This window comes from Microcaecilia unicolor, chromosome 10 (assembly GCF_901765095.1).
Source record: "Microcaecilia unicolor chromosome 10, aMicUni1.1, whole genome shotgun sequence".
Taxonomy (NCBI): Eukaryota; Metazoa; Chordata; class Amphibia; order Gymnophiona; family Siphonopidae; genus Microcaecilia; species Microcaecilia unicolor.
The window spans coordinates 66,716,051-66,944,149 of record NC_044040.1 but is presented as its reverse complement, the minus strand read 5'-3'; the positions used below and the strand labels follow the sequence as shown (position 1 = coordinate 66,944,149).

General features: G+C 44.2%; 1 protein-coding gene across 1 annotated transcript; it reads left to right on the top strand.

The window, feature by feature from the left end:
• Nucleotides 1-66,541: 66,541 nt before the first annotated feature.
• On the top strand, nucleotides 66,542-186,596 carry YAF2 (YY1 associated factor 2). Its single transcript, XM_030216597.1, is given in 6 exon segments — nucleotides 66,542-66,648; nucleotides 67,065-67,101; nucleotides 67,104-67,151; nucleotides 67,153-67,193; nucleotides 148,593-148,739; nucleotides 184,880-186,596. Coding segments are annotated over 6 exon segments (537 nt in total). The 5' UTR covers nucleotides 66,542-66,622; the 3' UTR covers nucleotides 185,118-186,596.
• The last annotated feature ends 41,503 nt before the right edge of the window (nucleotides 186,597-228,099 follow it).

The following is a 228,099-nucleotide window of genomic DNA, read 5'->3' as shown; positions in this document are numbered from 1 at the left end:
TGGGTTCGATTGTCTCTTGTCTTGTGCTCCGGGCGGGCGCAAGGTAGGATCGGGTGCGCAACGAGTCTTGTGTGGGCCCTCGTGGGGTGAAGTTCACTTGCCTCTCCCTTCCCGAAGGTTTGCCCACCGGACACCGATCGCGTACAGGCTTCTTTACTTGGTGGTTGTTCGCACCCGGGGTGCTGTTCTCAGCCACAGCCCAGCTTTATTTCCAGTGTTAGTTCTGTTTTCCTGGGCTCGGAGCTCCCTCAGGTATGTCCTAGTCCAATGTCATCTTGGAGCTAACAAAAAAAAAAAAAGGAAAGATCCAGAGCACAAAGGTGGTAGTGTACTAATTTTATTTAAAGATTGTTTTAAGTTTGTTCAAAAAGACTCACTGACTTCGAGAATGGAAATATGAACATCTCAGATTTTAAATATTGTCATATACTGCTGTGCACCTGGAGTTTTACAAGCCTGATTTCTCTCCTCTCACTGAGATGTTAATTGATTTTAAGTTTGCTGAAACACAACACTATAATCGTAGGTGACATTAACCTAGATGGAAGAGATAGTAATGATTTAATTGATAATTTCTTGCAAATAGCGGAATGATAATTGAAGACAAATTGTGGATGAACCAACATAGGTGCCCATATTGGAGATCTAATTTTTATAGATACGAATTTTATGGTCAGTCAGGCAGGAATTGATGATATTTTACCAGTCCCGTGTTCTGATCACAAATTAAATACTTTTCGATTAAAACTGGAAAAGGAGAGGGGGCGTGTCAAGATGGCGGTTTGACCGGATGGTTTGCGAGATGCTGCTACTCGGTGGGAATCAAAGAATAATTTTTTGCCTCTTAAAACTATGCCTCATACCAAACGGAAGGGGACAGTGAAGTTAGTGCCCCTGCCTTCCTCAACCTCGTCCCCAATCCAGCCAAGTTTGGAGCGCTTCTTTGCCTGGACCTCCCAGGTATCGAGGGGAGCGGATCCTATAGTAAGGGAATCTGGAGAAGCAGAGCCCTTACGGGAAGAGGAGACATCCCTCTCCCCGCCTTCGACATCGCTGATTTCCTCCATGCCCAGCGTTAACAGCTTCATTAGAGGGAACCCGGAATGCCACCGGAAGTGTGACGGAGGTGAAACCCAGCTGGGGACTGGCGTCGCTGCAGAGGTCGCTGAGGTCTGAGGCCCGAGGCCCAGGAATCGCTTGGGGCTTCAGGGAAAATCCCAGAGGTTAATCTAGAAAGGATTTGGCTGATGTTAATCAAAATGGACTCAACCCTGCAGAAATCTTCAGGAGAAGCAAATGCTCTTTATACTAAATTTGAAGATTTAAAAAAATACAGTGGACTCAGTTGAAGAGGAATTAGCCATGCGAGTTACAAATCTGCAAAAAGATGTTGAACAGTTTCAAGAATTTAAAGCTACTGTAGCTAAAGATAATTTGGATATTCGTAGAAAAATTGAGCAGATAGAAAATTTAAACAGACGTTTAAATTTGCGCCTTCTGAATTTTCCTAAACTCCCTGGGACTAGTCCACTGGAACTATTCAGAAGATACTTAACAGAAAATTTAAAGTTCTCCGAGGACAAGCAGGCTGCTTGTTCTCACGACTGGGTTGACGTCCACGGCAGCCCCCACCAACTGGAAGAAAACTTCGCGGGTGGTCCCGCACGCAGGGCACGCCCACCGTGCATGCGCAGCCGTCTTCCCGCCTGTGCGCGACCGTTCCCGCTCAGTTTTTTTCCGTTCCGTGCTGGAGAGAGACGTGTTCCCGTCTCTCTCTTAGTCAGCCCCGGAAACCGGTTGCGGCCTAGCCGCGGTTTTTTCTTTATTCGATACGCATTCGCATTTACTTTTCTTTCTAAAAAAAAAAAAAAGCGAAAAAGAGTTTTCCTCATTGTTCTTAGCCGCGAGGGCGCGTCGTCGCAGCCTTGTGGCCGGGCGATCGTTTCTTCTTTTTTGGGTGTGCTTTTCACCGCCACCATCAACGATTTTGACTTTGCCGACGCGATTTTTCCGTCGATGTCCTCGAAGGTCCCGAGCGGATTCAAGAAGTGTGGTCGGTGCGGCCGGCAGATCTCGCAGACCGATACGCTTGGTGCCTCGGCCAGGAGCATAATTCCAAGACGTGCACCTTGTGTCTCGGCTTAAGAAAGCGGACACAGGTGGCGAGGCAAGTTTTGCGGGACTGTCTTTTTGGAACTTGCGCCGGCCCTTCGACGTTGACCTCGACGGCATCGGTGTCGACGGCCGGGTCTTCGGTACCGATGTCGATGACGTCGGCACTGACTATGGCATCGACCCCAGGAGCACAGGTACCTTTGGCCTGCCGGTGACGGCGGTGGTGAGCGGCTGCGCGGGTAGTCTGCCCCGGCCACTCACGCTGCTCAGGGCCATCGGGACCGAACCCTGTCAGATCCGATACCTCAAGGCCGGGGGGGGACCCTCTACCTCCTCCTCGTCTCTTCCGCGGAGCGCCGATGACGGGCATCGCAAGAAAGCCAAGAAGCACCATCATCGGTCGCCCACGGCGCATGGGACTGCCAGCTCCGGGACATCGAGGGACGACTCAACGCCCAGGAAGCGGCAGTGCCGGGAGGAGCATTCCCCCTCAGTCGAAGAGGTGTTGCTGCATGGGTCCGCGGGTATCTCGGTACCGTCTCCTGGACCCGAACAGCTTCCGGCACCGGCACCCACACCGGCCCCCCTGCCTTTCCCGACAGCGGGCCTTGACGAGTGCCTCCAAGCCATCCTTCCCGGGATCCTGGAAGGGCTGATGCACCAGGCTCTGCCGGCACCGGGGATGCTTGCGCCCCCGGCGCCGTTGATAGAGGCGCCGGCAGGCTCTAGCCTGATGTTGAGGCCTCTGACACCACTTGCGGCACCGGTGTTGACTGCCACTCAGGTGGAGTCCCCGTCGACATCGATGGAGGGAGCTTCGTCCCCGCCGGCGCAGGAGTCCACCACTCGACGCCATCATCGAGGACATGGTTCCTCGCAGTCGAGACGGGCCCGGTTGAGGTCTGAGCTGAGAGAGCTCATGTCCGACACCGAGGAGGCGGCCTCGTGGGGGGAGGAGGAGGACCCCAGATATTTCTCCTCAGAGGAGTCTGTGGGCCTTCCCTCCGACCCCACTCCTTCACCGGAGAGGAAGCTGTCGCCTCCTGAGAGCCTCTCCTTTGCCTCTTTTGTCAGGGATATGTCTATCAGCATTCCCTTCCCTGTGGTTACTGTGGATGAGCCGAGGGCGGAGATGCTCGAAGTCCTCGACTATCCATCACCACCTAGAGAGTCTTCCACGGTGCCGTTGCACAATGTCTTTAAGGAGACACTGTTTCGGAACTGGTTGAAGCCACTATCTAATCCCACCGTCCCCAAGAAAGCGGAGTCCCAATACAGGATCCACTTAGACCCGGAGTTGATGCGGCCTCAATTGCCTCATGACTCGGCGGTTGTGGACTCTGCTCTCAAGAGAGCACGGAGTTCGAGGGATACCGCCTCGGCGCCCCCTGGGCGGGAGTCTCGCACTCTGGACTCGTTTGGGAGGAAGGCCTACCAATCTTCCATGCTCGTGACCCGCATCCAATCATACCAGCTCTACACGAGCATTCACATGCGGAATAATGTGCGGCAACTGGCGGACCTGGTCGACAAGCTCCCCCCGGTGCAGTCCAGGCCTTTTCAGGAGGTGGTCAGGCAGCTGAAGGCGGGCAGAAAGTTCCTGTCCAGGGGTATCTATGACACCTGTGATGTGGCATCTCGAGCTGCGGCCCAAGGTATAGTGATGCGCAGACTCTCCTAGCTGCGTGCCTCTGACCTGGACAACCGCACCCATCAGCAGCTGGCAGATGTCCCTTGCCGGGGGGATAATATTTTCAGCGAGAAGGTCGAGCAGTTGGTGAATCAACTACACCAGCGGGAAACCGCTCTCGACAAGCTCTCCCACTGGGCGCCTTCAGCATCCACCTCTGCAGGTGGACATTTTTCCCGGGCCCGGCAGGCTGCTCCCTACGCCTACAGGAAGCGTAGGTACTCCCAGCCGGCCCGAAGGCCTCCTCAGGCACAGGGACAGTCCCTGCGCGCTCGTTCCCATCAACAGCGTACGCCTAAGCAGCCCCCTGCGCCTCCACAGCAAAAGCAGAGGACGGGCTTTTGACTGGATCCATGGGAACATAGTCGCCATCAAAGTAGCCGTGCCGGACGACCTGCCAGTCGGGGGGAGGTTGAAAGTTTTTCACCAAAGGTGGCCTCTTATAACCTCCAACCAGTGGGTTCTCCAAATAGTGCGGTGCGGATACACCATGAAATTGGTCTCCACTCCACCAAATTGCCCACCGGGAGTCCAATCCTTCAGCTCCCATCACAAGCAGGTACTTGCAGAGGAACTCTCCGCACTACTCAGCGCCAATGCGGTCGAGCCCGTACCACCCGTGCAGGAAGGGCTGGGATTCTATTCCAGGTACTTCCTTGTGGAAAAGAAAACAGAGGGGATGCGCCCCATCCTAGACCTGAGAGGCCTGAACAGGTATCTGGTGCGAGAAAAGTTCAGGATGCTTTCCTTGGGCACCCTTCTCCCCATGATTCAGAAAGACGATTGGCTATGTTCCCTGGATTTAAAGGACGCTTACACTCACATCCCGATACTGCCAGCTCACAGACAGTATCTCCGATTCCGTCTGGGGACACGGCACTTTCAGTATTGTGTGCTGCCCTTTGGGCTCGCCTCTGCACCACGGGTGTTCACGAAGTGTCTCATGGTGGTTGCGGCATATCTACGCAAGCTGGGAGTGCACGTGTTCCCATATCTCGACGATTGGCTGGTCAAGAGCACCTCAGAGGCAGGGGCTCTTCGATCCATGCAGTGCACTATTCACCTTCTGGAGCTGCTGGGGTTTGTGCTAAATTACCCGAAGTCCCATCTCCAGCCAGTCCAATCTCTGGAATTCATAGGAGCTCTGCTGAATTCTCAGACGGCTCAGGCCTTCCTTCCCGAGGCGAGGGCGCAGAATCTCCTGCCCCTCGCTTCCCAGACCAGAGCGTCTCAGCAGATCACAGCTCGGCAGATGTTGAGACTCCTGGGCCATATGGCCTCTATGGTTCATGTGACTCCCATGGCTCGTCTTCACATGAGATCTGCTCAATGGGACCCTAGCTTCCCAGTGGTGCCAAGCCACCGGGAATCTAGAAGATGTCATCCGCCTGTCCGTCAGTTGCCGCAATTTGCTGCACTGGTGGACAATTTGGACCAATTTGACCCTGGGACGTCCATTCCAAATTCCGCAGCCCACGAAGGTGCTGACGACGGATGCATCTCGCCTGGGGTGGGGAGCTCATGTCGATGGGCTCCACACCCAGGGGGTGTGGTCCCTCCAGGAACAAGATCTTCAGATCAACCTCCTGGAGCTCCGAGCGATCTGGAACGCACTGAAGGCCTTCAGGGATCGGCTGTCCTACCAAATCATCCAAATTCGGACAGACAATCAGGTTGCAATGTATTACATCAACAAGCAGGGGGGCACCGGATCTCACCCCCTGTGTCCGGAAGCCGTCAGGATGTGGCGTTGGGCTTGCCAGTTTGGCATGCTTCTCCAAGCCATATACCTGGCAGGCATAAACAACAGTCTGGCCGACAGGCTGAGCAGAGTCATGCAACCGCACAAGTGGTTGCTCCATTCCAGAGTGGTACACAAGATCTTCCGAGAGTGGGGCACCCTCTCGGTGGACCTTTTCGCCTCTCAGACCAACCACAAGCTGCCTCTGTTCTGTTCCAGACTACAGGCACATAGCAGACTGGCATCGGATGCATTTCTCCTCCATTGGGGGAATGGCCTCCTGTACGCTTATCCTCCCATACCTTTGGTGGGGAAGACCTTGCTGAAGCTCAAGCAAGACCACGGCACCATGATTCTGATAGCTCCTTTCTGGCCACGTCACATCTGGTTCCCTCTACTTCTGGAGTTGTCCTCCGAAGAACCGTGGAGATTGGAGTGTTTTCCGACTCTCATATCGCAGAACAACGGAGCGCTTCTGCACCCCAACCTTCAGTCTCTGGCTCTCACGGCCTGGATGTTGAGGGCGTAGATTTTGCTTCGTTGGGTCTGTCTGAGGGTGTCTCCCGCGTCTTGCTTGCCTCAAGGAAAGATTCCACTAAGAAGAGTTACTTTTTCAAGTGGAGGAGGTTTGTCGTCTGGTGTGAGAGCAAAGCCCTAGAACCTCGTTCTTGTCCTGCACAGAACCTGCTTGAATACCTTCTGCACTTATCAGAGTCTGGTCTCAAGACCAACTCAGTAAGGAATCACCTTAGTGCGATTAGTGCTTACCATTATCGTGTAGAGGGTAAAGCCATCACTGGAGAGCCTTTAGTCGTTAGATTCATGAGAGGCTTGCTTTTGTCAAAGCCCCCGGTCAAGCCTCCTGCAGTGTCATGGGATCTCAACGTCGTCCTCACCCAGCTGATGAAACCTCCTTTTGAGCCACTGAATTCATGCCAACTGAAGTACTTGACCTGGAAGGTCATTTTCTTGGTGGCAGCTACTTCAGCTCATAGAGTCAGTGAGCTTCAAGCCCTGGTAGCTCATGCTCCTTATACTAAATTTCATCATAACAGAGTAGTACTCCGCACTCACCCTAAGTTCCTGCCAAAGGTGGTGTCAGAGTTCCATCTTAACCAGTCAATTGTCTTGCCAACATTCTTTCCCAGACCGCATACCCGCCCTGCTGAATGTCAGTTGCACACATTGGACTGCAAAAGAGCATTGGCCTTCTACCTGGAGCGGACACAGCCCCACAGACAGTCCACCCAATTGTTTATTTCTTTCGACCCCAATAGGAAGGGGGTCGCTGTCGGGAAATGCACCATCTCCAATTGGCTAGCAGATTGCATTTCCTTCACTTATGCCCAGGCTGAGATGACTCTTGAGGGTCATGTCATGGCTCATAGTGTTAGAGCCATGGCAGCGTCAGTGGCCCACTTGAAGTCAGCCACTATTGAAGAGATTTGTAAGGCTGCGACGTGGTCTTCGGTCCACACATTCACATCACATTACTGCCTCCAGCAGGATACCCGACGCGACAGTCGGTTCGGGCAGTCGGTGCTGCAGAATCTGTTTGGGGTTTGAATCCAACTCCACCCTCCAGGACCCAATTTTATTCTGTTGAGGCTGCACTCTCAGTTAGTTGTGCTTCGTAGGTCAATTTCTGTTATGCCCTCGCCATTGCGAGGTTCAATTGACCTGGGTTCTTGTTTTGAGTGAGCCTGAGAGCTAGGGATACCCCAGTCGTGAGAACAAGCAGCCTGTTTGTCCTCGGAGAAAGCGAATGATACATACCTGTAGCAGGTGTTCTCCGAGGACAGCAGGCTGATTGTTCTCACCTCCCCTGCCTCCTCCCCTTTGGAGTTGCGTTTTACTCATTCCTTTGCTTGTCATTCAACTGAGCGGGAACGGTCGTGCACAGGCGGGAGGATGGCCACGCATGTGCGGTGGGCGTGTGGGACCGCCCGTGAAGTTTTCTTCCGGTTGGTGGGGCTGCCGTGGACGTCAACCCAGTTGTGAGAACAATCAGCCTGCTGTCCTCGGAGAACACCTGCTACAGGTATGTATCATTTGCTATACCACTGGAAGCTATACCTCCAATAAATAAGATTTTCTATCTACCTAGTAGCCCCAGGGGGGAAGGAGAAATAAGGGGCGCAGAAAATGTGAAATTTGATGTGAACAATATATCTGCCATACTGAAACAGTCTTTGGAAAATGTAAGAGAGGGCTACACTCTTAGTCTCCTTTGTTTTTGAACAGGGTCTTAACTCTATCTTGAGACTTTATTTTAAGAACACCAACTCTCATTTTGGAGGTGGGAAAATATGGATATACCCTGATGTAACAAAGTTGATCCAGCAGAAGAGGAAAGCCTTTTTGGCTATGAAACAGAGGACAGTGGAAGTGGGGGGGATCCTTTTTTCTCGCCTACCCTTATAAATGTATTGTTTGGTTGGGTCAGACGAAATATGTTTTCTTTTCTCCTGATCAACTGAAATCCTTTCTAGATTTAAAACAACTAAAATAACGTCTGTTTAAATTGAGCTGGAGGATTGCACGTAGCCTTAATTAAGTTACAACTATTTTTCCTTGTAATCTTCTCTAATTCATTAACGCCCTCACTCAATGTGGTCTAAGAAATTGGAAAAACTGTGGTTTAAAAGTTTTCTTGTATTAATTACCTTGTATTTCAATTGACAAGTGTACTCTTGTTAAAAGAATTTAAAATCAATAAATATAAAATACAAAACTGGAAAAGGAGAAAATAAATTTAACTCTTGAAAGCTATAGTGGGGTGGAGGAGTGGCCTAGTGGTTAGGGTGGTGGACTTTGGTCCTGGGGAACTGAGGAACTGAGTTCAATTCCCAGCACAGGCAGCTCCTTGTGACTCTGGGCAAGTCACTTAACCCTCCATTGCCCGCCACATAGAGCCTGCCATGAGTGGGAAAGTGCGGGGTACAAATGTAACAAAAAAAAAATATCACTGCAATCCTTTTGAAGTATCTGATTTAAAAACCATTTTATCATCTAAACTATGTAATATAGAGACACTAGTAAATAAAGGCCCGTTTCTGTTTTAAAGGAAACGCACTAGCAAGGTTTTCCTTGCAGTGTGTATGTTTGAGAGAGTGTGTGTGAGAGAGAGTGAATGTGCGAGTGTGTGACAGAGAATGAGACTGGGTGCGAGTGTGTGTGTGAGAATGAGAGTATGTGCCAGGGTCCCCCCTTCCTCCCAGTTTCAGGGTCATCCCCCCCGGTCTGTCTCCCAGTTGCAGGGGGGTCCCCTCCCTCCCTTTTTCCCAGTTGCAGGGTCCCCCCTCCCTCCCAGTTGCAGGGTCTGTCTGTCTCCCCCCTCCTTTTCTCCTCCACGTTTTAAGGCACTGTCTATCCAGTTGAAACAGCTTTAGACTTGTTTCAGATGGAACAACAATTTAAAAACGACAATGTGAAGCAGCAGCTCCTAAGTTTGCTTGTGTTTGAGTGTATATCAATGACGGCTGCGTAGGGGAGTGGAAACAGATTAACCAATGGGCTTCCTTGCTTACCCTAGACTTGCTTTGCTGACTTCCACTCCTGTCTATTAAACGTCCTGCAGCATCTCATAGGTTTGCTTGCTTTGTTTTCAGTGAACGGGGATGACGGCTGCGCTGGAGTCGGACCCGCTGCTCTTTCCCTCCCCCCTCTTCCAAGTCACCACTGGACCCCGACCCCCACCCTGAGCCCTCACCCGCCTCCTCCACATTGGACACTCGCCGCAGCCGCTCGCTGTCTCGCCGCCCTCCCACTTCGTCCTCTCCAACAGTCCGAATCCGGACTTGGAGAGGGAGGGCGGTGGTGGTTTTTTTTGAGGGCGGTTAGTGTGCACTGGTGGTAAAGGAGGTTGGCAGCCAGTCTCGAGCGATTTCTGGGTCGCTGTTTGCTTCTGGCTGGGTCACGGTTTGTTGCTGGGTGTCGGTCTGGTGACTTCACCCGAGGCGCAGCCAATCAGTGGCACTTCATTGGATTCAATGAGCTATGTGGGATTCATGACGTCAGTTTGATCTACCGCACCTAGCAGACCACCTCCAGCGGAAGCCACGGTCCCAGGCAGCTTCAGAACTTTGGAGGTGAGAACTATTATATAGGATTAGATGTTACAGCAGCCGAGAACTTCTGGAAACAAGCTTTACAGGATCTCTACATAGAGTAGCAACTATGAAAATATATTATCCAGTGCGTTTAAAGTTTCATGGTTCATGGAGGACCTGAAACATAAATAATAATTGAGATGAGCTGAGAGAAAATGGAGGAAAGAAGAAGAATACAATTGACAAATACAATTGTGACAGGCATATAGTACAATTGTGACAGGCATATGCCAAGAAGGTATTTTAATGACATTATTCAATCGGCACCCATGAGAATCCAAAGAATTTATTTAAGATTGTTAATGTTTGACATCAAATCCCAGAATTAACAGCAGCTTAGATAGAATCATCTATGATCTTGCAGTAGATTTCACTAATAAAGTAACTAAGATTGTGAAAGAATTTGAAGGAGTTAAAACCCCAGTGGAAATGGAATGTCCTTTACCAGATGAGAATTTGTGGAAGGAATTTCAGCCAGTTAACATCTCAACAAGTAAAACATAACTTTCAAAAACATACGTTGTTTTGTATTTTGGATCCTTGTCATCCATCAATAGTGAAGGCTATGAAACATACAGCAATTTATACCTTCACAGACATAATCAATCTTTCTTGGCAGATAAGCTCCCAGACTCCTTAAAAAAAGCTACAATTAATATTACATCCTTGGATCCTAATACAGTAGATGATTATAGACCTATCTCATATTTCTGCATGATTTTAGAGAGAAATGGTAAAGTCTGAGTAATTGTTGCAATTTTTGGATCAGAATAATGTCTTAGATATCAATTTGGCTTTAGAACAAAACATGATACAGAAACAGGACAGGTTTTGACAAAGGAAGTCATTTTCCCCTTGTTACCTTGAATATCTCTGCAGCATTCGACACAGTAGATCATGATGTCTTGCAATCTATTTGCATTACCAATTTAGCCCTAGAATGGTTGAAATCATTCTTAAGAAATAGAAATGATTGCATTGTGAACAGATTTGACCAGGGGCAGACTGACCATTTGGGCAACTGGACATTGCTCGAGAGCCCAGAGGCTCTGTCAGGTTACCTGCTACCGCACACTACAACACCCTCCCCCCCCCCCCATGGTCCTACCTTGAAGGGCCCTTATGGTCTAGTGGCCACGGGGGGGGGGGGGGGGGCGGCAGCAGGAAAGAACAACACTTTTTCCTATCAATTGCTGTGTTTAAAAATGGCTGCCGAGACTCTTGAGACCTGCCATTTTGAAAACACGGTGGTGCTGGGCAGAATAGCAGTAGTGGGCAGGAAAAAGTGGGGTTCTTTTCTGTCCCCAAAGAAGCGACAAGACCACCAAGGCTCTTCAAGGTAAGGCCGGGAAGGGCTCACTGAGGTTTGGGGGACATCTTTCATTGATCAATTTGGAGTAGGAATTGGATGTCCTTATCGTACAGTCTATACTGAAACTTTAGGCAGTTTAGAAATCTACATAAAGGTAGTAAGAAAATGTTTAAACAGCATTGCAGATAATGCAGATCCCTGCAGAACCCCTGTTGGGCTCATAGTTTCATCTGATTTATAAAATCTGGGGGTGGACAGAGTGATCTGGGCAGTAGGGGGGGGGGAGCCCAATCACTTGGTCCGTTTCTAGCTTTTACAAATCAGATGAAATCATGCGCCCAACAGGGGTTCTGCAGCGATCTGCATTACCTGTAATGCTGTTTAAACCTGGCAGAGCCTCTGGGCCCTCAGGCAACGTCCAGTTGCCCTTTATGTAGATTACTAAACTGCTTACATTTACAGAATAGATTGTACGCTGAGGACATCCAATTTGATCAGTCAGTGAAAGATGCTTTTAGACCAGGGGTTCTCAACCCAGTTCTCGAGACACACCAAGCCAATCTGGTTTTCAAGATAACCACAATTAATAACACATGAGAGAGATTTACATACATTGAAAGCAAAGCATGCAAATTTATTTCATGATATTCATAGTGGATGTTATGAAAATCTGGTTGTGTCCTGAGGACTGGGTTGAGAACACCTGTTTTAGACTGTTTGGTTTGTGCTTGAAATCTATACAACAGTGGGTGAGAGGAAACCATCTGAAATTCAACATGTCTAAAATTCAAATATTACTTTTTTGTCAAGTTATCTATCTAATGATATTCCTGATTATGTTGTGTATGATGGTGAACATTTCTTTGATGGCAGAAATCTGTAATTTAGGGGTAACTTCTAGTTTCTGCATTAACAATTAAATCACAAGTAAATAATTAGCATTGTTTTTTGTAAGTTAAAATATTTAGGAGGTTAAGGACTCTTTTTATTAAACTGTGCTAGCGATTCCCAGTGCACCAATGCCGACAAGGCCCATCTTTGAATGGGCTTTGTTGGTATTGCCACACAGGAATCGCTAGCGTGGTTTGATGAAAGCCCTAAGAGATTTCCAAATCTCTGTAAACATCTACAAATGAAGAACATAAGACGCAACATAAGCACTGGGAAGTCAGATGCAAAACATTAATAAAGAAGGGTAAAAGAGAATATGAAGAGAAACTTGCCGTAGAGACTGAAACTCACAGAAACAACTTTTTCAGATACACCAGAAGCAGACTGCGAGGGAATCCATGGGACCTTTAGATCATGAAGGAGCAAAAGGGGCACTCAGTGAGGGACCATAGCAGAGAAACTGAATGAATTCTTTGCTTCTGTCTTTACGGAAGAAGAGGTAAGGAATCTGATTGTATAGAAAATGGTTTTCAAGGGTGATAACGAAGAGGAACTGAAAGAAATTTCAGTGAACCTGGAAGATGTAATGAGCCAAATTGACAATTTAAAGAGTAGTAAATCACCTGGACTTGATGGCATACATCCAAGTGTACTCACAGAACTCAAGCATGAAATTGCTGATCTGCTGTTAGTAATATGTAACCTGTTGTTAAAATCGTCCATAGTAGATTGGAGGGTGGCCAATGTGACGATTTTTAAAAAGGGTTGTAGGGGTGATCCCGGAATTTATAGACCGGTAAGCCTGATGTCTGTGCCGAGTAAAATAGTGGAAACTATTATAAAGAATAAAATTACAGAACACGTACACAAACATGGTTTAATGGGACAGAGTCAGAATGGGTTCAGATGAGGGAAGTCTTGCCTCACCAATTTACTTCATTTCTTTGAAGGTGTGAATAAACATTTGTATAAAGGTGAGCCGGTTGATGTAGTATATCTAGATTTTCAGAAAGCTTTTGATAAAGTTCCTCATGAGAGACTCCTGAAAAAATTAAAAAGTCATGGGATAAGAGGCAAGGTTGTGGTGTGGATTAGGAATTGGTTATTGGACAGAAAACAGAGAGTAGGGTTAAATGGTCATTTCTCTCAGTGGAGGAGGGTGAACTGTTGAGTGCCGCAGGGATCTGTACTGGGACTGGTACTATTTAACATATTTATAACTAATATGGAAATCATAATGACAAGTGAGGTGATCAGATTTGCAGATGATACAAAATTATTCAAGGTTGTTAAAACATGTGTGGACTGTGAAATATTGCAGGAAGACCTTAGGAAATTGGAAGACTGGACATCCAAATGGCAGATGAAATTTAATGTGGACAAATGCAAGGTGATGCACATTGGAAAGAATAATCCGAATCATAGTTAACTGATGCTAGGGTTCACCTTGGGGGAGAGCGCTCAAGAAAAAGATCTGGGTGTCGTTGTAGATAATACGCTACTCAGTATGCAGTGGCGGCGGCCAAAAAAGCAAACAGGATGCTAGGAATTATTAGGAATGGGATGGTGACTAAGACTGAAAATACTATAATGTCTTAGAATCGCTCCATGGTGCGTCCGCACCTTGAGTATTGCATTCAGTTCTGGTCACTGTATCTCAAAAACAGTATAGCGGAATTAGAAAAGGTTCAAAGAAGAGCGACCAAAATGATAAAGGGGATGGAACTCCTCTTGTATGAGGAAAGGCTAAAGAGGTTAGAGCTCTTCAGCTTGGAAAAGAGATGGATAAGGGGAGATATGATTGAGGTCTACACAATCCTGAGTGGTGTAGAATGAGTAGAAGTAAATCGATTTTTTTTCCTCGTTCCAAAAGTACAAAGACCAGGGGACACTCAACAAATAGTTAAGTTCTGGAACTCTTTGCCAGTGTCCCGTCCCGGGCCCTTACCTGGGCTCCCGCGGTGGGAAGCGATGGTCGACGGAGCCCGCGGGGCCCAGTGCGGCGAAGACGAGCCGCCGGCGCTGCCGTGGGTCAGCCCGAGGCCAGCGACCCGCTAGAGCGAACGCCGGCCTCGGAGAAGGGAATATGCCGGCCAAGATGGCGGCGCCGGCGTCGTCGTCTCCCCGGCCAGAACAGACCAGCGGGCAAGCCCCGCCCACTCGTGCCGGATTGGCGCATGGAAGGAGAGACTCCGCCTGCTAGGCAGGCCTGCCAATCCAGGCGCTCCTTGCCTGTCAGGGCCGGAGGGATTGGCCCTTCTTCCAGGGAGGGGATGGACTGGCGGGGAATTTAAACCTCGGAACGGGAAGGGTCCAGGGCTTCCGTTTCTAATGTCAGGAGCCGACACAGTGGATTGCGGAGTGTTGCCCTTCAGAGACTGTGTTCTTTTTCGTTGCTAGCCGTCCTTGCTAGCCACCCTCAGAGACTGAGTCCATCTTCATTGCTAGCCGTCCTTGCTAGCCACCCTCAGAGACTGAGTCCATCTTCATTGCTAGCCGTCCTTGCTAGCCACCCTCAGAGACTGGGTCCATCTTCATTGCTAGCCGTCCTTGCTAGCCACCCTCGGAGATTGTGTTCCTTTTCAGTGCTAGCCGCCCTTGCTAGCCACCCGCAGAGACTGTGGCCTTTCAGTGCTAGCCGTCCTTGCTAGCTGTCTTCAGAGACTGTGTTCCTCTTCAGTGCTAGCCGTCCTTGCTAGCTGTCCTTCAGAGACTGAGTTGCTGACTACCAGCCAGGCCGGCCGTCACCCTGCAGTTCCAGCAGTCCTGCTGGCCGCCTGCAGCTGGGGGCTCAACCCTTGGTGAACGGCGGTTGCCGCGGGTGAAGATTCGGGGTGCGCGGCTGTCCTCTGAGGTCTTGCAGGGCCTCAGGGAACCTAAGGGCTCACCTATAACCGACACAGGACAGCCAGAGGATGTGGTAACAGCGGTTAGCGTATCTGGATTTTAAAAAAATTTGGACAAATTCCTGGAAAAGTCCATAGTCTGCTATTGAAACAGACATGGGAAGCAACTGCTTACCCTGGGATTTGTAGGATGGAGTGTTGCCACGATTTGGGTTTCTGCCAGGTACTTGTGACTTGGCTTGGCCACTGTTTGGAAAACAGGATACTGGGCTAGATGGACCATTGGTCTGACTCAGTATGGCTAATCTTATGTTCTTATGAGTTTAGTGGGGTCCATCGTTAAGCCTTGGTCTGATATGATATAGCCTAAAAAGGTTAGTTCTTTCTGCTCAAAAGTGCACTTCTCCAATTTAGTGTACAGGTGGTTCTCATATAGACTTTGTAGAACTAGCTGGACTTGTTCTCGGTGTTGGGCAAGCATCTTGGAAAATATCAAGATGTCGTCTAGATAAACCAGAACATAGCAGGAGAGGATGGTAGAATAAAAGAAATGGCCATTTTTGTATAATGGGAAAAGGTAACAGAATATAACCATATATATGTAATGGAAGAAAACAGGAAAATCCTTATATGAACAATAAGGATAGAAGAAATCACATGATTTAGAAGAAATGAAACTTGTATTAGTATATAAGTACAGAATGAGAAAGCTTTGCTGAGCAGATTTTGGTATTCAGTCTGGCTTACTGGGTGTCAACCTGCTCCAGAGAGAACAATTACTTTGTATTGGCTTAGAGAAATACCAATAAAGATTTTACTTGGTTGCACCTTATCTGAGTTTACTTGTCTCTCTTATTCCAGCCAAGGAGTTTATCTCCAAGGGTTGAAGTGTCTTCTCCTCCCAGAGGGCAAGGGATCGAGAAGATTACACCTCTGAAGTATCTACCTCTGTAAAGGCCAGAGGCTGTACAGGAAGTACCTGGTATAAACAGCAGTGTTGACAGGGCACACTCCAAGCTACCAGCTCCCCATGATCCCAGTCTATTCTAGGATTGTGTTTTTGTAGCCAAGGGAATCCCAAAGTGATCAGATTTATAGACGTCTGTAGGATGTTCAGAGCCACTGCCTCCCTATGGAATACTCCAATTTTTATACGTAAGGAAACTGTTCTGGACCTGTGTCCCTGAATACTCCCATATATCGAAGACACTGGGATAGCCTTGGGAAGCTCCTGGATAGGGATGTTGTAGTGGTGTACAAAGGCCTCGTCAATAAAGTTTCCTCTTGCACCCAAATCTATTAAGTCTTTGGTGGCTGTGAGCTCATAATCCAGTTCTATGGATGTGGGAACTAGGACTTGCGTGCAGGGGATTTGGACAGACAAGTCTAGCGCTGTTTTCCCAGCCAGGGCTAGGTCAGATAATTTGTTGGGGCATTTCAACGCATAGTGTCCTTTCTCGCTGCACTATAGGCACAAATTCAGCAACCAACGTCACAGTTTCTCCTGAACATAGAGGGAGGACCGGTCCACTTGCATTGGCTCCCCGGTGGTAGCCTTAGTGGGTGTATGGAGGGCATGCTGGAAGCTGGATGCCAGATGAACCATTTTACAGAAGGATTGCCGCTCCTGGGCCCACTCTCAAAACCGGATCTCTACCAGGGTACACAAGTGAATAAGGTCATCCAGGGTCGTCAGAAGGTCCTGTCCTGCCAATTCATCTTTAATTTGGGGTACCAGCCCCTGCCAGAACACAGTGACCAGGCTTTCATTATTCCACTCCAGCTCCGAGGCCAGAGTGCAAAACTGAATGGTATAGTTGCCCGTTTGCGACCCTTGTTGTAGTTCAAGGATTTCAGTGTCATGGACTGTCACGGAGTCTGGAGTAGTGAGCTCCTGAAATCGAATATCTATCATATTGCAGAACCCAATCAGGTCGTCTAATCTGGTTGGAAGCTCACATCCGGCCAACTCATCCTTAATTTGGGGTGCCAACCCCTGCCAGAAGGTCGCAACCAGACTCTCATTGTTCCAAGCCAATTCAGAAGCCAGAGTGCAGAATCTAATAGCATAGTCGCCCAGGGTCCGCGTTCCCTGCTTTAATCTCAGGAGCGCAGAAGTTGCAGATGTAACCTTCCCAGGATCTTCAAAGACTCGTTTAAACTGTTTCAGGAATATGAAGATCATGAAGCACTGGGTCATCCCTTTCCCAGAGAGGAGAGGCCCATGCTAAAGCTTGACCGGACAGCAGAGAAATAATATAAGCTACCCGGGTTCTATCGGAGGGAAAGTCTTGGGACTGAAGCTCAAAAATTATTTTACACTGGTTGAGAAAACCTCTACAGTCTTTGGGATTACCGTCATATCTCGGTGGTGCCTTAAGACGGATACCTGACATAACAGGAGCTATTGCCGGTACTGGGTCCGAGTTCAGAGGAACCAAAGCTTCAGAAGCTGCTGATTTCAGGTAGCGGTCCTGGAATGCCTCCATAAATTGCTGCAGCTGGTCTATGCGTGGCTCCAGGCCTTGCTGGAACTGGTCCATGCATGCGGACAAACCTTGGATGGCTTTGTGATGATGTAAAAGCTGAAGAGAGTGCTCCGGAAGTCTCTGCAAGGTGGATGGTTCTGCCGAGCTCATGTCCTTTGCAATCTGTCACGAACTGTCAATGAGTCCGGAGTAGTGAGCCCTTGGGCCACTGTCAGTGACCGGCAGCAGCAGGTGAACCACCCAAACAGGAAGCGAGGCTGAACACAGACAGGCTGGTACAAGCAGGACCGGAACTAGCAGGATGGGAACTGAAACTGTAGATGAGCAGGGCTGGAATAAGCAGGGCTGGAACAACCGGATTATGGAACGGGCTTGGCTTGGCTGGAACCGGATGCTGGAACGGGCTTGGCTGGAATGGAAGTTGAAAGCAGACAGGGTTGGAAGAAACAGTGAAGGAACTGAAGCTGAAGGCAAACAGAGCAGATACAAGCAGGATTAGAACTGAAGCTGAAGGCTTGCAGGGCTGGAACAAGCAGGGTTGGAGTAGAACTGGCAAGACAAGAACTAGCAGGGCTGGAACTGCAACAAACACACACAGACGAAAACTCATCTGAAGGCCTCTGTTGCAAAGGCAAGCCTGCAAGTTCCCAGGTGCTTAATAAAGGAAATTACAGATGAGGTCACACGTAAAAGTGAGGTTTGGCTGCAAGAACACCACAGTGAGGCTTGGCAGCAGGAACACCAGGGCGAGGCTTGGTTGCAAGAGCGCCAAAGTTAGGCTTGGCTGCAGGAACCCCAAAGCAAGTCTGGACTGCTGGAACATCAGGATAGGACTGTAATGAACTCTGGAACATGTTTGGGAAACAGGAAGAAGACAGTCCACAGTAGCCATAGGGCCTGGTCACCAGGAGGCGAGGTGAGTGTAGGCATGGGATACAGTCACAACCGTGGCACTCAGAAGCTGTGGAAGAAGTCTTCCCTGGTTCCTCAAAGACTCTCCAAAACTGTTTAAGGAACGCGTTTAAGTAATTAAGTACCAGGTTGCTCTGCTCCCAGTGTGGAGATGCCCATGCGAGAACTTGACCGGACAGCAGTGAGATGATATAGGCCACTCGGGCTCTATTGGAAGTGAAGTCCCTTGCCTGGAGTTCAAAGATTATTTGGCATTGGTTGAGAAAGTCCCTACAAGTCTTTGGATTCCCATCATACCAGGAAAGACGTTGCCGGAGACACTGCCAGAGCAGAACTGACTACTGAAGAAGGAGGGGCCATGGTCTGTGGTGCTGCAGATCTCTGGAGGTGATCCACATGCAGGGTCAAATCCCGGACCGCTCCGGAGAGTTGCTGGAGTTGGAGGACCTGCTGTTGAACCATCTGCAAGACCAGAGAGTCGCCCGAGCTCATGGCCTTCACAGCCTGTCACAAGCCTAGAAGAGTGAGTTCTTGGACCACCGCCGGATTCCCAACCTGGAGGGCAGGAGGGTCCTGACAGATGGCATGTGAGTCGCCAGGTGACTCTGAAAAGTGTCCTTGGGGGCAGGACTGGCAGAACTGAGACCAGTGGTGGCTCTGAAAAGAGCCCTTGGGGGCAGAATCGGGACCTGGGGTGGCTCTGAAAATAGCCCTTGGGAGCAGGCCTGGCAGAATCAGTATCTGAGGTGGCTCTGAAAAGAGCCCTTGGAGCGAAGCAGGAACAGGCAGGCCAGAGGCAATGCAAGGTGGGCTGAAGACAAGGCAGGAAGGCAGGGCAGGCAGGCTGAAGACAAGGCAAGTGGAAAGCACAGCAGGGCGACGCCAGGCAAGGCATAGCAGGGCTAGAGACAAGGCTGGCAGGGCTAGGGGAAGACCTAGGTAGGACTAGGGGCAGAGCTAGGCAGGGCTAGAGACAAGGCTAACAGGTGGGAAACAGAGCAGAATGCAAAGCAGACATTGCGAAGGCAGCAGGGGAAGGTGAGCTGCTGCCTTAAATGGGACTGGGCACCCAGTGCCATTAAGATGCGATCATCCTGTCCCTGCACTGCTGGCCCTTTAAAAGATCTGGCGTGCATGCACCTATGGATGCTGGCAACAGCAACCAGCCACGCCAAAGACTCAGCCCAGACAGACCTGGGAGAGGACAGTGGGACTCCACCCCAACCCCTGCTAACACCTGCCAGTGAGTTGGGGGGAGAGGGGCAGGGTCCTGCTGTTTCAGATATTAGGCACACTTTGAGCATGTAAACATGTATAAGTACATATATGTGCATATATGCAAGGATTCCAAACATTTACATACAGAACTGGTGCATAAATGTTAGCACTTTATAGAATTAGCCCTAAAAGAAACATTTTAGCATACAACATTATCTCAGTTGGCAGCCTGGCTGTGCAGCATTTCCTTTTTATCTTCTGCTAGTGGTATGCACAGGAAAGACTCAGAGCTGAATTGGTACCCAATACATTTAAATGATAACACAGCTATTAGAGAGAAGGGTTGACACATACCATGTGCACATTTGGTTGTTTTATCATATTTCTAATTGCCTCCTTTAGCTATTTCTAATTTTGAACATTTTCACTTCCCTGCAGCTATATGTTGCAATATTTTATCATTCAGATTCTCACCTTCCTCTATTTCAAGGTTAATTAGGTTAATAGTATTATCAGACTTGTGTGCTGATTGCTCACCCTGGAGCCTTAGTCAAGCACCTCTGTGTTAATCTGGGTTTCTGCCAACTGTTTGCAATTTATTGACAGAAAGGGAACCAGCAAAAGTAAACTCGCTGAATGAACAGAATATACATGTTCAGTATTAACTGAACCATAGTGAAAATGAATGATGAGTAACTAGAGGTAATATCCCTTCTCAGGATATATAGTAGACCATGGTGCTTATTTTACAATTAATGCCAGCTGTCAGTGCACTAATGTGACCATCAATCTGCTCCTTCTTCCCTTGTGGTGGAGTTGGGAGCAAGGACAGCAGGACAAATGCCAACACTGGTGCAGGTGGTATAATATCTTAGACTCTGTGGGCCTAATAATCCTTACCAAGGCATTTCAAGTGGTATACAAGTAAATACATTCACGGGAAGTGACTATTTTATATCACTGCTCTTTGGTCCCATAAATTTTGTGACTTAGCCAAGTTGTTCCCATGAAGGTGCTATAGAGGGAGAAGTTAGAAGAAGCAAATCATATGGAGAAAATAACACATTCTCTTAGAAACCAAATGTTCACCTATGATAGCAGATGTCAAGTGTGTATCCTGGGATAGAAGTAATACCTGACGTTAGGAATGACATGAATCTTGCTAAATTTAAAAGTGCCCTTGTCATCAAATGGTTATAGCTTTACTTTACAGTTTTGGAACTAAAAGACTGTTTATATCTATTCTAGCTGAATTGAACATACACTGCTAATGACTTGTTTGAATTGAATAACATATGTCATGCACAGAGTAGCCATTTTGCCCAAATCATATATATTTTAATACATGATAGAAATCATTGCATAAACCTCAGAATAAAATAACAAACAGGGAAAGCATACAGAGACATAGCTTTGGGAATACTTTCTAATGAAGATATGTGGTGTATGTAGGTGTTGGGGACGTGTTTGGGGGAATGGAAGATGTGGGTGTCTTAGAACGTATAGGTGTGGTGTGTGGGTGGGTATGGAAAATAAATACTGTACAGTATTGCACAACAGTAAACAATTAATGTACTCATCAACCAATGCTGAATATTGTACCATGGTTTTGTCACCATATTTTATGGTATTTATAACAAAACATAGCTGCAGAACTAGAATGCTATAGTGCAAACTGGGAAACGGACATATATAAAGAAATGGTACCATTATGAAAACATTGCTTGAAAAAAAAAAAAACAGCTTTACACAACAGTAATCAAATGCTGTACTATATACTGTATCATGGCTTTGCCACCAAATTTTGATGTTTCATTTGCAGCAACATTAAACCACTTAAATTATGAAAACAGTGTTTGAAAATAGCACCTAAAGAACTAAAATGCTACAGATCTGCTTGCAAGGGAGACAGAGAGGTTTGCTCCTCCTGCATAGATGGAGACGATAACGGCATCAGTTCTGTCAGGTCAAGTTCTGTTGGATCAACCTCTGCAGAGCAGTGGCGTGGCTACATGGGGACACAGGGGCTTGGGCCCCCCAAATTTCCTCTGGGCCCTTGGTTTTGCCAGCAGGGGTCCCCAACCCCTGCCAGCTGAAGCCTTTGTCTAGTGCCAGTCTCCGGCGGCGCCGCATTGCTTGCCCTGCTTTCTCTTCCTCTCATGTCCTGCATGCTCCTTTAAGTGAAATTGCTGCCCTGCTCTCTGAGTTTCACTAAAAGGAGCGTGCCAGACATGAGGGGAAGAGAGAGCAGGGCGGGAGTTGGGGACCCCAGCCAGCCAAGGTATTTGCGGTGACAGTAGGTGGGGAGCGGCGAGGCGAGGTGGCGGGGCAGTAGACCAAAATGTGCCCTCCCACCTTGGGCTCTGGCCCCCTCCCACCATGAGGTCTGGCTAAGCCCCTGCTGCAGAGGGACAGCCTTACACCTCCAAAATGAAAGTAAATGATGAAGACATCAACGCTACGGGGTAGACGTCTACCAGAGCAACCTCAGGTGTCTGGATCTCACGACTCATTGACTGGAAAAAACTGTGTCAGCCTTGTCTGCTTGGCTTTCCTTCTCAAGTCCTTAAGTGTCTCAGTGTAAGAGGCAAAAGCAGGGCTTACAAGATGCTTAAATTTTAGACTTCGTTCCAGCATTGGATGACATTCCTGCATGTCACTGAACTTTTTTTCCAATGTTAATGCTGTATTACATTGCGAATTGTCACTGTCTTCCAGTAATCAAGCATGGTGGTTTCCTTGTCAGCATCTAAAGCTTCACAGGCCTTGCTGTAAAGCTCCCACATGTAGTGGCATTTGAAAGCCCTTATTATTCTTTGATCAAGGGGCTGGATGATGACCATTGTGTTTTGGAGGCATGAAGAAAACTTCATCATCAGGGTGTGCATTTTCGAAGTCTTTGTGACAATATACTGGTGCATTATCCAAAATCAGCAGTACCTTAAAGGCAAGGTTTCTACGGTGGAGATGGTGTTCAACTTCTGGAATGAAACAGTTGTTGAACCAATGCCAGAATAATTCGGACATCATCCAAGCTTTGTGGTTCCATCTCCAATGGACTGGCATTCAATTCAGATTCTTAAGTGCACAAGGATTTTGGGCTTTGTAGACCATAAGAGGCTTGCATTTGAAATCACCCTTGGCAGTGGAGCACAATAACAGAGTAGTGCAATCTTTAAATGCCTTAAAGCCAGTCCATTTCCCAGTTTGCTTGTAAAACAAGCTAGTCTCATCACCACTGAATACCTGTTCTGGCACAGAATCCTTTCTTTCTATAACACTGGGCATGTATTTTTAAAATTCTTCTGCAGCTTTGTTGTTAGCTGAACCTGCATCACCAAAAAGGCTTATATTTTTAAGCGCATATCGCCCTTTAAAACGCGCAAGACAGCCAGAACTAGTAGAAAAGGGTTTAACAATTTCCTGGCCTTGGGGGACGTTTATAAATCTCTTTGGCTTTCATTCTCACAACAATGCTGTCCACTGTGCTTTTTTTTTTTTTTCATCTACTTGCATTATCCACAAATTCAACCGCTTTTCCATCTTTTCCACTGACTTATCACGAGCCACAGATGTTGTTTTGGAACTTTCTAGTGTGGCTTCATAAACAGACCAACGAATATCTTCCTCTTTTTGCCAGATGAATTGGATTTTTGATTCATTAACATTAAACTCGTGGGGAACAGCAGAAGTAGACATGCTAGAATGGAGCATATCTAACACACTTATTTTGTCACTAAGATACATTATATGTTTCTTTCTCTTAGGATTGGTAACTTGCAACTCACTCCCTGGGTGTTTGGTGGCCATTTCCAGAAGCAAACGCCAAAAAACATAAAAGTGAAAGCAAAAGAAGGCTTTTTTTAAATGCACAAGTAATCCTCTATGATATGGGGATTACAAAAAGTGCATAGAAGTCTCCAAAGGCTCCCCTTGGGCTGGAGAGAGAGGTTGGGAGAGGTCTGTACCTGAGGGAGTTGGACTGATATCAGAAGCAACAGGAGCAGTCTTGGATTACTACTGGCCTATCAGGATGAGTAATGGACAGGAGGTGTACATATGTAAATAATCAGAGACTGATAATACTGCTATAAATATAATGCAAGGGTGTGAATGGTGCAGGGGGTTTCCTCCTGAAGGAATAACTGAATAATTGGAAAGTGGTTTGGAGTTTGGGAGTCCTCACAAGCTGTCTGACTTCTTAAGAATTGTACTGTTGACTGCCCATTGCAGAAGTGAAAGTAAAAGTTGAGTTGTATTTTTTAAGCCATTTGAGTGCTGTGTGGTTCTTGGAGGCAGGAACGAGGACGCTTGCTCCCCAGATTGAATAAGGTACTACCGTAAGACATGTCACAAATTCCCAATACCCCAGATCTCTATTCCAGACCATTGACCCTCTCCCAAGCTCGACTGCAGGTGAAATTGGAACTGTGCGATGTGTATGGTCCCTTGACATATCTAATAATTGAGCTTGTGGCCCGGGTCAGACTGAGTGGAACACAGCTAAGCTAGTGGGCCCATGAGACTGGTTACACTCATGTCCTTGAAAATACAAAGCATCATGAATGTCGAATTGCGACCTCTATTCACATTTTCGCAGATATGCAAAATACTGAATAGTGATTGTGTGAATAACCAAAATGCACTGTATTTTATTGAAAGATGATCTAGTATTGGGATTTGTAATATAACTTTATCATGGTTTAGATCTTTTCTGGGAGACTGATGTCAGCATGTTTCAGTAGACTCTGAGCTTTCTAAACCCAAGCCTTTGTCATATGGAGTTCTCCAGGGTGCTCTTTTATCACTCTTGCTGTTCAATCTTTATGTGATTGATATTGCTTTGAGCAATGGTATTCATATCCACACCTTTACCAATTATTTTCAGTTATATGTTCCCTTAGGTTCTGCTCATAGGGCCCAATTAGAGAAGTTACTAACATGTCTGACTGCAATTAAAAATTGGATAGTTTTGAATAAACTTCAATTGAATTCCTCTAAAACAGAATTGTTATGAGTTCATAGATATAGTTGTCCTTATCCTCAACTTTGATGTGGGATGGATCTACTATAGTTACAAAAGATCAAGTGCTTAGTTTAGTAGTTGATGTGGGGTTGTCTTTTTAAATGTTTTTCACATATAGTCAGCTCCTCATTTCACTATCTTTGCCAACTTTGTAGGATTTGTTCCTACTTTTCTATGGCTGACTTTGCTGAATGAAATTATGTGATTTCTCACATTGATTATTGCAATGCATTGTTTGTCAGTCCACCAGCAAAATGTTTTAAAAGACTTCAACGTGTGCAAAATGCAGCAGCTCGACTTTTAATGAATTCTGAAATGTATCACCTATCCTTTTCTCTTTGCCTTGGCTCTCTGTTGAGAAGCATTGTTCTTTTAAATTGTTGGTTTTAGCATTTAGGGTTTTTCATGGTACTGTTACTTCTGATACTCGTTCCCAGATCGTGAGCCCTTGGGCCCAGGCCGTGGACAGAAGGGGAGACTAGGAATGGCCTGGGGTGGACCGAACCACAACTAGGAAAAATAATAAAACCACAGGGTACTCACCCAGAACACCAGGCTTGTGAGGAGAGGTGCCAACTCCTCGAAGGTAGAAAACCTCAGGGCACGTACGGTCTGCACCAGCAGGCTAGGCTGCCCCCAACTACCAGACGCGGAGTCACAGGAACCGGCTGGCAACAACAGGACTCCACGAGGTAAAGCAGGGACAAGGATACTGGAACAGCTTCTCGAGACTTCACCTGCACTTAGCCACGGTTCCCCAGGAGTTGGGCCCCTGGGTTCGGGCGGCCAGCAGGACTTCAGGCCCACAGAAGGTAGCAGTTATAACAGGTGAAGCTGAACCAGACAGATCAGGCAGGAACCAGCACTACAGAGAACCAAGCGAAAGAGGTACTGGCAAGAGCAAAGACTAAAGGTCCCACTAACCTACACAGCTAGACACAGACAGCAAGGGGTTAACAGAGCACACCAACCTCAGAAAAAGAGGAGGAACTACAACAGACAGAACTAAAACAAATACAATGACACAACACAGACTGCACGTACTGCTCCAGCCCAGCTGCAGGAAAGGCAAATTAACCCCAAGCTGAGAAAAGCAAATACAAAATGGAACACAGAAGAAGGTGCTGACAGACCTGCCCCAAAGAACACAAAAAGAGAAGGAAACATCAGCTACAAGCCAGCTAACCAATAGCAACTAAGTCCCACCCAGCTACTCTAGCAGAGAGATACCAGCCCCTCCCTAGCCTAGCAGAGTGGGTTCCAGTCTCTCCTAAGCCTGTTAGCAGAAACATAGCAGAAACCTAACAGGTACCTAAATATTTTTTTGAAGAAACAGGTAACTTATGTTTTTAATCGTCCCTTGCGATCTTAGACTGAGAGACGTTTTTCCCTTCCTTATGCTAGATCTTTTTGGTGTGAATGTGCCCGTTCTCGTGCATATTCTTGCTCCATTAAAAAAAAAATGGAATCAAATTCCTTTATCTTGTAGGCTGATTGATGATATAATGGTATTTTGAATAAGGATTAAGGGCCCTGTTTACTAAGCCATGCTGTAGGCACACTAAGGGGCCCTTTTGCTAAGGCAGAAAGGTGCCTACGTGCACCCGTGTGCCAATTCGGAGTTACCGCCCAGCTACTGTGCGGCCTGTGTGGTAATTTCATTTTTTACACGCGCCAGAAAATATATTTTATTTTCTGGTGCGCGGTGAAAATTGGACGGTAAATCCAATTTTACGTGCGTCGGTGATTACTGCACAGTTAATGTGAGAGACCTTACCACTAAGTCAATGGCTGGCAGTAAGGTCTCAGACTCAAAATGGACATGTACCAATTTTTATTTGGCAAAAATAAAGGCATTTTTTGCAGGCGTGCTGAAAAATGGATCTACGCGCACCCGAAACCCACTTCTATACTACAGCCCATTTTTCAGGGCACCTTAGTAAAAGGACCCCTAACATTTTTAGTGCATGCTAAAAATTAGCACGTACCAACACTAGAAACACCCATAGGAATATAAGGGTGTCTCTAGCATTAGCACGTGCTAATTTTTAGCACATGCTAAAAATGTTAGTGCACCTTTGTAAAAAGGGCCCTAAAATGTTCTTTTTTAAATTTTGTTTGAAGAAGATTCTTGTTAGTTTAGATATTTTTATTATGATTTATTTTATTTTATTAATTTATACTCTGCCTAAAATACTAGGTGAATTACATTACAGCATCCATAAACAGTTTGCAAACATACACATCAAAAAATATACATCAAAATCGACAAAAAGAGCATACCAAAAAAACTGACATCACTGTACCTGCACAGTACTTCACAGCAGAAGGTATGCCAACAAAAACAACTCTTCAGCAGTTTCTTAAGCTGAACTAAATTATTAGATAAATTATTTAACTCCTAACCCTTATTCACTTGTTCAGAACCCTTATTTTATCATCCTCACTTTAATATTCCAGTATCTCTTGTTTGTCCTGTTTGTCTGTCCTAATTAGATTGTAAGCTCTGTCGAGCAGGGACTGTCTCTTCATGTTCAAGTGTACAGCGCTGCGTACCTCTAGTAGCGCTACAGAAATGATAAGTAGTAGTAGTAAGTAGTAGATAAATGTAGATATCTGGGCAAATGGCAAGTTTCCAAGTTTATTAAAACTTAATATATTGTTCAAAATACCTACACAGTTTACAATAATAAAACCAAAACAAATAAAATATGAAAAGAACACCAATCAATGATAGGAAAGAGAAGCTACATAAGCAAATAAAGGCTCACAACACAAATAAAATCATAGACATGCACACATATAGAGCAGATCCAGGGTCCCTAGCAGACAATCCTAGAGACAGCAAACTGGGGAGATGAGCCAAATTCTGCTAAAAAAAAAAAAAAAAAAAAAGCCTTATTTGTCCTTTAAAAGTAGGTAAGGACTCCTCCTGCCTGATATTTATAGGCAAGGTATTCCAAAGCCTGGGTCCTAAGACAACAATCTCTCCCTAAGAGCTTGATGAGCTATCTCTCACACAGGAGGAACCATTACAAAGTTTGAAGAAGACAACCTAAGAGTCCAGGCAGGAACATAATGAACTAAAACATTCAAAAGGTATTGTGTTAAAACCTTATATACCAAGAGAAAAAATTTAAAAGTTATTCAAGAGCTAATCAGGAGCCAACAATCCTCATGGAGTAGGATGGTCATGTAATCGAATCTCTGAGAGCCAGTCATAATAGAAAAAAACAGCTGCTTTTTTGTCAGCATAATTTAATTTCATTCAGTTCACATGCTTGATATATCACATGGGGCCTAACAAAGGCTTCAATGCGATTTACAAAAAAAGAACTGAAAGAAGAAGAAATAAGGGACAAAGGGAATGAAGTGATGAGGGGGAAAGAGGGGAGACAGAGAAGAGAAAAGCAGAAAGTTGAAAAAGGAGGGCAGATGGGAAAAGTTATGATGAAAGGGCAAATGCAATTTAGAAAAGGTGCATTTTTAATGCTACTTTGAAAGATGCAATGGTGGGAGCTCATTCCAGAGTTTAGGGCCTAAATAGCAAAAGGCAGAATCTTGAGTACTAGTGAGACGAATAAGAGAAGGTGGTACTAACGAGAGAAGATTATTATTGGCCGATCTAAGTCAAGATAGAGTAAGGAATAAGAACCCTGTTAAGATAAAGAGGGGCAGAAGGGGACCTAGATTTATAAATCAACAGTAGAATCTTGAATTTTATATGGAATGAAATAGGACGCTAGTGTTCAGATATCAGAAGAGGAATGACAAAACATTGTGCATTGTGAAGTAGATTAACTGCTGTTGATTGAATGAATTATAAACGCTTTATACTCTGTAAAGGTAGATTCGCAAAAAGAGAGTTACAATAGTCTAAATGTGATATAACCAGCTGCATAACTTCCAAACATTTCGAGTCCACAGATTGCAGTGTGCATGCTGGTTGATATATCTTCAAAACCTGTAGAAGATACTATGGTGCTGTCTCATAAATTGATTGGTGAATAAATATCAATATTTTAAATGTACATAAGTACATAAATAATGCCACACTGGGAAAAAATCAAGGGTCCATCGAGCCCAGCATCCTGTCCACGACAGCGGCCAATCCAGGCCAAGGGCACCTGGCAAGCTTCACAAACGTACAAACATTCTATACATGTTATTCCTAGAATTATGGAATTTTCCCAAGTCCATTTAGTAGCGGTTTATGGACTTGTCCTTTAGGAAACCGTCTAACCCCTTTTTAAACTCTGCTGAGCTAACCGCCTTCACCACATTCTCCGGCAACGAATTCGAGTTTAATTACGCGTTGGGTGAAGAAACATTTTCTCTGATTTGTTTTAAATGTACTACACTGTAGTTTCATCGCATGCCCCCTAGTCCTAGTATTTTTGGAAAGCGTGAACAGATGCTTCACATCCACCTGTTCCACTCCACTCATTATTTTATATACCTCTATCATGTCTCCCCTCACCCGTCTCTTCTCCAAGCTGAAAAGCCGTAGCCTCCTTAGTCTTTCTTCATAAGGGAAGTCGTCCCATCCCCGCTATCATTTTAGTCACCCTTCGTTGCACCTTTTCCAATTCCACTACATCTTTCTTGAGATGCGGTGACCAGAATTGAACACAATACTCACAATAGTAATCCTACTAGTCACCGGCAAGCAATGTAATTGCTTCAATATGAGTCACATTCACATACCTAGATGCCAAAGTAATCAAACGTGCATGTCTGTATAGATTTACGTTTTGTTTTAATTATGTTTTTATGTTACAACTGTATTTATGTATGTAATTTTGTAAACCATTCTGGGCGTTATTGGGAGAGTGGGCTAAATACTTGAATGAATAAATAAAAATAAATAAATAAAGTGTGTGTGTGTGTGTTGGGGGGGGGGGGGGGGGTTGTAGTCACTACTAGAGACAGGTAATCATTAAGGGGCCATTTTACTAAGATGCATCCAAAACATGCAGCAGAAAATAATTTATATTTTATACCACGTGGCGCTAACTGGGCAGTAATCATGATTACCACACAGTTAATGCGTGAGACCTTACCACTAAGTCAATGGGTGGCAGGGTAAGGTCTGAGGCCCAAAATGGCCGTGCGCCAATTTTAATTTTGCCGCATGTCCATTTTTGGCAAAAAAAGGGCCTTTTTTTGCAGGCGTGCTGAAAAATGGACCTGCACGCATCCAATATATGCGTCTACACCAGCGCAGGCCATTCTTCAGCACACCTTAGTAAAAAGGCCCTTCAGATAGCAATTAGTCTGGACACGTTTGGCTGAAGGTATGAGAGTACCAAAACCTTTGGCCTTAGGTTCTAACTAGGCTGCTGACAAAAGGAATAATGCCAAAGTGGAAATATATATTATTCATTACATATAAAAATAGAAATGTGGGAAAGCAATATACAAAAATATACTGATTATTGCACCTACATTTTCTATATATCTATATATAATGCGATTAGACAACTATAATATATCCCAAGAAGAAAATAGCAACTTAGCAGCTAAATTAGGCTAGACCATAAGAGGAAAATTCATGTTCTCTCACCCTTACGGTCCGTAGCCTGGGGGTGATGAATTGGCACCTCTTCAAAGCTCTTAGCAGAATTCTCCTGCGAGCCCCTCCTGATCAGGTTTCATCAGATGTCCGTGCTCTGCACAGTTGGTTACTCAGTCCAGTAGAAGCCACAAAGCTGCTTTTGAACTTGCAACAAAGAATTATAGTTCTCAGGTGTTTAAGCAATTCAGTCTCCCTCCTTCTAGAAAGATGCATACACCAAGAAATCTTCTTTTCTCCTCTGTTCTTTCTGTCTTTTGTCCCGGGATGGACCTGCCCTCCGGGTCCCAGATGACAAACCGTCTGTCCATCTGCCCAGCAGTTACATACAGTCATCATGATGAGGCCTTGGGCTTTAGTAGTAGACTCGCTAACAAGGTAAACAACCAGCATTACTTCATTCATATCTTGCAGTGCAAATGTCTCCTACAGTTTCACACAAGACACTGGAGACACTGTCTCAGACATTGTCTGAAGTTCTCTCCTACACAGCTTCCCAGGAGATAACTGGCGGGCCAAAGCAAGTAACTTCATGTCCTTGAAACATGCCAGCCAGCACAATACTGCCAGGAAGAACTGCAGAAACCATGTTGGTTTTCTTGCAGAAAAGATGGATCGTGTTGTAACCAGGCCTCCGGCTGCAGAATCCATACTGGTTCAGAAAAGATGGTTTGGGCCTAACCAAGCCTTAGACAGCAAAGGTGAGATACAGGGGAAACACCCCTAAATGGGGTGTAGGATGGGATTGGGACCAACCAGATTGTTATGTGGGTTCCAGCTGAATATTGGCCCAGATCATCATAAGCTCTGGCAGCAGCACAGAACGGATTAGCATCAGATATTCAATGCTAGTGCCCAGACATAGCCTGGCATTGAATATCCAGGGCTAATTCTGTCCCCCCTGGCAGTCAGAATTTATAAAAATGCTGACCAACAATGTCTGAATATTGACCAGATATTGTTTACATCTTCAAATAAATCTAATACACCGGTAGGGCTAGCTGTTCCTGTGTCGATTCATTCCCGTTTATCCTTGTCTATCTATTTATTTATTTATTGGGATTTACTAACCGCCTTTATGAAGAGATTCACCCAAGGTGGTGTACAGCAGGTACAGTTTAACATAAAACTTACACTTTTTTTTAACAGTATAACAATAGTAAAACAAACAAGTACATAAGTATTGCCATACTGGGACAGACCATCAAGCCCAGTATCCTGTTTCCAACAGTGGCCAATCCAGGTCACAAATACCTGGCAAGATCCCCCCAAAATACAAAACATTCCACGTTAGGCATCGGTGACGCCTAACGTGGAACCTTGCATTACGTAGCTATAATTCCGGTTCCTCTTTCCCACATGCATCACTTTGCATTTGCTCACATTAAATGTCATCTGCCATTTAGATGCCCAGTCTCATAAGGTCCTCTTGTAATTTTTCACAATCCTTTTGCGATTTAACAACTTTGAATAACTTTGTGTCATCAGCAAATTTAATTACCTCACCAGTTACTCCCATCTCTAGGTCATTTATAAATATGTTAAAAAGCAGCGGTCCCAGCACAGACCCCTGGGGAACCCCACTAAATACCCATCTCCATTGAGAATACTGACCATTTAACCCTAATCTATGTTTTCTTTTAACCAGTTTTTAATCCACAATTGGACACTACCTCCTATCCCATGACTCTCCAATTTCCTCTGGAGTCTTTCATGAGGTACTTTGTCAAACGCCTTTTGAAAATCCAGTTACACAATATCAACTGGCTCACCTTTATCCATATGTTCGTTCACCCCTTCAAAGAAATGTAATAGATTGGTGAGGCACGATTTCCCTTCACTAAATCCATGTTGGCTTTGTCTCATTAATCCATGCTTTTGAATATGATCTGTAATTTTGTTCTTTATAATAGTCTCTACCATTTTGCCCATCACTGATGTCAGGCTCACCAGTCTATAATTTCCCGACTCTCCTCTGGAACCTTTTTTAAAAATCAGCGTTACATTGGCCACCCTCCATGATCCTACCACAGTCTCCCCCTGATTTTACAAGAATAAACATAAATATAATAAATAAGGTAAACTTGAAAAACAGTAAATTGAAACTTAATAATAGAACTACCATGAAACAGGAGAAAAAATATACAGTTTTGCCTAGTTCACTGGTTCATAGCTTCTTTGGATCACCCCTGGAACCCCCCTTAAAAATTGATTATTCCTGGATTAAGCTCAATGTGACTTTCATTGTATTATCTTTGTTCTTAATATTAATTTGTTATTGTATATAGGTTTTTAAGTAGCATATGAATACTCCTTTCAGCTAAAAAGAATTGGGCCCTTTTTAGGTAAAGGTTGTCGTTCTGCTGTAACAGTTCCTTTAATAAACCTAAAAAGAGTTAAGCAATTTTTAGAAAATATGGGCCAAAAATTCAGCAGGAGCAATCCAGGTAGGAGAGTCTCCTACTCAGAGAAGTCTCACTCACCAAGCCATATAACCAGTTTTTTTTAGCAGCACTTATCCTAAAAATTTGGTCTGACCAGATTGGTGCTATCCAGTAGGCTGGAGCTAAGGCAGCACCGAACATTGGTGGTAGCCAGATAGCTTCAGATGGCCACCAAATATCTGGATGTTCGGCATCAGTACTCACCAGGGCTGGCTCAACCTATGGAGAAAGTGAGGCACTTGCCTGGGATGCCAGTGATAAATGGCGCCAAAATCCCAGTCTGATCTTCCTTCAAGCTCCTAGAAGGGTATATGCCAGAATGAGATTGTGGAGCCCTTTATCACCAGCGCCTTGAGCCAGTGCTTCACCTGGTCCAGCAGGAGGAGGGACTTGATATAGAGGGGAAGATACTGGACCATATACCATATGCAAGGGGGGGGGGAGTGGAGGGAGGGATACAAGATTACAAGAGTGTGTGTGGGGGTGGGGGGGGGGGGGGAACCAAAGCAAAAGTTGCTCACGGTGCCATAATTCCTTGAGTCATCCCTAGCACTGAATATTCAAGAATAGAAAAAAACATGGCAGCCAGCAATTTAAAAAAAAAACACTGACTGCTGCAGGTTTAATTTAACCCGCCATGTAAAATCAGGGGGAGACAGTGGTAGGATCATGGCAATTGAATTCCTTATCTGTAAACATCAGGGTATCTTTTGTAATGGGGGAACCAAGACACAGTACAAATAAAAGCTGACAGTACAAGCCCTTCACTCTTGGTTATGTTGGGTAGGAAAAATAAACCTTTTCAAGACTTTACAATTTTGTGAATGCTAGGGTCTCTTTGGCACTCATGAGCATCAGTCATTTATAAATGCAATGTCTAGTTGGTATGGCTGCCCAATGATAAAAACAATATTTTTGGAACAGATTCTTCAGAACCTGCATATAGCTAAGCAAAGAAAATCATCTGACAAACAGTTTGATGGTAAGGCAGAATGAATCTATCTTTACATGCTCCTAGGCACTATTCTTTTTCTGACTATTCAGACACCTCTTCTACTCCTTTGGTTCTTGTTGCTTCTTCAGATGTTCTTTCTCAGTACAAGTTCGCTGAATCCCCTCTAACTCTTTGATTCATGGAACCTCTCAGGGATCTGGGGGAGATACAAATCTCTACTCCAATTCATTTGGAAGGGGCTTCTTCCATTTCTCCATAAAGCATCCTAGGACCCACTTCTCATAATCCAAACACTCTACAAGAAGGACAAAATGATCTGAAAGATTAAGCTCCACTTCAGAACAAGGTTCTATAGGTGCATTCACATCACCAGTACATTAACATGAACATACCCACAAATATCCACAACTTCTAGGAGCTAAAAGCAGCATCAAAAAGGTGAGATTTTAGCTTAGATTTGAAGACGGCCAGCAATGGAATAACAAGCCAGTTAGCATCAATAATTGGGCCCAATCAATTATCGGTGCTAATTGGCATTAAATATACATGCATATATTTACACACTGGGAGGCATGGCCATGGGAGGGTAATGGGCACATTGGGGCATTCCTTCAATTTACGTGCACTGTTATAGAATAAGGGGGATCTGCAAGAGGATTTACACTAGGGATTAGTTGGTGAAATTCCAGGCATCTAAAGTTAGGAGTGGATCCTGGTGCTAAGTGCTATCCTATAAACAATGCTTAACTTTAAGCACTGTTTATAGAATAGTGCTTAATGCGTTTTTTTCTTGGTGTCGATTTTTCTGTGCCATTTATAGAATTCGGTCCATAATGGGCCAAATTTTATATATGGCGCTAAGAGTTATAGTGTTAAATTGGGCACATGCCCAATTTAATATGCGTAACTTAAGTAACAAGCCAATCAGCGCTGATAATTGGGTGATAACTATCAGTACTAATTGGCAATAATTAGGATTTACATGCATATCATATTCTATAACGATGTGCGCGTAAATCCTAACATGCATACATAATTGGGGACATGGACAGGGACATTTCTAGGGGCATTCCCAAATGTTATTCAGTTTGATATAGAATATGGCCAAACTGCACCTAATTGTAGGTGCCTGTATTTAATCCCGCTCATAGCAGGCCTAATTGCAGGCACCTACAGTTAGGTACAGATTATGCTTAAGCATGATTCTATAAAAGATGCATATTCTTTATAGAATCATGCTAAGTATGTTACATTTTTGGCATCGATTTTTAGGTGCTACTTACAGAATATACCCCAATGTGTCTTAATTTCCCATCTCTACACTCTGTCTCTCGCAGCATCAGCTCTTACTGTAAGAATTATGATCTGAGGAAGGTTTTAACTTCCAAAGCTAGTAAAAAATATATTTTAGGATAGTCCAATAGAAAAGATTGTTGGATTATTTGTAGTAAATAATTAGCAGATTTTAGGTTTGGTCATGATGTCAGCTGTCATCTCACTGGTGTGACAATAGTGTAGACTGATGACCCCTTCTTTCGCCAACTCTCGCACGTTGTGGTATTTCGTTGCGATGTGCTTGGTGCGTGACTGAACCTTGTCATTCTGTGACAGTCGGATGCAGCTCTGATTATCTTCCATTATCTGGATTGGTCTCTTTTCAGCTATTCCGAAATCCAGCAAAAGTTTTTCAATCCACATCAGTTCTCTGCACGCTTCCGATACGGCCACGTATTCAGCTTCTGTAGAAGACAAACTCACAATACTTTGTTTATGACTGGCCCATGAAATTTGTACATTTCCATACATAAACACATATCCACTTGTGGATTTATAATCAGAATGATCCCCTGCCCAATCTGAATCACAGTAACATATTAGTTTTGGATTACTATTGGTTGAAATCTTTAATTTACAATCAATGGTACCCTTTAAATACCTTACCATCCTTTTAACTGCAGTCCAATCTGATTTGGTAGGTGAGCTGACCCTTCTGCTCAAAATTCCTACTGCATTTGCTATATCAGCCCTGTATGTGGTAGCTAGATATAAAAGCTTACCTATGGCTGATCTATATTGGATGTTATCTGGTAAAGGTTCTCTTACTGTTTCATCCTTCAGAAAATCAGTGATCATGGGAGTGCTTACAACTTGGGCATCTTGCATACCTAAACTTTCAATAAGCTCATTTATTTTCTGCTTCTGGCTTAGAAGATAAGAACCATCATTTTGTTTCTCAATTTCTATACCAAGATAGTATGACACATTACCCAGTTCTTTTATCTCAACATTGAGGTTTAAACACTTTACAATGTCCTTGTACTCTTGCTCACTTTTGCTTGCAATGAGCAGATCATCAACAAAAGCTAAAATGTATGCATATTGTCCATTTGTGCACCTAGTGTACAAGCATTTATCTGCTTCACCTTGCTTAAATTCTAAATTTGTCAATATTTCATGCAATTTTTCATTCCAACATTTTGCACTTTGCTTTAATCCATAAAGACCTTTGTTTAATTTACACACTAGCTGTCTTTGTTTTGTATTTATGAAACCTGTTGGCTGTTCCATGTACAAGTCTTCAGTTATATCTCCGTGAAGAAATGCTGTTTTCACATCAATGTGGTTGACTTGCATGCCTTTTGAGACTGCAATGCTCAGAAGTGTTCTGATTGTCGTGTGTTTCACTACAGGTGCAAACACTTCATCAAAATCTTCTCCATATTTTTGAAGATATCCCTTTGCCACTAATCTGGCTTTATACCTTTCCACTTTTCCTTGTGCATTCCTTTTTAACTTGAATACCCATTTGCATCCTATAGCTTTCTTGCCAGGAGGTAATTTTGTAAGAATCCAAGTATTATTTTTATCCAATGCATCAATTTCTTCTTGTGCAGCTTTACGCCATTCAGCAGCTTCTTCTGCTGGCATTTTCTCAATCTCATCCCATGTTAAGGGCTCTTGAGCTTCTGCTGACTTTGTTAGGTAAGACAGTCTTGGGGGTGGAACACCTTTGTTTTCCCTGGATGAGCGTCTGACAACAGGTTGGTCTGACCTTTCCGCATCCTCTAAATCTGAGAGTCCTTCTCCAATTGATTCCCCTTCTCCAACTGTACTGTCTTCTTCAATGATCCTTTCTGTGTCTGCTTCCTCTGCCTGTTCCTCGTTAGATACAGGTGAGTTACTTTCAGATATCTGCCTTGGTATGGCATTTATATACACTGGCATGTCTATTATGGTTCTAGTTTCATATTCTGGATGATAAGGCTCATCTGGGATAATCCAGCCTTTATCAACCCTTTTGTTTTCATCAAAATATGTAACATGTCTTATGCCAACAATGCCAGTTTTCAGATTCAAAATTCTATATCCTTTGTGTCCTGGAGCATAGCCAACTAAAATGCCCCTTTCTGTTGTGGAATCCAGCTTATGCCTTCTTTGCTTTGGTACATGAGCATATGCTGTACTTCCAAATGTTCTTATGTGTGACAGGTTTGGCTTCCTACCATGCCATGTCTCATGTGGTGTGCGCTCAGCGCCTTTAGTTGGCATTCTGTTTTGTAGGTACACTGCTGTGAGAATGGCTTCCCCCCATAGTCTTTTAGGGAGATTGCTATCTGACAGCATACATCTGGTCATTTCCACAATTGACCTAAATTTTCTCTCTGCAACAGAATTTTGCTCTGGTGTATAAGCTACTGTTGTGATATGCTGAATGCCTTCTTGTTCTAGAAATGTGCGCATGCTTTGTGAAGTGAACTCACCACCATTGTCGGTCTGAAGAACCTTTGGTTTTCTTTCAAATTTATTGCTCACCATGGCTACGTATTTCTTCAGCATGTCTGTGACTTGACTTTTTTCTTTCAGCAAATAGGCCACACAGTATCTAGAGAAATCATCCAAGAATATTAGCACAAATCTGTTATTTCCCAATGATGGGATATTAAACGGTCCACATAAGTCACTGTGTATTAAGTCCAGCACTTTATTACTCCTATTTCCTGTGTATGCAGGAAATGAGGGTCTCACACCTTTTTGAGTAACACAGTCTATGCATTTCTCCATTTTACCAGCATCTGCACTTATCTGAATGCCGGTGGCCAGTTGCCTACTGTAAAGATCCTGGATCACCTTAGAATCACGATGTCCCAGGCGGCGGTGCCAGATTTCCAGACTACATTTACCATCATTCTTCCTTACTTGCGCCATATGTGAGGCTTCACCTGAAATGTTCAGCTTATAAACATCATTATGCATAAAAGCTTCAGCATACACTTCATCATTTTTAGAGATTGTGCACTTACTGTTTTCAAAATGAATCACAAATCCCTTCTTATCTAATGTAGATACACTAAGCATATTGCAAACTGCTTGGGGAATATACAAGACATCACTTACAGGAATTTCTTTAACTTCATTAGACACTTTGCATTTTAAGAATCCAATACCTTTTGCTTGGATCTTAGCAGTCCCTGCGTTTGCAGTTTTAAGAATACCTTCCTCTGGACACATTTCCTGAAAGAAATTCTTACAATTGGTTAAATGGCATGTGCTCCCCGAATCCAAAATCCAAGTACTTTCATTTGAATTATTATTTACCATAGTCAAAGATTTTTCTGCCATTAGAAAGCCCTTGTGTTTATCTTTGTCCTTCATACATTTCCTGGTTTGAAAATTCTTTAGTTCCATTGGCTTAGGTGAGCTAGAGGGAGTGTTTTGTGTTTCCTTACACCATTTAGATACATGTCCCTCCTTTCCACATGAGTAGCAAATCAGCTTGCCCTTGGGTGGAGTTTTCCCATAGCTCCGCCTTCCTCTGTTCTTTGCCAAGAAATTTGTTTCATTTCTCTCTGACTTGCTTTGAGAACACATCTCCTCAGAATCATTTATTATGCATTCCTGCCTTAGTTTTGATGTTGCCTGTTCAAAAGATTGCCCTTCAATGGCCTCATTTACAGACCTAAAAACATCAAACTTCTTTGATAGTGAGGTAAAAAGAAATGCTCTTTTCAATGCATCACACATGGGAATTCCAGAAAGTTCTAGCTTTTGAAATGAAGACATAAGATGCATAATGTGATCATTACATTTACTTTTATCCCTTAATTTGGTTTCATTCAACTCTGCCAGCCAAATTGGTTGCTGCTTTGCATATGTAGTTGCATACATTGTTCTCAGTTTATATAAAATGTCCTTTGGTGTATCTTTTCCCTCCACTAATATGGCTTGTTTCTCTGAGAGAGCTTCCAAAAGCATGCACTTCACATAATAGTTTGCATTGTCCCATTCAGCCATATTTTCAGCTGTTCTGTCTTGGTCTAAGCATATATTTAATCTTTTTGCTCGAAGGAGACATATGAATCTTAATTCCCACTGCCGATAATTAAACTCAGTTAATTTAGGCACCTTGAGAGAATAGAACAATGGTGAATTTCTTCCCTCAGCCATTTTCTTAGCCTTCTGTCTGCTGTGTGGGGGGAGAGAGAGACAGACTGAATCTTTCCTTTAAAACTTAAGAGAAAAATGTGGCCTTTTTTTTTTCTGCCTGGTAATATTTCTCTTCTTTTTCAATTCCTGAGCCCTGGGCCCATAACCCTTTTGTTGGATTATTTGTAGTAAATAATTAGCAGATTTTAGTACACACAGCTTCAGCTTTAGAAATGTTAATTTCTTTCTTCATCTCTCTCTCATTCACCCCTGAATAATTCACTGCTGAGTCACTTTAAAGTTGAAGTAACAAAACATCTGTTTACTCACAGTTTGTAGTTAGATTATAATCAGACAGGCTTATATATACATATTACTATACATTTGTATTATCAGCTCCTTCCATGTGCTTAGATGGTAATGGATGCTCACACCACCATAGATCCTCTCAGGTTAGGAGAGATCATGAGCTCCATGTGCTCCATGTGCTGCATCTGCTGCATCTACTCCCCACAGGAAGTTGCATAGCTGTGTGACCTCTCTAAGTAATTCACATCAGAGGTCACAGAGTAATCACAGAGAAATAATAGGTGACAGGCAATGCATGTAAAATACAATTACATTCCAACAAAGATATCATCTTTTATTCTTTTGGGGGCCATTATTCAGCCCAAGGCAATCAGTGGTCAGAACTAAGAATTGAATATCCAGGGTCAGCTGCCGACCTGGAAGTTAAGTAAGAATCATATAATATTCAGTGCTGGCCGGGGGTGTAGCCAGACCTGACATTTTGAGGGGGGGGGGGGGGAACTAAGTATATAGGTGTGAGTAGTGCTTGGTACACTCCTAAATAATGCCTTAAAGTGCACTTGATATTGGATTTCTAAGTAAAAAGTCTATCCTGCATTAACAAAAACAACATGCACACTTATGGAAACCTTGGAAGCACTGACATTTTTAAATGAATTGCATTATCCTATAACTTAAAGTTTATCATTATAGTAGACTTGAGTCTGGTCAACCTCTCAACACACACCACAGTATCTTGGAAAATAATTACTGCAGTGGCACATATCCCTCAACTTTATAATAAATATAACATACCTTATTAAGCTGTATTAATAAAATAAGTCTTCTTGTCCCTTCCTCTGGTTCTACTGCTTTCTCTCCTTTCTGAAGTTGACTTGAACCAGTTCAAGTCCCTGGAGTTCCTGCTAGTATTCCTTTCACCCCCTTAAATAAAGGATTGTCTGCCAAATTGCTTTGTGAAGTAACATTAAATCTTGCAAAGAAGCTTCTCAGAGCCTATGTAGCAAGTTTAACAGCACCAATTCTGGACACACAAATATCAGTAACTGTACCTTTTACAAAGGCAGCAGTGAATAAACAAGAACCGCAATATGCTTCCTATTGGAAAAGCCAGACAAGTCAGACTCCTATGGATCCACGCACAAATTACATTTCAACAGAATCTCTCACCTTGGTCACTCACAGAACATCAGACCAATCCTCACCAAATACAGAATAAAGGACCAAAATTAGAAAAGGAAACACTGAGAAGTCACCTTCTCGGTAAGCAGTACAGCACAGGAGATATAAAAAGGGATTATCTACTGTAGGGAGCAAAATACAAGATCAGTTCCTACCCCAAAATAAAACCCACAAATATCTGGATACTCAAGTTAAAAACTTCTGGGACAACAGTGAGCTGTATTTTCAAAGCACTTAGACTAACAAAGTTACATAGGAACCTAGGGAACTTTAAGTGTTTTGAAAATGAGCCCCAGTGACTCCAGCCAGCTTATTAGTGGAACATAATCACAGAGACATGGTATAGTTGCATTTTCAATATGGTAATACTACAGCCTAGTTTTAAGAAACAGGTTATTTTGAGTTAGTCTTCACTGGACCAAACTTGCTTTCCTTATGCCATCTCAATCCAGCTGGATAGGCAGTGTCTTAAAAGGTGGAGGATAAAGGATTTTAATAGAATTAAGTTATATCATGGGAGCAAATAGATGGATATGTCTAAAACATTTAACAAAGTTGAGATTAGCATATACACCCAACTGGGCATTTAAAAGTCTGTCCTTTGATGATGCTGCATGCTCAGGAATCATAGTCATATGTATAAACATGAACACACCAGAACAGGCATCTATACACACATTGCAAAAGTAAACAACAACTTCTACAGGGTACATCCAAAGCTTAATTTTTATTTTCTCATTTCCGTCTTCCAAAATTCTAGACAGCGGATGTACAGATCAGCAGAACCCAAAACAGTCTAAAACAAATAAAATCAGAAATAACACAGTTTATACCTAATTGTTCAACCACCCTTAGGATTCACCTTTGGGTTTAAAAAGCAAAACCTCATGCATGGAAGGACTGGATAAATCAAATTAAAACAAAGTTTAAAGCAAATGCCCTTAATATGTAATACTTGGTAGCAAAACAGTGATGGAATATTCACATAGCAAGCAGACTGAGCCAAGATTTAATTTCCACTGAACATAATTAAATTTGTATGAACTTGGTGGCTAACAGTGTGCTGAACTGGACAATGTTGTCACATTCAGACTGACTCTGGACAGAACATCTGCATGAAGAAAGCCATTCCCTCATTATTCAATATCCCCTTGTGAAATAGTAGTAATAAAAAAAAGGCAAACACATTTTTATAATATACCATTGCAATTCACAAAACAAAAGGAGCAAGTTCCCACATGCCTTCTTTTTCTTTTGATGTAGGCACAGGAAAAAAAAAGATGTGAAATGTTCCCAGGTCTCAACCTAATTAATGTTTGTTTTTAATTGTACTTATAAATAGTAAGTCTGATTGTTAAGCACCTGATTCTCATAACATGATATCTGTTTGGGTGGCCCTTTACTAGGTGGAAACATCTCTGCATGAATACATGTGATCCCTATAACCAGCCCCTCCAAATGACACAATGATTTACAATGTAGAACTAATTACTCACTACTTCCCCTTTGTACATCCACATGCTGCAAAGCCAGCACGTTTGAAAATATAAGCGAGATCAAATAAAAATGTTACCAACAATAAAGGACGACAACGTTTTGGGTGAACAGGGATGACTGACAGCTGCACGGAGGAGAGGAAAAGGGAGACCAACCTAATTGGCTTCAACTTTTTGACGTCTCCTGTTCCGGCTCCCTGCACCGCTGCCCTTCTTCAATTTTCTGGGCTGCTGGCAGCATCAGTGAGGTAAACACACTGTCTTCAGCGGCCCTGGAAGCTCTTCCTCTGTTGCAGCGTCCCGCCAATGTGGGACAGGAAATTGTAGCAGATGGAAAGCTTCTAGGCCGCTAAAGGCAGTGTGTTTACCTCACTCACGCTTCTGGCGGCCCAGAAAATTGAAGGACAGTGGTGCAGGGAGAGGTGAAGGACAGTGGTGTAGGGAACGGGAGGACAGCCAGTAGTGTCTATAACACAGGCACTCAACTGGCCATCAGGGCTGGAGGGCCTGAGGCTGGAATGGGGAGGCCTGGGCTCCCAAGGCCCCCCGTAGCTATGTCACTGGTTCCAGCAACTGCATAGCTAACTGGGCTGCCTTTTGTGCAGTCCTATCTGCCCATTTAGTTATGTAGACACCAGCACTGAATATGGCCAGTTCTCACATAACTGCCAGCTCCTCTCCAACTCCACTCATGGACTGCCCACACACTAATGAGGCAGCTCAGCAGTCATCAAGTTTAGTGGCTCTGCCTGGTTAAGTGCCGCTGAATATCAGTAGCTTGGACGCTGAGCAAGATTTTACCAGGCAGGCACCTCTCTTACCAAATGAAATTGTGTTCAATATCAGGCCCTTTTATTTATTAACGTTTATTTCTGTAAGAATCAAAGTACTCAAAATTTTTAAAAAGGTTAGTGAGTGAATGAATTGAAATTGTGAGTGAAAGCACTGAAGTGTGATCTGAAGCCTTGGTGAGCTGATACAGTAAAACAAATTTCAACCTATGCTAAGTCAACCAATTTTAGCCTACTTTCCAAAGGAAAAGGTTTATTTATATAATTTATTTATTTACTACAGGTGCTTGATATAACCCAGATGATGCAAAAGCAAATCTCAGCAGTTTAAAAATAAGACCCTTAGGCCCCGATGCTCAAAAGTAAACACGGGTGCTAGAGGTCATTAGTGCCTTACTAGTGCCTGCATTTACCTGCGCAGAATGTTCAGAGGGGTCTAGTGCAGGAAACAACCAGCGCAAAGGCACTAGCGCAGATAGCATGTAAATACAGTCAAGCTCATGTAAATGAGGTCATTTTGTATTCCTCCTCAATGCTTAGAAAAGAGCACCCAAAACAAAACTGCCTTACCACTGCAAAACATAATGTCAGGTCGGAGCAGGCGTTTAAGTTGTTGAAAGAGAGGATTTCTCATGATTCTCTCTTTATTCTTTCTGCAAAATTTAACAGTTTTAATTGCTTTTGGAAACAGAAGGAAGCCTGTGCAAGCCCTTAAGTGCTGGTGTCTGTTTCCTGTGTCTAAATTTAAAGCATCCATGCTAAAAATAAATAAATAACTTAAAAACACCCAGTGAAAGCACAAACTGGTGTCTGTTTCCTGGTGTCTAAATATAAGCATCCAAGCTTTAAAAAAAAATTAAAAACGCTTATATTTAGGCTGCAGAAAACATACCAATATGCGCTTCATGTTTGGGTGGCACACAGGAGCCGAGTTTACTGTGGAACTCTTCTGTGCATGTGCCAGCACAATCCCCTCCCATGCCAAAGCACAATCCTTCCATCGAACTCCCTAATGCTCTACACTATGAGAACACCTATATTTACATCTCATTAGTGTTGAGCATTAGGGCGTTGTTCTTCTGTGCTGTTCTGGCAATATTTTTATGGCGCTATTTGAAACAGCAATGGAGCAACGGAGAGGGTGGTAGATATGTGGAATGCTCTCCTGCGGGAGGTGGTAGAGATGAAAATGGTAATGGAATTCAAACATGCGTGGGATAAACACAAAGGAATCCTGTTTAGAAGGAATGGATCCATGGAATCTTAGTGGACATTGGGTGGCGACGCCGGTATTTGGAGAATAAAACTGGTGCAGGGCCGACTTCTACGGTCTGTGCCCTGATCATGACTGAATAGATATGGAGGGGCTGGACTGTATATTTTAAGGGGCTTCGACGTTAGCTTCAGAACTTTTAGTATAGGAACAGTGCTGGGCAGACTTTTACAGTCTGTGCCCTGAGAAAGGCAGGGACAAATCAAACTCGGGTATACATATAAAGTATTACATACCATGTAAAATGAGTTTATCTTGTTACGCAGACTGGATGGACTGTTCAGGTTCTTTATCTGCCGTCATTTACTATGTTACTATCGAGTTCATTTTCGAAAGTGATCGCTGGCGATCTTCCGACACAAATCGGGAGATTGCCGGCGATCTCCTGATCCTGGCCAAATCGGTATTATCGAAAGCCGATTTTGGCCGGCCCTAACTGCTTTTTCATCGTGGCGCTGGCCAACCTTCAAGGGGGCGTGTTGGTAGGGTACTGAAGGCGGGATGGGGGCATGGGTACGAGATGGCCGGCTTCGCCTTATAATGGAAAAAAAGTGGCCAGTTTGAATGAGCATTTCGCCGGCTGGACTTGGTCCATTTATTTTTAGGACCAAGTCTCAAAAAAGTGCCCCAATTGACCAGATGACCACCTGAGGGAAGCGGGGATCACCTCCCCTTACTCCCTCAGTGGTCACCAACCCCCTCCCACCCAAAAAAAATAAAACATTTATTTGCCAGCCTGTATGCCAGCCTGAAATGTCATACCCAGCTCCTTGACAGCAGTATGCAGGTCCCTGGAGCAGTATTTAGTGGGTGCAATGCACTTCAGGCAGGTGGACCCAGGCCCATCCCCCCTACCTGTTACAGTTGTGGTGATATTGAGCCCTCCAAAACCCACTGTACCCACATCTAGGTGCCCCCCTTCACCCCTTAGGCTATTGTAATGGTGTAGAGTTGTGGCGAGTGGGTTTTGGGGGGGGGGGAATTGGGGGGCTCAGCACACAAGGTAAGGGAGCTATACTCCTGGCACCTATTTTTGGTTTTTTAAAAAATATTTAGAAGTGCCCCCTAGGGTGCCCGGTTGGTGTCCTGGCATGTCAGGGGGACCAGTGCACTAGAAATGCTGGCTTCTCCCATGACCAAACGGCTTGCATTTCACCGGGTTTGAGATAGCCGGGCCCGGTTTCCATTATGGCTGGAAAACGAAGCCGGCCATCTCATGTAAACCCGGTGATCCTGCTCTAAACCCGGCGATCGATTTAGCCGGCCCCAACCGTATTTCGCCGGTGACGTTCGATTATGCCCCTCTATGTTAGTTTTGAGCATTGGGACCCAAATGCTTCCCCAAGGGGTGTCATCAGAACAGAGAACTCAAAAGCTTGGTGAAAGAACAATGTCTTCAGAGCTTTTTAAAATTTTACCTTGAATGCTTCAGTACAAAGGTCTAGAGACAAAATATTCTATAAAAAAAGGGTCTATATAAGAAAAAGCTGTATTACGGGATATATCAAATTTTAAGTGAGATAGCGATGGAAGTGCCAGCAATCGTGCCCGAGATGACCACAGTTCTCGGGAGGGGGAATAATAGCATAAGAGATTAGAAAGGTATGCTAGGTTACCAGTGAACAGGAATGGATGAACAAGCATTAAAATCTTATTGTTTATTAAATAAGTTAGTCATAACAACTAGCCTTGTAAATAACTTTAACTGCTGTGACATTGCTAAGACATTGTTTGATAACATGCCTACATTTTACTAAGCCATTGGACAAATATTCTATTACCATCATCATCATGGCTCCTCACTCGGCATTTTTCACACTTGATTTATAAAAGACCAATACCTTTAATTCTAATGAAATACTGATATATCTATATCTATTTGGATTATTAACCACCTTTAAGAAGAGATTGACCCAAAGCAGTATGTGACAGGTATATAAAAAAAGATAGAAAGTACTTTAGGAAAAAGAAAGGCAGTCTGGGACTGACATGATTAAATGAATGTTGAGGAATGTAAGCATTTTGCTCTTGGCTTCTACTTTTGGATTTTATGGTTTGTGTCAGACTTGGGCAGGTTCCTGCTCTTACTCCTCCTTACTCTTCTTGTGAAGGAGCATCAGATGGTATGTGGGCTGTCAAGTAAAAAAAAACAAAACTGTTTTCATGACATATTTCTACTACTCATTCCTTCCATCTTGTGCTCCTCAGTACTTCTGTTGGCTTGCAGCAAAATTAATTAGTTAAGATCGTAATCCCAAAACAAATTGTATATACCAGTACTTATTTCAATTAAATTATTCAAAAACTAAATTCTTTCATTATAAAAGCATGAAGTAAGAGTAAGAAACAACGCAGTCAAAACTTGTATACCACATATTCGTACTTCAGTCTGGATCAAATATTTGCAGATTAAAACATCTTCCCAAAAATATCATCATGACCCCTCTTGGACTATAAAACAAGAACTTATCTGAGTATGCTTTCTAAAGGTATCCTCCAAAGTAAAAGAATCTGAACAGGGATAAAAAGAATTTGCAAGGTATTTTGAAAGGAGGAATTATCTAACTGCTGTGTTTCACTCTATATAAGTTTCTATGCTATGGATGCTGGAAATCCTGTCATTGGTCCATTTTGGGGAGTGGGACCTATCTAGAACCCCCAGTATGATCTGGCCCATTTTCAAACTCAATTCATCTTTCTACCGGTCTGTCCCCTATGTCCACACTGTTAAATTTTCAGTGTGTTATTTTGCCCTCGCACACACAGATGGATGGACAGACATTCTTGATCCCATTTGTATAATTCTATTCAATTTCTGTTGGGTTGTAAAGAATAAACATGATTGTCTATTGCTTTTTTTCATCTATAAGGATCTCAATGAGATTTTGGAAGTTAAAAAGAATTATCATGCTGATGATTCCCAGATCTACCTCTCCACACCAGAAATTTCAGCAAGAATCCAGGCCAAAGTATCAGCCTGCCTGTCTGACATTGCTGCCTGGATGTCTCACCGCCATCTGAAACTAAACATGACCAAGACTAAGCTTCTTAGCTTTCCCCCTAAACCAACCTCTCTTCTTCCCCCATTCTTTATCTCTGTGGATAACACTCTCAACCTCCCTGACTCATCAGCTCGTAATCTTGGGGTCATCTTCGACTCCTCTCTCTTCTTCTCTGCACAAATTCAACAGACTGCTAAAACCTGTTGTTTCTTTCTCTGTAATATCACCAAAATTCATCCTTTTCTTTCTGAGCACACTACCAGAACCCTTATCCACACCCTTATCACCTCTCGCTTAGACTATTACAACTTGCTTCTCACAGGTCTCCCACTAAGCAAGCCCTCTCTCCTTCAATCTGTTCAAAATTCTGCTGCACGACTTATATTCTGCCGGTGTCACTATGCTCATATTAGCCCTCTCCTTGTCACTTCGTTGGCTCCCTATCCATTTCCACATACAATTCAAGCTCCTCTTATTGACGTACAAGTGCATTCACTCTGCAGCTCCTCAGTATCTCTCCACTCTTATCTCTCCCTACACTCCTCACCGGGAACTCCGTTCACTGGGTAAATCTCTCTTATCTACACCTTTCTCCTCCACTGCTAACTCCAGACTCATTCCTTTTATCTTGCTGCACCATATGCCTGGAAAAGACTTCCTGAGCTAGTACATCAAGCTCCACCTCTGGCCGTCTTCAAATCTAGGCTCAAAGCCTAACTTTTTGATGCTGCGTGTAACTCCTAACCCTTACTCACTTGTTCAGTACCCATGTTATATCATTCCCACCTTAGTAATTCACTTATTTGTCCTAATTAGATTGTAAGCTCTGTCGAGAAGGAACTGTCTCTTTATGTCCAGTGTACAGCGCTGTGTACATCTAGTAGCGCTACAGAAATGAGAAGTAGTAGAAGTAGTATCAGTTGCGGAAGACTAGCTGGTGTCCAATAAAAATAACAATCTCTAATCATGTATATTTTTGGCTTTGTTTGTATTTATTAACCTTTATTTCTGTTTTCTTGAGACATACTAGATATACAATTGCAATACTGGAAGATGTGTTCCTGAAGATTATATCCTATAAGCATCTAAACTAGTACTAATGCATGACAGGGTGTGAAGTAAGACTATAATTACCACATGCAGTGGATGAGTTGGCAGGCACTCCTTTATAGGAAATATAGTAATGTTAGCGGCAAAATTATCTTTACAAGAAAGCACAATGTATTGAGAATTTACCACATAGCGAAGACAGGCTGTTTAAAACTATTCATATATATTGTAAAACTTTACATGGTTTAGAACAGGCACATTTAAGAACATACAGAGTTCACAGAATAGTAATTAAGTACCAGAACAGCAGATTTTTTTTTAAAGATGTGGAATTCACGAATTCCATCAGTTTGAAATCTGCATAGCAATGTACTGGAGGCATAATAGTTGGAAAGCCAACTAAGGGGTGCATTTACTAAGATGTAGTAAATAATGGACATAGTGCACCCTTATGCAGGTGTTTGCCACAGACATAAAAATGGCCTCTTTCTATTTCTTGTATAAATGGCCATGCACTAATGCTGCCATTAGCATGCGAAACAAAACACAGAAGAACAAGTCTCCACAACCAAAAGATCCTTTATTACACTTTTAGATGGGCCGTGTTTTGGCTATGATGCCTGAATCAGGAGTCTCTGGAGTCTTGAAGAATGAACATCCAAACTGTCACTGAATACTTAAAGGCCAATAAGAGCAAATAATGACCCAAAGATCTATGCTCAAAGTCTATACTGCGCTCTCAGTTCGTCCTCAATCATAACACTTCTCTTCCATCAAATTGGAAAATCAGCCACCTGAAGATTGGAGGGTAGACAATGTAACTTTGGTTTTTAAAAAGGGTTCCAAGAGTGATCTGGGAAATTACAGACCGGTAAGCCCGACATCAGTGGAAGGCAAAATATTGGAAACTAATATTACTACTACTACTACTACTATTTATCATTTCTAAAGCGCTACTAGACGTACGCAGCGCTGTATACTTGAACATGAAGAGACAGTCCCTGCTCGAAGAAAAAAGAAAAAATTACAGAACACATAGACAAACATTGTTTAATGGGACAGAGTCAACATGGGTTCACCCAAGGGAAGTCTTGCTTCACCAATTTGCTTCATTTCTTTGAAGGCATGAATAAACATGTGGATAAAGTTGAGCCAATTGATGTAGTGTATCTAGATTTTCAGGAAGCTTTTGACAAAGATCCTCAAGAGAGATTCCTGAGAAAATGTAAGTCGTGGAATAGGAGGCAATGTCCTTTTGTGGATTAGGAATTGGGTTATTGGACAGAAAACAGAGGGTAGTGGCCTGTTTTTCAGTGGAGAAGGGTGAATAGTGGACTGCCACAGGGATCTGTACAGGGACCGGTGCTATTTGACATATTTATAAATGATCTGGATATCAGAATGACAAGTGAGGTGATTAAATTTGCAGATGATACAAAACTATTAAAAGTTGTTCAAAACACGTGTTGACTATGAAAAATTGCAGGAAGACCTTGAGAAACTGGAAGACTGGGCATCCAAATACAGATGAAATTTAATGTGGACAAATGCAAAGTGATGCACATTGGGAAGAATAACCCAAATCGTAGTTACCTGATGCTAGGGTCCACCTTAGGAGTCAGCACATAAGAAAAAGATCTAGGTGTCATAGACAAAACATTGAGGAGATCTGCTTAGTGTCTGGCGGCAGCCAAAAAAGCAAAACAGGATACTAGGAATTATTAGAAAGGGATGGTAAATAAGACCAAGAATAGTATAATGCCTCTGTATCACTCCATGGTGCGACCTCACCTTGAGTACTGTGTTCAATTCTGGTCACCGTATATCAAAAAGATATAGCGGAATTAGAAAAGGTTCAAAGAAGAGCAACCAAAATTAAAATGATAAAGGGGATGGAACTCCTCTCATATGAGGAAAGGCTAAAGAGGTTAAGGTTCTTCAGCATGGAAAAGAGATGGCAGAGGGACGATATGACTGAGGTCTACAAAATCCAGAATGGTGTAGAAAGGGTAAAAGTGAATCAATTTTTCACTCTTTGAAAAAGTACAAAGACCAGGGGACACTCAACGATATTATTTGGATATACTTTTAAAACAAACAAATAGGAGGAAATATTTTTTCATTCAAAGAATAATTAAGATCTGGAACTCATTGCCGGACGATGTGTTAACTACAGTTAGCATATTGTTATGATTCTGCCGGTTTGGCTGAGGGGGAGGGGGGGACGTCTCTTCTGAGTGGCTGCCAGGGGTTGTGCTGAGGTGAGGGGATAGTACTTTAGCCTGCAGCTGAAGAGTTTCTCTGCTTTTGCGTTACTTACGCTTGGTGGTAACTGGAAAGCCTGATAGTTTTCTCTCAGAACGTGCTCTAGGTTCTGACAGGGATCTGTGTTGTGTTAGAGTATTCTTTTCCTTCCCTCTGGGTTAGCTGCTGCTGTGTGTGTGTGCGTAGCTCTGTAATCAGGGTCAGCTGCTCGTTTGTTTAGTGCAAAGGCGTAGCCACGGGTGGGCCTGGACGGGCCCAGGCCCACCCATTTTCCCTCCAGGCCCGCCCATCCGCATTGCTGTCTCTATCCTTTTTGTCCCACGGAGGCAGCGCTTCCTTCCTGCCCTGTCTTCTCCCAAAGCTCCGCTGCATCAGTCCCTCCCTGCAAGTAGAATCCTCCTTCGCCGGTCGTGCTGCGCTGCCATGCAATTGCACATGCAGCTTCGCTCCTCCCCCGACGCGTCTATCTGGCCCTCTGTGATGCACTTCCTGTTTAGGGCCGGATGAACGCGGCAGGGGGAGGAGCGAAGCTGCATGTGCAATTGCATGGCAGCGCAGCGCGACCGGCGAAGGAGGATTCTACTTGCAGGGAGGGACCGATGCAGCGGAGCTTCGGGAGAAGACAGGGCAGGAAGGAAGCGCTGCCTCCGTGGGACAAAAGGGATAGAGACAGCGCGAAGGATCGATGGCGGACCTGGAGGAAAAATGGCTGAGCTGCTGGGACATGGGAGGGAGAGGAGGAAAGGGCTGGAGGGAAGGGAGAGAGTTGCTGGGACATGGGAGGGAGAGGAAGAAGGGACTGGAGGGAAGGGAGAGAGCTGCTGGACATGGGAGGGAGAGGAAGAAGGGACTGGAAGGGAGGAGAGAGTTGCTGGGACATGGGAGGGAGAGGAAGAAGGGACTGGAGGGAAGGGAGAGAGCCGCTGGGACATGGGAGGGAGAGGAAGAAGGGACTGGAGGGAAGGGAGAGAGCTTCTGGGACATGGGAGGGAGAGGAAGAAGGGACTGGAGGGAAGGGAGAGAGCTTCTGGGACATGGGAGGGAGAGGAAGAAGGGACTGGAGGGAAGGGAGAGAGCTGCTGGGACATGGGAGGGAGAGGAAGAAGGGACTGGAGGGAAGGGAGAGAGCCGCTGGACATGGGAGGATAGGGAGAGAAAGAGGGGAGATGGATGGAAGGATGCAGAGAGAAAGGGGAGAGACTGGAAGGATGTGGAGAGAGAGAGAGAGATAGAGAGGGGAGACTGAACAGAAAAGGGTAGAGAGATAGAGACACTAGATGGAAGGATCAGGAGAGAGGGTAGATGGGTGGAAGAATGAGGAGAGAAAGAGGGAAGACACTGGATGGAAGGGTAGGGAGAAAAAGGAGACGCTGGATGCAAAAGAAAGAGGGGAGCTGCTGGATGGAAAGAGGGAGAGGACAGAGTAGGGAAAGACTGGAGAATAAGAGGAAGGAGCATGTGGAGAACAAGGGTGAGGAAAAGATGAAAAGCCATAGGTGGTGAATGGACAGGAAACCCTGGCAAGAGAAAGACGAAGGAAAGCAGAATCTAGAGACTGGGAGCAACACAATGAGAAAACGTAAATGGCCATACAACAAAGGTAAAGAAAATAATTTTATTTTAATTTAGGATAAAGTAATATGGTACCTGTGTTAATAAAGTTTCAGAGACCAATACTTCCTTCCTTAGGTCAGGAGAGGATACCATAACAGCGTTATGCTGACCTGAGGCAGGAGGTTTTTGGCCTCTGAAAGCTCATTGAAAAGGGTGTTAGGCTTTTAAATACATTTTCTGAAACCTGATGCACTGAAAAGCAGCACTTTACCCCTATGTGACAAATGCATCTGATTAGTGTGACTAAATTTTGCTGGGGAAGGGGGATAGGGAGAAAATTTTGTGCCCACCCACTTTAGGTTCAGGCCCATCCAAAATTGGCAGTCTAGCTACGCCACTGGTTTAGTGGGGGCTGGGCATTGCTCAGCCTCCGGGGCTCTGGGCTGAGTGAGAGCGTTCTCCGTTGTTTGTTCGTTTTAAGGATTTCTCTTCCCAGTGTCCCGGCCTGCTGGCTCAGTGAGTTTAACCCTTTGTGTACTGTGTGTATGGTGTTCCTGCCTCTGCCAGTGTGTTTGATCTATCAGCCCTGCTCCCTCTCCTGGAAGGGAAGCATTCTCTCTGATTGTTTGTTGATTTATGGAACTCTCTCTCTGCTGGCTCTACAAGCTTAACCCTTTGTGTTCTGTTTGCCTCTGTCTACAGTGGGTTTGAGGCAAAGGCTTTCTGCCTTCCTTTTGTGTCTGGTTCCTCTGGCTTCTGCCTGGGGCTTCCTACCCTGGTGGGGGGGGGGGGTTGCTGTGTTAGTTCCCCTGTCCTGCGCTAGTCCCCTGGGTGGGCGTGGCCCGCTCTGGTCCTTTGTTTCTCCCTCTGCCCTATTGCTGGTGTTCAGCGCGTGTCTGGCATCTTGGGGCCCGGGGGGGGGGGGGCCCTCTGGGTTCTTTCACCCCTCCCTGTGTGTGATTGGTTCCAGTTCAGCCGTGAGGCTCGCACGAGTGGCTCTGGGTGCGTGGGTTCTGGTTTGGCCGCGAGGCCCGCCTGTATGCCTTTTTCCCTTCTTCCTGAGGGATTGCGGGAAGGGGTAGATTAGGGGTATTGGATAGCTGGGGTGTGTGGTGGGGGGGGGTCTGTCTCCCCTTGGCCTTGGCCAGGGCCCAAGGGCTCACGACCAACCCAACGGATTACACATATCTGGGTTTTAAAAAAGTTTGGACAACTTCCTGGAGGAAAAGTCTGTAGTCTGCTGTTGAGACAGACATGGGGGAAGCCACTGCTTGCCCTGGGATTGACAGCATGGAATCTTGCTACTATTTGGGTTTCTACAAAAATAATAGGGAAAAACTGTCACTCCTCAATCAGAAATTAGAAAAAATAAAAGGAGTAGCAAAATTGAACAAAAGTGGTAAGAAACATAAGACTATCCAGCTTATAATCGAAAGACAAAAACGCCTATATTGCGACCTAAATCGGGAGATAGGCGTTTATCTCCCAAAAACGAATAATGCGGTATAATCGAAAGCCGAACTTGGACGTTTTCAACTGCACTCCATCGAATAAATCAATATAATGGAAACCAAAGTGTCAGTGCGTCCATGTCGCTTCTACGTTTACTTAAAAACGCCCAAATAAGGGGCGTGTCTGGGGCGTGTTAGGGGCGCTGATACGACGTGGATGTGTACAACATATAACGGATAGCGAAATGGCTCTGGTTGAGCGCGAAGACGGGCGTAATAAGTTGGACCCGAAATAGAAGCGACCAGAGCAAGGGGGAAATCGTCTTTAGACCCATTACCGATTATGTGTAGTTGGAGAGTGGCGAGATGGTTGGTGGAAGAGTTGAATTGGTGGTTGCAGAGAGAAAGCCGAGCATGCTGAGTACCTGTGACGTTCGTCTGTGTGCCCTGCCTCTTTTGTGACTTACCCTTTGACCTTTCCCTACTCCTACTCCTTTGCTCCATCGCCCCCTTCCCCTCTCCTATCCCTCCCCATTCACTGTTCCCATGTGTATACTCTATTCCCTGACCTCCGTTTGTCTCTGTGTTCCTGTACTGTTTGGCGAGTGAGTGGCCAGAGGGCGTGGTGGCGGAAACATAGTAACATAGTAGATGACGGCAGAAAAAGACCTGCACGGTCCATCCAGTCTGCCCAACAAGATAACTCATATTTGCTGCTTTTTGTGTATACCCTACTTTGCTCTTCAGGGCACAGACCGTATAAGTCTGCCCCGCACTATCCCCGCCTCCCAACCACCGGCTCTGGCACAGGCACAGACCGTATAAGTCTGCCCAGCACTATCCTCACCTCCCCAGCCCTGCCTCCCAACCCCGGCTCTGGCACAGACCGTACAAGTCTGTCCAGCACTATCCCCGCCTCCCAACCACCAGTCCCGCTTCCCACCACCGGCTCTGGCACAGACCGTATAAGTCTGCCCAGCCCTATCCCCGCCTCCCAATCACCAGCCCCGCCTCCCGATCTTGACTAAGCTCCTGAGGATCCATTCCTTCGGCACAGGATTCCTTTATGCTTATCCCACGCATGTTTGAATTCCGTTACCGTTTTCATTTCCACCACCTCCCGCGGGAGGGCATTCCAAGCATCCACTACTCTCTCTGTGAAAAAATACTTCCTGACATTTTTCTTGAGTCTGCCCCCCTTCAATCTCATTTCATGTCCTCTCGTTCTACCACCTTCCCATCTCCGGAAAGATTCGTTTGCGGAAAGTGAGGGATCTGTGTGTGTTGGTGTTTGACTACTAGTCCTAATACTTGCACTGGTGGTGGGGATATGGATGCACTTAATGCACTTGTGGCATGCATGCTACATGAAGAGGCCACCCACCGCAGGAGGTATTCACGGCCCTGAGTGTTTAGGCCCCGCACCACCTTCCTACAACTCACTGACCAGCAATGTCTAACAAGGTTCAGGTTTGCTAGGGCCACCATTCTTCAGCTGTATGAGCAGCTGAAACCCCTCCTTCAGCCCCAGACACGTAGGAATAACCCCATCCCTGCCCACCTCAAAATCACTTCCTCTCTCTCTGTCCTGGCCACTGGCAGTTTCCAATCCGTATTAGCTGCTAACACAGGGCTCACCCAGGCTTCTATTTCACACTGTCTCACCCAGTTCCTGGATGCCTTTCTAACTCACACCTCACACTACATCACTTTCCCCACCACCCCCCAGGCCCTGCACAACAACATGGCTGCCTTCTATGCTCTTGCTAGATTCCCCCCGGTCATCGGTGTGATAGACTGCACACACGTAGCCCTCAGACCCCCCTGGCCACACGAAGCCACCTACAGAAATAGGAAGGCATTTCATTCTATGAACATGCAAGTTGTATGTGATGCCCAGGGGGAGATATTAGACGTGTGTGCCAGGTACCCCAGGTCCACCCACAATGCCTACATCCTACAGCATTCGGGCATCTTCCGCAGGTTCGAGCGAGGGGAGTTCATTCGTGGATGGCTACTAGGTAAGTGCCACATGCATGTACCCATACTATACCTCCTCCACTGGGCAACCCTCCGTCCTGGCTTCTTCCACCTCACTCCACAACCCACTATCCAAATCCCCCCCTCCTCCCCCCCCCCCCGGACCTGCTCCAAGCAATACACACTCATCTATCTCATTCTGCTTTTCTCCAAAGGTGACCGAGGCTACCCGCAGAGGACATGGCTCATGACCCCCCTGATCCACCCACAACCAGGGGCAGAAGAAACCTACAACAGGAGACATCACAGCACCCGGGGGATCATTGAGCGGACCTTTGGTTTGTTGAAAAACCGGTTCCGCTGTCTGGACCGGTCTGGAGGAGAGCTGCTCTACAGTCCAGAAAAGGTGGCCAAGATCTTTGTGGCGTGCTGCATGTTGCACAATTTGGCCCAGCGCAGAGGACAGCCTCTCCCAGAGGAGCCACAGCCACCACCAGATGACCAAGAAGAGGAGCCCCCTCCACCCCCAAATTTTGATTTCGATGTTTTATCAAAAATGCCCCTCAATGTTTCTTTCAGTGCCCTCAATGCTGTAAAAAACAACTAGCCTCAGTGAAGTTTCCTAGTATGCCAGCTCAAGTAACATATGTAAGGGACCAGCCATTTGATGATAGAAAAATGAGTATTTTGGAATAAAAGAAGGCTATTTATATGGACATACAACAGGAGATACAAGCATTGATGAATACTGATGAGTGTTGTCTACATGATCCTAGCAATGGGATCATTGAATAAGAGCAGGAAATTGTGGAATTAGAATGAGTTAATTTTCTTTAAGAACAGCAGCTCAAAAAATGCTTATATGCTAGCATAGACCCAAGCCTCAATCATGCTGTCTTTCCATCTCTGTAGTATTTGTTTTTCCAGCTTAAATATATTTGAATAAACTAGATAAGAATTGGGGAGACATTTAAGGTGCCAACAGTGATGTGCTGGTAACACCCCCACAGACTATGCCACTAGGTATTTACAGTACATAACAGTTGAAACCATCAATTTCTTTTTCAAAAGAACTGTTCATGCCTGAAACTTGTATTTTAAGGGCTATAAAAGAGTGGATCTGTTTTATTTTGCTTTAGGAGAGAATTGGAATTTCAGGAGCCAACTCACTCTGCCTTCCTAAATCCCAATTTTTTCTCATTGCCAGCAATATAACATATGCAATTCTGAATAAAGGAAACCTTACTCTGATCTCTTGTAGTTGTGTTTCTTTTTTTCAGCTTAAAATCTTCAACATTATATAAAATAAGGACTAACAACCAAGTTGTCTGTGTTTGACTTGGTGGATCATCATCGATAGGTTATTCAGTATTGGAATCTCAGGTTCAGTATTAGATCGGTTTAAATTATGTCTCAATAACAGATCTTATCAAGTACTTAGGAATTCATTTGTTTTCTCTCTTCCCAGTGGGGTGCCACAAAGATCTTTGCTGGCGCCTACACTGTTTAATATTTTCATGGCGCCACTGGAAGGCCTGATTCAGTCTCTGGGGTTGATCCTGTACATATATGTGGATGACATTTACTTTAATTTACTGTTGACACTGGGGACTCAGGAGTATTATTTATTTTGAATTCTCACTTCTCTAGGATTACTCACTGGCTACAGTTTAACAAGATGCAATTGAATATGTCTAAAACTAAGATACTGTTTTAGTAAGAACTTTCAGTTTGTTAACCCGGGGTCTTTACCTTTTTGTGGGAGCCAGATTCAGGTTAGTTCTGAATTTAGGAGTTAGGGGTTTTGCTGGATTCTGGGCTATCTTTCCATGTTCACATTGCATTATTGGTAAGTAGGTGTTTCTTTAAATTGTGTCAGATACACTCAATATGACCTCTGTTAGACAGAGGAGCACTTTTACTGCAATTCACTTTTTAAGGGTGTTTACGATGTTTGCAGCTAGTGCAGAAATATCATTGGTGAAATTACTCTTGGGAGGAAAGAAATACGATCAAGTCACCTCATTCTTCCAAGTAGAACGTTGGCTACCAATCACCTTTCGGATTTCCTTTAAGATACTACTTTTAGTGCACAAGATTCTCAGTAGTCACCCCAGAATTTCTGTCTGATTCTATATACTCCATCTAGATCTCTCCGGTCTGCCCAGCAGCACCTGCTGGTGGTGTCATCCTTTCACCAAGGGGCTCATTTTCAAAAGAGAAAAATGTCCAAAAGGTGTCATAAAGCACCATTTGGATGTTATTCTTCTCAAAACGTCCAAATCGGTATTTTCTAATCCTATTTTGCAGGCGTTTATCTATGCAATTCGTCTGCAGTGCATCCAAATCACAAGGGGGCATGTCGGAAACAGGATTAGGGCGTGCTTAACACTTGGACGTTTTTACAGCCATAATGGAATAAAACAAAAATGTCCAGGACTAAAACTAAGACGTTTTGGTCTAGACCTGTTTTCAGAACAAATAAGACACAAAAAGGTGCCCTAAAATTACCAGATGACCACTGAAGGGAATCTGTGGCAACACCCCAATACCCCCCAGTGGTCACTGACCCCATCCCACCCCCCAAAAATGTGAATAAAAATATATGACTTACCAGCTTCTATGACAGCCTTAGAATGTTAAAGTCAGGTCTATTAGAGCAGCATGCAGGTCCCTGGAGTAATGTAGTGGTCGGTGAAGTGCTCTATGGAGTGGGGAGCTCAGGTCCCTATCTCCCTCTACCTGTAACACTTGTGGTGGAAACTGTGACCCCTCCCAAATGTCACGGTTGTGGCCATGCCTTTATGTCCAGACCTACTGTTTCTCTGTATCTAGATCTGTGACCTCTCTAGTCTGCCTTTTTTCCTGTTGTTGTTCTTCCTGTTAGCCAAGCATCGCATTGGTGTTCCTGAAGCCAAGCCTTGTTTTGGTCTCCCTGCTTCATTTCCTACTTGTGAAATCATCAGCCTACTCCTTTATAAGGACCCAGGGAGCTTTCCTGCGTTGCCTTTGCAACAGGTCTATTTTTCCCTTTTCTTGTTGTACTGTTGTTTGATTCTGAGGGAACTGGTGTCGTTAGCTGTGCCTCTGGGCACAGCCTTGAGCCCTGTGTGTGTGGTTTTGGTTTGAACCTGTATGGATTATTTGCCTGTTATTTTTGCTTCCAAGCAAAGCTCTGTTCTGTTTCTGTGTGTGTTGTTCTGGTTTGAATCTGTACAGATTACTTGCCTGTTAACTTTGCTCCCAAGCAAAGCCCTGTTCTGTTTTTCTGTGTGTGTGGTTCTGGTTTGAACCTGAATGGATTACTTCCTTGTTAACTATGCTCTCCAGCATAGCCTGTTCTGTTTCCCTGTGTGGTTTCCCTTGTTACCTTTCACTGTTCAGAGAGCCGTTTGTTGCCAGCTGCTTTCCTTGATTGCTTTGCTTCCGTGCAGCTGTGTATGCTCTGTCTCTGCCTGTCTTCCCTTTCCCTACCCAGCTGTGGGTGCTGGCTGAGTTCTTGTAAGAACGTTGTTTGTTTTTCCCTTTGTTTGCTTTAAACCTTTGACTGCAGTGTAAGCCCTGCTTCTTTCTGACTTGTGTATTAGAAGCAGCCCTTCCCTTTAGCCTGCTTTAAGTCTTTGTCTGCTATGTTTGTCTCCTGATTCTTGTAAGCATTGTTCCTTATCCGATTTGTGTATGTAAAGGCAGCTTTCCCTGTTTGCTTGTTTTTCCCTTTGTCTCTAGTGTTTGTTATTTGACTCTGTGGCACAGCCTTGTGTATTCTTTGTTGTTTGGTTTGGTGCTGCTTTTGTGTTCCAGGAAGAGAGTTTTTCTGTTTTCAGTTGGAAAGATGTCATTGCTGCTGGCTTTTGGTTTTCATTTGGTGCCCCCCCCCCTCCTATTGCTATACCCCAAGGTAAGTCTTCTCCATCAATATGCTCCCTGGAACTTGAATGGAGTATGAACAGCACAGCAGAGACCTCCTTTCCTTGATTGGTTTCTTGGTTATGTTTGGCTTAGATTTATTGGTTGTTGGATTTTTGTTCTATAAAGTGCTTCGATTTTTTTTTCCTTTTTTTGCAAAATGTGAGACAGGAAGATTTGCATCTTTCCAGATTTTCAAATACATAGTAACATAGTAGATGACGGCAGAAAAAGACCTGCGCGGTCCATCCAGTCTGCCCAACAAAATAAACTCACATGTGCTTTTTGTGTACACCTTACCTTGATTTGTACCTGTCCTTTTCCGGGCACAGACCGTATAAGTCTGCCCAGCACTATCCCCGCCTCCAAACCACCAGTCCCGCCTCCCACCATCGGCTCTGGCACAGACCGTATAAGTCTGCCCAGCACCATCTCCGTCTCCCGCCACTGGCTTTGCCACCCAATCTCGTCTAAGCTCCTTAGGATTCATTCCTTCTGAGCAGGATTCCTTTATGTTTATCCCACTCATGTTTGAATTCCGTTACCGTTTTCGTTTCCACCACCTCCCGCGGGAGGGCATTCCAAGCATCCACTACTCTCTCCGTGAAAAAATACTTCCTGACATTTTTCTTGAGTCTGCCCCCCTTCAATCTCATTTCATGTCCTCTCGTTCTACCGCCTTCGCATCTCCGGAAAAGGTTCGTTTGCAGATTAGAATGTCTTTTTGAATAAAGAAGAAACCTTCCTTGACCTCCTCCTGAACTGCACTTGCCAGCAGGAGGAAATGAACTCTGAGCCCAGAAGCAGGTAAAATCAAAACAAGTTGAGCTGCTTGGTTCTGGTATGGCCCAGGAGATAAATTCAAGTAACATTCAGGCCCTTAGTCTCCTTTAAGGGCTTTTAATACTCCTCTACATGAGGAGTCACCAGCTGGAGGGAAACACTGAGAAGACCCTTGACAAGATCACCATTACTAGGCACATCTGAAGAAAACCATCATTGAGGGAGGCCCAAAGGAGACTGAATTGCTCCTAGTGAACACAATCAGTGGCAGTGAGCTACCCAGAAGCAGTTATGGATATGTCTCTAACACAGAAGCCCCTATTGGGAAAACCAGCACCAAAGAGACTCAGAGAGCAACACTAACCACAGTACAGTGCATATAGTCCTCACATTCAGTGACATCAATGTGCTTTTTTATTCTGGGTTGTGCATCAGGCTGGTATAATGTCTGCAATGTAGACCAGTGTCTGGACTCCTTTACCCTATTTTAGTAAGAATGTATTTATTTGTTTCATTTGCATCCCACATATGATGCTTGTCTGTAATCAGTTTTGTAATTAAACACAAAATGGGAAACATCTCAACGCTACTTTCTCTTGTTACTTGGGCATAGTTTGGGTAAGCATAAAAAGCTGGCAGTCATGATTTTTTTTTTTACACATTCTAACAAAGTTCCTGCCTCAGAGGTTGTTTAACTACATCTGAATTGACATCGGTACCTAAACGTGCCAGACTTGTTGAGTAGTTTTTATTGTAATGGCTCTGCCGTTTGTTAGCCCATGCTTACAGAGTTCCTGGGACTGGAGGGTAATAATCTGTGTATTTAGCAGAGAGCTGCTGACTGCAAGGTAATAAGTTTTGACTAAAAGTGGTTAGCCAGTTTCAGCCAAAACTGAAAAACCCCCCAGTTTCGATCAGCCTCTACAGGAGATAAGAGGTATCTGCCTTAGGCCATGAGCACACCCTGATGTACTGATACCGAAAAGCTGCCAATCATAACTCACATATCTGGTGGGGAAAAAAGCTGCCAGAATGTGCCATCAGAGAGGGGGTCTGAAGGTGGAAGGAGTACATCAAAGACATGAGCCCTTGTTTGTCCTCTCTTAAAGGGAAATTCATATCTGCAGAGACCAGCCTAGAAGATCCAGATTCCTCTGAATCCAAACAGGATGTGAGATGGGTGGAGGTTACAGTCTTAACAAAGACACAAGAACTTGGCTCAATTGATCTTGGCAGAGGTGGTCTCTAGATAGACCCACATCCTCTCTAGATATTCTAGGTCTTAGACCTTGAGGTGTACATCATCCATTTAGGTTGATGGGTGATCCATATACCAGGTTCAGTAAGCCACCTGTGTAAGTGGCACAAGAGCGAGATCAGATAACCTTGATCACTCTACAATCAAGAAAGGATAAAGATCCATGACACAAGGGCTAAACTCAAATATATGCAAGCTACCCAAGAGATACCATGATGAAAATCTTTGCTTTATCCAGAATAAAGCAACCAACAGATCAGCCCTACGTGTGTAGTCAGTTAAGTACTAGACTAAAATTATATTATCCAAAATAGTCCTGTCTGGGTCCATGTAGCAGTGGTTGGGGTGGATCACCTCTACTAGTATGGTGGCTAGCTGCTATGATAGTGCTTTGGCTAGAATCTTGTAATCCACACAAAACAGCACGCTGACACCAGTTATTTTTGTCCTGTGGGTCTCCCCCGTTGGTCAAGAGGTTCAACACTGCCCATCTCCAGGTCTTCAGCTAGGACCCTCAGGAGATCATCAGACCATCAATGTACAGGAACTTTCCACATGAGGAGGGTTGCAGAGAGGTCAGCCAGATGCATGGACTCATCTACCATGTCTCTGTCATACTAGCTGATAACAGGAAGCTCCTCCCAAAGGATATTACAGTTATAAGGGTGAACTGGATCTGGGAAAAGCATAGCTAAGTGAAGTTCCCAAGTCAGACTTTAAAGGGTAAGAGCCTAGGTACAGCTGGTTAGAGGAAGGTGAGCAATTCTTGGCAGGAGTCAAGACAGATGATCATAGGAACAAGAATTGGGAAGAAAGTACCAGGATTTCAGCTACATAAGCAAGAAAGCTAGAGAGGCCTTTATATACTTCAGCCAGTCAAGGGTAGCTTCCTTGTTGGACCAATGAGAACCTTCTTTTTCCCTTGCTCCTGCAGACTAAGCTATTGCTCTTCTACCATAAATGGGAATGCATTGTCCTGTCAGTTAAACATACCAGCTCTTCATCTTCAGGACACCACTGGTTCATGCCTGGCTAGGCCTAAAACTAGAGGCTGACTTGACAGTGATCGGAGCCCCTAAGGGTCATGGGCCCCTAACAACCCATTTGATATATATTACTGGCTATAGGCACCACTTTATTGACAGGCTAGTCAGTCTGCCCCTGCTTGACACAGATTCTCAGACCATTGGCTGCTTTAGACTTTAGCTGTTCCCAACACAATTATCAGTGATCTCAAGCGGAGAAGACATCCAATTAAAAGAGATCTGGTAAGAATAAAATACAAAAAGTTGGCAATTCTATAAAGTGGCACAGAGATTTAAGAACTCTAATGTCATGTGCTTAGAACCAATTCTATAATGGCTTCTTGGCGCCAAGATTCCATTATAGAATAGTAGTGTATATCAGCACTGATGAGCTTAAAGTTAGGCACTAATTGTTATACCAAGTCAATGACAGTTGAAACTGTTGGTGTCCAATTGTGCCCTGAAGTGTCTAACTTGTAGTATTCTGTAAGTTATGCTTATCTCGGAGACACACCCATAACTCTGCCCATGTTTACACCTTCCTCACAATTACACACTAAGCAAAGTTGGTGCCTATGTTCCTAGGCGCCGACTCCATGGGTGCTGTGGGTGCTCGAGCACCCCCAATATTTCACCCACCGGAAGTTCCCTTCACCAGCCCAGAATTTTAAAAGTCCCTCCCTCCCTCCCTTCGAGTTCCAGGCCCCCTCCCTCCGAATTTTAAAAGTCATCTTACCTCGTTGGAGTTACGGCGGCAGCACCAGTGAAAAGCGTGCAAGCTCAGTGCTTCAGCCCTTACCTTCTCTCAGCTCTGGTCCCGCCCTTTTTCTCATTTCCTGTTTCTGCAAGGGAGGGACCACAGCTGAGAGAGAGATAAGGGAAGGGCTGAAGCGTCGAGCCTGCACGCTTTTCACTGGTGCTGCTGCTGTAACCCTGATGAGGTAAGATGACTTTTAAAATTCGGAGGGAGAGAGACCCTGGAACTCAGAGGGAGGGAGACCCTGGAACTCGGGAGGGAGGGAATCCTGGAACTCGAAGGGAGGAAGGGAGTGAGGGGAGGGAGAGAGGGGGCCTGGAACTTGAGGGGAGCAAGGGGGGAGGTGGAATGCATTACCTATAAAAAAAAAATTCAGCACCCCCAATCATTTTGAAAAGTTGGCTTCTATGCCTATGTTACAAAACAGCATCTAGCACTAATGCGCGTAATTGCCAATTAGTGGCACCAATCACACTCGTAAGTGCTATTATTCTATAAAATTGGGCACTAATTTATAGTATTCACTTCAGATTTAATTTCCAGTAGCTGTTTTTAGATGCACTAGGCTAAACAAAACAAAACAGGCAAAGCAAGAAAAGGAAAGCTACCACCATCCACATAAGGGGAATTAAGCTTTGTACTGTTAATACATATTCAGTTTTAAGGTGTCGCGTGCTCGAGGACCTTGGCATACTGTCAGGCTTCCTCCCTGGGAGCACTGGGTTTGTGAGCCCATGGGCCACTACCATGGAGCAGCAGTGGCAGGCAAGATCACCTCCAAGGTAGAGATAAGACAAAACTGGACTGGAACCCCGGACTGGAGTTCTACACAGGAATACACGGAACTGGAACGCACCGGACGGGTGCGCGCTGGACTGGAACACACTGGAGGGCCCCACTGGACTGGAACATACAGGAGTAAAACCCGCTGGACTGGAACACACTGGAGCGGAACCCACGGGACCGGAACCCGCTGGACTGGAACACACTGGACCTAGGCTTCACCTACGCTTGACCACCTTTCCCCGAGGGTTGAGCCCTCAGGTTCGGGCGGCCGGCAGGGCTTACAGGAAAAACCGGAACTGGAACTTGCAAGCAGGAACAGCAGGAATGAGGATCCAGGAGTGCCCCCTGGCACCTCGGCGAAGGCAAGGCAGCCAGGCAGGGAATGTCCGGGTTCTGGCAGTCGGCAGGTTAGACACTCGGACTAGTAGACTGTACCCAAGCTAATAGGAAAGCTATGCCCAGGCAAACCAGTCATACACAAGAAACATACACTAGGCAACTCAGGAGACTAGTAAAGCTATACACCAGCTAACAACAAAGCTGTGCCCAAGCTAACAAGTCATACACTGGAAACAAACTCAGAGCACTAGCAAAGCTATACACAGGCTCACAAGCCAAGCGGTGCCTAAGCTGGCTAGTCAACACTAGGACCAAACACAGAGAACTAGCAAAGCTATACACAGGCTAACAAGCCACACGGTGCCTAAGCTGGCTAGTCTAACACTAGGAACAAACACAGAGAACTAGCAAAGCTATACACAGGCTAACAAGCCACACGGTGCCTAAGCTGGCTAGTCTAACACTAGGAACAAACACAGAGAACTAGCAAAGCTATACACAGGCTAACAAGCCACACGGTGCCTAAGCTATCTAGTTAAACATAGAAACTCACACAGAGCAAACAGTGTACAGAGCACTCTATACACCAGGGCCCTTAGATGAAATGCAAAGGCTAGGGCTGTAGTCTCTAAGTGATTAATAAAGCCCTTCCACACCAAAGGCACAGCTGCAGCAATCACCTTGCATCCAAACAGAGGCTTGACACACAGAGAAGTCAGCCCAGCGGGAGCCATCTTGGATACTGGCATAGAGGAGTCGGCGGCAGCCATCTTGGAAAAGGCATAGCCCACACAGGTGAGGTTCAGTAGGGCAATCAGCACACAGAGCCAGAGAGAAACTAAGACAGAGACAGACACAGAGACAAGCAGAAGCCAGCACAGCCACTGACTCCCAGAAACAGGGTAAGTCTGAGGGTGGTCACGGCCACAGACGTAACATAAGGTCAGGGCCAAGAGTTGAGGACTACCCATTCTTTGCCTTCAGACACAAATTGAAAAGCAAGGGTGGGGTTAATATTTGCTATCTAACCGGTTCAGATATGTTCTAAGGGCAAAGCACACAGCTCTCAAAAGGAGTAAAGGCTGACCACAGGCTAAACCAACTCGGAAGATGGCATGAGAAAACGCTTTATTGGTTATTCAAGGGACCCGACACGGTCCGTGTTTCGACACACAAGGTTGTGGTCAGCCTTTGCTCGTTTTGAGCTATGCAATCCTATATAATAATTCTCACCGCTAACATTCTATGCGTCTGCCTGCCTGCGTCCGTAACTTTCTTCACAGATGGGCTCCGAAGCCCTAGCTGATGTCACTAGACCCATTATGACGCGTCCTATATAATAATTCTCACCCCCAACGTTCTATGCGTCTGCTTGCCTGTGTCTGTAACTTTCTTCATAGATGGGCTCTGAAGCCCCGAGGGTTGGCGGTGGGAAGGGGGGCTCGAGAGGGTCGCGGCAGGGGGGTCCAGGGGTCAGGAACTCCAAGGGGGGGGGGTCGGGAAATCGGAGGAAAGGGGGTCTGCAAATCAGAGGGAGGGAGGCAGGGGGTGGGGTCTGGAACTCGGAGAGGAGGGGGGTCTGCAAATCAGAAGGAGGGAGGGAGGCAGGGAGGTGGGGTCTGGAACTTGGAGAGCAGGAGGGTTCTAGAACTCGGAGGGGGGTCTGGAATTCGGAGGGGGGAGGGAGGGGGTCTGGAACTGGGGGGAGGGGGTCTGGAGTTCGGGGGGGGGGGGGAGGGAGGGGGGTCTGGAACTTGGAGGAGGGGAGAATGCACCACCTGTACAAAAACTAAAAAAAACAAACGGGGGGGACGACCCTGGAACTTGGAGGGAGGAGGAACGACAACCCTGGAACTTGGAGGGAGGGGGGGTCACTGGAACTGGGTGGGAGGGGCCCCAGGCACACACACTGTCAGACACACTCGCACCCAGTGAGTCTCACTCTCTCTGTCACACACACTCCGAGGAAAACCTTGCTAGCGCCCGTTTCAATTGTGTTAGAAACGGGCCTTTTTCACTAGTAACCAATAAAGCGTTTTCTCAGCACCGTCTCCCGAGTTGGTCAGCCTTTACTCCTTTTGAACTGTGTGGAGTCTTCGTAGAGGCTTCTCCTGTTTGGTACTTTTGACTAAGGGCAAAGCAGAAAGAAGATTAAACCTTTTCTCATCCTACGTCCGGGAAAAGCGAGACATTTTATCCCATAATAAAAGGCGACAGGATGAGTAAGTGACCAAATCAGAATTAGGATGTGACTAGACAGACAGCAAACAAGAAGCAACTGGGTAAGTGCCAAACCAGATTAAGAGAAGGAATGAAAGTGAATGGGTGAGGATCAGGGCTGTAGTCAAGCGGTTACAGACCGGAGCAATAACTCCACTAGAGACATAAACCTGCCGCCTTCCGCTTTTCCTGCTCACTTTTTGAAGCGCGGGCCGACGCTGGTTGGGCCGCGCGGGGCACGTGATGATAGCCAGGAGTTCCCTCGGCCAGCTGGCGACTGCGGGATCCATCTAGCTCCGTTTCAGGCGCTTTTTGTTTGTTTGTAATATTTTCCCCATTATTACCAGCGATCGGTTTTATTTGCTTTCTTTAGCAATATCGCGCGTCTAGGCTCCGTGGGGCATACTGGTATTATTCATTTTCTGCAAGAGCTAAGCAATACATTATGGGAGATAAGAAAAGCCCGACCAGGTAACGCGGCTCTTGTACACATCAGACATTCACAGACAGAGCGAGCTGCGGGGAGAGTCACCCGTGAGAGTCGCTTTTTTTTCTTTCTGGGCCGATGTTACACCGTGTCCCGGTGGCTGTAAGCGCCTCTGCGGCCATAATTCGTGTTAACGGCGGCCCAGCAGCTGTGATGCACCTCCCATGGAGTGGGGGACGCCGGATGATAGGAGGACGGGAGGAGGGAAAGCTGGAGGAATACCCGGAGCTGTCTCCCCACCCCCGGACCACTGGTGTGGGGGCGTGGGGAGAGAAAAAAAAAAGCCGGAGAAGGGGGGGAGGTTGGGGAGGATTGATTAGAGGCCGGGAGCAGGCCTAGGGCCGCCGCCGCCACTGCGACTTGACCCTCTCCTCTCCCCGTTTGTGTGTCCGCTCCGCAGGCCGAAGCGGCAGCCGAAGCCTTCCCTCCGAGGAGGGTGTACTGGGACTGCAGCGTGTGCACCTTCAGGAACAGCGCTGAGGCTTTCAAAGTGCATGATGTGCGATGTCAGGAAGGGCACGTCCACACGGTGAGAGCGAGCGAGAGAGCCCCAGGTTCCTATCAGCCGCCTGCGCTCCCAGAGCACAAAGGTAGTGTGGGAGAGAGCCTTGTTTGCTCTGTGAGGATCAGCAGCAGCCTCCCTGTGAATCAAGGGGCCTTGGCGATGCCCCTCGCTTCACAGGCACGGGCTCGGGATTCCTGACTAGACCTTGCCGGGAAAACCAGCGGGGCATGAGTAAATGGATCCCCATTATGAAACAAAATCCAGATTTCTTTTTGTGTTAGCCTAATAATGAGTGTATGTATTTTAGATTGTTGGAATATGTTGGTTATTGAAGTAGGCAACACACAGATCTGTAAGACAAAAATCTATCACTGTTCCCACTTTTGTATTAATGTATGTGCTTATATATCTCTTTAATATTTAAAAAGTGCAGTTTTCTAAGTAAATATTTGGAGAAATACAAATTATACATTGGAATTAGTAGTAATTTAATTGGTTTCATTCTCGGCCTACTTTTGTGTAATTAGCTGTTTTGTGTGTGTGTGTTTTTTGTGAATCCTTAAATCCTGTCTAAAATTCCTAGATGTGGATTATTTATGTTGTGACGTAGCATTGAATGGTACAAGACCATACATTTCTTTTTCTTTGACAACTATACCCTTTAGCATTAAAGAGGTGATGCTCTACTTGTTTCAGCCCCAGCTGAAAGAGCCAGTCTCTGCAGGGGTGGATAATTAATTCTTTGCTCTAGCCATCTGCAGCAAGGATGCTATTTAGCTGAATAACACTTTGTTGTGTATAGAGAAATCAATCTGAAAAGTGCACAGAATAAACAGAAAATATAACAATATCTTAGGAAAGAGATACTGTATTGTAATTGATTTCAGGATGCATATTTTATTCCTATAGATTAGAGATTACTGTATAAACAGAATTATAAAGGAACAGTACCTCAACCATAGGATAAGTGATTATCCTATAAAAAAATTTTTCTTTCTTTTGAAAGTGGTAGGTAAGGGTAGATTGAAAAGACCAGTTGGGAGCGATAACAGTACGACAACTGTATAGTTTTATTTATCTTAGCTATATTGGGTCTGATATTCAAACAGGTTATGTGCCTAACTCTCTCCACCCCCCCCCCCCCCCTGCTTACTAAGCCGTACGGCAGTGCCAACATAGCCCATTCAAAGTGAATTGCCTGTGTTGGCATTACTGCACCGACTGCTGCTAGCTTGGCATGGTAAACAGGGATGTTAGAGAGTTATGTTCCTAAATATACATATTTGATAACTTACTAGGACTGAGTTCTTAAATGTGTATTCATAAGTACATAAGTATTGCCATACTGGGAAAGACCAAAGGTCCATCGAGCCCAGCATCCTGTTTTCAACAGTGGCCAATCCAGGTCACAGATACCCGGCAAGATCCCAAAAATGTACAAAACATTTTATACTGCCTATCCCAGAAATAGTGGATTTTCCCCAAGTCCATTTAATAAGTCTATGGACTTTTCCTTTAGGAAGCCGTCCAAACCTTTTTAAAACTCCGCTAAGCTAACCACCTTTACCACATTCTCTGGCAACGAATTCCAGAGTTTAATTACACGTTGAGTGAAGAAAAAATTTCTCAGATTCGTTTTAAATTTACTACATTGTAGCTTCATCGCATGCCCCCCTAGTCCTAGTATTTTTAGAAAGCGTGAACAGACGCTAAACTTCTAAATTTAGGAGCATAAAAAGTAGATGGCAACAAGGGCAGATTTAGGGAAGGGGGAATTTAGGAGCTTAACGCTGGCTTTCCAAAGGATGCAAGACTCTCCAAACATCAGCTGACAGAGGTTGGGCGGCTTCCTAGAACTTTGAGTTTTCTCTCTCATCTGGGATTGTGTGATTTATCCATTTCAGGGTCCTATGCCGTATTGAAATCCCCACCGATTGGAATTGGTATTTTATCTCTGTGTAGAAAAAGGGAAGTTAGGGTTTTATAAAATATTTGGTCAGTTTGGTTAGGGACCTTTTTAGATGAAGGGGTGAACAAACATGTAGATAAAGGTGAGCCGGTCGATATTGTGTATCTGGGTTTTCAAAAGGCATTTGACAAAGTACCTCATGAAAGACTCCAGAGGAAATTGGAGAACCATGGGATAAGAGGCATTGTCCTATTGTGGATTAAAAACTGGTTAAAAGATAGAAAACATAGATTAGGGTTAAATGGTCAGTATTCTCAATGAAGAAGGGTAGATAATTGGTTCCACAGGGGTCTGTGCTGGGATCGCTGCTTTTTTAACATACTTATAAATGATCTAGAGATGGGAGTAACTAGTGAGGCAGTTAAATTTGCTGACGACACAAAATTATTCAGTCGTTAAATCGCGGGAGGATTGTGAAAAATTACAAGAGGACCTTAAAAGGCTGGGAGACTGGGCACCTAAATGGCAGATGATGTTTAATGTGAGCAAGTGCAAAGTGATGCATGTGGGAAAGAGGAACCCAAATTATAGCTACGGAATGCAAGGTTCCACGTTAAGAGTCACCGACCAAGAAAGGGATGTAGGCGTCATCGTTGATACGTTGAAACCCTCTGCTCAGTGTGCGGTGGCGGCTAAGAAAGCAACTAGAATGTTAGGTATTATTAGGAAAGGAATGGAAAACAAAAATGAGGATGTTATAATCACTCCATGATGTGACCACACTTCAAATATTGTGTTCAATCTGTTCACCGCATCTCAAAAAAGATAATAGTGGAATTAGAAAATATATAGAGATGGGCAACAAAAATTGTAAAGGGGATGGGACAACTACATTCCAAGTAACTATTTTCATCTTGGGGACAGAGTATCAATTATTGCTATCTTGACACGAACATTATGTTGTACGTGAGAAGACTGTCCCAGCCATTGATCCTCTCCCCTCCTGTTTAGTGGGGAAAGATTAGTTATCCTGAAATCCCTTGTTCACATTACATTGTCCTGTTACTCCAGCAATCCAGAGCTGAAACTTCACTACGCCTTATACTCAAATCCTGAGAAATCCTAGCCAAACCTTTGGATCTACATTTCTCCTTGTTTCTCCAGTCCCCCTACCTACACTCCCACTGTCCCAACCCTTTTATAACCTAATTGATTTCCATTAATAATCCCATTCCAGGATCAGTCTCTGTCAACACCTACTCCCCTTAACCCTTCTTAATCCCACCCACCATACCATAGTGGTTAAATGCCCTTTGAATATAATCCCCTTAAAAATCATAAATGGACCAAAAATTGTTCCAAGCACGGCATCATGGTAGTGGCACTCTCAGCAATATTACATTCAGAGGAAACCATAGTAACATTTTGGGCCAACACAGCGGCTGTCCTGCCCCCATAATTTCAAGCAAAACTATTTTTCCTTAGGTATGTACCCTTCCTGTTCCCCCTTTAGGGTTTCTTGATAGTATCCGGTATGAGGGACTTTTTTTGCCCAGGCGATATGTGAACAATAAATCACAATGCACTAAGTGTGCCTGCTATTACTGTCCTTCTCCAATAAGCATGGCAAGATATAGTGCTAGTAATAAATAAAAGTGGGGGATTGGCAACATCAAATTTGATGGCAATGCCTTGATCCCCAGTGCTCAGGTGGCCAGATGTTTAAACAAAAGGAAAAATCACTCATCACTTGATCCATAACAGCTACAAAATGCTTGTTGATGCTGAGAGTGTAACTAGTCCAACTAAGAACCATGAGTTATCAAAGATATTGTGCAGTAGGATTTCTCTCTCTGAGCCAAAGGTAGCCAACCCCTAGTCCAACTGTGAGACAAACCCACCATTCAGTAAGAGGCTGTTGGTATCATGAAAACACTTGACCTGGGCAAAGACCCACCCTTTCAGAAAGGCTGCCAACAGCTTTCAGAGATTGTACAATCCACTCAGCGAAATAACCAGATGAGCAGGGAGGACTGAGAAAAGACCCATAGTGTTGTTCTGGGTTTGGTTTAATTCCTGAGGCATCTGCACAAATGGTTCAGTTCCCATCACTTCAACATATGCTCGCCGTCGGTGAAGCCACTCCAACTTCAAGCTGAGCCATAAAAATTTGTGCTGCTTCCATAGTCTCTTAGAGCTGATTCTTTCCATTAGGTATTATTTTGAGACGAACTGGCTAGAGGGAGTACAAATCTGATTTTGCAGGTCATGAGCTGCGTGCATTTTGGAGGGCATCTTCGATTCTGTGCAGCCACACCCACAGAGAAATCTTGAAAGAAAGTACTTTTTTACTTTACCAGGTGCTTATATTCCGCTCACACCTTGAGAGGTTCAGAGTGGGTTACAGAGTAAAGAGAATTCATCAAGATTGCATTGGGAAGAGTAGTTTCAATAGCAGATTACAGAGTGGGTTAGTAGTAGATAATTCAGTTTAATACATAGATGCAATGAAAAAGACTTAGTTTGACATTAGACATATTGAAAAAGTCATGTTGGGGAATCAGATTTGCGAGGAGTTTGGTAAGACGTATTTCTTGAATAGAATGGATTTTAAGTTTTTGTTTGTATGCCTCTATGGTTTTTGTTTTCATATGTGAGAGTTTTTCCGTTTCTCAGGGCCTGGAGGATTGTGACTTAATATTTATGTAATTAAACATTTTTAAAATCGCCACCCTTGTTTTGTTAGAGGCTATCTGTCAAACCCAAGTTTGTGGGCCTTCTCCACTCTTAACTGTCCCAAATGAGTACCCAACTGTAAAGGCCAAGGTAACCTGGCATCCAAGAAGCCAGTGAGCTCATTGCTATGGTTTCAGCGATTGAGTCCAGCACGAGGATAGCTTTAATAGCTTGAAGATATTATTACATTAAACATTAAGCTGTTTCAAATGTTATGTTTGAACACAAATTCATGATACATCATAAATGCAGACTTATATATGGACACAGTTTGAGTCCAGTGATATTGTCACATTAAATATTAGGCTGTTTCGGCTGCCTATATTGATGATAATTTTGATTTGTCCTTATCGATGGTGAAACACGTTTCATGCAAATTAGGTCCTGACAGAGCACCACTGCAATTTACATGATTTACATATTGATACACATTCAGTTTATAGAGCTCTTGGTATTTAATAGAGCTTATGTATCTGTTTTGAATTATTTATTTTATTATTATTTTTTTATTATTTATTTCCTTGATTATTCACTTCACTACTTGATTTTCACTATTTTATCATTCACATGATCCATATATTGATATACATAGAATCATAATTTAATTTGTAGTACGCTAGCTCTTGGTATTTGATACAAGTATCCTATGGGCTTATATATCTCGATTTTCATTATTTTTGATTTTTTTTCTTCATTTTTATTTATTGTTTTTTATTATTTTCATAGTCTCATTATTGAGATGTCGTCATTGTCTATTAAAAATTGCTTTTTATTCAGGTAGACGCAGTTTTGGGCTGCTTATGCTGGTTTTTTAAAGAAATTCCTTTTATCCTTGCTCTGATATGCAATTTGCGAGTAAGTATTATATACCTATTTGAGTTTTATGTTTATTAATTATTTATTATTTTTTAGTTTTTATTTTTTTTTTTCATTTTTATTTTTATTTCCTTATTTTTTTTTTAGTTTTCATTTTTTCATTCATTTTTTCCTGTAATCATGCATTTTACATAACTGTTCTTCTTCTTTTAGCTGTTCTTATTTAAGAAACATACTAACTAGGTACGTGTCCTTAATCTTATGTTTCTTAATGGTTTTACAACTCATTTCAAAATTAAACCTTCACATTTGCGCCTGTGCCCTTTCTTTGTTGGTAATTTATAATGTATATGTTTTCAATTCACAATGTAGAAGTTTTTAGATATATTACTATATATATTTTAAGCATTTCTATGTTATATTTTTCAATATTAGTTAATGTCTAATGTAATTTTACATGTTCATTTTAATATATTTTAAATGTTTATATTATTTTTGAATCAAAAGAGACAATGTTTATAATTCACGTCTATGGTTTACATGTACATTTTTTTTGTTACATTTGTACCCCGCGCTTTCCCACTCATGGCAGGCTCAATGCGGCTTACATGGGGCAATGGAGGGTTAAGTGACTTGCCCAGAGTCACAAGGAGCTGCCTGTGCCTGAAGTGGGAATCGAACTCAGTTCCTCAGTTCCCCAGGACCAAAGTCCACCACCCTAACAACTAGGCCACTCCTCCATTATCATTCACATTGATGTTTTATGGGTTTTATAGAGATAGAGATATATATATATATATATATATTTATTTATTTTTTATAATTTCTCATATTTTTTAATTTATGTTTGTTGTTCATTATAGCCCCTGACGCAGCCCCTTTGTTGGGCGAAACACGGCCTGTGTCGGGCATTTGTCTAACATACAGTATCTTCAATAAAGTATTTTGGATATTATACTGATCTGCTGGTTTGTTCTCCATGTTGGATTTTGCAGATTGTTTGCCTTGTTGCTTTCTGGCTCCCTCCAGTTTGGCATTGATCAATACCAATTTTTTGTCCAGCGGTGTCTCCATAACCGTCGTGACCTCTGCAGCCAGCCATGTTGAGTTAACAAAAGGAGGTGCAGGACTGTGGGATGTCACCATCTTTTCCTCCCCTGTTCGCGTCGTCTCCTTGTCTCTACCATTTTTGCGGGCATCTCCTCACTCTCTCCGCTACTTCTTTTCAGTTTGGTTATGCTTCCAAGGTGTTACCTCAAACTTTGGTATGTTTTCATGGGTCTGATGCATTTGCAAAATTGGGTTTTTAAGCGGGGTAGAGGGAGAAGCTGTTCTCGGCTGCTTCCCCGAACATGGTGTCTCATGACCTCAATATGCTTTAAGATAGCAAATTTCAATATAGGCATTTAGGACAAGTTTTTTTTTTGTTGTGTTATGCTTAAAAGTATACTCTCAACACAGAAGTGTGTCTTCCAGACCAGCATTCTGTAACCAACTTTAATGTTTTACCTAAGAGAAAATTTTGAAACTATGTTAGGACATAATCCATTGCAATACTGCCATGTTGAGTTATTGCCAAAACTACCAAGTTCATTATTTTCATAACTTTTAAATAGTTCATTAAAACGAAGGTCTTTCTCATTCATAGTTTGTGTATAAAAGGAAAGCTATTGAGGTTTTTAAAATGGATTAATTGGGCGACTCATAGTGGTGCAGTGCCATGCAGATAACGTGGCTTCTTTAGTTCAGTCTTTTGCTTCCCAGGCCAGCTGTAAGGAGCTCTAGTAATTGTGCAACAGTGATACTGAGTCGCTGGATATAGAGTGCATGATGCATTGGCTTCCTGCTGAGGATTCACTGCAGTGATTTGAGTTACGTGAAATGAAAGGGGATATAAAATAGGGGAAAGTCCCTAGATGGTGGCAAATGAATGCTTATCGTTCTTAGTGAACTGGAAGCCCAAAGGATCAGGAGGAAACTGCTGGGTCAAAAGCACAAAGGATTAACATTTAGCAGTCTTTCTGTTTATAATAGAAGCTTTCATGGAGTCTGATTTTAATTGTAAAAATACAGCAAGAACCTTTTCTGAGGCAAGATGTAGTTTTTTTTTTTTAATTACATTGACTAAATGAACATAATAGTTGATCTGTTTGTGTTTAGGCTGGCAAAATGAATTCATGGAGGATACTGCAATACTGAAGAAGAGCTTTTATATAGATTTAGATGAATGACAGATAAATTAAGCTGTTGAGTGGTATTATATATATATATATATATATTTTTTTTTTTTTTTTGGGGGGGGGGGGGGGGGGTAACTGGTTCCCAATATGGCCTATGTATTTTAGCTTGTTGCATGATTTTACTTTACTTTTCTAAGTTACAGAGAGATCTTCTATTTTTGAGACCAGTGGCTATAAGTATATGATTGATTTAATTAATTTATTTCATTTATATCCTACATTATTCCAATAGATGAGGTTCAGTGTGGCTAACAACTTACTGTTGTAATAAAATAAATGAGGATTGAGTAATTACAATATGAAACGAATGCTAGTTGCAAAAAAAGGTAACAGTCATCCATGTATAATAACAATTAGAAAATATCTGAGAAATTGAATAATTGTACAATTTGGGGTTTAAATTAATTATGATCATCCGTGAGAAATTGCTTAGAGAGGATTTAAGTTATTTCTGGAATATCAAAAAATTAGGTTCCCATCTGGTGAATTTCGGAAGGGAATTCCACCATTTGGTACAGAAATAATCCTGACATGTAGATAGACTTGTAGATCACATTTTTTGCAACCAGGATAGTAGAGGGTTAGTTAATCTCTGAACCAGGGAGAGAGTTGTGAAGGGGGAGATCAGTTAAAGGTTGCATATAATCAGGGGTTAAGCCATATAGAGTTTTGTAAACAAATGTACATAGTTTGAATGTTGTTCTGTCTTTGATTGGGAGCCAGTGTAACTTTATAAGCAAAGGGGCTGCACTTTCAAATCTCGTAGCCTTGTAGACTAATCTGGCTGTGTTATATTTTGAATTGTCTGCAGTTTTTTCAAGGAAGATTCCTTACAGCCAGCATAAATGGCATTGCAATAATTGAAGTGTGATAATGCTAATGTTTGTACTAAGGTTCTAAACATATTAGGGAAGAGATGCCTGATTCTTTTTAGTTTCCACATTGCTTTAAAGGTTTTAGTGATGACTGCTTGGACTTTGATGTTGAATAACATGTAGGAATCAGTTATTATACCAAGTATTTGGGACTCCAGTGGATAAGTTACTTTATCAATTGTGAAGCTGTGACAGTTTACGACATGGTGAGAGTTAGATAATAACATAAATAAAGGCCCAAATCTTCATCTGGTCTAGACCAGATTTCATGATAGCACTTCTTCAATAGAAATCTTTGAAAGGGATGTTGGTGGTTAGGTTATTTGCTTAAATAAAATTGTTATAACTATGGGCATCGTGCACCTTTCCTAAGAGGGACATCATAATATTGTTGTTTCTTTCTCTATAATATCACCAAAATTCGTCCTTTCCTTTCTGAGCACACTACCAGAACCCTTATCCACACTCTTATCGCCTCTCGCTTAGACTATTGCAACTTGCTTCTCACATGTCTCCCACTAAGCCATCTCTCTCCCCTTCAACCTGTTCAAAATTCTGCTGCATGACTTATATTCCGCCAGTGTCGCGATCGTTTAGCGTTTATTTTCTATACCGTCACTTCTTGCATAGCAAATCAGAATGGTTTACATCTTTTAACTATTCAAGTACTTGCACTGTCCCATATGGACTCACAATCTTAAGTATATTGTACCTGGGACAATGGAGGGCTAAGTGACTTGCCCAGGGTCACACGGAGCTGCAGAGAAAATTGAACCTAGTTCCCCAGGATCTTAACCCACTACTGACCGTTAGGCAGCAGTGGGAATCAAACCCGGTTCCCCAGGTCCGTACCCCGCTGCACTAACCATTAGGCCACTCCTCCCTACCTCCCTACGATGCTCATATTAGCCCTCTCCTTGTCACTCCATTGGCTCCCTATCCGTTTCCGGATAGGGAGTTACAAGTGCATTCACTCTGTAGCTCCTCAGTATCTCTCCACTCTTACCTCTCCCTACACTTCTCCCTGGGAACTCTGTTCACTGGGTAAATCTCCCTTCTCTTCACCCTTCTCCTCCACTGCTAACTCCAGATTCCGTTCCTTTTATCTTTCTGCACCATATGCCTGGAAGCTCTATCTTCGGTTGTCTTCAAATCTATGCTGAAAGCTACCTTTTTTGATGTCACTTTTAACTCCTAACCCGTACTCACTTTCAGCCCCCATTTTTATCATTCCCACCTAAGTAATTCCCTTATCCCTTATTTGTCGTGTTTGTCTGTCCTAGTTAGATTGTAAGCTCTTTCGAGCAGGGGCTTTCTCTTTATGTCTAGTGTACAGCGCTGTGTACGTTTAGTAGCACTATAGAAATAAGTAGTAGTAGTATTGAATAAGATGAGTGAAAGAGGGGATGCCTGGGGGACTCCACAGTCTGGAGCCCATTGGTGGGAGATGGAATTAGATTTGACTTGATAGGAACTAGATTTTAAAAATCCTCAAAACCAATTTAGGATAGACCCTCCTATACCTAGATTGTCCATTAATGCAAGTAGTAAATTATGGTCTACATGAAATGCACTTGACACATCAAATTGCATAAGGATGATCTTCCTGCCTAGGCTGATTTCTTTCCTGAAGTTAGCAATTAGTGTGGCTAATGATATCCTGTTGAACATTTTTTAAAAGATGTCTTACAGAAATCTGAGATTATGTGGAATATTCTTCGTATAAATGCATCTATAATGATTTCTTGTCTGAGATTTTGTAGGAATTTCTCTATATATTCAGCAAAGGAGTTAGTAAATTTTAGTGATCCTTTTTTAGTAATGGAAGGGCTTGTGATGGGAATCAGGTCCAAAATATATTGTTGCTGAGGCAGCAGTGAAAAAATTGTTCATGGGGTGTCTGCTGTACCTTGCTGAAACCTTGCTCTTACCTTTGTAAGTCTTTGATTTTTTCGTGGCTCCTAAACAGCGAGGCGAGACTCTGGTTTACCCATCTGCTGACCCTTTTCAGCCGGTTTCTCAACAGAAGATTGTGCAGTTTCACAGTTCCAGCCGCTTTCACTTTCACACTTGGACCAGTGTTTTGCTGTGGCTTCTGTTGGAGTGGCAGTGCTGCTTGAAGGGGGAGGTTTCTCCAGTCCGAATATTTGTTTCCCATTACCTCCCCAGGGACTCATGGAAAGAGCGATTTTGTTGCAGCAAGAGATTGCTTCCAGTACTGGATCATCCTCAGGAAGGGAAGAACAAACAGCAGTGTTGGGAAGAAATCCTGCCAATATAGGAGAAGTTGGCACTGGGACTCAACAGGCTGCATTGGGAGGAGACAGCCTTCTGTGGTTCCAGGTATGATTCCAGCTATGCCAAGATCTGAGGTTTCTTTACAGTCCATTTGGGACACCTCTTTATCTAAATCTCATCTAATATTTCAGCTTTTGTATCTATAGTGGATGTATTGTCTCGGAAGCAAGAAAGTACTTCTCAGGAATTTCAACAGAAGTTAATAGATGCTGAAAATCAATCTGCTGTGAATGCATTAATTAAGGACAAGGCTATATTTCAGAGGAAATTGGAATGTGTTGAAAAATGATGTGAGTCAACCACCGAGGTGGAGGAAAAGGATCCACTATGATCGTACTGGGTCAAACAAAAAAGTAGCGTGATTAACAAGAGTCTTCAAATATTTCCAGGGAGATGGAGAGTAGTATATACATTTTATTCCATAAAAGATTTTTTAAATGGTGACTTGATACGGCACCATGTTTTGGCAAAGTGCCTATCTCAGGAGTGAAAAACATATATATGTACATTACATACGGAAAAAAATGAAAATGTAGATATGTTTTTATTCAACATGTTTTATTTATATTGTAACTTTAAAAAACAATATTGATGATATGAATATGAATAAATCGTAACCTTTGAAACCAAAAAGCCAATATAGACATTAAAATATGTATTACAAAAGTATACATGTAAATAATACAGTAACAGGATGACCAGGATATAGAATATTCAATGGGTTTCTCAAAAAATAGACTAACAGTATATGGTAGAAGTATTGGTAATGGTTGATATTTCTCCCTCCTTTTAATAAGGATTACTTCTTGCCTGTGAGGAGAGGTAGAGGAGAAGAAAATGCTATGCAATGCTTGGATATCTCTGATGTTTTAGAGAGTTCAACAGATGAGATAAAAGGACAATCTAATGAAGTTTTTGTTTCTGAGCAAGACTTGAATGCATTACTGAGATTTCATTTCAGGAAGTCAACATCTCTTTCTGGATTAGAGAATTTAGATTTATCCTGAGCACATATATGTAAAATGCAGATGACACTGTTTTTCCACACCCTTGATGGTCAACATCTGTTGGCATGTGGTCACATTGGGCTTTCATTGCTCAACAAATGACCTTTTTTGCCATACTGGTGCTTCTTATATCCTTGTGTTTGGCTTTCTGTTTTCTCCAGACCAGATCCCCTGTCTGCTGTTTCTTAAATCTTGCCTCTAATTTCGATCAAATTGAGACGTGCCAGGAGTGATACATTTATTGTTGGGCCATGCCTTGCTGATACTTACTGACATGTTTTGATTTTTTTCCATTATGGACACTAAATTGATCTCTGCTTAAGAAGCAAGGCAGTTGCCTGAGTTGTGTCTAGTAGGGCTCCTATGAGCTCAAATTGCTGTTACAAGCTTAGGTGAAATTTATGGTAAGTTGTGAGTAATTTATGATAAAACCCTAGTATTTCTAGGACCTGAATGGTTGTATTACTTCTGCAGGAATTCTGTGCAACTGTGCAGCCTAGAATTTGCGCAGAGTTCCCCAGCCGCGCAGGATTCATCATTGTCATGCAGAATCTGTGCTCCCTGGGCCTACCTTAACATGCCCTGGTGGTCTAGTGGCCTCTTCGGTGACAGGAAAGAACCCCATTCTTTTTCCTGCCCACTTCTGCTTCTCTCTGGCCAGTGCTGCTGCTTCTTCAAAATAGCCGCTGACACTTCAAGTGGTAATCTTGTGAGACTGCCACAGGAAGTCTTGGCAGCCATTTGGAAGAAGCAGCAGTAGCGACTCGGTGCAGCGAGCAGGAAAGAGTGGTGTTCTTTCCTGCCCCAAAGAGGTACACTCCTAATACAGCTCCTTCTCATCATAGCTCACTGGTGAGTTGGGGTGGATGCTATGTATGGGATCTCCTTTGTACTCTACTCTGATACCTCTTGGAAGAGGAGTTTAGATCAGAAATGGACCTGGAGAGGGTTTTTAGAATGTCACTGTTACTTGATCAAGGTAGAAGCTTCTTCCATTTTATCACTGAAGAAATTATCTCCAGTGGAACAGCAGATCCGCAAGTTTTTCCTTCACATCATACATTACATCTGAGGCTCAAGACTAGGTGAATCTCCGGTGTTAGTACCCACAGCAGAAGCTTTTGATGCAGTATCGAAAATATTAGACTTATGTGCTACTTCCCTTTGCCAAGTAGCAAACAGAGGACCAGAGCAAACGGACAGTGCCTGGGTTTGGGCATCTCCACCAGCAAAAGGCAGGGTTTAACACCAACACTACCATGAGGGTGGGAAGCAGGGAGGGGGCAGAGATGAGCTGAAAAGAAATGTGTGGGCCCCCCCTCCATAAAAATGGGTGTCTGCATACACCCCTGGTACAAGCTAAAACTATATCTTCCAAACTGAACCTAACTAAAGGGAATTTATGAACTTTCACTCAAGTTTAGTCACTACTGGCCTTTTCAGCAGTTAGATTCCACGAGTGCCACAATTTTGGAGGAGGCTTAAGTACAAGGTGAGGGGGCCCAGGCCTCTTTCCCAGCCACGCCATTGGCTCGTACCTTTTCATTAGTATTTCAAGGCCAGTTACCATTCAGATATTTGCAGATATTTCCCTGTCCCTAGAGGACTTAGAATCTAAGGGGCTGATGCAAAAAGCTTACCACAGGTGTTGATATGGAGTTAGCATGACATCTGCATGCAATTTTATAGCCGCATGATACAGAGAAGTGTTTCACACAGAAAATTATTTTGTATGAATCTGTGCATAGGATAGCACATAGCATATTAGAATAAATGTTAATGAAACTGATAGTTATTCTGTCCTGATATAGAGAAGTGGGTAGAAAACTTTAAGGCAGAGCACAAGGAAGGAGTTTTACCCCTCCTGTGATGTGGCATTAAAAGGGTTAATTTGATCTTCATTCTGTCTGCACATGTGCTAGAATATAGTTTTCCACATAAATGTTGGCATCTTATAAATTTTATTCTCACCAGATATTTGTGATGCCATTATTTACTTGCACAATAACATTCCAGCACATGCAGATGTGTGCCAACACTTTTCATTTTGCTTGGACATTTCCAAAGTACTAGCTGTCTTCAGTGTAGAACCTTGTGTACAGAAGTTTGGTGTGCCTGTCCCGATTAGCACACAAGTTCTGCATACTTCAAATTTGCATATGAATATCTTACTGCATCATCAACAAAAACTTTTGCTTTATGTTAGTGTTTGAAGCTGTGCACGTAGCTGTCAACACACAGCTCTGATGCAAGGTTTTCTGTATCAGCTCCTTGGAAAGCTAAGTAACTTGCCCAAGATTACATGGGGAACCAGTAGGATTTGAACTCTGGCTGAACTGGGAAACAAGTATGATTTGAACTCTGGCTTCAGCCCACTGCTCTAACTATTAAGCTACTCCTTCTCCAATAAACATTAGTATTTCGTAAGGAGCCTCTTTTGGCTTTTGAGCTCAGCCAAGTTTTTGAGCTTGCAGGCTAAAAGCTGCCTGAGGCTACAGTTACAAGTGATTTTTCTTCCTGCATCCTGTAGCCAAAGTGGGTAGACGATCCCGGGTCGGCAGAGTACCAAGCAAAAAAAATTATGAGAGCTTTCTGGAGCATGAGCAGCTCCAACACGCATGCGCAAAGTGCCTTCCTGCCCACAGTGCAACCGTGCCTCTCGATTCTTTTTTTTCTCCACGTGAGAAGTGGCGGTTCATCTTGTTGCTCCACATGCCCGAGAGAGAGCTTATTTTTGTGCCTTTGCTTCTGCTTTATTTTATTTTAAATTGGGTTCAATGTCGCCCCCATCTCACCAAGCAGCTTGGGCAAGGTGCATCGGGTGAAGGCCAAGAAGCACCATCACTGATCTCCTTTGATGCACGGTGCCGGGAGCTCCGGGACACTGAGGAACTCGGCATGCAAGAAGCGTCGACACTGGGAAGATCGCTCCCCCTCCATTCAAGAGGAGCTGATTCATACTTTTCCCAGCAGCCTAGATCCTGCTCCCTCACTCCAGGTGGTTCGGCAACTTGACCCCCAACTGGTCCCTCAGCCTTTACCGATGGTGGCCTTTACCATATCTGGGCCTTGCTCCCAGAGCTTTTGGAGAGATTTGATGCAGCAATGTGCATTGGCGGTGCCTGTGCTTGCCTTGCCTTCTGCAGGGGCCCCGTCTGGTACTCAGCACACAGTGCGGCCTCTGACGCCAGTGCCAGTTACGGCCCCTTTGTCAATTACCACCCAGTCCGGTACCCCTTTGATGTCGGAGGAAGCTTTTCTGGAGTCGAGTCGGGATCCGACTCCTCGACTCCATTCTCGAGGGCATGGATCCTCAATGTTGAGGCGGGCTCGGTCTTTGACATCTCTTGCTGCATGGGAACGGGGTTTGCGGGAATCCCACGGAACCCGTGGGATTCCCACAGGGAAGGAAGCAGGTCCTGTGGGGTTCCTGTAGGGACGGAAGCAGTTCTGCAGGGTTCCCGCGGGGACGGAAGCAGGTCCTGTGGGATTCCCACGGGTATGGAAGCAGTTCTGCGGGTTTCCCGTGGAAGTGTAAGCTGCACTGCATCAGCCTCTCATCTACCGAGTACCTTGAGTGCTGTCTCCTCCTCCTCTTCTTCCTCCTTGCTTTAACAGCACAAATGTGGAAAGACTTCCATTAAGGAGGTGGTAGAGACACAAATGATGATGGAATTCAAAAAGGCTTGGGATGAACACAAAGGATCTCTAATTAGAAAATGAAAGTTATAAAAATCCTAACCTTAAATGGCTGCATGTGTGTGGATGTATCAAGTGACGCTTAGATGGCGACTCTGGCTGTGATTAACTAGGGCCGATACTGGGCAGACTTGTATGGTCTGTGTCTAATATATGGCAGTCTGGTTTAGGATGGGCTAGAAAGGGCTTAGACAGCAACTTCAGTGGCTGGAACATAAGGACAGTGCTGGACAGAGTTTTATGGTATGTATCCCACAAATGAGAAGACGAATAGACTGGAGTGGGCTTCAGCGAGAACTCCAGCAGCTGGAACATAAGTATAGGGCCAGATAGACTTCTGTGGTCTATGTTCCAGAAACACGAAAGAAAGTATATAATATCACACTCGTTGATTTAATCATGAATTGATAGTGAGTGAGACTATTGTGCAGACTGGATAGACCGTTCAGGTCTTTATTTGCTGTCACTTACTATGTTACAGTTGATCCTCTTTGCTCCTGGGCAGATGCGCAGACCTCAGCTCTGACACAGGCAAGAGCATCGGATGTCACCTGCATGTGGTGACCTCTCAGCACACAGTGCCAGAAATCAGAGACAAATCTTACATATGCACACCAGAGTGTTCTAAGTTTCAGCTTCCATTCCTTCCTTGCCTACAGTGATGTGGCTCAAATCCAGAGAGAGACTGAGGGAGCTGACCAGAATTTTCTTTTATGTACCATTAAATTCTTGCGGGGATGGGTTAAATTCTTGCGGGGACGGGTTGGGCTGGATTAAATTTTTGCGGGGATAGGTAAGATTCCAGTGGGGATGGGTGAGATTCTAGCAGGGACGGGCGGGGATGGGTAAGATTTCTGTCCCCGTGCAACTCTAGTGCTGTCCGATACTGAAGAGGAACACTCATGGGAATCGGAGGATGATCCCAGGTACTTCTTCTCAGATGAGCCCTATGGGATCCCTTCAAACCTTCCCCTGCACCTGAAAGGAGACTGTCCCCACCAGAGAGTCTCTCCTTCACCTCTTTTGAACGGGAAATGGCTGAGGCCATTCCATTACCTGTAGAAGTGGAGGATGAGCCCAGGGCCAAGATGCACGAGGTCCTGGACTACACCTCTCCACCTAAGGAGGCAGTAACTGCTCCTCTCTGTGAGTTACTCAAGGAAGTCCTTGTCAGGAACTGGGCGTCCCCTCTGTCCGTCCCTGTGGTCTCTAAGAAGATTGATACCTAATATCGGATCCACGGGGAACCTAGGTTGATGAGGTCTCGGTTACCCCATGAATCCATGGTGGTGGATGCCGCTCTCAAAAAAGGCAGAAGTACTAGGGACTATGCCTCGGTTCCGACAGGCAGAGAAGCTAGAACCCTAGACTCTTTTGTCAGAGAGATGTATCAGGCCGCTATGCTCATTGTCTGTATTCAATCTTACCAGCTCTTCATGAGCGTTTACTTACGAAACTCGGTGAGGCTGCTGCCATACTTGGTCGATTCTCTTCCTCTGGAGCAGCCCGAGCCGTTTCATCAGCAGCAGCAGAAGGCGTGTCGCAAGTTCTTGGCCAGGGGCATTTATGACACTTTTGATGTGGCATCCAGAATCTCTGCCCAAAGTATAGCAATGCGCAGACTTTCATGGCTGTGCGTTTCTGACCTGGACCATTCGGTCCAGCACAGGATGGCGGATGCCTCTTGCAGAGAGAAGGTCAAAGAGGTCACTCACCATATTAAGAAGCACACTGATGCTATGTCTTCTCTCTCCCGCTGGGCGTCTTCTGCAGCTGCCTCCTCATCCAGGAGGTATATTTTTAGGTCGTGGAGTGCCACCTATTCTAGGAGTAGGTACACCCCTGCGGCTCGCCAGCCTGCTCAGGCTCAGCCCCAGCGCGTTCGTTCTCGTTGACAGTATGCGCCCAAGGCCCCTGCTGCTCCCCAGCAAAAGCAAGGGACGAGCTTTTGACTGGCTCCAGCAGAGCATAGCCATGATCAAAGTGTCTGTTCCAGACAACTAAAGGTGGCCTCTTATAACCTCTGACTGGTGGGTTCTTCAAATAGTCTGTCTTGGATACACCCTCAATTTGCTTTCCAAACCTCCAAATTGCCCACTGAGAGATCATTCTTTCAGCTCTCAGCACAAACAGGTACTTGCAGAGCAACTCTCTACCCTTTTCAAGGCCCATGCGGTCAAACCCGTTCCACCAGGGGAGGAAGGGCAGGAATTCTATTCCAGGTACTTCCTTGTGCAGAAAAAGACAGGGGGGTGCTTCCCATCCTAGACCTAAGTGCCCTGAACAAATTCCTGGTCCGAGAAAAGTTCTAAGATGGTTTCCCTGGGCACCCTTCTTCCCATGATTTAGGAAGATGATTGGCTATGCTCTCTGGACTTAAAGGATGTATACACTCACATCCCCATACTTCCAGCCCACAGGAAATATCTTCGATTTTGGCTGGGAACACATCACTTTCAGTCCTCTTATTGCCTTTTGGCCTCGCATCAGCTCCCAGTTTTTTTAAAAAAAATGTCTAGCCATAGTTGCAGTGTCACTACACAGACTAGGAGTTCATGTGTTCCCTTATCTCAACGATTGGCTAGTGAAGAGCACCTCAGAGAAAGGTGCTTGGGAGTCCATGCAGATGACTATTCGGGTGCTGGAACTACTAGGGTTCGTTGTAAACTACCCCAAGTCCCATCTACAACCGGCTCAACAATCAGAATTCATAGGAGCCCTGCTCGATACAAAGACTGTCCGAGCCTACCTCCCGGAGACGTGTGCAGACAGCCTTCTCTCCCTTGCGTCCAAGGTTCGGACATCGCAGCAGATCACAGCTCAGCAGATGTTGAGATTGTTGGGCCAAATGGCTTCCACAGTGTATATTACACCCATGGCATGTCTACACATGAGATCTGCTCGATGGACCCTGGCTTCTTAGTGGTATCAAGCCACGGGAAGTCTGGAGGATGTCATCCAAGTATCCCCGGAGTTTGTATACTCTCTTCAGTGGGGGACAATTTGGCCCAATTTGACCTTAGGACTACCATTCCAAATTCCTCATCCACAAAAAGTGCTGACGACAGATGCATCTCTCCTGTGGTGGGGAGTTCATGTAGATGGGCTTCACACCCAAGGAGCTTGGTTGCTCCAGGAAACTAATCTCCAGATCAATCTCCTGGAACTCTGAGCGATCTGGAATGCTCTAAAGGCTTTCAGAGATTGGCTGTCCCATCAAATTATTCTAATTCAAACAGACAATCAGGTTGCAATGTATTACACCAACAAGCATGGGGTCTCCGGACCTCGCCCTCTGTGTCAGGAAGCCATCCAGATGTGGCTTTGGGCATGCCGTCATTGCATGTTTCTCCAAGCCACTTGTCTGGCGGGTGTAAACAACGGCCTGGCCGACAGACCATGGAACCATGATTCTGATTGCGCTGTACAGGCCGTGTCAGATTTGGTTTCCTCCTCTTCTGGAATTGTCCTCTGAAGAGCCGTGGAGATTGGAGTGTTTTCTGACCCTCATCACACAGAACGAGGGGACGCTTCTACATCCCAACCTCCAGTCTTTGGATCTCGTGACCTGGATGTTGAGAGCCTAGAATTCGCTTCCTTGGGTCTTTCAGAGGATGTCTCCCGGGTCTTGCTGGCTTTCAGGAAAGATTTGATCCTTGTAAATGGAGTAGATTTGCCGTCTGGTGTGACAGCAAGGCCATAGATCCCCTTTCTTGTCCTATACAAACCCTGCTTGAATACCTTCTACACTTATTAGAGTATGGCCTTAAGACCAACTCTGAAAGGGTTCACCTTAGTGCTATTAGTGCTTATCAGCATGTAGAAGGTGAGCCTGTCTCTGGACATCCTTTAGTTGTCTACTTCATGAGTGGTTTGCTTTTGTCAAAGCCCCCTGTCAAACTTCCACCAGTGTCATGAGATCTCAATGTCGTTCTCACCGAGCTGATGAAAGCTCCCTTTGAGCCACTGAATTCCAGCTATTTATTTATTTATGAGGATTTATTTACCGCCTTTTTGAAGGAATTTACTCAAGGCGGTGTACAGTAAGAATAGATCAAACGTGAGCAGGAGGCAATTAGAGCAATAAAAATATTCGAACAACAATACAAAGTATGGCATGGTTGACAACAATATGTACTAGAACATTATAATTGGTAGTGAAGGGTAAGGCAAAGTTGTAACATATAGATGAGTAAGAAAGTTGGAAGAGTTAGAAAGTAAGGTGATTGATTTGAAGAAAGTTACACGTGAGGTCAGAGAGATGGTTAAATATCTCAGCTAGGGTAGGAGTGGATATGTGCAGCCCGAGTCAATCCTTGTGTGTGTGAGTGAGACTAACAAGTTAGTTACTTGCTATCTGAAGTACTTGACCTGGAAGGCCGTTTTCTTGGTGGCTGTTACTTCGGCTCGTAGGATCAGTGAGCTTCAGGCCTTAGTAGTGGATGCACCTTATACTAAGTTTCATCACAACAGAGTAGTCCTCCGCACACACCCTACGTTCCTGCTGAAGGTGGTGTTGGAGTTCCATCTGAGCCAGTCGATTGTCTGGCCAACATTCTTTCCCTGTCCTCACGCCCATCCTGGTGAAAGCAGCTTGCACACCTTGGACTGCAAGAAAGTGTTGGCCTTTTACATGGAGCAGATGAAGCCCTTCAGACAGTCCGCCCAATTTGTTTCTTTTGAACCTAACAGGAGGGGAGTTGCCATCGGTAAACAACACATTTCCAGTTGGCTAGCAGATTGAATTTCCTTTGCTTATGCCCGAGCTGGGCAGACTTTGGATGGTCATGTAACAGCGTATAATGTTAGTCATGGCTGTGTCGGTGGCCCACTTGACATTAGTCTCCATTGGACAGATTTGCAAGACTGCGACGTGGTCTTCAGTCCACACATCCACATTTCACTACTGCTTTGAGCAGGATACCCGACGTGACAGTTGGTTTGAGCAGTCAGTGTTTGCAGAATCTGGGGTCTAGAATCCAACTCCACCCTCCTAGGCCCGTTTTGTTCTGTTTCAAACTGCACCCTCATCTAGTTGTGTACAGTGAAACCTCGGTTTTCGTCGATAATCCGTCCAAAAACAATCGGTGAAATCCGAAACCGATGAAAACCGAGGCAATTACAGGACGCCCAAAATCGGGAGAAGGACGTCCATCTTCCGATACAAATTGGGAGATGGACGTCCTTCTTTTTCGACGAAATCCGAGGCAACCAACGAAAACCGAGACAAATTTCTTGTCGAAAAAATCAATGAAATCCGAAACAGACGAAAACCGACGTCAGCGAAAACTGAGGTACTACTGTATATAGTTTCAGGTTAATCTGCGTTATGTCCTCGCTGTTGCGAGGCCCAATTGACCACTGTTTGTTGTTTAGGGCGAGCCTGGATTCTAGGGATTCCCCTCTTATGAGAATGTAAGCCTGCTTGTGAAAACGAAGATACTTGTAGCAGGTATTCTCCGAGGACAGCAAGCTTCACATTCTCACAAACCCGCCCACCTCCCCTTGGAGTTGTTTTCGTCACATTTTATTTCTATTTTTTTGTTTTTGTATTAAACTGAGAGGCACGGTTTTGCTGCGGGTGGGAAGGCACTTTGCGCATGCGCGTTGGAGCGCTGCTCGCGCTCCAGAAAGCGCTCTCAATTTTTTTTGCTTGGTACTGTGCCGGGTGATGTAGGATTGTCTACCCACTTGTGAGAATGCTACAGGTAATTATTTTCGCTTTCTCTCACCCCCCCCCCCCCCCCCCCCCCCCAGTACCTGCGTCAAAAGGTCATGAGATTTGTTCTGTCATGTTGCCACATTTTTTTTAGGTTCCACTGCTAATGTACTTCTTTCAGAACGGTTTCACGTATTAGGGTTTTTCCCCCTCCCTTCCTTTTTAACTGTTATGCATTTTATATACACGTGAAGTAAAATGCTGAATAAGAAATCCAGAAATATTATCCACAAGCATGAAGGAAAGAAAAAACATACCAAAGAAATCCATAATGTCCAGTCACACTTCCTTGACTTTTTGGGCTTATCAGCGAAGAAAAACAATTAAAAACAAATGTATGATAAAAGGAGTATTATGCCCCCTCAGTACATACGAAATGAAACCATAGTTCCTGCTTATATCGCTTCATCCAGTAACAAATATTTGCCCAATTTTTTTCAGATAGAGAAAGCTTCATAACTGTTCAGGTTTGAAGGATGTCTGACAACCTTAAACAGGAGTGGAGGAGTGAGCTAGTGGTTAGAGCACCTGCCTTATTTATTTATTTATTTGTTACATTTGTACCCCACATTTTCCCACCTATTTGCAGGCTCAGTGTGGCTTACATAGTACCGTAATGGCATTGGCTAATTCAGTTGATAACAAATACAGGTTGTATTGTGGTCTAATGAGGTAGGTGTGTATCAGGCAACACGAGGGTCGAAGGGAATGTAGATTGTATTTTGTCCAGTAAGATCATTGATTATGCTGTATTTCTGGGTGTGGGGATTTACGGTGGATCGGTGGGGTAAGCCTTTTTGAAGAGGTTGGTTTTTAGTGATTTCCTGAAGTTTAGATGGTGATGGATTGTTTTCACAGCTTTTGGGAGTCCATTCCATAGTTGTGCACGTATGTAGGAGAAGCAGGGTGCGTAAGGTGTTTTGTATTTAAGTCCTTTGCAATTTGGGTAGCGTAGGTTTAGATATGGTCGTGATGATCCGATTCTGTTTCTGGTTGGTAGATCTATGAGGTCTGTCATGTATCCTGGGACTACGCCGTAGATAATTTTGTGGACCAGGATGCAGATTTTGAAGATGATCCTTTCTTTGATTGGGAGCCAGTGTAGCTTTACTTGGAGGGGTTTGGCACTTTTGAATCGTGTTTTATCAAATATCAGCCTGGCTGCTGTGTTTTGGGCGGACTGGAGTTTTTTTTTTTTTTTTTTGTGAGTTGTTCTTTGCATCCCACATAGATTCCGTTGCAGTAATTTGCATGACTTAGGACCATTGATTGTATTAGGTTTTGAAAAATTTCTCTCGGGAAGAAAAGCTTTAACCTTTTAAGTTTCCACATTGAGTAGAACATTTTCTTTATTACGGAGTTTACTTGGCTCTCAAGGGTAAGGCTGCGGTTGATTGTGACTCCGAGTATTTTTAGGCTGTCTGAGGTAGGGAGGGTGTGTCCTGGGGTGTTCATGGTTGTGGGTTTGTATTTGTTATGTTGAGATGAGAGGATGAGGCAGTGTGTTTTTTCATGTTCAGTTTCAGTTGGAATGAATTTGCCCAAGAGCCCATGATGCTCAGGCCGTCATTGATTTCATTGGTTATTTCTGTTAGGTCATGTCTGAAGGGAATGTAGATTATAACGTCATCTGCATAGATGGAACGGGTTGAGGCCTCGATTGGATGGGGACTTTGCTAGTGGGATCATCATTATATTGAAGAGTATTGATGATAATGGTGATCCTTGGGGTACTCTGCAGGCTGCTTTCCATGGTGGTGATATGTTTGAGTTTGATTTTACTTGGTATGTTCTAGTGGTTAGAAAACCCTTGATCCAATTAAGTACATTTCCATCAATCCCAAAGTGGCCAAGGAGTCTTAGAGGCATGTTTTCAAAGCACTTAGCCTTTCAAAGTTCCATAGGTTTCTATGGAACTTTGGAAGGCTAAGTGCTTTGAAAATATGCCTCTTAGTAGCATATTGTGGTTTACCATGTCAAATACGCTCAACATGTCGAATTGGAGTAGAAGTGTGCTTTTACCTGTGGCTATTTCCTACTTGAATTTCGCCAGGAGAGTGTCTAGGACAGTTTCAGTACTGTGGTGGGGGTGGAATCCTGATTGTGAGTCGTGTAGTATTGAGAACTTGTCCATGTATTCCTTAAGCTGTTTGGTCACCAAGCTTTCCATCAGTTTGACTACTAGTGGGTTAGATGCAACAGGGCGATAGTTGGTGAGGTCGTTTGTGTTTTTCTTAGTGTCTTTTGGTATTGGGGTGAGTAGGATCTTACCATATTCCTCGGGGAAGAGACCTTGTTGTAGCATGAGGTTAAGATGGGATGTGAGGTCTGCTATGAAGCGGCCGGGGACGGATTTACGTAGATGACCGGGACATATATCTAGCTTGCAGTGGGTGTTGGCGAACCTATGAGTCGCTTGTGTAACTGATTCAGTGGTGAGGAGGATAAATGTTGTCCAGATACGGTCAGCTGGGTATCCACCAGGGCTTAGGTCCAGGTCGTTGATGAAGTTTTCGGTGTTGTGCTGAGTAAGTGTGCTGCGTAATTTTATTTATTTATTTTTGTTAAAGTAGTTAGCAAGTTTGTCTGCGGGTTAGGAGTCTGTGTTGGTTGTGGTGATAGGGGTGGTGTCTAGTAACTTATTTACGAGTTGGAATAGTTTCTTCAGATCTTTGTAACCCGATCCTATTTTAGTTTTGTAGTATGACCTTTGGTTTGTCTTATTGCATATTTGTATTTTCTGTGTATTTGTTTCCATAACATTGAGTGTATGTTCATCTTTTATTTTTTCAATGCTCGTTCAGTTTCCTGGTTTGTGTTTTGCGTTTTTTTAAATTCGTCATTGAACCATGGTATCGAGTTTTGTCTTTTTGATGTTCTTGTCTTTAAGGGTGCTATTTTGTTTAGTACCCTTCTGCATCTATCCTCCCAGTGATTAAGATAATGTATGGAATCCGTTCGTGTTGTCCATTTGTTGTCATATATCATTTGCCAAAATGCTTGTGTCTCTATTTGCCTCCTTGTAGTGTAAGTTGTATGTTCTGGTGCACGATTTAATCCCTTTTTCCGCCAGTCTAGGGATAGGTTCATTTTGTAGTGGTCGGTCCAAGGTGTTTCTGACCATTTGATATCGGTTATTAATAAGTTATGATCCGTGGACAGTTTGTGTGATATGAGATCCAGTGTGTGTCCCTTGGTGTGGGTAGCTTGCATGTGAGGCCATTTTAGATCCCAGGATTGTAGGAAGTATTTGCATTCACGTATGTTGGTGGAGTCGGGATCTTCTATGTGAAGGTTTATGTCACCTAGTATTAGTGTATTGGAGTTGTTAACACAAGTATTTGAGATGAAGTCCCTGAAGATAGGCTGGCTTTTGTTCCAATTACCGGTCGGATCTGTAAAACAGGACACAATGTCAGGTGATCGATCAGGGATTGTTATGGATTTGTTATGGATCTGAATGAAGCAATTTCTAGTTGGGGTGTTATGGATACAGCAATTTGTTTGGTGGTGAATTGGGTTCGGTAAATTAGTGCAAAGCCTCCACCTCTCTTTCCCAATCTGGTTCAGTGAGTAATTTTGTAACCTGGAGGGCATAGTTCAAGGATTTAGGGGTCCTTTTGATCGTGGATCCATGTTTCATTGATGAAGATAAGGTTTTCTGAGCTGATCCAGTCTGATATTGTTGTTGTTTGGTTGACTACGGACCTAGCATTAATGTAGCCCACTTGGATATTTTTGTATGAGGCTGCTAGGTTTGATGATATGTGGATTTTTGTTAGTTCTCTTTCCTTGGATGGTGTGTGTTTGTTGTGATCTTTCCTTCCATTTTGTTGGTATTGTCCGTATTTAGATAGTCTTCCTTTAGTTTGGTGGGTGTCAGTTTGGTGAAGTGTGGAGTGTTTGATCAGTCTTTGGTGATTTTGTAGGATGGGTACAGTGGGATGGATAGTGTTAGATGGGTCAGTGAAAGGGAGTAGATGACTAGGAGTATTTTGTTTCATTTGGTGTCAGTTTGGGATAGGGTACTCACAGTCGATGCTCAGGAGTTTTGTCCTGGGCACAGAGCTCTGTGGTTCATCAACACAAGCTGCGCAGAGCTCTGTTTTCCATCATCAGCAGGGTTATATGCTGGGTTTCCTGGGGTGCATGTGCTGCTCCAGTGGCAGGAGGAAGGGTCGAGGCGTTTAGCAGCTTGGGTTGCCGTTAGTCCTCCTCCTCTCTGGGACATGTAATAGGTGAGGAAGTAAGCTTGTTGAGTCTGCCTTCTTTATTGACTTGGTGGCAGGTTGCTTCCTTGGATCTTGAGTTGCGCCTTGAAAGTGAGGGATTTCAGGTTCCTTCGGCTGTGTATATCTTGTCCTGGGGTTAGGAGTCGTGGTGCCGGCTGCAGGCTGTCTTGGTTTGCAGAGTCACCATCTGGCTACACCCCGCAACTGCCGCTGGCTCCTTCACTTCTTGCGCGCTGGAACGGTGTAAAAGCCGGATCTGCAGGATCCCCCGGATTTAAGTATAGCCTTGAGACTGGAGCCACGTCCATGTTTTGACGGCCGCTGCTGCTTATAGTACACTGCAGCGATCACCAGCCATAGCCCAGCGCCGCGATTCTCTATTCTCCTCCCTCTGTGGCGAATCTCCAAGGAGGTTTAAACCAAGGAGGTGTAATAGACTGGAGTGGAAGTGAGCCTATCTAGACCACTGTAGGTAAGGAAGACATTGATTAATCTCTGTTTTGCTCCCCCGCGTAGCCGTCATTAGCGTTCACTCAAAACACATCCAGAGGTGGCTGGTTCAAATCCCACTTCTGCTCCTCCTGATCTTGGGCAAGTCACTTAACCCTCCATTGCTTCAGGTACAAACTTAGATTGTGAGCCCTCCTGGGACAGGGAACTACCCAGTGTAACTGAATGTAGTAACTCATCTTAAGCTACTACTGAAAAAGGTGTGAGCAAAATCCAAATAAAATAAATTTACAAGGATATTTAAATTTTTAAAAAAGAGGAGGGACATAGCAAGTACTTTTTCTCCAATACTGAGTAGTTTTGAGATAGGTGCAGAAAATATGTATTTCTTGTTCCATAATTTCTGGCATCCTGAAAAGTAGTAGTTCAGGATAGCATCTTTGTCCTGTGGAAAGACAAATGTAACAAGCAGTGTTACTATCCTATTTTCTCCCCTATATTAGATCTCTGATGCTCTCTGAAAAAAGCAGCTGCCCTTGAAGCTTAAGTCATGGCTCGAGTGCTGCTATCTACCGGATTAATGTATTATCCACTATATGGATTTTTTTCTTAGCTTTTGTTCAGTTTACTATTAATTTTTATGTATGATATGCTTTTTGTCTTGTTTCTTTTATTCCTTTTCCTTTTTGGTAATGTAATTAACTCTGTTGTAATCCACTTGCTGTTTCCTGCAGTGCACAAAAAAAGCAGACTATAATTTTTAAAATTAAATTCTGAAACACCTAAAGGGCTACTTGGCTTAAAACCCAGCCCTCCACATGTTCTTTCTAGGTAAAACTCTTTCACTTGGTTTTCTTACATGTAGAAGATCCAAAGGATTTCCAAAAGACCACAGATTCCTTCGCGCTCTACCTTCAAATAAGCCTAAAAACTGTTACCGTATTTCCTCGATTCAAAGACACACCTCCCCTCCCAGCATACAAGGAGAAAAAAAACACAAGATGCCCTCGATTCTAAGATGCACCATCATTTTGCAAAAGTGAAAAATACCAGTATGGTAAATAAATACTGCAAACATACCTTTTGGCTGCTTTGATCATTGGTGATGCTTACCGGCAGCCACAGTTTCTCCAGGAAAACACAATCCCCCGTCAGGCAGGAGCGTTGCCAGGATTAACTTCTGGGGGGGGGGGGGGCACAGGGGTGGACATTTCTTTTCTTTTCTCTCTACTCCCCCAGCCCTCCTCATTAATACTGTTGCTGGAGAGAATGCCCTGGGGTATGTAGGTGGTCTTTGGTTGAATCCCAGTGTTCTCCTTGTACACGCTCAGTTCATATGCGAAGTAAGCATGTGTGAGTAATGCCAGTGTTGGCAGGCCACTGACTTCTTTGCTGAGGCAGCACTGGGTTCTGGCTGTTTGAAGATCACATACCCCACGGAAGGCACAGCGAGACTAGAGAGGCATGGTGGACAAAAAAGTGTTAACTGGACAAGGGCTCTGAGTCAGCCTGGCATGGTACAGGTATCATTTTTTTTTTGTGGGGGGGGGGGGGGGAGGAGGTCCCCAAGCCTCCAGGTGGCTATGTCAATCAGACCATTAGACTTCAATTTTTGGGCCTTGATTCTAAGATACTATCGAATGTAAACCACACCTACTTTCCACGCATGTCAAAACTGTTAAAAAAAGTGCGTCTTAAAATTGAGGAAATATGGTAGCGGTTAAGCCAACTCCTGCTAAAGCTCTTTACCTGTAGCAGGGGCGTATCTGGACTCCGGCGGTAGGGGGGGGCCAGAGCCAGAGGGAGGGGGGCACATTTTAGCCCCCCCCCCCGCCGCCGCCCCCCCCCACCGCCGAGCCCCCACCGCCACCAATGTGACTCTCTCCACCCCCCTCCCGCCGCCAACCCTCCCCCGCTGCCGTTCTTACTTTTGCTGGCGGGGGACCCCAACCCCCGCCAGCCGAGGTGTGCTTCCACCTGCCGCTGCCGTAAAAACATCTTCTTCAGCCGGCGGGGGACCCCAAACCCCCGCCAGCCGCCCCGCGGTGTTTGAAATTCATCTTCGGCCTCCGTGGCCGTGCTGCTGTGATAGGCGCTGTTGAAATCCACTTCGGAGTCTGACGTCGCAGCACGTACAACGTACAACGACGTCAGACTCCGAAGTGGATTTCAACAGCGCCTATCACAGCAGCACGGCCACGGAGGCCGAAGATGAATTTCAAACACCGCGGGGCGGCTGGCGGGGGTTTGGGGTCCCCCGCCGGCTGAAGAAGATGTTTTTACGGCAGCGGCAGGTGGAAGCACACCTCGGCTGGCGGGGGTTGGGGTCCCCCGCCAGCAAAAGTAAGAACGGCAGCGGGGGAGAGTTGATGGCGGTAGGGGGTCCAGGGCAAAATCTGCGGGGCCCAGGCCCTCAGGCCCCACACAGATACGCCCCTGACCTGTAGAAAGAGGTAAGCAGAAGTTTGTACAGGTTCAGATAGACAGCAAGAACGTGTCTGTTCGTTTCTCTGAGAAGCAAAAACAATACATCACACTTCTTGGTCAGGTATAGTCTGCTTCCATGTGTCACCATACCAACTGCTCATCAGCTTAATTGTTGATCGTGAACATTATCCTACATCTGCCACCATTTTTTAGGGCTTCTTTTCTGTTTATTTAAGCAATTAGCCATATTTAGCAAGGATTTCATTTTTTCACCATTGTTTAGTGCCCTTAAGTATTTTGACTTGTTTCTAAGCTTTCAGTTTTGCCATTCAGTTTACTGTCACATAATCCATTCTGTTGAATTGTGGTTGATACTTTGTAGCATGTTCAAGATGGCTTTTAAAATTTTTTTTTAATTAGAAATGTATCTTTTAAATTGACAGCGTTCTGTGTTGACAAGCTGGCCCAGGTGCATTCAGAAGATATTTATCCAGGATTATTATGCTCTCTGCTTTAAGATCTATGTTTACTAAGCAGTGCTATGGGCGCGTTAGCGTTTTAAATACGCGTAAATGGTTTACCGAGCGTTAAACGCCAACTTGCCCATAGAAATGTATAGGTGCGTTAGCGTTTAATGCGTCTTAAATTTACAGGCACATTAAAAACGCTAATGCATCTTAGCAAACATACCCCTAAATGTTTAGGAGAACACCATAGGAAAACAAAAAAGCGGATGTGGCCAAAGGAGATGGAGGCTTGAACCACAGATGCCAGTGAAAAATCTTTATTGATAACTGACCCAGCACCGCTGTGTTTTGGCACAGTGCCTGTGTCAGGGGTCTTTGCTGTATCAAGAGCAAGCATATGTTGTTCCAGCACTATGGAGGTAACCAGCAAACGTATAAACATCGATTCTACATAAAGCCGCGTTCGACTAAGCATTGTGCTGCTTTCAGCTGCAAGACATTTATGTTTGCTGGTTACCTGCATATTGCTGCAACAACATATGCTTCTATTACATACATAAGTACATAAGCACCGCCATACTGGGAAAAGACCAAGGGTCCATCAAGCCCAGCATCCTGTCTCCGACAGCGGCCAATCCAGGCTTCAAGAACCTGGCAAACCCCCCCCCCCCCCCCCCCCCCCCAAAAAAAAAAAAAAAAAAAATTATAATGTTCAAAGGACTTTTTCCTCAGGAATCTGTCCAAATCCCCTTTAAATTCCGTAATGCCAGCTGCTGTCACTACATTCTCCGGCAACGAGTTCCAGAGTCTAACTTCACGCTGAGTAAAGAAAAACTTTCTCCTATTTGTTTTAAATCTACCATATTCTAGCTTCATCTTGTGTCCCCTGGTTTTGTTGTTGTTTGAAAGTGTAAACAAACGCTTCACATCTGTCCGCTCTACTCCGCTCATTATCTTGTAGACTTCTGTCATATCACCCCTCAGCCGCCTTTTCTCCAAGCTGAAGAGCCCTAACCTTCTCAGCCTTTCCTCATAGGGAAGTCGTTCCATTCCCTTTATCATTTTCGTCACCCTTCTCTGCACCTTTTCTAATTCCTTTATATCTTTTTTGAGATGCGGCGACCAGAATTGGACACAATACTCGAGGTGCGGTCGCACCATGGAGCGATACAACAGCATTATAACATCCTCGTGTTTGTTTTCCATCCCTTTCCTAATAATACTCAACATTCTGAGCGCTTTCTTAGCCGCGGCAGCACACTGGGCAGACGTTTTTAACGTCTTATCAACGATGACTCCCAGATCCCTTTCTAGGTCCGTAACTCCTAACGCAGAACCTTGCATGACATAGCTGTAATTCGGGTTCCTCTTACCCACATTCATAACCTGTGGGAATAGTTGTGCCCATCAACCAGCAGGTGGAATAGAGAACTCTCTTTGCATCTAGGTCAGCTCCTCAGTATTTTTTTACATCCAGCAGGTGGATGGACACACTTTTCTCAGCCTGTGGTTCTGAGTGCTTTGTTCTTGGTCCAATTAGTCATCTGGTCCCCAGTTGAGCTTTGCAGGTGACTCGAGTCTGCAGAGTTGTATCTGGAGGTCTTCAGATCCCTGTCTCTGGTGCCCTGTGAATTTACTTCTTCCCTTCCTTCACCTCTCCCCTATTTCCTGTGGAGCTCTCCTTTTCTAGCACAACAAAGTTTGGGTGTGGGGGGGGGGGGGGGGGGGAGAAAGGAAAGAAAGAATGAAAGAGGTTTGCTGGAGAGCATGGGACAGAGTATAAGTCCTGAACCTTTTTCATCTGTGGTAAGACTTGTGGAGACTGTGAGCTTGGAGGGAGTAGCTGGCAGTGGTAAGTCCAACTGAAGTTTGACTCAGAACTGCTTGGAGGGCTGCAAGTTCTACTTGGTTCAGAGGGAGAGATCTTGACTCACTGCTTGGGACATGTGCTGTGATAGTCGATTCCATTGGAGGTATTAAGCGATGTTCCCGCTGTGGGATCCACCGGCCAGCATTGCAGGGCGTGAAAGCCGGGAATCCCACGGTACACGGAGGAAATGGTCATTGGTGGCACATCTTCAGATTTGGCGCAGCATCTGAACATACTGGGGTCTTCGGGTTCTCTGGCAGGGCTGGTGCGCAGTTTGATGCAGGAGAGCATGAGAACTGGTGCCGTTTTGTTGGGGCTAACGTAGCAAGGAGCAGCCTCTGTCTAATCACATGCGGAGCACAGCTGCCATTTTACAGCCTCAGATCCCAACTTAGCAGTCAACTGCATCTGGATCTTTGTTTTCTATGGAGTTTATAGTGCTCTTAACCAGGCCTATTTACCAATTGTGCGTGCAGCGCTTCTGACGGACTTTATCAAATAGTCTTTTTAAAGACTACTACACTATTTCTGAAGAACCAATCCCATTAGTATTTAGTAATTCTTCGTGCAAGAGACTTCTGTAAAATCTTCAGAGGATTTCCAACGTCATTGCTCTGCAGCACTCTGCATAGCAGACTCCTGATGCAGGCCTGACGGCCGAAACACGACGTGTCGAGTCTTCATACCTTTAATAAAATCTTTATTTAAGAACATCTTCCAGTTTCTGGTATCCTTGGTCGTACTCCCACTCTTTATACACTATTGTTTTTACCGTGGGGTGCTTGAGTTTTCCGCTTGCTGGTGGATCTTCTCTCACAGTAACTAAGAAGACCACCTTGCCGGTGGAAGGGGGCATTGCCCTGAAAGACCTACACGATAAGAAGCTAGAAGGCTTTCTGAACCAAGCCTTTGAAATATCCTCTTTGGACCTTCAAGTTGTTAGCAGCAAGAGCATGCCTGAAGTGGCATCAGCCGTTGGCAACACAAGACTGGCACCATAATGCCCAGGTGGAAGCGAGTTGGCCTACTCGGTGGATGCTATTTATGACATGTTTTCGGCCTGCAGTATCTTTGGCTATCTGGCGTGTCGGCAACTCTGCAGCATTGGGCAGCAGAAGCAGCATTAGTCATATCTAGTAAACTGCCCTTTTGGGGCAAATAGCTATTTCGAGACGATCTCAGTAACTTGGTGAAAGAACTGGGGAAACTAAGCCACAGTGGTTACTGGAGAATAAGCTGAAAGCCTCTGATTGTCCATCTTCAGGGGGCTCTTAATCTCAAATTTGAGATGGCAGACAGTACCGGTTTGGTCGTAAGCAATATGATCAGAATTCCAGCTTTCAGACACACCAGTCTTTTGTGCAGACAGGAAGCCCTCCTCTTGGTCAGCTAGAATGCCTAGTGCCTCCAGAGCTTTGCAATAATGTGAGGCTGGTCTGCTCTTCTCTTCCTCTGGTGGGAGGACGTCTTCAGGAGTTTCGGGAGGAGTAGGCCAAAATTTCATCGCACCAGTGGGTTCTGGATATTCTTATAGAAGGTTAATAGTTTCTTGCCCTGTCGCTCATTTCTTCTTGCAGTCTACTTTTCGAAAGGGAACTAAGGCAGTCAAGGTTCAGGCCACCATAGATTCCTTGCTGCTGCTCTGGGCCATTGTTCCAGTTCCTCAGGCCAATCACAGACAAGGCAGATACTCCGCCTGCTTCATGGTCTTAAAGAAGGAAGGCACCTTTTTGTCTGGTCTTAGATCTCAAAGGTCTAAACCACTGCCTCTGAGTGTCCTGCTTTCGCACGGAGACATTAAGAGCAGTCAGCCTTGGTTCAAGTGGGAGAATTTCTTACCACCCTCGATCGAAAGGAGGCATACTTGCATATACCCATATGGCTGCCATATCAGAGGTTCTATATTTTGCGGTGCTGGGCCGGCACATCCAGTCCAGGGCTTTGCCCTTCGATCTCGCTGTCAGGTTCTCAGGTTCAGAGCCCACGGGGCCGGGCTCTGGAGCAAACGTGAGCCCTTGGGCTGCTGACGAGGAGCGACAGCAGCAGGCAAAACCCACCAACCAACGCTGGGCAAGCGCACCGGCAGGGACTGCAGGCACCGCCCAGCGAGCCGGAACACACAGACTGGAATCCCCTGGACTGGAGGACACAGGACTGGAACACTGGACTGCAATCCCCAGACTGGAGGACATAGGACTGGAACACACACCGGACCGGAACACACTGGACTTGTCCGTACAGCTTCACCTGCGCTTGGCCACTACCCCTCTAAGGGTTAAGCCCTTGGGTTCGAGTGGCCGGCAGGACTTACCGGATACCGGATGACACAGGGACCAGGACTGGAAACAGAAGTACTCCTAAACCTAAACTGACCTAAGTGCTCCCAAGCCCTAAACCAGCAGAAGTGTTCCTAACAGTAAACTGACAAAAGGACTTCCTAAGCCCTATACTAAACAGGAGCTCCTAAGCCCTGCTCAACAAAGGGACTTCCTAAGCACTAAACTAACAGAGCAGGGAACTAAACACAAAGCTAACACAGGTGCTACTAAGCACCAAGCTACAAGCAGAGCTGTACAACTCTAAACTAACTAAGGTGCTCCTATGCACCAAACAACCAGAAGAGCTCCTAGCACTAAAAGGGAAGACAGGGGAGCCACAAGGAAAAAGCAGGGAAGCTAACTCATAAGCCAAAAGTGCTTCCAAAGCACCACACACAAACAGCAAAGACTGCAATGCTCCCAATTGCACAAACACCAGAAGTACTTCTAACAGCAAAAACTGTAGTGTACCTAACACCACCAAACCCTGAAGTACTTCTAACAGCAACAGAGCTTCCAAAGCCCTACACACAGCAATGCTTCCAAAACCACCAAGAGGGAAAAGCAGGAAAGCAAACACACAGTCACAAGTGCACACTGCACTCACACTAACCTGGACCATTAGCAAAAGCAAGCAGGGAAACTAGACACAAAGTCAGAAGTGCACAGTGCACCACCCTACCTAAAGCAAACGCAACCGTTGCAAAGGTTCTGAAGGAAAGAACACCACTTCTTTATCAAGGCCCTCCCTGATGATGTCACACTCCCTAGACCCAGGCAGCACACTGAAACCCATAGAGGCCCAACCCACACCTATGCAGCACCGTGAAGCACTTGAAGCCAGTACACCCAAAGAGAGGTAGAGCTAACTCAGTCCATACACACAGCTGTAGTAAAGTGAGACAATTAGAGTCATGCTGCTGGAAGCTGCCAGCACAGAGAGAGAGAGAGCCAGCTTAGAAAGGACAGACAAAAGAAACAGAAGCCAGCTAAGCTGACCACCAGGAAAAAGGTAAGTTTGAGAAGGGTTATGACCACAATCATAACACTCGCCACAGCTCCAAGAATGTTTACCAAGGTTATGGTGGTGGTGGTGGTGGCGTCGTCGTCCTTTCTTCAGTTGCCAGGAATCAGATCATCCGTATCTTGATGACTAGCTTATTCATGCGTCACATTATTTGGGCAGCATGGTGGCAACAGACAAAGTTGTCTGTGTTCTGCAGTCGTTGGGTTGGGTGATCAGTTTGAGAAGAGCAGACTAACTCAATCGCAGATTATAGAGTATCTGGGTGTTTTATTCAGCACAGTATAGAAGAGGAAGCGGGTTCAAAAGATGATCAGTCAAGGTAGGCCCTGGGCTGGGACTATGTCCAGGTGCTGGGGTCAATAACGGTGATAGTGCGGCAAGGGCTCATATGCAACTGTTAACAGGAATCTCTTCTCAGCTGCTGGACTCTGATATTGCAGAAGTATGACCTTCATCTTCTTTGGATGCTGATTGCCAGATGGAATATGCAGTAGTAGTGGTTGCCCAGGAATTAGAGTCTTGGAACTCCCTTTCCAATAACACAATGGGAGGTGGTGACAACGGACACCAGCAAGTCGGGTTGGGGAACTCATCACAAGTTCCATCTAGCACAGGGCACCTGGATGGAACAAAAATTTCAATGGTTGATAAATCGCTTAAAGCTCAGGGCAGTGCAGAATGCTTTATGCGACTTTGCTCCCTTTCTGGCTGGGGCTCCAGTCCAAGTTTTCTCCAACTAATGCGAAGGCAGTGGCTTATGTCAGACCCTCTGTAGTAAGCTCATGTTATTTTTTTCTTTCTGTCGGGTGCCAGTGCGAGAAATAAGCCACCTGGGCAGTGTTCCTTGCCATTGGGGGGGGGGGGGGGCATTCTTTGCTTCACCGCTCTTGTCTTTGGCAGGGTAGCTGTTTTTTTCCCCAGGGATGCTTTGTTTGCAGCTGCGGTCCTGTTTACATGTCTCTTTGGTCCAGGTACGATGTCAGATGGTTCTTTGGCGGCAGAATAGTTCTTTTAAGTGGAGCAGTTGCCTGCTGTTTTAGAGCAGCGGTCTGGGCAACTGGGGAGCTGAGTTTGTTTCCCACTGCTCCATGTGGCTGTAGCCAGTTTTTACCCTCCATTGCCCCAGATACACCTCTGTATTTGTACCTCCAGCATAGGTTCTCTGTGAGGTGGCTGGCATTAACCTGCATGTGGTGGCTTTTCCTCAATGCTGAGGTAACGCTTCTGTCCTAAGGGGTGTGATATATTTCCTTTCTGGTTGGCATTGGCATCAGATTCTTGCCCACTTAAGATAGCAGCTACTTCGCTACTGGGCTATGGTATTTTTCACTGGCATTAGCTGCAGCTTTTATAGTTCTCTAGCCTTTTCTTTTTCTGCAATGTCGTTAGCAGGATGCTGTCGTGTTTTGACATGCTTCTATGGCATTTTTGCCTCTCTTTTCCAGGTATTGGGTGGCTGGCAATTGTACTAGGCTCCGCTGGAGAGGGTGAGCTTCTTGCTATTCATGTATGGCTGGAGGGCCTGGAGGTCCAGGCTTACTAATTTCTGTTCCATGGTGGCTTGCCATCCATGTTGTCCTATGGTACCAACGGCCAGATTCTGTTGCAGCACTTAGCTGTGGCTATTCCTCACACTGGTTGGCTCCAATAAGCATTCTTACTAACCAGTTTTTTATGTACGGCCTCTTGGGCTGAGTTTTGCCCTCACAGCAAGAAGATACATTTGCCTTATGCCCACTTCACCTTTGCCTCGGTCTTCTTTGCCAAGCTTACTCTTCGGAGATAGCTTTGGGTTCAGAGTTGGTCTAGTGCAGTTGTGTGCAGACCTAGTATTTCCCAACTGCTGAGGTTGCAGGAGGACAGGACTCAAAATTCCATTGAATCTTTTCAGTCTACGTTTTGCTGTCGGGGGGCCCAGATGCTCCAGGCTGGGTGTCTCTCTCTTTACAGTTTCTGCTTCGGCTAAATCAATCCATAATTCATGTGGTCAGAAAGGTTTTTGACTTCCAACTCCAGGTCTACCAGGGCCTTCCATGCCTTTCGGGGTGGGGGTCTCGGGCCTCTCCTAAGTTTTTTTTTTTCAGTATGGTGGATCTCCCCTCTCGGTTACTGGTGGAGTGGACTGAACTAGCCTCTGCCCGATGTGGCTTGGCTGTGCTTCTACAGTGTTACTGCTAAGGTTTTCCCTTCTTCTGAGGACTTTCTTATGCAAGCTCCAGTCCACATTTCAGCGGTTCTAGGCCACCTGGTGACCGCTTCTTCATTTGGTACAGTTGAGACTGTCCCCTGCTGCCTTTGGGGCACGGGCTTGTGTAGTGTTACACGCTAGGGTCTCCCCTTCTTCTTTCTTATGCAGGCTCCAGTCCACATTTCAGGTGGTTCTAGACACCTGGGGACCATTTTGGCACAGTTGAGACTGACCCCTGCTGCTTTTGGGGCATGGGCAGTTATTCTATTTCCTGTGCAGTTCCATAGGAAGGACATTCCTTCCACTTCCCTTGGAAGTCACAAGGGTCAACTTTTTCTTTTAAGACCCTTGCAGTCTATTGTATTTTCAGTCTACCAGGAGTGTTTATAACCTCCTTGGCTCTTATGCAAATGCCTTTTCCTTTCCCCTTCCAACAGAAGATTTCTATGCTTGCTTTCCTTCCATTTTGTGACCATATCCTTCAGCCTTTCCTCATCTCCACGGACATTTTTCATGGTAGTGGGGGCAGCCCTCTTTCATTGTCATGGATTGCAGATTATTCCATACCTGATTGCTTTACATCTCTTCTTTCAGAAGAGTCTGCAGGTTCCTCCCGAAGGGCTCCTCTTCTTCAGAACTTAAGATTAGTTTTGTATTTCTCCGAGAGTCCATAGTTACCTTCGCATGCTTGTTGTATCCTGGAGGGTTATTTGATATAGCCTTAGGAAAGTCTTTCTTCTGATGGTTCATCAGCTAAGGATTCTCACCCCAGTCAGGTTCTACTTCGCTACCGGGTCCTGCAGGCTGGGAGGCCAGGTCTTAGTGCACTGGCCTTTTTCTTGGGTGTGTTTTCCAGATTCAAACTTCATCCTCAGATCGCTTCAATGGTTTCTTCTCGATTGTCGGACTTCTTCCCTCTTGGACTATCTGAGCCAGCTTGGCCTCAGCAAGGAGCTCCAGTGCTGTCTTCATTGGTCCTCTTGGCAAGTGGCTGTCTGAACATTTTTGGTGGCTTTGGCGTGCCTTGGCTGGTGCCCCAGATTTTGGATTTCTTCCAGGAGCCCAGCAGTTGACATCACCCCGAGTTACTGAATGGGTAATCGAGGCTGGTGTCGGCCGGATAGCTAGGCATTCTGGCTTCAGGCGTCTCCCGAGTTGATGTCTTTGGTGATCCCAGCCCGATATTCGCTATACTTACATCCCTGGGTAGCCGGTTAAGCATAGTACAGTGGTTGGTTTCGGATCTCCTTTGCGACAAACTGTTTTTTTTTTCAAGTAGACCTCACACCTTTTGTGTCAGATGGCATGGTCTCCAGGACTTGGTGTTTGCCTGTGGTTGGGTCTGCACATTCTTGTCATTTGGTTCCCGCTCGCCCTCATTTAGTGATACAGGAGCTCTCATCAGGGGAACTCTAGTTTGTTACAGATCCAGAGATCTGCCCGGGCAGCGTTCTGGGTTTAGGCCTGTTGAGATCCTCTGGATTCCTCTGGCTAGGGTGATGGTCTATGTGGAGGGGCATAATCGAAAGGGGTGCCCAAGTTTTGTTGAGGACGTCCTCGCAAAACGTCCCGATGGAGGGGTAGGGAAACCCGTATTTTTGAAACAAGATGGACATCCATCTTTTATTTTGATAAATACGGTCAGGGACGCCCAAATCTTGAAATTTAGGTTGTCCTTAGAGATGGTCGTCCCTAGACTTGGTCGTTTCTGATTTTTGGCGATAATGGAAACCAAGGACGCCCATCTCAGAAACGGCCAAATGCAACCCCTTTGGTCCTGGGAGGAACAAGCATTTCTAGTGCATTGGTCCCCCTGACATGCCAGGAAACCAGCTGGGCACCCTAGGGGGCACTGCAGTGGACTTCAGAAATTGCTCCCAGGTACATAGCTCCCTTACCTTGTGTGCTGAGCCCCCCCCCCCCCCCCCCCCCCCCACACATACACACACAAATCCCCTCAAAACCCAATACCCACAACTGTACACCACTACCATAGCCCTTACGGGTGAAGGGAGGCACCTAGATGTGGTTTGTGGTGGGTTTTGGAGGGCTCACTGTTTCCTTCACAAATGTAACGGGTAGGGAGGGGGATGGGCCTGGGTCCACCTGGCAGAAGTGCACCCACTAAAACTGCTCCAGGTACCTGCATACTGCTGTGATGGAGCTGAGTATGACATCTGAGATTGGCATAGAGGCTGGCAAAAAATATTTTGAAAGATATTTTTTGAGGGTGGGAGGGGGGGTTAGTGACCACTGGGGGAGTATGGGGAGGTCATCCGGTCATTTCGGTCACCTTTTTGTGCCTTGGTCATAAGAAAAACAGGACCAGGTAAAAGTCGTCCAAGTGCTTGTCAGGGACGCCCTTTTTTTTTTTCCATTATGGGTCGAGGACGTCCATGTGTTAGGCATGCCTAAGTCCCGCCTTTGATACGCCTCTGACACGCCCCCTTGAACTTTGGTTGTCCCTGCGACGGAAAGCAGTGAGAAGGACGCCCATCTTCCAATTTGTGTCGAAAGATGTGCGTCGTCCTCTTTCGAAAATGAGCCTGTTAGTCTCTCCTGCTATTCTTCAGTGGCTTTCTGCCTCCCTTCTCCCTTGACCTTTATGTCTTCCTGCGAGCTAGATGTTCTCGGTGTGCGTGTCCTTTTTTGACAGTGGTTGGCTCATTAGTTCTGGCGGGACCTCTACAAGTACTGCAACTTCTATTGATTTGAGGAGGCTTCTGTGTCTGCGTATTTTCTAGAGGGTGTGGCATGTTCGGCTGGATTTCGGACTTCTTGCCCAGCTGTGGCACCTTGTGAGGTGGCAGCTCTTCTGGTGTTCGTGGAGGAATTATCTGGGGTGGTGACATGGTCTTGGGGCCTGCTTGCGGCATCCATTACTTTTTGGATGCCTCTGCTCGGTCGCCTGCTTTCTTTCAGGGTTCAGTGCTATCCACGAGGGCTTCAGGTTCCCTACCTACTTATGAACTGCTTTGTTACATTCCACAAATTCCCTGGATTCATTTGCTGCTGACACTAAGGAATGAAAAATTGTCTTACCTGTTTTCTTTCCTTTAGTTGCAGCAGATGAATCCAGAGCCCCACCCTGTTTTATCTGACAGTAGATCTGAGTGCTTGCAGGCCAGGCCTGTGGACCAAGCATAGGAAGGATTATACATATTGGCAATTCCTATTGGTTCATTCTCTTAGTTGCTTCTTGTTTCTACATTTTTACATTTTAGATGGGCCATTGTGCTCAGTTCATGTCTTTGCAGTTCTCCTGTGGGGAAGGAGAAATGTTATAATCCTGTTTCCTTCTGCTTTGTTATGAGAAATACTGACTGACCAAGGAGCATTGCATCCTATATCTCCACATGCTAGTAGATGGTGACAACCCACAAGTTCCTGGATTCATATGCTGCGACTAAAGGAAAGAAAATTATCAGGTAAGACATAATTTTTCAGTGGTGATGGAGCTGGCCTCCCTCATGAGCTGGACGGAGAAAAATCTTCTCTGTTTGTCGGCAGCTCACATCGTGGGGTCCTTGAATGTGGAGGTGGAATTTCTCAGCAGGAACTCCTTAGATCCAGGGGAATGGGAACCATCCAGCCAGCCAGGGGTTTCAGCCAATAGTGAATCAATGGGGTTCTCCGCTTCTGGACTTGATAACAAAAAGGAATGGCAAAGTGCCCAAGTTCTTTAGCCATCGGAAAGAACCGGGCTTGATAGGGATCAATGCCCTACTTCATTCCTGGCCGTAGACACAACTATGTCTTCCCTCCTTGTTCCACGGTAGGGCTGCATGTTGAAAGGATCACATTGCACCAGGGTCAAATAATTCTTGTAGCCCTGGATTGGCTGTGGAAGCCATGGTACATAGATCTGATTCAACTGCTGGACGAGGGGTCCTCTCCATCTTCCGGTCTGGTGCTCATAGAGGATCTGTGCCCCTTTGGTCTTATGGGTTGGCCATTGAAAGGGCTTGGTTGAGACAAAATGTTATCGTGATTAGGTTATTGCTACCTTGCTTCAGGCTGCATCCATAGCATATGGTAAGGATGTGGAGGATGTGCGAGGCTGATCTTGATCGTCTCCCTTCTCTGCTCGATCGCGCATATCCTAGCGTTTCTCCAAACAGGATTCAGAAAGGATTGGTGTTAGGTTCTTTAAAAGTTCAGGTCTGGCTTTGGCCTGTTTCAGGGGCCGACTACTTAAGACATTTCTCGTGGCTTACTCGTATATTGTTTGATGCTTGCAGCCTCCCTTTTGTACTCTGTGTCCAGAGTAGAATCTTAATTTTGTCCTTCAGGCTGTTCAGAAGTCTTCTTTTGAGCACTCCGAAAGGCCTCCTTGAAAGATCTTACACTAAAGACATCATCTTGGTGGCTGTGTCAGCATGTAGGGTTTCGGAGTTTCATGCTCTCTTGTTGGGATCCCTTTCTTTGCTTTTTGGAGGCAGGGATCTCCCTGTGTACTCTTCCTTGCTTCCAATCGTGGTATTAGCATTTCATCTGAACTAATATGTGGAGCTTCCGTTCTTTCACAGAGGAGGAGAGAGGCTCGTATTCTTCCTTGAAACTTCTCGATGTGCGTAGAGGCCTCATTAAATATCTGGAAGTCATGAATGAGTTTTGAAATTGGATAGACTGTGCTTTTGGGTAGATAGTGGTTTGGCCTCATGGATTTCAAGCCCACAATTGCTAGATGGCTGAAGGAGGACTATCGTGTCAGTTTGTTTCTGCAGGGCAGCAGACTCCTCAGGCTTTGTGGGCTCATTCTACGAGGCGATGGCAATATACTGGGCGGTGACTACCTTACTATCTCTGGTGGATATTTGCAAGGCAGCAATATGGTCAACGCTGCATACCTTTGCCAAGCACTACAGTGCACTCAAGTCAGTTTTGGGGCTTTGGTCCTCAGTGTAGCACCAGTGCCAGGATCCAAACTACTCTAGATATTGCTTTTGAACATCCCACAGGTTCTGGAATAGTGGGAAGCTGTGTAATGGAAGGAGAAATTCGGTCTTATATGATGATTTTCTTTCCATTAGTCCTTCCCACTATTCCAGAAACCTGCCTGAGGCTTCTGAGATGTGTAGTCTATGTGAAGTAATGGTTCAGATAATGACTCACCTTGCATGGTGCTTTCTGCATATCTCTTGTTCTCTACAAGTTGTCCAGAGGTGAGTGGTCAACACATGCTTGTCTGGTTAGTGTTAGGTTAGTGAGTTGTTTAAGGTTGTTGTGTTTTAAGTTTCTCCTTATTGTTTGTCTATGTAAATACTGGATGCCAAGAGAGATGTGACTCAGCTCAGTTTTTGGGTCTCTTATCTCCACCTGCTGGTTGATGGACACAACTATCCCACAGGTTCTGTAGTAGTGGGAAGGAGTAATGGAGATAAATCAGGTAAGACCTAATTTCTCCTTGTTCTCGATACAGTAAAGACCCCTGATGCAGGCATTGTGCCCAAACACAGCCGTATCAGGTCATTAAAGATTTTTCATTGGTGTCTGTGACGCGAGCTTCCATCTCATTTGGCCACCTCTGCTCTTTTGCTTCTTGTGTTCATTCTGTGCAGTTCTTTCTTCTCTTTTCGGCAGTTGTGGAAGAATGCCATAACACATCTGGCTGTGACTGTTGTCTCCTGAATATCATTAGGTGACACACTGTCTTTCAGATATCTTACTTGAGTAATCCCAAGAACTCAAAAGATTTGACTGGAAAGGGTTCTTCTCTTGTTAAACTGAATAATAAAAACTTTTCCTCCGGGTTCAAGAACTAGAAGAAAAAATTGACGACTTGGAGAACCGATCGAGGGGAAACAATCTGGTCTGGTCGGTCTCCCAGAGGCCTTGCCTGACAAAGATCTGCAGAATTTCTTGGAAACTTGGATCCCGCAAGCAGCAGCACTCTCGGATATGGCTGGCGAATTTAAAGTGGAGCGAGCACATCGGCTGGGACAGCGGCCGGCAGGAGGAGATCGCCCCAGAACAGTTATCTTCAAAGCGCTTAATTATGCCCATAAAATGAAGATTTTACAAGCGCTGCGAGGCGGGAAACACTTGCAGTACCAGAACCAAAAAATCCTATGCTTCCAGGACTATTCAGCAAAGGTATCGATTGCAAGAAAGGCTTTTGTACCACTTTGCTCGAAATTGTTTGAAATGAACTGCCGTTTTAGCCTTCTGTACCCGGCACGACTGCGAATTCAAGATGGAGGTAAAGTGGTCTTCTTTGATCGCGTGGAAGAAGCGAAGGCCTATGTGAACAAATTGCAGGGCGACAGACAGCAATCCACATAAGCAGCACTATAAGGAAAGGCAGGTACAATAAGTGGAGACTGATGCGATTTAACTTTAAAGTAGGTGAAAAACCTTTTGTTTGGCAGCAGCAAGCCATTAAGATATAAGATGAGATGGGCTGGATTCTGCGTGCCCTGCAGATGGACTGGAGGCTGCAAGACATAGCAGTATGGGCCCTGTCCGCAGGAAACAGTTATAATAAAGGGCATATTCGACAGAAGACACCAATAAACTGAAAAGAACCAGACGAGTGGGCATTGTCTGGTCGGGACAGTACAGTTTCCTAAATACAGTGCTTAAAAACACGTATTCAATACTGAACATAGTAGGTTACCTGTATATTGATTATTAGCATGATGGGCAAGATAATGAATGGAGGGATGGATGTTTGAATGTCTGAATGATTGGATGAATGAAGAGTTTGAAGCGAGCGGGGTAATGTGATAAGTCTAAGATTATCTGAAATGTAATCTCGCTCTACCCTGCAATGGTCTGTATAATAGAGAGTTTAGACGAAGACCATTGCTCCATCCTATACATGTGGAGGACACATGGTCATATGTGGATCAGTGCGAGACATCAACATGAGGCAGTTTTTACAAGGTAATGAATGAATGACTGTATGCTATTGAGGAGGCTGTTCAGGCCAACCTAAGATAGAGTGCGAATTCCATATTTTCGATTGATCAACTACTCAGTCAGAAGCGGTAACGGACTGGAGCTGAGCGGATATTGTCCATGATTTCATTATTATGGAAATAGAAGACAGCCTAGGACGTTATACTTATACGGGGCAGAGTGGCACTGGCTTATACTACAGAGAGTAGCAGGAACTACTAAAGGATGCCATCTCCTACAGCTATGAGCGGTCAAGGATGGTCTGACTGAGAAACCAAGAACTGAATGCAAAACTGGAATGGGGAGAGCTGAGTGAATATCTATTATAGTCACCATTCTTTAGGTCCATGTACTAGACCATGTAGGGGAAGAGGAAAGCCTGAGGAGCGGCTGATAGGATGCATGATTGAAAGACATCTGAGGGGCAATGTTTATGCTTAAAAGAGCGGAGGGCAGAGATGGATCCGAATAGAGGAGGAGGGATTGGGCGATCTGTATAATAAAAGGGGGGGTAGCTCCAAGTCCAGAACAGAGTGGATTCGGGGAACTGAATGGGAGGACTGGGGGGAGGGGGGAGTTTGGAGAGTCGGGAAGGTCTTAGAGGGGGGAGGGCGTTGCTCAAAGTATGTAGAGATACGGGACTGGGGGAAAGTAGGGAATGGGGAATATGCAAGTCTGGTGGGGGGGGGGGGGGGGGGGAGGCTGGGACACTCTCTCACAAATCAGAGATGGAAGACACCTGGGGGTATTGCCTATAAAGAGAGATTAGGGGTAGGATAACATGCCTAATCTAACATTTACCACTCGGAATGTTGGAGGGATCCAATCCCCAATTAAGAGGCATAAAATTTTGAAAGTACTTAGAGATAGGGGAGCCTCCGTTGCCTTCCTGCAGGAGACACATCTTTCCGCGACAGAGCATGCCAAACTCAAAAGATGGTGGGTGAGTGACCTTGTAGAAGCCCCGGCAGTGGGAAGGAAGGGGGGTGTGGTAACCTTATTCAGGAAGGGTTTGCATTTAGAGATTAAGAAAGTCATTACAGATCCAGAGGGCAGATATGTTCTGGCCTCGATAATCCTTGAGCGTCAATCTATACTATTGTGCAACCTCTATGCCCCAAATACCTTTGATCGAGCATTTTATACAAAGGTGATCAGACAGATATTGGAGCTGGGTGATATCCCAATAATATTAGGAGGAGACCTTAACGATGTGGCAGACACTCAGATAGATAGATCTCAACCTACAGATAGAGAACTAGCAAGGACAATGAGAGGGTTAAACCTTTTAGGGTCAGCATTGGGACTGGTGGATGTGTGGCGAACTCTTAATCCTTTGGAGAAGGACTTTACACATGTGTCAAGGGCTCACTCCACACTCTCCAGAATAGATTATCTGCTAATATCCAGAGAACTTTTTACACAGGTTGAAAGCACAAAGATAGGGCCTATAATGATATCTGACCATGCGTGGGTAGAGTTAAGCTTCCAAGGAGGGCACTCTAGGCAAACTGAGAGCGGTTGGAGATTCCCCTCTCATCTATATAGAGACAGTAAATTCCCACCATTTCTACTCTCCAAGTGGCAACAGTATAAAATTGACAATGAGCAGCATAGATTAGATGTAACATTGTTTCGGGAGACAGCAAAAGTGGTTCTCCGGGGAGAAATTATTTCATACGTGAGTCACCAAAGAAAGGTGAGGAAACGAGAGCTTTTGCCCCTAGAAAAACAAGTGACCATCTTAAGACAGCAGTACGGAGCGAGTCACTCATTGCGAATTAAGAAGCAATTATTAGAAACCCAACAAACTTTAAATGAGCTAATACATACAGAGGCAAAGAAATCATGGGCTTATTATACATTTCAGCTCTATAAGTTCGCAAACAAGGGTAGTGCTCTACTGGCTAGATTAGCAAAGGGTAGTACAGGTCAGAGTAAGATAACCACATTGGTGGACTCTAGAGGGAAGCGAGTGAATGATGACAAGTCAATCAATAAAGTGCTTCGGGACTTTTTCACTAAACTGTATGAGTCCCAGCAATCTCAGTTGGTAGATAGTGATATTTATTTGAATAGCATAGAGCTTCCACAGGTATCGCGTGAAGAGTTATCTCAGTTGAGCACACCAATAGACATGGAGGAAGTGGCATGGGTAATCAAGCAAAGTGCTCTTTTTAGGGCGCCTGGTCCCGATGGACTCCGCAATGAGTTTTATAAACTATTACAGGACGATATTAGTCCGGTTTTGGCAGAAGTATTTCAGAAATCTGTCCAACAGGGAACGCTCCCAGTACATTTGAATACGGCACAGATCATAGTATTATGAAAACCTGGTAAACCTGAGGATCAACCAGAATCTTATCGTCCCATCTCCCTGCTTAACACTGAGGTTAAGCTTTTGGCCAAGATATTGGCAAACAGATTGGCGAGAGTCTTACCATCCTTAGTAGCTGAGCCCCAAGTAGGGTTCACACTGGGAAGGGTAATAGCCAAAAACATAAGACGGATTCTAGCGGCTCTGGAGACAATCAGATTGGAAGGGCAGCCAGCTGTACTTATCAGTTTCGACGCGGAAAAAGCGTTTGATAGAGTGAACTGGGGCTTCTTGTTTGGTATATTAAAGGCTTATGGGATAGAAGGCTGGTTTAATGAGGCTGTGTGGACACTGTATGAGGACCCCAAGGCGTGTGTGTATGCAAATGGTATTACCTCAGATAGATTTAAGATCAGAAGAGGAACTAGGCAGGGATGCCCGCTCTCCCCATTATTGTTTGTATTAACTTTAGATCCGCTGTTGCGGGAGTTGCAGCTTAATTCCGATGTGAAAGGAGTACATATAGGGGATTTTCTGTTTAAAACAGCTGCTTTTGCAGATGACTTATTGGTATTAATAACTGAGCCTAGAGACTCCCTGCATTACCTGATGGAGAGCCTGGAGGAGTACGGGGATTTCTCTGGTTTCTGATTGAATCTTTCAAAATCGGAGGCGTTGGCTAGTTCAGATGATCTGTGGAGATTGTGGGGAGCGGGGTTCCTATTACAGTGGGCAAACGAATCATTTAAATATCTGTGGATACAATTGGCAATGAATCCGACAAAGATATATGAAATCAATGTTCCAAGGTTCCTCCGGGAGACAAAAGAGCAGCTGATGATTTGTGCTAACTTGCCATTAACTTTATTGGGACGATTACATTTGTTTAGAATGATGGTATTCCCTAGATGGCTCTACCTTCTACAGACCCTTCCTCTGTGGTTGTTCAAAAAAGACTTAGAAGCCCTTAGGAAATTAGTGATGAAATTCTGTTGGGAGGGTGGAAAATCTAAAGTGAGGTGGAAATATTTATTAGGGGCACAAAAGATGGGTGGTTTAGGGCTCCCAGACATTCGGAAATATAATCAGGCATGCCTGTTAAGGCATCTGAGAGACTAGTTGATGGATTCAGATGTTTACACACATGTGGAACTTGAACGAGACCACTTTAGGCCTTGGTATCTGGCTTCCCTGTTACACTCTCCAAGGAGAGATTTGCCAGAAAGAGTAAGAGGAAGTGTATTGTTAAAGTCAATGTGGCATGTGTGGAAGACAGTGCTCACATGTTGGGGGCAGGATAGCAGAGGAAGCGTATGGTTACCTTTGAGGGGGAATGTATCATTTAGGCCTGGAGACGAAAATAGGATCTTCTGACTATTAGAGAATAAGGGAATCCATTCGTTGGAAAAGCTGGTAAGGGAAGATGGATCTCTGCTCTCGTACACTGACGTTTTGGAGAAATGTGGGCAGGGGACGGTGGCCTGGTTGGCGTACAAGCAATTGTCTCATTATGTGAGTACCCTCCCACCGGATAGTCTGCGTCCACAGTTCGGGAGACAAGAGAATTATTAGAAGAAGATGCTGCGGGGCAAATTTCAGTATCCTGGTTTTATGGCAAATTGGGTAGGCTCTCAATGGAGCGGGATTTGACAGAGGTAGCAAATAGTTGGAGTATAGAATCGGGCAAAGATATTTCTACACAGCTGATATCATCAGCTCTTCAGAGTGGGGTGGCCATGGTACACAGTGCAGAATTACAGGAGTGTCACTTTCGCACTATCCATCGAGCATATTTCTCTCAGAGACAAGCTTTCAGGGCAGGAGTATCGACTATACAGCATTGAGCAAGTGCCACAGGTTGGAGGCAAACTTCTTTCATGGGATCTGGCAATGTAGACCAATATCACTATTCTGGTTGGCAATTGGCAAATACTTGACCAAAGTGCTGGGGCGCACAATAAATTTAACCTTTGAAAGAGCTGTATTTAGCGTACCTAGGCTCTGGATGGGATCCACAAAGGGGGAGAAATTGTTTCTTGGAAAGGCCTGCATATTGGGAAAAAATGCATCCTCCTTTACTGGACTAGTGATTGCCCACCCTCCTTTTGACACTGGAGGAATTGACTTCATGAATTATTGACATGGGAATCTAGAGGGGCGGGTCTGTCGCCGGGAAGGCAGCGGAGGTTCCTAGCAATATGGGGGGCATACATAAACACTATCTCGCCTAAGGCAAGAAGCCATATTTTGAATAGACTTCCTTGGAACCAGTGAAGGGATTTTGAATCTGAGCAATGCTCGAGGAGGGGAGGGGGGGGAGGTTCTGGGAGATAGGGAAGAAGAGTTTTGGGTTAGAGAGTTTAAAGACAAGTTCTGATTCTGTTAATAAGGATTTCATATTGTCTATATCACCCATGTTTCAATATGTTCCATGGTGTTACCTTCTGATATAAGGAAGTTTCTGGATGATGTATGCTAATATTATTAAGTATCTATAGAAGCATAATAACTTGAGTGGGGGGGGGGGGGGGGGGGGGAGAAAAAGTTGTTAAACCACAAATCCGATGGCTGATATGCACTTTCTTTAACTCTGAAACATGAGAGGATACTATTGCGTTGTTTAAATGTGTAATTATATGGTTTATTGCCTTTGTATGGTGTCATCAATAAAAATATTGAAACATAAAATCTTTTCCTCCAACATGTCCAATGTATGTTTCAAGCAATCTCTCTCTGTTGACATCCCTTTAGGAACAAAGGGGCAAAATCTTCAGTGCACAGAGGGCCAATGGTATTGATTCTTGGTAGGCTGACCATGTACCAGGTCCCTCAGTAGTGCTAGCTATTTCCAGGTTCATTCTACTTCCATTGTCCTCTGCTTCAGGGATCTATTGGATTCTGCCCTTTTCTGTAGATGATAGCCATGTGGACTGCTCTCTATAGCTGCCCTAGGAGAGTGTTTTTCTACCAGAGGAATTTTTTTTGTTTTATAGTACAGCTAAATCCTTCCTATTTGATTTGCAGGTGCCAGAGACCAGCAACTCTTATTGGACTCCTGAAATACCTGGATGCATTCCAGGAGCTGGTGCAGTGCCAGTTTCTTCTCTTCCAGGAAACAGTTGTTGAAGTCCTGTGAATCCCCATGTTTTTTGTTTTTCTGTTAACAAGAAAGCAGACACTGAGTATATTCAGGTAGCTTTTGGATTTGGCACTTTGTACCACCCACATCAGCATGTCATGATGGAATTTGAACAAGTTTGAATGACCAGCTGTAATTCATACAGTTTGTTGCCTTATGCCAAATGGCTGTTATAGCCAGCTTTATTATATTAATTTGTGACTATTAATTTATAGAAAGCATGTGAATAGCTTATTTTTTAAACTTCATTTAATTATGGAAGATGTAGTATTGCAGCTTTGTGTTGTGTGCATAAATTCTGCAATTATAATATACAATGTCAAATTGAAACCATTATGGTATCTTTAGGTTTCCTAAAGCTGCAAAAGATGATACGTTGAAAAATGTCTTTTGTGCTGTGCCAGGTCTCAGCAGGCGGCTTGCTGGCCTCATCTGCTGAATGCCTTCGGAAAATAGGTCAGTGTATGCTTTAATGTTTAAATATGGACATAGCCTCAAGGGATAGTTTTTCTGTACGTTTATTCAATGGCTGATAGAACTCTGTGATTTCTGTAAGTCTTTTATTTCTTATTCGATCAGGTGGTGTTTTTTTTTTTAATTGTCTGTAGAAGCATTAAATAGAAGAATTCCAAGTAACTGTCTGAAAAGTAATCACCTTGTAGGAAAAAGCAATGTTAAAATCGTAAGATGTTATTTATTAAGATCTATATCTGCTGCTGTCTTAGGGCTATATTTATGTGTGTTATATTGTGAGGTGATACCTCTCAATTTACAGGCAAGTATTTCTTATTGCTTGTCATGAAAAATCTAAATTTGCAACTGTGGTCTTGATTTGAGAATGGGATCTAATACATGACATGAAGATAGCACTTAAAGGTTTTTCAGGATATGGGATGGAGAGAGAAGTTGGAGAAAATATTAATGCAGCTGTATAACCAACATTATTTTTAAATAAAGCTGTTGTATTAAAAGAAGCAGAATCTACTATAATAAAAAGCACATTAAAGATTGGGGTTTAATGGAGGAATTGTAGGTTAGTGTTAGGAAAAATAAAAATATAAAAAGCAAATTTTAACAACTAATCTCCATAGTCTTTCCCACTTAGTTTTAAAAGCTTTGTACCACAGCATTAACAGATAGAATCTAACAGGCACTGCAGGATCTAGTTTAGTCTTCCCACCCCTAGGACAACTGCATTTATAGTCAGTTATTGTAATTAGGGTATCAAGCAAGGAGTGCTTTTACAGAGTTTTTAATACATTTCATTACCATCTAAGAAGGAAACACTAAATAAATCATACAAATGCTACTACTACTACTAATAATACACTATATAAACTAAAAGACACTTTTATATTAGGCTAATATCCTTAATACTGTAGCAAGTTTTAAATTATTGAAAATCTCAAAAACACTAAGATGGAGTCAGCAGTCCAGCATCGAGAGGGGTGCTATCCAGTCTTCTGCGTTGAGTGTCAAATGTATGATTATCTCCCAGTTGGTGAGATGTCATATGTGTGTGCCCGATGCAAAGAGCTCCTAGCTCTTAGAGAACGTGTCCGTTCTCTTGAGGCTAGAGTAACAGACTTGGTGGAGCTGAGGGAGACAGACAGGTGCATAGAGGAGACCTACAGGGATGTTGTAGAGAAGTCCCACCTCCAGTCTGGTAGCCCTTATGCTACCTTGGAAGAGGGAGGTCTCCTAGAAGGAGAGCATCACCCTGGTGAAGTAGGAAGAACTCCTGTAGCCAGGACCTGCCCACCAGGGGATGTACTATCCTCTCGCACCGAGGATATGTCTCCAAGTGCTGGCTGAGAGGGAAAGGTTAGGACAGCCGTTGTAGTTGGTGATTCGATCATTAGGCATATAGATATCTGGGTGGCTGGTGGACGTGAGGATCGCCTGGTGACTTGCCTGCCTGGTGCGAAGGTGGCGAACCTCACGCGTCATGTAGATAGGATTTTAGATAGTGCTGGGGAGGAGTCGGTTGTCTCGGTACATGTGGGTACCAATGACCTAGGAAAATGTGGGAAAAAGGTTCTGGAAGACAAATTTAGGTTTTTAGGTAGAAAGCTCAAATCCAGATCCTCTAGGGTAGCATTTTCTGAAATGCTACCTGTTCCACGCGCAGGGCCAAAGAGACAGGCAGAGCTCCAGAGTCTCAATGCGTGGATGAGACGATGGTGCAGGGAGGAGGGTTTAGATTTATTAGGAACTGGGCAACATTCTGGAGAAGGGGGAGCCTATTCCGAAAGGATGGGCTCCACCTTAACCAGGGTGGAACCAGGCTGCTGGCATCGGCTTTTAAAAAGGAGATAGAGCAACTTTTAAACTAGAAATGGGAGGAAGGCCGACAGTCGCTCTAAAGCGCATGGTTCGGGATAAGGTGCTGTTACGGTTGTGGCCGTGACCTCTCCCAGACGTACCTTATTTCTGGTGGTCAGCTTCTGTGCTGGCTTCTGTTTCCTCTGTCTGTCCTTTCTGAGCTAGCTCTGTCTCTCTGTGCTGGCTGCTTCCAGCAGCATGACTCTAATTGCTTCACTATACTGCACCTGTGCGTGTTGCCTGAGTTAGCTCTAGCTCTGTGTTTCAGTGTGCTGGCTGCCTGTGTCTGGTAGTTGTGACATCATCAGGCAGGGCCTTGATAAGGAAGTGGTGTTCTTCCCTTCAGGGCCTTTGCAACGTTCGTGCTTTGCTTTAGGTCCAGGTTAGTGTTGGTGCAGTGTGCACTGGTGACCTATGTGTTTAGCTTCCCTGCTTTTCCCTTGTGGCTCCCTTACTTTCTGTTTTAGTGCTAGGAGCACTTCTGTTGTTTAGTGCTGTGGAGCACTGCTGTAGCTTGGTGCTTAGGAGCACCTGTGTTAGCTTATGTGTTTAGCTTTCCTGCTTTCCCTTGTGGCTCCCCTGCTTTCCCTTCTGGTGCTTTGGAAGCACTTCTGTGTTTGGTGCTTTAGAAGCACTTATGGTAGTTTGGTGCTTTGGAAGCACCTTGGTTAGTTTAGTGTTGTAGAGCCCTGCTGTAGCTTGGTGCTTTGGAAGCACCTTGGTTAGTTTAGTGTTGTAGAGCCCTGCTGTAGCTTGGTGCTTAGTAGCACCTGTGTTAGTTTATGTGGTTAGGTTCCCTGCTTTCTCCCTGTGGCTCCCCTGTTGTCCCCTGGTTAGTTTAGTGCTGTGGAACACTGCTGTAGCCTGGTGTTTAGAAGCACCTGTGCTAGTTTGTGTGGTTAGGTTCCCTGCTCTTTCCCTGTGGCTCCCCTGCTTACCCTAGTGGGGCTATTAGTAGCACTTTTGTTAGTATAGGGCAGTGATGGCGAACCTTTCAGAGACTGAGTATCCAAACAGCAACCCAAAATCGAATTATTTATCGCAAAGCGCTGGTACTCATGGGCGGGGTCACCAAATATGACTCCACCCCTATGATAGCCACACCCCTTACACCAGCCATGGCGCATATAAACAGACATAATTGAAAATATAGTAGTATAGGAGAAAAAAATAACATGATTTTCTTTCATTATAAATCATTTCTGTAAGCTGTTACAGCTCCAGTATACCCAGTGCAAAATAAGACAGCAGATGTAAATTCTCAAATTGGACATATTCCAAACACTAAAATAAAAATAAAATGATTTTTTCTACCTTTGTTGTCTGGTGACTTTGTTTTTCTGATCATGCTGGCCCAGTATCCGATTCTGCTGCTATCTGTCCTCTTAACTCCGTTTCCAGGGCTTCCTTTCCATTTATTTCTTTACTTTTCTCCTTTCTTCTTCATTTCTTACCCTCCTCTCCCCTCCAGCCACCCATGTCCAGCCACCCTCCTCTCCCCCTGCCCTCCCTCCCAGCACCAGGCAGGCCTCCCTCCTAGCATCAGGCCTCCCTCCCACCCAGCAGCATCCAGCATCCGGCCGGCCTCCCTCCCAGCACCCAGGATCAGGCCTCCCTCCCTCCCAACACCTAGCAGCAGCAGCACCCAGTAGCAGGCCTCCCTCCCACCCAGCACCACACAGCACCAAGCCTCCCACCCTCCCACTCAGCAGCTGCCTGCCTCCCTCCCTCCCAGCACCAGGCCTACCTCCCGCCCTCCCTCCAACCAAACAAGCATCAGACCGCCCGCCCGTCCTCCCTCCCTCCCTCCCAGCACCAGGAACTCCTCTGAAATTTAAAAAGCGTACCGTCCTTGGGGTTAAGGCGGCGTGCGTCGGCAGCAAAAGCGCATGTTCTTCGCTTGGCACGCCTTCGGCCTTCCCTTCTAGAGCTTGAGAGACAGAAAGGAAGGCCGAAGGCGTGCCGTACGAAGAACACGCGTTTTGCTGCCGACGCACGCCGCCTTAACCCCGAGGAGTAGGACGGTACGCTTTTTAAATTTCAGAGGAGGAGGGGGGTTCCTGGTGCTGGGAGGGAGGGAGGACGGGCGGGCGGCCTGATGCTTGTTTGGTTGGAGGGAGGGAGGGCGGGAGGGAGGCCGAACTGGTGCTCGGAGGGAGGGAGAGTGGGTGGAACAGCGACGGCACGTGCCAAGGGAGAGGGCTCTGCGTGCCCTCTCTGGCACGCGTGCCATAGGTTCGCCATCACTGGTATAGGGCTTAGGAAGTCCTTTTGTTAGTTTAGCGCTTAGGAGCACTTTTGTTGGTTTCTGTTGGGAACACCCCTGTTAGTTCTGTACCGAGGAGCACTCCTGTTTCAGGCTTGTTCTAGTATCCTGGTCCTGGTGTTATCCTGTATCCAGTAAGTCCTGCTGGCCACTCGAACTCAGTAGCTTAAATCCTGGGGGGTCAGTGGCTAAGTGCAGGTGAAGGTGTGGGGACCAGTCCAGTGTGCGCCAGTCCAGTGTGTTCCAGTCGTTACAGTCCAGGGCAGACCAGTCCAATGTGTTCTGGTCCGGTGTGTTCCAGTCCAATGCGGACAAGTCCGGTGTCCTCCAGACCAGGGGGTTCCAGTCCATGTGTTCCGGCTCGCTGGGCGGTGCTTGCAGTCCTTGCCTGTGCCGGTGTGCTAGCCCAGTGTTGGTTGGTGGGTTTTGCCTGCTGCTGTCGCTCCTTGTCAGCAGCCCAAGGGCTCATGTTTGCGCTAGAGCCCATCCCCGCGGGCTCTGAACCTGAGAACCTGACAGATTGCAAAGGCCATGAGCCCGGCAAGATCACCCACCCAGATGGGGTCCAGCTCCGTTGTTGTTCTTGATCCTGCCATGACTCTTCATAAGTATCGTGGTAAACCTTTGTCTCATCCTGTTTTGAAGAAGACCTCTGAAGCGGCAGCTGAGAGAAAACGTGTCCGGCTGCTCGGGATCATCGAAAACCCAGGTTCGGACATTGACCCTTTTATCACGCTCTCTGAGTATCGCCGCAACCTTGTCTTGAGTCCAGCTTTGTGGGATACTCCTGAAGCTGTCGCTGAGAGGAGATGTCTTGGGAATTCCACGCTCTGGGCCCAGCAGGGGTCCAGTCCAGTCCCAGCTGCGCGTCCAGTCAAGCCTACAATTCCAGCTCAAGTGGCGCTTCCACTCAAGCCTCGGAGCCTAGTCCGAGGGACGCTCCTAACTGAGTCGCCGACTCCAGTTCAAGTGCGCTTCCACTCAAGCCTCTGAGTCCAGTCCGAGGGACGCTTCTGACCGAGCCTCCGAGTCTAGTCCAAGGAGTGCTTCAAACCGAGCCTCCTATCCCAGTTCAGGTGGCGCTTCCATTCAAGCCTCCGATCCCAGGCCAAGGGACGCTTCTGACAGAGTCTCCGATTTCAGTCCAAGCAGCGCTTCCAGCCAAGCCTCTGAGTCCAGTTCGAGTGGGGCTGTCAACTGAGCCTCCAAGTACCAGTTTGGATCCTAGTTCCAACCCCATTTTTGATCTGGATCTGCTTATGGATGCTCCATGATTACCGTGCCAAACTTTTGTCTGATCCAGCCCTGAAGAATACTCCTGAGGCTGCAGCGGAGAGAAAGCGTGTTTCTTGGCTTGGGTTCTTAGAAAACCCAGTTTCTGCGATTGATCCCTCTACCAAGCTGTTCTTTTACCGCTTCCAACTCCTCTCGGATCCAGCCCTGCGGGATACTCCTGAGGCCCAAGCTGAAAGAAGGTGGCTTAGTGGTCCCAGTCCTAGGGCCAGTCCCAGCCAAGATGCTGAGTCCGGATCGAGTTGCAGCAGTGGCAGCCAAGATGCTGAGTCTGGATCGAGTTGCAGCAGTGGCAGCCAAGATGCTGAGTCTGATCCAGTTGCAGCAGTGGCAACCAAGATGCTGAGTCCGAATTGAGTTGTAGTTCCGGGCAAGATGCTGAGTCCGGATCGAGTTGTAGTTCCAGGCAAGATGCTGAGTCCGGATCGAGTTGTAGTTCCGGCCAAGATGCTGAGTCCGAAGCGAGTTGCAGCAGTGGCAGCCAAGATGCTGAGTCTGGATCGAGTGGCAGCAGTGGCAGCCAAGATGCTGAGTCCGAATTGAGTTGCAGTTCCGGGCAAGATGCTGAGTCCGGATCGAGTTGTAGTTCCGACCAAGATGCTGAGTCCGGATCGAGTTGCAGCAGTGGCAGCCAAGGTGCTGAGTCTACACCGAGTGCAAAGTCCAGTCGAGATGCTGAGTCTACACCAAGTGCAGAGTCCAGCCGAGATGCTGAGTCTACACCGAGTGCAAAGTCCAGCCGAGATGCTGAGTCCACGATGAGTGCTGAGTCTACACCGAGTGCTGAGTCTACACCGAGTGCAGAGTCCAGCCGAGATGCTGAGTCCGGATTGAATTGCAGTTCCGGCCAAGACGCTGAGTACGGGTCAAGTGGCAGTCCTGGCCAAGACGCTGAGTCCGGGTCAAGTGGCAGTCCCGGCCAAGACGCTGAGTCCGGGGCAAGGTGCAGTCCCGGCCAAGACGCTGAGTCCGGGGCAAGGTGCAGTCCCGGCCAAGATGCTGAGTCCGGGGCAAGGTGCAGTCCGGGTCAAGTTGCAGTTCCGGTCACGATGCTGAGTCCGGTTTGAGTTGCAATTCCGGTCAAGATGCTGAGTCCGGATTGAGTTGCAGTCCCGGTCAATGCGGAGTTCGGTTTGAGTTGCAGTCCCGGTCAAGATGCGGAGTCCGGTTTGAGTTGCAGTTCCGGTCAAGATGCTGAGTCCGGTGTGAGTTGCAGTCCTGGCCAAGGTGCTGAGTCCGGTGTGGGTTGCAGTCCCGGCCAAGATGCTGAGTCCGGATCGAATTGCAGCAGGTCCAGACAAGATGCTGCTGAGTCCGAATCAAGTGGCATTCCCGGCCAAGAGGCTGAGTCCGGTGTGAGTTGCAGTCCCGGCCAAGATGCTGAGTCCGGATTGAGTTGCAGTCCCGGCCAAGATGCTGAGTCTGGTGTGAGTGGCAGCTCCGGTCAAGATGCTGAGTCTGGACCCAGTCCCAGGCAAGATGCTGGGTCTACTCCAAGTTCCCATTTCAGCCAAGATGTTGAATCCCTTCTGAGTTCCAGCTCCGACCAAGAGGCGAGGTCCAGCCTGAAGTCCAGTTCGAGTTCCTGTCCGGCTTCAGATTCCAGGATGGGTGTTGGCTGTAGCCCAGTTCCGGCTGCTACATTGGAGTGCCAGGAGGTCAAGGAAGTTGTGGATTCCTTCAGGAAAGGGTTCCTTTTGAATTTGACTCCACTTGTTGGATCCAAGACTTGGATCCTGCCTAGCAGCGGTCTTAGAAAGCCCCGCGGTGACCAGAGCTACTCTAATATTCACGTTCCAGATTTACTTGTTACTTCCTGTCCAGTAGTCCAGGTCTATGTTTTGAAACCAATTGGTAGATTTCATCACAGTTACCCATGGAGACCTGAATTTTCCTTGGAAACCTGGAGCTCCCGTGGGGACACGGGAGCCTTGAGGGGGAGGTGCTGTCACGATTGTGGCCGTGACCTCTCCCAGACGTACCTTATTTCTGGTGGTCAGCTTCTCTGCTGGCTTCTGTTTCCTCTGTCTGTCCTTTCTGAGCTAGCTCTGTCTCTGTGCTGGCTGCTTCCAACAGCATGACTCTAATTGCTTCACTATACTGCACCTGTGCGTGTTGCCTGAGTTAGCTCTAGCTCTGTGTTTCAGTGTGCTGGCTGCCTGTGTCTGGTAGTTGTGACATCATCAGGCAGGGCCTTGATAAGGAAGTGGTGTTCTTCCCTTCAGGGCCTTTGCAACGTTTGTGCTTTGCTTTAGGTCCAGGTTAGTGTTGGTGCAGTGTGCACTGGTGACTTATGTGTTTAGCTTCCCTGCTTTCCCCTTTAGTGCTAGGAGCACTTCTGTTGTTTAGTGCTGTGGAACACTGCTGTAGCCTGGTGTTTAGAAGCACCTGTGCTAGTTTGTGTGTTTAGGTTCCCTGCTCTTTCCCTGTGGCTCCCCTGCTTACCCTAGTGGGGCTATTAGTAGCACTTCTGTTAGTATAGGGCTTAGGAAGTCCTTTTGTTAGTTTAGTGCTTAGGAACACTTTTGTTGGTTTCTGTTGCGAACACCCCTGTTAGTTCAGTACCTAGGAGCACTCCTGTTTCAGGCTTGTTCTAGTATCCTGGTCCTGGTGTTGTCCTGTATTCAGTAAGTTCTGCCGGCCACTCGAACTCAGGAGCTCAACTCCTGGGGGGTCAGTGGCTAAGTGCAGGTGAAGCTGTGGGGACCAGTCCGGTGTACTCCGGTCCAGTGTGTTCCAGTTGTTCCAGTCCGGTGTGTTCCGGTCCAGTGCGGACCAGTCCGGTGTCCTCCAGTCCAGGGGGTTCCAGTCCATGTTTTGCGGCTCGCTGGGTGGTGCCTGCAGTCCTTGCCTGTGCCGGTGTGCTAGGCCAGTGTTGGTTGGTGGGTTTTGCCTGCTGCTGTCGTTCCTCGTCAGCAGCCCAAGGGCTCACGTTTGTGCCAGAGCCCGTGCCCGCGGGCTCTGAACCTGAGAACCTGACAGGTATCTTGCAAGGATACCTCACAAACAGGGAAGATAGGGTTTCTGGATAGTGAGGTTGCACAACAGACCGTGGTAGGCCAGCTGCCCTTAAATACAACTAAAGATCAGACAAAAGATGGCAAATCAATAGTGTTAAGTACTAAGCATCGTGCAAATAGGAACAACAAACATACTCTGAAATGTCTATATGCAAATACTAGGAGTCTAAGAAATAAGAAGGGAGAGTTGGAATATATTGCACTAAATGAAAAATTGGATATAATAGGCATTACTGAGACCTGGTGGAAGGAGGATAACCAGTGGGACACTGTCATACCAGGGTACAAAGTATATCATGGTGATAGGGTGGACCGGACTGGTGGAGGGGGGTAGCATTTTATATTAACGAGAGCCTTGACTCAGATAGATTTCAAATTCAGCAGGACACAAATCACACCTTTGAATCATTGTGGGTTGAAATTCCATGTATAAAAGGGAAAAGGACGGTGACAGGAGTGTACTATTGTCCGCCTCGCCAGGATGAGCAGGTAGACGCAGAAATTATAAAAGAAATCAGAGACGCAAACAAAATGGGCACTGTGATAATAATGGGTGACTTCAATTATCCAAATATAGACTGGGTAAATGTAACATCGGCACACGCTAGAGAGGTACAATTCCTTGATGAAATCAAGGACAGCTTTATGGAGCAGCTGGTGCAGGAGCCGACGAGAGAAGGAAAAATTCTAGACTTGGTCCTTAGTGGAGCACATATTCTGGTGAGGGACGTTATTGTACTGGGGCCACTTGATAACAGTGATCATAATATGATCAGTTTTGATATCAACCTTAAAGTAACTATACACAGGAAGTCAAATACGTTAGCGTTTAAAAAGGAGACTATGATAAAATGAGAAGAACGGTTAAAAAAAAAAAAAAAACTTAGGGGGGGCAACTGAGAGGGTAAAAACTGTACAACAGGCATGGACGCTGTTCAAAAATACCATCCTGGAGGCCCAGGCCAAACATATTCCGCGAATTAGAAAAGAAAGACGGAAGTCCAAAAGACAGCCGGCGTGGTTGAAAAGTGAGGTGAAGGAAGCTATTAGGACTAAAAGAAACACCTTCAGAAAATGGAAGAAGGAACCGTCTGAAAATAACAAGAAGCAGCATAAGGCGTGTCAAAGCAAATGCAAATAAAGAAGGCCAAGAGGGATTACGAAAAAAAGATAGCATTAGAGGCAAAAAAAAACATAGCAAAATTTTTTTTCGGTATATTAAAAGCAGGAAGCCGGCAAAAAAATTGGTTGGGCCGCTGGATGACTGAGGGGTAAAAGGGGCGATCAAGGAAGATAAAGACGTAGCGGAGAGATTGAATGAATTCTTTGCTTCGGTCTTCACAGAGGAAGATTTGGGTGGGTTACCGGTGTCGGAAATGGTATTTCAAGCGGACGAGTCGGAGAAACTTACTGACTTCACGGTAAACCTGGAGGATGTAATGGGGCAGTTCAGCAAACTGAAGAGTAGCAAATCTCCTGGACCGGATGGTATTCATCCTAGAGTACTGATAGAACTGAAAAATGAGTTTGCGGAGCTACTGTTAGTGATATGCAATTTATCCTTAAAATCGAGCGTGGTACCAGAAGATTGGAGGGTGGCCAATGTAACGCCAATTTTTTAAAAAGGTTCCAGGGGAGATCCAGGAAATTATAGACCGGTGAATCTGACGTCGGTGCCGGGGAAAATGGTAGAGGCTATTATCAAAAACAAAATTACAGAGCACATCCAAGGACATGGATTACTGAGACCAAGTCAGCACGGCTTTTGTGTGAGGAAATCTTGCCTGACCAATTTACTTCAATTCTTTGAAGGAGTAAACAAACGTGGACAAAGGGGAGCCGGTTGATATTGTGTATCTGGATTTTCAAAAGGCGTTTGACAAGGTACCTCATGAAAGGCTACAGAGGAAATTGGAGGGTCATGGGATAAGAGGAAATGTCCTATTGTGAATTAAAAACCGGTTGAAGAATTGGAAACAGAGAGTGGGGTTAAATGGGCAGTATTCACAATGGAGAAGGGTAGTTAGTGGGGTTCCTCAGGGGTCTGTGCTAGGACCGCTGCTTTTTAATATATTTATAAATGATTTAGAGATGGGAGTAACAAGCGAGGTAATTAAATTTGCTGATGACACAAAGTTATTCAACGTCGTTAACTCGCAACAGGATTGTGAAAAATTACAGAAGGACCAAAGTCGTTAACTCACAACAGGATTGTGAAAAATTACAGAAGGACCTTACGAGACTGGGAGACTGGGCAGCTAAATGGCAGATGACGTTTAATGTGAGCAAATGCAAGGTGATGCATGTGGGAAAAAAGAACCCGAATTATAGCTACATCATGCAAGGTTCCACGTTAGGAGTTATGGACCAAGAAAGGGATCTGGGTGTCGTTGTTGATAATACACTGAAACCTTCTGCTCAGTGTGCTACTGCGGCTAGGAAAGCAAATAGAATGTTGGGTATTATTAGGAAAGGTATGGAAAACAGGTGTGAGGATGTAATAATGCCGTTGTATCGCTCCATGGTGTGACCGCACCTTAAGTATTGTGTTCAATTCTGTTCGCCGCATCTCAAGAAAGATATAGTAGAATTGGAAAAGGTGCAGCGAAGGGCGACTAAAATGATAGCGGGGATGGGATGACTTCCCTATGACGAAAGACTAAGGAGGCTAGGGCTTTTCAGCTTGGAGAAGAGACGGCTGAGGGGAGACATGATAGAGGCATATAAAATAATGAGTGAAGCGTCTGTTCACGCTTTCCAAAAATACTAGGACTAGGGGGCATGCGATGAAACTACAGTGTAGTAAATTTAAAACAAATTGGAGAAAATTTTTTTTCACCCAACGCATAATTAAACTCTGGAATTCGTTGCCGGAGAACGTGGTGAAGGCGGTTAGCTTAGCAGAGTTTAAAAAGGGGTTAGACGGTTTCCTAAAGGACAAGTCCATAAACCACTACTAAATGGACTTGGGAAAAATCCACAATTCCAGGAATAACATATATAGAATGTTTGTACGTTTGGGAAGCTTGCCAGGTGCCCTTGGCCTGGACTGGCCGCTGTCGTGGACAGGATGCTGGGCTCGATGGACCCTTGGTCTTTTCCCAGTGTGGCATTACTTATGTACTTATGTACCTCCAATGTTCTGAGGCTGACTCCGTGGCAGTGAAGGGTTTGTAGGGTTCGTGCTGCCTGTAACGCTGTATCCATCTCCTGTCCTGATGTTAGCGTGCTTCCTGGTTCGTCACAAGCAGCACTGACCAACCACATGATAACAGCATGAGGCACACTAACGGACTCAAAGAATAGCGCTAAGGAATTCAACTGAGCCAGGATGACACTCTGTAGTGCCTAGTCCCTCATCCCTTAGCTGAAGTAACACAGTCTACGATTGACAAGTACACAGTCCTTTATTTTATCCCTGGCTGAGGTAAGTTTATCTTTTCTAACTTTACTGAGCATTATCTGCTGTTACTTTTTAGGAAGCTACATTTTCAGTAGTTTTGGAGAGCTAAATATTTTTTGGTATGTCCCAACCGTCGTCAAGCAGCGGGAAATCCCTTGCTTTGTGCCCCTCAGACAATTCCAACTGTGTTCTTTTTGGAGCATTTGTTTTATTTTCCTTTTTTGGGGACCCTTTCTTTCAGTAGAGTAGATGCCCACCACTTCTGGCAGTTTTAAGCTGTACTTCATTTTGGTATTTTTGGTGGCGCACACTTCTTGCCGCTCCATGTGATGCTGCCATCTTTTTTTAGCAGGCTGACTTCTTTACTTCTTCAAAAAGCACAGTATTGAGGCTACTTAGCCTATGGTAATTTTATGTTGGCTGTGACTTCTCATGTACTCCTTTCTTTTTTTTCTTTTTTTTTTCCCTGCCAGGTGCGTATACTCCTTCCTCCCTGCCCTTCGTGGTTTATCTGTGAATTTTCTTAATTGCCAACTTAGCTCCCTTAGGACTGCCAGTGTGAGCCTTATTAACCCAATTTCCCAATCTACTTACAGTGGTGTTAACTAGCTTCCTGTGTTACGTTTTCTAATGATAACTTAAAAAGAAATGTAATATAATGGAAAGAAATTCATGATCATTAGAAACTTTTTCATTTTGTTCCCAGCTGCGCCATTGCCTAGTACTCCAAGCTGAACAGTTTTTCTGCATATTCTGGCAGCAGAAGGAAAGTGAATTTCTCCCTTTGTCAGCTCAGTAGACTTGGATGTTTCACATTTGAATCATTTGCTAGTGTGATAGTTTTGCTTCTTTGTGCTGCTCATTGTCTATTTTTTTCCCTCTGCTTGCGACTATAACAACTGTGACTGTTACTTGGTGCATACTTCAGTGTTAGGTGCACCTATGTGGCAATTTCAGCAGCTATGCTGTGTAGTTCAGCAACCTCGTCTACCGTTTACTGGCTCTGAATTCCTGTTCTTCTTTTTATGTGTAGCATTTTGTTCCGTGTTGTATTTCAGCAGTAGCTTCTGATTTTGCATGTTGGCAGAGACTTCCTGTGTCGTATCTTGGATCACGATGACTTCTGGTGTATTTTCAGAGTCTTCTCTGCGGAATATTGACATTGATTTTCTTCTACATGTTGGCAGCAATTTCAGTACTGCATCTTCGCAGCTTCTCCCTGTGCTGTTTTTGGCTGCACTTTCCCTCACTATATACTGATGATGATTATTTTTTCCTATACAGTAACGGCATGCTCCTGTGCTTCAGGGTTGCTGAGAAAGGGGGGGTGGCAAGGGGACAAGATTCCCCGGGCCTGGTTTCCAAAGTGGGTCCGCAAGGCTTCTGGAGGCAGGCAGAAGGTTCTGCTCCCTTGGTCTGTTTCTCCTGCTCCTGTGTGTCAGGACCCGGGTAATTTGTGTTAGCATGATAACCCAGATCCCGGCACACAAGAAGAAAGTGACAGACCGGGGAGGAGCACACGCAGGAAGGTAAGAGGGCAGGGGTCAGCGATGGCCCTGCCCCAGACCCGGCTCTCAGCGGCCCTGCTGTGCTTCACATTGACCAGGTTGGTGCGGTGGCAACCAAGTCCAATACTGTACGGGCACCATCTCCTGTGCTGTAAAATGACATCATCTTCCTGTGCAAGAGGTAGTGCAATACAGCGTCTTGTACTGTACAGTGGATGCAGTCTCTTGCACTGTACAGTGGTAGCAGCCACCTCTCTGGTTGCAGCTAGAGGTGTACGCGAGGATGGGGACAAAAGTCATTACTACCATGGGTTTGGGAGTGGATGGATCAAATGGGGATGGGTACCAGATTATGTCCCTGTGCACACCTTGACTAAAATAATAATAAAAAAAAATAGAAAGAGCTCACCTTGATGCATGTGTCTCAGCAGTTTTGGCAATGGAGACTGGTGAGAATATTCCTTGATTTATTTTGAGCATTTAGGCAAAGTATAATCTCCACCAAACTAGTGCCATCTATTTGATTGATAATACAGCTAATATGAATGCAGTATTTAGAGATTAGGTCTAGATAGGTTGCACAGGTCATATTCTTAATCTAGTACTTTTTCATGGACTCTAGCCATCAAAAACTGAAGTAGATCTGAATGATCTTCCCAGTCAGGTAAGTGAGCCTATAACATTATGCAAGGAGGTGGTTATACTCACTAAGCAAACAAAAGTCCAATTGTTCACTGAAGAAAATACTCAAGCAGTGTGTGTCAACTCAATGGAACAGTGGTCTACTGACATTGAACTATATGGCATAGAATGTGGAGGAGCTGTGTAAAATTGCCCCTGAACTAGGTGCAAACAAATATTTCCTGACCAAATTGTTCATAATTGGGTCCCCTGGGAAACAGTGATCTTAACATCATCAAGTTTGAGCTACTATCTGGGATGGACCCGCAAAGGAAATCTACTGTAGCTGTATTTAATTTTCAAAAGGGCAACTATAATAAAATGAGGACCGTGGTTAAAAAGAAACTAAAAGGATCGGCTGCTAAGGTTAGGACACTAAATCAGGCGTGGACGTTATTCTAAAATACCAATTTGGAGGCACAGTCCAGATGCATTCCACATATTTGCAAAGGTGGAAAGAAGAGAAAACGACAGCCAGCATAGTTAAAAGTTAAAGTAAAAGAGGCTATTGCAACCAAAAGATTGGCCTTCAAAGAATGGAAAAAGGATCCAAATGAAGAAAATAAGCAACATAAGCACTGGCAAGTCAGATGCAAAGCTTTAATAAAGAAGGAGAATATGAAGAGAAACTTGCCGCAGAGGCTAAAACTCACAGTAACAACTTTTTCAGGTACATCAGAAGCAGAAAGCTTGCGAGGGAATCTGTGGGACCATTAGATCATGAAGGAGGGCTGCTCAGCAAGGACAAGGTGATAGCAGAGAAACTGAATGAATTCTTTGCTTCTGTCTTTACGGAAGAAGATGTAAGAGATCTGCCTGTACTAGAAATGGTTTTCAAGGTTGATGATGCGGAGGAACTGAAAGAAATCTCGGTGAACCTGAAAGATGTATTGAGCCAAATCAACAAATTAGAAAGTAGTAAATCACAGATTTTAAGAAATGTATGGTACCGATACGGGGAAATATCCTTGAAATAGCCAAGCGGTGAAACATGATGTCATGTCTGACAGATTATTCCCCTGGGAAGCAACTTATTTAAGATAAGTGTGTCATTAAGAAGGTGCAAAAAGAGTTACTTTGTATATGACAGATGTTTTGAAGTTAATGTTTGATGGAGAATAATAACACAATATAAGATCTCTCTATATAAAACGCACCTCCAACGTTCTATTGAAGCCTCTCTTAGCAAAGTGAAGGGGCTGAGATCGCATTGTCTGCCCCGCCCACGCGTCAAACGTGATGACGTCGAGGGCGGAGCTATGACACAACCAATCGCATCGCTCGGCAGCGAAGCGTCAGGGAAGGAGGCGGCGCTCTCGACGTCTAGCCTTCCCTTCGCTGTGTTCCGCCTTCTTCTGACGTCAAGGATGACGTCAAAAGAAGGCGGAACACAGCGAAGGGAAGGCTAGACGTCGAGAGCGCCGCCTCCTTCCCTGACGCTTCGCTGCCGGAACCGCCACGGAGGTAAATTTAAAAACAAGAAAAAAAACAAAAAACGCATGTTGGGGGGAGAGAAGAGGGTGGCCAGTAAACTACAACAATGGGAGCGGGAGGGCAGGGGAGAAACCACAGCATGGATGCGAAGGGGGGGGGGGGGAGAAGAAGCCGGCCCAGGCTGCCACATGGGAGAGAGAGGAGCATGGATGCGAGGGGGGTCATGGAAGGGAGAGAGGGGACTTGCTGGAAAAGGATGAATGGAGGCGGCAGGGGACAGAGGAGCATGGATGGCCATGGATTGGGAGGGCAGGGCTCAGGGAGAGAGGGGAATTACTGGAAATGGATGAATGGAGGGGGCAGGGGACAGAGGAGCATGGATGGGCATGGATTGGGAGGGCAGGACTCAGGGAGAGAGGGAAATTGCTGGAAAGGGATGAATAGAGGGGACAGATGGGCATGGATAGATATGGATTGCAGGGCAGGTCTCAGGGAGAGAGGGCAATTGCTGGATAGGGAAAATGGAGGGGCCAGGTGACAGATGAGCATGGATGGGCATGGATTGGAAGGGCAGGACTCAGGGAGAGGGGAATTGCTGGATAGGGATGAATGGAGGGGACAGATGGGCATGGATGGATATGGATTGCAGGGCAGGCCTCAGGCAGAGAGGGGAAATGCTGGATAGGGATGAATGGAGGGGGCAGGTGACAGAGAAACATGGATGGCCATGGATTGGGAGGGCAGGCCTCAAGGAGAGAGGGAAATTGCTGGATAGGGATGAATGGAGGGGCCAGGTGACAAAGGAGCATGGATGGGCAGGACTCAGGGAGAGGGGAATTGCTGGATAGGGATGAAGGGAGGGGATAGATGGGCATGGATGGATATGGATTGCAGGGCAGGCCTCAGGGAGAGATGGGAATTGCTGGATAGGGATGAATGGAGGGGGCAGGTGACAAAGGAGCATGGATGAGCATGGATTGGAAGGGCAGGACTCAGGAAGAGGGGAATTGCTGGATAGGGATGAATGGAGGGGCCAGGTGACAGAGGAGCATGGATTGGACTCACACTTTCACTCTGACTCTCAAACAGTCACTCTCACATACACTCTCCCAAACATACACACTCCGAGGAAAACCTTGCTAGCGCCCGTTTCATTTGTGTCAGAAACGGGCCTTTTTTACTAGTTATATATAAAACTAAAAAATTTAAAAACAAACATGAAGACCGATGATGATAGGAAAGTGGTGGCTAAAATCTGTGAATGCCCCATGATTCTGATAAGCTGAGGTCTTCGAAACAAAATTAAGATTCATATACCACAAGCCCAACATTTAGGGTTTTGAAGTGTTATCATTTTTTGGACTTCTGTTAAGCAGTGGAGCCTCAGGGTAGCCTCCTTATTGAAAGCATGTGACGCTTTTGTAAAAGCTGCCTTAGGTGACAATCTCCCTTTTGGGGGAGGATACGGTTGATAAAAATGATTTTGTTGGCAGAATGGCTTTACCTGCTGCATCATTTGCCACTCATTCTTAATCCTGATGATCTTCTAAGATGGAATATCTCTCTTTTAAATAGTAGTAATAAACCATATTAAGTACATTTCTATAATATACCACTGCAGTCCGCAAAACAAAAGGAACAAGTTCCCACAAATCATCTTTCTCCTATGATCTAGGCACAGGGAAAAAAAAAAGATTTTAAGTGCTCCCAGGTTTCAATCTAATTCATGTTTGATGTGGGATGTAAATGTCATAAATAAGTAAATAAATAGAAACTGACTATTGAGCACCTGATTCCAACATGATGTCTGTTTTAGTGGCCCTTTACCAAGAGAAAAAAAATCTCTGCACAAATATAACACGTGCTAGGTTGTCCCTATAACCAGTCCCTCCAAGTGACATGATCATGATGTATAACAAATTGCTACTCTACCTGTGAAACATTATGCCGTTATTATATTTCCTCTTTGTATTTCTATATGCTGCAGAAGCTGGTATGTTTGAAAATATAAGTGAGATTAAATAAAAATGCTACCTACAATAAAGAATGACAACATGGATGCAGCAGTTCATAGGTTTGTTTGTTTTGTTTTGAGTGTACGTGGAATGATGGCTGCGCAGGGAAGACGAAACAGAGACTAACCTAATTGGCTTCAACTTTTTGACATCATTCTACCTCCTGTTCTCAATCTAACCTTCTTGCCCAGGACTAATCCTGCTCTCCCTCCATGAGTCTGGCATCTAGTTGTGAGCTCTATCCTTGATATGAATGGGAAAGAAGGGATATTGTTTCATTCCTTTTTTTTTGTCTGTTGACTGTATTTGTGCTCAGGATCCAAGTGCAGATTGTCCAGAAACTTCTTTTCCTAAGGTGTTCCCTTTAAACCTGTTTTAGCAGAGTGAATATCAATATATATAAATGGCGAGTGTCGTACTCACTCGCAAATGCGCAGTAGAGACCCTCTCTGCCCCGCCCATGCGTCAATACGTGATGATGAGGGCGGAACAGAGAGGGTCTCTAATGCGCATTTGCGAGGGACACCGCCGTCGCTAATGCTCCCCCCACCCGGAGTCGCCGCCGCCACCCACCTTCCACCCGGTCGGGCCCTCGCTCCGCTATTGAAACAGCGAGGGCACACAGCTCTGCTGAGCTGCTGTCGGCCTTCCTTCTTCTCTGCCTGTGTCCCGCCCTCGACGACGTTACTTCACACGAGGGCGGGACACAGGCAGGGAAGAAGGACGTCCACGGCAGCTCAGCAGTAGAGCTGCGTGCTGTGTGCCCTCGCTGTTTCAATAGCGGAGCGAGGGCCCGACCGGGTGGAAGGTCTGTGGCGACGGCTCTGGGGGGGGGACGAACTCTGAGGGGGAGCGGCAGTGGCGAACTCGGCGGCGGGGTGGGGGGCCTTTCAAACCCCCCCCCCCCCATACTAGCCCGTTTTTACGGGCTGAACGGCTAGTAAAAGATATAACATCCTTTTACATTTACTGTCTTCATGGTGATCTCTCTGTGTCAGTGTGTCATGTAGGTGTGGTGCACTTTTATAAATCCATGAAACAGGAGAACACACTTCACTTAAAATATCTTCTAATTATGACAGTGATTGTTATTGTTGGTCTGTAGTTTAGTGGACCACCTCTGGAAAACCTTTTAAAAACTGGTGTTACATTGGCAAACCTCCAATATTCAGGAACCACAGACCATTTTAATAACAGTAATAGACATGAAATTGAATTTTTCAATTCTTTCAGCACTCTGAAATATATCCAGTCCAGGTGATGTTCAAGCCTCCTGAAATCTGTTACTGTAAGATCTCAGTACCTTGATGTATAACCTCAGCACATCAATACACCCTGAAGTCTCTTTATATTTCTGAAATGTCCTTTATTAAATAACAAATAGTTACAAGTCAGAAGAGGTGCCTCTTAGCACAGAGCCTTCGTATTCTGAAAGCTGCCTCATTGGATGGAATCAGAGACCTGAGGAAAAGGGCAGTTCTACTGCTGAGGTAGAAAAGCAGTTACACAGGCAGAGCAGCTCACAGATGGGAGATTGAAAATGCAATATCATTGGCAAGATATGTATGAGGTAAAAAACCGAGTTCTCTCCAGGGAGTCTATGAGGACAAGTGCTGACAGAAATAAGATGGAGACAGCTACCCAGTCAGCCAGAGAGAGAAACCTGGACAGGAGAGGGGGGGGGGGGGGCTCCCTCAAGCCCACAGAACAAGATGCCAAGAAGACCAATGAGAACAGAGCCAAGTTAGGCTAAGCAAAAAAAGGTCTAAGCAACAGCACACCAATAATAACAGTTTCCTAAACAAGTGTGTCTGCACTACCTGTGAACTACATTTCACATAATGCCATGCTTATCTAACATTACAGTGACCTACAGTAAAACATTAAACACATTACAGGAATCTATCCCAACCAGGCAAAGCTGTCAAAGGACAGAACAGGTGATTTGCTACTCCTTTAGTATTGTCTTGTTAAATCTTCCAGATTCACTGAGATTTGTTTTAGTTTTTCTGAGTTCCCATTTTAAAATATCATTTCTGCAATGGGTATCTCTGTTATATCTTCAGTAAAGACCTTACCCTCTCCATAGCCCTCTGTCCCCAACCTGTTTTACCCATCTTTCTGCCCTCAGTCTCGCAGCCCTATTCACGTAGTTCCTGTTGTTTTCCTATTCCCTGCTCTATCTTAGTCCCCACTCTTCCACCCACTTTACCCAATCCCCGCGTCCCAATTTACACTCCCAAAACCTAGCCAGTTTTGAGTGTGTTTTCCTTCTGGTCTCTCATTCAGTCTCAAAATCTCTGCCAAAGCCCCTGCTCTCCTGCATCCCCATGTTCCCAGTATCTGCATGCCTGCCTTTGCTCCATCTTCTGCAGCATCCATTCCTCCATACAGTGATGTGAAAATCTCTCTCCCCCCACCCCCGATTTCCTTAAATAGATTAAGTAGAGTTCCGGTTAACTGACATAAGTACATAAGTAATGCCATACTGGGAAAAGACCAAGGGTCCATCGAGCCCAGCATCTTGTCCACGACAGCGGCCAATCCAGGCCAAGGGCACCTGGCAAGCTTCCCAAACGTACAAACATTCTATACATGTTATTCCTGGGATTTTGGATTTTTCCAAGTCCGTTTAGTAGCGGTTTATGGACTTGTCCTTTAGGAAACCGTCCAACCCCTTTTTAAACTCTGCTAAGCTAACCGCCTTCACCACATTTTCCGGCAATGAATTCCAGAGTTTAATTACACGTTGGGTGAAGAAAAATTTTCTCCGATTTGTTTTAAATTTACTACACTGTAGTTTAATCGCATGCCCCCTAGTCCTAGTATTTTTGGAAAGCGTGAACAGACGCTTCACATCCACCTGTTCCACTCCACTCATTATTTTATATACCTCTATCATGTCTCCCCTCAGCCGTCTCTTCTCCAAGCTGAATAGCCCTAGCCTCCTTAGTCTTTCTTCATAGGGAAGTCGTCCCATCCCCGCTATCATTTTAGTCGCCCTTCGCTGCACCTTTTCCAATTCTACTATATCTTTCTTGAGATGCGGCGACCAGAATTGAACACAATACTCAAGGTGTGGTCGCACCATGGAGCGATACAACGGCATTATAACATCCTCACACCTGTTTTCCATACCTTTCCTAATAATACCCAACATTCTATTCGCTTTCCTAGCCGCAGCAGTACACTGAGCAGAAGGTTTCAGTGTGTTATCGACGACGACACCCAGATCCCTTTCTTGGTCCGTAACTCCTAACGTGGAACCTTGCAAGACGTAGCTATAATTCGGGTTCTTTTTTCCCATCACCTTGCACTTGCTCACATTAAACGTCATCTGCCATTTAGCCGTAGTAATCCACAGTTGGTTCACTGGCTCTGCTCACTCACCCCGCCCACCCTCTCAAACAGAAGCAGCTTCCCTGTTTCCAGATTCCCCACCTCACCTGTGTAGACCATGGCCCTCTCGGTCACCTCCACCGCACAAGTCCAGGCCTTCAGGAATTTCTGCACATACACAGAAGGCACAGGGAAAGCCCCAACACAGCCCCCGATTTTCCTGCAACTGGCCCTGCTTCTACCACAGCGTGCAAATCCTTGGAGTTACATTGGACAAATATTTATCCCTTGAAGACCACGCAACATTCATCACCAAGAAAATGTTCAACATGATGTGGATGTTGAAACGTGTATCTCCCCTTGAATACCTTCCGCAATTTGATTCAATCCACGGTACTCACTCACGCCGATTACTGTAATAGTATCTTCGTTGGATGTAAGGCCCAAATCATGAAGAAACTTCAAACTGCCCAGAACACGGCAGCTAGACTTATTTATGGGAAGCCTAGATTCGAAAGTGCAACACCCCTCCGTATGAAACTTCATTGGCTCCCTATTAGAGAATGAGTTAACTTTAAGGCCATCACACTAATCTACAAGATCATCCATGGAGTATCACCAAGTTACATGGTCAATCTATTAGATTTTCCATCCAGAAACATGTCAACATCTTCACGAACATACCTTAACCTGCTCCTTCCCAATTGCAAAGGACTAAAGTATAAAACATATCATGCATCTAACTTCCCCTACCTGGGATCCCAACTCTGGAATGCTCTACCCAGATACATTCGATCAACTAGTGAATACCTTCCCTTTAGGAAACTACTGAAAACCCATTTATTCAAACAGATTTACCCGAACGACTTGACCTACCATAAGCAAACATAAGCAACCCATCCATTTACCGGTTCATCTAATCATTAACAACAATGACTCAGAAATTACTTCCTACCAATCTTCTTACTCTCTGTGTTCTTCCCTTACCTCTTCTTCATCACTCCACTTCCTTACCTATCCCTATCCTTTCTCTCATACCTCTTTTATCCCATTTACCCCTTGTTCATTTGTCCTACCACATACCTCCTTTGTTGATCCTGATACTACAGATTGTATTCTCTTGTTACTATGTAAGCCGCATTGAGCCTGCGATGAGCGGGAAAGCGCGGGATACAAATGTAATAAATAATAAATGTGCACCCTTCTCTTGCCAACACTCCCACTCATCCAGAGTCCCCTGCATTGACTCCAGAGCAAATGTAGTTCTTGGACCCATGGTCTGTGCCACATAAGTGTGCACACTCATGAACTGGATTGGAGCCTAACACATGCCTCTGCTGTCGTGCCCATCAGCCAGTTACCCCAGACCTGACTTCACCTGATGGATCCTGATGCTTATGGACTCGGCTCCCTACCCCAGGTAAATAATAGAGAAATATTCAACTCATATGGATTACATTAATGTGGTGTGGTGGTGGGTAGGGACGTAGTGAACTGTAGAGATTATCTGACTTTTCAGTTATCTGTTTACATCGGATAATCGAGTCTCAACTGTAATAATTTAAAAACTGTTGTGTTTACTCAGGTTCCCTTTCTCTGATATTATATTGTTTAAAAATCAGAAACCAGTGTGACATACATGCAATAATAGGGGAGAAAACTGTTTCACATCACTGTACCTCCCTTCTCCCCCTTCTGAAAAAGACAGTCTGTGAAATTCCAGACCGACCCACTTTATAATCACTGACTGTCTTTTTCTGCTAAATGTTGCTGGGTTACTAAGTTTTCTGCCTCCACTAGGATAAAAATTCTACCCTACTTTTGCAACGTTTTCTTGGAGCACAGGCTTTACTAACTGTCATTAGTGCTGCATGTGTCTACCATGTGCATAACTAATGACATGTGTGTGTTAGATGTGAGATTATTAGGGAATATTTTCTTTTATGCTAATTTTGATGGGTTTGTTCTTATTTCATTATGGTTGTGTACTTTAGAAAAACCCTCCCTCCTCTTCAGGGGGACAGAGGGTGGAGATGTGGGTGGGGTATGGGGAGTGTTGTATAATCAGATTGCAGTATTATGTCCTCTTTGCTTTCTTTTGTTCTGTGATCTAACCTGTAAATGAGGTTTTCTTTTTTGGGTAGTTGGGGTTCTGATAATTTTTCAGTATTTCCTTAACTAGGCGTGTACGCAGACCTCTGTGGCGTATGTCTAAGGGTTTGTATGAGTATGAACATTCCAATTTCTGATTACAAAATGGAAAGAATTTGGAATTACTAATTAACAATATGTTATTCTGGGAAAGCGCTAAAATGGTATTAAGGCAGGAAATGATTTATTATTTGATATTTCATTATGAGCAATTGAAATGCCAAATTATAATATTGAATAAACAACTTCAAAGCAAGGTCTTGCTGAGCTTTTACAATATTTTTCATTTTAGTGTACATTAAATGAATTTACCAGTGCACAGTTAATACTCCTCAATAAGGTCACTATTGTTTTTTAAATATGGTAACAAGATTGGAACATGCTTGGCTAGATTAGTTCGAACTTTTGAAGGCCCTAGATTTGTTCTGCTATTACGAGATGCCAGGCGTGATCATGTCATTTAATAGAGACATTTACCAACTTTCTCATAATTAGTATGACTATTCAGAATACTGAGGTAGTAGGTTATTCAACATTTTTGATGGTTTGCCTTTGCCATCTTTGACTGAGATGGATCTGGGTTGTTAAATGCCCCTCTGGGTCTGGGGGAAGTCCAACATGCTATGAAATCTTCACCTAATAATAAAAACTCCAGGTCCAGAATCTTATAAAATATTGGCCCATAAGGTATTGCCCACTTTGGTGGCAATGAATAATGAGGCTTTGGACAATAGGGAATTCCCAGGTTATATGCGTTTGGCGACTATTGCAGAGATAACAAGTTTGTATTGGCTAATTTCTCTGCACAATGTAGACCTTAAACTATTCACAAAAATATTGGCAAATAGACTACTGGATATTATCCCACGTTTGGTTGGATCCCACCAAGTAGGCTTTGTCAAAGGTCGTAATGCTGCAGCATGAAGCATTAGAGGCCATATTGGTCAGTTTTGCTATTTGAAAAAGCTTTTGATAGGTCTCTGGAAGACCTAAAGACGCTTTGGTTCTGTGGGAAGAATCTTAGATTGGATTCAATTGCTGTATAGCACACCATTCGCCCAAGTTTTAGTGAATTGGATTTTGTCTTCCCCCTTTCAGATTGAGCATGGCACCCGCAAGGAATGCCTTCTGTCTCTAACTTTGTTTGTCTTTAGTACTGAACCACTGGCTTTAACGTTGAAACAAGATCCTGGGGTCTTGGGTGTCCTGGTCGGTTCCCAGAAGTTTAACATGGCCCTTTTTGCAGATGATTTACTTGCTATGCTTATTGTACCACAAGCCTCTCTACCTCGGGCGCTTCATATATTGCAAGATTTTGGTTCTTTTTGTGGTTTGTGGGTTAATACAGACAAGTCGGAGGTGCTTAGTTGTATGGATGGCATGTAGCGTCGCCAATCTGTATTGTTCCAGCTGACCCAGACAGGTGATTGGATAAAATATCTGGGCTTGTAGATCTGCAAGGCTTGTCTCAGTTATACACTCTAATGTTGCCTCCTTATTGAAAAACCCTAAATGTTGGGCTTGTGATATATGAATCTTAATTTTGTTTAGAAGACCTCAGTTTATCGGAATCATGGAGCATTCACAGATTTTAAGAAATGTATGGTACCAATACAGGGAAATATCCTTGAAACAGCCAAGCGGTGAAACATGATGTCATGTCAGACAAATTATTCCCCTGGGAAGCAACTTATTTAAGATGTGTGTCATTAAGAAGGTGCAAAAAGAGTTACTTTGTATATGACAGGTGTTTTGAAGTTAATGTTTGATGGAGAATAATAGCACAATATAAAATTTTAAAAACACACATGAAGACCGGTGACGATAGGAAAGTGGTGGCTAAAATCTGTGAATGCCCCATGATTCTGATATGCTGAGGTCTTCTAAACAAAATTAAGATTCATATACCACAAGCCCAACATTTAGGGTTTTGAAGTGTTATCATTTTTTGGACTTCTGTTAAGCAGTGGAGCCTCAGGGTAGCCTCCTTATTGAAAGCATATGACGCTTTTGTAAAAGCTGCCTTAGGTGACAATCTCCCGTTTGGGGGAGGATACGGTTGATAAAAATGATTTTGTTGGCAAAATGGCTTTACCTGCTGCATGATTTGCCACTCATTCTTAATCCTGATGATCTTTTAAGATGGCATAAAATCTTAAGGCTCTTTCTGTTGTTGGGGGGGGGGGGGGGCTAGGTTAGGGTTTAAACAAACTCAACTTTTAAAGGGTAAAGGGGATCTAAGCCTTTCTGATCTCAGAGCTTATTGCCTGGCATGTCATTTATGAGTTGCCAGTGATTGGATTTTTGGCATTTCGAGGTTAGTGATGATGTGCCTTTTAAGGGATGCTATGGGGGGGGGGGGGGTCCTTTGGCATTGTCTTATTACATGCAAAGGCAACCATATTACTTCGATCCTTGAAGCAGCACATTTTACTCAGGCTCACGTGTTTAGGCTTGGGGTATAATGAGAAAAAGATTTGGCTTGCCCGTTCATTATTCTAAATATTTGCCTTTTGTGGGTAATGTTACCTTTCAGCCCAGGTTGTCTATGCCTTGGGGAAGATGGGTTAACTATGATATCCCATGTTATAGAGGAAGACGAAGCAAAACTTTTGGATTATGCTACTCTTAAGGAACCATAATGGGCTGAGGGCACGGGACTGGTACCCTTATTTACAATTATGACACTATGGCCTATTCATTAGTTTCTCAATATGGACCCTTTCTTCAGGACTCAATTTTTGATTAAAAAATGATACCTCCCAGCAGTCACTAAGTGTTTGATGGGCTGATGATATGAAGGGTTTAAGAAATCGGTGGGGCTTCCCACCATTTCATATACTAGTGGAAAAGTGGAATCAAGAGTCTGCGGACTGTTCATTAAAGGAGCTCCCACATAGTTTGAAAAGCAGCTTTGTATTGGTAATTCCAAGAGCTCCATTATAAATTTTTGCACGCTTGTATATCCACCCATCAAGGGCAAAATGCTTAGTCATGATTGCAGCACATCTGTGCAAATTGGGGATATATGTTGCTCTGTCTGGATAAGTGGCTGTTAGGGCACCTTGCTGATTTATGTTCTTTAAGAGACAGTGAGTATGACTAGCTGGATTTTTGAGTCAGTAGAGTTCATAGTAAATTACCCCAAATCCCATTTGAATCTGTCAGCATCAACTGGAATTTGTAAGAGCTGTACTAGACATGATTTGGGGAAGGCTTTTCTTACACAAGAAAGGATCAAGTTGTTTGACATCAGCATGAAACAAGTTGAGAAGGTTGGGCCTTTTGATATAAATGGAATATGTGATTCTCTTGGCACTTCTCAAAATGAGGTAAGCCTTCTAGACTCTATATCCTCAGTGGCTACATGCAACTTGGAGCATATAAAACTCCATCCATCTGTTCTGATGGTTGAATCAATGGTTTTGGCTCGGTGGTTCTCAGCCTAGTCCTCTGACCAGGATAGCTACAGTAGATGTCCCTGAAAGATTCTTTGCACATCTGTCTTGCATGTATTCATTGTGTGGATATCTGAAAACCTAACTGGCTGGTTGTGTCTAGAGGATTCAATTGAGAACCTTTGCTTTGGCCAGAAGCCTCTCTTTCCAAATTTCTCTAACTCAAATGTTTATTACATATACCTGGATTACAAAGCTCCTGCAGAGGGGATCCACATTCAGGATTTTTGGTCTGTTCAGAAAATGCTTCACCAGACAAATTTTCTAGAGGAGGTAAGGTGTGCAGGGATGCTCTAGAGCAGTAGTATTCACTGACTCTGAGGGCCACAAACAGGTTTAGATTTTCAAAATGAGGCCACTGAACAATAGGGAATTCCCAGCTTCTATGCGTTTGGCGACTACTGCACAGATAGCCAATTTCTCTGCTCAGTGTAGACATTAAACTATTCGCAAAAATATTGGCAGCACAAGTAGACAAATACCTGACCCCCTAAAAATCACAGGTCAGGAATCTTGGGATACTGCTAGACTTATCACTCACTATGATCCCGTAAATTCAAACAACCTTTAAAAATTGTCTCTATCACCTATGGCAGCTACGACATATCTCTCCATATATTGAAAAGACGAGTCTGACCACAGTGGTCCATGCCATGATATCATCACTACTAGACTATTGTAATGCCCTGTACACTGGTCAAACCAAAAAGAGTTTGTATCAGCTCCAACTAATTAAGAATGCTGCAACACTACTGCTGGAAGGCTGCAAGTGGTGTGACCATATCACACACTTCCTGCAAAAACTATACTGCCTACCAGTACTTTATAGGGCTAAATTTAAAACTCAGATTTTCAAGGCTCTCAGACAAAATGGGCCAGATAAGTTAGGCCTTTATACACCTTTGAGACCTCAAGGATCATCACTGTCCTCTCATCAAAAGAAATTGTATGATGTGATACCCACCAGCGAACCTTCTCAGGAGTAGCCCCCATGCTCTGGAATTTACTCACAGAAGGGCTACATATAACTTGAGACTATCTCTACTTCAGAAAGCAGGAAAAAAGCCTGGCTCTTCTTCCAAGCCTTTATTTCATAGGGTGATTGACTATACACCCATTCTGCACCTGGACTAGCTTGCGACACACTAACTTAGATCAGTTCCTTATCTTGATTAAATGTACAAAGCACTTGCCTTTAGTTTAGCCACCCATTTATTTATCCCAGCTGACTCTGTACCACACATCATGTCCCCATCTATATATCTGTATTTGGCCCCTCAGCTATATGGTAAGCTGTATTGTAGAAAAGCATTAGTATCATAGCAGTGTTGGTTTGAATGTTCTAATTGTGTGCTTCTTAGATATTCCATGAATATTATACTTACATCTTATTACAACTCTTCTTTGAATTTCAGTTCTGTTAAGTGTGTATATCTTTGATCCTGTTTCATGGTAGTCCTATTAGGTTTCAGTTTGCTGATTTCAAGTTTTCCTCTTTCATTGTATTTGTTTATACTTGTTCATTTTACTATTGTTGTTAACAAAATTGTAAGTTTGATGTTAAACTGTACCTACTGTACACTGCCTTAAGTGAATCTCTTCATAAAGGCGGTTAATAAATCCCAATAATACTGTAGACTGAGGCCCCAATACTGCTTCAAGTTATTTTGCCACTGCTGCTGCTGGTCTGGAGAAGCAGCAGCAGTGATGAGGATGGTCTGCCATGTACACCCTGGCTGAGGTCTCACATACCCTTTGGGGTACGTATACCAAATCTTGGGAACCTCTACTCTGTACCTTATTTCAGCCAGAATGTTCTTGAATTGTACATGTATATGGATCTAGAAAGTAGGCCAAAAGAGTGATACTTTTAGTTAAAATAAAAAATTCTTGGCCAGCTTTTGGGGGTTACATTCCATCTGGTCAAAACAAAATAAGCAGGTAAAGGCAGAGAATGCTTGAATAGAAAATTGAACCTTGCATTGCATTACAATAGTAATGTGGTGGGGAAGGGGAAGTTGTGTGATATTAAAGCATTGGTTTTCAGTCCAGTCCTCATGATACACCCAGTCAGTAAGTTTTCATATCTTCTGTGTAGTTAGCAGAGGGTCCAAAGACCTATACGAAACCCAGAGTTTCAGGGTCTGAAGGTACTGTTACAAGATAGTGTCGGTAGCTTATGAATTGAAATTCTCTTATTTGGCGCTTGAAAGCAGGTTCCAGTAGTGATACAGAAATCATTTATGAAGTTAAGATTGATTTCTCAACTGTGACCTTATTTAACTGAGAGATTTAGAACAAGTGCTCCAAGCTATAGTTAAAGCAAACCTAGACTACTGCAATGTAGGATACCTGGGTCTTAATAACAAGCAATTGTCCAGATTAGAAATGGTTCAGAGTGTAGCTGCAAAGTGCAAGAAAATGGGACAATCTCTTTGCTGCTTCATGATTTGCATTGGCTGCCAGTCTCTTAGAATAAAATTTTAAATTCCTATCTACTGTGCATAAAGCTATCTGGGGTCTCGGCCTGGTTTATGTTAATAAAAATCTGTGGTTGCTCATGCTCTCCCTTGAGCTTTATGTTCACAGAATGTTCTGCTGATGGACTATCACATGGTTAGATATTGTAGATCATCAGTTATGTGGAAGAATACATTGAGATCTTTCACTATCAGTTTGGAACTCGCTCCCTCAGGAACTGCTGGAAGTAAGGAATCATATAATCTGTTCAAGAAGAGGATTATGACATGACATTTATCTTGGGACTGGTCTTTGCTGCTGAGTATTGAATTTTTGGATGAACACTGCTTTTTAAGGAGTTGAGGAATGGGTCTCTGGCAAGTGATGGATTCTGTTGATTAGGCAATAGTCAGGTGGTAATAGTAAGGTTGATTATGTCTGTTTTAAGTTGATTTTTTTTTTATTGTAACCTACCTTGAATGAATTTGGAGAAAAATGGGCTTTAAATACCTTTTACATTACATTTTTAAAATTAAATGTCTATAGTGAATGTTCATGAGAAGTTTGTGTGCACTGCCTCCACTGTATGCAGATCTATCAAATGCATATTCATTGTAGATATCCTAAAAACTCAACTGGCTGCATGAATCCTGATGACTAGGTTGGGAACTGCATTTTAAAGTGATAATGACAGGTTAACCATGTGGAATGTAGTTTTTTATTGGTTGGAGAAGGATTGCTATGTGCCTGAAAAATGGATAATATAAACTGTGCAGAAGGAACTGTGCAGTTTTTATTTTTTTAAAAATGGCATGTTTCTTAAATTCTTTGGATTTTGTGAAAGATTATCTTCAAATTACTGTAGGAAAGGGATATTTTTTTGGTAGCAAGTGTATTTTGATTAGTAAATTTCTACAACTAAAATATATAAAAAGAAAAAGGCATATTTCTCTTCTCAGAAAAATATGGGTGCTTTAAGGATGTACAGATTTGTTCATATACATTTTTATGTGACATAATATGCTGGTGTGGAGACACTTGCAAATGGTGTCATGGAACCCAGCTTTGGTGAGGGGAATGTATTCCTTGCCCAGCTGATAATGTGCCAGTAGGAGAGAGCTTTCCTGGTTCTTGACCAGAGAAAGGATCTAACTGGTATGTCCTGGACCTGGCAGCATAGAATTCTAGAGGTGCTTTAGTCAACTTGTATCTAATCCCACAAAGGTAAGAGCCTAAAGTGGGTGTACTGAGGAGCTATAGCACTGTTGTAGGGGGAAGATGGTAAGGAGGGAACAAAGAGTGATTGGAAGGCACTAGGTATGTACTATTGTCTACAATGCAGTGCTGGAAAGGACCTGGGCTAAACCAAATATCTTCATTAGGCATACTTTGCCTTTGGCACATGAATGATGTGTTGGCCGTGGCTGAAACAAGATCATGGCAGCTTAGAGGGTAGGGGATTGGGTAATTGTATTTGGCTGTTATGTGAGGATCTTACTAAGAGCAGGGAATGGGTGCTAAGGGGAAAGATTGGGTTCCTCAGGGGCATCCTACTGCCAAACTTATCAGAGTTCCACATGTGCTGTTGTGACCCAGGTGTCATTAAGATCCCTGTAGGTAATGTCAGGATGTTCTTTCTATGTCCTTTCAGTAGTGGAATTACCTTGTAAGCAATATAAAGAGAGAATCCCCTAGAATTTTCTAGTTGGGTTACCTGTGTGATGTGCCCAGGGGAAGATCTAGCTGGGTTTGCTTGGGTTATTTAAGGTCCTAGATTTGGAGGGAACTTCTTTTCTTGGTCTTTTTTTTCCTCCCAGCCCACAGCACTCAGTTGATTTGTAAGGCAGGGCATGAGGACCACCCTGGTCTCAATGCAACAAGAAAAGGAGATACCCCTATATTGGAGGAAGGTGGCTAAACCCAAATTCCTGTCCAACAGCAGTCAGAGTTCAAGATAGGGAAATAACCTGTCGAATCCATGAACTGGAACCCTGTTGGAACCTATAGTGGGAGGGGGGTCAGGAACTGGATAGGAGACTCTGGAGAGGAGAAGAAGTGTTGCAATATATCTAGACCAAGGGGATCATGGAAAGAAACTGGAAGGAAGGAAGCTTTTCTCCAAGATGACTCCTCCTGCCAAATTCAGTGAGTCCATCTGAACAGTGGCACATTTGTAGAGCTAAGCTAGCTGTAGGTAGGGAAAAACGGTATCCTGCAAAGGAAGAAGGGATATGGAGGACGTAAGATGTTTTAGAGTGGAGAAATTTTGAAGATGGAAGGAGACATCAAAACTTGTTACCAGAACTGTAAATATCTTCCCTATGTGTATTCTCACATGGTATTGTAACAGATTGAATTTCACCAATGTTTCAGTAAAGTTGGAGATCAGTATACAGTTTCTGTATGCTGTGGACTTATTTGTGGGTGGAGTAAAAAGAGCGGACTTAAGTTGCCCACTGAAAAGATAGTGGTGTAAGGCCTTACAGAGGGGTCTCTTCTCACATTCTTGGGACCATAAAAATCAAATATGCCCCTGCAATAAGAACGCTGATCAAGTGTCCGGTTATAGTGCAAGTGGATGACACGCCACACTGAGATGTCTAGTGCACACAGGTAAGATGGAAATAGGTCTCACTGCATGGCCAAAATAGATCTCAGGGCACTAGGTCACAAAGACAAACTAGTGTATTGTTGGGAATCATTTTATTAGGTGTAAAAGCATGTACCCATTTTGAAGATGTTTGCACATACGTCATAAAATATGTGGTAAAATCTGCATGCATCTGGCCCAGTACATGCTCAGTCACCATCCAGAACACACGTCTTTTGTCAGTACATTCTTTTCAGTGTTCTTACCCCCTTTGTAAAATAGCATGCAGGGCGTAACCCTCAATATATGCATATTTAGGCAATTTCTATACATGTACTTGTTGCCTGAGCTTTATAAAATTGTCCGCCATTAAGTCTTGTAGTGAGTTATAAAGTCTCTGAGTGTTTTTATGTTTTAAGCATTTCAGCATTTTAATCTTGAATGTCTTACCTTTTCAGATAACTTTTCCTGTTAATTTCTTCAGTACAAGGAGTAGACCACTGTATAAGATGCAGTGGTCTACTCCTGAAAAAATGTTCAACCATGGAACAGTTGCCTTGCTGTTCTTTGCATTGTTTTGTGTTACTATTTAACATCTGGCTTGTTTTGCCAGTGTAGCATCCCTCTTCACATTTCTTTTTACATTGAATATTATATGCTACTTTAAAGAGAACAGTAAACATAAAAATAGCTTTTAAATACCTTTCCCATGTGCGTAATGCTGGCCAAGTATGAAATAGTTATCTTATGGGCTATCAAAGAAACACTTTTTTTTGTATACCAGGTCAAAATCTTTATTACAAAACAAAATGAAACTAATGTAATGTGTGTGTTTTAATATAGGAAGCCTCGCCCAGTCTCCCAGTTGGTTGCCCATCAAGTTACACAGCAATTTGTGCCACCCATACAGTCAAAGAAAGAGAAAAAAGACAAAGTAGAAAAGAGTGAGAAAGAAACCACTATTAAAAAGAACAGCCACAAGAAAACCAGGTATGTTTTATCAATTCCTGTTCTTTTTGTTCTTCAAGGACAAGCAGGCCAGGCCAATTGTATTCTTACATCTAGGTGACGTCATCCGACGGAGCCAGGTGCGGATACTGACTAGCCAGATGAATGTAGAAATTTCTAGCGGTAGCCCACTGTACAAGTGCTGGTGCCTTCCATTGGGCAGGTCCCTCGATCTTTGTTTTTCCACGGAGCAGGGAGGACACGTCTTCGTGTTCCTCCTGTCAGTACGTTTATTTTCTCTCATATTGTAGTGCCTTTCTGTGTGGGTATTTTTCCCCCTTTTGTAATACTTTTCTCAATAATCTTCATTTTATTTTGTTTCCTTTTTCTTTTTTTTTCTTTGTATTTTCTGTTTTTCAATTTTTTTCACAAGTTGAGGCTCGCTTAGGCTGGAGCTCCAACCTCAGTTTGAATACAGTCCCCTTTTTACAGTTCACAATTGAGGAATTTAAATTGGCAGCAATTATTTTTTTGATGTCTCAGTAACTTCAAGAGGTGCGCCCAATGTAGTTGAGTGATTTCTCTGATGAACCCGCACTCATGGTGAATCGGGTGCCTTGAGCTTAACAGTGATCCTAACTCTCTTTCTCTCTGTTTGAAAATGCAGTTGAAGACACAGAGGGTGTGGCAGCTCCAGCAGGAGAAACATTTTGGCTCCTTGAAGGGCCGATACATTGACATCGGCACCAGAAGCATTGATCTCGATGGCTGCTCAGACTTCAAGTATGAGGAGGTCTCCACTTCTCTCGACAGAGAGCGCTGAAAGTAGGCCCCAAGACTGGTCAGCATCAGACCCAACACCGAATGCACTTATAGGTTCGATATTGCTCTTGTCGGCACCAAAGGACTATGATGCTGAGCGTTTGGGGGGGGGGGGGGGGGGGAAGCCGAAGAAACAAAAGCATCAGTCCTCTTCGACACACGGTGTCAGGGGCATCAGCATTGCCGGTACCCAATAAGTGCAGGCATTGGGAGGAGTGCTCCCCCTTTTGGTAGAGGTGCTGGCATGCAAATCTCCAAGCAGTCAGGTTCCCGCTTCGGCACCGACTCCTCAGGCTGCCTCTGTCCCTACTCCCCCACCTTTGTCGATGCCTTCCTTTGATGAATGGTACTGAGCCATTCTCAGGATGGAGCTGGTGCAGATCCTGCAGCTTCCCTCTGCTCAGGCATTGAGGGTGTGGATCAGCCCCATATTCTTCCTTGGAGAGATCCTTGGCATCTTGAAGGGCAGCAACATCAACCCATGCAGTACCGCTCTCGACATTGGGGGAGGAAGCTTCCTTGGAATCTGAGAGTAAGACTGTACCTTGGCACCCTTTGGCACGTGGACATGGTTCCACTGAGCTGGGGCAGGCACAGACTCACTCAGGCTAGTCTGAATATGGCGAGGAGTCTGACTAGAATCATTCATGGGACTCAGAAGAAGACTGTCATAATTTATGGGGTCCCTTCTGATCCCTCCCTGCCTCGAGAGACATAAATCACCTAAGGGTCTCTCACTGGTTTTCTCAAGGAGCTGGCTTTGGCCATCTCATTAAAGATGGAGGAGGAGCCCAGGGCAGAGATGTTATCTGTTCTGGACTATTGGTCGCCTCCTAAAGGGAAAGGGAAATGGGACTTGATATACCGCCTTTCTGAGGTTTTTTGCAACTACATTCAAAGCGGTTTACATATATTCAGGTACTTATTTTTTGTACCAGGGGCAATGGAGGGTTAAGTGACTTGCCCAGAGGTCATAGTACCATTGCACCCTATTCTTAAACATGCACTGATAAAGAACTGGGAATCTCCTCTCTCAGTGCAGGTCGCACCTGAGAAGGTGAATACACAGTATCGTATCTGGAAGGCTTCTGGATTAGAGAGGGCACAACTGCCTGACCACTCTGGTTGTCAAATCTGACCTCAAATGAGCTTGGAGCTCCAGGACTCATGCCTCGGCTCCCCCAGGTAGAGGCTTGGACACTTGACTTGTTTGGGGGGAAGGTTTATCAGGCCTCGTTGCTTATTGCCCACATCCAGTCCTACCAGCTGTACACAAGCCTTTACGTGAAATCTTTACTACACAGTACACTCAGTCATGCGGAGTCTCTCCCTCAGGAGCAGGGCGCAGTGCTTTTCCAGTTGGCCAGTAAGCAGCTAGAGTGCAAAAACGTATCTGGCCAGGGGCACTTACGATTCTTTTGATATAACGTCCAGACTCTCTGCCTTGGGTGTGTGGATGCACAGACTCTCATGGTTGCTTGTTTCTGACCTAGAACTAGCAGTTCAGGAAAGGTTGGCGGAAGTACCTTGCCAAAGAGACAATCTTTTTGGGGACAAGGTGGAAGTGGTTGCTAACTTCATAAAGAAACATATGGATGCATATAGTAACATAGTAGATGACGGCAGAAAAAGACCTGCACGGTCCATCCAGTCTGCCCAAGAAATGTGCCACTTTTTTGTGTATACCTTACCTTGATTTGTACTTGTCTTTTTCAGGGTACAGACCGTACAAGTCTGCCCAGCACTATCCCCGCCTCCCAACCACCAGCTCCGCGGCTCTGTTATCCAATCTCAGCTAAGCTCCTGAGGATCCATTTCTTCTGAACAGGATTCCTTTATGTTTATCCCACGCATGTTTGAATTCCGTTACCGTTTTCATCTGCCACCACCTCCCTCGGGAGGGCATTCCAAGCATCCACCACTCTCTCCATGAAAAATGACATTTTTCTTGAGTCTGCCCCCCTTCAATCTCATTTCATGTCCTCTCGTTCTACCGCTTTCGTATACCATCCTGTCCCCTGTCTTGGCAGCTGCATCCACCTCTTCTAGGAAGTTTTCAAGTGGGCCTGGGCAGTGACCCTACAACTCTCAAAGATGTAGATTTCCACCGCCTTCTTGCTCTGCCCAGCAGCCCCAGGCCTAGTTCTCTAGGCCTCACCAGTCTCGTCCTCAGAAGTCCCAGCCAGCTTCCCAGTCAAAGCAAGGGGCGAGCTTTTTAACTGGCTCCAGGAGAGCATAGCCACAGTCCAAGTAACCATCCCTGATGGCCTACCGGTAAGGGGGGAGGCTGAATTTTTTCCAGCAAGATGGCCCCTGTGTAACCTCCAACTGGTGGGTTCTTCAAATAGTCCATCTTGGTTATACCCTGCATTGGCATCAAAGACCAGCAAATTGCACACCGAAAGCATTTTTCTTCAGCACAAGCAGGTACTTGTAGAGAAAACCTCCACCCTTCTACTGGCCAATGTGGTTGAACCTGTGCCACCAGGGGAAGAAGGGAAGAGATTCTATTCCAGGTACTCCTTGTGCCCAAAAAGACGAGGGGGGGGGATTATGTCCCATTCTAGATCCAAATTATTCTCATTCAAATAGACAACCATATTGCAATGTTCTACTTGAACAAGCAGGGAGGGTACGGGATCCTATTCCTTGTGTCACGAGGCAGTGGGAATGTGGCAGTGGGCCTTTCTTCATGGAATGGCCCTCCAAGCCACGTACCTAGCAGGAAAGGACAACTGCCTGGCGGACAGACTGATCAGGGTTTCGAATTGCATGAGTGGTCTCCCAACACAGGCATAGCCCGCAAGATCTTCTGAGAGTGGGACACCACTTCTATGCCTTGGTGGATCTTTTTTGCCACTCATTTCAACAGGATCCTCCAGTTCTGTTTCAAGATCAGATCACACAGCAGAGAAGCATCGGATGCCTTTCTCCTCCATTGGGAGGAAGGTCTTCTGTATGCATATCTTCCAGTACCTTTAATAGAGAAGACTTTGCTGAAACTTGAGCAAGACCAGAGAACTATGATCCTAATCGCCCCTTACTGGCCAAGGCAGATCTGGTTTCCTCTTCTTCTGGAGTTGTCCTCTGAAGATCCGTTGAGATTGGAATGTTTTATGACCCTCATCACATAGAACAAGGGATTCCTTCTGCATCCCAACCTCCAATCCCTGGCCCTCATGGCTTGGATGTTGAGAGCATAGAATTTGAATTCTTTGCTGGAGGATATCTCTTGCATCTTGCTGGCTTCTAGGAAAGACTCCACTAAGAGGTATTACTCATTTAAGTGAAGGATGTTTGCCATCTGGTGTGAGATCAAGACTTTAGATCCCCTCACTTGTCCTACACAAAAACTGCTTGAATACCTCCTGCACCTCCCTGAGTCTGGTGTGAAAACCAACTCTGTAAGGGTTCATCTCAGTGCAATCAGTGCTTATCTCCATGTACGTGGTAAGCCCATCTCAGCAAAGCCTCTAGTTGGTCGCTTCATGAGAGATTTGCTGTTGACAAAGCCCCCTGTCAAACCTCCAACTGTGTCATAGAATCTCAATGTTGTTCTCACCCAACAGACAAAAGCTCCTTTTGATCCTCTTGATTCCTGACATCTGAAGTATTTGACCTGGAAAGTTGTGTGTTTGGTGGTAGTCACTTTAGCTCACAGAGTCTGTGAGCTTCAGATCCTAGTAGCTGATCCACCTTACACTAGGTTTCACCACAACAGAGTAGTTCTCCTCACGCACCCTAAGTTCCTGCGTAAGGTAGTGTTGGAGTTCCATCTTAATTAGTCAATCGTTCTACCAATATTTTTCCCAAAAGCACATGTCTATCCTGGCAAAAGTGTACTGTGTACCGTAGATTGCAAGTGAACCTTAGCCTTCTATCTGGAGTGGACTAAAGCCCATAGACAGCCCATCGAGTTTTTTGTTTCTTTTAACCCAGACCGGATGAGTGTAGCCATCTGGCAGATGCACAATTTGTAATTGTTTAGCAGATGCATCTCCTTCACTTATGCCCAGGCTGGGCTGACTCTTGAGGGGGTCATGTCAAGGCTCATAATGTCAGGGCCATGGCTCTGTTGATAGCCCACTTGAGGTTTGTCCACACATCACATCTTATTCCTGTCTTGAATAGAATACCCGACGTGACAGTTTAGTGTCTAGAATCCACCTCCACCCTTCTTGGCCTAGTTTTCTTCGGTTCCAGGCTGCACCTTCACAACTAGTATGTAAAGAGTTTCAGGTTAATTGACTTTTGAGGCCTTGAGGTTTCATATTCCTATTATCCTAGCATTGCTGTTTTTGGTGAGCCTGGTAGCTAGGGATTCCCAGATGTGAGAATACAACTGGCCTGCTTGTCCTCTGAAAAACCGAAGTTACTCACCTATCGCAGGTGTTCTCCGAGGACAGCAAGCCAAATATTTTCACATATTCCCCCCCCCCCTCCCCTTGGAGTTGAATTCTTTAGCTATTGTATATAACTGAGGGACCCGTGGTCACGCATCAGGTAGGAAGGTATCAGCACATGCATGGTTGGGACACTTCTAGAAATTTCTACATTCATCTTGCTAGCCAGTGTCTGCACCAGGCTGCATCGGATGTCACCCAGATGTGAAATTAATTTGCCTGCTGTCCTCGGAGAACATTGCTATGGGTGAGTAACTTCGCTATTCTGTCCCATCTTGCAGTTAATAGAACATTGTTATTTATATCATCCTATTGTACAGTGTAGTTCTAACCTGATAATTTCCTTTTCCTTGAATGCTGCTAGACCAGTGCAGACTAGTGGGTTATGTTCCCCTGTCAGTTATGTTCCCCTGTCAATTGATGGAGACAGAGAACCTGGAACTTTTCAGTAATGACATAGTGGTGCAGCCCTGGTCCTTGCCAGCATATTGCCGACAAACATAATTAACAGATAAAAAGGAAAATATCAATTGACCAAACACCCCAAACATTCTTTCTGCAAGGTCAAAATTGTAAACTAGAATCCTAATAGTAAACTGATATACAGAAAGGGAAGAATTCCTTCAAAACTAGTCCTGAACTGGTTTAGCAGGATTTAAGGAAAGGAAATAATTTCACTTTCCATATCCTGCTGGAGCAGTCCAGAGTAGTGGGATGTACCAAAGATTTAGGACCTCGGGGCAAGGCCTCTTCCAGAATTGGTCTTCCAAAGGCCCCATCTTTCTTGGCCAAAATATTTACTCACTAGTGCTTTACAAAGTTGTGCCAGCATGACCACATTGCTGCCTTACCATTATCCTCTGATGCAACTACCTGGAACTCTACCCAGGGTGCCACCTGAGCTTTCATGGTGTGAGTTTCAAGACCTACTGGAACACCCTTCTTATTTCAACAGAGATACAGATCTCATTTCCTCCTGATCATTCAAATAAAGGGTGATTTGATACTGCCTCACCCTCTGCTTAAGAGCAAAGGCAGTTAGGCACATAACCTGGTTTATCTGAAAGGGAGAGTTGCCTGGGATAAAGATTGGAACTGTATGCAATGAAATAGAATCTGCTGTGAAATACAAATAGAAATTACTATGACAGTTAGAAATATGCCTGGCTGAACAAATAGCTACCCAAAGAGTCTTCAAATATGACACCTCCAAAGATGTTTGTTTTAAAGGCTGTAAGGGCAGACGTGCCAGAGAATTCAGACTAAACCGAGACCTCACCACAAACGAGGGGAGAGGGGCCTCGAGACAAACCCCTCACAAAGACTGAGAAATACCGGTTAGGCTGTCAAATGGACACCTTTAATCTGTCCTCTATAGCAGGTAACATTGCAGTCTAAATATTGAGTGTCACGTTTGTGACCGTTTCCTTGTCTGTGCTCACCTCACCCTCTGGTGGCCAGACCTGGTGGCTGCAATGGACTGTCTGTTTCCTGTCACCCGTTCCAGACTTCAGGCCAGTTCAGTCCAGATCTTCTGGGCTGCCAGAATTGGTTTCCCTGTTTGTACCTGAACAGCACCCGTAGTTGCCTTGTGAGTGCTGCAGCTGAGCTTTAGCAGCTGATGGGCTCTATTAATCACCTAGAAACTTCTGTGTTTGCCTTTGCATCGTCTAAGGTCCCTGGTATGTGGGTGTGCGCTGTGCACTTCTGCCTAGTCCAGTTTTATTCTGAGTTCTTGTCTGGTTCTTGTTTGTTTGTGTGTAGTTAGCTTTGGTTTTACTGTTTAGTTCCTAGTCTTGTGTCTGTGTTCTTTATTAGTGGCTGCTTGGCACTTTTAGTCCTAACTCCCTCCTGTGTTTCTGTCTTAGTGGCTGCCTGGCAGCTTGTAGTCTTGACTCTGTTGTGTGTTTCCTGCTGGTATCTAGTTCCTGCCCAGTCCGGTAAGTCCTGCCGGCCGCCTGCACCCAGGGGCTCAACTCCTGGGGAAGGGTGGTCAAGTGCAGGTGAAGCCTTGCTCCAGTCCTGTGTTCCAGTCCCAAGTGTTCTTGTCCAGTGTGTTCCTGCCTTGCTTATCCCCGTCTGCAGTCCCTGCTTTGTGTATGTGTTAGCCCAGTGCTGGTTGGGGTGGTTTTGCCTGCCACTGCCGCACCTTGGCAGCGGCCCAAGGGCTCACAAACCTAGTTGCTGCTTTGAGACTTGACATTGAGAGAGTTTAAGGTTCAGACTTGGTCAAAACTTGCCTGAAGAAAGGCTAAAATAGCTGGAATGTCGCTCACAGTGCAGAAAGTCTACCCTCATCTTGCTGGAAAAAGACATCAGACTCTTAACAGGCCAAAAAAGATGAGGTTCTATGGGGTTTCAGCAGCACCAAGATTACCAGTGAATAGCTTCAACTCTTTAAACTGATCCTTTGAATGGCCAGGCCATAAGCCAAAAAAGGGTCTGGATCCCCCTGACCATAAGGCAACAGCAAGGGGCTTCCTGTTCTGCAAAACAAGCAGTCGATCAAAGTACATAGCAGTAAGACAAACAGCAGGCTTTCCTAAGGCCATGGATGAATTAATGCATCTATGCCCATGGAGCCAGAATCTTTGGCTGAAAAACCTAACTGTTTTGGTGTTCAGATAGGTCACCATGAGGTCAAAGACTTAGTGACTCTAGTGACATACTAGTGATTGAAGGTGCTTAAACCAAGCTTCCATTCCTCTGACTGTAGGACACTCCAGCTGAGAAAGTCTGTCTGAATATTCTGTGCCCTGAACGTCACAGAGATTGCACTCATGTTGACTTCCACCCACAGACAAAGGAGACTGACTCTTGGGCCATAGCTACACGCACAGTTATCCCTTATTTGTTTGCAAAACAGTTGTCATGGCATTGAGAGAATCTGGACCACTTGCCTATTACAGCTGACAGGAAAAAATTCAGCACCAGCTGAATGGTTCTGGCCTTCAACCTGTTGGTATTCAACAAGTCCTCTAGTTTTGACCAGAGACATTGGGCTATATTCCCTTGGCAGTGAGCTTCCTGCCCTGACAGACTGGCATCTGTGGTCTATACAGTCCAGCTGGTAGGGCAGAGTGGGTGCAGAACTGTTCCCTAAAGCAGATTGCACAGAGACTTCTACCAGCTGACCACCTGTTTACTGTTGCTGTTGGCGTAAATGCATTTTGAAGTTCTAAAACCTTGGAGACCATTATGAGAGAAAAGTTATCTAAAGTGACATCCATGGAAGCCCTTGCCCAAGGAACTACCTCCAGAATTACTGTCAAGGACTCTTAGGCTCGAGGAGCCATCTGAGAATACAACTCCCAGAACTGAGCCTGTAACTTACTTGAAGTCACCCATATTAGGTATACTTTTGACAAGGCAGTGCCAAAATTTGTCCCTAGATTTTATTTTATGTAATGCATTTTCTTATATACTGACTGCAAGCCTACTTGGATTGAGATGGGACTGGGTGGCTCTTGGTGTAGTTCAGTATCCAGTCCAGATTTTCCAGAACCTGCAGTGCCCTGAGAATGGCTGTATTTCTTTATTTATCTATCTATTCCACTTATATCCCTCATTACCTAAAAATCTAAACAAGTTACAATCAAGTGTCAACTTTTATTAGTTTTACTATCCCGCAGGCCATGTCATCTAGGCAACTTATATTCTATATAATATAGTGGTAGAAGGAGAGAGTTACATGAGACAGTTTCAGGGTAGAGGGGGAGAACTCCATTAGTGATAGTAAAGGTGGGAGGGGAAGGAGGATGAAAGGGAAAACTTGACTGTTTTGCTTTAAAAGTCACTAAGGACAATATCCACACATCCTTAGGGGTCAACAGAAAGCATCATTAAAAAGAAAGGTTTTAAGATTAACCTTAAATTGATTGAAAGAATTTGTAAACAAAGATGCTGAGTTCCAAAACTAAGGTCCTTGGACTGAAAAGATGGATGCCCTCGTTTGTTCATGTTTGTAACAGGGTATGAATAATCAATTTTGAGTGAGAGATCTGAGGGTACAGGAGGGGAGATATTGAATTAAGTGTCAAGAAAGGAAAGAGGGTTCACAGGCAGCCATAATTTTGAACACTAAGAGGAGCCGCTTGTAGGTAATGTGATGTGAAACAAGAAGCCAATGAGCTGATTTTGAGCAAAAGAAAATAAAAATGTTACAACAATTAAAATAAGACTTAACCCTTTAGTGTCCAATAGTCCAGTAATAAGCCACATGGGAACAGATTGATGGGAACATTGGATACTAAAGGGTTAAATTTCTCAGATTTTTACAATAAAACGATCAACATAACCCAGCAGAATATTGACATCCAGATTCATGCTAGCCACATTCTTTATCGGCATTAACATGAAATGCCAGTCGAAACAGATGAGTCTTCAGTTGCTTCTTAAAAATAGACAAAGATCTTATTTGTCTCAACTCCAGGGGATGATCGTTCCACCTTTTAAGTCCAGCAATATAAAACATATGTGAGTGATCTACCTCTAGATGGACTTGGTGAAATTATGGAACCATCCAATAAACATTTCCCTTGTGATCTAAGCACTCTCGGTGGACAATAAACTTTGATATGAATAGAAATACTTTTGAGGCGCATCATTATGTAATGCCTTAAAAACTGATAGCAGTATTATAAAATGTATTCGCCATACAACGAAGATGTAGCAGGTATTCTCCGAGAACAGCAGGCTTCGTATTCTCACAAGTAAGTGGGTGATGCTGATCCATGTCACCTGGTCTGGCATTTTGCCAAAGCAAAAAGAGAGCTATGTGAAGTGTGAGCCGTGCGAATGCGGTCTCAGGTCCACGGGGAGGTGGGAAGGACTGTGAGAATCTGAAGCCTTCTGTCCTCGGAGAATACCTGCTTCAGGTAAGTATCTTCGCTTTCTCTGAGGACAAGCAGGGTTCTATTTTCTCACAAGTGAGGAATCCCTAGCATCCCCGCTCACCGAAAACAACAAACATTGGTCAACAGGGCCTCGCAACGGCAAAGACATAACACAAATTAACCTGAAACTATATACAATCTGAATGAGAGTGCAGCCTGGAACAGAATAAAATGGGCCTAGGAGGGTCGAGTTGGATTCTAGACCCCAAACGGATTCTGCAACACTGACCGAACTGACTGTCATGTCAGGTATCCTGCTCAAGGGAGTAGTGTGATGTGAATGTGTGGACTGAAGACCACATCACAGCCTTGCAAATTTCTTCAATGGAGGCTGAACTCGTGGACTACCGATGCAGCCATGGCTCTGACATTGAGCTATGACATGACCCTCCGAGGCCAGACCAGCCTGGGCATAAGTGAAAGAAATTCAATCTGCCAGCCAAATTGAAATGGTGTGTTTTCTGATGGCGATCCCCATCCTGTTGTGATCAAAAGAAACAAAAAGCTGGGTAGGACTGTAGTCCAGTGCTGTCTTGTAATCCAAGGCGTGTAAGCTGCTTTCACCAGGATGGGCATGAGGTCGGGGAAAGTATGTTGGCAAGACATTTGACTGGTTCAGATGGAACTCAGACACAACCTTCGGCAGGAACTTAGGGTGGGTGCGGAGGACTACTCTGTTGTGATGAAACTTAGTATAAGGTGCATTCACTACTAAGGCCTGAAGCTCAGTGACCCTACGAGCTGAAGTAACAGCCACCAAGAAAACGACCTTCTGGGTCAAGTATTTCAGATGGCAGGAATTCAGTGGCTCAAAAGGCGCTTTCATCAGCTGGGTGAGAACGACATTGAGATCCCCTGACACTGGTGAAGGTTTGACAGGGGGCTTTGACAAAAGAAAACCTCTCATGAAGCGAACAACTAGAGGCTGTCCAGAGATGGGCTTACATTCTACACATTGATGATAAACACTAATTGCGTTAAGGTGAACCCTTACGGAGTTGGTCTTGAGACCATACTCTGATAGGTGTAGAATGTATTTAAGTAGGGTTTGTGTAGTGCAAGTAAGGGGATCTAATGCCTTGCTCTGACACCAGACGGCAAACCACCTCCATTTAAAAGAGTAACACCTCTTAGTGGAATCTTTCCTGGAAGCCAGCAAGACACGGGAGACACCCTCCAAGAGACCTAAGGAAGCAAATTCTAAGCTCTCAACATCCAAGCTGTGAGAGTCAGAGACTGGAGGTTGGGATGTAGAAATGACCCCTCGTTTTGAGTAATGAGGGTTGGAAAACATTCCAATCTCCACAGTTCTTCGGAGGATAACTCCAGAAGAAGAGGGAACCATTTCTGTTGCAGTTAATACAGTGTGATCAGAATCATGGTTCCGCGGTCTTGCTTGAGTTTCAACAAAGTTTTTCCCACTAGAGGTATTGGAGGATACGCATACAGAAGACCTGTCCCCCAATTGAGGAGGAAGGCATCTGATGCTAGCCTGTCGTGGGCCTGAAGCCTGGAACAGAACTGAGGGACCTGGTGGTTGAAAAAGATCCACTGAGGGGGTGTCCCACACTCAGAACATCTTGAGGGCTATGCCCATATTGAGAGACTACTCATGCGGTTGTATTATCCTGCTCAGGCTGTCAGCCAGGGTATTGTTTGTGCTCACCAGATAAGTGGCTTGAAGGAACATGCCGTGTTGTTGAGCCCATTGCCACATCCAGACAGCCTCCTGACACAGAGGGTGTGATCCAGTGCCACCCTGCTTGTTGGTGTAATACATTGCAACCTGATTGTCTGGATGGGACAGTTTGGTGAGATAGCCGATCTCTGAAGGTCTTTAGAGCGTTTCAGATTGCCTGAAGTTCCAGAAGGTTAATCTGAAGATTTGTTTCCTGGGCGGACCAAGCACCTTGAGTGTTAAGCCCATCTACATGAACTCCCCATCCCAGAAGAGTTGCATCTGTCTTTTGTCCTTTTTGTGGCTGAGGAATTTGGAATGGAAGTCCCAGAGTCAAATTGGATCATCACTGAAGAGTGTGTGCAAGCACTGGGGACACTTGGATGACATCTTTTAGACTCCCCATGACTTGATACCACTGAGAAGCCGGGGTCCATTGTGCTGATCTCATATGAAGATGTGTCATGGGTGTAACATACATTGTGGAAGCCATGTGGCCCAACAATCTCAAGATCTGCTGAGCTGTGACTTGCTGAAAGGCATGAAGCTTGGACACCAGCGAGACAAGATTGTCTGCTCTTGTCTCTGGGAGGTAAGCTCGGACCCTCTGTGTTTCAAGCAGGGATCCTATGAACTGCAATCGCTGGACAGGGTGGAGATGGGACTTGGGGTAGTTTAAAATGAACTCTAGTAGCTCGAGCATCCGAATAGTCATTTGCATGGTCTCCTGAGCACAGTTCAGTGAGGTGCTCTTCATCAGACAATCATCGAGATACAGGAACACATGGACTCAGAGTCTGCATAGCGATGCTGCAACTACCGCTAGACACTTGAAGACCCTGGGAGTTGACGCAAGGCCAAAAAGCAACACGCGATAATGAAAGTGATGTGTACCTAGCCAAAATTGAAGATGAAGTATCAGGATGTGAGTGTATGTATCCTTAAGTCCAGAGCACAAAGAAAATTGTTTTTCTGAATCATTGGAAAAAGGGTGCCCAGGACCAACATTTGTTGTTAGTAGAAAGTCCTGAAACCGCCATTTTATGCGGGGTCCAGATCGCCCTATGACGTAAGAAATATAATGATTGCATGTAACTGGCTAAAGCTATAGGTCTATTTATCCTAGACCATAGGTAAGGCCATTGTTGAGACGTAATATGAATTTGGAGATCATTTTCCCAAACTGAATGTAAACTAAGTTTGCTGCTGAAACTTTTTTGAATAATAAATTTGTATAATTGTGAAACTACATGGCCTTTGTAACAAACGCTGGGGAGAAAATCATGTATTGAAGGAGAATTTATACTTAAATTTAAAAGAGCCTTATTATGAGCTAAGCAATGCTTGATCTGAATCCATTTAAAATTCTGGTTGGTAGGCAAAAATTAGAACTTAATTCTTCAAATGGGGTAACAGTGTGACAAGCAAAAACATGAGCAATTGTCCAGATTCCACATTTAGACCAAACATCCCAGTATATGGGAAGATTATTAATTTTGATTAGAGGATTACCCCATAAAGTGGAATGTATTGAAGTGTTACTTGGAGTTTCCATATAGCTGTCGAGCTCATGAAGGCAAGAAAATGAGGAAAGAAATATATCATTAGATTTCAATTGCTTTGGTAAAAACAGTGGCAAAAACTTGGAGTTTAGAGAGGAGTCCCATAAGGACTGCTCCAATAATAGCCAAATAGGAGAGTAATGTAAAGGATTCACCAACCAGAGCGATGCTTGCTGCAAAATAAAAGCTTTATGATAAACCAAGAAGTCTGGAAAAAGAACACCAGCTCTGTCTCTAGTATTTTTGAGAGTTTTCAAAGCAATCTTGGGAGGTTTATTATCCCACAAGAATTTTGTTATGATATTATCTGAGAATAAAAAGATTTAGGGAAAAGAATAGGCAACATGCTGAGAATAAAGTTAATTTTAGGCATCAACATCATTTTAATTGTGTCTTAACCGCCCCCACCATGAGAGATGTAAAGGATTCCGGGAATTAGATAAAGTTTTAGTCATTTCTAAAATATCTTTTCTATTTAATTCAAGAGTTTCCTCCAAAGTGGAACAAATATTGATATCTAGTAAATGAATAGACTTGGAAGACCATATCAGACCATGCGACGACACCAAGGCAGGAGTTGCATGCACATTCAAAGGGAGAACCTCAGATTTTTGCTTATTAATTTTATACCCGTAAAGCGTAGAGTATTCAGCGATAAGATGAAAAAAAGCAGTCAAGGAAGAATTTGGGTTTGATAAAAATAGCAGTATATCATCTGCATAAGCAGAAATTTTTACTTCTAGATTTCCAACAGAAATACCAGTTGTATGTACATTATCTCTAATTGCAATAAGAAATGGCTCTAAAGCAATGTTGAATAGGAAAGGTGACAATGGACAACCTTGCCTAGTGCCTCTTTCCAGATACATGATATTTGAGAAAGTGTTGTTTATCAGAATACGTGCAGTGGGGTTGGAATGTAGTAATTTAACTTGGCTAATAAAAAGATCACGAGCTCCAAACTACTCAAGGGCTTTAATCAAAAAAGGCCATTCAATTCTATCGAACGCCTTCTCTGCGTCTATAGAAAGAGCTTTAATTGGAGATGGGGGGTTTTTTTTTAGCTAGGATAGAGATGTGATGAAAGAGTCTTGAATTATCAGTAATAAGTCAATGAGGCATGAAACCCACTTGATTTGGATGAATAATACTTCCAATAATTTCCGTAAGCCTTTTGGATAAAATTTTTGCATAAATTTTTTAATCAACATTGAGAAGAGAAATTAGTCTATAATTAGAAATTAATGTGGGATCTTTCTTTGGCTTTGGGAGAATTGTAATGGTGGCTTCTGCAAATCTATTATTAAAAGTAGGATTAACTTCAAGCAACCGAAAGAAGGAGAGTAAATGAGGAGAGACATCTTTAAGAAAAATTCTATAAAACTCACAATAAATGCCATCAGGTCCTGGAGATTTTTTAGTTTTCAATTGAGAAACGGCTTTTTGAAGTTCCTCAGTTGTAATAGGGGATTTCATATGTTTGATATCACTATCTTTCCATTTATTACACGGAAGATTTTGGAAAAAGGAATCTAAATCTGCTAAATTTCCTGAAAATTCTGTTTTGTATAAGGTTGAATAATAGGAGTGAAAGGCTTCAAGAATATCTTTAGTAGAAGATAAAATATTATTATTATAGTTAATTGGAATTTGTGTTTTGAGTCTTTTATGTTTCAAATAATTGGCGAGAGATGCTCCAGATTGAGTCATTTAAAAAAAACATTGACCATTTTTGTTTGAAGAGTGCATCACCAGCTCTTTGACTCAAAATTTTATTGTATTCGTACTTGTTTTTAAGAAGCAAATTGAAAATTTAAGCTCTATATGATATTTATGTTCTAGATCTTTAATGAGAGTTTCCAACTCATTCAATCGTTTATTATTTTCTTTATTTTGATGCGTAGATATAGAAATAAATTCCCCTCATAGAGCTGCTTTGTAGGCTTCCCAATTCACTATTGCATTAGTCTCTGAAGGATCATTATGTTGGAAAAATGTTTATTAAAATCTGTGATTCGTTTTGAATATGCATCCACTGTAAGTAAATGAGAGTTTAACCGCCTCTGAGGAGATCTAAGAGGATTAGCAGAATTTAAATAAAGAGAAAAAGACGTCGCCACATGGTCTGAGAGCGCAATAGGTTCATTCTGAACCTTGAGAACACTCCGGAGAAGATTATTGGAAGTAAGGAAAAAATCAATACATGAGAAACTTTGATGTGGGGCTGAGAAGAAAGTGTAATCTCTATCAGTAGGTGAGAATTGCCTCCATGGGTCAGTAAGATGAAGTGAATCAGTCAATGACTGTAGGGTGATACGAGCTTTGGGAACATGGTAGCAAGAATTGGATTGTCTAGCTAACCAAGAATCTAATGGCATATTGAAATCACCTCCTATAATTAAAGGTAGCGGGTCACATTCTGCTATTTTGTTAGCAATATTTTTAAAGAAAGATGGGCAATCCTGATTAGGAGCGTAAACATTTAACAGTAAAAACTCTTGCTGTAATAAAGATACCCTTGCAATAATCCACATTCCCTCAGTATCAGAAAAGTGTGCCATAATTTGACTATTTAGTGCTTTGTGAAGAAGAATTGAAACCCGATATTTTTTCCCTTGTGACAGAGAGCTGACAGATAAATTCAATTAGTATTCTTGGTAAAGAATTTCACTTCAGGAAGGTGAGTTTCGTGTGCATTCAGTTTTTTCAAAGCCAGCATGGTCTTCTTCCTTTTAATAGGATGCTGATGAATAATCCAGGAAACAAATTTACACGAAAATATTTGCGACATTTACTAAAAAAGAAGAAATGTCCAAAACACACGCATTGGAGAAATCGCACATAGGATCCAAAAATATTGAGAGCTGAAATCTATAAAATTTTACAAGATCTGAAATTGTCAACATGCAGCCGATTTTGCCTACCCAAAGGAGATTCAATGCAAAAAACAAACAAACAGTATTAAGTTCAAAAACAAGAGCATAACAGCAAATAGAGCAAAGCTCAAGCTATCAAGAACAAAAGATGTGCGCAGAGGTATGTGGAGAGAAGCGAGTGACACGGCGAGAGTGTGGTTAGATGAGAAATACTCCCATAACAACTGTTAGTAACATATTTGATTAACAGTAGCGACAATAATATTACAGATTAAGTGCATTGAGGTTAAAAAAGGTCCCAAATCTTAATATCTGCAAGTACGTCCTCAGAAGAACTTCATCCAAACATTCCTGAAGAGATTCTTTGATCCAAATAATCTTGAAGATCGGAGGGCGAATCACCTTTGTAACATTATTTAAAGTTACAGTCATCTTTGCCGGGTACTGCAAACCGTAGCGTGCTCTAAGATCCTTCAAACGCTGTCTGAGCTGAAGAAATTGCTTCCTCTTAATTGCCGAGGATTTAGCCAGATCTGGAACAAGCAAAATTTTTCAACCCTTGTATAGTATGGAAGGCAGAACTTTAGCCGATAATAAGATTGACAAGGCTTGAAGAAATCTTAAAAGTTTCGACACAATTGGCCTAGGAAATTTGCCATTCGGTTTTAATTTAAGAATCGCAGGAATCCAAGATGTAAGGAAGGCAATAATATCCTTTCCTTCTGACCCTTTGACTAAGCCAAGAATTCTTATGTTATTTTGTCTGTTTCGATTAGCCAGGTTTTCTAGATGCTGTTCAAGATGAATAATCCTGTCCATGGCCACGGCAGAAAACTGTTTGAATTCTTTGACAGTTTGATCCATTTTCTCTTCTGTTTGTGTCAGTCTAACTTGAAAATCAGTTACTGCCGACGACAAAGTAGCTAAATCCATTTTTAAAGTACAAGTCATATCATAATGTTTCATGGTTAGATCCCGGAGAGCCCTCAGTTTCTCCATAATTATATCAGAGGAAGAAGCTGTCTTAGGCGGCGCCATCTTTTCGTAGCCATCGAGGATCCATCCGGTTTTTAAGATTTGGAGTGGGACATCGTCCAGGTAATAAATTTACCCCTGATTTTGTTTTAATTTATTTTTTTTATTTTTGTTACATTTGATTCCCACACTTTCCCACTCATAGCAGGCTCAATGCGGTTTACATGGGACAATGGAGGGTTAAGTGACTTGCCCTGAGTCACAAGGAGCTGCCTGTGCCTGAAGTGGGAATCAAACTCAGATCCTCAGTTCCCCAGGACCAAAGTCCACCACCCTAACCACTAGGCCACTCCTCCACTAATAAATAGAAACTCGCCATTCCTTGTCATCAAGCAGATGAAGCCATTACGTATGGGTTGTGTCCATCAACCAGCAGGGGGAGATAGCACTCAACTTTTCTCAGTGCCTCATGGCCAGCTAGCTCCACTGCCTCTCCAGTATTCTCTGTCTCCCCAAGCAGGGTGGCTGCATCAAAATCTGCCTGGGGGTGGCTCCTGGCTTGCCAGTTGTTAGCCGGGGTGTTAGAGGCTATAGCAGCTTCACTTTGAAGGCACATAGGTCAGCCCTTTCCCTGCCTTACCCATGCCCCCGTGGATGTGGACATATTAGCTTGCTTTTCCCTGCCTTTCCCACTCTGTGGATGCAGGCACATTGGTTCGCCTTTCCCACTTATCTGAGCCTCCAGAGTGTTTTTATTTACCTCTTTTGCCTCTGCTTTCCTCACAGCGTTAAAAAAAAAAAAAAAAAATTTAATTAAAGTCGTGTCGCACTTTAGCGCAGCGATCTTGGAAAAGAGGTTTTTTTCTTGAGATTCTTCTGCAGGACCGGAGCTGTGATACTCAGTCCAGTGAGGTAAAAGCTGTGATACTCAGTCCAGTGAGGTAAGAGTGTTTTCTGACTCCTCTGGGGTGGGCCCGCAATCAGGACGTTTTTGGCGCAAACCGCCATTTTTGAATTTTACCGCCGTTTTCGGCGATGGCTGCAGAGACTGTAAAGCGCTGTTCTAAATGTGGCAAGCGCAAATCAGCAGCGGGGCTCTGTAAGTCATGCTGTACAGACAGTAGAGCCGGCCCGAGCATGGCGAGCGGCGATCTTTCACGCTTTGAGCTGACAGCGGACGCCATTTTGGATTTTCCACATGGCGTGGCCTCTGTTGCGACGGAGAGCCCTGAATCCGGGGGGGGGGGGGGGGAGTCCTCTGAGTGAGGCTAATAATAGAGCTGATAGCCCTGGGCAGGATCCGGGTGGTCAGGGAGTGGTATTCTCCCCTGATTTTGTTTTAATGCTGCATAGGGCATACATGCTGAAAAGAGCTCTTCCACAGGGATCTTCGGACCCTCTGCCTGCCCCCACGGTGGATCCTGGCCTTTTGGAGTTGGCTTTGCCTGTTTCTTATCCTCCTGATAAACACAGAAGGGCTAATTCCCCTTCTGGGTGTGGCGCCCCCCCCCCCCCCCCCCCCCCCCCCTTGGTCGGGCTATGAGGATTCTGAGGGGTCTGGCAGAACTTCTTGGGGCTACTCAAATAAGGTAATTTCCACTCTCCTGCAGGCACTTAAGTGCTTCACTTCCGTGGCTTATGCCAGGATTTGGCGCCAGTTTGAAGTCTGGTGTGGACTTTTTGCAGGATGGTGTACACAAAGGCTTGGCCTATAATTCCCTGCGGGTGCAAGTGGCAGCATTGGCCTCCCTGCGTGGCAAGGTTGAAGGCGTGTCCTTAGCTGCTCATCCAGATGTGGCACGGTTTCTTATAGGGGTGCTTCGGCTCCGTCCTCCCATGCGGGCACCTTGTCCAGCTTGGAACCTGGGGTTAGTATTGAAGGCCCTTCAGGGGGCTCCCTTTGAACCGCTTTGGCGTGCTTCAGAGAAAGATTTGACACTGAAGGCCGTCTTTTTAGTGGCCATTACCTCGGCGAGACGGGTGTCAGAGCTCCAGGTGCTGTCCTGTAGAGACCCTTTTCTGCAATTCTCAGAGTCAGGGGTCACGGTTCGGACCGTGTCTTCCTTCATGCCTAAGGTGGTTTCAGCGTTTCACCTAAACCAGCCTGTTTTTCTTCCCTCTTTGTTGAGGAGTAGTTTCCAGGTTCATTTGGGCAGTTGCACCTTTTGGATGTGCGCAGGACTCTGTTGCAGTATCTGCGAATTACAAATTCTTTCAGGACCTCTGATCATCTTTTTGTGCTGTTTGCAGGTCCTCGCAGAGGGTCTTCAGCGTCTAAAGCCACTATTGCCCGATGGCTCAAAGAAGCTATCTTTTCAGCATATCTGCTGTCTGGCCGGGCTCTGCCTGAAGCCTTTAAGGCACATTCCACAAGAGCGATTTCCTCTTCCTGGGCGGAAACTGGAGCACTATCCCTTCATGAGATTTGCAGTGCTGCAACATGGGCTTCTAAGCTCTCTTTCGCCCGACATTACAGGCTGGATGTGGCTGCCAGGAGGGATGCGCGTTTTGGAGCACAGGTGCTAGCGCGTGGTGTGGCTTGTTCCCACCCTATTTAGGGATTGCTTTGTTACATCCCATATGTAATGGCTTCATCTGCTTGATGACAAGGAAGGGAAAATTAGGTTCTTACCATGATAATTTTCTTTCCTTTAGTCATAGCAGATGAAGCCATGAGCCCTCCCTGTATGATTGTCTGTATTGCAGTGATTCTGATTTTAGGTGCTGTTCTTGTTTCCTGAAGTTATATTCCTTCCTTGAGGAGTCGGAAAACAGTCTTCAGGATTCTTGTTACAGTTATAGGAGGATGAGTTCATTCCTTCCAGTTCATGTTTTGGGAGGATGAGTTTATTCCCTCCAGGAGGATGCAAGTATTCCCTCTGTTTATACAAAGTGGAGGACGAGTTTCTTCCCTCCAGGAGGATGAGTTCATTCCCTCCTTTGTTGAGTTCATGCCCTTGTTAAGGGGCCATCTTTCGCTGTGAGGAAAGTTCATGTTATTCCCATTGCGGTTTGCCATACTGCTTTGGAAGCTTCAAATACTGAAGAGGCAGTGGAGCTAGCTGGCCATGAGGCACTGAGAAAAGTTGAGTGCTCTCTATCTCCCCCTGCTGGTTGATGGACACAACCCATACGTAATGGCTTCATCTGCTATGACTAAAGGAAAGAAAATTATCATGGTAAGAACCTAATTTTCCCTTCCACTATTATAACGATTTTCCGAAAGTAAAGGGAGAGAGCTCCAAGTTCACGCATGCATCTCCATCGCTTGCCTCGCGGGCCCTCCCCCTCCCCCCCCCCCCCCCCCCCCCGACATGAAATTCTAACTAGCTTTCTTCCTTTGCCTCCTCAGTATGATGTAGAGTAGGAGAATTGGGAAAAAAATTCACAATTTTTAGTGCTTTTTTCTGGAAATAATCAGCAAACTGATCTCAGTAAATTTTATAATCCTCTATTACTTTGGGAGTAATCAAGGATTGCACAACAGAAAACAGCTGTTTGAGTCTAGAGAAGCTTTTGAAAACAATTTTTATCATAAAATTCCCTCTCAATGGATGTTAAAAGAGATCGATACTTAACATCTGCAGAGCTGTGACCTGGCTGTGCTGGACATGAGAGAAAATGCCCTGGGTGTCACATTGAAAGCATCATAGGTTGCCTGGGCCCAGTACTTTTGGCACTCCTACTTGGCTACCAGCTCACAGAGTTCTGTAGACAGTCCTCAAACTCTGACACACTGCGCACCAAGTCCCTCAAATAAATGCTTATGTAGGTCTCTATGTGGGATGCAAGCATAGATGCTTGGTAAACATTTCTCAGAAAAGACTCCAGGGTCCTTGCATCTCACCCCAGGGGTGCCAAGGCATGGGTCTTAGAACTCTTAGCTCTCTTGAGAGCAGATTCAGCCACCATAGAATAGTGGGGAAGCTGGGTTTTCTTATCTTATGGCTTGTATACTGCTTAATCCAAACAACTGGTCCTAGGCTGGTGGTGTGTGTGTGGTGGTGGTGGGGGTTGAGCCTTGTAGCATTTCAGTTGCTGTTCTGGTTTTGATCTGTAAGTGTTGTTTTGTTTGGTACGATAAACTTGAATTTCAAAAAAACAGTTCAACTTTTACATAAAATAGGTACATCATAATAATAATATACAATTCTGACACATAACTAGAAAAGCTAAAAGCTAATAATTTAATAACTCACAATAAGAATTATGTAGGTAAAAAAAAAAACCCAGTCTCTCAATAAAAATAGTAACAGTATAAAAAATACTCTATGAAGCATAAAATTTCTCAAAGATAAGTCTTCAAATTTTTCCTAAAGGAATAACCTGAGTTCTACAGTTAGGTTATTCCAAACAGAACCAATGGAAAAAGATGATTTTCAATGCTTACAATATTTCAGCCCACTAGAGGAAGGAAAAAATACAGCATTCACCGATCTCTAGAGCAACGTACATTCTCAATAGAAGACGATGAGAGATTCAATTGTATAGTTAAAGGAAGAGGAGCAAGACCACATGTCACTTTATGAACATAACACAATATTTTATATTCAAATCTGTTTATTGTGAAACAAGACATAACACAGCATAACATGAAAACATCTACAGATTCAAGCTTACACTATTTGCAATATTAACAGAACCATCATCTGTCTATTCAATAACAGTCCTGTTTCTTGTACTTTTCTATTTTCACCCCCCCCCCCCCTCCCCCCCCATTCTTCCTAACCATCCCCCCCCCCCACCCCCATTCCTTCTGGAACTACTATTACACAAAACTTTCTGCCCTCCTCCATCTACTACTACTATCTACATTATTATATATTTAACAGATGGCCCCTTGCTGCCGGCGTCATCGTTTGCCAAAATGGGGCCCATCTCTGTTCAAATTGCTGTCCTCTTTTATTGTCCAACTGCACTTTGTCAAGTCTCTCCAGTCGCATTAAGGTTATCATCTGAGTCCTCCACTATTGTAGGGTCGGAGCTTTCGGTGCCATCCATTCCAGCAGAATCACCTTCTTGGCTGCTATGACCGCCCTATTTGTAAATTGTTTAAATCCTTTAGGTTGTGGAGCCACAATTTTAATGTGTCCAAACAATAACTTGTAATCCAAAATCCAGTGGGTGTCCCACATCTGCGAGATTGTTTTTAGAAGTTGCCTCCAATATTGTGCAATATGTGGGCAGGTCCAAAACATATGTCCCAGTGTGGCCCCAACATAATTGCATTTAGGGCATTCCCCTGCCGGAGACAAGCCCATCTGGGAGCTATGTGCATTCTGACTGCAAACTTGTATTGTAGTTCCCAGCACCAAACAAAACCTGTTGATTTCTTTAAATTCAAGACATGGGTTTTGAAGATGTCTGGTGGCAAAGTCGCTCCCAGTTCAACTGTCCACGCCTGGGCCAGCCTTTCATAGGGCAATTCTGCTGCGGTATCTCGGATATGTCTGTAGTGAAATGATAAGGGAACTTTTTGTTGAGCAGACATGGAATATGCCGTGGCCAATTCTTCTTGTACATCTTCAGTCAAATTTTGCCAAGCCAGGCTGTCGGTGTAATGCTTTAACTGGCTATAATGGAAAAGATCTGCATTTGGAAGGGAGTATTTCTCTTGCAGTTCCTTGAAGGAAACCAGGCGTCCCCTTTCATTCAGAATCTGATACACATACTGGATTCCTAGCTGTTGCCATCTCCTGAAGACATGATACATATCCCCAGGTGGGAAAGCCGGATTGCTGCATATAGATAAGAATGGGGTTGCTTTCGCCTCGAACCTGTGGAGCTTGCAGATCCATCTCCAAACCTTCCTTGCTGTGGGCAGTATCATTGATCGTCCGAGTTCATAAGGTAGGGCTCTCCCTGTTTCGTGGAGTAAGCAACTGACATGTACGTTACCAGTCAGATCCAATTCCAGCGGAGTGGTCGAGAAGCCTTGCGTGTTTTTATACCAGTCCGCTATATGTCTCATCCCACTTGCAATTGTCATTTGCCTAATGCTTAATAAGCCCAGGCCTCCATGCTCCACAGGCACCTGCAATGTCACCAGGGGGAGTCTTGGTTTCTTCCCATTCCACAAACATTTTTGCAACTGCCTGTTGAGTTGGTTTTCATCCCTATACTTCAAATATAAAGGCAAGACTTGAAAAACATACAACCAGCGAGGTATTATTGCCATATTATATAAGGCAATTCTGCCCATTAACGACAATGGGTATCCCTGCCATGCAGTTAATCTATCTTTTGTATCCCTCAACAGCTTTTGGACATTACTGTCATAAAGATGAGTTAAATCCTGTGGAATGTGTACTCCTAAATATTTTAAGGATTTCCCCTCTGACAGCACTGGTATCTCCTCTCCTCCCCTTTCAGGTGGTGTCCCATACACTGGAAGTGCCAGTGACTTCTGCTTATTCAGCACAAATCCAGAGTATCTCCCGTAAGATTCTATCTCCTGTAGCAAACTTGGTAGTGAGGTTCGGGTGTTCCTGAGAAGTACTAGTAAATCGTCAGCAAATGCTAGCGTTTTTACTATATGGCCTCCCATATCTACTCCCAAAATATCTGCACTGAAGTGTAGCCTCCTCAACAGCGGTTCCAGGGACAATAGGAACAAAAGTGGAGAGAGCGGGCACCCCTGGCGTGTCCCTCTACCTATTTGGAATGATGGTGTTTTTACCCCATTTACCTGCACCGCAGCTATTGGGTCTTTATACAATGCTTGGAGTGCTTTAACGAACCAGCCTCCAAATCCCATCGTCTGTAGTGTGGCAAACAAATAATCCCAATGTAACTTATCAAAAGCCTTTTCTGCATCTAGGCTTATTGCCAGGGATTGTTGCTCATATCGTTGGCATGAGGCCATTCCTAATAGGAGCCTTCGAACATTTCCCACCGTTTGTCGTCCTTTGACAAAGCCCACCTGTTCTGTACTAATTATCCGGGGTAATATCTTAGAAAGGCGGTTTGCCATTATTTTAGATAATATTTTTAAATCTACATTTATTAAGGATATCGGCCTATATGAGTCTGGGAGTTCCTCTGCTCTGCCTGGTTTTTTTTATTAGAACTATCAGGGCTTCGTTGGCATGATCCGCTACTTGTCCCTGCTGCACCACCTGCTCATAATATAAGGCCAATGGCTTAACTAACTTGATATTTAACAATTTATAAAACTCTCCTGGCAGTCCATCCGGGCTGGGAGCCGAATTTAATTTCAATGACTTTATACATTCCTGTAGCTCCCTGCCAGTGATTGGACCGTTCAAGGTTTCCAGTTCTTGCAGAGTTAGTTTTGGTAAATGGGCCTGTCTCAAATGTTGGTTTATTGCTCCTTCATCACCCTTATTCGGAGCTGAATATATCCCCGAAAAGTGGTGTCTTAGAACTTCTGCTATCTTCTCACTCATGTGGTGCAGCTTCCTTTGGCCGTCCTTCAATGCTGTAATTGCCCTGTGGTTCCCCCATGTCTTAACCATCCCTGCTAACATTGGGCCCGTCCTATTCCCGAATCTCTGGAGCCTGTACTTATTGTATAAGAGTCCCCTTGTGGCTCGCTCATGTAAGAGAGAATTAAGAGATACTTGCACTGCCTGCAAATTGTCTCTGTTTACCCCTATTGGTGATCGTATAATTTTCCGTTTAGCTATCCATAGTTTCAATTCTAGATCTATAATAGCTTTAGAGAGTTTCTTATTTCTGGCATTTACGTATGCGATCACCTCACCTCTCATCACTGCTTTTGCCGTAGCCCAGAACAGAGTGGGATTGTCCCTGTGCTGTCTATTGAATTGCTCATATTCATCCCACTTTGCCTGAATGTGTTTTGCGAAATCTTGATTTTTATACAGATAGGCCGGGAACCTCCATCCCCTTCCCCTCTGTTGGTAATGTTTTGGTGCCTCTAAATCTAACCAAACCATGGCATGATCTGATATATCTGCGACTCCTATTTCTACCGAGTGCACATTCGGGAACAGGGAGCGGGCCACTAAGACATAGTCTAACCTGGAATACGTCCCGTGAGCTCTCGACAGATGAGTGAAATCTTTCTGCCCCGGATGTAAAGTTCTCCAGGAGTCAACTAAGTTCAAGGCTCGCATGAAGGATGGTAATGTTCTAGCCCTTGGGCCTCCTCTTTGGGTCCTACTGGGATCTGAGCAATCTTCCATAGGTTGTGCTACCAAATTAAAGTCTCCCATAACCATAAGCTCCAGGGATCTGTACGGCCTGCATAGTTGTATCAGGTCATAATAAAAATTTTTGTCATACGTATTGGGCCCATAGAGGGCTAACAACAGTATTTCTCTGCCCTGCAGCCATATGTGCAATAGTACATGTCTGCCTTTTGAATCAGTCATCAATAGTTCTGATTTTGACAGTAACCCTTTTCGTATGAGTACTGTTACCCTCCCCCCCCCCCCCCCCCCTTGTGACCCTCTGCTGGGGAGGCATACACGTCGCCCACCCAGTTTCTTTTTAGTTTCTGATTTTCTACTTGGGACAGGCGGGTTTCTTGAATGCATGCTATATCTGTTCTCTTCCTGCGTAGCGCTGTCAGCACTTTAGTTCGCTTGACAGGGGAGCCAATGCCTCCTACATTCCAGGTGTTAAAGCTAACCGTTTTAGCCATTAACAGCCCTATTGTATTTCTGTGTGTTAGTGTTCTGTAATGGAGGATCGGGCGCCCAGCCTCGCCCTGATCCTTTTTGTTTAGCATTACTTGATCCGATACCATCTGATTGTGACGTATACCAAAAATAATGTCTGGAGGACCGATTAATCCCTGCTGATTTAAGTGTAGTCCCTGCTTTTTCTTATCCTTCCCCCCTCTGCCCTTTGCCTTCCCTCCCTCCATCCCTCTCTTCATCCTCCCTCCCTTTCCCCCCCAAAAAATCCCCAATCTTCCCCTGTCTCCCTCTTTACCTTTCTCATTCCTCCCTAGATCCTGGGAGAACATGGGTCACAGTGACGCCCCCCCCCCCCCCCGGTCCTCCCCCCAACCCTTATGTTCTTATCACTTGATCATAAACATTCCTATACATTTCTTATGCAGTTACTCTTAATTGAACAAGTTAACTAAACAGGCATTGTCATTTAACTCAAACATTTGGAATACCCTTTGCTTTGTTGTTCTGCATACACAGTCTTTGCTCAGGGTAATATTGTGCCCCACCGGTTCCCCCAACTAGGGGAGTAGTAGGGATAACTGTTAACAGTTTTGAGCGATCCTGGTTGTAACTGTCCACACTCGTGGCTTCTTCCTCTTGTACTCATAAAATGTGAGCTTTATCAACTTTTTGTAATCCACGTGGTCCCCTTTTTCAGGGTGCTAGGTCGTTAAATCCTGTTCTAATCTTGATTAGATTCCTCTTTTACATGCATTGTTTTCTGAAAAACTGCTGCTTCCTTAGGTGTTGTAAAAGCATGCCACTTTCCATTGTGATGAATCTTTAATGTAGCTGGGTATACCAACATGAATTTGTCTTTTCTTGTATAGAGCGCATTACAAATAGAGTTAAATTCTCGGCGACGCTGCTGTAGTGCCCATGAATAGTCCTGAAATATCTTTACTGTATGGCCCTCGTATTTGAGATTATCCTTTCTCTGCCGTGCGCCCCGGAGGATTTCCACTTTGTGTAGAAAGTTATGAATCTTTGCTATTATCACTCTGGGGCGCTGCGCTCCTTCTTGCTTACGGCCTAACCTATGGGCCCGCTCCAAGCAAAGTTTCCCTATGCTGTCCGTCAGTGCCAGCTCTGTGTTAATCCAGCGTTCCAGAACCGTTGATAAATTTTTATCTGGAACGGATTCTGGGAAGCCCACAAGCCTGATGTTTGATCTGCGGGAGCGATTTTCTAATTCATCGATCAATTGGCCTTGCTCCCTTACCAACTTTAGTAGGGCCTGTACTGATGACGCCATTGTCGTTTCTCGGTCCTCTGTCCCAGCCACTCTGCTCTCTAATTCTCCTGTACGCCTCACCGTGTCCTCCAGCGTTTTGTCCAATACGGACATTTGTTGCGTGAGAAGTGTGAATTGTGGATCCGTCACACCCTTTACCGCGGCTATTATTTGCTGCAGTTGAGGCTCGCTGAACAGTGGTGGTTCGGCCCCGGGACTCCGCGCCATCTTTGTCTCGGAGGGCCCGCGTGGTTTTGTTGATTCTTTTTTCCCTGTCTTGCTTGGCATTCCCGCCTCTGTGCAAACCAAGAAAGAATCCATAAACCAGCAAGTTGCTATGCTCAATAATTCTTCCTTCCCTTTCTCTTTTTGCGGTATTTTGGTTGGAGAACCAGGAAGGGGCTCAGGAGGAAAACAACGTGCTGCTGCTCTCCTCTACGACATCACGTGACTCCCATAACACAATATTTTAAACACTCTAGCGTGTATAGAAAGTTAATTGAGGGTAAACAATTTCAGTTTTTTTGAGCCCAAGTAATTGGAAGAAATTTTGAATGCCAGAGAAGAAGTGTTAAAATGTAGTTCCTAATGTTCACTGTTAGAAGGTGGCTGAAGTAAACAGGTGGGTGAGATGTATCTCCTGGAATTATTTAATCCTTTTTCCCTTTTCTTTTGTATTCTCTTTATCTTGGATCTGATTTCTTCTTATAGTGGACAATGATTAGAACTTATTGTAGAAATATTGATTTCTTGTATTTTTCTGATTGGATATTTATTTTAAAAACAAAATAAAAAAAAAAAAGGAAGTCAATGACAAGATTTCAGCAGGGGGGATACACTTCACAGCTGTATTTTGAAGTAGTTGCAATTTAGACAACAGTTTCTGTGGCAGACCAAGATATATAGAATTGCAGTAATCAAGAACAGATAATGTCCATAACTTGTACCACTAAAGAAAAGTCTTTTTCATAGAAATTAGAACGAATTGATCTAAGCTGCTTAAGTTTGAAAAACAGTTTTTTTTGTTACCACATTATTAATTTGAATCTCAAAAGATAATGTTGAATCCAGAAAAACTCCCAGCACATGTGCATACAGTGCGACCTTTAAGGTCACACCATCAGATAAAGTAACCATGCTGGGAATATGTCAGAGTCACTGAACCATAAAATATTCATTTTGTCCGCATTCAACTTAAGGATTGTCATGAACCAATGTCTTAATCTTAAGAATACATTGTTCAATGATCTGAAAAGCAAGCGTTTGGTTAGAATGTACAGGAGCCAAGACAAAAATATCTGCATAAGAGCAAAGAAATGTATCAGCAGGCATAGAAATGGTACCAATATCTGACATGAACAAATTAAATCGCAAAGGGAAAAGTGGCGAGCCCTGGGGGGACACCATTTTTTTAGGACACAGTAACTGTGATTTGTTAGAAACCCTTTGGGGAGCGTGCCAGGTGCCCTTGACCTGGATTGGCCACTGTCGGTGACAGGATGCTGGGCTAGATGGACCTTTGGTCTTTCCCAGTATGGCACTACTTATGTACTTATGTACTTATATACTTGAACCAGCTAAGTACAGAGCCACTGAATCTCAATTAACTAAGCTTCTCAAGCAACTTTGAATGGTCTACGGAGTCAAAAGTTCCGGGTATATCAAATTGTAGAAGTATTATCTGTTTGCCCACACTTGGGACTTTCCGAATCATAACTAGCAAAACAATGAGCAGTGACTCTATACTGTGCTTACTTCTAAAGTTGAATTGAGTACTATTTAGACACGAGTATTGCTCAATAAATTGAGAGAGCTGCATCTCTACGAGCGATTTCATCATCTTAGCAAGAGCTGGTATACTATCAATTGGTTGAATACTTGAGGGGATAGAAAAATCTAGCCCCTCAGACTTTGGAATCGGTGTTAATAAAATATGACCCATGGACCAAGGATAAACACCAGCACTCAAAGCAGAATTAAGTAACAAATTAATCCAGTAGATAATCTGAGCAGGAAATTCCCTCAGAAAGAATGCTAGACAACTATCAAGTACTGAAGAAGATTTTGATATGTTTTGTAAATGTGTTTTCACCAAAGAAAAAGAAACATCATCAAAGTTAAACCATAATCTTATCAGCAGGAATATTATCAGATGATTCTACCGGCATGGTATTATGAGAAATAAATCTACCATCTGTAGGTAGTAGTAGTTCTAATTTTCTCAATCTTAATAGAAAAAAAGTCAAGCATCTGAGCAGAAGGTTGATTGTTTCATTTCATCTCCTAAAGAAGGAGGAGAAGACAAATGATCAACTATATGAAAAAGGTTTTTTGAAAAAAAGAGGAGAGTTCTCTATTTGACTAGCATAAGACATCTTGGCTAGGAGTAATTTTGATTTATAAAGAGAAAATTGGTCACCAGGTAAATTTAATTTTAGTTTTATCAGTCTTAGTCAAGCCTGCTCAAGGCACCTGCATTTTTTCTTTAAATCTAATAAAATACCAGGGTGCCGACTTCCTCAGGCTTATGGACTTTTCTTTTAATGGTGTTAACTCTTCTAAAGTTTTCCTAACTGATAAATCCAGTTACAGAATATATTTACAGGATCAGTCTCCTCAAAATCTAATTTTCTCTCCACCTGGGGCCAAAAATCAGATAAATCAATCGTATCCCTCTTTAAAATAGTTCTGATGCATTTAAGGCCTCTTTTATCAAGCTGCGCTAGCGGTTCCTGCATAGCAATGCTGATGAAGTCTATTCAAAGTGAATGGACTTCATCAGCATTGTTGCACCAGGGACCACTAGCACGGCTTGATAAAGATGCCCTTAGACAACAAGGATTTGGATAATGACACATTGAGGATAAGACTAGCTTTAAAATGGTCAGACCAAGGAACTGGATGGCATGCTATAGAGGTAACTAGGTCATGAGATGCATTCACAATTAGGTCTAAACAATTACCCTTAAAGTGAGTTGGCTGGACATTAGACATGTGAAGCCGACAAAGGTTTTTAAAAATCTGTAAAATTTCTAGCATCTCTATCTAAAACATCTCTATGCAAATTAAGGTCCCCCAGCAATAAGATTCAGGTAAATTTGGAAGTATAGTACAAGACAGTAAAAAAAAAAAAACTCAAATCCAGGAGCTTTCTGTACTCTATACATGGAGTCCACTGTCTTAGGAACTGGCTGCACAGAGAGAAGGATCTCCCAATTAATCTGTGGCTACTGCAGGATGTCATGCATGGACACTGTCACGGCCTTCTTAGGGGGATCCTCATAATCAAAAGGAGTCCAAAATAGCAGCCCTGGGCTCATCTTCAACTTCATGTGAATGAAATGGAATGGCCCTAGCTATTTCCTTTAAAACAAAACAAAAAAACAACAACCCTCTTCTGATGGTGTCTTTCCCTTTTTCTGAGGTGGGGAGGGATCTGATGGCAGATTAAAAGAGGCCACCTTCGAGTCCCCTGTGGTTCTAGGAATGGCGTCAGATTCAGCATAGAATTCTTATGGAGAAGGGTAAGGCTGAGTCTGTGTCTGCCTTGGGTGAGTAGATGGATGTGTAGACTCTGGGCATGAGCATCGAGGGGCAAGTCTTGACCCGGACATCAAGGGAGCTTCCTCTCCCAATGGGCTGGAGAGGAGCATGGCCTCTTCCGAGGCCGATGCCAGCCTCCTTCTTGGCGTCGGTGTTAACGCATGGGCTACGGAAAAGACACGGGACTCAAGGATCGGTTGGGGCAAAGCCATGGTCTGGATTGATGCCCTTGGAACCTCGGCAATGTGTCGGGTCAAGGTCCACTCCAACTTCTGTAGCATGGCATGGAACCATTCTTAGAGGCAGGCATTGGTAAAGGCGGGCCAGTATCGGTTTGGTAACAGACTGAGAAGATACTGATGTTATGTTTGTTACATTTGTACCCCGCGCTTTCCCACTCATGGCAGGCTCAATGTGGCTTACGTGGGGCAATGGAGGGTTAAGTGACTTGCCCAGAGTCACAAGGAGCTAAGTGCACATAAGTAATGCCATACTGGGAAAAGACCAAGGGTCCATCGAGCCCAGCATCTTGTCCACGACAGCGGCCAATCCAGGCCAAGGGCACCTGGCAAGCTTCCCAAACGTACAAACATTCTATACATGTTATTCCTGGAATTTTGGATTTTTCCAAGTCCGTTTAGTAGCGGTTTATGGACTTGTCCTTTAGGAAACCGTCCAACCCCTTTTTAAACTCTGCTAAGCTAACCGCCTTCACCACATTTTCCGGCAATGAATTCCAGAGTTTAATTACACGTTGGGTGAAGAAAATTTTCTCCGATTTGTTTTAAATTTACTACACTGTAGTTTAATCGCATGCCCCCTATCCTAGTATTTTTGGAAAGCGTGAACAGACGCTTCACATCCACCTGTTCCACTCCACTCATTATTTTATATACCTCTATCATGTCTCCCCTCAGCCGTCTCTTCTCCAAGCTGAATAGCCCTAGCCTCCTTAGTCTTTCTTCATAGGGAAGTCGTCCCATCCCCGCTATCATTTTAGTCGCCCTTCGCTGCACCTTTTCCAATTCTACTATATCTTTCTTGAGATGCGGCGACCAGAATTGAACACAATACTCAAGGTGTGGTCGCACCATGGAGCGATACAAAGGCATTATAACATCCTCACACCTGTTTTCCATACCTTTCCTAATAATACCCAACATTCTATTCGCTTTCCTAGCCGCAGCAGCACACTGAGCAGAAGGTTTCAGTGTGTTATCGACGACGACACCCAGATCCCTTTCTTGGTCCGTAACTCCTAACGTGGAACCTTGCATGACGTAGCTATAATTCGGGTTCTTTTTTCCCACATGCATCACCTTGCACTTGCTCACATTAAACGTCATCTGCCATTTAGCTGCCCAGTCTCCCAGTCTCGTAAGGTCCTCTTGTAATTTTTCACAATCCTGTCGCGAGTTAACGACTTTGAATAACTTTGTGCCTGAAGTGGAAATCGAACTCGGTTCCCCAGGACCAAAGTCCACTACCCTAATCATTAGGCCACTCCTCCACTGTCTAATCGGAAAGCTGGTCTCTGCTTTCAAGAAATGGGTGCATCGGCACCAATTCCACGGAGGGGGAGTGGCCCTCATGGTGCCGACACTTCTCAGGTATCCCGGATACTGATGACCCAAGGTTCCTTGCACTGTGCTTCAAAGCAGACCAGTGTCAGTGCTGCTTCACCTTTGCTTGACGCACAACATCAGGATCCCTCAGTGCTGACTAGGCATGTCCTTGGTGATGGGTCCGATGCTGACAGGGTACTACTGGTGCCCGACATCAAGGTAAGGGGAGACCTTCGTAATGCCGGTGCATCCCTAGTGTTTGATGCAGTTCCTCCAGCCATGGGGACCAGTGCTGATGTTGACAGATTGGTTGTAGAAATACCAAAATGTTTCTTGTGATGGGCCTGTCTGCTCTTTTGAGTTCTTTTCTGAATTTTAAACAGAGGACATAATTAGAGGCCTTATGGTCAGGCCCTAGGCATGATAAATACCAACTATAGGAGTTAGTTCCACAGTTGAGACTATTTACACCTACAGCACAGCTTGAAACCAGTGGGAATTTTCTGAGACATTGCGGGGAAAATAGCCGATGAGATAGCTGATGAGAAATCAAATGGCTCAGTTTTGAAAGATAAAAAATGTCTTCACAAAAAGTAGAAAATGTCCCCGACTGGTGCTCGGGCCTAAGTGGGCTTCAGGAGCCATAAAAAAAAGAAAAGAAATGAAACTTAAACTTGCCAAGAAAAATTAAAAATAACAAAGGAGCAAGGGAAAACAGTAAAAAAATATAGGAAGAAAATGAAACAATATGTACCGTGAAGGATGGCACTTAAAGAAATAAAGAATAAAAATAGATGTGCTGAAGAGAGCTCACAAGACACCACTTCTCTGCTCTATGGAAAAACAAACTGGTGGTTCCATGCACTCATGTTGGGCAGGAAGGCCCTTGTGCATGCATGGTGGGGTGCAGCCAAAGGCTTCTTAAATCTATAGAACACTGGGTAGTGTCTACACCGGGCTTTGTTGGATGACACCACCCAAATGTGAGAAACAATGTCCTGCTTGTCCTTGGAGAAACTGGATGATTTCTTCATATTGACTTGAAACATTCAGGTGTCCAGGTAAGAATGAAGCCAGATGCCTTCCCTGGATAGTGAGCAGTTACCACCACCATCATTTCAGAAAAATTCTTGAGGCAGTGACCAGACTGAAGGGGAGTGCCTTGAAACTCAAGTTTTCTGCCAAGCACACAGCAACAGAGCACCTCTTGTGAAGGTACTGGATAGGAATATGACAATACACTTGTGTCAATAGTCTTCAGACTAGAACAGGAATATGAGGAACTCCCCCAGTCTGACTGCCTCCATCACAAGCTCAGGGTGTCCATATGGAATGAGAAATCATCTTTTTTGGGGACCACAAGGTGTATGCCATACTGCCCTTGACTTTGTTCTCCCAAGGGAACTGGCTTAATGGTTCCCAGCTATAACAAACTTTGTATGGTCTCACTGTTCCCACCCTTTTCCATGGTGCTCTACCATGAAATGCCATATAGCACTGGATAGAGGTTATTCCAGCTGCGGGGCCTAACTGTGTTGAATTCCTCCAGGACCATTGGTCTGAAAAGATATGGACCGTCTTTGTAAAAAGGGTGGACATCACCTTCCACCTGGGACACAATTAAGCCAGGTCCACTGCCACTCATTGGGTTCTCTTGGCTCCCACTGAGGATGCTCCCGTTACACTGGTCTTCTGAGTTCCATGAATGTACCAGTTCTCAGGGAATCTGCCTGAGGATGGGGAAGAAGTTGAAGTTTTACCTAATTTGAATTTGCCTGTGTCTTTTGCTGATTAGTAGGGTTGATTCTCAGGCAATCTTGAGGCCTAGCTTCTCCTTCAGTTTGACTAGTTTATCTAGGTCATCTCCAAAATCTTGTCTGCCTCTAAGGGTAGCTTACTCAGTTACATCTGAGAGGCTGAGTTTGCAAGCAGCTGTAAGGCCACAGCTGCTTGTGCACTACCACTGTCTACTAAGCATAAATGCCAGCTCAGTGGGTGCTTGAGTACCTCCAATATTGAGCAAACTCCTTTACTGTGACCAGGAAACAGTCACATATTCAGTTTAGCACCTCAATCATTTTGAAAATTTAGCTTCTATGCAGCGAGGCTGCTGACTGCAAACTAATTTGTATTAGGTCATATAACATGCCCTCCAAGATGGTAGCTCCTAGCTTCAAATGGGGGACTGGCTAAGAGGGATAATGTGAATCCCCCTATATTTTGAATATCATTGGCTCCTGGGGAGTATAGGCCCATTTATAAAGTGTTAACTTTGTTGCTAAGACGTTGCATACAGGGATGCCTGGTTATTTGGCTGACTTGTGACATTTTATGTCCCATCTAGAGTCCTTAGATCCCAGGAAAAGGGGGTTTTCTTTCTCCCTTGGCCTAGGCCTACTAGAGCCTGAGGCTTTTTCTGGTTTGTCGCTTATTTGTGGAACCAGCTTCTGCAAAGTATTTGGGAGGAGAGTGGTCTTTTAAATTGTTTAAAGTTAGATTGAAATCTTATTGTTTTTTGCCAAGTTTGTTTCAGGCTGAGCTAGATTGTCTCCTGGCTAGGTGACCTGCAAGGAAGGATATCTGATGAGTTTATTGTGGGGAGGCTGGGTTCTTGAAAATTGTTGTGTATTCTCTCTTTTTCAATTGGGTTTTATTGGATGATTGTGATGTATCTTGCTTTCCTATTTTAATTGGTGTTCTGTTTTGTTTTGTTTTTAAATAATTTTGTAAACCACTTTGGCTTGTCTGACAAATAGGGTGCTATATCAGATTTTTAAAACTATTAACTGTTGAATCACCAGAGAAAGGTAAAGATGATGCAGTTGCCAAAGACTTCTACCTAAATACCTAGCACTGAAGAGGAACAGGTCTGCATGAGAGACTTCCGATCCTGAGAGTCCTATAGCACATTCCTTTCCTCAACTGGTATAGTAGTGTTCTGCGTAATGGCTGTTATGAATGCACCCACTGAGGAAGCCAGTTAGAGATGTTTTAAAGTACATTATCAAATTATCTCCAAGAAATGCAAGCTCAGAAACCTGAAGTTACCTGCTTCTCCACTTACCCAACTGCAGAAACATAACATACAAATCCATCTACACAGCAGGATTTAGCTACCTGGGTTCTAAATGGTGGGACTCAATACCGAAAGCCATAAGAAGTATCACCAACTATCTACAATTTAGAAAAGAACTGAAAACCTACCTCTTCAAAAAATTCTACAGCTAACCACACCAGCTATCGATGACCTCCCTACTCAATTTATATATTGCATTTGTATCCCACATTTCCCCACCTCTTTGCAGGCTCAACGTGGCTTACAATGTGTCGTTGTTAGTAGATAGTAGAATAGGAGATACCTGTTAGTGTTAAATGGAAAGTAGTATCATCGGAGATTAAGCAAGTGAGAATAAGTAGAAAACATACTGTTAATAAGTCGCGATCGAAATTCAAGCAAGTAGGAATGAGCAGGGGCATTGTGATAGGCATGGTTGCTTTGTGTTACGTTTCTAGTTGTTGATCTTGTTGGTATGCCTTGTTGAATACTAATGTAATTTCACCAAATGTAAACTGTAAGCCACTTTGAACTGAAACCTGATTTTGGATAACAGTGGAACACAAGATTGCATAAATAAAATAAATAGTGCTTTCTGAGTCACAGAGCTGTATCAATAGACCCACCTCGGATGGTCTCGGAGAATAAATCTAATCTGTATCTTGCTTATTAAGACAACAGCTTTATGCAGAATATGGTTCTAAGAAACAAAATAGAAAAAGATGTCCCTGAGAGTGGTTTAGTAACAAGATGGTTATGGTAATGTTTTCAGTATACAGTTTGTGTCCATTAAACTACTTATAAGGTTCTAACACACCTGTATTATAATGATAAACTGTAATAATTCTCATTCTTTTCAAAGGATAACTATAGACATTTTTTTTTTTTGTTTTGTTCTTATTCAGGCCAAGATTGAAAAATATAGATAGAAGTAGTGCACAACATTTGGAAGTTACTGTTGGTGATCTGACAGTTATTATTACGGACTTCAAAGAGAAAACTAAGTCACCACCTACTTCCAGTACCGCTTCTATGGATCAACACAGTCAGAGTGGCTCTAGCTCTGATAACACAGAGAGGGGAGTATCCAGGTCATCTTCGCCGAGAGGAGAAGCTTCATCAATAAATGGAGAATTGCATTGAAGTTTTTTCTCCAGGTTCCTTAGTCTCTTTTAAACATACAGATATACTTCTGCCAACAGTTACCACATTTTCATGACAAATTATTCATATGCACAGCTGGTATGTATATTAGATCATAATTATGCACACTACTTTATACGTCTACAGACTCATGTTAAGTTATAGCAAGTGTAGCATTAGAGTCAGTGCAGTTGGCAAAAATATAAGACATTTCCAGACTTTAACTTCTAATCTCCACACTTCAATGTGCCATGAAAATGTGGTTTAATCTTCATATGCAGTGTTATTTGATAAGTCAGTTTTCACTTTTAGTTTAGTGAATAATACACAAATCTTGAATTCTCTATTATTGGCATGTACTGAGTTTAAAAATTTTATAACATAGTTCAAGCTGCCTAAATATGTATTATTTGAGAATTGTGAAAGAAATAGTTATATGTATACAGGTATAAGATCAATTTAATCAACTATTGCTGCAACAAAATTTTCATAATGGTTATCTTCTTAATGCACCTGCTGGTACTTGGTGTGGTTAAATAGGAAAAATATTAAATAAACATTTGTATAAAGTTTTGCCAATATTTCTCAACATATTTTAATAGATCAATGTTAATCTAAATTATGTTGAAATAATTTTATCCTACTTAAAATATACATACACACACGTTTGCTTGAGAATGATCAAGATGCAATGCAGTTCATTGGTGATGGTTCTGCTGAACTGTGCACAGTCATTTTTGTATTTATGGCTGTGTTATAAAAGTCAAATTCAATGTGAAAATGTTTGGTATTGACAAAGTACACCTTAATGTTTGGCTAAAGTCTGGAAAAGTGCTGAAAATAATCCATTAGTGAAAATTGGGTTTTATTTGTTGTTTTTTTTTTTTTTTTTTTTGCTGTCTGTTGAACTCTCTTTTAAATATGTGTATGTATGTATGTATGGACTTTCAGTTTCATTATTACAGATATGTTGAAATATTGCACAGGAGTGAGGGGAAACTAGTAATTACCTCTTTTGTTAACATTACACTGATCATTTATGTGACCCTTATGAAAAATCCTAGTTAAATTTACATGAATTCAAGTTTAAGCATTTTCAGGCATACAGCATATGGTGAACATTTTTAGCTGTATCCTAATGCAGATCAAAATACTTAGTTCCACATACTATTCTGTAAAAATGTTATGAATATAGATTCTTAAATATGTTTACAGCCAAAAAGTGTGAAGCAAAATCAACCATTTGCTACATGAAAGAATATTTTAAAAGAATGCATACAAAAACATGATATATCCCTGTTTAAAAAATTTTTTATAACTCCAGATAATTGTGATGTTTGGTGGATTCCTGTAGTAATGTAATTTTATGTTTAAATGCAGTACTTCTACAGGCACAATGGTACTGTCTATTTTGTAAGATGCTAGTTGTGAAATACAGTTACATAAAATGAAAGTCTGATGTGGTATCTAAAAAAAAAATTACATACCTCATTGTTTGGTGTTGCTGTTGCCTTTTTGTGATTGAAAATTGGATCTGAGAATGGTAGGTAAATTGTAAACATTGTAAACATTGTACTGTTGAGCTTTATTTCATTAATTAGGAACATCATGTCCAGTGTCCATTGTCCTTATGTGGTTGTATAGTATCAACAAAACAGATTGACAAAACACATGTAAGAAGCACATGAATGTTCTGGTAGATGGTATGAATAGTGTATGACAATAGTGTGCATGAATGAAAAGGAAAATGTATTTTTTTCATGAAAATTTAAATGTCATCTTATTAATGAACTTTTGTGTGGTGTCTTCATACGCCTGAGAGAAAAATAAGTTAAAAACATTATTTTACCTAATCATGTGCAAATTAGGTATGTTGTATGATGTCCTCCCTGTCCTTAAATGACAACTAAAACCAATTAGCATTAGGGCTTGAGAAATAAAAGGTGCTAGCATTTAGTAAAGTTGCAAAAAAAAAAAAGTTTGATTTTTAGCAAAATAAAATTGCATAAGTTAGTCTTTCTGCTGCACCCCAGCTTACTACCACCATGTTGTCCATATATATTTCTAATGGTGGAAAGCAAGTTTGTTTATATAATAGGTGTTTTATGAAAACAGTAATATTAGTAACTACACAATGGGGTAACGTGTGCTAACACAAGGCATTTTGTAAAGCTGTGTAGTAAAGTAGAAGCTTTGCCATACTTTCATGGGAAATGCCACTCTACTGTTGTCACAGGGGGCCTCAGCTATATAAAATAGATTAAAGAAGTCAGCTTCGGGAGGCAGTAGGTGTTTTTGAGTGGTTTTTTATCTTGCTGTGCTCTAAATACCTGTGATAGGTAAGCAGGTTTGCTTTCGCTGAAGACAGGCAGGATAGTGCAGCAACAAAAAACTGGCAAGCACATGTTAAGAGTTGCCTTCCAATAAAATGGAAAAGAAACAAAAGGAGCAGCAGGCGCTCAGTATATTTTTGTGAGGAGTATCTCATTTCTTTTTTCATATATTGGATTACCCATTTTTAAAATTATAAGGGCCCCTTAGGGGTTCTAATCCTCAAAGAAACCCGGAAGGCAGACTGTGCAAACCTATTATATTGGGAGTCATAGTCCAAACAGTTATAATTTAATATGGGATGCAACTGTCTGGATGGAATTTTGTTGTACATTGCATATGCCTTCAGTGAAGTTCAATAGGCTGCCATACCTGTTTAATATTGAGCCTTTTAATTGCCTTTCTAATGTTGGGTCTGCTTTGAGCATAAGAAAAGGCAAATGCAAGCTGCTGCCCAGTTAGAGAATAAACTCTCTCTCTGTCTCTCTGGGTGGGCCTTCTCTAAGGAACTCAGCTCTGCTCTGGAGGCTTGTTTGCCTTTTTGAACATATGGCAATGAAAAACTGTTGTGAGAATGGATTGACTGGTTAAGGTGGAAGACTGACACCACCTTAAACAGGAACTAGGGATGCATGTGCAGTAACAACCTGTTCTGATGAAATCACGTATAAGGTTGATTAAGAGGGTCAGGTGCTGACAAAACTGACAGCTGATGTGATCACCACCAATTACCCCTAAAACGACTTTCCAAATTGGGTTCTTTAGGGTCTGTGATGAAACACCTAGCCACCCACCTGAGGTTACCCTGCAGCCACTTCGAAGGTCTATACCCAGCACAGCTCAGGTCTGCCTGCACCTGACGCTTGTGGTCTACACTAGCACCTTCCTCCCACTGACTGGGTCTCAACCACCTACTACTACTACTTATCATTTCTATATCACTACTAGACTTACGCAGTCTCTGGGCAAGTCTCCCGCTCTCCAATTATCCCCAGGTTACTAGGGCCACAATCCCAGTGGTCCCACAGTTCCCAGAAAGCACTCACAGACCCAACACACAAACCACTAGGATTCTTTATCGTAGAAAACAGTAAGAAGTAACTGAAAAATGGATCAATTAGAAAACTAAACATTTGCATACTTCCTAGAAAGTACCTGGGGAGATCACTAGTTATCAAATATAACCATTTTTTAAAGGGTTCAGCAAAAGAGCTCTCTCTGTCTCTCTCTTCTCCTGGGCTGAATCTGAAGCAACAGCCAGCGTCTGCTGAGTAATTTCAAACTCCAGGCCAATCAGAGCCCAGAACAGTCAAGTTTCACATAAAAACTGGTTACATCACTGCAAGGCACTTCCTATTATCTGTGTGTCAACTAAAAGAAAGAAAAGTCAGTCCTCTGTAACTGCTTTAAGCATAAATATATACCATCTGCTGGCCAAAGAGAAGAAATACATTTCAGAACATAATCAATGCAGGAAAATATCCAATACATTTCACAGGCTTAAAACACACTGTATCTCCACAGGGCACAAGAGTGTAGGGAGCTCCAAGGGCTTTCCTCAGCTGAGTTAATACCATAGCGTGGTGTTTTGGTACAGTGGAAATCATAAATCTGTCAGCTAAAATCTGTATAAATGTGTTTTCTTCTACGTGCTGGTGAAACTTAACGATGACGTTTGAGGTCCTGCTTTGAAATATGGATAGGGCATTCCATAATTTTTGTGTGGAACAAATGTGAAGGGATTTATGTTTTTTTTCTGTCAAACATTCTCTGTGGAAAATCATACAAATTACCTTGGATTTCCTGCCTTGGATTTGGAAATATCTGAAACACTCTATGAAAGACTCTATAAGAACAAATTAATTTATTCTCAACATCTAGGCTGTGAAATTAAGACTAGATTTGGGTTGAAGATTTACTGATTATGGGTGGTGGTTACTAACACTGGAATTCAAGCCTCATTATTACACAAATTGAATGATTCAGCAGTTGGTGCATAAAACAAATCATCCCCACCCAACACATCCCTATTTTCAAGCATACCACAACACTATTGCTAGGGGGTCAACTGGTGCCAGTTGCTTGAGTGGCAGGAGCCATATTCTTTTTAGAAGGAGCTGATGTCTGTTGAAAGTGATTTCACAATCACTTTTAACTTAGTAGTCTTGTTAGTAAGTAGAAAATACAGAAGAAGATAATTTTGTATTTACCAAGAATTTTTAGACCAACTGTCCAAATTCCTTTTCAGAAGACAGTTCTTAAGGTAATGCAGCTCTTGGGCTAGGAGAGTTCAGGTGATAACTGGGAATGGAGGGTTAGACTCTTATTCTGAACCTGGAATTGTGGGTCTTTGATGTCATTTAACAGTTACTTCAAGAAATTCTGACCCTTTTGGTAGGTATTATGAACTGAAGAATCTCTAAGAAAGTGGAAATTATCTGAGTATTATGTATGCTTAAAACTAGCTACTGAGGCCCTCATGATCAAAAGCAAACTCTGGCGCTAGAGGCTGTTAACGCCATACTAGCGCCAGAGTTTGCAGCCGACACGTGATCAGAGCCCTTGAGCACCTGAAACAGCGCACTTGAGGGCTCTCAGCGCAAGTAGCTTGCAAATGCATGCTAAACAGGACTTCTAGCGCAATTAGCTTGCAAATGCATGCTAATTGGCGCTTAATGTATTCATCCCCAATGATCAGCGACCAGTGCGCCAAAGATTGGGTCGCTGGCCACAGCAAAATCAACGCCAGCTCCGAGCTGGCGTTAGATTTTGCGGATCATTGGGGAGGAATGGTGAGCCCTGTCCAGCATGCAGTTGCATGCTGGCAGGCCCCCCCTCCCCCCCCCAAGGCAAACGCGAACGGGGGGCTGGAGGTCCGGTGGGTCTCCAGCCCCCGAAACCCCCAGAAATCGTTGTCCTTAAATTCCCTGGTGGTCCGTGGTGTCGTGACACCCCCCGGCCCCCCTACCTTGTGTTGGAGGAGGGACGCAGCCTGCCTGCCTCCCTCATCTTCCAGTCAGTCAATGCCCAAAATGGCGGCGCCCAGCACCGCCCACTGCATCCTGGGATGCAGTGGGCGGGGCTACAGACCATGTAAGGGGGTGTCACGACACCACGGACCACCAGGGAATTTAAGGACAACGCTGGTGGGAGGATTTGGGGTGGGCTGGAGGTCCACCGGCACTCCAGCCCCCTCCCCCCTTGTCGATGGAGCAACGATTTCAGGGGCTGGAGACCCAACGAGGATGGAGTAGTGACCTTTGGATTTGGCAAGGAACAGGTCATTGCAGACTTTAGATAGTGCCGTTTCTGTTGAGTGAAGGGGGCGAAAGCCAGATTGAAGTGGATCGAGGATGGCATGAGAGAAGAGAAAATCAAGGCAACGGCTGTGAACGGCGCGTTCAAGTATCTTGGAGAGGAAGGGTAGGAGGGAAATGGGGCGGTAGTTGGAGGGGCAGGTAGGGGCAAGTGATGGTTTTTTGAGGAGAGGGTTGTAGGGGCAAGTGATGGTTTTTTGAGGAGAGGGTTGGAGGGGCAGGTAGGGGCAAGTGATGGTTTTTTGAGGAGAGGTGTGACTACAGCATGCTTGAAGGTGTCAGGGACAGTTGCAGTGGAGAGAGAGAGAGGTTGAGGATATGACAGACGGGTGGGGGGGGGTGACAGTAGGAAGGATGGTGTTAAGTAAGTTGGTGAGGATGGGGTCTGAGGAACAGGTGGTACATTTCGAGGAGGAAAGAAGATGGGCGGTTTCCTCTTCGGTGATATCGGGAAAAGAGGAGAAGGAGGCCGGGGTTGGTTGGTTGAGGGAGTGGGTTATAGGGTGAAGAGGAGGAGATGGTTTGGTGGTGAAATCGAGGTTGATCTTCTGCACCTTGTCACGGAAGTAGTCAGCCAGTGATTGAGGAGAGAGTGAGGGGGGTGGGAGCGGAGGGCACTTTGAGGAGGGAGTTAAGGGTGGCGAAGAGACAATGAGGGTTTGAGCTGAGGGAATTAGTCAATTGGGTGCAATAGTCCTGTTTGGCGAGGAATAGGGAGGACTGGAAGGAGGATAGCATGAATTTGTAGTGAATGAAATCAGTATGGGTGCGAGATTTCCTCCAGAGGCGTTCAGCCGATTGGGTGCAGGAGCGAAGGTGGCGGGTGCAAGGGGTCAGCCAAGGCTGGGGATTAGTACGCCTTGTGGGATGGGAGATGGATGGTGCAAGGGTGTCGAGAGCAGAGGAGAGAGTGGCATTGTATGTGGAGACAGCCTTGTCAACAGACTCAGAGGACATGCTGGAAGGAAGGAGATCAGAGATACTAGAGGATAAGGTGGGAGGGTCGACAGCCTGGAGATTCCTGGAAGTAGTGGTTAGTGTTGGGTGGGACTGAGGGGGAGGGTGATGAAGTGTGAAGGTGATCAGGTGATGGTCAGAGAGAGGAAGAGCCGAGGCGCAGAAATTGGAGGGTGAGCAGGTAGAGGAGAGGACTAGGTCAAGACAGTGGCCAGATTGGTGAATAGGGGTGGTGGAGCTCAGTTGGAGGTTGAAGGAGGAGGTTAGAGTGAGGAACTGAGAAGTGTATGGGTCGGATGGGTTATCAGTATGTATGTTAAAATATCCAAGAATGAGGGATGGGGACGAGGGCTCAAGAAAAACAGAGAGCCAGGCATCAAAGTTGGTTAGGAAGGAAGAGAGGGACTTATCAGGGGGGCAGTAAATGACTGCAACTCTGAGTGGCAGCGGGTAGAATAGACAGATGGAGTGAACTTTGAAGGATGAGAAGCAGTGAGACTGGGGTAGGAGGAGAGGCTGAAAACTGCAGGAGGGCGAAAGTAGTAACCCGACGACGACGCAGCCAACTGCGCGGGGAGAATGGGAGAAAAGATAACCTCCGTGACTGAGGCCGAGTCATCGGGGGTGAGCCAGATTGCAGTTAGGGCGAGCAGTTGAAGGGAATGGGAGATGAAGAAATCATGGGTGAAGGAAAGTTTGTTGCAGACCAAGCAGGCATTGAGATGCAGTGACCAGAATTGCACACAGTATTCGAGATGCAGTCACACCATGGAGTGATACAAAGGCATTATATTTATAGGCATCTCATATGAGTTTACTTTTACATAGACATGCAATTTGTGTTTGCTATATGCATGTACACGTTATCCCCCAGATTGTACATAGGTCACCCAAATTTGGGTGCAAAGCCCAGATCCTTGTGCAAACTAAATAGTTAAAAAGCAGCTAATAATCAGTTATTGAAGTTAAGTGGCACTAATTATGATGTGTGCAGCTCTGCTTTTGTGCTATTCTATAATGCTGCATGCCTAAATTGTCTTGCGTGCATCTCAAAAGGTGGTGTTGCCATGGGAGAGAAATGGGGCTGGTCGGGGGCATTTCCAAAATTTGAACGCAGTGTTATAGAATACCAAGGTTATGTACCCAACTTGCACACCAGGATTTCTACCAGGATTCAGCAGGTGTAACTTTTCATAGCACGAATTCCCATTCCCAGCTTTGGCTAAGTGGTGTTCTGTAAAGGGTGCTCAAACCGGAGCACCTTTTTTAGAATAGAACTTAGCATGGATTTTTCCCAGTGCCTAAATTTTAATGCTATTTACTGAATCTGGCTCTATATACATAAAAATACAGTACTTTTCATGTAACCTTTCTATGAGCAATGACTATTACAAACATCTAGATATAGGAAACCAACTGACAGATGCAGCTTAGAACATCTTTTGTCCCTTAATTGACCCTTTTTATTTTATGCATGCTGTATTGCTTTATGTTATACTAGTAAAAAAGGCCCGTTTCTGACAGAAATGAAACGGGGGCTAGCAAGGTTTTCCTCGGAGTGTGTATGTTTGAGAGAGTTTGTGTGAGAGTGACTATGTGAGAGAGACAGATTGAATGTTTGTGGCTGCAAGTGTGTCTGTTAGAGAGTGTTTGTGTGTGAGATTGACAGTGTGTTTTGAGTGGATATGTGAGCCACAGCGAGAGTGTATGAGAGTGAGAGAGTGTTTGAGAGTGACTGTGTGACACATAGTGAATGTGATCCAGTGTGAGACATAGCGTGTGTTGTAGACAGTGTTTGAGAGTGAGAGAGACACAGAGTGAGAGAACCCCCTCTGTCTGCCTGTGCCACTGTGTTGTCGCAGGATCCCTCATCTCTCTGTCTGGTCAGTGTTCCCCCCCTGCTCCTCATAGGCGGTCGGTGGCCCAACTGTTTGAGGAGGCTAAAGGGGGTGGGGCCAGAGGTGGGGCTTACATCCATAATTGTCTGACAACATAGAAAAAAAATAAGTAAAAAATAAGTCACAATTAATACCTTTTATTAAATTTAGATATTAAATATGTATCATATGTCAAAGAATAAAGTGGTTGCTCAAAGCATGTACTAACCACAATTGCTCAACTGCAAAACACTATGCACAAATTTGTGCAAAAACACACTCATAACCTTACCAAACCATAACAGTACTAATTCCAAGGACAGGACAAGCTACAACCTTATGCATGGAAAGGCAGCACTGTAATTACACCGGGCTCTAAAACACCAGTGCACAACCTAGTAAAACAAAAAAAAAACCCAAAAAGGGCTGAAAATACTACACGCTAGCAGAATACTGCACCTTGATCACATGAAAAACACATGACACAACAGATATGAAGGCAAAATACTAAACTGGAAAGTTACCTCAAGAAGTCACCTCAGCATGCAGCAATACTAGAAAAATTGAAACTTACATGCAAAACATCACGGATGCACATTTCCAAAAGCTGACATATTGCAGTTAATAAATTATGACTTTTTTCTACCTTTGTTGTCTGATCATTTAGTTTTTCTATTCGCTTTGGTCCCAGTGTCTTCGGCCGGTCCTCTGCCCCCCGGAATGGGAAATTGACGTCACGGGACAGAGCCGACAGCGCATGTCTGAAGGCTGCTGCGGCCCCGCGCGTCTTTTTTTTTTTCTTATGTTATGCTGGCTGATCATAGTCTCGTTCCTGGCTGCAGGCTGCCGCTGCTCAACAGAAGCGGCGGCAGCAGAAGATTTCGAGTCGGGAGTCGTCTCGGACTGCATTTAGAGAAGGAGGTAGGCGGGGCTGCGGGGAAGGTCACAGCTGGGCTGGGGAGGTTTAGCCTCCCCAAGCCTCTTATACGCCTATGCTGCTCCTCTTATGTCTCCCTGCTGTCCTCCTGTCAGGGCTGTGGATCCCCCGTCCCCCTTCGTCTGTGCTGTGAGGACCCCCTCCCCCGCCTCCATCTGTGGTCTGTGGACCTCTTCCGGCCCTCATCCTCCCCCTCCTTGTATCTGAACTTTTGCTTAAGGGACTTTTGGGGAGGTGGGGGGGGGGGGCGCTGTGGACAGTACTGGGCAGGCACTGTGGTTTATGCGAGTGCCAATGATATTCAGCACTGACCACCCACATTGGTCACTGGGTTAAATTAGGACAGCTCAAAATTGCATAACTCTGATTCTCTTAAAAATCCCCTGATCCTCTCCTGCCACCCCCAAAAGCTCCTGCCCTTCCTATGCTTTCCCTCCAGCCAGCCAGACCCAACACCTCATCCCTCCATGGGCTGCCATATAGTTCTGTTTTTTTTTTTGGGGGGGGGGGGGGGGGGGAGAGATCCTGTTTAGCGCCTCCTCCACGCGATGCACCCCCTCCTGCCGCCATCCCACCCACCGCGATGCACCCGGCTGCCGGCCTCCCACCCATCATCGCCATCGCACCCACCATCGCGTAGTTTTGCTGGCGGGGGACCCAAAATCCCGCCAGCAGAAGTCCTGTGTTGTCTGAGTCTGACTGACTCCAGCGATCTTCGGCGTTGCTAGCCTGTGCAGGGTGGGGTTGTGTGCGTCTGACGTCCTGCACGTGCAGGACGTCAGACGCACAGAAGCCCTGCCTGCAGAGGCTTGCAACGCCGAAGATCACGCCGTAGTCAGCAGACAGGACTTGTGCTGGCGGGGTTTCGTGTCCCCTGCCGGCAAAGCAACGCGACGGTGGGTGGCTTGTGGCGGGGGGGGGGTTGCACCTCCTGCATTGTGCAGCTTTGGGGGTGGGGCAGCGCGGAGGGGCCATGTTGCACCGGGGGGGGGGCGTCATTGAGCGATTTTGCTGCATGAGTGTCATTGCTCCGCCCCCTGCATCATCACGTTTGACGCGTGGGCGGGGCAGACACTTATGGAGCAAAAAAGTGGTCTCAGTCGCCTCACTTTCGAATGTTGGGAAAGTGAGGCTTCAATGGAACGTTGGAGGTGCGTTTTATATAGAGAGATAAGCTATATGAATTGAATAGCCAAATATTATTACAGTATCAGAATAAATTGCTTTTTGATAAAACTGAAACATATTAGGAGGTGGCAGAAAGAACTACAGTTAGAGTGGTTTGGTACAATATTATAGAAGATGAGGAGGAGGTTTGATTATGTGGAAATTTACAGAAATGTAAAGGGCAGAAAGTAGCTATACATGGTTTAAGGGGGAAAGGTAACACCAACAGTTTCCACTAAACTACTTTTGCAGAATGGCCAATTGCCTATGAGGGAATATTCTGTTTTAATTGTATATATTAAAGAATATATAATTGGAATTTACATTTTAAAGGATGGACAATATTCATTTGGGAGCTCTCTACATATACAGCTAAGTTACTTACCTGTAACAAGTGTTCTCAGGACAGCAAGCATATATTCTCACATGTGGCTGATGTCATCTATGGAGCCCAGTGTGGACACTGCACTTTTGAGGCATTATCCCCCACTGTGCACGTGTAGGTGCCTTCCCATCTAATGCTCAAGCATGGGACCAGCAATAAAGTACTGAAGCTTAGAAGACAATTTTTATGGGGAGGCAGGAAGGATGTGAGAATACAAGTATATGCCTGCTGTTCTCGGAGAACACTTGCTACAGGTAAGTAACTTAGCTTTCTCTGAGGACAAACAGGCATAATATTCTCACATGTGGTATTCACTAGCTACCAGGCTCACAGCATAATTTCTGGCAACTAAGTAGTTAGCGTTGTGGAAAATAAAGGGCCAGAGGGTGGAGTTGACTTTTAAGTAGTAAAAAGATTCTATAGGACTTGTCCAAACTGGCTATTCCACCTGAGTGAAAATGGACTACTGAAGCCACCGTGGCTCTTAACATTGTGAGTCAGTGATACGGCCATGAAGGTTCAGCCCAGCCTGAGCATACGTGTAGGAGATAAAGCCAGCCAGTCAAGTAGAGACAGGTACAAATCAAGGTAAGGTATACACAAAAAGTAGCACATATGAGTTTATCTTGTTGGGCAGACTGGATGGACCATGCAGGTCTTTTTCTGCCGTCATCTACTATGTTACTATGTTAGAGATAGTATGTTTGGTGATGGGAATCCCTAATCTGTTAGGGTTGAAGGATCCAAAAAACTGGGAGGACTTCCTATGAGGTTTTGTACATTCTAGATAATATGCTAGAGCATGCTTACAGTCTACAGTATGCAGTGCTGCTTCTCCAGGATGAAAGTGTTGCTTAGGGAAGAAGACAGGTACTTCTTTAGATGGAACTTCAATACCACTTTAGGGAGGAATTTGGGGTAGGTCTGGAGTACAACCCTGTCGTAGTAGAACCTGGTATAAGGTGGGTCTGCCACATGGGCTTGAAGTTTTCTTACTCTTCTGGCAGAAGAGCTATTAAGAACAGTACCTTATATGTGAGGAACTTCAGAGAATAGGAATGAAGTGGTTCAAATGGAGGTTTCATGACAGCTATAAGGATGACATTGAGATCCCATGCCACCTGAAGTAGTTTGGTATGAAATAAACCTTCATGAATCTAACTATCAAGGGATGAATGGAAATTGGCTTGTTACCAACTCTAGAATGAAAAGCGCTAATGGCATTCTAGTGTACTTTGACTAAGTTAGTTTTGAGGCCAAAATCTGAAAAATGGAGAAGTTACTCCATAAGGGTAGGAAGAGAGCACTTAACAGGGTTGAGTGCTCTAGCTGTACACCAAAGGGAAAATCTCCTCTTGAAATGGTAACATCTCTGTGTAGAAGGCTTCCTAGAGGGTAATAGTTTTCTAGAGATTACTTCTGGAAGATTTAAAGACCGTACATCTATGTTGTTAAAAAAAGAAGCAATCAAGGCCAGAGAGTGGAGGTCTGGATGGAGGTGAGCCTCTTGTTCTGTTTTGTTAAGGTTGGAAATGGATCTAATCTTAATGGTTCTTTGGACGATAATTCTAGGAGAAGAAGGAACCAAATTTGATGTGGCCTGTAGGGAGCAATTAGGATCATGGCCCCCTGGTCTCAACATAGTTTGAGAAGAGTTTTCCCTATGAGAGGCAGTGAGGGAAGGTGTGTAAGAGATCCATACCCCAGTGAAGCTAGAAGACATCTGGGGCTGTACGGTTGGGAGCATATATCCTGAAACACAAGTGGGAAGCTTCTTGTTCTGAAGAGAAACAAAAAGGTCTGTTGCTGGGGTCCCCCACTGCTGGAATATTCAACGAACTGCAGAGACACTGAGGGACCATTCGTGAGGTTGAAGGACTCTTCTCAGTTTATCTGCCACAGCATTCTCTTTGCCGGCTAAGTAAACAGCTTTTATAGAGATGTTTTGAGAAGCTGCCCAAATCCATATCTAGATTGCTTGTCAAGAGTGGTGGTAAGAACCTGTTCCTCCAAGTTTGTTCAGGTAATACATGGCAACCGAGTATTATCTGATCAAGAATATGGTCTTGGAAAGTTTTGAGGGTGTTCCAGATTGCTCGCAATTCCAGGTTGATATGATGTTGCTTTTCCTATGGGGATCAAAAACCCTGTGTATGGAGACTATCGTGGTGAGCATACCACCCTACCATGGAAGCCTTCATGGTGAGGACTTTGTGATGCGGAGGAGGCTGAAATGGAAGACACTGGGGGATATTCTGGGATACCATCCACTACTTTAGAGAGTGGTGTAGCTGTGGAGTTATTCAAATATGGGCCAAGAGCAATCCCATGGCTTGGGATCACTGAGATGAGAGTGTCCACTGAGGAATTGGAGTTTAGCCAATGGCATTGCATAGGCTGTTGAAGCCATGTGACTGAGTAGGTGGAGCATCTGACGAACTGATACTTGGATGGATTTGAACACTTGAGTAGTGCTATGCAGTTTGTTGTTTGCTCTCGGTTGAGGAAGGAAGGCTTGGACCTGAATAGTGTCGAGGAGAGCCCCTGTGAACTCTAAGGTCTGAATAAGCAGAAGATGTGATTTGGGGTAATTGATCACAAACCCGAGAAGTTCTAGGACCCTTTTGGTGGATAGAATGGAGGTGTGTGCTGACTCCCGGGAGGCTGCCTTACTTAACCAGCCATTGAGGTAGGGGAAGATGTGTATGCCCTGCCTGCGAATTGTTGCAGCTACCACTATCAGGCACTTTGTGAAGACTCGAGAAGCTGAAGCCAAGCAGAACAGTAAGACCTTGCATTGATAGTGCAGAGTTACACAGCAGAAGTGGAGGAACTTTCTGTGTACAGGGAGAATAGGTATATACATGTGTGCTTCCTTGAGATCTAGAGAGCAAAGCCAGTCATTGAAGTGTATCATGGGAAGTAGTGATCCCAGGGAAACCATTGTAAAAAGATGTTCTACTTTACCTGTACTGTACTGCCTCCCATCCCCCCCTCTGTCTTTTCTGTACCTGGCTGCTAGTCACTGCTGGTAGCCATAGACAGGAATGCAGACATCCCTGGCTTTTGTTACTATGGCAGCCCAGTATCTGGAATACACATCTTTTCTTCAGTTACAAGATGGTCAAGGTCAAATGTACCAATAGGGTGTTGGCAGGACACCTATGCTACCTTCGATTGGTGTAGGAGGGGGGAGAGGTGACGACATCACTTTTTCTATAAGAATACCTGCACACAAAGAAATCTTCAGAATTAGCCATATTTTGCAGGAGACTTTTCTCTGTCCTGATTCAGGGCATCCTTGCTAATTGGCTATTCTCCAGGAAATATATTTTCCCTTCTTTATTTCTGCATTGCTTCTGGTAAGAACTATTTCTTTATAACAGAACTATCCTCTCCTTTCTTTATATTTTATCTCGCTTCAGAACCACTGATATATTTCCTGCTTGAACCCCTGATATATTTCCTGCTTGAACCCTTGATATATGTCCTGCCATTTCTCTCTCTCTCTCTCTCCATACTTTCAGATAACATGTGCTGATCCCTACATGTTTTCGGATAACATGTGACCTATCTCTCTCTCTCTAAGAAAGCCTGGTCTCAGGAAACACCTGTGATCTCTCTGTTTCTCTCTCTCTCTCCATGGTCTCAGATAACATGTGCTGATCTCTCTCTCTCTCATTTTCTTTGTTCTCCTTACAACTGTTCCTTATCAAATTAGTCTGATTGCTTATTATTATTACCTAAGCTATTGATATTAGATTCTGTACATGTGATATTTTTCCAACTGAGATTCTGTACATGTGATATTTTCCCAAGACTTTCAAACTGATATCTGAAGCTGTGCTGGTAAGAATAAAAACCACTTCTAACTCTCTGATTCCTTTAAACTTATTCTATGATATTTTTCTTTATTTTGGTACAAAGTGAATAGCATAAACGCAGCCAGTACACCATGCAAAATTTTTCTCTGTGTAGAAACTTGTTTAAGTGTTGCAGATAGAGAATTGGTTGTACTTCCTCCCCCCCATCTTTTTTTGTACGAGAATGTTTCTGGAATAGAACCTTCGACCCCTGTCTGGTGAAGGAACTGGTTCTATTGCATTCTGCTGGAGGAGGGCTGAGAGCACCTCTCAAAGTAGTGTCATCTGAAGGGAGTTGAAACGAGACTCTCTTGGTGGATGGTCGGGAGGTCTTTCCCCCCCCCCCCCCAAACACAGATCGTAACCGTGCTGTACGGTATATAGCACCCAATGGTTGAAGGTTATGAGAGGCCACCTCTGATGAAAAAGGATGAGTCATCCTCCTACTGGTAAGTTGCTTGTTGCGGACAACTGTACAGTGGCAATGCTCTCTAGACAGAGGTCAACAATTGGGCCGTTTAGACTGATAGGGAATCTGAGATTTTTGACCCCGCTGCTGCCTTGGATGTGAACATTGGATGTGAGTTGTTAAGAGTATTTTTCATGACTGTATGAAGTGGAATATTTATTTGTTACATTTGTATCCCACATTTTCCCACCTATTTGCAGGCTCAATGTGGTTTACAGAGTGCCATAATGGCGTTCCGGTATGAACAAATACAAGGTGTTATTGCGTTTCTAGGAGGAAAGTAATACTCTAGAACTTCAAAGAACTCTGAATGAGGTTCTTCCTCTGTTTCTAATTTGAAAGGTAAGGCTTGAGCCATCTCACAGACAAAGCCAGGAAAGGATATACTTTCTGGAGGAGACCTATGTCTCTCAGGTGGTGGAATGCCATAGGACTCCTCAGCTTGAGACCCTGTGGGTCCTCATCTGTCTCCCAAGAGAAAAAAGTCCAAGTCAGACTCTTCAAAGTACTGTCGACTAGAGCATCAGCTCTGCTTCGAGGTGTGTTGAGGCAGATGAGTCTCTGAAGTTGGAGAAAGTTCCTCTGCCAATGTCGACACAAGCGTCAGTCGGGTTTGTGCTGCCCCCGATGTTTGGCGTTGAGCCATTGTGTAGGACCTCTCTCGTGACTGTCTCTCTGATGTATTGACGGGCTGGGCTGAAGCTGGCACAAGAACCCTGTAAGTCTGTATAGACCGTGAATGCAGTAGCCTCTTTGAGCTTAGCCCGGATTTCTTCCTGTACAGTCGGCTTTGGTACCGGCTGAGAAAATGGTGTGGATGCAGCTTGCAGGGAAGGTGTTGACAGAATGGCTGGAGGGAGAACAATGACAATGCTTCTTAGGTTTTTTTTACGCTGTAGGTCCTTCAGTGCACCCAATACTGATGAAGAGTCCTGTCTAATGTCAGATCATCTCGATGTTACTTCGGTGCCGAATCCCCTGCCATGCTTGATGCGGATGCAGAACCAAAAAGCTTTTCATGCTGGACTCTGCAGGCTTTAAGGGTCCTTGCTTGCATTTGCAGGCAGAAGCTACACTGTAGGTCCTGGTGCTCTGGACCTAAGCACTGAACACACCAGTTAAGGGGGGGGGGGGGGGTCTGTGCCTGAAATAGTCCTATTTGATCGAGTACACTTCTTAAAGCTACTCGACACCCTCATTGACATGGAGGGAAAAAACGCTGACACAAGGTTAAAAGACTTGAAGGCCAGAGAGCTTGAGTAGTCGTGTACCTGAAAACTGTCGATGCTTCCTGGCCACAAGAAGGTCTCGGAAGCCTCAAGAGCTGGAAAATGAAAATAAATAAATTGAACAATTAATATAGAAAAAAGAAGAATATGAAGAAAAAATATCATGAAAAAGGGAAGGCATCAAAAAGGCAAAAATTTGATGCGCTGAGAAATCAAAAAAGCAACCTCTCTGCTCCGCATAAAACGATAGACTGCTGATCCTGCGCTTGAGCATCAGGTGGGAAAGCACCTACACATGTATGGTAGGGTCACTGTCTCAAAGATTTAAAGTGACAGTGCACTTGGCAGGGTCTGCACCGGGCTGTGTGAATGACATCACCCACATGTGAGAATATTATGCCTGCTTGTTCTCGGAGAAATGCCTGACCTATAATAGTTGGTAGGTTACAGATGCTTCCAGTTCAGTTGCCAGCTGTAACCGAAATTATTCAGATGAAACAATATAGAATACCTAGGGGATATGATGAAATACAAAGATTTGCTGGAAGCTGGGGTATTAAGATACGCCACTTCCCCACATAATAATCCAGTCTGGCCAGTGAGAAAATCAGATGGAAGCTTGCACATGATAGATTACTGAGAAATGAATAAGTACACTCCTCCTTTGATTGCTGCTGTACCAGATGTGATTACATCAGTACAATGTTTTTCAACTGGTGTGCCGCAGCATCCCCCCTCACCCCAAGTGCGCTGCGATCAACAGCTGAGTCCGAGACAATTTCTACAGTGGTTTAAGAGGATTTTACTGACCTGATCCATATACAATCCTTCAAATTGCACTTAACACAACGCGATCTTTTCCAAATCCTTATATCAACTTCATATGCAGTAGCGAAGCCACTCGACCCCACCACCACCGCCACCAGGGATCCTGTGTCTCACAATCCAGTTCTCCAACCCTTTTGTGCCGCTTCCTCAGTGCTTGCAGACCAGACGCAGCAAAGGGAAAACAAGCCTGAGCTCTGAATGTGCCTTAAAGGCACAGATCCTACAGAATGGGCAGCTAGCAACCTGCATTAAAGGACAATCTGTTTTAGTTTCCAACGTTTTTTTATTGATAGTAAATAAGCACACATTTCCAACTAACAGGCAAATTTATAATACAAAATGCAGATGTGTGATCTTCTTAAACAGAAAGAAACTGTCTACCATCAAACTTTTCTTCCATTTTCTCCCCCCTCCCCATCTTCCCTCTTACAGATCTCAACTTCTTATCTTATATATATATATATATATAACTCAGTTTATGAATTGCAGAAACCAGAACTGCAATTACAGTGTTACATCATGAAAACATACCTAAAATAACCATCAACTAGCACTGCAATATCTAACCATTGAAGGACAATCTGTTTATTAAAAAACTGATGGTGTGCCTTGACAATTTTTGTGACTTGTCAGTGTGCCGCGAGATTAAAAAGGTTGAAAAGCACTGCCCTAGATAGAGGACCTAATCCTGAATCCCTGCAGGAGGAATCATCAGTTAAATGGGGAGTAGCATATGAAGAACTCTCTCCTGAGGACAAAAAACATGCCAGGAATGATGGCTCAGTTAAATCCATAGGAGATAGCACTATCATATAACCCCAGTACCACTTAATTGTTAACTACCACCAGCGAGGGTCAAAGCAGCCAATATGCAGAATTATATGCTGTTTTGCAGGCCCTAAAATATGAGGGGCAGGGATAATGTCACATTTATACAGACTCCTAGGCAGTAGCAAATGGTTTACTGTTTGGATGCTTAATCTATCAAAAGGCTCACAATACAGTTCATTCCCTCAAAATAATCAATTCAACACGTAATGGACTAGTAGTTCTCTGTTAAAAAAACATGGATGGATGAGGGGAAAAAGTCTCATCTGTCACCAGGTCAAAAACCTTCCAATCTTTCTGGGTCACTTTATTTAATATGGCCCATTGGTGACTATTATAATCATTGACAAAATCCCCCTTCCATCCATATAATTTTATAAACTATAGCAAATGTTATAACTTCTTTCAGAATGATAAGTTAATTGTTTTGACCAAGCAACTTTGTGCTGAGTGATTAGCAATAGGCTTGAAAAATCATCATGCAAGGCAACACTTATCTTCTGGCTCGATGAGTCCCAACGGACACCCGTTTCGCTGTTGTGAAAGGGATCAGAGCTGAAAATTACCTATGATAAAATACAATAAATGTCACTCCAAAACACTAGTGAACAAAGAATATGAATCAAAATATCCAAACCTGGCTTACACCAACAAGATGCTGTTTGGATGCCCACATGGCATAAAAATGCTTGGAAAATTTATGACAAAATTGTTTTAACTCCAAATTTGCAAGTAAATATGGAAAGAACCAAAAAGATTACCACATTGAAGTATTGGAAAATTGATCAAGATGCTAAATTGCCATTGAGAATAACAAAATTGATTTATATAGCTTTGTTAGGCTATGTCAGGGGGAACCTGAAATTATTCCTACCAGAATTGGAATTAGTATGCTTCCTAGGACATATGGACAAATTGCCCCATGATCTGGTTTAGCGGTCAAGGGAATTAATGTACTTGGTAATGTAATAGACACAATTATCAAGAAGAAATTTAAAATTATTCTGATCAATTTAGCGAAAGTATATGTAGATATAAGAAAAGGGGAAAGAGTTTCACAGATAATTGTTCAAAATATCATGACATCCCAACTAGAAGAAATTAGACCGCCACAGGTTCTCAGATTAAGATGACTGTGGTCTGGGTTCAGCTGGCATGACTGATGCAACAAAGACTTGGGTCACAAATCCAGATAAAATCCAAAACAAGCTGAAATAATTGCAGCTGGAAAAGATAATACAGTCCTAGTAACTCAACCAGGGACAGTAAATGGTCATGTTAAATAAGGACAGGTACCATTTAAGAGAATATGTGCCTTTTTATAACTTATTGATCCCACATGCAGCATGTGATGCCTGCGCCACATGGCATAGTATTTATTTTACCACATTTGATATACTGCTATGGCTCAAACATAGGCATGAAGCAGTTAACATAAGAATAGCCAAACTGAGTCAGAGCAATGGTCCATTTAGCCTAGTATCCTGCTTCCAACAGTGACTATCCAGGTCACAAGTACCTGGCAGAAACCCAATTAGTAGCAACATTCCATGCTAACAATTCCGGGGCAAGCAGTGGCTTCCCCCATGTCCATTCTAATAATAGACTATGGAATTCTCCAAAACTTTTTTTTTTTTAACTCAGAGCTTAACTATTCTTTGAGTGAAAACATAGTTCCTCCTATTTGTTTTAAAAGTATTTCCAAAGGGGATGGGGTGGAGGGAGGATTCTGAGATGTGTGGTGAGGGGGAAGGAACGGGTTAGGGGGATGGAACAGAGGGATAGGGGGGGACACAATGTTAAGTTTGATGATGGACTATATCATTGGTTCTTACTGTGTAATTTTTCTTATTTGCAACCTTGTACTTCATTGATGTGATTGCTTTGGCTTGTCATCAATAAAAATGTTGAATCATAAAAGTATTTCCATGTAATTTCATTGAGTGTCCCCTGGTCTTTGTACTTTTTGAAAGAGTAAAAGAATCAATTCACTTCTACCCACTCTATACCACTCAGGATTTTTTAGACCTCAATCATATCTCCCCTCAGCTGTCTCTTTTCCAACCTGATGAGCCCTAATCTCTTTAGCCTTTGCTCATATGGGAGGAGTTCCATCCCCTTTATTATTTGGTCACCCTTTTTTGAACCTTTTCTTATTTTGCTATATTTTGAGTTACGGCGACCAGAATTGAGCACAATACTCAAGGTGAGGTCACACCATGTAGCGATAGAGAGGCATTATAATATTCTTGGTCTTATTTTGCATCCCTTTCCTAATAATTCCTAGTATCCTGTTTGCTCTTTTTGCTGCCACTGCACACTAGGCAGAAGATTTCAGCATATTGTCTACAATGACACCTAGATTTTTTTCTTAAGTGTGCTGACTCCTAAGGTGGACCCTAGCATCAGGTAAATATGATTCGGATTGTTCTTTCCAATGTGCATCACTTTGCATTTGTCCACATTAAATTTCATCTGTCATTTGGATGCCCAGTATTCCAGTTTTCTAAGGTCTTTGCAATCCACATGTGTTTTGACAACCTTGAATAGTTTTGTGTCATCTGAAAATGTAATCACCTCACTCGTCATTCTGCTTTCCAGATAATTTATAAATATGTTAAATAGCACTGGTCCCAGTACAGATCCCTGCGGCACTCCACTATTTACCCTCCTCCATTGAGAAAATTGGCCATTTAACCCTACCCTCTGTTTTCTGTCCAATAACCAATTCTTAATCCACTAAAGGACATTGCCTCTTATCCCATGACTTTTTAATTTTCTCAGGAATCTCTCATGAGGATGTTTGTCAAAAGTTTTCTGAAAATCCATATACACTACATCAACCGGCTCACCTTTGCCCACATGTTTATTTACACCTTCAAAAAATGAAGCAAATTGGTGAGGCAAGACTTCCCTTGGCTGCTGACTCTGTCCCATTAACCATATTTGTCTACATGTTCCATACTTTTTTCTTTATAATAGTTTCCACTATTTTCCCCGGCACTGAAGTCAAGCTTACTGGTCTGTAATTTCCCAGATCACCCCCGCAACCCTTTCTAAAAATCTGCATTACATTGATCACCCGTCAATCTTCAGGTACTATGGATGATTTTAACAACAGGTTACAGATCCACCTACAAAAGATCTACAATTTCATGTTTGAGTTCTTTTAGTACCCTGGGCTGTATGCCTTCTGGACCAGGTGATTTATTACTCTTTAACTAGTCAATTTGACTCAGTATGTCTTCCATGTTCACTGAGATTTCTTTCAGTTCCTCCTCATCGTCGCCCTTGAAAATTATTTCCGGTACAGGTAGATCTCTCACATCTTCTTCCATAAAGACCGAAGCAAAGAATTCATTCAATCTCTCTGCTATGGCCTTGCCCTCCCTCAGTGCTCCTTTTGGTCCTTCATGATATAATGGTCCCATGGATTCCCTTACAGGCTCTCTGCTTCTGATGTAACTGAAAATGGTGTTACTATAAGTTTTTGTGTCCATGGCAAATTTTTCTTCATATTCTCTTTTACCTTCTTTATCGGTGGTTTACATCTAGCTTGACACTGCAGATTCCTTTTTCTGGTTGTTTACACAATATTAGCTACCTTGGTTTTAATAATCATTTATATCTTTTGCAATAAAACTCTTGCATGCAGAGCTAGACATTATAAGCACATTTCTCCAACACATCTAACCATACAGCTCGATCCCCTGTTTAGAGCTGTGAATAATACTGTGCATTTAACATCCTATTTAGCTAAAATGAATGAGAAATCATTAGAACATGAGGTCAGCAGTGTATTTTTAAAGGATAGCCTTGTTGCTTTAGCTTGGAAAATGGAAAAAGATTCCGCTCATAATCTGTGTTTGTCACGGCTGTGGCTGTACCCCCACGTCCAGACTCTTTCCTTTTGGTGCTTAGGCTCCATGGCTTCTCCGGACTGCTGCCTGCCTGCACTGATTCCTTTGCTGCCTGTTTCCCAAGGCTGATTCCAGAGATTATCCAAGCATCAGTCTGATGTCCCAGTATCTTAGCCTCTGCTGTGTTCTTGAGTGCATTCCAGGCCACTAGAGGTTGTGACATCATTAGTGAAGGCCTTTATAAGGAACCTTGGGACTTTCATGCATTGCCTTCGCAACAAGGTTCCTGCCTAGTTGTGTGTGCCCGTTATTGTGTATCTCCTGTTTGGATTTGACATGCTTTTCCTGTCTTCAGCTCCAGTTCTGGCCCCATTTGTCTTCAGCCCTGCCTGCCTCCAGCTTTGCCTGTTTGCAGCCCAGTTCTGCTTGTCTCTAGCTCCAGCCTTGTCTTGCCTGGTTTCTGCCTTAGTGCTCTGTCCTGCCTGGGTGGTTCGCCTGCTACTATCCGGTATCTGGCGGCGGCCCAAGGGCTCACCTTCCCTGAGATCATGACAGTGGTATATCTTTACCGGTTGGTATCCTCAAGCAAACACCTTCCTTAATTGTATGCTTCACTCTATAATAGTAATCCTGGGGGGCGTGTTAAGATGGCGCCGTGAGCGGTTGTGTTTGAAGCGGTCTCCTGCCTTCCCTGCTGACTAAATAGATATTCCTGTTAGAATGCCGCATACAAAACGTAAAGGGACGATCCGGGGAGTTCCCCTACCTTCCGGGACATCCACTCCGGCGAGGACAGGCTTGGAGCGCTTCTTCCCCGCGGTTTCCCGCGTTAGCGGAGCGGAGTCCTTAGCGGGGGGAACCGGTGAAGCGGCTCTCCCGCTGGACATAGAAACATCTCTTTCCCCGCTATGCTCTATAACTCCTCCTTGCCCGGCAACTCTCGCTAGTCGAACGGGGTTTCCTCCAGGACCCGGAAAGAGTGATTCTGAAGAGCCCAGAGGGGAGCTCGACCTGACGGGGAGATCAGAAGTTGAAGGAGAGATGGAGGTGAATCTAAGTCGGATCTGGCTGAAGTTATTAGAAATTGAAAGAACCCTGAAACAATCTTCTAATGAGGTAAAGACATTAAATTTATCGGTACAAGAAGTGAAGAACTCTATGGAAGTAGCTAACCGGGATTTTTCAAAGAAAATTGAGGCCTTACAGACAGACTCTAAGCAAACGGAAGAATTCAAAGTGGCTGTGATTAAAGATAGTATTGAGATTAGAAGAAAAATGGAACAAATGGAGAACTATAACAGGAGGTTAAACCTTCGACTATTAAATTTTCCTAGAATGTTGGGAGTCTCTCCAAATGATATGTTTTGTAGATTTTTGAAAGAAAATTTGAATTTTCCCCAAGAAATATTTCCTCCTTTGAATAAAATTTATTACATTTCAAATACAATGAACAAAGTAGAGGGAGAAGACTCAGTGGACTTACAAAATGTCACAGCCATTTTGGAACATTCAATTACAAACGTGATGGAAAGAGGAACATTGATAGTCTCTTTTGTTTTCCAGCAGGACTTAAATGCAGTAATGAGACTTTATTTTAAATCAACCAACCGCATGTTTGTAGGCCAGAAGATCTGGCTCTATCCTGATGTGACTAAAATAACACAGGAAAAAAGGAAAAAGTTTCTGTCAATGAGGTCAAAAATTTTGGAAATGGGAGGTTCCTTCCTTCTTGCGTATCCTTGTAAATGTGTTATCAGGATAAATCAAACAAAATATATATATTATATGCCTGATCAGCTTCAGAACTTCTTAGATACTAAACAAGCTTAGAGATAAGAAGTAAGGGAATAACGGTGTCACTATTTTTCTTGTTTAATGTGTGATATTGTGTAATACACTTCACTAATCCCTACCCCCCCTAACCTTTACATTGTGGTCTAAGGAAGCCAATGTTATATAAATAATTGAACAAAAGTTTTTCTTTTTCCTAAGTTTGTAAAGTTATTACAATTGTGGCTGTATTACACTTTGCAGTTGTATTTATCTGTATAAGTATATATAAAATAATAAAAATTATAAATCAAAAAAATAATAATAGTAATCCTTATTATTATCAAGAATTTAACTGTTTGGAATTGTTGCCTTTCTTACTGCCTATATGATGCACTGTTTCTGTTCATTTAACCAGTTATGTAATGGCAGAACCATAGTGTGGAACCATAGCGCAACAGCCAAGGGGTGGGATGATAGTAGTAATAGTCTGGACTACTGTCTGTTGCCCTCTGGCGCACACTGTGTAAACATGTCAGATGACCCTTAGAACATCTGCTGTCCTTTTAATTGACCCTCTGTATTTTGTGCATGCTCTGTTGCGTTAGGTTATATAAATTGTTTTGTTCAGATCATGCAGTATAAGTGTGATTGCAATATGCTCACTGAGGGGAAAACCCATAAAATGAATTAAGCAAAACATGTTTGTCTAGGTCATTGCTGGCTGTGAATCAGGAAGAAACACCATTATTTAACTAGGCTGCAAAGTTTCAGAAGTCTCATCTCTGGAGTTGACAAGCTGTCGGAGAATTCCTGTAACATCACTCCTGACGTTGCCTGCTGGTCATAGGGACTTTACCAGCCTAAATTGAACAAAGTGACTGAGCCAGGATGTTGTAATTTGTTGCGATGATACATTGGTATTAGCTGTAAATATATTGGCAAATATATTTGCTTTAAATAAACTGCATTTATCTTTAGGAAGTGTATGTGCTGTCTCTTTTTCTGAGCATTGTTCCAGGCCAAAACACCTTTTCACTTAAAACACCCAAGTTAAACCTAGTGAAGTACAAAGAATAGAAAACCTCAGAGAGAGTTCTCCTTGAACTGACAAAAATCCAGAGCTGAAAAAAATGAGGAAAATTAGAAAAAAAATTACAGTCATTAGCCCAGGAGGATGAGTTAGCGAAAGAGATATTCCCAGTTCCACCAATAATGGCCACCAGCAACCACAAAATCTAAGCAAAAATTGGTGAAATGCAAGCTCCCAACAGAAGCTCAAAAAGAAGTGAATGGCACAAGTATCTGCAATGTATGTACCGAGCTGCACACTGCCAGCACATATCACATGACCCACAGTTACTCACATAGGAAAAATATTCAACATAATGCTCTTCCTCAAATGTAGAATAAATTATTGAATGTAGTAAATGTAAAGAAGGGTATTTTTTTGGGACATGGCGAGGCCCTAGACAAGAATCAACTCACATATGCACCACTTCAGATACCACAAAGCAAACAAATGTGATGCCTCTATTAGTAAGCATTTTTGGGTACCAGATAACTGCATCAATAATCTTATGGTCAGACTACTAAGAGAAAATTTTAAAACAATCCAGAACATTAAGATTTTTTAAGATAAAATAAAGATACTTCAACATCAACAAGAAAGAACTTAAATATCTGGGTTCCTTATAAATCAAAGGGTTGAAATTTGATGTGTGCTGCATAGTTCAAAAGCCTATATTCAGTGACACTTAACCGTGCAGTATCACTGAATATCGGTTCTAACCAGGTAATGCAAAAGCAGCCAGAACAGAAGCTGTTCCCAGGCAGAGTTGGAAAGGAGCGAGGAGGTCTGTGGGTACTGGCGGTATTCAGTATCAGTGAATGCATAACTAAGCGCCCTGATAGGACTGCTTTTTGTGCAGTCCTATCTATGAACGCTTCTATGCAGGTGCTGGCACTGAATATCGGCGGGCACCCAGATAACTTCCATGTTGTGACCCAATAGTTCCTGTGTTCTCCCTTCCCTTCCCTTCCCCCAAGCAAGAGCCAACACCCCTGCACCCCCAAAGGGAATAGTCCCCATTCTAGACCTCCTTCAAGTAGAAGTCCTCCATTCTAGACCCCTTCCAATAGCAGCCCCCTTTCCAGAACCTCCCCCCCAAGAGCAGTCCCCCACCTGGACTCCTGCCATGTCTTCCCTCCTCCCCACTATCTACCCAACTGTAGGCCCTCCCAGGCCTACCTTACTATCCTCAGTGGCCTGAGGGGAGGACTTCTGAACAGGAGTTATCTCCATTCACTGCTGGCCCCATCCTCAAAATGGTTGCCACAACTCTAGAATGAGAGCCAGCTGATTGCATATAGAAAAAGTTTTGTGCTAGGGAAGCTGTACAGTGAGGAGCCTCCGTTGAATTGCCATCTTTCTGAGAGCTACCCCTCTAGAAGGCCTGATTCAAAACTCCTCCTCATTAAGACAAGAAGCTGAATCCTTGGCCAAAGCAACTGTACCGTGAAAAATGGACCCCAGCCTGAGGAGCTCTTCCTTTGATGTACTGTTTTTCCTCTTTTTAAACAGATGATACATATAACCAGCAGCACTTGAGAAATAGAGTAATGACTAGAACCTTGCCCTTACATTTTCACGGTTAGGATACAAAATTATGTGTGCAGGTAATAGAAAACTGATTTCAGACTACTATCAGTTTAGGAAGTCTTTAAAAACTTTTTTATTCAAGAAATATTTTGAAGTGTAAATGATGTTGTAACCTGCTTTGATTCTTTGAGTGAAATTAGCATGATAGAAAAACCAGAATAGAATAGTGTGTAACATAATCAGTGATTATTGGAGTTAATTGGCTTTAATTCACAGTTATACATGTAACTACATTTACGGCTATTCTATAATGTTAGCACTAGGGGCGAACTGACCATTTGGGCAACCAGTCCAGTTGTGGAGAGGAGGTACTGGGCCCCCCATGTCCAGCATCTTTCTCCTCTCCATCCCCAGGTCTGGTACTCCCCTTTTCTCACCCCCCCACCAGGTCCAGCGCCGCCCACCTCTTTCTGATATAACTTCCTGCTTCCCCAAGGGTGGGTTGTGGCAGAGAAGTTCTGCTCAGCGGCAGATAGCCAGGGCTCTGTATGGAGAAAAGAACTTTTCAGGTAAATGGGGGGGGGGGGGGGGGGGGGGAGTGGGCGGCTGAGAGAGAGGGAATGATGGACCTGGGGGCGAGGGTGTGCCAGATCCAGGGGGGCCTGAGTCCTAGAGGGCCCAGATCCCTGTCAGTCCACCTCTGGTTAGCACCTAAGTGCTATACAATGTAACTGTGAGAGGGGTGTGCACATGGGAGGGGCAAGGGTGTGCCAAGCACTTGCATGTTAAGCTTTGAGAATACTGTCAGTTATGTGTATAACTGCTGTATTTAGGCTAACACACTTATGCCTGCCATAGAGCTAGTGTAAGTACTCATATATAAAGTTACTTACATGCCTAACTGCAGACTTATGCTAGTATTCTATAATGGCAATTAAGTGCTTAACTGTCAATATAGAATTTGCACACTTTAGGTGACCTGTACAGAATTACCCCCCATAATGCTGTCTCTCCTAGCTCACCTGAGAACTCCCGGTACCCAGGTCTTGGAAGAAAGGCTCCCTAGCTACCCAGTTTTGCAACAAACATTACCACTGGGGCAGACCTGTCTAGTCTCCCATTTTTAGCAGGTTATCTCCCACACTCACACCAAAGTCAGACAGTCTCCCGCTGAGTGGCTGCAGTGACCAACCAACTTGTTTTCCTCAGGAGGCACAGGCAGGCCCAACATGGACACATGCACTTGCCAGCAGTGAAAAGGTCACCTGATCTATTGGTGTATGCATGTTGTGGCCACCTAGGAGTCTCATACAGCAATCTTCCCGTGCATTGCAGTGTCTTTACACATATGCACTGGTGAAAGAAGTACGCTGCTCGCAACTCCAGCTGGACTGCAGCTGCCGCAGGGTAGCTGCCCCTGTCTTTAGTCTGCAACTGACCGCATTGCTCAGAGGAAGCTGCACCAGTCTTTAGTCTGCAGCTGACCACACAGCTCAGAGCTGAGCTGCATTCTGGTGTCCACCGACTCCTCCAGTCAAGTCCTGCAGCTCTGACTCAACCACCAGATCCCTGCCATACCAACTCTGACTGCACAGTCTGTCACTGCCATGGCCTCACCTGTCACTGTGTGCTGCTCAGTGCATCAGTGGCCCCCATGGAGCCCCCCCCCCTCCATGACACACAGGGCTGTTGGCCTGAGGGGACGCTAAGCAAGCTCAAGCCCCAGCACTTGTACAGCCTAGATCCCATCCTGCAGCACACAATCATGAGCTCTACTGCGGTGGCCCCCCTCGACACACCAGCAGGAGGGAGGCAGGGAGGTTGTGTGGAAAGGAAGTCTGAGGCCCTAGTACATCCAGCCCTGAGATGATTATGCTCAACCAGTGCTGCATACTGCTCTGTGGGAGCAGCCCCCCCCCCCAATGACACACCACAAGAAGGCTGACAGTGCTCTGTTGCTGCACCTCCCCCTCCCAAACACACCAGCAGAAGCCAACTGTGACTGCATTCAAAGTTTGAGGAATTGGGAGTCATTTTGGGACTGGGACTGGATGGGGGGGGGGGGGAGGGAAATTATCCTGGAATAGGAGAAAGGGGATATAGAAGAGGGAACAGGGAGACAGAGGGAATGCTGAGCATACTAGTCTAATAAGATCTGCACCCAAACAATTCAAAACAGACCTCATGAACCACATAAACCACAGGCTTCAAAAAGGGCTGTTCCCCATGGAGAAAGGAAACATCCTACTTACTCCGCTGCCAAAAGATGCCAAGAAAAACACAATGGACCTAACCAACTATCGCCCAGTAGCATCCATTCCACTCATGACCAAAATCATGGAGGGCATAGTGACGAAACAACTTACTGAATACCTAAATAAACACTCAATTCTGCACAAGTCTCAATTAGGATTTCGGTCAAATCACAGCACTGAAACTGTTCTAGTGTCCGCAATGAACTCATTCAAACAAGCAATTGCAACTAGCAACAACATACTCCTCCTACAATTCGACATGTCCAGTGCCTTTGACATGGTTAATCATGGAATACCACTACATATACTAGAATACTTCGGAGTTGGAGGCACAGTTCTCAAATGGTTCAAAGGATTCCTAACCACAAGATCATACCAAGTAATAACGAATGCGGACAGATCACCCCCATGGACACCTGAATGTGGAGTCCCCCAAGGATCCCCCCTCTCACCATCATTTAACCTAATGATGATTCCGTTAGCCAAACTTCTAGCTAATCAAAACCTCAACCCCTACATATATGCAGACGATGTCACAATTTACATCCCGTTCAAACATGATCTAAATGAAATCACCAACGAGATCAACTGAAGCCTCCAAATCATGCACACCTGGGCGAATGCATTCCAACTAAAACTTAACGCAGAAAAAACACAATGCCTTGTACTCACCTCACAACATAACACAAAAACCTTCTGCACCATAATCACACCATACTGTTCTCTTCCTGTCTCACAAAACCTGAGAATTCTTGGAGTTATTATTGATCGAAACCTCACTCTCGAAACCCACGTGAAGAACATGACGAAAAAGATGTTCCACTCCATGTGGAAACTCAAAAGAGTAAAACCTTTCTTCCCGAGATACATGGTACAGTCAATGGTAATAAGCCATCTGGACTACTGTAACACACTGTACATGGGCTGCAAAGAACAGACTATCAAAAAACTCCAAACAGCCCAGAATACTGCCACCAGACTCATATTTGGAAAAACTAAATATGAAAGTGCTAATCCCCTAAGAAAGAAACTTCACTGGCTCCCACTCAAGGAACGCATTGCGTTCAAGATCTGCACGATTGTACACAAAATCATCCACGCAGATGCCCCAACCTACATGCTAAACCTCGTGGACTTACCTCCCAGAAACGCCACAAGATCATCCCGCAAATTTCTCAATCTGCACTTCCCCAGCTGTAAAGGTCTAAAATACAAGCTGATGCATGCCACTTCCTTTTCCTACATGAGCACACAGTTATGGAATGCATTACCTACAGACCTGAAAACAATCGACGAAATAACTAACTTTCGCAAATCTCTGAAGACATATTTCTTCAACAAGGCCTACAAAGAGAACATATAGCCTCAATAATCCACATCACCAACCCACCCAGTTATGAAAGTCCACCTTCTACACTTACCAGATTCACTTCCTTCTTTCTACTCTTACTTAATCCCTGCACATTACTAATTGTATCTGATATCCTGAAATGATAATGTCATAACAAAACTATGTAAGCCAAATTGAGCCTGCAAATAGGTGGGAAAATGTGGGATACAAATGCAATAAAATAAATAAATACAGGGAATAGATGCTGGATAGGCGGAGAAAAAGATTAGATTTAGTGAAGGCTGAGGATGGAGAGATTAGTGATAGGGAATGGGAGGGCTGGGTAGAGGGAAAAAAAAAGCTATGAGTAGGTGTTGTGAAAGAGGAGTGGTTGGTAGAAAGAAGTGATACCTGGATAGCGAAGAGAAAAAACAAATAGAAGGGGAAGATAGAGATCCGTGTTTTCACCTTCTCCCCTACATGCAACTGTAGATGAGAAGAGAGGAGAAATGTCAAAAGGACAAGAGGGTCTTGGTAAAAAACAAAATGGATCTCCAAGATCTACTACTACTACTACTTAACATTTCTAGAGCGCTACTAGAGTTACACAGCACTGTACAATTTAACAAAGAGAGACAGTCCCTGCTCAAAGAGCTTACAATCTAATAGACAAGTGAACGGTCGGTCCGATAGGGGCAGTCAAATTGGGGCAGTCTGGATTCACTGAACGGTAAGGGTTAGGTGCCGAATGCAGCATTGAAGAGGTGGGCTTTAAGCAAAGACTTGAAGATGGGCAGGGAGGGGGCTTGGCGTAAGGGCTCAGGAAGGTTGTTCCAAGTATAGGGTGAGGCGAGGCAGAATGAGCGGAGCCTGGAGTTGGCGGTGGTGGAGAAGGGTACTGAGAGGAGGGATTTATCCTGTGAACGGAGGTTACGGGCGGGAACGTAAGGGGAGATGAGGGTAGAAAGATAGTGAGTGGCAGCAGACTGAGTGCATTTGTAGGTAAGAAGGAGAAGCTTGAATTGAATGTGGTATCTGATCGGAAGCCAGTGAAGTGACCTGAGGAGAGGGGTGATATGAGTATATCGGTTCTGGCAGAATATGAGACGTGCAGCAGAGTTCTGAACAGATTGAAGGGGGGATAGATGGCTAAGTGGGAGGCCGGTGAGGAGTAATTTGCAGTAGTCCAGGCGAGAGGTAATGAGAGCGTGGACGAGAGTTCGGGTGGTGTGTTCAGAAAGGAAAGGGCGAATTTTGCTGATGTTAAAGAGGAAGAAGCGACAGGTCTTGGCTATCTGCTGGATATGCGCAGAGAAGGAGAGAGAGGAGTCAAAGATGACTCCGAGGTTGCGGGCAGATGAGACGGGGAGGATGAGGGTGTTATCAACTGAGATAGAAAGTGGAGGAAGAGGAGAAGTGGGTTTTGGTGGAAAGACGATAAGTTCGGTCTTGGACATGTTCAGTTTCAGGTGGTGGTTGGATATCCAGGCAGCAATGTCGGATAAGCAGGCCGATACCTTTGCCTGGGTCTCCGCGGTGATGTCTGGTGTGGAGAGATACAGTTGGGTGTCATCAGCATAGAGATGTGAAGAAAAGGCTAGACGAATTTCATATTTAATATAAAAAGTTTATTTACAATTCTACCGGATACCTTCAATGGAGGTATTCAGGAAGCATATCTAGACAAAGCAGTCAGAATGCTTGCTACACAAATTTCCAATTGGTCTTATATAGCATTTTTCTTTGGCATCTGACTATACAACATCCCTGTGCAAGTCTCTGAATACCACAAGTTGTTAATCATGTGCAGAACGTGCCGCATCTGCTTTCCCTTATTGCTCCCCCTTCTTGCCAGACTTTCTGGAGCCGTGCCTTTGGCTGATGTTTAATGTCCGTCACATTCCTCAGGAGGTTTTAGTGTTGAAACAGCCTGTTGTAATCATGGAGCTTTCCACTCCCCATCTTTCATGCTTTTATTCAACAAATCCTCCCTTTGAGTACTGGTATTCCAGGACTCACACATCTGTTTCAGCTCCAGTCTGTTTCTCCTTACCTCCCTTCTAAATCTCCTCCCCCATGTTTGTGGCATTCAGTTTCTGCACGCTTTTTCAATATTTTTGGCTGACATATTAAAGTTCTATTCATTCTTGATTTCAGTTACCATTGTCATTTTAAAAGCATCCTGGCACATCTTTGCAAACATGCTAATACACATGTTACACAGCATTAAACAGATTCAATTGTACTATAACTTATAGTCACACCATAGATACCTGTCATTCTTACTTTTCATATAAGAACAATTATAAGGATAATGCCCAATTGTATTAGCTGATGTGGCATTAAGAATTACACAAATTAAAAGCATATTCCAAGGTGTTAACATTCATTATACATACCATTAAGTTAAAATCTTATTGCAGCTTGTTTTATTGCCACACTTTTCTTTGGTGGCTGTGACATTTATACTCATTGTACTTCCTCCTATAGACCAATTACCTGTTACAACATTGTGCGTGTAATTGCACTTTATCAGGGGAATGTTTTCAGTTGTCATACTATTGATTAGACACCAAAATGATGTCTGTGGATACTTGTCCGTAAGCAAGGCTTGCTTATGAATAGTCTCATTTGTCCAATGAAGGTTTCCATCATCCCTTACACAGGTATTATTGGGATAACAGACATGATTTTATCATTGTAGTCCCATATATCATAGCTGGCAAGGACAAGGATAATGTCAGTCAGTGGGCACATATGATACAATCAGTCAAATTCAACATCTTGGCCGCTGTAACAAGTCTATTCTCATATGTGTTCATTGTTCATTAACAAACAACAACAAAACAACAACATCCCAATACCATCATGTTAAGGGACATGATGTTTGTTTATTCTTTGTCCATTTCAATATTATTAGTTCGTCGAATATCTGATAAGTGTATCCAAGAAGTATGACCTTCCAGACGGGCAGCGGTCTGAGTAAGGGCCGTGATAGCAAAAGGCCCTACATACACAGGATCCTTCCACGTTTTATGTGTAAAGTTCTTTCGTAGTACTAGATCACCTACTTTAAAAGCACAAACATCATTAGTAGTCCCTGCCTGTGATGCTACATTTGTTCGGATCATATCACTTGTCAGGTTCAACATTGGTTGTAATTTTTGCCAGTACTGAGTTGTATTATCAGTACTTGCTGTCTGCATCGGGAAGAAATGACGTCCTGTCTGAATTTGGAATGGGGTCAATTTTGTACGCCCATTAGGTTGGGCCCTTATTGTCATTAATGCTAATGGCAATACATCAAGCCATGTATATAATTTTCCCACCATTTCTTTATTGAGAGATTTTAATAAGACTCTCAATTTTGTTTTTAAAATACCATTGTAGCGCTCTACCAAACCATTGGAGGTGGGGCGATACACTGATACTTTCCTGTGTGTTAAACCCATAATCGTTTCCATTTCTTTCAAAATACTGTTATTAAAATGCGTCCTGTTATCAGAAATTATTCTAGACGGACACCCATGTCTTGGCATAATATGAGTTACCAGGCATTGTACCACCTCATGTGCTGTCTCCCTTTTACATGGAAATGCTTCTATCCACCTTGAAAAAGCATCCACCCAAACTAACAAATACCTTTTTCCCTGCACTGGAACAATCATATCAGTGAAATCAATATACCATTCTTTTGCTGGGCCTTCTGGTATTGGAAGTGTCCCAGGCGATATTTTAGGGCCTCTTTTAGGTATGTTAATATTGCATACCATGCAATTTTGCACAACCTGTTGAATCAAGTTATCAATTTTCAAAGTCCAAAATCTTTGCTCAAATTGTTGTTTCATTGTTTCTCTGTTCCAATGCATGGTTGCATGCCACCCAAGCAATACCTTAATCGCCTGGCTCATTGGCATGCAAGGTAATCCTTCTTCCTCATTAAACCATTCACTTCCCAATTTCATACATCCTTTCTTCAACCATTTTTCACTTTCCTGTCCCTCTGGCTGCCACATTTCAATCTTATCTACATTCGTAAGTGGCCCTTCCTGTGTCTGTCTAGTATTATACAAAATCTTTTCACTTTGCTTAACCACCTCCGTTGCTGCTGCATCAGCCATTGCATTACCTAGTGCCTCAAAGGTTGGCCTTTCAGTGTGGGCCGGGGTCCACACAACTGCAGTTTTTCTACCTTCACGTTCCCTTCTTGCCAAAATTTCAAACAGCAATTTCCAATATGTGTAACGTTGTAAATGTTTACCTGCACTGGTTATCATCCCCCTACACTGCCATTTTAATATATGATACTGTAGTGAACTTGCAACGTAACCACTATCAGTATATATAGTGACATTTTGAGTCATATCAGTGTGTTGTAAGGCCGTAATAACGGCCAAAAGTTCAGCATGCTGTGCAGTATGGTCAGGAGGGGTTTTATATTGTACTTGCATTATCTTTCTTAGATTCTCATCTACCTGCACGCAGGCAAAGCCTGCAACAGTCCTTTCACAAGCTCCATCTGTAAACCATATTAACCCATCAGATAAGGGTTCAAAAGTAAGACAGTGAAATGTAGGGATTTTTATAGTATCGATCTCACCCTCTAGATCGACAGGAAAAAGCAGATCTATCTTATTTCTCTGTTCTTTAGTTAATGGTATTATTCTTATATCTTGTCCTAAAAGTACTGCTTGATATTTTCCAAATCTAGTGGCTGTCAATGCCGTCTGGCTAGGGCTCAACAGCGTTTTAATCGTGTGGTTGGTATGTATTACAATAGGCACAAAAGGCATTTGTGCTCTCCATTTGCCTACTGCTGCCACAATAGCTGTCAATAACTTTGGTATTTCTTTCATTCCCTTTTCCACATGATTAAAAGAGCCTGATAAAAAAGCTACTGGTGTATTTACTTCATTATTTTGATTAATCATAGCTGCCCAACTGTTTCCCATGTCTTTTACCCACAAATGCACAGGTGATTGGATATCTATTACTGCTAAGGGTCCTGGGGATAACAAATCCCTCACAATCTTAGCCAGTACTATCTTATCCTGCTCTTCCAACACAATTAATGTATTCTTTGGTGTGGCTGCGGGCAGTTTCAAATGTTTATAAAGTCTCATTACTTTTTGTGGATAATTTGGTATCCATTGTCTGCAGTAATTTAACATTCCCAAAACAGCACGTAACTGGGTAACTGTTTGCAGTACCGGAGTCTCATTTAAAATAGATATAACTTCCGGTATAATGACCTTATGTTCTGCTGACACATTTTGTCCTAAAAAGGTGACAGTAGACTGAGCTACAACACATTTCTCCTTGTTACATTTATATCCTAACTCTCCTAATAACAAAAATAATTTTCTAGTCCATTCTAGGCATTCTGCTTCAGTCTCAGCAGACAGTAGAATATCATCTACATAGACAAACAATGACACCGTGTCAGGCAATTGACTCCTGAAATCCTTTAAATCCATCATTAGTTGTTTTGAGAATACCGATGGACTATCAGTAAAGCCTTGCGGCATCCTAGTCCACCGATATGCCTCATTCTGTACTATAAATGACGTCAAATCCCTAGACTCTGGATGAAGAGGTATTGAAAAGAATGCATTAGACAAGTCAATGACAGTATTGTACGCATATATATTCTGGGTGTGCAAAAGAGTAGCGGGGTTTGCACAAATCGGAAATTGATTTTTTGTAACCTCATTTAGCTCTCTTAAATCATGTACTATCCTTACATTGTTTTCCCCTTTTGGAACCGGAAACAATGGGGTATTGTACGGGGATACTGAAGGTTCAATAATACCACATTTCAATAATTTATCAATGTGTTCCAGGGTTTTGGATACTAATTTAGGTCGTATGGGGTAAGGGTCTTGCTTTGGCCCCTTTGCCCCTTCTATTAATTCTATCTTATGGGGTTTTGCATTTACGGCTAGTCCATATGGTGACTCACTTGTACTCCAAATATGTTGCGGTAATTCTTCCATAACCTTTACTTTATTTTCATTATTCAACTGTTGGACCATAGTGAGCAAACTTGGTATTCCTTTATCTCCAAAATCTAAACACAATCCTAATTGAGACAACAAGTCTCTACCACACAAATTTACTGGGCAATCAGGTGCCACTAAGAAGGGTACCACAGCCTCCCTTGAACCGTGCGGTTGGCATTCCAAGCGCACCAGAGTCGGCTCCGTTAGCCTTTTTCTTTGTTCTATCCCCATAAATCCCACTGTTGTTCTATACTGATTTGAAAGCTTAACTCCCTGTGGTTTTGCACATAACACAGAGGTACTCGCCCCTGTATCTATCAAAAATCTCACAGGAGTTCCATATTTTCCAATTGTCAATGTAATAAAGGGCTCCCTTGTGTCTAACCGGAAAATCATTCCCTCTTCCTGACACGGGTCCGCTTTCAGTCAATAGCATTGGTCTGGAATATTCTGCCAAGTTGGAAAGGCATTTACAGTGCCCAGTCTCTGTACTGCCGCTCCTGGTCCCTGTGATTGCGTCGCTGGCTGCTGTATTGCAGTCTGCGGGGCACTCGCAGGTATCCCTACTACTTGTGGCATTAATCCTTGCTGCGTCTGCATTTGTACTTGGGGCATTCCTGTATTCTGATAACATTCTGAAGCATAGTGACCATATTGCTGACATCCTCAACATTGTACATGTGCCCTTCTATTAGGTGATGGTCCTGATCCTTGCATCCTTCGACCTCTACCCCTGCCTCTAACCATGCCTCGTCCCCTTGGTTGGTACGGCCGGCTATATCCCGGTTGTACATAGTAAATGACCTGTGGAGGTGAGGCAGAGGCCATTACCATTGTTTCCTGTTTTTTGTTTCTATCCTGTTCCTTGCTTTCCAAATCCTTTAACTGCATAGTCATTAACTTAGAAGTTAATTTAGCCTGTTCTTTCTGTGGGGTCTCTATCAGTTTACGATGCACATTACTAAAATGCATCAATGTCTCTCTTATTTCTGGCCACGGCTTTGAGGACAGGGCAATGACAGCATCTAAATTCTTACGCATATTATCAGGCAGTGTGGACATGAATAGGTGTAAAAATACTGCTACATTATGGTCCACATCTGCATCTTGCCCTGTTTGAGCCTTATACAAATTTATACATTTTGTCAAATGTGCCGAAAAATCAGTTTTAGGGTCCCATTTATTTGCCGTAATGGCTGAAAAATCAATTGGGGTTGGATACATCACATGCAGAGCTGCAGAAAGAGCAGCCTTAATATTCCCTACATATACATCCCCATCTGCAGTATGTGACGGCAGACGCTGATATCCACACTGCACTGCCAGTTGAGAAATACTAATACCTGACGCTGCACACAGGGCTTTAAAATCTCCAATAGTCAATTGAGTCCCTGCAGTTGCCTGTTCTATCCCATCTAACCACATACGAGCTCCTTTCACTATACTGGGAATTTTTGCAACTAAAGTTGTAACATCTACGGGGGTGTATGGTTTGTAATGTTGTATTCGATTGCCAGCTGCGTCTAAGCGCGTCATAACTGGCATGTGTAAAGCACTACTATCTAAAGCGCCGAAAATCTCCTGTTTACCTTCCTCTTCCACCTCTTCTTCAGCCTGTTTTATTTTGTAAAACCAATTGTCCCAGTACTCCAGCCCTGCTTTAATAAAGTCCAGGCTTCCTGCCTTGGGGCAATATTTATTTATTACTTTTGTCAAATTCTGTACGTCCTCATGTGAGGTAGGTCCTCCCTTATCACAGGGGAAAAGGAGGTTTTTAACTTCCAACAGGTTTTTAGTAACTCCCCACATTTGATTTTATCCATTCTCACAAGCTCTGCAGCTACATGGGTTTCCCTAAAAATTGCCTTTGACGGTCTGGGTGTCAATTTGAACAGGATTACCTTTGGTTTTTGTTGCGGTCTCGGGACTAACCCGTAGCCGTCCCTCAGCCTCAAATTATGTTGACAAATCATATTGTTCAGAGGTTATTAGAGATTTTAAATCACCTCTTTCACCTATTAGCCCTACACACAAAACTAGCTAGGACTGTGACTAATTCAAACCAGATGATCTCTTAAAACTGCAGAAATCTCACTTAAAAAGGGTCAGACAAAGTTGAATTGAAAAGATATTCTACATAGAGAAATAGAACCTATTAATTAAACAGAATAACACATATTTTAAAATAAGCAGAGATCAGAATTCCCTATAAAACAAAGAACTTATTTAATAAAACTAATCTAAACAATCTTTTAACACTGCTTGCTTGCTATCCAGTATACGACCTTCTAACCTGTAGCCTAGACACCCGAGAAATCAAAACCAGATGGCATTCCTCAACCCCCAGGCTGAACCAAAGGCTGCTTTTCCTGTTCTTGCTGTATTTTTTCTACATCTGCATGGAAAAGATCTGCTGCTACAGAAAATAAATTCCAAATTGTAAGATGCTTCTCTAAACTTTTCTTCTGCTTATTTTTATTTTCTTGTAAGTATCTCAGGAGAGATAATAATTTTGGACGATCAAACGATCCATACTGAGACCAGCTCAAAAAAGAATCTTTTGCATCATATTTGACCCATTTCTCATGTGTCTCTTCAATCTGTTTTTTTTCTAACGGGAATAATTCTATGACATGCTGCAAAGGGGTGCATTTTTTTGAACTATCTAAATCTAAATACAAAGCATATACAGGAGGCTTTTCTTTCTTATCTGCCCCTTTCCCTTCCATTTTATTCTGACTATTACAATTTCTCCTATAAAGCCACAACCTACAAAAATATACTAATGCACCTAAACAGAGGAAATATACAAAAAAGAAAACTACAAAGCTAAACAAATATACTACTAATAAGTCCACAATGTAAGCTTACTCACACGTCTTCTTATTCTCTTTTTAGCAAGCCCAGGAGTCGTCACCCGTATGTCCACTTCAGTAGGTTGATCACTCCCAAATCAGTGGTACACAGAAATCAGGCTTAAACAACGCTTGCTCTCAAAATCCTGTAAAAAACTTCGTTAACAACAAACACTTAATTTGTCATTCGTCTCGCCTTCTCTTTTCCATGTGCGGCATAAATCTTCTCTCCTGGCTGGCTCGCCACTTTGAAGAAAAGGCTAGACGAATTTCATATTTAATATAAAAAGTTTATTTACAATTCTACCGGATACCTTCAATGGAGGTATTCAGGAAGCATATCTAGACAAAGCAGTCAGAATGCTTGCTACACAAATTTCCAATTGGTCTTATATAGCATTTTTCTTTGGCATCTGACTATACAACATCCCTGTGCAAGTCTCTGAATACCACAAGCTGTTAATCATGTGCAGAACGTGCCGCATCTGCTTTCCCTTATTGCTCCCCCTTCTTGCCAGACTTTCTGGAGCCGTGCCTTTGGCTGATGTTTAATGTCCGTCACATTCCTCAGGAGGTTTTAGTGTTGAAACAGCCTGTTGTAATCATGGAGCTTTCCACTCCCCATCTTTCATGCTTTTATTCAACAGATGATACTGGAAACCATGAGATGAGATCAGGGAGCCCAGGGAAGAGGTGTAGATTGAGAAGAGAAGGGGTCCAAGGACAGATCCCTGGGGAACACCAACAGATAAGGGGATGGGAGTGGAGGAAGATCCATGAGAGTGAACTTTGAAGGTGCGGTGGGAGAGATAGGAGGAGAACCAGGAGAGGACAGAGCCCTGGAACCCAAATGAGGACAGTGTGGCAAGAAGTAAGTCATGATTGACAGTGTCAAAAGCGGCGGATAGATCGAGGAGGATGAGGATGGAGTAGTGGCCTCTGGATTTGGCAAGGAACAGGTCATTACAGACTTTAGAGAGTGCTGTTTCTGTCGAGTGAAGAGGGCGAAAACCGGATTGAAGAGGATCGAGGATGGCATGAGAGGAGAGAAAATCAAGGCAGCGGCTATGGACTGCGCGCTCAAGTATCTTGGAGAGGAAGGGTAGGAGGGAGATGGGGCGGGAGTTGGAGGGACAGGTAGGGTCTAGTGATGGTTTTTTGAGGAGTGGCGTGACTACGGCATGCTTGAAGGTGTCGGGGACAGTTGCAGTGGAGAGAGAGAGGTTGAGGATATGACAGATGGAGGGGGTGATAGTAGGAGAGATGGTGTTAAGTAAGTTGGTGGGGAAGGGATCAGAGGAACAAGTGGTGCATTTTGAGGAGGAAAGAAGGCGGGCGGTTTCCTCCTCGGAGATATAGGGAAAGGAGGAGAAGGAGGTCTGGGTTGGTTGGTTGAGGGAGAGGGTTGAAGGGTGAAGAGGAGGAGGTGGCTTGGTAGTGAACTCAAGGTTGATCTTTTGCACCTTGTCGCGGAAGTAGTCAGCCAGTGATTGAAGAGAGTGCGAGGGGGGGGGGTGGGAGCGGAGGGCACTTTGAAGAGGGAGTTAAGGGTGGCGAAGAGACGACGAGGGTTAGAGTTGAGAGAATTAGTCAATTGGGTGTAATAGTCCTGTTTGGCAAGGAATAGTGAGGACTGGAAGGAGGATAGCATGAATTTGTAGTGAATGAAATCTGAATGGGTGCGAGATTTCCTCCAGAGGCGTTCAGCAGATCGGGTGCAGGAGCGAAGGTAACGGATGCAAGGGATCAGCCAGGGCTGGGGATTAGTACGCCTTGTGGGACGGGAGGTGGATGGTGCAAGGGTGTCCAGAGCAGAGGAGAGAGTGGCATTGTAAGCGGAGACAGCCTCGTCGGACATGATGGAGGGGAGGAGATTAGAAATACTAGATGATAAGGTGGGAGGGTCAATAGCCTGGAGATTCCTGGAAGTAGTGGTTAATGTTGGGCGGGGCTGAGGGGGAGGGTGAAGAAGTGTGAAGGTGATCAGGTGATGATCAGAGAGAGGAAGAGCTGAGGCGTGGAAATTGGATCTAGTCTATGCCATCTTAAATCCGAAGGTTCCAGCTTTTACCCAGCCAGCCACATCCCCAGATCCTCTCTCAGCCATGATCTGAGCTGAATCTTGCTGCTGGCCACATCCATGGATTCTTTGCTCCTCCTCCCTCCACCCCCAAAATCCTGACATTCCTGGGCCTGGCCGATGCAGCTAGGGAGCCAGGGACACAGCAGCAGGATCCGGCTTAGGCTGCAGCAGGTCAGCGGAGGATCCAGAGGCACTGCAGTTGCCAGAGGATTTGGCTCAGATTGCTGCTGGCAGAAGATCTGGGGACACAGCCTGCTGGGTAAAAACCAGATTCTCTGGATTAAAGGTAGTATGGACTGGATCCAGGAGAGCCAGGGAATCCATTTTTCTACCCAGACTCTGGACAGGGTATCCTACAGAGTTAAGATTAATAGCCAAAAGCAGCAATCAGATGGGACACAATTTAAAAAAATGGTCAAAGATACAAAATTGAAAATAAAATTATTTTTTTTCTATTGGAATATCAAATTTTGCAGTGCCTATATCTATCTTTATATTTTGCACAGTACAGGGACAAATATTTCTATTTTATTGGTGGTGTGATGTATGCTAGAGTCTGGCTTCCTTGTGTTATTTTGGGATTCCTGAGCCTCTCTTGTGGTTGGAGCAGAATGTCTTGTGTAACATAGTAACATAGTAGATGACGGCAGAAAAAGACCTGCATGGTCCATCCAGTCTGCCCAACGAAAAACCTATAAGTGTATACCTTACCTTGAATTTGTACCTGTCCTTTTCAGGGCACAGACCATATAAGTCTGCCCAGCAGTATTTCCCGCCTCCCAACCACCAGTCCCACCTCCCATCACCGGCTCTGGTACAGACCGTATAAGTCTGCCCTCCCCTATCCTCGCCTCCCAACCACCACCCCCTCTTCCCCCCAACTGCTCCGCCACCCAATTTCAGCTAAGCTTCTGAGGATCCATTCCTTCTGCACAGGATTCCTCTATGCATATCCCACGCATGTTTGAACTCCGTTACCGTTTTCATCTCCACCACCTCCCGCGGGAGGGCATTCCAAGCGTCCACCACCCTCTCCGTGAAGAAATACTTCCCGACATCTTTCCTGAGTCTGCCCCCCTTCAATCTCATTTCATGTCCTCTCGTTCTACCACCTTCCCATCTCCGGAAAAGATTCGTTTGCGGATTAATACCTTTCAAATATTTGAACGTCTGTATCATATCACCCCTGTTCCTCCTTTCCTCCAGGGTGTACATGTTCAGGTCAGCAAGCCTCTCTTCATACGTCTTGGAACGTAAATCCCATACCATCCTCGTAGCTTTTCTTTGCACCGCTTCCATTTTTTTAACATCCTTCGCAAGATGCGGCCTCCAAAACTGAACACAATACTCCAGGTGGGGCCTCACCAACGTCTTATACAGGGGCATTAAAACCTCCTTTCTTCTGCTGGTCACTCCTCTCTCTATACAGCCTAGCAATCTTCTAGCTACTGCCACTGCCTTGTCGCACTGTTTCGTCGCCTTCAGGTCCTCAGATACTATCACCCCAAGATCCCTCTCCCCGTCCGTGCCTATCAGACTCTCCCCGCCTAACACATACGTCTCCCTTGGATTTCTACTCCCCAAGTGCATCACTTTGCATTTCTTTGCATTGAATTTTAATTGCCAAAGGTTAGACCATTCTTCTAGCTTCTTCAGATCTTTTTTCATGTTTTCCACATCCTCCGGGGTGTCCACTCTGTTGGAAATCTTGGTGTCATCGGCAAAAAGGCAAACCTTACCTTGTAACCCCTCGGCAATGTCACTCACAAATATATTGAACAGAATCGGCCCCAGCACCGATCCCTGAGGCACTCCACTACTCACCTTTCCCTCCTCCGAGCGAACTCCATTCACCACCACCCTCTGGCGTCTGTCCGTCAACCAGTTCCTAATCCAGTTCACCACTTCGGGTCCTATCTTCAGGCCGTCTAGTTTATTTAAGAGCCTCCTGTGGGGAACCGTGTCAAAAGCCTTGCTGGGGCAGGAAGCTCTTCCGGGGGCCCTTTTTCAAATGTGCACTGAAAAATGGCTTGTGGT